Source organism: Phaseolus vulgaris, chromosome 1 (genome assembly GCF_000499845.2).
Source record: "Phaseolus vulgaris cultivar G19833 chromosome 1, P. vulgaris v2.0, whole genome shotgun sequence".
In the NCBI taxonomy this organism is placed as follows: domain Eukaryota; kingdom Viridiplantae; phylum Streptophyta; class Magnoliopsida; order Fabales; family Fabaceae; genus Phaseolus; species Phaseolus vulgaris.
The window spans coordinates 2,447,348-2,734,027 of record NC_023759.2 but is presented as its reverse complement, the minus strand read 5'-3'; the positions used below and the strand labels follow the sequence as shown (position 1 = coordinate 2,734,027).

General features: G+C 31.2%; 28 protein-coding genes, 4 long non-coding RNA genes and 2 other non-coding genes across 52 annotated transcripts in view; 18 read left to right on the top strand and 16 right to left on the bottom strand.

Moving 5' to 3' along the window:
* LOC137816583 (uncharacterized) overlaps window positions 1-747 on the top strand; it is an 815-nt gene extending 68 nt beyond the window's left edge. Inside the window, exon 1 of the mRNA XM_068619782.1 lies at window positions 1-747. This exon is cut by the window's left edge and continues 68 nt beyond it. Coding sequence (XP_068475883.1) covers window positions 22-480 — 459 coding nt within the window. The 5' untranslated portion in view covers window positions 1-21 and the 3' untranslated portion in view covers window positions 481-747.
* A 6,861-nt stretch (window positions 748-7,608) lies between these two features.
* LOC137816578 (protein BUD31 homolog 2) lies at window positions 7,609-11,203 on the bottom strand. The gene is made up of 4 exons (XM_068619776.1): window positions 10,977-11,203; window positions 10,346-10,447; window positions 10,070-10,257; window positions 7,609-8,090 (listed from the first exon to the last, which is right to left on the bottom strand). Exons 2-4 carry the CDS (start codon window positions 10,437-10,439, stop codon window positions 7,935-7,937), a joined length of 438 nt encoding a protein of 145 aa, XP_068475877.1. The 5' UTR covers window positions 10,440-10,447; window positions 10,977-11,203; the 3' UTR covers window positions 7,609-7,934.
* Window positions 11,204-13,330: 2,127 nt separating this feature from the next.
* LOC137816582 (uncharacterized) lies at window positions 13,331-17,842 on the bottom strand. Its single transcript, XM_068619781.1, has 3 exons — window positions 17,278-17,842; window positions 16,638-16,697; window positions 13,331-13,896 (listed from the first exon to the last, which is right to left on the bottom strand). Exons 1-3 carry the CDS (start codon window positions 17,521-17,523, stop codon window positions 13,585-13,587), a joined length of 618 nt encoding a protein of 205 aa, XP_068475882.1. The 5' UTR covers window positions 17,524-17,842; the 3' UTR covers window positions 13,331-13,584.
* Window positions 17,843-18,568: 726 nt separating this feature from the next.
* LOC137816577 (calcium uniporter protein 1, mitochondrial-like) lies at window positions 18,569-20,576 on the top strand. Of its 3 annotated transcripts, none has more exons than XM_068619774.1 (3): window positions 18,569-18,948; window positions 19,597-19,968; window positions 20,387-20,576. In XM_068619774.1, exons 1-3 carry the CDS (start codon window positions 18,700-18,702, stop codon window positions 20,522-20,524), a joined length of 759 nt encoding a protein of 252 aa, XP_068475875.1. In that variant the 5' UTR covers window positions 18,569-18,699; the 3' UTR covers window positions 20,525-20,576. The 3 variants fall into 3 exon arrangements, 2 of the variants coding, with proteins under 2 accessions (XP_068475875.1, XP_068475876.1); XM_068619775.1 differs by lacking the exon at window positions 20,387-20,576 and adding an exon at window positions 20,116-20,305; XR_011081827.1 differs by lacking the exon at window positions 20,387-20,576 and adding an exon at window positions 20,116-20,305 and having other exon boundaries at window positions 18,591-18,948; window positions 19,578-19,968.
* Window positions 20,577-29,572: 8,996 nt separating this feature from the next.
* LOC137816581 (calcium uniporter protein 2, mitochondrial-like) lies at window positions 29,573-31,521 on the top strand. The gene is made up of 3 exons (XM_068619779.1): window positions 29,573-29,911; window positions 30,504-30,875; window positions 31,256-31,521. The coding sequence occupies exons 1-3, from the start codon at window positions 29,636-29,638 to the stop codon at window positions 31,400-31,402; spliced, it is 795 nt and encodes a 264-aa protein (XP_068475880.1). The 5' UTR covers window positions 29,573-29,635; the 3' UTR covers window positions 31,403-31,521.
* Window positions 31,522-42,312: 10,791 nt separating this feature from the next.
* LOC137816584 (uncharacterized) lies at window positions 42,313-43,095 on the bottom strand. Its single transcript, XR_011081828.1, has 3 exons — window positions 42,859-43,095; window positions 42,657-42,708; window positions 42,313-42,527 (listed from the first exon to the last, which is right to left on the bottom strand). It is a non-coding gene; the product is annotated as an uncharacterized lncRNA (long non-coding RNA).
* Window positions 43,096-49,845: 6,750 nt separating this feature from the next.
* LOC137816576 (proteasome subunit beta type-7-B) lies at window positions 49,846-53,624 on the bottom strand. The gene is made up of 9 exons (XM_068619773.1): window positions 53,463-53,624; window positions 53,157-53,317; window positions 51,918-52,059; window positions 51,704-51,800; window positions 51,554-51,623; window positions 51,361-51,465; window positions 50,855-50,953; window positions 50,676-50,763; window positions 49,846-50,074 (listed from the first exon to the last, which is right to left on the bottom strand). The coding sequence occupies exons 2-9, from the start codon at window positions 53,295-53,297 to the stop codon at window positions 50,001-50,003; spliced, it is 816 nt and encodes a 271-aa protein (XP_068475874.1). The 5' UTR covers window positions 53,298-53,317; window positions 53,463-53,624; the 3' UTR covers window positions 49,846-50,000.
* Window positions 53,625-55,907: 2,283 nt separating this feature from the next.
* Window positions 55,908-62,472, top strand: LOC137816579 (transcriptional repressor ILP1). Its single transcript, XM_068619777.1, has 6 exons — window positions 55,908-57,063; window positions 58,352-58,519; window positions 59,714-60,381; window positions 61,053-61,341; window positions 61,563-61,852; window positions 61,984-62,472. The coding sequence occupies exons 1-6, from the start codon at window positions 56,014-56,016 to the stop codon at window positions 62,165-62,167; spliced, it is 2,649 nt and encodes an 882-aa protein (XP_068475878.1). The 5' UTR covers window positions 55,908-56,013; the 3' UTR covers window positions 62,168-62,472.
* A 912-nt stretch (window positions 62,473-63,384) lies between these two features.
* On the top strand, window positions 63,385-69,217 carry LOC137816580 (aspartate--tRNA ligase 2, cytoplasmic-like). The gene is made up of 10 exons (XM_068619778.1): window positions 63,385-64,105; window positions 65,837-65,947; window positions 66,092-66,205; window positions 66,335-66,625; window positions 66,715-66,825; window positions 66,949-67,002; window positions 68,295-68,374; window positions 68,453-68,568; window positions 68,685-68,799; window positions 68,884-69,217. The coding sequence occupies exons 1-10, from the start codon at window positions 63,599-63,601 to the stop codon at window positions 69,008-69,010; spliced, it is 1,626 nt and encodes a 541-aa protein (XP_068475879.1). The 5' UTR covers window positions 63,385-63,598; the 3' UTR covers window positions 69,011-69,217.
* A 2,919-nt stretch (window positions 69,218-72,136) lies between these two features.
* Window positions 72,137-86,701, top strand: LOC137816574 (pre-mRNA-processing protein 40A). Of its 2 annotated transcripts, none has more exons than XM_068619770.1 (28): window positions 72,137-72,316; window positions 73,243-73,291; window positions 73,667-74,002; window positions 74,109-74,294; window positions 76,293-76,360; window positions 76,522-76,591; window positions 77,431-77,483; window positions 77,581-77,638; window positions 77,740-78,104; window positions 78,205-78,268; window positions 80,075-80,173; window positions 80,276-80,344; window positions 80,427-80,504; window positions 80,633-80,719; window positions 80,831-80,865; window positions 80,967-81,072; window positions 82,420-82,500; window positions 82,596-82,688; window positions 82,750-82,803; window positions 82,883-82,999; window positions 83,071-83,169; window positions 84,352-84,399; window positions 84,498-84,590; window positions 85,150-85,257; window positions 85,346-85,410; window positions 85,523-85,625; window positions 85,870-86,169; window positions 86,259-86,701. In XM_068619770.1, the coding sequence occupies exons 2-28, from the start codon at window positions 73,259-73,261 to the stop codon at window positions 86,391-86,393; spliced, it is 3,003 nt and encodes a 1,000-aa protein (XP_068475871.1). In that variant the 5' UTR covers window positions 72,137-72,316; window positions 73,243-73,258; the 3' UTR covers window positions 86,394-86,701. The 2 variants fall into 2 exon arrangements, with proteins under 2 accessions (XP_068475871.1, XP_068475870.1); XM_068619769.1 differs by having other exon boundaries at window positions 85,523-85,646.
* Window positions 86,702-87,067: 366 nt separating this feature from the next.
* On the bottom strand, window positions 87,068-88,643 carry LOC137816575 (uncharacterized). 2 transcript variants are annotated; one of them, XM_068619771.1, is made up of 3 exons: window positions 88,025-88,643; window positions 87,858-87,937; window positions 87,068-87,625 (listed from the first exon to the last, which is right to left on the bottom strand). In XM_068619771.1, the coding sequence occupies exons 1-3, from the start codon at window positions 88,501-88,503 to the stop codon at window positions 87,096-87,098; spliced, it is 1,089 nt and encodes a 362-aa protein (XP_068475872.1). In that variant the 5' UTR covers window positions 88,504-88,643; the 3' UTR covers window positions 87,068-87,095. The 2 variants fall into 2 exon arrangements, with proteins under 2 accessions (XP_068475872.1, XP_068475873.1); XM_068619772.1 differs by having other exon boundaries at window positions 87,858-87,931.
* A 5,335-nt stretch (window positions 88,644-93,978) lies between these two features.
* Window positions 93,979-101,108, bottom strand: LOC137816573 (kinesin-like protein KIN-7N). 2 transcript variants are annotated; one of them, XM_068619768.1, is made up of 18 exons: window positions 100,905-101,108; window positions 100,729-100,818; window positions 99,590-99,708; window positions 99,380-99,493; window positions 99,193-99,274; window positions 99,030-99,097; window positions 98,860-98,928; window positions 98,631-98,773; window positions 98,433-98,535; window positions 98,263-98,343; window positions 97,736-97,804; window positions 97,605-97,664; window positions 97,340-97,477; window positions 96,878-97,171; window positions 96,282-96,374; window positions 95,698-95,850; window positions 95,347-95,604; window positions 93,979-94,473 (listed from the first exon to the last, which is right to left on the bottom strand). In XM_068619768.1, the coding sequence occupies exons 1-18, from the start codon at window positions 101,053-101,055 to the stop codon at window positions 94,123-94,125; spliced, it is 2,436 nt and encodes an 811-aa protein (XP_068475869.1). In that variant the 5' UTR covers window positions 101,056-101,108; the 3' UTR covers window positions 93,979-94,122. The 2 variants fall into 2 exon arrangements, with proteins under 2 accessions (XP_068475869.1, XP_068475868.1); XM_068619767.1 differs by having other exon boundaries at window positions 95,698-95,853; window positions 100,905-101,107.
* Window positions 101,109-120,115: 19,007 nt separating this feature from the next.
* Window positions 120,116-124,450, bottom strand: LOC137816572 (protein WHAT'S THIS FACTOR 1 homolog, chloroplastic). 3 transcript variants are annotated; one of them, XM_068619764.1, is made up of 3 exons: window positions 124,183-124,443; window positions 121,888-123,262; window positions 120,116-121,250 (listed from the first exon to the last, which is right to left on the bottom strand). In XM_068619764.1, exon 2 carries the CDS (start codon window positions 123,228-123,230, stop codon window positions 121,917-121,919), a length of 1,314 nt encoding a protein of 437 aa, XP_068475865.1. In that variant the 5' UTR covers window positions 123,231-123,262; window positions 124,183-124,443; the 3' UTR covers window positions 120,116-121,250; window positions 121,888-121,916. The 3 variants fall into 3 exon arrangements, with proteins under 3 accessions (XP_068475865.1, XP_068475867.1, XP_068475864.1); XM_068619766.1 differs by having other exon boundaries at window positions 120,116-121,237; XM_068619763.1 differs by lacking the exon at window positions 120,116-121,250 and having other exon boundaries at window positions 121,747-123,262; window positions 124,183-124,450.
* Window positions 124,451-127,120: 2,670 nt separating this feature from the next.
* Window positions 127,121-127,666, bottom strand: LOC137816571 (uncharacterized). Its single transcript, XM_068619762.1, has one exon. The coding sequence runs from the start codon at window positions 127,548-127,550 to the stop codon at window positions 127,257-127,259; it is 294 nt and encodes a 97-aa protein (XP_068475863.1). The 5' UTR covers window positions 127,551-127,666; the 3' UTR covers window positions 127,121-127,256.
* Window positions 127,667-134,173: 6,507 nt separating this feature from the next.
* Window positions 134,174-135,070, top strand: LOC137816569 (phytosulfokines-like). 2 transcript variants are annotated; one of them, XR_011081826.1, is made up of 2 exons: window positions 134,174-134,466; window positions 134,828-135,070. XR_011081826.1 is itself a non-coding variant. In XM_068619761.1 (2 exons), the coding sequence occupies exons 1-2, from the start codon at window positions 134,326-134,328 to the stop codon at window positions 134,939-134,941; spliced, it is 261 nt and encodes an 86-aa protein (XP_068475862.1). In that variant the 5' UTR covers window positions 134,208-134,325; the 3' UTR covers window positions 134,942-135,070. The 2 variants fall into 2 exon arrangements, 1 of the variants encoding a protein (XP_068475862.1); XM_068619761.1 differs by having other exon boundaries at window positions 134,208-134,472.
* An 11,475-nt stretch (window positions 135,071-146,545) lies between these two features.
* LOC137815343 (uncharacterized) lies at window positions 146,546-146,995 on the top strand. Its single transcript, XM_068618488.1, has one exon. It carries the CDS (start codon window positions 146,546-146,548, stop codon window positions 146,993-146,995), a length of 450 nt encoding a protein of 149 aa, XP_068474589.1.
* A 4,013-nt stretch (window positions 146,996-151,008) lies between these two features.
* Window positions 151,009-157,697, top strand: LOC137816568 (peptidyl-prolyl cis-trans isomerase FKBP62-like). Of its 2 annotated transcripts, none has more exons than XR_011081825.1 (12): window positions 151,009-151,351; window positions 151,435-151,764; window positions 152,483-152,563; window positions 152,672-152,752; window positions 153,217-153,411; window positions 153,949-154,032; window positions 154,461-154,636; window positions 154,862-154,984; window positions 155,084-155,230; window positions 156,302-156,549; window positions 156,648-156,768; window positions 157,450-157,697. XR_011081825.1 is itself a non-coding variant. In XM_068619760.1 (12 exons), exons 1-12 carry the CDS (start codon window positions 151,183-151,185, stop codon window positions 157,534-157,536), a joined length of 1,722 nt encoding a protein of 573 aa, XP_068475861.1. In that variant the 5' UTR covers window positions 151,009-151,182; the 3' UTR covers window positions 157,537-157,697. The 2 variants fall into 2 exon arrangements, 1 of the variants encoding a protein (XP_068475861.1); XM_068619760.1 differs by having other exon boundaries at window positions 156,422-156,549.
* A 2,542-nt stretch (window positions 157,698-160,239) lies between these two features.
* LOC137816565 (WD repeat-containing protein PCN-like) lies at window positions 160,240-168,690 on the top strand. The gene is made up of 11 exons (XM_068619758.1): window positions 160,240-160,568; window positions 160,686-160,820; window positions 161,176-161,476; window positions 161,571-161,634; window positions 161,847-161,960; window positions 162,104-162,266; window positions 165,013-165,166; window positions 165,380-165,960; window positions 166,312-166,493; window positions 167,357-167,638; window positions 168,152-168,690. Exons 1-11 carry the CDS (start codon window positions 160,407-160,409, stop codon window positions 168,459-168,461), a joined length of 2,448 nt encoding a protein of 815 aa, XP_068475859.1. The 5' UTR covers window positions 160,240-160,406; the 3' UTR covers window positions 168,462-168,690.
* Window positions 168,691-169,886: 1,196 nt separating this feature from the next.
* On the bottom strand, window positions 169,887-171,108 carry LOC137816566 (protein SOB FIVE-LIKE 5-like). The gene is made up of 4 exons (XM_068619759.1): window positions 170,740-171,108; window positions 170,561-170,644; window positions 170,362-170,437; window positions 169,887-170,265 (listed from the first exon to the last, which is right to left on the bottom strand). Exons 1-4 carry the CDS (start codon window positions 171,106-171,108, stop codon window positions 170,240-170,242), a joined length of 555 nt encoding a protein of 184 aa, XP_068475860.1. The 3' UTR covers window positions 169,887-170,239.
* On the top strand, window positions 170,196-171,176 carry LOC137816567 (uncharacterized). The gene is made up of 2 exons (XR_011081824.1): window positions 170,196-170,375; window positions 170,578-171,176. It is a non-coding gene; the product is annotated as an uncharacterized lncRNA (long non-coding RNA).
* Window positions 171,177-184,553: 13,377 nt separating this feature from the next.
* Window positions 184,554-193,344, bottom strand: LOC137816564 (putative nucleobase-ascorbate transporter 10). 2 transcript variants are annotated; one of them, XM_068619756.1, is made up of 15 exons: window positions 193,172-193,344; window positions 188,764-189,056; window positions 188,479-188,576; window positions 188,219-188,395; window positions 188,031-188,131; window positions 187,844-187,919; window positions 187,683-187,742; window positions 186,811-186,998; window positions 186,219-186,315; window positions 186,011-186,097; window positions 185,860-185,918; window positions 185,688-185,779; window positions 185,258-185,335; window positions 185,025-185,176; window positions 184,554-184,925 (listed from the first exon to the last, which is right to left on the bottom strand). In XM_068619756.1, exons 2-15 carry the CDS (start codon window positions 188,993-188,995, stop codon window positions 184,707-184,709), a joined length of 1,716 nt encoding a protein of 571 aa, XP_068475857.1. In that variant the 5' UTR covers window positions 188,996-189,056; window positions 193,172-193,344; the 3' UTR covers window positions 184,554-184,706. The 2 variants fall into 2 exon arrangements, with proteins under 2 accessions (XP_068475857.1, XP_068475858.1); XM_068619757.1 differs by having other exon boundaries at window positions 188,764-189,032; window positions 193,172-193,309.
* Window positions 193,345-200,056: 6,712 nt separating this feature from the next.
* On the top strand, window positions 200,057-201,436 carry LOC137816563 (uncharacterized). The gene has a single exon (XM_068619755.1). It carries the CDS (start codon window positions 200,204-200,206, stop codon window positions 201,296-201,298), a length of 1,095 nt encoding a protein of 364 aa, XP_068475856.1. The 5' UTR covers window positions 200,057-200,203; the 3' UTR covers window positions 201,299-201,436.
* A 3,762-nt stretch (window positions 201,437-205,198) lies between these two features.
* TRNAK-UUU (transfer RNA lysine (anticodon UUU)) lies at window positions 205,199-205,271 on the bottom strand. Its single transcript has one exon. It is a non-coding gene; the product is annotated as a tRNA-Lys (tRNA).
* A 2,681-nt stretch (window positions 205,272-207,952) lies between these two features.
* Window positions 207,953-210,523, top strand: LOC137815405 (exocyst complex component EXO70I-like). Its single transcript, XM_068618546.1, has 2 exons — window positions 207,953-208,779; window positions 209,090-210,523. The coding sequence occupies exons 1-2, from the start codon at window positions 208,015-208,017 to the stop codon at window positions 210,392-210,394; spliced, it is 2,070 nt and encodes a 689-aa protein (XP_068474647.1). The 5' UTR covers window positions 207,953-208,014; the 3' UTR covers window positions 210,395-210,523.
* Window positions 210,524-211,804: 1,281 nt separating this feature from the next.
* On the top strand, window positions 211,805-214,117 carry LOC137816560 (F-box protein At3g12350). The gene is made up of 2 exons (XM_068619749.1): window positions 211,805-212,850; window positions 213,489-214,117. Exons 1-2 carry the CDS (start codon window positions 212,044-212,046, stop codon window positions 213,978-213,980), a joined length of 1,299 nt encoding a protein of 432 aa, XP_068475850.1. The 5' UTR covers window positions 211,805-212,043; the 3' UTR covers window positions 213,981-214,117.
* Window positions 214,118-214,957: 840 nt separating this feature from the next.
* LOC137816562 (LIM domain-containing protein WLIM1-like) lies at window positions 214,958-217,146 on the bottom strand. 4 transcript variants are annotated; one of them, XM_068619751.1, is made up of 6 exons: window positions 217,084-217,146; window positions 216,492-216,693; window positions 215,963-216,059; window positions 215,834-215,874; window positions 215,656-215,745; window positions 214,958-215,489 (listed from the first exon to the last, which is right to left on the bottom strand). In XM_068619751.1, exons 2-6 carry the CDS (start codon window positions 216,624-216,626, stop codon window positions 215,262-215,264), a joined length of 591 nt encoding a protein of 196 aa, XP_068475852.1. In that variant the 5' UTR covers window positions 216,627-216,693; window positions 217,084-217,146; the 3' UTR covers window positions 214,958-215,261. The 4 variants fall into 4 exon arrangements, with proteins under 4 accessions (XP_068475852.1, XP_068475853.1, XP_068475854.1 ...); XM_068619752.1 differs by having other exon boundaries at window positions 217,064-217,125; XM_068619753.1 differs by lacking the exon at window positions 217,084-217,146 and adding an exon at window positions 216,848-216,981.
* Window positions 217,147-218,072: 926 nt separating this feature from the next.
* TRNAP-UGG (transfer RNA proline (anticodon UGG)) lies at window positions 218,073-218,144 on the top strand. The gene has a single exon. It is a non-coding gene; the product is annotated as a tRNA-Pro (tRNA).
* An 11,522-nt stretch (window positions 218,145-229,666) lies between these two features.
* On the bottom strand, window positions 229,667-237,200 carry LOC137816559 (uncharacterized). The gene is made up of 4 exons (XM_068619748.1): window positions 236,524-237,200; window positions 230,792-230,951; window positions 230,268-230,447; window positions 229,667-230,133 (listed from the first exon to the last, which is right to left on the bottom strand). Exons 1-4 carry the CDS (start codon window positions 237,120-237,122, stop codon window positions 230,128-230,130), a joined length of 945 nt encoding a protein of 314 aa, XP_068475849.1. The 5' UTR covers window positions 237,123-237,200; the 3' UTR covers window positions 229,667-230,127.
* A 6,477-nt stretch (window positions 237,201-243,677) lies between these two features.
* Window positions 243,678-246,214, top strand: LOC137816558 (uncharacterized). Of its 2 annotated transcripts, none has more exons than XM_068619747.1 (4): window positions 243,678-243,874; window positions 244,846-244,951; window positions 245,219-245,273; window positions 245,790-246,214. In XM_068619747.1, the coding sequence occupies exons 1-3, from the start codon at window positions 243,759-243,761 to the stop codon at window positions 245,231-245,233; spliced, it is 237 nt and encodes a 78-aa protein (XP_068475848.1). In that variant the 5' UTR covers window positions 243,678-243,758; the 3' UTR covers window positions 245,234-245,273; window positions 245,790-246,214. The 2 variants fall into 2 exon arrangements, with proteins under 2 accessions (XP_068475848.1, XP_068475847.1); XM_068619746.1 differs by having other exon boundaries at window positions 246,019-246,123.
* A 462-nt stretch (window positions 246,215-246,676) lies between these two features.
* On the bottom strand, window positions 246,677-251,220 carry LOC137816557 (protein NPGR1-like). Of its 5 annotated transcripts, none has more exons than XM_068619740.1 (6): window positions 250,641-251,220; window positions 249,920-250,188; window positions 249,536-249,794; window positions 248,077-249,299; window positions 247,577-247,724; window positions 246,677-247,456 (listed from the first exon to the last, which is right to left on the bottom strand). In XM_068619740.1, the coding sequence occupies exons 2-6, from the start codon at window positions 250,109-250,111 to the stop codon at window positions 247,146-247,148; spliced, it is 2,133 nt and encodes a 710-aa protein (XP_068475841.1). In that variant the 5' UTR covers window positions 250,112-250,188; window positions 250,641-251,220; the 3' UTR covers window positions 246,677-247,145. The 5 variants fall into 5 exon arrangements, with proteins under 5 accessions (XP_068475841.1, XP_068475845.1, XP_068475842.1 ...); XM_068619744.1 differs by having other exon boundaries at window positions 249,536-249,790; window positions 250,641-251,138; XM_068619741.1 differs by having other exon boundaries at window positions 249,920-250,205; window positions 250,641-251,023.
* A 2,940-nt stretch (window positions 251,221-254,160) lies between these two features.
* On the bottom strand, window positions 254,161-260,476 carry LOC137816556 (uncharacterized). Its single transcript, XM_068619739.1, has 13 exons — window positions 260,064-260,476; window positions 259,681-259,852; window positions 259,378-259,458; window positions 258,161-258,255; window positions 257,959-258,077; window positions 257,452-257,559; window positions 257,188-257,297; window positions 255,418-255,727; window positions 255,183-255,260; window positions 255,049-255,099; window positions 254,854-254,943; window positions 254,626-254,703; window positions 254,161-254,422 (listed from the first exon to the last, which is right to left on the bottom strand). The coding sequence occupies exons 1-13, from the start codon at window positions 260,071-260,073 to the stop codon at window positions 254,369-254,371; spliced, it is 1,356 nt and encodes a 451-aa protein (XP_068475840.1). The 5' UTR covers window positions 260,074-260,476; the 3' UTR covers window positions 254,161-254,368.
* A 2,332-nt stretch (window positions 260,477-262,808) lies between these two features.
* Window positions 262,809-265,280, top strand: LOC137816555 (uncharacterized). The gene is made up of 3 exons (XR_011081823.1): window positions 262,809-263,481; window positions 264,281-264,674; window positions 264,746-265,280. It is a non-coding gene; the product is annotated as an uncharacterized lncRNA (long non-coding RNA).
* Window positions 265,281-279,076: 13,796 nt separating this feature from the next.
* Window positions 279,077-281,215, top strand: LOC137816552 (strigolactone esterase RMS3). The gene is made up of 2 exons (XM_068619738.1): window positions 279,077-279,718; window positions 280,243-281,215. The coding sequence occupies exons 1-2, from the start codon at window positions 279,348-279,350 to the stop codon at window positions 280,670-280,672; spliced, it is 801 nt and encodes a 266-aa protein (XP_068475839.1). The 5' UTR covers window positions 279,077-279,347; the 3' UTR covers window positions 280,673-281,215.
* On the bottom strand, window positions 279,130-280,439 carry LOC137816553 (uncharacterized). Its single transcript, XR_011081822.1, has 2 exons — window positions 280,223-280,439; window positions 279,130-280,105 (listed from the first exon to the last, which is right to left on the bottom strand). It is a non-coding gene; the product is annotated as an uncharacterized lncRNA (long non-coding RNA).
* Window positions 281,216-286,680: the final 5,465 nt, after the last annotated feature.

The following is a 286,680-nucleotide window of genomic DNA, read 5'->3' as shown; positions in this document are numbered from 1 at the left end:
CATTAACAAAAAACTGAGAGAATGAGTCAACCAAAGGATCATTCAGCAAGAAAGGTAACCTTCTCATGGGAAAAGAAGCCTGGTGTGTCCAAAGTAACAAGTAAACCTCCTTGTGAAACTCTCATCCCAAAAGAGCAAGAGATTTTGGCCAAGTTGCCACCCCCTCCTTGTACACCAGAAGAAGCCACTCACAAAAACCATGTTCTTAATTTCCAAATTCCACTTCCTCCATGTGCTTTTCAGCCTCCTTACTATAGAACTTCCTCCAAGAGGGGTCTCTGGGTTCAGGACAAAGACCCTTTCCTTGCAGCTTTCAAAGAGTGCACCAAGAATCAGAAAAGTGCCAAGGTGAACAAAAAGTTGATCAAAGATGGAATTGAGTCTAGGGTAAGGAAGAGCATGTCCTTTTTCTCATGTACCCGATCTTGCACTGTTCATGACACCAATTTGCTCAGGATCTCTCATCTAGATGATGATTGATATGTTATAACATCTTTATTTGGTGTTATATCGGGGTGATTCCTGCACAACTTACAAGTCAAAGTATAGTATAATAGATGTGTGAAGAATAATCAAAGTAAGAATATTTCTGCTGCTGTTATGTATGTTTTCTGTTTATGATATGGAGTGTATGATGGTCTGCTGAATCTTGTGCTATTGATAGCCATTGTTGACTAGAAAATCAAAGGAAGTAAATGTATGACTTTGCAAAAAGGCTAGTTATTTTTAAATACTATGTTGTAGGCATACCTTATTTTAAAAATTTATTTAAGAAACTTGTATAGGTGTATTTAATAACCTGCTATGGTTGATTTCACAATTCATATAATTTTGCTTCCGTCTACATAGGAATTGAACAAGTTAGAGAACTTCATTAAAATTGAGGGCTAATCGCTAATCTTAATTACTTCGGAAAAGGTTAGAGAACGTCATAGTGGGCTAATTTTATTTTATGAGAGATATTTCGTTAATTCACTAATAGGTTATTTCTTAAAAGTGGGATAGAACTAAAAATATATAAAGGCATGGTAGAATAACACTTGGCACTAGTAACATGAGTTGATTCTTGAGTGACCAGCATTGTAGATAAACTAAGATTATTGATATATTGATCAAAAGAAGTTATTGGAATGAAAGACCAATTCAGGATAAGAAAAGAAATGTAAAAATTCAAATCATAATTTTTTTTTATAAGTTAGTAACATGAGTTGATTCTTGGAAAGTATTGTAGATGAAGTACAATTACTTATATATTGACCTAAGGAAGTTATTGAAATGAATGAGAAAAACACATGCTAATTCAATGAAAGATCCAAAACTTAACCTATTAGCACAAGTTCTTCTGCAACGTTTTCTGCAACTTCTTCAGCCTCTGCAACATATACTTTCGCGTTCGATTTACAACAATGAATAGACAGAGTTTGAAATTAGGATTGGAAATGAGTGAGGAAGTGTGGTTTGTAGAGAGGGGGTGCGATAAGGAAAAATGGAATGGGTTGCAGGGGTACGTGAAATAAGAACAGGTGGGAAAAGAAAGACAGTGAGATGGGCCGTAAGGATAAAAGAAAAAATGGGCATGTAAAAAGGTGTGTTTGTGCAAAAAAGTATTAGAGAATTATTATGTTTTATTTTTTTTTTCTTTTTCTTTTTTCATACTAAATAATCTTTTTGACTTAATGAACAAATTTGAAGGAATATTTATTTTTTATTTTTCATTTATTATTTTTATTTTTTCACTAAAGTCAGATTTTAAATACTTCTAGAAAATTGGATATTGAGAAGTATCCTTTCCCACTTGGAGAAAGAAGTATCATACATTCAGTTCAGATCAGAAAATTAGAGAAAAATAATGCTAATTTATTATAAAAATTAATAATAAAAAATATTGTAGATAAATTACAATTTAAGCTATTCTAATTTGCTAGACCATATGAAGTTGTTTGAGTCATTCCATATATTGCAATACTATTATAATTCCTTTTACTTTTTAGTCTCATTTTATTTTTTAATCAGAATTTTGAATTTTTCGGAAGGTAAAAAATTCTAATTTTATTCAATTTTTTATTTATTTTATGTTTGTTTTATTTTATTTTATTTTAATTCCATTGAGATCTAACATGTAATATCAAGATAAATTTAATTAGTTAACATTTAAAAATAATACATATTTGCTATTTAAAAATAATACTACACAATTTTTTAGGTTAAAAGATTCTAATTGAACTTATATCTAACCGATAATATCAAAAAATAATTTAGTTAATTAATGTATAAAAATAATACACGAGCATAGAAAATAATATGCTTTGCCTATATATACATTAAAATGAGATTTCTAATAGTGTCTGATTTTCTTCTTCACGTTTTGAAAAGAAAGATGGTGCGTATCTTATTTAGGGTTATAAGTATCTCTATTTTGATGGTTGTTGATTTTTGTGGACGGGTGGATTGGTATTTGGGTTGGTGGATAATGGCGGTTTTTCTTTTTACTACTTGTTGTGGTTGCAGAAAGACGGTAATGAATTGTTTTGAGTTTATACGGGTTTGTACGGGTTAGTTTTGAGTTTGTACGAGTTTGTACGGGTTGTATGGGTTTTTTAGTGGTAGATTTTTTTGTCTCTTTCATTTTATTGATTTGAAAAACTAGATAAATTGATTCATATTATTTAGCTATATATAAGGATTGATAAAAAAAAATAACAACACAGATAAAAAATGAGTTTTCTTTTTTCCTTCGTTTCCTTGCCAATGGCGTTGCAGTTTGAATTTACAATAACTAAGTTTTAATAATTTAGATTTGGTTAATAAAGATTCTATACGGTTTAAAGTAAACCTGCGAATAATTCGTTACATTATTTTTTATAATTTTAATGTTTTTAGATTAAAATTTGAATAATGATATTAATAATTAATAATAATTTATAATTTATTTATTTTATGGGTAAGTTTTATTAAAAATTCATTTTGTCATTGTCTCTCAAAATAGTAATTATGGATAAGGAATGAATTAATGAGTTTATTTAAGTTACTTAAACTTTAATTGTATGAAGCTGAAACATTTTAAATTGTTGTAATAAGTGAGAGAGAGACATTTTCTACTTAGTACATCATGACCCTTTATGTTTTTAAAAAATGTGGGGTCAAAATATTACTATAAAGTATAAAATCTAAAAATATTTGTAGTGTTTAAAAAATTAAATTAAATTTTAAATTTTAGACAAATATTCAACAAAATACAATTATATTTATTTATATAAAACTAATATTTATCTAGTCGAACCTAGAAGCTAAACTACAGGTTAAAAGGTTAAAGTAGGTTACAATAAAAAAAAGTAATTCTAGTATATAAAACAATTTCAGGTTAATACTCCACATTAAATTTAACGACAAAGAATTCATAGCATAATAAAAACTTAATTTAGAAACATTTTTTATTGTAATGAAAAAATAGATACAAAATTATAGAAAATATATACTCTCCAAATTACAATATAAATAGGAAGGGATTCACTAATAATAAATTCTATCATTATTAAATTAATTGCATATAATTGCGTACAATATCATACAATAATTGCGTATAATTTAATTTAATAATTATTATTTCCTTAATAATAGTAACGAACGTGCAGTTTTCTATTCCTATTTTTTTCACAAATGCATTTAAATTTGTAAGAATTAAGAATTAAGAAGAAGGAACAAATCTAGCTAAAATGTTGAAAGAGTCGACAAATGTGATGGTTCTTGGTAAGAGTTTCTATTTGAAGATTTGAAGGAGCAACATGATTTTAATTTTTAATTATATTTCATTGGTATGTCTTTTTGTTAAGATTTAATATATATTCTTTCTCCGTGTATCCAAACCTCTCTTTCTAGGTCCTATACTGTTTCTTTCGGATGCATTTACCTCTCTCCTTGGTTATTCTTTCTTGCTTATTGTCGGGAAAAACCCTCCATGCACAACTTGCGTCTTTACAAATTGGTGATTAAGATGGATCAACTTATGAAGAAGTACAATTTTGATAAGAATAGATTTCAAGAATTGAAGGAGCAACATTTAATTTTTAATTATATTTCATCTGTATGTCTTTTTGGTAAGATTTAATATATATTCTTCCTTCGTGTATCGAAAATTATAGACACTTTCACTCTCCAAATTGCGTACAATATCGTACAATAATTGCATAAAATAATTGTGTATAATTTGATAATTATTATTTCTTAATACTCCCCTCAAGGAATAGATTTCAAGGATGGAAGGAGCAACATGATTTTAATTTTTAATTATATTTCATCTGTATGTCTTTTTGGTAAGATTTAATATATATTCTTCCTCCGTGTATCGAAAATTATAGACACTTTCGCTCTCCAAATTACAGGTAAAGATCCACTTATCATTATTAAATTAATTGCATATAATTTTCTCCGTGTATCGAAAATTATAGACATTTTCACTCTCCAAATTACAGGTAAGGATCCACTAATCATGGATTCTATCATTATTAAATTGACATGGGAACTTTAGCTCTGTAATTATCTTTTTTTATTCTAAATCCTTATATATTCTTAGTTCCCTGCTGTTAGTTGGCGTTGAAGGATTTGTTTTGATCTTCGTGGTTCCTTAAACTTAGAAAGTTGTTGAAGGATTTGTTTTGATCTTTGTGGTTCCTGTCAAGGCACCGGGTATGATTTTAGTATGAAAAAAATGAGTTTGTGGCTTTTATTCATGCAACTGGAAATTTAAGTTAGGAAGTTATATTGTATTTATAGAGTTAGGCTGGATTATATCATTATTAAATTAATTGCATATAATTATTATTTTCTTAATAATAGTGACGAACATGCAGTTTCCTATTCACATTTTTTGGGGAAATGCAGAGAAATTTGTAACACCTCGAAGGAACACATTTAGCCAAAATGTTAGAAGAGTGGAGAAAGGTGATAATTCTTGGTAATAAAGTTTCTTTCTCTACTAAATGAGACTTAATCAAGTGTAGCATTTATTTTCTAGTAATGTATAATGTTGTTGCTTTGTTTTTTATTTATAGGTGATAAGAGCAATTTAAGCAATAGTAAACTCAGTTTCCATACCAAGGATCCTGTTTTTTTATTTATACGTGATAAGAGCAATTTAAGCCATAGTAAATTCAGCCATCAGTTTCCATACAAAAGACCCTAAAATGATGGAATGGTCCCTAAAGATGGAGGAGTTTAAGAAGATGATATAACAAATAAATAAAGCAAAGTCCCATATCCAAAATGGGATGCGTTTTATACTAAATTTTTTGCTAGTGTAGCAAATAATAGTGACGAACATTATAATATTAAACCATTTTACAGGATAGAATAAAATATACTTAAGTTAAGAGATTCATAAAAGAAAAAATTATAGAAAATATGTATAGATAAGATCCACTAATCTATGTATTCTATCTTTATTAAATTAATTGCATATAATTGCGTATAATATCGTAAATATTATATAATAATTACGTATAATAATTACATATAATTTAAATATCAATTTCAAACTTAATCCTATCAAATTTATATTTCTTCATTCACTTGGTAAAGAAGAATTTGAGAAAAAGGAATACATTTAGCTAAAATATTGGAAGAGTCAGGAAAGGTGATCCGTAAAATATGCGTATTTGAAATATGTTAAGGATAAAGGTCAAAAAAAACAAAAGTAAAAAAAAGACATATAATATTAAGTTATTTAATAGGATAGGATGAAATATATTTCAGATTTCTCATTATCATTTTCTCTCTGATTCATTTTTGGTTCACTCTTCGTTCATTGTAATAATGTTTTGTTTTTATGTTTGATAACAATATATTCTTCAGTGTTTGGGTGTATGACAATGAATTTCATATTGCTTTCTCTACGCATCAGGTTTGGTATTTTTTTTTCCCTTGGTTTTTTTTGCAGTTAAGACATGGAACCTCTGTAATTATCTTTTCTTTCCTTCTAAATCTTTATATATTCTTAGTTTCCTTGGTTAAACTTTGTGTTGAAGGATTTGTTTTTATCTTCGCGTCACCAGTCAGTAGGTCCTCCAGTCTCACTACTGCTTTTTTTTAAATATGATTTTAGTATGAAAAAAATAGTTTGCGGCTTTTATTCATGCAGCTGGAAATTTAAGTTAGGAAGTTATATTACATTTCTAAGGTTAGTACTCTGCCAGTTGAGAAGGCTAGTAGAGATGTTTGATAGGAAACACGGAGACCGGATCAAAAACAAATCCTTCAACATCAATATTACATTCGCGGCTGAGGGAGACAGAGAACTTCAACATCTGCGGCTCACCGTGTCGGCCAACGCCCCACTAGATACTGAACTTGCATCTTATGAAACTTCCTAAAAGAGGTTTACATTCCTTTCACAGAGAGCATTCCTTGTCACAAAACTACTATCCTCCCTCCCATCTACCACATAAGAAAAGAATATATAATAAACTCTCCACACTCTCTAATCATTCCCATTTCTATCAAATTGTTTACTAATAGTCCGAGTGATATTGTTCAATATATTAGGATAGTGGAGGAAGTGTGGAATGTGCGAATTTGAAATCAAGATTTATATGGTACATATTTAGCTAAAAAAGTGCATATTGTTGGTTTAACTGTCACATTGCATCTTCAAATGAGTTGGTCAATTCTTTATATGGTAGTGGTTTAATCTCGACATTCCAGCAAGAAAAAATTCTTTATATTAGTTATTGTATTTGTAAATGTTCACATGTGGTAAATTTGTAGTCTGCCTGTGGGTTTAAGGGAATTTAGGCAGAAGCATGGATGGTGATTGATGCAAGAGGCCCGTATCAACCCATCAGTGATTCCCATTGCTTTTCGGTGTATTTGAAGAGCTCTGAACAAACTTAGTCTTGAAGAAAGGGACCATCGAGTATGGAAGCGAGTTCAAGAGTGGCGTAATCTACAAGAGTGTGTAAAAAAGTTTTATGATAAGCCTATGTCTAATCTTCCTGATCTTAGATTAATAAGGTAGTCTTCACCAATAGATGATGCAGTTGCTTTTAGTGTTGACTGAAGTGTGGACATAGTGATCCTAAACAAGCTTGCTGTGGAACCAAGGAAATCTGTTATTTTATGGAATGGTGCACATATTATATATGTGAAATTGTTGCATTGTCCAGGGTGTGAAACTGTGTTGAGGAGCTTGTTAGAAACAACAGTGAAATTGGTAAATAATAGAGGAAAACTCATCATAATAGAGTAAAACTCTTCATTACTGTAATAAGATACAAGATTTTTATGGTTACTTTGTTTCCATAGGAAACAGACTAATTTTGTTCCTTTAATATCTTAGGTGCTTTAAATAAGAAAGAGTGTCACCAAACCTGTGCTAGAAAGTTACAAAAAAAATGTATAAAGAAACATATTGTTAATATTTTCTACTCTCAAATAGTTCAAATATATATCACCAATTTTTTTATCTATTAGATTTAAAGATTATATTATCCAATAAGTTGACCGTAGATGGATGGCAACAAAAACTATTTATCTCATGATAATGCTTCAACTTTGTGTTTTTTTCTCGCAAAATAGTTTACTTTGAAACAATAATAATAAAATAAGATTTTGGAGTTCGTACCGAGCAGTTTAAATCCAATATTACCACAAGAAACGGCATTAGATCCCACAGTATCAATACAATATTACCCTCTGTTCGATTCTTCTAAGCCAATCGTCTAAGTTGTGAAGTATCGAGCAAGAGTACACCATGCTAATCTAATAAAGATGAAGAGGTACAAAATTGAGTCAGACTTTGAACTAGACATGACTAATATTCCCAATACATAACATTCATGTGCCTGGAGAAATTGTCTCCCGTCTGAGGGTTTAGGACAACAGAAAATAAAGGCTCTACTAAGAAACCCTCCAATGACACAAATACAAGAATTGATGTCCAATCAGTCTCCACTTGCACAACCCTTGCATCCACAATGAACACACTCTATCACCTTTTCCTCCCTTAGTTGCTTGGGAACTCTACAAACACAAGTGGTGGCAAAATTGTGATCGCGTGGCTGCATGCACCTCAGGCAGCACAGACGTTCATAACCAGGCTGCAATGCGGATCAAAAACATAATGATTTAGGTACTCAACGTCCAACACAGATGAAATAAAATCTAAGTAACAGTAATACGATAATATTGTTTTTAACACTTTTGGCTGAGTATCAAATCCCTTAAAACAATTAACATCTTCAGGAAGGCACAAATTAGTACAACATTAACATATTTTCTCATTTCACAAGTACTCAATTTCAGACTCAAAATGAGTTCAAACTTAATTTTGGACAATCTTGACTTTATGAAGTTGATTTTGATTATAAACGAGTTAGTGTGATTTATGTCTAAATTTAACCCATCTGAACAAAAGCTGCATGTATCTTACATTAGAATCATGTTTAATCACAAATTTCAGTTTGAAACAGACACCAGATGTTTTTCAAAATAAGTTTACAAATGGTTAAAAGTTTGAGAGAAATGCAACCATGCAACCTAAAACAGTGTAGCAGTATGGTTGCTATGCCAGTGAATGTTATGCATACAAGATAAACTATTTCTACTATACAAATAAATGCAAAAAAAGCATAAAATTAAAGAGATGATTAAGCCTTCAATAACAATCAATGCCAGGGATATAATGAATCTAGGCATAGTAAACAAGTTCGTAAATATTGATTGGTTTTAGATCATAAGACAGCATGAAGAATGGTCATTGGTGTTTCTAATTTCACAATCAGAATCTTTTAAAAATGAGAATGGACATTACGAAAATCAGATATTTTATTGCAAGAAGAAATATCGCAGATTTTTTATTGCTTAAGAGGTGCTTAAGAGGTGTTTCACGATGCCAGAAAAATGAGGGAGTTTGGTTATCAAGATGGATTTGGATAGTTTAAGAAAGAGTAGGGCTAGACAAGGTTCTTGTATGAAAAGTTTCTGTATAGATGGAGAATATGGATTTGTAGATGCATCTCAATTGCTACTTAAGTTGTTGTAAATTTCGAGCCTAAATCACAGTTCAAAGAACAGTGGGGAGTCAACTGGGTAGTAGTGATCTCCAATCTTCAGTTTAACGACTGATTGTTTGGTTTTGCTAGCCTCCAAAGAGTTTCTTTGCATGGTAATCAATCAATTTTTTCTGTAGTCACTGGTTGAACTTGATTGTCCTTGTCCAGATCTGTTTGGCTACTTTCCCTTGCTATCTCTTGCTTAATCAAAACACAGTCAAAGTGACCCAAAGACACATTAAAGCAGGACGCATTTTCACAAGCAAGTGAGCAACACAGCTTGGTAAATGTTGGAACTGGAAATTTATTTTCCAGGAAATATTTATATTGTTTGGGTGAGGGTATCCTTATTAAAGTTTTGAGAGGAACTTGAGATAGGGAGTGCTCCTTTTTCAGAGGCTCTTGCATGTTTCATCTATCTGATTGCAAAGTTTTCCTAGTAGCCACTTCTAATCAAAATAAGAATATAAGATTACTATTTACAAAGGGACTTTAATTAACTATGGATAATATAGAGAACTACAATTCTGTTTCGTTTCACTATTACTTGATTCTATTTCTCCCTCAACCAAGTTAGATAGAAGAGTTTGAATAATATCTCCTCCAGTACTTTTCTCCTACAAAGCTTTCTTTCAATTTCATACTCACATACCTGACCTTCAAAAGTTTCTACCTAATAAATCCCTTTTAAATTCCAAACCTCTTAAAAAGGACAAGACCTTTCATAGAACAGTGGTTAACATGATTAGTGGTAAATTCATAGACCTTACACCCTTCTTTTGGCCCTATTTGAGTGCACTTAGTCTAATCTGTTTGGGAGAATTTATTTTTATTTTTAATCCTTGTGGACAACATTAATATTTTCCCAACAACATGCATTTGACAGAGTTACACCCATGATTTCTCTTCCTCCTTCTAGTTAAATTTCTTCTCTTTTCACTTAGATGAACTTTCTTCTCCTATGAAAAAAGAAATAGAAAAACAAAAGCTTTTTTCAAAATAGAATAAAAACATATTTTAGGTACCTTCTTCCATTTAGCAATTAGATTGCGGTCAGCATATCCTTGATCCAGACAGAATTCATACAGTTCTTTAGAAATTTCCTTCCTCCGATGGTAGAGGTCAAAGATGTAGCGGCTCTTCTGGTGTGCAATCTTAAAAATTGGCCATAATGTCTCACATTTTCTTTTGCCATCATGCGGATCATTCTCAGCTGCCACATAAATAAAGGATATAAAACTATTAATCTCATAGAACATAATAAAATCTTGTAAGGCAAGCATATGATGTAAATTTCTAACCTTCCCTCATCTTTGCTTGAAGTTCACGGAGTGTAGGCTCAATTAGCTCCCAACCCTCTGGGTATTTAACACGATTTGTCTTTACTTTTGGCATTTTTATATCTGTTTAAGGAAAACGTGGAACCAAAGAGTCAATTTCCATACATTCTACTGAGAAATATTCAGGATACACATTAATAAATAGATACAACTTATCAATTAAGCGTAGTTATAAATCTCGGATAGCATTGCATGGAGACTGAACCCTAATGGCGGTGTAGCATATAGCATATACAGAAAAGTATGGAAGGTGTGTTGCATAAATTATAATGTCTTTGTCTTTGTGATATATGGTAAGGAAACCTTGTGGACAACATTAATATTTTCCCAACAACATGCATTTGACAGAGTTACACCATGGTTGTCAAACTCGCGAGTCAATTCGCTGACTCGTCCGAGTTCACGTTTCCACCCACCCAAACCAAGTTAACTCGGTAGTAAACTCGGTTTTTGAGTAAACTCGACTCGGAATAAACTTGGCAGACTCGGTTAAACTCGCGAATCCGCTCCGAGTTGGCGAGTTCAGCTGGGTTTTCGTTTTAACCCAAAACGGTCTCTTTCTGAAGTGGGAAATTAAATGAAATAAACTCACCTGTTTAGGGTTCGCGTTTCGTTTTGAATTCACGTTCGTTTTTGTGTTGCTGCGTCTTCTCTGAACGAGTGTGGAGGTCGTGCGGTGGTGGCGATCGTGCAGAGGAGGTCGCGCGGCGGTAGCGATTCGACGGTGGTCGCGGGGTGCGGGTCGACGGTGGTGCGGTTTTGGTAGTTATTGATGTTGCGGTTGCTGTCTTTTGAGTGCGCATTGGTGACTGTGGTGTTATATAGGGAATTAGGTTGTTATTAATCTTTATCTTACTATATTTTTAATCTTTATCTTACTATACTTTTAATCTTTATCTTACTATATTTTTTAAGTTGTTATTATTTTTGTTTTTAAGAAATCTATTCTTATAATTATTTTAGTATAATGGGAGTGAATTAAAAACGTGTCAACATAAAAAAAAAATTAAGGTGGTTTGTAATGTTATATTGGTTGTTATATACTCAAATGTGTTTACATATATTAGTGGAATAAATTAACTCTTATTCATAGAGTGTAATTAGTGTAATTTTACAAATGTGATTTTGCTAACCATGAAAATAATTAGTAAGATGTTGAATCTCTAATGCATTTTTCTCATGTCGAGACCTATCAACTCGTGCGTAAATCAATAATAGTAGGTGGTCTGATAAGTCTAACAAATATGTATTGAAATATACTCTAAATGACTTTGATATCATACTAAAAAGTGAATTTCAAGTATAAATCAATATCATCAAACCAGCTTATAAAGTGACCTACTTATATATTATAAAATGGATTTATCTCTAGTCGAGGTGAAATCTCCAACAATAACTATCAACCTTAAAAACTTGAAGGTTATAAACATTAGAGTATAGTATATATTAATCTTGAAATTTGCTCTCCAACATAAGTTAAGGTTTTTAATGAATCTGCAAAAGAAATGGTAATCATCTAACAAGTGGAAAGGAAGTTGAAAGGATTATGAATTTGCTAAAGCAATTAAGTTGGTTTAGAAAATGCTTTAAGAATGTGTTCTTTCACGTTATGAAATAAATGAAAAAGACTAAGTTTTTTTTTTAATAAATAAAGAACTAAACTATTTTTTTCAAAAGCTAGGAAAAAAATGATAAAATAAGTAGATAAATAACCAACCATATCCTTTAGCCAAAAAAAATTAAAAAAAAAACTCACATTTTTCATTTGTGGAATTTAATTAATATTTACATTAAGTATCACTAACACCATCATAATAGAATATAGTTTTGTCCTTTATCTACTTAAAAAATAATTTGTTGAGACTATGTTAAGGTTTTTTTTTTAAATCACTGAACTTAAAGAATTTGATAGACTAGAAAAATTAATTTGTTTAAATATATTATTATTAAAAATAGAAAGTAAAATTAGAAGTTAAAATATTATATGTTCTTAATTTGACATAATAACTCTAAAATCACAACTTAGAAGTCGGTGAGAAATTGTCAATAAAATGAAATTAAAATGACAGAAAAACGAAAATACAATGATGAAACAAAAACAAAACATGTTTTTTATGCTAAAAATAAAACGATACTAAGCGAAAACAATGCGTGAATATAAATGCGAACGGAAAGTAAAATTATGAATCAAAAAGACCAAGTACAACCATTAGACATATGTCTAATGGACAATCGTCTAACAGACTATCTAATTATGTCTAATGGACAATCGTCTAACAGACTATCTAATTAGATTGTCTAGCGAGACTAGTATCTCATATTTGAAACACCGCAAACAGAGTTACAAAAAAACTCAGATCACAAACATCACATCTCATTCAAACTCACAGGCTTAAAAAAACTAAACAGAAAATTTAATATATGAAAAATAGAGTACAAAATAAAACTAATGCACTACACCTTAAGCACAAACAAAAAACGAACATAAATTTTAAACGAACACACTAAAAGGTTTAAGCGGAACACACTAAAAGGTTTAAGCGGAACACACTAGATGGTTTAAGCTAACCTAAGACTAGATAGTCTTAGCATCCTTACACTAAGACTAGATGGTCTTAGCATCCTTACACTATACAGTCTAAGCGCAACACGCTAAACTCTGTCTAGATAGAACACACTAGACAGTGTAAGCGAACCTGAGGCTAGACTGTGTAAGCGTCCCTTAATTATTTGTGACACTAGACAATCTAAAATGAAAGCAAGGGAACATTTGCTTAATTATTTGTGAAAATAGTTAACAGGTAAAGGTTCTCTCAATTTAAACACACCACCAACCATTTCGTTCCTTAATTAAAATTTACAAGAACGACATCTTATTCAACTTTGAAATCAATCAAAAGAAAAAAATCCTAAGCATAACTTAACAAGAAAAGTAAAACATTGTGATGGGTCATATCAAAATTACATAACATTGAATATGATATACAAATATTTGTGCAAGAACATGACATCACGGATAGACAAAATGAAAACCTTGTTGAAGACAAAAGGTGAAGCAAACAAAAGGATTTTGTGCATCGTGCACACAAGTCAAGTTTGGGTAGTGAAATACATGATATATGCTAATGTACTTGGCTATTGATAACAAGTTGAACCTCCCTCAAAATCAAGATGGTTAGCAACCTAAGAAGAAAATACCTCTAGAGCTTGACCTCCACATCAACACCAGCAGGAAGATCTAGTTGCATCAGAGAATCTATTGTTTGAGCAGTAGGATACATAATATCAATGAGACGCTGGTGAGTTCTGATCTCGAAATGGAACCGAGCATCCTTGTGTACGTGAGGGGATTTAAGAACACAGTAGACTCGCCTCTTGGTTGGCAATGGCACAGGTCCCATCGTTTTTGCATTGGTAGTTCTTGCTGCATCTAATATCTGCTTGCAGGAATCCTCTATCAAGGGCACCCAGTAAGATCTAAGCTTGATTCTAATCTTCTGCTTTGGTGCCATCTAAGAATAGGAACAATAAATATTATCAGATGATTTAACTTTTATGGGAATACACCAAAAAAGAAAGGCACTTCATGCAATGCTTATTCTAATTTCTGGTTAGATAAAAGAAAAACAAATCAATGGTTTAATATTCAAAATCTCGTACCATTGAGTTGCTTTTGGAACTTTCAACTGAACTTACAGAAAACTTCAGAAAGGAACTTTGAAAAATAAGCCAACAGCATGCTTAATTCCACAATTCAAAGCCCAAATAATAGAATTACCATGAATACAACCCCACTCATCCATGAAGAACTAGAAAATATCATTGGAAATATTAATAATCTAACAGTTATGAGCAGCCTATGCTATACTACTTACCTCAAAAAGTAAAAAAGAAATTAGGTTTTTACTACATGAAAAGTGTACTACAAAATTAAATTATTCATAAACTATGGAAGATTGCTAAACACATCGTTAAGAAGAGAGATTAGAGCATTAGTTTCTAATGCAGTGACCATCTAATTCCATAATGCTCAACCATAAATATTATCAAAGTGATTACAGCAAAGAAAGAATCACAAAGTATGTTTTACAATGTTAAAATGCAGTTAGATATGCTGGTTGAGAACTTAATTTATTTTTTATTATAAAAATACATGATTACGGTATCATTCATGAAATAAAAAATCATAATACCTGGTTTTGACTACTAAAACAGTTCAAAACAGATAATTGAAAAGAGTAATTTTTATGGAAACTGAATTTACTGTGGACAAATGAGAATTAACTCAGGGATTAGTGCTCAGATTAGAACATTAGGAACAAAGTATAAAAATTAAGAATGAAACAAAACCAATCGGAGAAGAAATTTCTCAGCACTGGCAACAGCCATCACAAAATTACCCCAAATGATTGCCAACCTCACTCATTTCCTTCTTTTTTTCTGTGAAAATATCCACACAGCCACTAACACTACCACAATTTTAATATCCAAAGTAAGACCCTCTTTTTCAGTTATCCATACAGGGGTACCAAACAGGTTCGAATGTTGCCTTTACTTTTCTCAACATTCAACAACCAACTGTCCAACAAAAGCAACTACAACAAATTTGTAGAGCACATCCGGTATTTGACAAACAACCAACATGTTTAGCCAAATTCTTCATAAAGGAAACATTTGCACCAGTTGGTATAGTCTAAGGACACTACTGTTAGATTACATCTAAAACCAGCAGACATTAAAGGAAGTTGTCTAACAGATATATTAGCTGCAACCCATTGAGATAGGCAAAATGGGATCCCAATAGTTACCAGGCCCTCTTTGAACTTGATTGCCATTTTACAAGCTAAAGTTGTTGAAGAATCTATATCATGCAGAGCTAGGCCCACTTTTGATGAATTAAGGGCAAGAGATACAACACTAATAGGTCATCAAAATCATGGAACACGAAATGGCGCTGTCAAACCATGAACTATATAGAGAGTGCTTGGTTTTTGAAACGTGACTAGGAACTTTTTCTCAATTTAGAAAAAGTACACATGATTCACCAAAACTTAAAATGCTAAAAAACTTCATATATCACTGGGGGAAAGTAAATTGCAACAGTACTAGAGCACATAAGCCAAAAATTAATAATTGAAAACTAATTAGTGTTGATTCTTTTAGTTCCTGCAAAATGATAGTTCATCCTAGGTGAACTACTCCACATTGTTTGTGGATATTGAATGTGGTGGAAATCTCACACCAACTAGTATTATAATTAAATCATGGTATATAAGTTAGTGCAAACATCATCTAACAAACCAGTTTTGTAAGGTAGAGTTAAACTTAAAATACACTTTCTAGAAAATGATAATTATAATTTTTGTAACTTATTTAAAGAACAGAATATGTTTTCATGAAACGTCATTCTATCCCTTTTTCTAAGCCTTAGGGCCACATAAGTGATTGAATGAAGATTATGTTTTGAAAGAAAAAAAAGAAGCAATGATATAGCTAAATAAATAGTGTGGAGTGTGAGAGCAACTGTATGAAGCCTCTGTTTCTAAATGATGAAAACAGAACAATTTGATAGCAAGATAGGATGTTTAGAGCAATTGAATGACAGTATGAAGTCACTGTTTCAGAAGAACAACAGAAGAATGGAATAGTAAAACAGGGTGCTTTAAGAATAACTCCTTTGTTTCAATTTTTTTTAATAATTTATACCTTACTTTCGTTTCTCTGATGAGAATTTGTAAAAAATAAAAAAGCAACAACAACAAAATATAAAAAATTGCTAAGACATGGTTCATCCTGGTGATACAGAATCCCACCAATTTAAGCATTATCACACTATTCAATGCAATAAACATGCTATAAATTTCCAGATGGCTGAATTGTAACAAATTATTCCTAAAACAGATTTAACCCAAAAATTATAACTACAAAAATGTCTATTACAGGCATAACTGGACACCAATAATATTGAGAGCCATGTCACCTCGTCAGGGAACAATGCTATATGACTATGAGGAGGCATATTCACTCCTGGCTAACTGGTGAGCATCAAATACAACTCATTTAATCTCTTACCTGATTTACCAAACACTATTCACAGATTAAAATGTCCAATTTCTTATTGTAATTCTTCAACTAGTTTTACTGGATATAATTCACATTTGAAATTTGAGTCTCGCATGTAAAAGATAAAGCAAAACCCCAAAATGCAACAAATATTAAATAGCAACTGAAAATGGGGCATTGATCAACATACTGCATCTGCATCACCACCAATGCTAATTGCCGAAGTGCTAGGAGTTCCCAAGTCACCAACCTAAAACACCAAAATATTGCATTAACAAGGATACTAACTGCACCATGCCACCCAACTTTGCTAATGAGCTCAAAACAGCAATGATATGTTTGAATGGGAGAAAAGACAGTACAGCAGAAATGAAACACAGATGACAATGTAGTTTCCTTTGTTGAGTTAAAGGGAAAGTGGAAATCAAGGGGAGAAAAAAAAAATCAAACTTAAACAAAAATTCAATTTTTTCCCCCACCCATTTTCTCTTCAATTTAAATTTTAAACTTTCCTCCCTTGTTTTCTTTCCGCACTACTCAACATGTGTAAGGAAAATCACAACACAAACTATACTTCCTAAATCTCCAAACAACAAGTGATGACATTGCAAAAGACAAAAATAATAACTTTGTCATAATTTTCATTCTTCATTTCATCTTATCTCCACATATCTTACATTGTCAACAAACACAATGACCATTGCTTTACAGATCAATAACACACATGCTGAATTAGTACATTCTAGAAACACAATTAATCAAGCAATTGGAAAATTCCTAGCAATACATCACCCAATGAAGAAATACCAAACCTCACCCACAACACAGACCTGATAAGTGGTGGATTCAGAGTCATCATCAAGGGTTTCTGGAGGTGGGTCCAAGGGATCAGGGGAAGAATCCAACACTTCCGGAGCAACATGAACCACAGTTGATGAGTGCAGAGGTTTGGGGCATGTGACCCTCAAGGAGTTACCCGAGAAAAGGCACAAAAATGGAGACTTTAGCTTGGAAGATAGAGAGGGAGAAGAATTGGAGAGAGAAAGAGGAGTAACAGAGAGAGAAGAAACCGCCATTGAAGCTCTTCAACGAATCTCACTCTGAATGAACAAACTCGTGTAAAAGCTATGGAAGGTTGTGTTCCCACTTAGCATAGAATTATCCAGAATTTATTTTCTTTTCTGATATTCTTTTTTATGGCAATTGCTTCCTGCACAATATTTTTAAACATACACCCAGTTAATTTCAAACTTTTCATTCCAGAATTCAAATAGAAAAAGAAATCCAAAAAGATGAAAAAGAATTCTGGATTCTAAAAAAGTATTTCAGAAACCAAAATCCAAAAATTTATTCTAAAATATCAAACTTAGAATACATTTTTACATGTACTCTCATTTCAATTTAAAAATTAAAAATATATTTTTATCAGTTCAGGTTACTGATAGAGTGTAGGTTTAAATTTATTGGGTGTAGGAAGCAATTACCTTTTTTTTTATTCTGGATCATAGCCCCCAAAGCTCATTAAAAATTGGGCTTTCAATACAAGGAATTTTCTTCCTAGACCCATGGTTAGGGTGAAAAGACAACTTTACTCTTAATTTAAAAAATACCAAATCCTACTTCCGTAGAATGAAATAAACATCAATTATATTAGAGTTTTTTTATATAATCAAATTCCTCTGTACACGTCTTCTTAATTTGTTAATTTTGATACGTGTATATGTTTTTAATTAGTGATTAAATTAGGCAATAAAAAAATAAATTAAATATGAGATATTATTATTATTATTATTATTATAGAGAATAATTTGGTAATATCTAAATACTATATAGGGATCAGATATTTAGGTTATATTTAAAAGATAAAAATAAATTATATGATTAACCAAATTAATTATAAAAAAATAAGTTTTTTCCTTTATATATATATAAATTTCCAGGAAATCCTTCCCATTCAGTGGAAAAACTAACTTTCTTTTATTAATTTCCACAAAATCCTCCACTTTTCGCGATTTTTAGAACAATTAACTTTTTTTTGTGAACTTTCATCTTATTTATATATATATATATATATATATAAAAACTTCCACGAAATCTCCCCTTTCACTACTATTAGAAAAACTAACTTTCTTTTGTGAAATTTAATCTATTGAAGACACTTTCTCCATAGCGCTTCAGATTTCCAAATTCTCCAATCGTTTTCTTAACAATTTCAAGACAAAACTGTCGAACGCACCATCGTTTCAAAAGCCATGTCGCCTCCTGTTAGCAGAGAAATTCTCCGTTTTCTGAACAATATTGATACGGCCGGATTAATGGAGGAGGTGATGACGAAATTGAGGAATGTTGCTGCAAGTACGATTCAATACTCTGAATTGTTGCGGATATGCAGGGAGACGTATGAGAGTTGCGATAAAGATGTAGCAGAGATGGCAAAACTCTTGGATCACTCCGGAAACGTCGTGGTTTTGGGAAACTCTGTTCTCCTCTATCTAGAACAGGTATCTTTCATCTTATTTATCACTGTTTTAATTCTTCACTGTATTTTTTTTTTCATTAATGGTCTGATTATAAAAAATGTTCGGTTTAAGGAGCGTGAGAAAGTTATCTACTCCCGCAGAATGAAATGAACATGGATTTATATTAGAGTTTTTCTATATAATCAAATTTTCTCACCTCTAACACGTCTTCTTAATTTGTTAATTTTGATACGTGTACATGTTTTCAATTAGTGATTAAATTAGGCAAAAAAAATAAATTAAATTATAATATATGAGATATTATTATTATTATTATTATTATTATTATTATTATTATTATTATTATTATGATGATAGAGAATAATTTGGTAATATCTAAATACTGTATAGGGATAGGATATTTAGGTTATTTTTAAAAAAAAAAAATATGATTAACCAAATTAATTAAAAAAAAGTTTTTTCCTTTATATATATATATATATATAAATTTCCATAAAATCCTCCACTTTTACGATTTCTAGAAAAATTAATTTCTTTTGTGAACTTTCATCTTTTATATATATATATGTAAAAATTTGCACGAAATCTCCACTTTCACGACTTTTAGAAAAACTAACTTTCTTTTGTGAACTTTCATCTATTGAACAAAGTTTCTCCATGGAACTTTAGATCTCCAAACGTTTTCTTAACGATTTCAAGACAAAGATGTCGTTAGAAGGCGCTTCTAAAGTCATGTCGCCTCCTGTTGTGCCGCATGAGAGTTCCGAAGATTTTCTCCGACGAATGATGTATCATTCTCGGGAGCTCCCAGAGGCGTTCAATTTCGCTCATGAGGAGAAGATTCGGAGGGTCGTATTAATGAAGGAGGTGATGAAGAAATTGAGAAATGTTACTGCAATTATGATTGAATACTTTGAATTCTTGCGGATCTGCATCGAGACGTGTGAGAATTCCGATAAAGGTGCAGAGCTTGCAAAACTCTTGGATCACTCCAGAAACGTTGTGTTTTTTGGAAACCATGTTATCCTTCGTCCAGAAGAGGTATATTTCATCTTATTTATCACTGTTTTGGCTTTTCACTGTATTTTTTTTTTTTGCATTAATGGTCTTATTATAAATTTAATCCCTAAGAGTCTTAGTCTTGCATATAAGAAATTGACATTGAATTGTATGTGACTGCATTTTCAGTTGAGTGGTGTTTACTGCAATCTTAACTATGATAACTGTGATGATAAAGAGAAATGCTTGTCCTAATTTGGGAGTAACGGGGATTTGCTTGGTCTTGATGATCTTGTAAGCTTGTGGAATGTTTAATTACATTTTTTGGTAGAATATGAGGTGTCTAATATACCATGATCACTTTGTTCATTTTGCGTGACGAGAGCTTGTTTTTTTCTCCTACTATCATTCATTACTGCATCCATTTTGATGTTTATGGCATTTTGATTATGATTTATAGGTGGCAAAATTAAAAATGATGAGATCATCCAATCAATCAATAGTTAATCTGGTGAAGCAAAAGGCTATGATGGGAGGGTTTGGATTCGTACTTTTGACTTTTGGGTTTGGGATCATTTGTTGTGAGCTAATTTATTAGGATGTGATGGGACATATATGTTTGTTTGTTACCTTTTATGGATTTGCTCTTCGCTATCTTTTCTTCCTCAAGACCTCCACATAACCTTCCTTTCAAGCTTTATACATTCACCGACTCAGGGTCAAACACAGAACGTCTCATGAAGACATACAACTACATGAATAAATACAAGGAGTTATGCAAGACATTATCCCAGTTTTCATGCCTAATCGCCTGTCTCCTCTCCCCGTTGAACTTTCTTCTTCTCTGTTGTACTGGCCTGACCTGTGTGTCCATTGCTAGGTGGTGACATAAGAAATCGGGGTCGATTCCTGGCATGTCTGATGCAGACCATGCAAAAGCATCCAAATGCTTTTCTATCACCTTGGCGATCTGGTCTTGTAGCTCATCTTCCAAAGATCTTCCCAACTTGAAGATCTTGCCCCCGATCTCCCTCTCGAGCCACTCCTCGACGGGTTTGGGCCTTGTTTCACTGGCGATTACCGCCCTGGCGATTCCCGACTCTCTAGCCTCCTCAGGGCGGTTTCTCGCTTCTCCTTTCCGACCGACGTTCTTTCCCTCGACCTCAGCGTCTACCATGACAACATCGCCTCCGGCGGTCACTTCCATCGTCGCATCAACAACCCGCCCCTCTGTTGGCCTGGGCTCCACACCGGGAGGCAGCGTCGTGGTGATGTAGCTCACCGACCTCTTATTCTTGAGGCTATTTTCGTAGCACTTCTTGGCCTCTTTTTGGTCAGACCTTATGGTGATCACCACTCCCTCCATCGACGGTAATTTAACCTTCATGTGCCTAATTGAGGGCACATCACCTATTCTGTTGAGGGTCGGTCTTCCCAGCAGAATGTTATACGCCGAGGGGGCATTCACGACAAGGTACTTGATCTTCTCCGTCTTCGAGGTCGCCTCGTCTGTGAACGTAGTTCTTAACTCAATGTACCCCCTGACCTCCACCTGGTCGCCAGCGAACCCATACAAGCATCCTCCGTAGGGCCTTAACTGGTCAAGGGGTAGTTACAGCTGGGTGAAAGTCGGTCAGAACATGACATCTGCCGAGCTTCCTTGATCCGCTAATACCCGGTGGACCTTCCTTCCCGCTGTGACCAGCGAGATAACTATGGGATCGTTGTCATGAAGCACAACGTCCCTGAGATCCTCCTTTGTGAATGTAATGTCCACGTCTGGCGAGTGATCTTCGAACACATCCACTGCCATCACAGACCTTGCATACTTCTTTCTCTGTGATGCAGTACATCCACCGCCTGAGAAACCTCCAACGATGGTGTGGATCTCGCCGTGCGTGGGCATTTCATGCTGCTGGCCCTCACCGCTCGCCGGCTGGGAACTCGACGCTTGCTCCGTTCTCTTGTCCAGCAGGTAGTCATTCAAGAAACCGCTCTTGACCAAGTCGTCGAGCTGGTAACCCAGGGCCAAACACGAGTCAAGGGTGTGGCCAAAACTCTGGTGGAATTCGCACCATGTGTTTGGGTTTGGTCCTAACACCTTGTCCGAGACTTTCTCAGGCGCCTTAAACCTGACAGCTATGTTGGGAATGGCGATCAGGTCCGCCAACCCCATGATAAACTTGTACCTTGGTGGGCGATTCAACTACCTAGGGCGTCCCTTCCCTTGTTTTTCTTTGGATCGTAAGGATGGCGAGTCCTTTGATCCTTCTTAGCCGCCATTGTCTCCAGCACTCTCTGCGGCTGAATTCTAGTCTGGGCCCGCGGCCTAGCAGGAACCACGCTCCCTCTCTTTTCGGCGACCTCGCTCTCGTCGACGATGGGCCACAGCAAGTCGCCGAACTTCAGCAAACGTGGCGTGGTGGGCCCTAATTAGCGCCTCACAGAAAGGTCCAGGCAGCACGCCCTTTTTGAAGGCGTATTCCAACATCTCCTCGTCTTTGGCAGGCAAGCGGACCATCTGTGCTCCAAAACGATTCAGATAGTTCATGAGGGACTCTCCCTGAAACTGTCTTACGTCGAACAAGTGGTAAGACACCCTAGATGGCGCCTTGTTCACGATGTACTAGTCGACGAAAAGCTTTGAGAACTGCTGGAAATTGGTTGTGACCCGTGGGCAGGCTAACAAACCATTCCAGTGCTGTTCCCTGGAGTGTGCTCATAAACATCTTGCAATAGACTGCATATGAGCCTCCTGACAGCATCATCTGCGTGTGGAACGCAGTGAGATGTGCTTCAGGATCCTCCACGTCGGTGAAAGAAGCTTATACGGCCACTGCGCTCGCAGGAATCGGCGTGTCCGTGATCGCCTAAGCAAACGACATCGGAAAAACGCGCGGTGGCGATGACGGCGCAACTTCTTCAACGGTTGTGCGTCCTCTCTGCTCGTGAAAAGCTTGACGCAATTCCTCAGTGACCTTGCTGAGCTCCTCATTTCTGGCTTGAGAGGCGACCAGGTCTTCGTGCATCTTTGCTTGCTCTGCGCGCGATGCCTCCACATTTTCCTGCAACGCGCGCATGATCTCCATCATTTGCGCTATGGTCATGGCGTCTTCACCAGCAGTTGGCACAACGGGACTTGAACGCGTACTTCTCATCTTTCTCATGAAATATCAACAGATCAAACTTCAGCGACCAAAACCTTCACCAGCGGAACGATCGATCCAGCAATCAATCGGTCAAACCTCTACAGAACCTCGCAATCTCAACACAAACCTCCTATTTCTCCTCTAAAAACTCCCGATTCACCAATCGAAGACTCAAACGAACGGCAACACCTCGATTCACTGATTGAAACCTCGCACAAACGGTGGAAAACTTCAATTCACCGAACGAAAACTCAAACAAACGGTGAAAAACGTCGAAAATGGTTGCACCAGCGCACAACCACACAAGAACCACATAAACTTCAAGAAACTCGCGCTGTGGATGGGAAACACGTTTTACACAGCCCCACGGTAGGCGCCATTGTTAGACAGCATCGCTAGGGTCAATCACCGCATCCGAGGTATTGTCCACTTTGGAGGTCGATGCTCCGTCACGGTTTTGTCCTTAAAAGGCGCCTCAAAGGGTGAAGGGAGGAGGGAGTATATAAACTGCCCTTGGCCTCGATTCCTGAGCGATGTAGGACTGTATTGGCATACGGGAACAAGCCCCCCAGTCGAGGTCTAAGGGGAGTGGATCCCCCTAATTGAGGGGCGAAGGAGCCTCTTCGGCCCCACGGTGGGCACCATTGTTCCGACCTCAAGTCGTTAGACAGCATCGCTAGGGTCAATCACCGCATCCGAGGTATTGTCCGCTTTGGAGGTCGGTGCTCCGTCACGGTTTTGTCCTTAAAAGGCGCCTCGAAGGATGAAGGGAGGAGGGAGTATATAAACTGCCCTTGGCCTCGATTCCTGAGCGATGTGGGACTGTATTGGCATACGGGAAGTCGAAAATCTTCTGAAATTCCTCGTCTTTGGTACTGGAGCTTTGCTTGCTGGTATATCGCATTCTTGAAGTCGAACATCTTCTGAAATTCCTCTTGCGGATTGATCATCGGTTTAGGGGCTACTACCTCCAGTATCTTTCCGAACGTCTATAAATAAAAAAAAAAAACCAACACCTTAATAACCAGACAATAAATATTAATTAATTTTTATTAACTAACCTCATTGGGTATGAGAAAAACTTTTCCCTCAAAAACTGTGACGTCATTTGAATCTTGGAACTTTCCCGCTAGTCGTGTGCCTTCTTTGAAATCATCATTACAAATTTCAGAACATTTCATCAAAAAATGGAAATAGAAAATGCTACTTCTCTCAGTATTCTGAAGCTTCATTAACGATTCTTCCATGCAAAGTTGATTCATTTGTTCTCCTATCAAAGGAGAAGGACCCTCTGGGGATTACAATAACTCTTCCGAAAATGTGGTACAGTTATTGGGAAAATCACCCTCTTTCTTTTGAAAACATGAAGAACAGAATCGGACAGCAAGAGAAATTTCATTTTGGCTAGGATAGTTAACATATATTGTTTAATGTATATATAGGCATTTTATACGTTAATATTGTTACTATATATTAAAAAAATATTAAAAACTGAAAATATTGTATGTTTTTTCCGTACGATTTAATATAAGACAAATATTCAACAAAATTTTAGGCACCTGCAAAAGCGGTTACGTGAACCACGACCTCTGAGCAACGCACAGGTACGGGATAATGAAATTATTATTTTCTAATTTGAATTTAATTTTTTTGTTATATTCAAGTGTATAACTTGTAAAAGAAGTTATTTTACGTATCATAATATGTAAGTCGGTAAAGGCGCCAGTTGGTGATAGATATTTTTTTTTTTAGTCCTAAAGGAGAATAAAAAAAACAGGAGAAACAAATAAACATCCGAAAAAAACAGTATAGGACCTAATATTTTCACAATAGGTGGATTAGGATAAAACCATTCAAGAGTGGCATAGCCAGTATGCAAGTATAGGAAATATATCAGTCCAAAATTTTTCTCAAGTTGATACTGGAAATTTGCTTGCTAGTATATCGCATTCTTGAAGGCGAACATCTTCTGAAATTCCTCTTGCGGATTGATCATCGATTTAGGGGCTGCTACCTCCAGTATCTTTCCGAACGTCTATAAATAAAAAAAAAACCAACACATTAATAACCAGACAATAAATACTAATTAATTTTAATAACTAACCTCATTGGGTTTGAGAAAAACTTTTCCCTCAAAAACTGTAACGTCATATGAATCTTGGAACTTTCTAGCTAGTCGTGTGCCTTCTTTGGAATCACCATTACAAATTTCAGAACATTTCATCAAAAATTGGAAATAGAGAATGTTACTTCTCTCAGTATTCTTCTGAAGCTTCTTTAACGATTCTTCCATGCAAAGTCGATGCATTTGTTCTGCTATCAAAGGAGAAGGACCCTCTGGGGGATTACAGTAACTCTTCCGAAAATGTGGTACAGTTATTGGGAAAATCACCCTCTTTCTTTTGAAAACATGAAGAACAGAATCGGACAGCAAGAGAAATTTCATTTTGGCGGATAGTTATCATATACTATTTAATGTATATATAGGCATTTTATACGTTAATATTGTTACTATATATTAAAAAAATATTAAAAACTGAAAATATTATATGTTTTTTCCGTACGATTTAATATAAGACAAATATTCAACAAAATTTTAGACACCTGCAAAAGCGGTTACGTGAACCGCGACCTCTGAGCAGCGCACAGGTACGGGTGAGCAGCGCACAGGTACGGGATAATGAAATTATTATTTTCTAATTTGAATTTAACTTTTTTGTTATATTCAAGTGTATAACTTGTAAAAGAAGTTATTTTAATCCTTGAAACCACTAAATTGTTTCATTTGATAAATGACTAGAATGATACCAGTATGGGTCACACTTGCCTTGAATAGTGTATACAAATTTATTTTTAGGGGATTGATATGTTTTCTTAATTTCTAAAAAATATGCTATTTAGAAAAAGAAAAAAATAATAAAGCTAGAAATATGAAACCTATATATTCCAGTTAAAACCCTAACAATTATATTACATTGCACAAACTCTCTCAGAATTTTGAACGCCAAAAACAATGTTTAAGTATGTTATCATATTATTCTGAAAATAAAATATAAAGAGATATTTTATCTGTTGTGATATTATTTTGAAGATAAAAGATATGATTGTTATTGTTTAAGATAAAGAGATATTTTATCTCTTATGATAATATGCATGTTAGTTGCATACTAATTAATAGTTGATGAGAATAAAAGAGAAAGACATGAGAATAATCATGCACACGTGAAACATAATGTTAGCCTGTGGTTAGCACCTGAAAGATAATTGGTGCCCGTGACAGGTAATTTTTCTATTAAGATAAAAGATTAAATATTTTCAGTAGAAGACAGATCAGGAGCGAAGCTCTCTGTCAAATCCAACTGAGGTCAACCAGCAAGAACAGTTGTTACTATTAATTTTTTTAAGAAAACTATTCTTATAATTATTTTAGTTTATTGGGAGTGAATTAAAAACGTGTGAACATAAAAAAAAAAAAACGGGTTCATTTTAAAAAGAAATTAGGGTTCATTTCCAAACTAAGAGATTAAGGTGGTTCGTTATGTTCCATTGGTGGTTATATACTCAAATGTGTTTACATATAGTAGTGGAGTAAACTAACTCATTCATAGTGTGATTTTACAAATGTGGTTTTGTTAACAATGTGAATAAGTTGGATCTCCAATACACTTCTCTCACGCCGAGACTTACCAACTTGTGTGTGGTCCGATAATGGCTCAACAGTGGATAGTTTGATAAGTCCAACAAATATTCACTACAATAGACTGTATATGACTTTGATGTGATATTAAGAATTGAATATTAAATTTAACTCAACCATATAAAACCGGCTTATATTCACTTACATATTATGATACGTGTTTATCTCTAATCGAGGTAGAATAATTATTAAAATAATTTTTTATTAAATATTATGACCTTGAATTTCATTTTATGCATTCCACAAAATTATTTTACACTGTCAATTAATTCTTAAATAAAATATTTTATAAATTGTTGGAATTGAAGACTCCTTTATAAAGATAACTTAACTTGAAAAATTTTATACGTGCAACTTTGCACTAAATTTACCAAAATGAACATATTTGGAAAAACTTATGTAAAAGAGTAAGTCGTGCTCGGGTAGCACAACTTCATTCTTAAGAAGTCATTATGAGCAAACACGACTTTGGTTCAATGAAAAAACCTTGTTAATTGGGCACGACTTTGTTTAACGTTAATCAATATTGTTAAGTTTTTATTATGTAAAAGGTGAATTTGTTAGGGGTATAACGACTTTAGTGAAAATGACATGAAACATAAAATATTTAACAAATGAAACAGAAAACAAAGTATAAGAGGAACACAAGATGGGAATAGAAAAAACTGAAATTAAGTAAATGACCAAACGAGAACTTAAAAATTGGAATTCAAAACTAATGACAATAAAAAATGGAATTAAAATGACAGAAAAACGAAAATACAATGATGAAACAAAAAAACAAAACATGTTCTTTATGCTAAAAATAAAACTATATTAAGTGAAAAACAATGCGTGAATATAGAAGCAAATTGAAAGTACAATTATGATTTTAAAACAACACGTAGAATGCAGATGAATTTGTGAATCAAAAAGACTAAATGCAACTATTAGATCATCTAATGGACAATCGTCTAACCGATTATCTAATTAGACTCTCTAGCAAGACTAGTATTTCATATTTGAAACACCACAAAAATCAGAGTTACAAAAGAAAACTCATATCACAAACATCACATCTCATACAAACTTATGCTTAAAAAATCTAAACAGAAAATTTAATATATGAAAAATAGAGTACCAGATAAAACTAATGCACCAAGGAAACACTCTAATCCTATATATAAAAAAATCAAGAGCACCTTAAGTGCAAAAAAAAAACGAACATAAATTTCAAACAAACACTCTAAAAGGTTTAAGCAGAACACACTAAATAGTTTAAGCAAACCTAAGACTAGATGGTCTTAGCATCCTTACACTCTACAATATAAGCGCAACACGCTAAACGGTCTATATAGAATACACTAGACAGTCTAAACGATCAATATATATAGTTATATAAAGTAACAAATGAATATAATAATAAATATTATTTTCATAAGTTTTAATGTATTTAATAAATTTATTTCAATTTAACACAAAAATATTTTCATTATATTTTTTAATTTTTTTATTAAAAAATATAAATAATTATGAATATTATATATTAAAAATATTTAATTAATTCAAACTTTAAAAAAATCATAATTCATTATTTAAATATTTTTTAATAACAAGGATAAATTTGGAAATTTACAATAAACTATCCTCACAAATTCATCCTATCATCCCTCAATCCAAACAACCTCACACATCCTCACACATCCTCTCTAATCCTCACAAATTCACTCCCTCTCCTCCTCACAAATTCCCACCTTGATCCAAACAGGGCCTTAATTCAAGTCCATCTTATTCAACTTTGAAATCAATCAAAAAAAATTCCTAAGCATACCTTAGCGTAGAATTATCCAGATTTTTTATTTTTTTTTCTGATTTTTTATGGCAATTGCTTCCTGCACAATATTTTTAAACATACACACCCAGTTAATTTCAAACTTTTCATTCCAGAATTCAAATATAAAAAGAAATCCAAAAACATGAAAAAGAATTCTGGATTCTAAAAAAGTATTTCAGAAACCAAAATCCAAAAATTGATTCTAAAATATCAAACTTAGAATACATTTTTACATGTACTCTCATTTCAATTTAAAAATTAAAAAATGATATTTTTATCAGTTCACGTTACTGATAGAGTATAGGTTTAAATTTGTTGGGTGTAGGAAGCAATTACCTTTTTTTATTCTGGATCATAGCCCCGAAGCTCATTAAAAAATGTGCTTTCAATACCAGAAATTTTCTTCCTACACCCCCATGGTTAGGGTGAAAAGACAACTTTACTCTTAATTTAAAAATACCAAATCCTACTTCCGTATAATGAAATAAACATCAATTATATTAGAGTTTTTCTATATAATCAAATTCCTCTGTACACGTCTTCTTAATTTGTTAATTTTGATACGTGTATATGTTTTTAATTAGTGATTAAATTAGGCAATAAAAATAAATTAAATATGAGATATTATTATTATTATAGAGATTAATTTGGTAATATCTAAATACTATATAGGATCAGATATTTAGCTTATAATTAAAAGATAAAAATAAATTATATGATTAACAATATTAATTATAAAAAAAATAAGTTTTTTCCTTTTTATATATATATAAATCTCCAGGAAATCCTCCACATTCAATGGAAAAACTAACTTTCTTTTATTAATTTCCACAAAATCCTCCACTTTTCGCGATTTTTAGAAAAATTAACTTTCTTTTGTGAACTTTCATCTTATTTATATATATATATATATATATATAAATTTCCACCAAATCTCCACTTTCACTACTATTAGAAAAACTAACTTTTTTTTTTAAATTTAATCTATTGAAGAGACTTTCTCCATGTTCCAAATTCTCCAATCGTTTTCTTAACAATTTCAAGACAAAGATGTCGTTCACCATCGTTTCTAAAGCCATGTCGCCTCCTCTTAACAGAGAAATTCTCCGTTTTCTGAACAATATTGATACGGCCGGATTAATGGAGGAGGTGATGACGAAATTGAGGAATGTTGCTGCAAGTACGATTCAATATTCTGAATTGTTGCGGATCTGCAGGGAGACGTATGAGAGTTCCGATAAAGATGTAGCAGAGATGGCAAAACTCTTGGATCACTCCGGAAACGTCGTGGTTTTGGGAAACTCTGTTCTCCTCCATCCAGAACAGGTATCTTTCATCTTATTTAACACTGTTTTGGCTCTTCACTGTATTTTTTTTTTTGCATAATGGGCTGATTATAAAAGATGTTCGTTTTAAGGAGCGTGAGAAAGTTATCTACTTCCGCAGAATGAAATGAACATGGATTTATATTAGATTTTTTCTATATAATCAAATTTTCTCACCTCTAACACGTATTCTTAATTTGTTAATTTTGATACGTGTACATGTTTTCAATTAGTGATTAAATTAGGCAATAAAAATAAATTAAATTATAATATATGAGATATTATTATTATTATTATTATTATTATTATTATTATTATGATAGAGAATAATTTCGTAATATCTAAATATTGTATAGGGATAAGATATTTAGGTTATTTTTAAAAGATAAAAATAAATTATATGATTAACCAAATTAACTAAAAAAAAAGTTTTTTCCTTTATATATATATATATAAATTTCCAGGAAATTCTTATATGTAAAAATTTTCACGAAATCTCTACTTTCACGACATTTAGAAAAACTAACTTTCTTCTATGAACTTTCTTCTATGAACTTTCATCTATTGAACAAAGTTTCTCCCTGGAACTTTAGATCTCCAAACGTTTTCTTACCGATTTCAAGACAAAGATGTCGTTAGAAGGCGCTTCTAAAGCCATGTCGCCTCCTGTTGTGCCGCATGAGAGTTCCGAAGACTTTCTCCGACGAATGATGTATCATTCTCAGGAGCTCCCAGAGGCGTTCAATTTCGCTCATGAGGAGAAGATTCGAAGGGCCGTATTAATGAAGGAGGTGATGACGAAATTGAGAAATGTTACTGCAATTATGATTGAATACTCTGAATTCTTGCGGATCTGCATCGAGACGTGTGAGAATTCCGATAAAGGTGCAGAGCTTGCAAAACTCTTGGATCACTCCAGAAACGTTGTGTTTTTTGGAAACCATGTTATCCTTCGTCCAGAAGAGGTATATTTCATCTTATTTATCACTGTTTTGGCTCTTCACTGTATTTTTTTTTTTGCATTAATGGTCTTATTATAAATTTAATCCCTAAGAGTCTTAGTCTTGCATATAAGAAATTGACATTGAATTGTATGTGACTGCATTTTCAGTTGAGTGGTGTTTAGTGCAATCTTAACTATGATAACTGTGATGATAAAGAGAAATGCTTGTCCTAATTTGGGAGTAACGGGGATTTGCTTTGTCTTGATGATCTTGTAAGCTTGTGGAATGTTTAATTATATTTTTTGGTAGAATACGAGGTGTCTAATATACCATGATCACTTTGTTCATTCATTACTACATCCATTTTTGATGTGTTATGCCATTTTGATTATGATTTATAGGTGGCAAAATTAACAATGATGGGATCATCCAATCAATCAATAGTTAATCCAATAGAGCAGATGGGGAACCAAGGATTTTATTTTGCACTCGGATTTTTTACTCTTTGGTTTGGAATCATTTGTAGAGATCTAATTGTTAGGATGTGATGGGATATATATATGCTTGTTTGTTAGCTTGTATGGATTTGCTCTTCGCTATCTTTTCTTCCTCAAGACCTCCACAGAACCTTCCTTTCAATAAAAACTATTGAATATTACTCTCTTTATAGAAATTTGTCTATAAAATACCTAAATAAAGAGTAAGACTTTTTTAAGGGAGATAATATATTATAGTTTCATAAGATTTTCCTTTACATCAATATGAATAGATCCTAAGATAAAAAAAAAATTAAAAACTAAATAATGAGACATTTAAAAATAGTTGTAGGTGATACTAAGAAAAATTGACGTCAAGAAATTTATTTATACTACCATCATAAAATTATAAATCACTATGTTTTTTAATCTCTAATATAATAGAACACTAATTAATGTCTTAAGTGAAAAGTTAAATAATCATCACAAAATATATATATATATATCATCGTTGTAATTTAATGCTGAATTTTGTTGCTTCAAGATTCATACAATAAATGTTGTTACTATATATTAAAAAAGTATTAGAAACTGTAAAAAGTTATTTAAAATTTTAAAAAAATACAAATTAAAGAAAATATTTTATACAAACTAAAATCAAAATTGATATATTTTGTAAGATTTATAAATAATGATTTTAAATTTTATACGATAAAAAAAAGAAAAATAAAAAACTGAAATCGAAACTCACTAATTTAGAGACTAAAAATATATTTAAATATGTTATTGATATTAGTTTTTAAACTTAGGTATCAATTATGTCAGAATTAAAGCATTGGTCAAACTCTTTAATTTGTCATCGACTCCGGATAAAGGGTAGAAGAGTACAACCTAATATGGAACATACAATGTATTACAGACGTATGATCATTACGTTTCAATCGGATTATAGAAATCAGCCACATTAAAATTACCTTATAAGAAGGTTTACTTGATATCCAAAAACTGTTTGGCAACAATTGGACAAGAGGGAAATATTGGGGTAAACAAGAAAACATCCACATGGAGGTGGTGAAGGGAGGACCCCAATTGATAGAAAAACCACAACTTCTTTATAGTTTTTCTGCACTTGAAAAGAAGTAAAAAAAGAAAAAAATATAGTGATAATTTGATTATTCGTCATCATACTAAATAGTAGAGAATGTTTTGCGAATAGGAAAACAAAGTTCAGAAATATGAAAAAAGAATTCTGAAATCTGAAAAAGTGTTTCAGAAGTCTAAATCGAAAAATATATTGTAGAATATCAATTTTAGAGTGTAGGTTTAAATTTGGGGAGTTTCTTTCTTTATTCTTCCATATTTCTTTCCGCACCCCTATATTTTTGAAATATCAAAATTATCCTTTCAGAGTTTTAACTGATTCTGGAATAGGGATTTTATCAACAAAAAATGTTTTTAGAATAGAAATTTCGTAAACAGAGATATTTCCGAAATAAGAAATTAAAAATACAAAAAATCATTCTAAAATATCTATTCCAAAACATATTTTTTTTATTTTCAAATTGGTAAATTCAAAATTAATAAAACGTGTTATAAAAAATATGTTCTGAAAATATTCTGGAAAGAAGAATCTGAAAATCATTTTAAAAGAGGTAAAACAATCTTCTTTGAAAATGATGAGCTGGAGGAAGACATTTGTTAGGTGCGGGAAGAAACAGCCTTAAATTTGTTGGGTGGAGGAAGCAATTACCTTGTTTTATTCTAGATCATAGCCCCCAAAGCCCATTAATAAATGTGCTTTTAATACCAGGGTTTTTCTTCCTACACCCCTATGCTTATTTTGAAAAGACAATTTTACTCTTAATTGAAAAAGTACCAAACCCTACTTTCGTACACCCTTCATCGAATAGAAAAAAATATGAAAACTATACTAAAAACAAAAGGTGGAAATGAGTATTGAAACATATTGATCTCATGATCAACAACTCTCTTAGTCTTAATAAACATATGTATTGAGCATGTTTTCCATGAAATATAGCAGGTTCATATCAGGGTAGCACCAAAATCAGCATGTGTTTCACGAACATATATGACAGCAGCTTCACTGTGAGTATCATCAATTTGTTTGACAGAAGCTGGATGTAGCAGCTGCTGTAATAAAGCAGTTTTCACAGTAGAAATTCCAAAAGCATCAGCATGAGCATCATCATTATCACTAAAATCAGCACACGTAGCAGCAACATATTTTTCAATAAGAGGTTTAACAAAAGTAGTCAGAGCATTGTCCTTACTCTGAACAAAATTAGTGCATACATTAGCGGTTTTATGATCAAGAAATTTTTCTTATTAAAAAAACGAAAATCTCAATGCAAAAAGGATGAAGGAAGGATCGAGAAGCTCGCTCACATTTCTCGAACGGTTTGATCGAAGACCTTCATGAAATCCATGGTGGTGGATCCGCGAAACGAGACGCTGTGGATCTGATCTTTTCCGATCTGAAGAGAAAGGTTGGAAAACGGTTAAATTAATTGCAGCGATTTGGATTAATGCAGTTTCCGATTTCCGGTAGCAACTATTTCAGATCTAATAAATTCAGAGAGAATTTTTGTTCATTTGTTTTCCAAAATTTCTTCATAACCCTGCTTCTTTTCACTCTTCAGAATAAATAAGTTTTTTTATTTACGTGAATATAATAAGTTTTATTTTAGTTTTTAATTCTTTTGCTTAATTATCATTCTTGTTCTCATAGTTAAAAGATCATTTGCATTTTGTACGTGTCTCTGACTTAAAATAAATAAATTATAATTTTAATCGCTAAATACATTAAAATTATAAAAAATAAAATTCAAACGGCAACGTAATATATATTAAATCGTACCAAAAACACATACAATATTAAACCTGGAATGAAATACACTTAAAATTGGGTATCAAATTGATCCTTCAATAGTTTCAAGACCTTCCTAAATTCGTAATCATGTTGCTTCTTCAAATCTTCAAACTTAATCTTGTCAAAATTAAGTTCTTTCATCAGCTCATTCTGCATAATGACCGGTAAAGGCGCCATTTGGTAATAGATAAAAATTTTTTAGTCCTAAAGGAGAATAAAAAAAAGGAGAAGCACATAAACATCCGAAAGAAACAATAAACCTAAGATTTCCACCCATTCAAGAGTGGCATAGCCAGTATGCAAGTACAGGAAATATATCAGTCCATAATTTTATATTAGTCCATATTTTTTTCAAGTTGATACTGGAGATTTGCTTGCTGGTATATTGTATTCATCAAGGTCAACATCTTCTGAAATTCCTTTTGTGGATTGATCATCGGTTTAGGGGCTAAAACCTCCAGTATCTTTCCGAACGTCTACAAATAAAAAAAAAACCAACACATTAATAACCAGACAATAAATACTAATTAATTTTAATAACTAACCTCATTGGGTTTGAGAAAATTTTTTCCTATTACCGGACAAAATCATTATTAGACTTAATTACAGGAATATAATCACTATTAATGAGTCTATAATTAGACTTAATTATAGGAATATAATCACTATTAATGGGTCTATAATTAGTCTTAATTACAGATGTTATGGGAGAAAAAGAATCTGTACGGTTCTTTACGGTTCTAATGCTATGGTTATATATATGTATCATTGCTATAGATGAAGGACAGATTGAATAAAACAGAGAGTATCAGAGCACAAAACTCTGATACTCGACAAACACAAAGCAAAGGCAACGGTACACAACCATGGCAGATGCACCAGAAAGGAATAATGCCAACAAAGCAGCACGAAGGAGGAGGTGCTAAGAAGACCTACTCGTCATATGATCTCAACGCGAGTGACAATCCCGAAAACATAATCACGCAAGTCCAATTGCGCGGAGAAAATTACGACGAATGGGCAAGAGCAGTAAAGATCTCGCTTCGTGCCCGGAGAAAATGGGGCTTCATTGATGGAACGCATATCCAACCAGAGGATGAGGCACCCAACCTTGAAGATTGGTGGACCGTGCAGTCCATGATTGTATCTTGGATTCTAAACACCATTGAACCAAGCTTACGATCCACAGTAGCATATGCTGAGACTGCACATAACTTGTGGGAAGACATTAAAGAAAGATTATTGGTCGTGAATGGACCTAGAATTCAACAACTAAGGTCGGACTTGTCAAGATGCAAGCAGGAGGGAATGGTGGTGGCAACTTACTTTGGAAAATTGAAGGTCCTTTGGGATGAGCTTGCTAACAGTGACAAAATTTCTTGTACGTGTGGTGGATGCAAGTGTGGGATTGGTGCTCAGTTGAAAAAACGAAGGGAGGAGGAGAAGGTTCATCAACTCCTTATGGGGTTGGATGACGCAAGCTACGGGACAGTAAGATCAAACATTCTGGCCTCAGATCCATTGCCGTCTCTGAACCGCGTATATGCTATGTTGGTACAAGAAGAAAGACTGAGAATGATGGCCAAATCAACGGAAGAAAGGGGGTTGGTCGTGGGTCTCGCGATGCAGGCCAACTACAAAGAAAAAGGGCGTGGAGATATGGTAGAAAAATTAATGACGTGCAGTCATTGCGGTAAAAATGGTCATGACATGAAGGGATGCTTCCAATTGATCGGATATCCCGAATGGTGGGGTGACAGACCAAAAAGTGAAGGCAAATGGAACGGCAGGGGACGCCAAAGGATGCGAAACAAAGGTAACCCGACACGTGCAAATGTGGCACACGCTAGTGGAAGCAACAGTCAAGCCAACAATGACGACAAGAAACTTGAGATGGCAGGTCTGACCAATGAACAATGGAAGGTACTGGTTGATATGATCAGCAAACAAAAATCAAATGAATCAGAGAAAATGACTGGTAAGAGCATTTGGGATTTGTGGATTATTGACAGTGGGGCATCAAACCATATGACCGGGTCACTGGAAAATTTGAGTGAAAAGGAAACTATACAAAGGTGCCCCGTAGGGTTACCCGATGGTGAACGTGTTCTAGCTTGCGAATAGGGAACAGTGACTCTTGAAGAAGGACTTGAATTGAAAAATGTCCTTTATGTTCCCAAATTAAAATGCAATTTACTTTCAGTACCTCAATTGACGGATGAAGAAAATTGTGTTCACTGATAAATTGTGTATTATACAAGACCGCACTTCGAGGACGCTGATTGGAGCAGGTGAACGGAAAGATGGGCTTTATTGGTATCGTGGGGGTAAGGAAGACTCAAGCATGTCATGTCAAGATGGAAAATCAACTAGCACTTTGGCACCAAAGATTAGGACATCCGTCATTTCAGATTGTGCAAATGCTTCCTGATATAAGTGGGAAATGTACTCGTGATGAGTTGAATACAGTTTGTGAAGTTTGTGAAAAATCGAAACAAACGAGAGATAAGTTTTTCTTAAGTGCGCATCAAGCTTTGAATATTTTTGATTTAATTCATTGTGACTTATGGGGTCCTTATAAAACTCCTTTATCCTGTGGTGCTTCATATTTTTTGACAATTGTGGATGATTGTTCACGGGCAGTTTGGATCTATTTGTTAAAAGAAAAAACAGAGGTATCAGTGACTTTGAAAAAAAATTTCACACTCGTTGAGAGGCAATACAACAAATGTGTTAAAATGGTTCGCTCTGACAATGGAACCGAATTCATGTGTCTAAAACACTATTTCATGCAACAAGGTATCATTCACTAAACTTCCTGTGTCGGGACCCCGCAACAAAATGGACGCGTCGAACGCAAGCATCGGCATATTTTGAATGTTGCTCGGTCATTACGGTTTCAAGGCAATCTTCCCATTAAATTTTGGGGGAATGCGTTTTGACTGCAGGCTACTTAATCAATCTCACACCATCCTCCATTCTAAAAGGAAAAACCCCTTATGAAGTGATCCATGGATGTGTACCCAGCTACGCGCACTTACGAGTATTTGGTTCATTATGTTATGCTCATAATCAAAATAGACAGCGGGATAAATTTGATAGTCGTAGCCGAAAATGTGTGTTTGTCGGGTATCCATATGGCCAAAAAGGATGGAAATTATTTGATTTGGAAACAGAAATTTTCTTTGTCTCTCGTGATGTACATTTTTTCGAAAATAAATTTCCATATTTTGAAGCCAAAAAGATGGACACTGCACCACCATTGCAAAACCCAATTATTGCCAACTCTTTAGAAACTGGAACGGACCCACATTTTCTTCATGAAGTTGCCTCCTCAAACCTAGATGAATGCATCGTCAACCAACCCACATTGATTGATAAGAAATTGACATTGAATTGTATGTGACTGCATTTTCAGTTGAGTGGTGTTTAGTGCAATCTTAACTATGATAACTGTGATGATAAAGAGAAATGCTTGTCCTAATTTGGGAGTAACGGGGATTTGCTTTGTCTTGATGATCTTGTAAGCTTGTGGAATGTTTAATTATATTTTTTGGCAGAATATGAGGTGTCTAATATACCATGATCACTTTGTTCATTTGCGTGACGGGAGCTTGTTTTTTTCTCCTACTATCATTCATTACTACATCCATTTTGATGTTTATGCCATTTTGATTATGATTTATAGATGGCAAAATTAACAATGATGGGATCATCCAATCCAATCAATCAATAGTTAATCCAATAGAGCAGATGGTGAAGCAAAAGGCTATGATGGGAGGGTTTGGATACGAATTTTTGACTCTTGGGTTTGGGATCATTTGTTGTGAGCTAATTTATTAGATGTGATGGGACATATATGCTTGTTTGTTACCTTTTATGGATTTGCTCTTCTCTATCTTTTCTTCCTCAATACATTTGAAAATAGTTGTAGGTGATACTAAGAAAAATTGACGTCAGGAAATTTATTTATACTACCATCATAAAATTATAAATCACTATGTTTTTTAATCTCTAATATAATAGAACACTAATTAATCTCTAATATATATATATATATATATATATATATATATATCATCGTTGTAATTTAATGCTGAATTTTGTTGCTTCAAGATTCATACAATAAATGTTGTTACTATATATTAAAAAAATATTAGAAACTGTAAAAAAATTATTTTAAATTTTAAAAAATACAAATTAAAGAAAATATTTTATGCAAACTAAAATCAAAATTCATATATTTTGTATAAATAATTATTTTAAATTTTATACGATGAAAAAAAGAAAAATAAAAAACTGAAATTAAAACTCACTAATTTAAAGAGACTAAAAATATATTTAAATATGTTATTGATATTAGTTTTTAAACTTAGGTATCAATTATGTCAGAATTAAAGCATTGGTCAAACTCTTTAATTTGTCATTGACTCCTGATAAGGGTAGAAGAGTACAACCTAATATGAAACATATGTATTATATACGTATGATCATTACGTTTCAACCGGATTATTCTGTTCCACCCACCTTTTATAATCAAATTTTCTATATAATCAAATTTTCTCACCTCTAACACGTCTTCTTAATTTGTTAATTTTGATACGTGTACATGTTTTCAATTAGTGATTAAATTAGACAATAAAAATAAATTAAATTATAATATATGAGATATTATTATTATTATTATTATGATAGAGAATAATTTGGTAATATCTAAATACGGTATAGAGATCATATATTTAGGTTATTTTTAAAAGATAAAAATAAATTATATGATTAACTAAATTAATTAAAAAAAATGTGTATCCGTATTTCTTATTTTTTAATTTATATATATTTATGTTTAATATTAAAATCCAAATAAATAATATTATATTAATAATATAAATTTATACTACATTATAAATAAAAAAAATTACATTATCATCATTATTATGTAAAATTATTATACTTTGTGTGAATTGACTTAACCAATGCGAGTAATTGATCATCATTGTAAGTGTTTTATTTTTTACAAATTTTCTTTTCTAGAAAAGAATGTCACATATATATATATATATATATATATATATATATTGGTAATTACCTGTTTGTGTAGATAAATGTGTGAATGCTTTGTGTTGATATCTTCATTTAACTATAAGGGCTCCATATTATGTTACTTTTAATATATAATAACAAATAGTGTAAGGAGAATATTCACATATAATGAATGTGTCATTCTTTAATAAGAATTTTGGTTGAAAAACACCTATTGATAGCAACATATAATTGACCATGACAAAAACGTATCGTAGGAGATAGTTTGGTTTCTTTGATTTATTTATAATAATTACAAAACTTAAGTTTACAAAAAATTGTTTTCTAATAATAACGGGAACATAGACATTTATTTATTTATTTATCTATATTTATGTTTAATATTAAAATTCAAATAAACGATGTTAGAATAATTTTACTTGTAAATTTAAAATATATAACTGTTGTCAATAAGTGTACTTATATAATTTAAATGTTTATATATATTTATATTTATGTTTACAAATTTATAATGTAAGTGTGTGAATACATATATTTATAAATTATTTAAATAAATTTAGATACGCTTATATGATAATATTATAAATAGAAAATCAGATATATGTAGTACTGATGCATTGATTGATTTTTTTTTATATGTGATCCCAGGTAAACAAATAATCGTTTCTTTTAATTATTAACCATTTTAAAAATGAACACCTGTTAATTTAAGCATTCAATAAATGTACAATTTCAGAGGTTTCTGTAAAAAAAAAAGAGAAAAAGAAATTATATGTTCTCATTTATTTTCCTCATATAATAATGATATCAGCTTCAAAGAGACTTTTCTTTCTTCTTTTTTCTTTTCTTTTCTCCAAATGGTGATAAAAAAAAAAACCCTAATGAAATGCATGCGTTTCTAACATGCCATGGACAACAAACTAATCAATTTGACTCGCATTTGTTCCCTCTAACTTCTGATAAAAATTACATATAGAAATTAGAATTACAATTCAATCTAACTTTTAAAGTTCATCAATTTCTGAAAAGAGAATGAAAAGGGGAAGGAAGAAAAAGAAAATAATGGTGATTTTGCAAGTAGCTCATAGCATGTTGTCTTCTATTGTTCTATGGTTTTGAAACCATGTTGTATCCGAGGGAACCAACAAGGAAAATGTCGGAATAGTTGTGTACTAAAAGTTATGTGTTTGGCATGTTTCTATGCAACAATCCTTTTTCAAAGTCATGTATCACAAAAAAGAAAGGTACTTCATTTTTCCATTTTTAGTACACTTTGAATGGTTTGGCCTTTTGTACTCAAATTGGCCACCATGTATAGATTACCCTGTGAATTCAAATATTGATTCATTGAGCTATTTAAAATCAAAATTAATTGCTTTTATTAAGTGCTAGGGATTCATTTTTGTCAATGGTTTTTAGATTGAATAAATAAGTATATTTGGTTTTATTCAAATGCCTTTAAACTTTCTCTTATCATCTACACAAATTTCAAGTAGCATGTAAATAATTAGGAGGGATGGAAAATATTTTTTTTTTATCTTTCCATTGTTTCATTTATTTTATAAAATAGGAGGATGGAGGGCTTAATGTGGTGTTTATAGAAGAAAAAAGTCCAAAAATTAAAGAAGAAAAATAAGTTTTTCATTATAAAATAATTTAATTAACCTTGGTTTTTCATGTATCTCTTTCTTGTCACTGATATTTGTGTTTCTTTATATGCATGTTTTTCATTTTTATTTTTTTAAACCAATTTAATTTTTTGTTAAATAACTTAAGAAACATGTATTGTTTTTCTTTCCCTTATTTCCCTAGATCAAACGTACAATACACTAACTTTTTTTAGTGCGTATTTGCTGTTTGGTTCGATTTATTTTAAGAAATAATGATTTTCTAGTTTATACCAAAATTAGAAGAATGAGTATTTCTTTAAAAATAATCAAACCCAAATCAGCAAGATTTTTAAAATAGCGTGGATAGTAACTTCTAAAATGTGTTAAAATATCAATTTAAAACTAGTCAATGTATAAAAATAGCAATTTGTTTGATTTTGATCTTTAGTTATATTTTTTACTTACATCAAGTATACGCCTTTAATTTATTGTCATGTTCCTGCATGCAGATATTCGAATGGGCGCAAAACCCAAATAACAGCTAAACGGGCTTCTTAATGGGCCATTGTTGTAGCCTTGGGCTTCAACTTGATCCCAATATTCTATTCTCTTCGTTCCACGAGTGTTTCTTCTTACACCCCTATACTTTTCTTTCTGCATCCCAAAATATTTCGAAATACCCAAACTACCCTTGACAGTTTTGGGTGACTCTAAATAGGAGGTGTTCGGTAAGCAAAATGTATTTCAGAATAGGAAATCCGGAAGACAATTTTTTTTTTCCAAAACACATTTTTTTGACTTCTAAAATGGTAAATCCAAAATTCATAAATGTGTTATGGAAAGAGTATTCTAAAATGGTTATGGATTTTCCTTTTATGGTACACGTTAGAGACTATCATTTCCAGAATGTAATATGCATACATTGTCGTGTTTCATTTTGGATTTGTCATTTTTACAAATATTACGGACTACTAATTTCATAAGAAAAAAAAATTGTCCTTTCCTTATTTGACGCTTCAAAAACCATCCACTAACCACAACAATGCTGACACAAAACACACACATATTTGTTTATGTCCATTAGAAACACATATTTAATTTGAACATTAAGGTTTTATTAGTATTAGAAAAATCAAATTTATAAAAATAAACTAACAATACTAATATAAATACGTTTTATATTAAAATATTAAAAATTACGTGATAAAATTTTAAACATAACTTTTTTTATAATCTTTATTTTTTATTTTAAAAAAATATTGTTTAAAGTTTATTATTTAGAATGAGGCATAATATTCAACTCATCACACCGATTATCAATCAGTGTTTTTAATCCTTGAGTTTTTCTTAACACAATTTTTTTTATTTATATATATAATAAATAAAGATTTAACATTAAAAAAAAATTAATGTGAGAGATTACGATGTCTTAATTAGAGGGATTGAATACAAAATTATCAAGTAAATTGATTTATTTAGGAAAATCCAATTTTAGAGTATAATTATAAATATTTATAATAGGTAGTGTTGTATGTAGCAGAATCTATATTAAGTCTAGTTTTCCCTTTGCGAGTGGCTAGGAACTCATGAGCTTGCAAGCATCAATAATGGCGAAGAGATTCTTGACTTAAGCACCATGAAAACACCCTCCCAACATCTATAGCAATGATTTCAATGCCACAATCATTCTCTAACAACGGAGTTTCAAATCGAAATAGCACGAATTGTAACATTTTCAATGAACTCCACACAAAGAAAACAAAAATAACAACAGTCAGAGTGTTACCTTCTGTTCGATTTCCGGAACCTTAAGCACCTTCAGATTCACCTCTCTCTTTCTGTTTTCGCATAAACAAACATCGTAATCGTAAGAACAGGGCGCACTAACATTTTCGAATAGAATATTGAAATAGATTTTGATTTTCTCATTAAAAAAACGAAAATCTCAATGCAAAAAGGATGAAGGAAGGATCGAGAAGCTCGCTCACATTTCTCGAACGGTTTGATCGAAGACCTTCATGAAATCCATGGCGGTGGATCCGCGAAACGAGACGCTGTGGATCTGATCTGTTCCGATCTGAGGAGAAAGGTTGGAAAACGGTTAAATTAATTGCAGCGATTTGGATTAATGCAGTTTCCGATTTCCGGTAGCAACTATTTCAGATCTAATAAATTCAGAGAGAATTTTTGTTCATTTGTTTTCCAAAATTTCTTCATAACCCTGCTTCTTTTCACTCTTCAGAATAAATAAGTTTTTTTATTCACGTGAATATAATAAGTTTTATTTTAGTTTTTAATTCTTTTGCTTAATTATCATTTTTGTTCTCATAGTTAAAACGGTTTGTTTTAATCTACACAATTTAAAATGTTTGATTTTATCGGTGCAAAAAATTGATTTTATAATCAGTATAGATAAAAAAAATTATATTTTTTTATCTTTCTCTTCTAAATTGTTTAATACCATCATAACTCGAAACGTCACAATAATTTATAATTTTAAATGGCATTATTCAACGCATAAAAAATTGAAAAATGATAACTACAAAAACACATTTTCAAATTGGGTATCAAATTGATCCTTCAATTGTTTCAACATCTCCTTAAATTCTTAATCATGTTGTTCCTTCACATCTTCAAACTTAATCTTGTCAAAATTAAGTTTTTTCATCAGCTCATTCTGCATAATGACCGGTCGGTAAAGGCGCCAGTTGGTGATAGATAATTTTTTTTTAGAAGATACTGGAGATTTGCTTATTGGTACATCGCATTCTTGAAGGCGAACATCTTCTGAAATTCCTCTTGCGGATTGTTTAGGGAATGCTACCTCCAGTAGCTTTCCGAACGTCTATAAGTAAAAAAAAAAAACACATTAATAACCAGACAATAAATACTAATTAATTTTAATAACTAACCTCATTAGGTTTGAAAAAAACTTTTCCCTCAAAGACTGTGACGTCATTTGAATCTTGGAACTTTCTAGCTAGTCGTATCATTACAAATTTCAGAACATTTCTTCAAAAATTGGACATAGAGAATGTTACTTCTCTTAGTATTCTTCTGAAGCTTCTTTAACGATTCTCCATACAATAATTGTTAACATATTTAATTTTCTATTTTAAATTAGATCTAATCTTTCTCTTATATATACATAATGTATTTTACTCTTTAATATACACGTGAATAAAAGTTTATTTTATATTTAGTTTTCTCTACAAGTAGGGTTTTATCAAAACATTTTTTTCTCCGTTACGATTACGTACAATTACGTATAATTACGTACGCAAAACTTTATACTTTTCTTTTATCAAATAGTACTCTATCTCGGTTGCTGACCACCTTCTTTTTCTTAAATATAATAATGATAAACTCACTGTTATTCTTGTTTACGTTGATGACTTTGTCTTAACTAGTGATGACACGAAGGAAATCAATACAATTACTGCATCCCTTCACCATCACTTCAAGATAAAAAAGATTTAGGTAATCTCACTTACTTTTTGAGACTGGAAATTGCTCGCAAGAGTACGGGTCTTCATTTAAGTCAACGCAATTTTTTAGAAGATACTGGAGATTTGCTTGCTGGTACATCGCATTCTTGAAGGCGAACATCTTCTGAAATTCCTCTTGCGGATTGATCATCGGTTTAGGGAATGCTACCTCCAGTAGCTTTCCGAGCGTCTATAAATAAATAAATAAAAAACACACATTAATAACCAGACAATAAATACTAATTAATTTTAATAACTAACCTCATTAGGTTTGAAAAAAACTTTTCCCTCAAAGACTATGACGTCATTTGAATCTTGGAACTTTCTAGCTAGTCGTACCATTGCAAATTTCAGAATATTTCTTCAAAAATTGGACATAGAGAATGTTACTTCTCTTAGTATTCTTCTGAAGCTTCTTTAACGATTCTTCATACAATAATTGTTAACATATTTAATTTTCTATTTTAAATTAGATCTAATCTTTCTCTTATATATACATAATGTATTTTACTCTTTAATATACACGTGAATAAAAGTTTATTTTATATTTAGTTTTCTCTACAAGTAGGGTTTTATCAAAACCTTTTTTTCTCCATTACGATTACGTACAATTACGTATAATTACGTACGCAAAACTTTATACTTTTCTTTTATCAAATAAGTACTCTATCTCGGTTGCTGACCACCTTCTTTTTCTTAAATATAATAATGATAAACTCACTGTTATTTTTGTTTACGTTGATGACTTGGTCTTAACTGGTGATGACACGAAGGAAATCAATACAATTACTGCATACCTTCACCATCACTTCAAGATAAAAAAAAATTTAGGTAATCTCACTTACTTTTTGGGACTGGAAATTGCTCGCAAGAGTACTGGTCTTCATTTAAGTCAACGCAAGTATACTCTTATCTCCTTCAAGAAACTGGCATGCTTGACTCTGCACCTGTGGCCACTCCTATGACTCACACCTCCCGTCTCTCACCCGACCAAGGCTCACCTCTCGATGTTGATGCCACTTCCCAATACAGAAGATTCATTGGACGTCTAATTTACTTAACAACACGCGACCAGACATCGCCTTCGCTGTCCACAATTTAAGCCAATTCATATCTGCACCCACAACTCATCATCAGCAAGCTGTCTCCCGTCTTTTGCGTTACCTCAAAGGCACTCTGGTGAAGGACTATATTTTTCTCACACTAGTTCACCTTTGTGGTTTTAGTGACTCTGACTGGGCAACATGCCCTACCACACGCAAATTTGTCACTGGATATTCCATCTACTTAGAAGACTCCCTAATATCATGGAAATCAAAAAAGCAGCCAACTATCTCCCGCAGCTCCTCTGACACTTGCCACCACCACATGTGAGCTACAATGGTTGTCTTACCTCCTTCAGAATTTACATCTTCCTCTCTCCCAGCATGCAACCCGGCATTGTGACAACAAATCTGCCCTTCAAATAGCTTCCAATCAAGTTTTTCATGAACGAACCAAGCACATCGAAATTGATTGTCACCTAGTTCGTGAAAAACTTGGTCTCCTCAAACTGTTGTCCATTACCTCTGCAATGCAAGTTGCTGACATATTCACCAAACCCCTTGCTTCCGCACAGTTCTCTACTCTCAAATCCAAGCTGTCTTAAGTCTTAATCTTTCTCTTATATATACACCATGTATTTTACTCTTTAATATACAAGTGAATAAAAGTTTATTATATTTAGTTTTCTCTACAAGTAGGGTTTTATCAAAACCTTTTTTTCTCCATTACGATTACGTACAATTACGTACAATTACGTAGTTACATTAAAGCATCACATCAAGCCAGGAATATTCATCATCTTCATTTAATGTAATAATAATTCTTCCGAAATTGTGGTACAGTTGCAGGAAACTCACCTCTTTCTTTTTTAAAAGATGAAGAACATAATCGGTAGTTAAAACCTTAGTTGCTAATTAGATACCAATTTAGAAACTATTTAACAATAATAGAAAATAATAGAAACTAATCTAGAAACCAATTTTTTTTTAGTTTCTAAAATGGTCTCTATTTTAGTTCCTATTGTAACTAATTATTTTGGTCTCTAAAAAAAATTGGTTTCTATTTCATGATTTTCTTATAGTGAATGTATTACAGCGTTTCAACTGGGTTATTATATTCCACCTCTTAGAAATCAACCACATTAAAATTACCTTTTGGGGAGGTCTGTTTGATATATTTCCAAAAACTGCTTGACAACAATTGGACAAGTGAGAAATGTTGGGTAAACCAGAAAAATTTAGCTAGAGTCGAATCTAAATATTGGTTAGGTAAACGTCCTGTAGTGAGAGGAGTAGTTGCGAATCCTATATAGACCATCCAAATGGAGGTGGTGAAGGGAGGGCCCCAATTGGTAGAAAACACCCACAATTCCTTGGGGTTTTACTGCGCTTCGAAGAAGTAGAAAAAGAAAGAAATATAGTGATAATTTGATTCTTCGTCATCATACTAGTAGAGAAAATGGAAATTGTTTCTTCGTCTTAGGAAAAAAAAGTAATTAACTGTGATGCATTAACTACAAAAAAATCTTTTGTAATGAATCATTTATTAAGAAAAATAAATAAGTTTAACACAAAAGAGAAAAAATATATAATATTAACATCCGAGGACATGCGAAAAATGATAATAGATATAGTTGTTAACTTTCATTTTAACATCAATTTTTAAATAATAATACATAAATATATAAATATTAAAAAATTGAATTATTAGGAAAATAAAATTCAACTCATTTATTTTAGAATTCATGAAATAATAAATAATAATAAAATTATTTTTTAATTCATAATTAAATCAATTCAATATTTTATATTGAATTGATTTGTCAGTATATAGAAAAACCTCAATACAGAAGAACCTGTATATTTTGGTCAAATAAAAATAAAAGTTCATGTCTAAACTGAATTGTGTGAATAAAAACTAAATATTACTATGATAAAAGTGACAAATGCTAATAAACATTCTCATATTCTTTTGCAAAATGTATAGTTGAACAATTAAATAATAGAGTTTTATTTCGTAAAACAATGAAAAAAATATATTGAATTAACTGAACAAACATGTATTGATGGCAAAGGAATTGCCGAGAGTAGAATGGATCAAAGAAGGTAGGTTTCTCAACAAACCATTTGAGCTAAAATTGAATGTTTTTGTTATACAGTTTGAACTATTTATGGAATTTTAGGAATAAAAATTTAGATATTTTTTAAATATAGAAAAAGATATTACATTTTTTATTAAATTATTCAATGTCCTATATTGATTTTGTATAAAAAAATTATTCGATTTTATTTTCCAAAATTTATATATTTTATAAGATTAAATCCATTAAAAATTTAAATTATAATATTTTATATAGTATTGTCATGCTTAGTCTGCAACAAGGGAGGCTCAATGGGCAAAATGTACGAAGATTAATGAATTCATGTGTCAAATAGCTATTGAAGAAGAACCTTTTATTAATGTTAAAAGTTGCTATAATGATGATTGGGAAAGCTCTTCTAATGATGATGAGTTTGGAAGTAATTTAGGAAGGGAATCGGAAGGCTCAGAGATTGAAAGGAATTTAAAATTCCATGGCAGCTTTAGGGAGGAGACGACGGTGGAGGAGCTTCTCCGTAGTGAGTCACGGAGGTCAAACGTTACTGCGGAAGTTAAGGGTGATGACATGGAAGGCCAACAACTTAGTGGGCTACAAAACACTAGGCGTTTTAATGAGGCAATTGATGGGTTAGGTGGACAATCTGAACGATTTAATGAGGTTAAGGAGGAGCCTAGGCAGTTTAACGTTGCAATTAAAGAAGCTGGTCAGATGCAAACCCTAATAGAAATAAAAGCTTATATGTTGATATTTGGCATGTTGAGTGTGATTAGGTCCAATTCCAAATGCTAGAGAGTGGGGTGCGCTTAGTTGGAACAAGACTAATTAATTACAATTTTTTGTTAGCTCACTTAGTTCTAATCAGTCTCTCGCTTAATTCATAAGGTAGAAGAAAAACATCATGAATAGACGCTTGGAGACGAGTGAGATACTAAATACATCCGTAGATGCTTGCTTTACTTATGAGATTCTGTTGGATTTGATTAATGTTTGTTTGATTAAGTTTGACATTTATGTGAGAATGAAAAGATGATAATCTTGGGATAGCCAACAAGAAATTTGTGGTAAATAAACCTGAGAGTCAATCTACTTTACTTTTCTGCATAACAAATTAAAAACTCATTTTAGAAACGCAATTCACTGTATCGTTTAATCAATTAATGTAATAGAAAAATGCAGAAACCAAGAATGAGAACGTAAAATATGGCAAAATAGAGTACGAAAATCACATACAACAATTTATGTTGTTCTACTATAATCACTCTTCATCTTCACTATGATAATTTTAGAGATTTACAACTCAAAGTTTCTCTCTTAATCCTCACACTAATTGCTGATAAAAAAAAGAGTTCAAGTTCTTAAGTATAAGACAAAAAAATAATTGTCTTACAACTTCACACTAAGGATTTTTCTTATACAAACCAAACACGTGTACAATGATTCAGTTTCAAAATAACATGATATGTCGATAACTAAAGGAAAATTAAATAGAAGGACTAGACGATTCAAACCAATACTTCTTCAACAGACGTGAATACTCATCTGACAATGGTACCAAACAGTCTTGAATCACTAGATGATGACAAATCACTTGGTATTAAACCACTGGATAATCTAACACGCATAGGCTGTCTACAAAAACTTAAACTTAGATTTTATCTGAATCAATATTCACAAATCTCAACTTTGATTCTGTATATATCTCTCGAGTGATAAAATGTCCAAAAAAAAACCACATCCAAAACACTACCAACACGACCAGAAATCACTAAATCAGAAATGCAAGCACCTAAAAAACCCTCAAAATATAAACACAAAACGTATCATACTTAATATTATTTGAAAAACTTAATGTTGTTTAAATAAATTGAAAAAATAATAACATATTTCGAATGAATAATTTAAAAAATTATTATTATTTTGAATAAATTGAATTATAATGTTATTGGCATCATCACTTGTATCATTCAAATTATCTTAATGTTATTGGACGTGTATATCAATATTAGACACAATATTAAAATTTTAATTAATATAAAAGAAAGTTGTATTATTTTTTGTTTACACGTAGGAAACCAATAAATGTATAGATAAAAAAGTTTTGAATAATGTTAAAGAATAGTTTAACTCTTTCAAGACCAAAATTTTGTATAGTATAATATCTCACTAGAGCCACGCCCTCTAAAAGCCCTTTCATTCTTTATTTCTTAAGCAAACTGCCCTATTAAATTTTATTTAATATATTAATTAGTGTAGGGATTTAGTATATGATAATAAAATGTTGATATTAACACATATACTAATTGGTATATAAATGTAATACACTTTTCATTCACAACCCAAAGTTTAGACGAAAGGGTTCAACTTTATAAATGTTTACCGTAACCAACTGGAGATTTGACGAAATAATTTGCAACAATCTAATTAAATTCAAATCATTTTTTGGTAATAAAAGTTGAAGTTCAGTACAATAAACACCAACTATTTTGTGGGAAGATCGTTACTCTTCCATGGCATCCCCTTCAATCACTTCAACCTTCTCCTTCAACGGGGTAATTTTTGTTGAGAGAACCTCTGCAATGAAGAATTTATATTTAGTACACTAAAGAATATACTCCATGTTTTCTAATATGATAGAAGAAAAAAAAGGAAGCAGAAAAAAGATAAATGCCAGGCTATTCACTGTTTTAATATCTTTTCAACCCTCACTAGGAATCCTAACTGATTCTCTTCTCTTCTTGGTTACTTTCCTAACCATCCCATTTTTCCCCCTAACCTCCACATACCTGTTACCATCCCATCCTAATATATGCCCAGCTATTGGGTATTGGGTACCTTACATCCTTCCATTCAAAAACCATGAACATCAAATTCACAACTCATCAAGTGCCCGTTATTAAAGATATGGCAACAAAAGATGTTATTTACACAATGTTAACTCATTCAAGAGTATAGTTCAATTTGAAATTACGAGACAAGATGGAAATGCCTATAAATAGGAAATTGTAAAATTTCAGCTATTATCTAACTTCGAATACTTCAGAACACCAAATTCCCAAAATCATAAATTTTCACAAGGTGAGACACATACACTACAAAGTTCAGACAATACTATGCAAAACCATAGGGTTATTGCAGTCTCAAGTATAATAAATTGGCAAAGTTAGCAACACACCTATCTTTTTGGGGAATTCAAAGCCTTTTGGATTGACATAGGTACGTGGATTTGGTAGAAGGTGGTTCCTGAGATATTCCTTGTGTCCCTGTGAAGCATTAAAAGAAATTGTGTAGAAAATTATGTTAGACGGCCCTCCTCAAAGAAAAGAATGTAGAATTGGGCATGAAGACACTAACCTTAGTTATCACACAAACGTCCACATTACTTCCACTTCCCAAGTCATTAAATATACCAGCACATATTGCCTCAACAACTATCTTTATGCCTTCATCCCTCTACACCACATCAAAATGTTTTATATCAAATTAAAATTTCTACCAAATTTCAGCATTTTATCGTGATAAGTTAAAACATATCAATTATAACAAATATAATGAGCAAGTTTACATTTAGAATTGAAATAGACATATTTGCTTTATATCATTCCATTGACATGATTATATGATTATAAATTGAGCAATTGACAGAATGCAATCAAACCAGTGTTATCAATGGCAGAAAGCCCAAAATATGAATTACAAACATGTTATTGTGATCTACGGAACTGAGGCCTCCCTTCACAAATTGCATATGGCAGTTCGCAACCATTTAACAGAAATGTATCAAATGCACTCCTCTAACAAAAGTTGTCATTTATCTAAAAATACGATAACTAAGTCTGTTCCGCAATATGCATACTTACACTTAAACTTTCCTTGTACTTGGACTCAAATACAGACATTGCAGCAAGTGAACCTGATCCCATTGTTGCAAATGGAAGAGTGTCAGTAGACCCATGAGGATAAATCTGTAAAGCAAGTCATTAAAAATAATGAGAAATTGAACTATAGGCATTCGAAAAATGAAACTTTAGTATAATTAATCAATGAACTAACTGTATGCAAATGAGGTCCAGTGATATCAACCCCACCAAGCACTAAAGCAGCTGAGACGTGACCTTGATAACTGCACAATAGTTCAAAAGTGTCAGATCCAGTGGTCGACACAGAGAGAAATTGACCTGATGAGAAGTTCCGAAACTCAACTTGAATAGGTGTTTTTTAAGAAGGGTCAGCGCTGTAACAACACGGGATTCTCTACCAGTGTGATAACGATGTAGTTGCAGCTGTGAACTAACCATGTCTACAGTAAATAACAAACTTCTCATTTTCAAGTGAAAAGAAAGATGGCCCATATGCAACTATCCATAAGGCATAACGTAACAAATGTGTAAAAGAAATGTGCATTTAAAACAAATACCTGTTACAGCCTCTGTATCAGCAGCAGTGCCAGCTCCACAGCAATATATGTTAGGTGCCATATAATGAATTTTCTCACAGTTTTTATCAGCCACTATAGGCCCTTCAGTTGCTCTAGTATCAGCTCCAAGAATGACACCATCCTGACGCAAATTGATTATATGGGAAAATTTAACTTTAGATTACAATACACCTCAAACATTAAAATATAAGTATGCAATCAGCATATGAAGTCACAAAATTAAACTTTAGATTATAAAGTACACATCAAACATTAAAATATAAGCATGCAATCAACATATGAAGTCACAAAACACTATTGTCATTAGATGCCAGTGAGTCGGTTGGCATTAGATGACACTGAGTTAGTTAATGGACCTTTACACAAAAGAAGGACCAACTTAGTTTCAAATTTATAACACAAAATGTGCATATTAAACCTCGGCTGTAACATTAAAATCAAAGTCTCATTCAAGAACAAAATTAAACATTTTACGATAAGATATTTTTAGCATCAATCATCAAATTTCTCAGAGGACTGGAATAATAGTCCCACTCAATAGAAGATTTCCGAAAATAACAAATAAGATATCCATAGGCAGTCTAGGCTTACCATATTCTATCCCTACAAAACAATGCACGATTTCATAACCAATCCCTAACAACAACAAAAACCTTAAACACCTCACAGCCTAAGCAAATCCTCCAACCATTAACACTCAATTCAACCAAACTAGTACACAAGCTGAATAAATGAATTAATTCATACAACATTCCCAAGCCAAACAATGATTTCACATCCTGTGTCTGGATCCATGATTCTATCTGAACCCACTCGCAATCTCAGTTACAAACTGATAAGTGTGAGTTGTCGGTCACGTGTATATGTTTAGTTGAGGCACGTGTATATGTCAGTTGGATATAAAAGGGAAACTTCCTATTCTCTGTATACTAATAACATTCTTTCAATTGTGTAAACACTCTTCCCTGTTGCTCTGAATCAATAAAAATCTCTTCTTCTTCAAGATTCCCTAATACGTTTAGTTCTTCAAGTTTCTACAATTCCTAGGACTAATTCTTTCATATCACAAAATCACAATAAATAAAGAAGCAAAGAAAAAATTAAACACAAACCCTTCTAAAGAACAAGTAAACCTCAACAAACAAATAAAACCCAGCAATGAAGAAATGCACCATAACAGTATTACGACACCAGATAGAAGAGTGGGGGATTCCAAACCTGAAAAACTAAACCGACTATAGTGGTCCCAGTTTTCAAAAAGGTTGGGGCTTTGAGACCCTTGTTTTCAAGCATGGCATTTCTTCGACATAGATCAAAATTGAAGCCACCCTTGGGAGGAAGATCCACCGATGAAGACATATTCCAAACGCGAATCAACCCTGCAAAAGCAAGTCAGCAGAACATGAAGTAACTGCTCCCAATTCAACAAAAGAGAACATAAAAACACCAAATTCTGAAAACCTATAACTTTGAAAACTGAGAAAGAGAGAAAGGGAAAAAAGAAGAAGATGAAATGATACTCACAGTAAGGAATTTCAGTTTCAGAGGCTTTTCAGAGATGAATGCGGTGATTATCAGAAAAGCCCTTTGGAAATTTATGCAAAGAGTGTAGTGTTTAACAAGGCAGTTCATGCTCCCTCTTCATCTCTACCGTAGATTTCATCTGAAATTATTAATGGTTAAGATTAATCTAAATACTTTGTACAGTGGGTTACTTTATATTTTGATATCTTTTATATTAATTTTCATTTTAAGGTTTAGAATTACTATTTTTTAAGAAAATAAATATTACTATGAAATGTTTTGTTTGTTATACGAATACTTTAAATTGAATTAAATTTAAAAGTATAAATTAAAATTTATTCAACATATAAAATTATGAATAAAGGATCATTTGCAATTCATGTACAATTTTTTAAACATACGTAAAAAAATGAAAAACTATAAATGGTATAAAAAAAATTAAAATATATTTATTGACACAAAATTACGAGTATTTTTTTAAAGAGTATGTAGAAAAGGACTAAATTAGTAATCAATTGGAGAAGAGTATAAAACTTACACATACTGTAATTAATTTAAGAATACAAGTAAAGGAAAGAAAAAATATATTTTAGTGTAAAGCATATACATTGTATTTTTTTTTTATTAATTATTTATCTTAAATTTATGGTCATACACATTTTATATACAAATTTATTTAAATCTTTAGTTTAATAAGATTAGTGTTTAAATGAATTTTTTAAGTTTTAAAAATATTTTACACATTTTTTTTTATTTTCAACTATTAAAATAATACAAAAACACCTAAATGGGTCATTTTGCTACTAAAACGGTCAACAATGACCATCTAACCTACACAACAAGGTCATATAGAGAAACAAAACTCAAAACAAAAGATTTTACAAGATGAAAACAACAACAAAAAAAATTTAAAAATTTATACTAACTAGACCGTCTAGTCTATACACATGAAACTGCTTACTATATAAAAAAGCATAAACATACAAAATTTCAGTTCTCCCATCATGCTCATTTCAAATTCTTTCTGCATAAGTTTTGAATTTTTTTTTGCAAAAGAGATTGTTAGTAACCCCCGAAAGTTATACCATCTACATAAACTTGTCATAAGATAAAATTAGTTAGATGATGGTGATCTTCCGAGTCAATTAACATTTTATTGACAAAATGACATTTTGTGAATAGTATTCTACTCATCATCTCATGTGTTTCCTCAAACACCTTATATTCAATGATAGACACACTACTGTTAACAACATCCTTGAAAGAGTCTTTTATTTATGATTCACTAATGTCATTTAGTAAGACGTTTGTAGCTTGTAGCTCGTTCATTTTAAATTATTTTTTGATATCTTTTGAAAATTCTTTACACAAGAGATTGTTAGACTTAAATTTATTGTTACATTTTGTTAGAATGAAAGTCCAACATCCTATGATTTTGATAAAGTGTTCAACAAAAAAGTATAAAATATGATCATACTTAGTTTAATAACGTATCATATAAAACTCAAATGTTTTGTTTGACATACGAAATAACATTATGTAGTATTTATTTACATTTGATCAAAATTTCACAAGATAAAATAACATGCATATATTTGGGCTAAAGGTATACAAGATTTAAACTAACCTCTCATAATATAGAATATATAGAATGTCTCTTACTTTCATTAATTATTTATAAATTATATGTTTCACTAGAGAATAATTTATGTAATTTTTTTCTTAATTCTTATATATATATATATATATATATAAAAGTTGAACTATTATTTATTATATAAGTTGAAGAATTCAAAAAGTACTTCATCTATATTATATTTTGTTATATATAAAAAGTAGAGGTATTTATGTTGTAAATTCAATTGGATATACTTCTTCATATAAAATGTTAGAAAAATATTAAGTTTTAGACAAATTCTCCTTTTACTATATCACTTCAAACAAGCATCCAATTTGTTATTGAAAATAACAAAAATATTCCTTTAAAATGTTGAAAATAACAAAGATGTAAATAAAAATTACTTTCAAAACCTTTTATCTAAAAATATTTTGGATTTGGATTTCTAGAACATCTTTTAAACTTCGGAAATTTTTATCTAAAATACATTGTCAATTTTATGTTCCAGATTTTTCTCTAGAATATATTTATTTAATTTTGAATTATATTTATTATTTTAGATTTTCAAATCCAAAAATAAAACTAATTTTGGAAATTTAAAAAAATATAAGATTCAGGTTAAAATTGATATATTACAGAAAGAAATAGTCAAAGTTTTATTTGAAAAATATTATTGCACTACAAACAAAAATTTCCTCTTTCAAAATGTAAAACAAGTTTTGACACGAGAATTTATAAAAATTAATTTACTCAATTTCTCTGAAATAATAATTAAAATATATCACAGGTGACATTATCTTTATCTTTTATCAAGGAAAATTTGAGCATTTGGAAATCATTATATTAGATCTTATTGCTACTTTCATATCAAACTTTTTTTTATCCGTTAATTCACTTCAACCGTTGCTTTCACCGGAACCCTCGCTCTCCCCTATGTCCACCGCCAAATCGCGCAACTTCCGCCGCCGAGGTGGCGGCGACACCGAAGGCAACGACGAAGACGGCGATACTTCCACCCTCTCTTCCAAGCCTCCTTCCTCCGCCAAGCCCAAGAAGCCCCAAGCCCCCAAACTCCTCAGCTTCGCCGACGACGAAGAGAACGAAAACCCTCGTCCACGATCCGCAAAACCTCAACGTTCGTCAAAACCCTCTTCCGCTCACAAAATCACCACTCTCAAAGACCGAATCGCGTCCTCTTCCCCTTCAGTTCCATCCAATGTCCAACCGCAAGCCGGAACCTACACAAAAGAAACCCTTCGCGAGCTTCAGAAGAACACCCGAACCTTGGTCACCAGCTCCTCGCGTTCCGAGCCCAAACCCCCCGGGGAACCTGTCATCGTCCTCAAGGGCCTCGTCAAACCCGTAGCTTCGGAGCCCCAGGGTCGGGAATCGGACTCCGAAGGAGATCACAAAGAGGTTGAAGGAAAATTGGGTGGCTTGGGCCTTCATAATGGGAAGGACTCGTTCTTCCCCGATGAAGAAACCATCAAGGCTATTCGGGCGAAGCGGGAGCGCCTCCGGCAGGCGCGCCCTGCTGCACAGGATTACATCTCGTTGGATGGTGGCAGCAATCATGGTGCTGCTGAGGGGCTGAGTGATGAGGAGCCGGAGTTTCGGGGCCGTATTGCGATGTTTGGTGAGAAGGTTGAAGGTGGGAAGAAGGGGGTTTTTGAGGAGGTGGAGGAGAGGAGAGTGGATGTGAGGTTTAAGGAAGAAGAGGAGGATGACGATGAGGAGGAGAAGATGTGGGAAGAAGAACAGTTCAGGAAAGGGTTGGGGAAGAGAATGGATGAAGGGTCTGCTAGAGTTGATGTTCCTGTTGTGCAAGGTGCTCAACAGCACAAGTATGTTGTTCCCTCTGCAGCTGTTCCAAATGCTGGCTTTGGAACAATTGAATCGATGCCAGCTTTGGATGTCTTGTCACTATCGCAGCAAGCCGAGAGTGCGAAGAAAGCCTTGGTCGAGAATGTGAGGAGGCTTAAGGTATGTCCCTAGGTTTGAATTGTTACTTGTCGAATTTGCGAGTTTGCTTATATTTACGCCTTAAACCCAAATTCTAATATGGTATTGGAATTCGAATCTAGATTTGTTTTTGGATCACTGGTCTTTGTTAATCAAACTTTAAGTACTAGGACTGGTGCTGGGAGGTAGAGTTATCCCGACTAGACTTCACTAATATCACTGGCCGGCTGTGAGTGAATTTTAGGTAGAGTTAGGTGATGAACTACCTAATGACATGCACTTCTGTTTTAATCTCCTCAGAGAGAATATGAACTTCATCGGATTGGAATGATGTAAAATTGCGTCCATAGAGAGGAGTTATCTTGAAAATTTCCTTGTTTTATTTAAAATTTTACATGAAAATGATTCTATTTGGTTGCAGTTCTATGCTTTGTTATGATGAAACATTGTTTAAATGAATTTATTGCTCATTAAATCTGATGTAAAATTGTATTAACTTTGGTATATCTACAGTTTAAACATTTATGTTAACATCTAGAAAAATTTACTTACTGTATATATAGAGACTGTTTGAACTTTGAATGAGTTCTCACTCCTATGATCTCGTGCTATTGTTTGGTATGAATATGTTTAGTAAGTTTGACCTCACTTTAGGAGATTTTGGTGTATGAAATCACCAATAGACTGCTAGCATAAATGAGCGTACGGGAAATTGACCTGGCCAAAGAGTATATTGACTTCTGTATAGGTAGTTTTCTCTATGATTTTTTTTACTAGATATGTGTATGGGCAACGGTGGGTCTAGGACAGGACCCTGAGTTAGTGGAGCAATAAAGCTAGATAGTAGCCGCTGTTATTGGAGAAAAAAAATGAATTTTACTTTCTCAATAAATGCTTGAAGATGAGATAGATATCAGAGAGTAGTGGGTTCAGAGATTCAGATGTAAAATAATAGAGGGCATACTACAAAACTGGAGAAAGTTACATTCGAATAGTGAATTTGTACACCGTGAGTTGTACATAGGTCTTCCACTGTGTATGGGAATCTCATTTCTTTCATGTATAATTTCCCTTGGTTTAAGACGTATGAAGGACAGCAATTCGAATGTGTTATATTCAAGTCTATATTATAATTTGTGAAAGAAATTGTTTTAATCCTTGAAACCAATAAATTGTTTCTTTTGATAAATGTCTAGAATGATACCAGTATGGGTCACAGTTGCCTTGAATATTCCTCTGGCGTGTATACAAATTTATCTTTTAGTAGATTGATATGTTTTATTAATTTCTCTTTTTTTTTTCATGACAGGAATCTCATGGAAGAACTATGTCATCATTGAGTAAAACTGACGAAAATTTGTCTGCCTCCCTTTTGAACATCACTGCACTTGAAAATTCTTTAGTAGTAGCTGATGACAAGTACAGATTTATGCAAAAGCTCCGAAATTATGTCACAAATATATGTGACTTTTTACAGGTAATTGTATTTCTTGTATTCTTTTGTTTTTCTAGATCCTTCATAATTAACTATAAAACGAGACTGGGTTCCACTATAATATTCCTTTAAGTTCTCTCTTTTCACCCTCATATTATTTGCTTCCTTCTTTTTCTGGTACATCGTTTCGTGTTTTTTTTTTATCAACAAGAAAGAATTATATATAAAAGAACTTGGGATGCTCCAACCCAGATACAAACCAAAACTCTGTACAAGCGGTGGATATTCTGTATAGATAAAGAGTATAAATACTTATTAACCACCTATAATGCTCCAAAAAGACCTAACATTGCTTACTTAACAGTCAATCAAAGCAAGAGCAAAATTTAGAACCTTCAAAATTTCAATATCAGATTCTACCTGCTTCTACTGCATAGCTCATCATTCTATCTTCTGCAGTCTAAGATTATAAACGTGCTGAGATATTTGTTGAGTAGCTCCACTTGTGCCTTCGTCATGTGTTCCCTCCTCAGTCTTACTTTTTTCTTTTATATATATGTATGTGTACCTGCAAAAAATTCTGATACACGAGCTCTGCTACTGAACCAGTATCACTCTATTCTTTGTTATGTTTCCATAATCAATTTGTAAGCCTCAATCACCAACAGCACATCCTCCCTCCTGGTTTCCCAGCATTTACTTTGTGCCTTAGTCTTGTGCTTCCTCCACCATTCTTAACTTCTTTCTTTTATATGTATGCATGTTTGTTAGGAAGTATCTGAGATGCCAGTAGTTTCTTCAATGTATCCATCTGTTTTTCTGCCAACTGACATCCAAAAGGGTTGTCTTCCCATCATCACTAACACCCATAATATATAGGTAGAGACATCCACAACTTTTCTTTATAGTTACTATGATAGGGTTTCTGATTGGATAGAACAATGGCTGTGATATGATATCACACAAAAGTGGTGACAAAACTGCTCTGCAGCAGTGGGTCACAATGCTATACAACTATAGTGGCACCACCATGTGGGATTGACTACTATGCTCTAAACCACTTTGAAAACATGAGAGTGATCTCTTCTAATAATGTTGAAAAAGTGTATATGTTTTCTCACTGCTGGGTATTTAAAAGTTGACACTTAATTATCTTCGTATCATTTGTGAATGCTTTTATGTATGGTATCATTCATTGAGGCTGTAACTAAAGTTATCCTATGACTTCTACTTCAGCACAAAGCTTTTTACATTGAGGAACTTGAAGAGCAGATAAAGAAACTTCACGGAGATCGTGCAACAGCCATTTTTGAAAAAAGAACCACTAACAATGATGATGAAATTGTCGAGGTAGAAGCAGCTGTAAAAGCTGCAATGTCAGTATTAAACAAGAAAGGTAACAATATGGAAGCTGCCAAATCTGCTGCTCAGGAAGCATATACTGCTGTAAGAAAACAAAAAGATCTACCAGTTAAATTAGATGAATTTGGTAGAGATTTGAATCTTGAGAAACGGATGCAAATGAAAATGAGGGCTGTGGCTCGTCAACGGAAGAGGTCGCAACTATTTGATTCTAATAAGCTGACATCCATGGAATTGGATGATCATAAAATAGAGGGTGAATCAAGTACTGATGAGAGTGATAGTGAGAGCCAAGCATATGAGTCACAACGTGATTTGGTGCTGCAGGCTGCTGATGAGATTTTTGGTGATGCTTCTGAGGAATATGGTCAATTATCTTTGGTCAAAAGAAGAATGGAAGAATGGAAAAGAGATTATTCATCAAGCTATAAAGATGCTTATATGTCATTGAGTCTTCCACTGGTCTTCTCTCCATATGTGAGATTGGAACTTCTGAGGTGGGACCCACTTCACAAGGGTATAGATTTTCAAGAGATGAAATGGTATTGAACTATTCCCCCTCATGTTACTATTCTTTCTTGAAACTTTTGAGAGGCATTATGGGGGTCACGGGCTTGTTTTTATAAACCACTTAATTGCATTAATGGTTATCAGAATCTTATGATTTGGTAAATTTTGGCTATCTACTAATTCGTATATTTTAATCACCGCTGATATGATTCAGTGATTCATGTTTGTCATTTTTCATCAATTCTTATGAAAACAATAAAAAAACCACGTGAGCTTAAATTTTAAAATGAAAAGGAATTTGAAAGAATACTTGTGAACTTCCTATTTGATTATTCCACCTTCTTTTGTCACTCATTCAATGCATGTACTCTATGTAGCTATTTAATTGTCTTGTTTTCATTCTTTTGAAAAATAGACCTCAAACTTATATAACTAATTGTTGTGTTGTTTTATCTATTTGTAGTTTTATATTGTTTACATCGAGCATTACATATCAGCTATATGATATATTTGAAGTAATTTTTCCTGGAACCTAAATCTTAGGATTTGATACAACGATTCAAACAATAACTTAACAACTCATCATTCGGATCCCAATTTTCGATAACCTTGATATATATGCATATTACAGGAGTATCTTTTACCTTTCATGTTTCATCAATTTATAATATGTATTGAGTTCTTTTTCTTTATTAATATTCAGGTATAAATTATTGTTCACTTATGGTTTGCCTGAAGATGGAAAAGATTTTGTTCATGATGATGGAGATGCTGACCTTGAACTTGTCCCAAACTTGGTGGAAAAGGTTGCACTTCCTATTCTGCAGTATGAAATTTCCCATTGTTGGGACATGCTTAGTCAACGGGAAACAATGAATGCTATTGCTGCAACAAAATTAATTGTGCAACATGTGTCTCGTAAAAGTGAAGCTCTTACTGATTTGCTAGTTTCCATTCGAACACGCCTGGCTGATGCTGTTGCAAATCTTAAGGTATGCTCCCAAGAACAGCATTTACACTTACTAAATTACTAGTTAGAAGTACGTATTCATGCATTTTATTATGTTTAGAAAGTTAGAAAACTCTGTTCATATAGGTATCTTCTTTGTGCATTTTATGTTGATCTGCATTGCTAACTATAATTGGATTTATTGTAGGTATTTGGAATTCTTTATCGTTTTTGGATAAATTTATCATCTTGTCTACTTTGTAGGTCCCCACATGGAGCCCAGTGGTACTAGTTGCTGTTCCAGATGCTGCACGGGTTGCAGCATATAGGTTTGGTGTATCTGTTCGATTGTTGAGAAACATTTGCTTGTGGAAGGACGTATTTTCAACGTCAGTGTTAGAAAAGCTTGCTCTAGATGAGCTTTTGTTTGGTAAAGTTCTACCTCACTTAAGAATCATATCAGAAAATGTTCAAGACGCGATAACAAGAACAGAACGGGTTATTGCTTCCCTCTCTGGGGTCTGGGCTGGCCCAAGTGTCATCGGAGACAAGAAGTATGTTGGTGATACTTTGTTAAATTGTTGATTACATTTGTTTCTTTTGGAACGACATTTGTTGATTATATTCATTTATTATGAGTTTTGGTCAGCAGTCTAATACTTTCCCTGTCTTCCTCACATTGTAGACACAAATTGCAGCCTCTGCTGACTTATGTGCTGTCACTTGGAAGGATTCTGGAGAGAAGAAATGTACCAGAGAGTGACACGAGTTATCTAGCTCGTCGATTAAAGAAAATACTTGTTGACCTCAATGAATATGATCATGCTAGGACCATGGCTAGAACCTTCCATCTCAAGGAGGCATTATGAGCTCACTGGGAAACAGGAATTCATGTTTCATTAAACCTGTTTTCAATTCAGGTGCGATAATAGAAGTGCATCCCTCTAGAAAAGCTGTATCACCTCCATCCACCTGTTAGGAGTTTTGATGAGCATAAAATTAGAATGTACGAACAGGAATTGAACTTGCCTGGACCGTGGCATGGTACTTTTCAACCACCAGACCACTGGGGCCTTGTGACAACCCCTAAAAGAAAATATATTATTCATTAAAACTCAAATGAACCATATACAAAAGTTAACGATGAATATGATCAAAGCTTTTCTGCTTCAAAGATTGCGTGAATATATTCTTCTGTAGATTTTGTTCACAGTTTTCAACTTTTTACCCTGCAGAATTTTTTGATTTTGTTTCCTATTTAATTGTGAATGCTATATTTCGTATCTCACGGATGATTTGCTTTAATTTTGTTTGAGATAAACTTAGATTTTGTTTTTCGTTTTTAGAGAAGTAACTTGGATTTTTGTGTTATTTCCAGTGGTAGCTTAGTATAGACTGTCTAATCAGGCCTTCTCATTGAACCATCATGCATGCATTAGACTGTTCAATTTAGTTAGAAACACATAATTAACAAAAATAATACTTAATATCAAAATAAATCAAATCAGATTAATTTAATTAAAGTATTGAATTTATGTAAATTTATTTATGATTAAAACTTTAACATTCAATCTTAAAATTACGCAAGTAACATATAATCTTAAAATTTTAATTCAAGTCCTCTCAGTACATCAGAATTGTTTCTTTCTTAAAGTAGACGGTACACCCCTATATTTTTGTTCAAGAATCTATTCCCAAGCAAGTCTCCTTTATCATCTAATGGTACATACAAACATGGTTTTTCTGTTTTAGGACTTTTAGTTTTCCTTTTATATTATATATATAAATTTATCAAGGTTGCTTTATTAACCTTTTGTAAATATGGTAAGTTTAATTGGAATATAAATATATAAATATTTGATATACAGATTTAAATAAATAAAAACTGAGAGTTTAAGATTTGAAATTCACAATTATTACTTTTTTTCTATATCTTTATAGTTTAATCTTTAGTTGTAGGATATTGATAGTGATGTTTTTCAACATATTTTTTATTTAAATATATAGATGTAGACATATGAGTATATAAATCTTAAAAAGGAAAAAAATAATAATAGTAGTATTATGGTCAGAAAAAAATTAATGTAGTTTTCAGGTTACTAGTTTTCATAAATGAAAAAAATAGACAAACAAGGATTGACTAAAAAAGCTATTTAGGAAAAGAAAAAAAAAATAGTGCAGAGACATTGTCTTAGAAACCCTAACAAGTCTGAAGCGTATATATTCCATTCCTCAGCTGAAACCCTATCAATTTTACTTCATTTCCTAATCCCAAAATCCGAATTCCGAACGCCAAAACGATGTCTTCATCGGAGTCTCAAGACCCGGCTGCTGCATCGGAGGTCCAGCTTAGCAAAAAGGCCGCCAAGAAGGAGGCCGCCAAGGCGGACAAACTCCGCCGCCGCCAGGAAATCGCCGCCGCGTCCGCCGCCACTGCAAATCTGTCCGTCGACGAGGATGACCCCCTCGCCGCAAACTACGGCGACGTGCCGCTTGTCGAGCTGCAGTCCAAGACGCCCGCCAACGTTGACGACTGGACGCCCGTGGAGGCGCTCGGAGTCGCGCTCGAGAACAAGACGGTGCTGATCCGAGGTACGGCGCAGACTATTCGGCCGGTCGGGAAGAAGATGGCGTTCTTAGTCATAAGAGATGACTACTTCACGGTTCAGTGCCTGGTGCAGGCTCAGCCCGACACGGTGAGCCCGCAGATGGTGAAGTTCGCCGCCTCTCTCAACCGCGAATCCATTGTGGATGTCGAAGGTGTTGTTACGATCCCCACAGCTCCCATCAAAGGTGCCACCCAGCAGGTTCGTTCCTCTTCCTTTTTAGTTATCAGTGTTTGTGAATTTCTCTTTGATTCAATGTCAATGGTCTCTGTAGTTCGATTGATTCAATGGTATCTGTAGTAATAGTTGTACATAGATTCTGAAGACACTCGTTTTTTTTAGTATTTTCGGTATCTCCAAGATCATTATAAGTATTGTATTTCTTAAAAAGAATAGATTTATTAGTCGAAATGACTACACGTTTGGCTTTTCTAGAACGAATTTGAGAATTATCTGCTTCCATTTTTCCACTTAGTTGTTCTAATTCGTCCATAAATTTGTAGACCACCTAGGTACTTTTTTACATATGTCTATTTTAACAGACTTAGTGTTATTTTGATTTCCTTTTGTTTTTTCGTTCAAATCAGTAGTAATTGCATCGAATAATATTTTGATTATTAGTTTATTTTCTTCTTCAATATTAGAGTTGTTCATGTTCAGGAAATAAATATAGTACTTCATAATTTAAGCTTGGCACTGATTTTTTTGAAAAATTAGTGATTAGATTAAAAAGAAATGTAGTTACTAATAATTTTTTATTAAAAGCTTTTTATATTTTCCTCTAATTTTGGATAATTCCTATTGTTTTTTTTTTTAATCTTAATATAATTATAAAGAAAATTTTATTGAATTTGATTGATCAAAATGTGATTTTTTTTATGTTTTTTCTTGTATTGAGGTTGAAAAACCTTTTTTGATTCGTCCACGAAGGGTCTATTTAAGAAAGGATCTTTAATTTTAGTTAAATAGTATTTTTTAGTTTCATCATTACATAATTGAATTCTAGTTTCAAATATATCGAGAGAAATTAATTCCTTATCTATCAGTTTTGTTCCATCTATATGTTCAATTTTTTTCATTTTTCTTCATTGCCATAGCTCGAATGATTGGATAAATCATCATAGAAAATTTTATTTAGTGTGAAGATATCTATTTTTGTTCCATTATTTTTTGAAAAGTTGATAAATTTTGTGCATACTTAAAATAGATTTTTTTTCTCTTCCATCACGTTGATATGCATGAAAAAAAAATCTGAAATTTCATTTTTTACTATGTTTTCAAATTGATTATATTTTATATATTGAAATGGACGATTCCATGTTTTATAATTGAAAAAAATATTTATAAGAGGTTTTTGTAACTTTTTTTTTTCTGTTTATCCAGTTTATACAAATTCTTTAAAAAAGGGGTATTCTTCCTGAATAATATAAACAGAGAAAACAACAAAAATTTAAACAAAATTTCTAAATTCTGATAGAATGTATTTATTTGATTGAATACGGACATTAGATTTAATCAAAATATTTTGCAGTATACAGATTAATAAAAATTCAATCCATTTCATAAGATGACCTATTATCCAACCAATAAAACTACTTGTTAAAATAACAATTTATTGTTACATCTAAATAAATAAATATTGGCGAATCTCATGAGTATTGAACTTAGTAAGGAAAGGGAATGTGATTGCCAATAGAAAATATTGCAATTTTCGTAACTTTTCTCTTCTATGCAATGGAATTTTGATGAAACGTTTTTTTTTCTAATGCATTGCCAATTAGAATACTGTAAAAACTATACTTATTGAGTTGTGTTTTGTGTAGAGGATATTGTATGGTTTACTTGAAGATGCTTATTTGCATGTTTGATTTTTTGGTAGGTTTAAGTGGTTGAATTTGGAGTTTGTGGTGTTTATGTGGTTTGCTTTTGCAGGTGGAAATTCAAGTGAGGAAGTTACATTGCATCAGTAGGGCTATGCCTACTCTGCCTATTAATCTTGATGATGCTGCTCGGAGTGAGATTGAAATTGAGAAGGCTATTCAGGTTCTTTTAGTAAAGATGTTTGGTTGGTTTTTGTTTGATGTTTCGTATTTATTTTTCTCTGTTTTTGTTTGAGGAATGACATTTGTTTGAGGAATGAGTTGTCACTGTTTTCATCTTGCTTTATGGGCTTGTTAATGGGTGCAGGCTGGTGAACAACTGGTTCGTGTTAATCAGGACACACGATTGAACTTCAGAGTGCTTGACCTGCGAACACCAGCTAATCAAGGAATTTTCAGTGTTCAGTCTCACGTTTCCAATGTATTCATTTAGTTTTTTGTATCTTGTGAATACTCTCGCTTACTTAGTGATACTCTCACTTAATTATGCAATTGCAGTTGGACTCTGAACTGAATGGTTTGATTAACTTTTAATTGCTTTATTGTGCAGGCATTTAGACAGTTCTTATTATCTGAAGGTTTTCGTGAAATCCACACTCCAAAGTTGATTGCTGGATCTAGTGAGGGTGGAGCTTCTGTTTTCAGACTGGACTACAAAGGCCAACCTGCATGCCTGGCCCAGTCACCTCAGCTTCACAAGCAAATGTGCATATGTGCACGTTTTGGTCGTGTTTTTGAGATTGGTCCTGTATTTAGAGCAGAAGATTCCTACACTCACAGGCATCTGTGTGAGTTTACAGGTCTTGATCTTGAAATGGAGATTAAGAAGCATTATTTTGAGGTAAATTTGGCTTGTTGGAATGTTTGTTCTTACATTTGAATCCATTGAGAGACATGAATGATTCATTGATGATTTGAGTTTTTTGGCAGGTCATGGATGTAGTTGATAGATTATTTGTCGCAATGTTTGACAGTTTGAACCAACATTGTAAGAAAGATCTGGAAGCTATTGGGTCCCAGTACCCCTTTGAACCTTTAAAGGTGATTATTTTGTATTATCATAAATATCTTATGTAGTCAATAATTATGTGGTGTGCACTGTGAGATGTAAATAGATATTGTGCTACTTGTTTCTGATCTGACAATAGCAATGTGAATGTGCAGTATCTGCGGAATACACTACGGCTAACATATGAAGAAGGGATTCAGATGCTCAAGGTATGGTTAGAATTTCTAAATTAATTTACTAACAAGTGGTAGATAAAAGAAGTAGATAGGATGATGGTGATGCCGGAATCTTACATCTTTATTTTATTGTCTCTTTAATACACCAAGAGAAGAAGGGAAGGGGTAATTGGAGTATTCTTGCGCATGGTAGTAGAATCGAGATACAAGTAGTGAATCGGAGAGCTGATATTATGAATCGTAAATTGTTTCGTATCGTGAATCGTAAGATTCATAAACATTAAAAAATTTAATATATACTTAAATATATAAGATATGTATACATGCAAGATACAATAAATTATATATATGTATATATATACCACACAATTTCACCAAAACAACCTCTATGGTGCATATATGTTATTAAACAAATTATGTCTATCTTTTTTTATTTACTCATTTTTTAAATTCCACACTGATTCACACAATACGGAATCGTTTCGTTTCGGGATTCAGCGATTCTTTGTGCGAATCTTATGATACAACTAAGATTCAGGGACAAAAAAGATTCTTCACACGATTCATATCGTGGGAGGGTGAAACTGTATCGTTTCGTAAGATACGTATCGTGAATCGTAAGATACTAACTACTATGCTTGCGCAGTTTAATCTGTAGATTAGCATACCGACAATGCTCAAAAGTCATGCAAGTCAATATTTAAAAATTAAAAAAAAAATGTTTTAACTTCAATTCTCAAATTATACTATAAATAAATGTTAAAAGAGAAACTATGGTAATGTAAACTGAAATAGTTAAAGCTATTTTAATTTTTGTGTTCTAACTCATCATTTTCTATTTAGTTCAAGAGAACTGCTAGGCACACTCTCTACTATTGGCAAAATTGGTTGAATATTACAAGTTTTGAGGGGTCTTACTTCCCATTGATTGACTCCTCTTAATTTAGAAGTGAGATCCACTAAAATTTATTTCCAATAGGGTTTAGGCTCTCAATGATTAGCCCCACAAATTCACCACGTCTTTTTTCTAGATTCACAGAACACAAGGCTTATCTGGATTATCTGGTCGGTGAGCCGGTTCTTATCCCTTTAGGTTCCTGTTGTACTGTTCTTGAGGTTGTGACTGATGCTATGAGGCCTTACTGTCTAGATGTTACTTATATATTCGTTTGCAGTGTTAAATCATAGTGTGGCCTATTGACCACAGTAGTCCATTGTGTGCAATCACGGGGCATTGGAGCGGTGGTGCTGCCCCTTGTTGTGGATTGCATGGATGTCGCAATGATTACTGAAGTTTTCAGTATGCTTGTTTTTGCTATGTGTAGGATGTTGGAGTAGAAATTGAACCTTTTGGTGACTTGAATACTGAAGCGGAAAGGAAATTGGGTCAACTAGTGTTGGAGAAGTAAGTCCTTCTTTACCGCAAAATATTATCTTTTAATGTGACCTGTTATTTAAGCTAGTTTGCTCCCATTGTATTTAGGTATGGCACTGAGTTCTACATGCTTCATCGATATCCTTTGGCTGTAAGGCCATTTTATACCATGCCTTGCTATGACAATCCAGCATACAGCAACTCGTTTGATGTCTTTATTCGAGGTAGGCAAGAAGTTGTTTTGTCATAAATTGCATTGACATGACAATCGTCTCCAACTGACTTGGATATGGTTGTGGTTTCTGTTTCTGTTCTGATTTTGAATTACCTTGTTCCTTAGGTGAGGAGATAATTTCAGGAGCTCAGCGTGTTCATGTGCCAGAACTTTTGGAACAACGTGCAGCAGCTTGCGGCATTGATGTGAAGACAATATCTACCTACATTGATGCTTTCAGGTATTATTTTTCTCCTCCACACTCTTTTCTCATATCATGTAAAAAGTTGTTTATCAAAAACTAATTGATTTTGATAATTTCCAGATATGGTGCACCGCTACATGGTGGTTTTGGAGTAGGGTTGGAACGTGTTGTGATGCTCTTCTGTGGCCTCAATAACATTCGCAAAACATCGCTCTTCCCTCGTGACCCACTTAGGATTGCGCCATGAAATACATTGAGTATGCAGTCTCTCAGTTTTTTCTTTTGTACTTTTGTTTATATTCAGATGAACAAATTTTCGTTTCTCAAAGCAAGAGCATTGAATTTATAAAGCTGACTGCAATTGTGGTCAAAACATGGTTTATATTTCTGTAGATATTTCTTAAACTTCTGACAGGGAGGTAGTTAAAATTGAGTACCAAAATTTTATATTTTCTGACAGGTCTCTAAATTTGAAGCATTCAGTGCATAAGTTCAGATAATATACTAAGTGAAACAAAATTGCAAAATTATATCTCCACGTACACTACCATTTATGATAATATTCATGTCACTCAAAAGTAGTGCAACCATTATTGATTATTACTCAAAAGTAGTACAACTATTATTGACGATTTTTTACTTTCCCTTGAACTTTGTATATATTTTTAACGCGTTCTTTGTTAGTTAAAGTTCATAAAAAATATATAATGAGTTAATTTACTAATAAATTAAGATTTAATAATTTTTAGGAAAGAATGGAGTTCGTTAAAAAGTATTTAAATAATTATGCGAATTAGTGTTTTTCATGAGATGACCTTTTGAAAAAAAAACCTTAAATGATAGACAAACAAAGCATGATGGGCCTTGTTTTTTTATTCAATTACACATTTAAAATTTTCACTTTTTGTGATATTTTTTGCGATAATAGATGGTTGTACAACAATTTGTTAATTAAATTTAAGAAATGATAAAGTTGTATTTGTGAGAATATCTTAGAATATTTAAAGTGATTCATTGGAAAAAAATAGTCAAAACATTTATTCGTTGTAGACTTACAAAAAGTGACTCAAAATCAATCTTCTATTTATTTATTAAAATTATTCCTTAAAAGAAATTTGAAGTGAATCTTATAAAATGAAAAAAATAATAAACAGGATAAATTAAAACTCACATGCTACATTTATTACTATTTTAATCTTAAATAATATCTTGAGTTATCTCAATCTTTCATTCATTGTGACTTTCTCCGTAATTTGGCATTATATTTTTAAATATAGATTTTCTTTTTTCTTATTTTAATTGAAATATTTTTTATGGTAAATGAAAAATATTGTGAAAGTATTAAAAATTGTAAAAATTTTGGAAGAGATAAAAATTATAGATGAATTTAAGTTTTTAGAGTGCGGTTGTACTAACATTAAATACTTACCTTCACTCAATAAAACTTATTTATGGACAATTCATTATTTATAAAGTGGTTTTATAAATTATGTTTAAACTTATTTTTTAATATTGTATCAATATTTATTCTAATTATGTTTATTGGATCTATTGTAACGAGACATCTTTCTCTTCATAAGTCATATGGATCAGTTAAGTAATAAAAAATGAAGAAGTTAAGGGATTTAAATATCATGAATTCATGGATTGAGATGTCATCAAGTGCAAAGAAGATCATGGAGAAAATATGTTGTAAATACTTATGGCTATTGTCATGAAATCAAGGTTGTATGGATATAAGTTTTTAAAGCATTAATCTCAAAATGGTTTACATGCATGGCGGCAACACTAGATGACTTTGTAGATCCAAATTATGTTTGGCATATAGAGGATCTAAGTGGACGTACTTTGAATACCAATCTTAAGAGATATTATATGAATGCTCCAACTTTGGTGGAACTCTATGTGAATGGTGGAGCTCTTGTTCCCGATCATGTTGAGAGGTAATTCACACCACTTAGTGGAGGAAGCTTTAAGAGTGAGGGCTACTTGCAACCATCTTTACAAGAATAAGACTCATAAGAATTTAGAACACTTAAGACTCACTTAAGTAAAGTTTCTTTATTGTTCATTCAATGTGATTTATAAAAGGTAAGACACATGTAGAAAAGCTTATAAATCTAAGTTTAGCCAAGGTTGTCCATTTCATAGAAACTAGGTCAAAAAGTGAGCACATGTGGAAAAGGTGACACATGAGGATGTATTATAGAAGTTAGGTTAAAATGTGGGTAAGCCTAATTTATGTTAATTAAATCACAATTACTGAAATAAAAAATAGGAAAAATAGTTGGTGTTTAGGTCCAATCATGTGAGCTTTGCTCATGGTAATCCTCTGAGGTATAAGAAGCTTTGAAGCACTGTTTATTAATTGAATTTGACATAGCCCAAAGTTTTGTGTCATGCTCCTGGTCATCCTTGTAGAAAATTGAGTTAACTCAGTGGGTGCCTTGTCAATTCAGGTTTCATCAATTTATTACCACAATTATATGAAAAATAATAATTAGGTTGTTACTTGTAAGCAAATTGTTAAAATAAATAATAAAATTATTAATCAATAATATCATATTTATGAATATTATTTGAGATACTCAAATCAAAATAAGTACAAACAACTAAAATATTAAATATATAAATTTTGTTAAGTAAATGTACAATTATTGAGGGTTTGTAGAAATAGTTGGCTATGTGAAAGGGTTGAATGGAGCCTGCAACTCAAATCGCGAATTGATAAATAATACAAAAGTAGCGTCTAAAAAAAAAAAAAGAAGAGAAAAGCAAGACAAAAATTTATAATCACTTTTATTTCTTTTCCGTTTGTCTTCTTCGTTTCTTATATTTTGTAATGAAGCAATCATATGAAACATTATAGAAATAGGAACAAGTAGAAAATATGGAGAGAAGTAGAGAAATTGAAGATATATGACGATAAAGACATGTAAATATTAAAAATTTGGCTCTAAACTTCTAATTTCAAATTGGTATGCACACTCTTCACTTTGTCATGGAAAGAAAAAATCAACATTCCTAACACACATAAAATTTGCGTTAAACAGTTGTCAATTAATAAATATTTTTTTTCAAAATCTTTTAATAAAAGTTTTTTATTACCACCCGTGGCAAAAGTTTTCTTTATACTCCCTTCAATTATTGTATATATCATAGATAGATAGATTGAGTATATAAATAATTAATTAAAATTTTTAAAAAGCTATAAAATATAAAAAAGTACAAAAATAAAATAAAATATATTAATAAGAATATAATTAGTAACTAATGTATACACTACAAAGAGAAAATATAAATTAAGCCGATATAAAAATTAGCAAAGTGAATATAAATTAACAGATATAAAAATAATGTTTTTATTTATTTTATTACATTCGCCTTCCTCATGATTGTTTACTCTTACTGTGGTTTTTCCAGTTATATTGTTCAGTAGTTGCAATTCCTCCTAAACCCTAATCCATAGGGTTTCGATTCGAAACGACAACAAAATCTCTGCAAACTCAGCCAGACGAATAGCTTCGACCTTTGATTCCTATCCGCAACACCTGTGAGTTTTTCATCCCTATTCGCTCTCTATCCCGTCGTATTCTTGCGAATTTTGTGATTGCTCGCAAAAGCGATCTCTCCAGTTGCAATGAATCTTGATAAGTTTCGTTGCTATCTTCTAAGGTTGCAATGGCTAACCTAGGTTAAGGTTTTCCATTAGACTTTGATAGAATTGAACATTTCTGATTCTTTTATTTTCCTTTGAATGAATGTTATTATTGGCTATCTTCGATTAGGCTTTGATAGGATTGAAGTTACAAAACTAATTGCCTAGCGTGATTGATCTGTGTGAAGTGTTTATGGACATTGTAACAATCGAGAGTTTGTTTCGTTTTTGAAATTTCAGTGTCAGTTGAGAGTTCGAGATGATTTTGCATGATGAAAGTTCCTGGAGATATACATGATATTTTGCATGATGAAAAGTTCCTGTAGATATACATGAGCAGCGATTCTACATGTGTTATTCTTTTTACTGTTATTATTGTTACTTGCCGACCCTGCATGTTTTTTTTTATACAATGAGGAAAATGAGGGCTTTTAGTTTATGTGTAGCATTATGTTCGAAATGGAAACTTAAGCTGGAGAGTGCACAGTTACAGTAAATGAGTAGAGGTTAAAGGATAAAATGTGTCCAAAAATATGAATAATTAATTTTGCTTAGTGGCTTCCTTCAATCATTTTTTTTTTCTTCCTGACATTGCATCGAAACAGTTAGAATGCTAGCTTTTCTTGATGATCATCAGCCTGTAATAGAACTAGGAAGTGAAGGTATAACTCTGTCAAATGCTATGTTGTTGGGAAAATATTCTTGTTGTCTACAAGGTTTTCTTACCATGTATCACAAAGGCATTATAATTTAGCAATGTAATACGCCTTCAAGATTCAATTGTTTTTGTGCTGATTGATGATTCCATTTCTTCTTTGCAGGGTCTGTTTGTGTTAAATGGCCAATAATTCTCAGCCCTCCAGCATGCAGGTAGTGTATTCCTCTCTCAGTACCTACCATGAATCTTATCACGATGAAATATTTGTTTGGTTGTGCTGATTGTGTCTAGTGACATACATGCTTTGATTATGGGAATGTCAAATGGTGATACAAGCAATAGCTGGAGTCTTAATGTTTGACATCCTTTTTAGTATTTACTCTCTTTGTCTTTATTTTTGCTGAAAATGATGTTTTTTAATTTTTAAGTTTTTCTGTGACTCTCTCTGGCAGTGTTTTTGATGGTTGGGTCCTCAAAGTTTTGGTTCATCCTTATTTATGCAAATTCTCTTTTATTCTTTGTGAGATTAACTACAATTAAGAATCTATCATAATTTTGCGATCACTCTTGTGTCTTATCGTCTGCAGTTTCGGCCAGTCATTCAAGCTCAGCAAGGGCAACCATTTGTTCCAATGAATTCACAACAATTTGGACCTGCAGGACATGCTATTCCTTCTTCAAATGCGGGAATGCCTGTCATTCAAGGTCAACAGTTGCAATATTCTCAACCAATGCAGCAGTTGACTCCAAGGCCAATGCAGCCTGGTCATCTTGCTCCTTCATCACAACCTATACCCATGCCATATATCCAGACAAACAGACCAATGTCATCCATTCCACCTCATTCACAATCTGTTCCCCCCTTAAGCAATCATATGCCTGGCTTACCTGTTTCTGGAGCAGCTCCGCATTCTTCATATACTGTATGTGCTGCCTTAGTTTTTAAAGCTTTACTGTTGTAGTTGATTGCTAGGTTTCTCTTGAGTTACTTAGTACCTTCTACACATTAACATCATTGTACATTTTCAGTTCACACCATCCTATGGTCAGCAGCATGATAATGCAAATGCATTGGCCCAATACCAGCATCCACCTCAAATGCTTGCTCCTCCTGGTGGTCAACCTTGGCTGTCGTCTGCATCTCAGAGTGTTGCACCTTCTACATCTGTGCAGCCGGCTGGGTTGCAATCATCTGGAGCGACATTGACTGATGCGGTAAGTGTTTTATTGATACTTATTTTTTAATGCATAGTACTACTAACTTTGTGTTCATTGTTTAGAAATTTCCACTAGAGTTCAATGCTTTTGTTTATACAAGCTTACATATATATGACCAAGCTTGTTTGGAATTACATTGGTGGAGTTCCCTTTCCTTATGGTTTTTTGTATTTTAGTTGTTATTTATATGCCATGGCCCCAATTCTTTCCCATTAGATGGTAATTTTTCTATTGTTACAGTGTTATATTATGTTTCCCTCTAAAGATATGTGCTATAAGTTGTTATTCCTACACCAGTGCGGACAGGCCACCACCAAAAAGCTAGGGGGATGGTTGCTGTTGCGAAGCCTAGAAAACAATACATACAATTTATAGTTTTGTATCATATACATATAATGTTGTAAAACAGAAAAATATGCAAAATTAAAGAGTAAATAAAGAAATAAGAGGTGTGGGAGAGATTGAGAACATAATTGTGAAAATATCTGACGAGAAGAAATAGGAGTAGAAAGGTTAAAACTGATAGAGAAGTGGGAGCTAAAAAGAGGAAAAGGTAAGGGGGGCTGAATGTTCATGTAAGAAAGGGAAGTTATTGCGGGGGGGCAAAAGACTTAATGGCGGCACTTTGGTAAAACAGGGGAACATTTTGTGGGAAAACAAAAGACTTAATAGGGGTGATTTGGTGAAAGGCTTAAATGTGAAAGTAAAGATGTCATCAATAATTAATAGGGGAGAGAAAAAAATGAAAAGTTTAAAAATTTATAAACCCAAAATAAAAAACAAAGTTATTTTAAGGAAAGAGAAAAGCAAAAGAAAACGTTAAAACGGGCAAATTCATCTGCTGAGGTATGGGCAAGGTTTAACCCAGAAGTTGAAACTGTGGCTTGTGTCCATCGATTTTGCCACAAAACAAAGTTGCACCTGCTGCAATAGCAAGGCCACCCCACTCAATGAAATGATTCACTTGTGTTCCAAACGGTTTCTTGCTTCTGTAGCCACCGTCGATTTTGCCACAAAACACAGTCACACCTGCTGCAATAGCAAAGCCACCCCACACTAATGAAATGATTCACGTGTGTTCCAAATGGCTGACCTTACATACAATGTGTGTGGGACTCCAACTTTTAAAGAAAGCATTAGGAATTTTTTTATTCAGTTCATTATATCTGTATGTTCCTTAATTTTACGGAGGTTAAGCAAATCTGCTAATGTGATCCTTATATTTCATGCCTCTGGATTTTGGATTGTCCAAATACAGTTGCATGAATTATATGCTATTGGTAATTAGTAATCTGACCCGAGGAAATTTACTAAGTCACATTACATAAATTTGGTGGTATGAAAGGATCCCACAACTGTAATACTTATTTTATTTTATTCAGTAAATACTGAACCAAGGTTCATCCAGAGCACAAAGCTCCTACTGGAGTGGAGACTTTCTGCCTGAAACATCAGAAAGTTGCATGCACAAATATCTATCTCCCTATATCCTAACTCTATTGTACTGTACAATCTGCCATATTCCCTAACAATAACTGTCTCATAGCAGTTATTGTACTGTACTCTCTACATTCTAAAAATTACTATAAAAAATTCACTTACTCATGACAGTTATGGCACTCTACATTCTGAGAATCATTGTCATATTGACTGCCATACTCCTAACAATAACTATCTCATGGAAGTTATGGGTCTTTGTTCATACCTGGAGTAAACTCTCCAAATTGGTGGTCTGGTTGAACTAGCATTCTCGCTTGCTTCATTTTCTGATGTGTCTGGGTCTAGGTATCCATCATGGGATATGTTGTAAAAGAATTGTGACTTCCTGTTATGATATCATTTGAGGCCAATTTCTTTTGAGATTAGCCAATTGAATCTCAGTAGCCCAAGATGCTTTTGATGAGATTAGCCAGTTATTCTTCTGTTATATTATGATTTCTGAGAAATTTGAGCTTATTATTGCAATTCTCAGTGTTTTACTCTGACAAACTTTAGGTAACTAATGCTACTAACCAGCACTCCTTATCTGATTGGCAAGAGCACACTTCTGGAGATGGGAGAAGGTATTGGTGAACATAATCATCTTCTGCTTCGCTAGCAAACATTAAGTATCTTGTATATTTGTTATTAACTATTTTTGAAAATAATCTATTTTTCTTGTGTTTTTGTGATTTACAATTTTTAAAATCATAATTAGAAGTTCTTGTTTTCTATAATTATCCAGATATTACTACAACAAGAGGACAAGGCAATCAAGTTGGGAGAAACCTTTGGAATTGATGTCACCTATTGAGGTGAGTGGTTTTAATAATTTGTCAACGTTCTTGTGAATGTCACTTTTTAATACTGTGGAACATGCTTTGAAAGTGTCATGTGGTCAATCAAACCAGTATCTTATATGGATGTTGATCATTTCTACAATGTTTTCAATGATCATAGAAGGTTTATGGTGCGAATATCCTTTTATGTGCATGTGCTTCCACTGATTTGTAGATGTCATGGCAAGTCAGGAGAAATTTTAACGACTGCTCTATATGGTCACTGTGAAGGCGGATTAGCACTTTCTCAAGGCAGGCAACAGTTTGCTATTTACAATCTTATTTTTTCTTAAAACATAAAATGTGAGATTGGTGTATAGCTGTGGTTCTGCAAAACCATTAATTGATGGTTGACAGCACCCTTCCCACCCCCTTCCTCCAGCAATTTTGTAGGGTTTTCTTTGTGGTGTTTTTTATCAATTGTATATTTTGCAAGTTTATTTTCTGTCCTTTCATACACACTCACAAGAAGAGATACAAGTTTTTGCTTTCCTTTTCTTTGTCCATCTCTCTCTTTCTTTTCCCTCTTCCCTTTTTACAATCTTGTGGTGGCCTCTGCATTGTACTTCGGTCTGCTTACATATTTATGTGTAGGAGTATGCAAATTCTGTTTTCTTGTATTATTTATTGTAATTTGTTGTGGCAATAATATTATTAAAAAATTTTCAGGGATGTTTCCTTTCCTTTATTTGTTTTCCCACCTATAGTTTCTTGTCGCTGCATGTGGTTAATTATCATAACCTTTATACGTGATCTTTCTTGGGTGGTATACTTTTAGCATTTTCATATCCCACTAATTCTGCTGGATGTGACAGAGGGCTGATGCATCGACTGTTTGGAAAGAATTCACTTCTTCAGATGGAAAAAAGTTTGTTTTCTCTCCTATTGTTTGACACCGTTTTTATGTGTGTCTTTCTTTGTCATTAATATATAATGAGTTATGTTTTGGCTTTGATTTCTTTCAGGTATTATTACAATAAGGTTACACAACAATCAACGTGGTCGATACCAGAGGAACTTCAGGTTTGTGAATAATGTTTACGTGCTTATATTTGTATTTGTTTTTAATTTTCTTCACTTCCACTTTTTTTTTTCTTACCTCAAATTGATTTTTTTTCTTTCAGTTGGCTCGTGAGCAGGCACAAAAAGCTGCAAACCAGGGAATGCAGTCAGAAACAAGTGATACACCCAATGCTGCTGTCTCATCAATAGCCACATCAACGGCAACTAATGCAGCTAGCTTGAACCCTTCTTTGACGTCAAATGGGCTTGCTTCCAGCCCATCTTCTGTCACACCAATTGCATCAACCGATTCTCCGCAGTTGGTTTCTGGATTATTTGGCACCTCTGTTTCACAATCTACAGTTACCTCAAGCACAACAGGTGTTGAACCAAGCAGTGTGGGAACTACAAGTGCTGCACCTATACTAGTCGCAGGAGGCTCAGGACTATCCGAGAACTCACCTCAACTATCCAAAATGCCACCCATGTATAAAACTCTATTCTGCATGTTCATTGTTTTTGTCCCTCTTGTGTAGCTGAGTTGTAGTTTTCCAATAATGACTTGTGTATTGAAAATTTACCTGCAGTGTTGAAAATCAAGCATCTCAAGATTTTGCTTCTGCGAATGGATCTTCTCCTCAAGATATTGAGGTAATTATTGTAATTGTTGTTTTTATCATTAATTAACATGTACATATTCTTATGCTCTGCTTGGTGGAGAGAAATGAAATGGACTGGAAGAGAAAAGAAAGGAGAAAAAGAGAGTAGAAAAGAGTGAAAGTAGATGTTGTTTGCCAGTAAAGCAGGAAATAGGTGAAAGAGAACGGACATGGAGATTTCTTTATCGAATGTTTGGCAGTAGAGGAGGAAATAGGTGAAAGAGAATGGACATATAGATTTCTTTATCGAAGAAAAGTAAAATAAATAAATAAAAAGATTTTAGAATATTTAATTTTGAAAATTTTACTTTTAATTAATATTGTTTAATTATTGTTCTTCTTATTCATTCATTGGTAATATTTCTTTATTATTCATTATTAATATTTCTTTATTATTATTCTAAAATGTTATGTTATTTTTTATTAATACTATTTATTATTTATCCCTTATTAATATTTATTTATTTATATTCCTGGTTAATATTTATTTATTATTATTTTTATTTACAAGAATATTAATACTTAAAAAAAAACTATATAAAAATGCGTCTATAATCAATTATCTACGTGGAGCCTAAAAATTCAGCCTTTACTTAATTTGCAACATAATTGATTATGTTGTCTTGTGAGATAGTTTCCACATTTTTCTACTCTTCTTTTTTGTATGGAAACGTATCTTGCGGCCCTGGCTACCTTCTTTTTACATGTTTTCACTATTTTCTTCCCAGCCAAACCCCACCCACTTCCCTCCCTTTCTGTCTTCAATACCAAACTCAGAATGTTGAAAATTGTTTGATTTCCTTCTCATTTATTTGTTTCAAAAGCATTTTCCTAAATTAATTTTATGCTACTCTACAATTAATTTGTCATAATTTTTTTATTACATTTGAAAATTGTTTTCAAAACCAAAAGAAATAAACACCGGATAGATGTTATCTCATTCTCTTATTTTGTGGTTCTAGCTCCAGGATGTGCGTTGTATAGAGTGATACTGAAAACAGTTTTTGAAAATAGAAATCAAACCTAGCTCAGTTCCTTAAAATTTCATAATGAATGTAAAGGAATTTGTGTGTATTCCATGGTCTGTTTCTTTCCTATATTTGTAGAATATTTGATGTTTTTTAAAACAAAAAAAAAAATTGGTTGACAAGAGTAATGTTGAAAACTGTTTACAAAACTAATGTCTCTTTGTAAGTTTTCATAAACTGGAAAACTGAAAAATTTCTGTTTTGGTTTTCTACTTTCAGTTTTCTATTGCTCATCTTCCCTGCTATTTCACGTCAGTTTTCTATTACCCCCTGTTCTTCCTTGCACTTTCACATCTTACTACCTCACTCACTATTGTTTTAAACTTAGTTTTTTTATAAACTAAAACCAAAGCACAGTCAAACATACTCTGAATCTCTTCCTTTCAAATAGTTTTCGAGTTGGTATGAAGGCTCCTGTTCTTGGTGTTCCGCTTTTGCATCTGAAATCCATGCATCCTTTTTGTATTTCTAATCACTCCAAAGGTTTAGCCTGTCTGGAAACACAGCAACTACTGTGAATTGAAATTTTGAGAATGAAAAATACAACGCCATGGCTCCTAATAACAGTATGGTGACTGCCATGGCCCACCACATGAAACCTGTTAAGTAACTGCAGTGAAGTTGTGGCTTATCAGTTTTGCCATGGCTGCAGTTTAACACTGATCATCATTGATAATAGAAAACTCGTAGGAGACAATCTCATTAATTTTGTTGTCCAATTAAGAATCTGTATTTAGTCTATAAATTATTTTTTCTTGTGACTCTTGCAGGAAGCTAAAAAAGCATTGGCTGAGGTTGGGAAAAATAATGTGATTCCACCTGAGGAGAAAACCAATGATGATGAAACCTTGGTATATGCAAATAAGCTGGTAAGAATTCATATCATGGAAATTCTCTTATTAATAATCTTTGAAGATATATTCTTTTTTTCTCATTATATTTATTGCCACATAAATTATATACTCTTTTAGGAAGCAAAAAATGCATTTAAAGCGCTTCTGGAATCTGTGAATGTTCAGTCTGATTGGACCTGGGAACAGGTAGATGGCCTTCCTTTTATTTTTCTACTTTTTTTTTGTCTGTGATGCAAATGCTAATTTTTAGTTTTTAATTGTAATTCAGGCAATGAGAGAAATCATCAATGACAAAAGATATAATGCCCTGAAAACGCTTGGTGAGCGAAAACAAGCTTTTAATGAGGTGAGAAACAAGCCTCACAAGCAAATTTTATGCACTATCTTGAAGTTGATGTTTAAGTTTGCATCATTTTCAATGGATTTGTAACGGTTCTGTCTTGATTTGTGACATTGAATCAATTTAATCTTCAGTATTTGGGCCAAAGGAAGAAGCTGGAGGCTGAAGAGAGACGCATGAAGCAGAAAAGAGCCCGCGAAGAATTCACAAAGATGTTGGAAGTATGTTGAATATAATACCTGATTAATTTGTTCTTTATTAGTTTTTTTTATCAGCAATTGTTCTTTATTAGCTAACTACTTACATATAATTTCTGCATATTATCCTTTCAGGAATGCAAGGAACTTACATCCTCCATGAGATGGAGGTATGTCTCTGCATGTTTGGGTAACAAGTTGTTTTTAGTTGGTCTCCTTAGGTTGAAATAATCCATCTTAAATTTTCTAATTAATTATTTACTGTAATCAGCAAAGCCATTAGTATGTTTGAAAATGATGAACGATTTAATGCTGTTGAAAGACCAAGAGACCGAGAAGATTTATTTGAAAGCTACATGGTGGAACTTGAGAGGAAGGTGAGAATATGTTTACTTTTTGCTTCCTTATGAACCTTTGCATTCATGAATCTTGTGCCCAATAAAGCTGCATAAGAATTTTGCTTAGAGTTGTGAATTTTCTTTACATGTAAATTTGAGGAAGAATCTTGTTTTATTTGGTGGGTAGTGGCAGCTAAGTGGATTTTATGGTCATTTGATCAGATTGTAGCTCTTTAAATTTTTGTTCGTGTATTTATTTCATAATACAGGGAATAATTTGAACTGTATTATTTGATTGAGTTAATATATATTGAAAAGCTTAACTTAGTTCAGCACCGATCAAGTTTGCATCTTTCCATCTTATTCAAAAGCCATTTTTTTGGTTGTAAATGCAATTTAAGGGGACTTGTGGTTTTGTAATTTGTTTACCTGTTTTTCAGTGCATTGTAGCTTGTTTTTTACCACCTTTTTTCAGGAACTTTGACTTTGTGTGCAGTTTATGGCTGTTTTTTTTTTTCTTGTCTGTTACATGGCATGGATGGCAAGTATATTAAGTATGTATCATTATTGTAATTAAAATTATGGTTGAAGTTGAACCACTTTATGTAATTCATGTGAGAAGAAACTAAAAATGGAATGAAGTGAACACATGGATTGTAGAGACTAATAATCAGAACTGAAAATCACTCGTTAGTTCTCCACTGTTCAATATGGATTCAAGTAACCGAGGAAATGGATTTATTACATAAATAGAGCTTTACCCTGTTCTTTTTACAACTTTAATTTCTTATACCTCAATCACTAAACTCTAATCCCTTTCCCTCTTTATTGCCTTCCTCCTTATTGTACTCTTCCTTGCTTTCCATTTCCCTTTCTGTAAGTTAGGTTGTTGCAGCCCAAAGCTACATCTTCCCTTCCTCACCAGTTCCCACTTGCCCAGGGCTTATGTTATTTTGTTACCCCCCTGCATGTCCTAAACCTCATGATGGGAAAAATAATAGCTATTTTAATGTGGAATGTTGTCATAGGCTTGGTTGTTTTCTTTGATGGAGATTATAATTCTGTGTAGGATGGGCAAGATACTACTAATATGGTGTTCAAGTACATTGTGTGTGGGGCGGATGCTTATAATGTTGACTAGTGGTTTGCTTATTCTGGAATACTGTTTTCTATTTGTTCCAAAGAGTGCACAGCAGGCAATTGGCACCTGGCACTGGGGAGAATGAATTCTTGTCTAGAATAAAATATAGCAATGAGACTGTGGCTGTCAACTCCTGATTTTAATTCAAGTTGCTCTTTAAAATTGAAAGGCTAAAATTTGCATAGTTGTATGCCAAATTTTATTTCATGACATTCTTAATGTTATATTTTCTGTGGAAAATTTAGGAGAAGGAAAATGCGGCGGAGGAGCACAGGCGGAATATAGCTGAATATAGAAAATTTCTAGAGTCTTGTGATTATGTGAAGGTGCATTTTTTAAATATGAAGTTCATTTTGGTTGTTATGAACTTATGATTGCTCTATCCTTAAATCATTTCCTTGCTTTTTGTATCTCATTTTAGGTGAATAGTCATTGGCGTAAAATCCAAGATCGGCTAGAGGACGACGATAGATACTTGCGACTTGAAAAAATTGATCGCTTGCTAGTTTTTCAGGTATATTTTCTTTTAGTTGGTCATCTATGATGGATCTATGAACTGAGATTGGCTTTGGCAGGACTATATTCGGGACTTGGAGAAAGAAGAGGAGGAACAAAGAAGAATACAGAAGGTACAGCCTAAGTGTATGATTAGTGGTTATTATTTAGTCAATATGCTTGTATGTATATGCACTAATGGTTGTGATATAGGATCGAGTCCGACGGGGTGAAAGGAAAAACCGTGATGCTTTTCGCAAGTTGCTTGAAGAACATGTTGCTACTGGAATTCTTACTGCTAAAACTCAATGGCGAGAATATTGCTTGAAGGTAATTGGATTGTTACAATGAAAGATGGAATAGCATTGAAAGAAAAATAAGGTATGTTTTCCTCTGTGTAGGTCAGGGATTTACCTCAATATCAAGCCGTTGCATCAAATACATTGGGTTCCACCCCGAAGGATTTGTTTGAGCTTGTTGCAGAGGATCTTGAGAAACAGGTTCTCAAATTTGTTTTAGTAATTTCTTTTAAATGTTGTTGATGCATTTGTTATTGATGTGTTTTACTCAAGGGTTTAAGTGGTCTGGGTAGGGTTGAATTTAGTGTAGTTTTTAACCCAACCTAATTAAATTTTATTGAGTTGGGTTGAGTTTGTCTTCTTATTTAGCAACCGAATCCAAATATAATTGGGTTGAATAATTAAAAAAATATGATCACTTCTATAACTTCTAACAAAAAGAAAAACCTTAGAATCAATAATTTTATTACTTTTAATCTTTGTAAGGTATTCACAATAATACTTAAAACATAAATATAAACTATAATTCTTAAAATACCAAGATATCAAAACAATAATCACAAATCTATTTACAACTCATTTAAAGTGGTCCCAAGAAAGGATATAAGGAATAAAATATTTACTAACATGTGTGATATGAAAATTTACTTAGTACTCTTAAAAGAATATTTCATATGATCAACTACAGAATTATTTACTCTATAGTAAATTATTAGACAAATAGTACTTTTTGTTATATATTTATTACGTAATTGGGTCGAGTTCATTGGATTTGAAACTTATAAACCCATTACCCAAATCAAATATGATGCACTAAATGAAACTCAACCCAACCTAATGATCTAATCCAACCCTCAAAAAATGTAATTGAGTTGGGTTGAGCAAGTTTGTAGGTTGGGTGCAACCTGCTTATACATCGGGTTTTGATGTTGGAAACTAGAAGGATATTGTTATGGTCTATGCTATTGTGCTGCTGGATTACTGTTATTTGAGTGAGTCATTGATTGGGTAATATCTTTATCTGGGGTGAAATTCGGTTTTGACTAAATCCTACCATGTTTAGTTGATTACCTCTGAGGATTGCAGCAAGACAATAGGAAGAAAGTAAATTCTCTCCATTTGTATTTAGAGTATTTTTTGCTGACTTCATGTAATTTAAAATAAATTCAAGGAGCTGAGAGAGTGCTTATTTTAACTTTAGTGTCATTATTGAAGATTTCTGGGATGACCTGAATTTAGGTTATGAAGTACTCAATTGTTAGTATTATGATATCTATTCAGTAATGCCTAGTTGTCAACCTAGAGGATTATAGGAAGTCTTTACGTGTATGTGTGGAGAAAGTGGTTTCTGAATTATCTATTTTTGACATGATTTTTTTGCAGTATCATGAAGACAAGACACTCATAAAAGATACAATTAAGTCAGGCAAGGTAGGCATCACAAAGATCTTCATTGCGTTTTATCTGTATTCTGTAGCATGTTTGATGACAAACCATGCTTACCCAAGTCTCCTGTCTCATTCAAGTAGATAATTGTAGTGACTACATCAGTATTTGAGGAGTTTAAGGCTGCTGTGTTGGAAGATGTTGCATGCCAAACAATATCTGACATCAATTTAAAGGTTGATTTCAATTGTAATCTTTCATTTGATTTGATTTCTTGCTTTTAAAATATAAATTATGTGATGTGTGGGAGTTAGTAAGTATCCAAATGGATAACAATATCTGTTATCACAGTGCAACTCAATATCAGGACCTCATTATTTGCTTTGACATCTATTATTAACTTTTGTTGCTATAGACAATTTTTCAAGCTCTATTATATATCAACAATGGTAGAGTTTTTATGCTGTAGTTTGACCTTCTCTTGGTTCATTTTGCATGAAATTTTAAGGCCCTTTTTTGCATGGTAGTGATATGAAATTAAATCTATTGTGAAATATAAAATCTTTAGTTATAGTTGTTGAGTTTGTAAATTCAAGTTAAAATTTGTTTTTTCATTCTATCAATTGTTATTTAAATCTCCTTATGATGCTTAAGATTAACTTCAATAGTACGGGGCCCTTTGTTCATGTTGTAAAAAATCTCAATTAATAGTTTGCTGTTAACCAGATGTTTAATGTTGTTTATGCCTTCGCAACATGGATTATCAGAATTAGGAAATTTGCTTCACTTTTGCAGCTTATATTTGAGGAGTTGTTAGAGAGAGCTAAAGAGAAGGAAGAGAAAGAAGCCAAGAAGCGCCAACGCCTTGCTGATGAGTTTACTAACCTGTTATACACATTCAAGGTAAACTAAGATTCTACCAGTGCTCATTTATGTTTTACATTGTTTGGATAAAAAAATTAATATTAAGCATCATATTTTACTTTTTAAGGATATTACTACTTCCTCAAAATGGGAGGATTGCAAGTCACTTTTTGAGGAGACTCAAGAGTACAGGTATATTTAGTTTTTATTGTTTCATGTATCCCTAGAAATTGTTTCTAGTACAGCGTGTCCATGATGGAGGGATTTTTGTTTTGATGTTTTACCATCGTGTTCTTCACTATAGGTCAATTGGGGACGAAAGCTATAGCAGAGAAATTTTTGAGGAATACATCACATACTTGAAGGAAAAAGCTAAAGAGAAGGAACGTAAGCGTGAAGAGGAGAAGGTGCATGATTTTATGTCACAGGTTTTCGTTTTGTTGTTTTTTAGAAAATATCTTTTTGTGAATAAGATTCTACTGATCCTAAGATTGCAGTTTTAGACAATCGTGTGAATATCTTTTTGTGAAGATTTTATATTTCCTTGAACCTTATAACAATTCGAGTTTGGCGGGGAACTGCATTGATATTCATTATTATTTGTAGGGTTTAGACTGGAGTGATATTTGGCATTATAAATAATTGTTGCAGGTCAAAAAGGAGAAAGAAAGGGAAGAGAAACGGAAGGAGAAGGAGAAAAAAGAAAAAGACCGAGAACGCGAAAAGGATAAGTCAAAGGAACGCCATAGGAAGGATGAAACCGATAGTGATAACCAAGACATGACTGAAGTCCATGGTTACAAAGAGGAGAAGAAAAAAGAAAAGGATAAGGAAAGGAAGCATCGGAAAAGGCATCAGAGCAGCTTAGATGACGTGGATTCTGAAAAGGAAGACAAGGAAGAATCTAAAAAATCACGAAGGCATGGCAGTGAACGCAAGAAGTCTAGGAAGGTATGAAATGATTTTCAATCTTCATCATATAATGTTTTATGCTTCAGGAATAGGCATCTCATCTGAAATGCGTGAGCATATTCTTGCAGCATGCAAACTCTCCTGAATCAGACACTGAAAACCGGCACAGACGACACAAGAGGGAGCACTGGGATGTATCTAGGAAAACTGGGGGGCATGAGGAACTTGAAGACGGAGAGCTCGGCGACGATGTTGAAAACTAATTGTTCTTTCCTAACCTTTTTGTGGTTATGACATGAAGAACTTCACCTCCATCTTTAGGGAATATTCACTTTCTTTGTCAAAACCTTCACCTTCTTACTTATCTGTGAATTTAGCACCCTCGATTGTAAAGAGATCTTTTAGTACTTGTTATAGTTTCGACAATTTTATAGCCGCGGAATTTGTACCAAGAGTGCTGAGTACTACTGCAAATGCAAATTTAAATTAAATGTATCATAAACTCTCCTTTGTTTGTATGCTCAGTGTCTGCAGATGATTTGTGAATAAATGTTGAATCTTCTTCTGATAAGAGCATCTCAAGTCTTTTTTACCACAAGAATTAAAGTCTGCAGACATCAAAGGTGGTATGTTTATAATGCAAGCTTTTAACTTGCATAATAACGCGTGTTAGTATCAGATTAAAGTTTGGCTTTATCACTATACTTGTGTTCCATAATTGAGGGCGAAAGGATCATTATTCATTTACTGACGGTTTAGCTACCTTTAAAAACTTCTTTCGATTCATTGAGATTTTAGTTTCAATACATATTTCACCATTGATGCCAAGTTCTGATCAAAAGTGTTTTAATAAATTAATTAATAAAACTAAGTGATATTAGATAGGAAATATCGTGCAATATTACCATTCCAGCCGATAAATAGGAAATTAGCCAAGTTTCAGGTGCAAGACATTTGAAGAAGTGTTACGTATTTGGTGTGGAAGTTCCAATAATTTCTATTACAATTTCATTGAGGATGTTATCTAAAATTGCATCGGTGATCTCAATGCTAATGTCCCTGACGTGGGGTTCGAACTTTTTCCATTCCACGAGTGAATTCAAGTAATCCAAAGTCAATAAGTAAGTGAGGTTTGCTCCACCTACAGCTACACCTTGTTGGTCCCATTTGTTTGTTCTCTGACGAATGAGCTTTCCAATCTGTAGAGGCCCCATAAATTGTCTGTAACCTCTCTTTCTGTCGTCTTCTGTTGGAAGGCTTATGGCAATATCTTTCACACAATCAAACAGCATCTTCTTTATCCTATGCAATACCCTTTTAGATTTCAACATCTGAGAAACATCATTCGTCCCTGGAAGAACAACCTCTTCTTTCTTCTTTGTCTCTTCAAGTAAACCACCCCACCTACCAGCTGCTGATAACAACGACTCCCCTCTCATTTTCTTTGGCACAAGAATACCATTTCTCTGTTGCATTCTCCTAATATTCTCAATCACTGTTCCATCAGAAGATACAAGAATCTTATCTTATTCATACAAACTCATTAAACCATTGTATAATCTAAGACCAACATATGTCCATGATTCTCACTAATCTTGACACATTATCTCGGAAAAGAGTTAATTAAATTTGGTTAGGTGTCACGTAAAGATTGATGGAAACCATGAACAAGTGATTTTCAACCATGTTGAACTTGGTTTTTGAAAAGGCCAAAGAAAACAACGTACCATTAGGAGCTCTTGGTACATGAATCCTTCTCAGTAATTCATGACCACCTTCTATGAATCTCTGCCGCTGCCTTCTGTTTCTAGTAAGACCAACCAAACCAGTTAATAATTTTTTTTCTAACGTGAGAAATTGAGGTTACTAAAATATTTAAGAATTTGAGTCCTACCTCTGCTGTGGTACCATGTTGTATAAAGTGTGGGAATAAAACAAGTGCTGCTGTTTATGCGACAACATGGAGGTTCCCTCTTCATCAATATCTTGGCATGAACTGAACATGGTAAACCTGCTATCTGATGAAAACTGAAGAATATGATCGAGCTGGGTATGTTCAAGGACAGCTTCATGTTTGTTTCTCTGGTCATACTCATAAACCTTGGTTAGAAGAACACTCTTGCTTTCTTTGGGGAAAGAAAGCTTCTTATATAGGGCTTTTAGCATATGGAAAAATGGGAGAAGACCCTTTTTCCTTTTGCTTAAGCCAGATGTGGTTGGTTTCTCTGAAGTGTTGGTTGAATCTCCATCATTGGAGCTCCACCTGTTGGAATACTCTCTTTCTGAAAGGTAAACCTCTAGGATGAAAGGTTCTTGTTCCTCATGGAGAAACTCTCCTAGTTTTTTGTGTGGTTTGAGTGTTGGTGAGGCCATTTGAGGTGACTGTGTTGAAGGGTTTGAAAGTGTAATGGTTTAGTAAAGGAGTATGGAAGGAGTAGAAGATTTTGCAGTGAAAATGAGGATAGAGAACAGAGCCATATAAGGAAGCTTTGGCAGTTTTTGACCTCTGAGCCTCTGGTACCACACAGATAGATAGGATACAAATTCTAAATGAGACAAAACTTACCTCTTAAATTACATTTTTTTTATGAACAAATTTCTTAATCATAATCTTAATCCAACCATATAGGATTATTGAAACTCTCCATACACTTACAATGTTTAACTCCAATTTCAGACTTTTAAATTAACATATAATAATTGTCGAAACTTTGAATCATTACAAACAAACAATTCTCTCACACCGAGTGTGGTCACTTGCATAATATGAAATATATATAAAATTTACTTTTGTATATTATTCATGTAAAACAAAAAAAATTACAGCATCGCTTACTTAAAAATTATGAAAAATATAATAAATAGATTTATTATATATAAAACTGTAAGTGAATAATAATATAAAATTATTTTATTCATAAAGGTTTGGCTTCTGATTGTTCTGTCCTTTTCTGCCTCAAGTATAGGATATGAATAATAATATATATCTTATCAGTAACCTTGGTTAAAGTTTTTCATAAAATTCTTAACTTATTTACATGTCACATTAACTTTTATAAATTTAACATTTTGTTTCTTCAATAAAAAATTCATTAAGAACTTAAACTTTATCTCGCATGTTTTTTAAATATTTTTATTTTTTTCTCAAAATTATATATATATATATATATTTTAATTTCAATTAACAGATATAATAAACAAATTCTCAAAGTATAATTTATTTGACTAACTTTTAAAAAGAGAAAGAAAATCATTACATTAATTTTGGATTCACGATAAATTTAAAAATAATAAAATTAGATAATAAGAAATATTTAATATGTATTTGAATTTATTTTTTCTTCATGACCCAAAACATGCCTAAATATGTTTCACTAAATTTGGTTGAAATTGTGGATGAATTTAAATTTGTTGTATATATGGTCTTTTATCAAGTATATTTTAAAGTCATACTAAAGTGGTTATTACGTGCGTTGTGTAAACTATAATAAAATGGTCACAGTTATGACATATATTAGTCGCATATTTTCAACAATCAGTGCAAGATTATGTATGAATTCACTATATTTCTCATTGTATTAACTAACTAATTACATGTCAAATAATATAGTTGTTAATAAGATTGAAGGGATTTAAAAGTCCACTTGATATCCTTTTTAGCTTATTATTGTTATTGAACAAATAATTATATATATTTTTTCAAACCATATTAAAATAACATTTACATTCCATTTGTTAGATAGTTTCTCAAATTATATAAGATTTCACTCGGCACCAAGTACATATTTGGAGATTTTTCTTTCTACAAATAGATTTAAGGTGTTAAAAGTTATTTCTTTTCACATATAACACCAAAATATGCTTATCAATTTGAAGTAACACAGTTTCCTGTATTTGAAACTTTTATCAAATTGATAATTATGATATTTAGGTGCAGTAGACAAAGAATAGTGGATCATGTTCTTCTTCTTGTCTTCAATTTATCATTTTTTTATTAGTTTGTCTACTAGAGTTTATAATTTCATATTGTTTTTACTTTTATTGAGAAATGAACTTTAAACATAACTTAACCTTTTAGAGTTAGTTCATAAAGTGAGATTTACATTTATATATATATATATATATATATTATAAAATGTTTTTATTTTTATGTGAGGTCTCCAGCAACCTTTCAATTGGTTTCAAGGTATTATTCTTCATCTTCCATCAATTATCATTCTGACTCATTAATGTATTTTAGGTTGTTTGCTTTGATACTTTGTATAATTTGGCTTTGAATATACTATGGTTACTAGAGAACGCGATTACAAGAATGAGAGATAAGATTTAACTATATATGCACAACATAAATAGCAACCAATTAAATGATTATTTTTTAATATAAACTACTTTGAATAACACTACTTTGAATAATAAAATCTTTAATTACTTCAACTTGCTTTGTTAATTTCTAGAGTTCAAAATATTATCCATTTTCCTTATCCTTCCTTATATTACTCCTCTAATTCATTTAATTTTGTATAAAGGAAGAAGTTTGGCCAAGTTTTTATTCTTCCTTTCTCCTTCCTCTTTTTCAATTAGGTGAAACATATTTTTTTTTTAAAATTTCTTGGTAATTTGCTTTTTTTATTTGTCTTCTATAAAAAAAATCTTTGTATCAAGGTTGATCCTCATATAACACAATGGATATTCATATTTAAATTCTTTCTAGTTTCTTGATGATAAATACCATATACTTCAAACTCATGGCACTCTCATACAAGTTTTTATTTTTCTTCTTTTGTGAGTGATATCCAACAAACTTCCCAGCAATATTATGAGTTCTAGTCCATCTAACTTTTAATTAAGTGACTTAATAATTATGAAGAATGGTGCACCACACTTATAGAAGATCATATTCTTCTTCAAAATAAACTTCAAGTGTTGAATCATCAGTTTACTCCTAACAAGACTCTAAAAAACTCTTCACACATTCAATTACTCAAAATTATTCTCAATTTCATATACTTCAAGAATGTCTTTAGAGAGGTTAAGCATGACTATTTATTGGACTAATTATCTCAAATATTAAAGGTAATACAATTAAATAAAAAAAAAACTATTAAGGTGTTGGCCGAAAATCTAAGGGAAAATTTTGAAATTGAAATTGAAATCCCTAATGAAACACAAATTACCAAAACTCTCAAGTGGGGTGGTGCTTGATTATGTTTTCCTTACCCTCTTTTTGTATCCTTAAAGCTTTAAATGCACTTCCTCCTCTTAACCGTACTACTAGCTAGCTCCTAAATTACTTTGAAATAAACTAATTAAATTTTATTTTACAAATTATTATTTGCACCTAAAATTAGAGAAAATAACTCATAAATTCTACCATTTCAATAAATTAAAAATAAATAATTACAAAATTATTTTAGTGAACAAAAACATCTTATCATGGGTTATACTTTTATGACCCTTTGTGAGTTGAGCTTCCCTTGTCGTGTTGTTTTTATTATCTAAATTCACAATTCAAATTATTTTTAATTAAAGATGTTCTACGGTTTTATTTTGTGTTTTTGTAACTTTTTTGGTTATTCACCTTCTTCCTTCACTTAATGATTTCAATTTTTTTCGTTGAATTGTTAAAATTGAAACCATTATCTTTATTCATTTTCTCCGTGATTATTTACAAATGAAAAAAATATCATAATAAACACATTTATTAATGCAACGAATTTCTTATACTTGTTGATTATAGTTTATTTAATGCGTTTTCAAATAATTTCCATGACTTGATCTCGAAACATGTGTTGGTTGAGGTTTTGGTCAATTTGTACATTATTAATGTTGTCTGAAATTTTGTTTTCAACACGTAACATGGTCCACACCATGCATCTATGTAAACCACTTTTTTTTCTCTTTTTCTTCTTGCAAAAATGATTGGTTGGTTGGTTGTTCATTCTTAAGTTTAGCAAAATAAAATTGGTGGTTGTATTTATGCCTTTGTTAGGATGGATTAAGGACTGAAAGTGAAAGATTAGAAAAAAAAATGTTATTTAAATTAAAAGAAAATAAATAAAAATATTAACTATTTAAAAAACATAAAATAAAAATGAGGAAATTTTGATACATTGTAAATTTTGAAAAATCTTTAGTATTTTTATTTGTTTTTAAAAATTATAATAATATCTGAAATAAATAAATAGAAAATCAACCAACTAACTAAGTTTCCAATTAGGGCATTGTGAAGGTGCAATGATGTTTGGCGTAAACAATGAAACCCTACAAAAAGAGGGTACAGCATTCAATTCAAACATTCATCACTGCTTAAGGACTTCCTCATAGGATTCCAAAAAACACTAGGGTTGTTGTAGGACAAAAATAGTATGCAAAACATAACACCTATTTAGAAATTAATTGCATAGACACATAAAATAAAAAATTGTGTGATGTCAAATATAAAATGGTGGTTGAAGTTTATTTATGATTGGAAAATTCTTCCTCTATCTTATGACCTTCATCCAATGTACTTTAAAATTTCCAAAAAAAAAAAACACTTTTTCTTCTGGAATTAAAAATTTGAAGTTAAACAAATTTATCTTGGGATTAGATTTTTGTGTTTTGAAAAAAAATTGAAATAGAATTGAAAAATTAAAATCATATTTCAGAAAAACATGCAAAAAAATATGTTTTGAAAAGAAATTCTACAAACATATTCTAGAAAAGAGATTTTAGAACAAAAAAGTGTTTTAAAAATCTAAATCCAAAAAAGTGTTTATAAAAAAAATCAAAATGTATTTTGACATCTCCTTTTATTTAGAGGCCTTTTTATCATTTCATATAAAAAAAAATTGGTGCATGTTATAATTTCATCGGATCTGACAAAAAATTGTCTTTATGATTTTTAAGACAATCATAAGGAAAATGAATCATATGTACCATTTTTTGAAAGACACATCTTTTCTTATCACATAATATATTTTATAAATTTATATTATTTTTTTCTATATAAAGGTAGATTTAGATGAGAAGTAGATTATGAGTATTCATCAAACATTTTTCAAATAACAAATAGATAATAATAATAATAAAAAAAAGAGTCTGAACCTACAGAAAAATATATACGTAGATGTTGTGTAGAGTGCAATTGGCATGGTTAGGAGTAGAAGTTTGATGAAAGGTGATGCAATAATAATAAATGGTACCAACTTTTCAGATGGATACAACCACTGCAAATCAAAATCTAATTCAATTTACTATCATCTAAACCTTCTTTCTCACTTTCTTTCTTACTCGCAAGCTACTTATTTTAATATCATTTTTCTGACTCCACTTTATTCATAAACATATGGAAACTAAATATGTTAATTTCTTTGCCTTCAGCCAAATCAACTCAACAAATTTTGACTCAATTCATACAAACAAGTGAGAAGTTTTTACCAATTTGATAATTTTATCTTTTAATTATTAAAATAGATAAAATTTTAAAAATATATTTAAATAAGTTCTATCAATGTACAAATTTATTATAAATAAATCGTGTTAAAATAACCTAACTTTAATGTATTTAAATTAAAATTATATCAATATGATACGATTTATTCATTTTAATATTTTTTATCAAATAGAATGTTAAACATTTTTTGTTGGAGAATAAAAAAAAAGTGTAACTTGTTTTTTCATTCTAAAATATATATATATATATATATATAAACAATTTAAATATTACTTATAAATAGTATAAAAAACAACTTAAGAATGACAACATATATAATTGAACATAAGTTATTGTATTGAGCATCTGTGTAGCTATAATTTAATTTTTAAAAGAAAAACAAGGGCACAACGCAAGTCTGCTATTAGCATCACTTGCAAGAGAAAATGAAAATACTTTTTTTTTATAGGTTATGATATCAGTACTAGCAAAGTACTGAAATAAATACAAACTTAAAAATCCTTGAATAAAAATACATGAACTGCTCAAGACTCAAATATTCACAACATATCTACTACTCACCCAAAAGATTTGGGCACTGAAATTGGAGTCTGGGTTCTCCATTTCTCAATTTTGGTCTTAAGATCACTATGAAAGGAAATGAGTGATTCCTGACGACTAGCAAAAGCTGCAGCAAACTGCTTAACTTCCCCTTCTAGATTTTTCCTTCTCAGCACTTCAGTATTTAAATCTTTCAAAACATTTTCTTTTTGGCTGGAAACCACTGATAGTTTCTCAGATGATTCAGAGAACTTTTGCAGCAAAGACTCTCTTTCGACCTTCAAAAGCTGTAACTCCCTTTCCATGCTTTCATATCTTTCACATAAATCCTCCTTTGAGTAAGCAGTTTCACCTCCCAAATCAGAGCCCTTTGTCACAAAAATTTAATTTAGGATAATCAAGAACAACCTACCATGCTTTGTCTCATTTTATGCTAGAATGCAGTTCTATATGTTCACCTATGGTAGTCTATAGAAATCTGAGTACACAGATTTGTGCATAAACTAAGGAAAAATATCTTGCAGACTGGGCTTCCTTCAGCCTGAGTTTTAATATCTCTCAACAATTCTCTTCAATGGCATTTGATTCTATAAAAAGCTAAAGAGAAATCAATACAAAAGTGATTTACCTGACTTTTTATTCCTACCCAATAGAAATTCCTAAGCTCTAACCACATTCAACAAGTTGACTTTGGTAATCCTAACTATTCATATGGACAAGCTAGCACAATATGAATCAAATCAACTCTTATACAGACTTGCTTCTAACAAAGAAAATGGAATCTTGTAATATTTCTAATTTTTGTCAATAGTAATTTCTCTAATATATTGCCATCATTTGATGACTAGTATAATAAAGAAAATAACATACAATTATAAATTCGAAGGGTATGTATATGTACTATTTGCAACAAGGAGACCATGAGGGGAACTGGTTAAACAACATTTTATTTCTAACAATTCTTATATCATACACATATTCCACAAGTAGAATAAATTAATCATAGATGATTTTTATCGTTTTAAAAACAGGACAATCCCGTGTAAAGCTATTATATATCTATAATTTCTTAATCATTTCCTCAATTTCAGCTACTGGACATGTGCCAGTCAAGGTTTCAGTTACTATTGTACTAATGGCAATGGAATTCTCAAAGAAGACAGGAGATGCCCTAAAAATAAGACAAAGAATAAAACCATGATTGATGATTGATATCTTGATATTTGTGAGCAGACAACTACCTTGTGTTCACACTGTTTCTTCTCCTGTCCTTCTGTTATTGAGCTTTTCCATAACTCCAGTGATGTAATTATATTGTCAATCCTCTCGCGAAACATTTTTTGTTGTCCATTGATTACAGTACAGTTTCCAGTGGAAGACCTTTGACTACCCATATTCACTGCAAAATGACCTTCCAAAGTTGCAAATAGATCAGCTCCAATTTCACTCACGGTTGAAAGTATCTTCTCAGTCGATAGTGTGCCACCCGATGCACATCTCTGTTTAGGACACAAGAGAAAAATACTTTAGTGTTTCTTGAAATGATCACGCAAAAAAAGTTCAAAAAGACTGATATAGTGCACTCATTCAACCTGCATTGCCAACAAAACCTCCTCAAAGCCATCTTTGAAATTTCCTACAGATTCAGATAACCCCAGAGGCAATTCATGAATTAGCTGTGTTTCTTGTTGATGTTTTGGTGCTTCGCTCATTAAGTGCTTGCTTGATGGCACTTCCTTTGAATGCTTCTGGATTCACACACGTAATTAACATAGAGCCAACCATAATACCGATTTACAAAAAGAAGCTCAAACAGCAAATGCTAATAATACATAACATTATGCCGAACAATGACATGAGACGAATACAATGGTATCTCTTTAAATCTTATTAAAAAAGGAAGCTCAATATATTAGTATTTTATGGATGGTCGACTCTAAAGAAACCATGTTTTATATCTCTTATCAGTAGTTCAAAAATGGATATTTTATGGATGTTCAATATGTACAATTATCATAATTGTAATTTGTAACACCATACTGGAAGAATTCTCCCCTTTTATTCATAAATCAAGTTGCACAATATTTTTAGTGATCTTCTAGATTGATCACAATTCTATAGTCAAAATTAAAGTTTCACAAATGTGATTGAGATAGGATATCTATCAGATACTGACCTCGAGTTCATTTATCCTTTCTTTAGCTAGTTCTAGTTGTCTCCTCAAATCTTGAATCTCTTGTTCATACTTCTCAATTTCACTAGTACAACCCTGACAAACACAGGTCAAACGAAACTAAGTAACAACTGCCAAAAGAAATGCATCATATACTACTTAATAAAAAAAATATACTGATATCATAATCATAATATGCATTAATTAAAAGCCACGCGCAAGCCACGGCCGTAAACTTACTGAACATTTGAACTACAAAAATGGTTTGCACAAATTCCAGTTTTGGTAAAACCTTTTAACACATGATCATGATCAAGCGAGTCTATAATTGTTGAATACCGTTTGGCCAAAATGGTGAAATCAACAAGAATACAACAACGGAAATTTTGCAAAATCCATCAACCAAACAAAGTAAAAATATAATCTCCACCATGTATGTCTAGACACAGACTTCTCTTGTATCTTCAGTTATGGAGGACAACCAGTGCAAACAGAATAGCGCTACCATTTTCTTTATTTTTTTCCCTTTGGGGGAAGATGTGGATGGATGCGAAACAATAGAAATGCAAGAGCACATAAAACAATACATATGTACTCACAGGAGTTGTATCAATTGTTGGGAATGACTGAACTTTTCTGTTGGTGGGAGGAGTAGTTTGAAGGGAATCAAGGTCTGCAACATAACCGTTGTTCATTTTCAACCACATATCTTCATCAGCCACGTTAGAGAAAGCATCTGGAAGGGGGCTTTGATCTGGCAACGTTGAATACTTTGATCGTCTGACTACAAAAGCACTGGGATCTGCCTTCGGAGATTTGAAAATATCTCCTTGAGATATACTACCAATATCACTGTACTCTTCCATAAATCCGTGCCTCAAAAATCCCGGTCCCTAATGAATAAAATGGTTAAAATATCAGGAAAAGTGAGAATGAAAATCATGCTAACTATAACGCGGTACAGAAAGGAAAACTGTGAATTGTTCCAATGCGAAAAAAAGTGATTATGCAATTCAGTTTAACATACAGATATAATGATCATTCAGATAAACGAGGTTCACCTGACTGTCGTTCGTCCCACAGTCTGAGAAAGATTTCGTAGTAGAATTATCAAAATTCATCCGTTCCCTAATCCATTGATTACGTGATTTCCTCTCCTCTTGCAGTTCCATTTCAAGTTTCCCACGCTCCATTTCATACTGTACAGTGAGATATAAGCAGATAGTTAATTAATTAATACAAAAAGATAGAACAGAGTTCATGGTAATGCTTTAGAATGAACTCTAACTATGCATAGTGCGTAGGAATTTGAGAGTTCAGACCTACCTTCAGCAAATCGTTCCTGAGATTAAGAATCTGTTGCTCGAGCACCTCAGCATGGGATCCCTGAAAAGAAACTTTTATTATGTAACATTTTCTTATTTTGAATGTACAGATTATCATCAGGAGAAGATTACCTGAAGCTTCTTACGCAGTTCCTCTATCTCTAATTGTTGCCGTTTTAACAAGGCAGCATCCGTCAATATCTGTAAAATTTCTGTTGTCAAGACACAGTCGCCAAATATAGGCTAGAAACAAGTACAGATGCACATGAAAGCACACGCTATGCGCATATAGCTATCTTCGAAGGAATTGAAGATTTATTATTGAAGTACCTATGTTAACTATTCCCTGAGGAAAACAAGTAAAATGTAGAGAAAAGTTCAGGCTTGACCCAATTCACTCTAGTCTGCTAATACCCTGTCGGGCAAGTCTTACCAGTATGTATAAAACGCATGCCCAGTAAGATGAGCACGGTGGAAACTTACGATTGTAAAACGTTAACATTTCACAATTAATGGTACCGAGGACTACATATTCACGTACACAGCCTACACCGACTTCATATTCAACAAGCAACATGAAACTTTAAGGAGATAAAATAAAATTTAACAGGGTAAAAGTTATAAGATAGTAAACTTCAAGTACATAAAAATACACAGACCTCATTCACTTGAACGCAATTTGTGATGCGTTTGGCTCTACTGGCAAACTGAAGAGTTCCCCTTGATTCTTCAATGTGAATCTGAATGGATTAACGAATATTGGTATTAAAATATTGTCGATCTCAAGAAGATGAAAAGAGCAACGTATAATCGAAATCACAGCCTCTACCTCTTCTGGTGCTATAGTGCAAATAATTGACGTTTTGGCATTACCACCAAGAGCAGGTTGGAGTATACGAGTTAATTTACTATCACGATAAGGGATATGCCCCCTGCCATAAAACAAAAAGGGGCGGAGCATTATTATCTTCTAAAAAGCTCCCAAAATTAAAATATTGCACAGGAGGCAGGGCAAATAACTATATACCTTTGTTTCGAACCCTCACTTAGTTTGTTGATAACATTTCCCAAAACCATCAAGCTCTTGTTAATGTATTTTCCTTCTTTTAAACGTACTCCATCAGCTCCAGTCTTGGCAATCCTTTCAGAACCAGCTAGATCTACTAAATTCTAATTCCACAAACTCCACAATAAGCATGCGAATCACTAGTAAGAATTTCTTATATACAAGGAAAGTGTGAGAAAAGAATACAAACCAAGACTGAAACTCGAACAACATCATTAATTGAACAATCATTGGAATCCTTCCCTTTGCTTTCAATCACCTGCATATTTCATTTCAACAAATCATTTAGGTAGGAGTAATCTTATGAGGAAAGGTTTTCTGAGAAACATAAGTATCGCAAATAAAAAGTTTGAGGGATACCATTCTAAATATTGTATGCGATCTGCTACTCCTTACATTCATATTTGTCTCACCAAAATGTCTGTTAACTGTAAAAATATCAAAGAACAATCATCAACTTAAGCATGCATATACGTTCAAACTTCAGAGAAAATTATAAGAATGTATCAGTATAAATACAAACCTTCCCCTGCTTTAATGAGATCCAGCACTTGTTCAGCATTATTTACAATTTCCTCTTTCAGCCCTGAAACAAATACTCCACGCTGGCAAAAATTAAAATACAAAAGTCAGCCCATTTATACCATACATTTTCTATAGTGTGAACGCACATCAAATTTTGAAAAGAATGCATATAGCAACTACGCAACCTCCAAACTCTCGTGAATTTGCAATTTCTGATTTTCAACAACAAGAAGGTCATTAATTTCTTCGTTGTAGATCTCCATATACGAAACTCGTATCAGAAACTCTCGATCAGACATCTGAGGCACCGAATTGGATGAACCAAACATCAACTTTACATAAATAACCACAAACTTAACACACTGAAACAATCTCGTACTAAGTACTAAACCTACCGTCTCAATTGTCCCAAATATGTCTCCAACTGCCCGAGGAATCACTCCCGCGTCAGTTTCAGAACCATTCATGGTGAAAGTCTTGCCACTACTGGTCTGCCCGTACGCAAATGCAGTTCCTGAGCATAGCATGCGACATGATCTCAACAAATCAACATTCACATTTAGAAATTACAAAAAATTAATTACAACACTAGTGTTTGGATTTTCGTAGCATCTTCCAAAAGCACATTGAAATACTAGTAATTTTAAGTAAATGTTTAGACGTTTAGTCCGTTGAAATTTTGATTATTATTTGAAACAATTGAAAAGAAAACTAGATAATGACACTTGGTTTTAGAATAAAATATCTAAACATAAAATCAATTCATTTCAAAATTAACTTTACGTTAAGCTATTCACTTAGTTGCTGTAGTTATCCTTATTTTAGGTTAAGTAAATGATCAGACGTTTAGTCCATTGAAAAATTGATCATTGGTTGAAAGAATTGGAAAGAAAACTTGATAATGAGACTTGTTCTTAAAGAAAAATGTCTAAACATAAAATCACTTCATTTCAACTTAACATAGTTGCTGTAGTTATCCCTATTTTAACTTTAGTTCTCTACTGGTACATTATAAACTTTAGTAAACACAATCTTTATAGTGGTGACACAATAGTGCCAATAAACTTGACTAGAATAGACTCTAAATAACTCTCGGATCATCTTAATAAGTAGATTTATCTCTATTTCAACCTCATAAATCCAGCTTGTCACATGAGTATGACCCTCATTTATATATTATAATTTAGTCTTAGTCTTATCTAGGATTCCTAACACTACGCAACCACAGCATACCATAAATCTTACAATCCATTACCTTAACCATTCTTGAGATTTCCAAAAACTACAAAAATTCTACCTAAATTTCTAACTACTGTAATAATCACCCTTAATCTTTTAAAAATGTCGGAGAAGTTTGTGTAATTTCACGAATCCTTGGAATGATGGGTGCAATTTGCTTTAAATCTTAATCCAGCATTGTTTACTTGGTTACCAGTTGAGCTAAGCTAAGACCAAGACGAATATCATAACTAAAATAATAAAAATAACAATGAGCAGTAAATGCGAGAAAAGAACGAGAATCGAATTTGGATACCGTTGAAGCCATCGAGCGCGGCGTGGATGATGTCCTTGGCGAGGAGCTCGTAAACGTTAGCATTGGTGCTTCTTTCGTCGAATATGTGATCTGAAAGAGTGAGGAATGGAAAATTGGAGAGTAAATTTGAAAACAAAACGGAGAGGTGAAAGAAATTGACGATGACAGTGACGTACCGAAAGCGTGAGAAGAGGCAGAGAGAGGAGTGCCGTGGATCTTGTGAAGAGATATGCGGTTATCTTCGACCTTCCAGAAGGTTCCAGCGGCGGAGGAGGAGTCTTCGGACACCAGAGGACGGAGGCGAACGGCGACGCAGATCTTCTCCATTTTGCTGCTTTTCTCACTGATTCTGTTCTGCAATGCAAAAGCGGGCTACGACCCTTTTCTCTTTCTTTTACTACATTTGAATTTCTGTGCATTGACGGAAACACCCTTGTGAATCGCGGCCCAACCGTTGAATTTAATTTCTGGACCTTCGCACAAGTGGGCCAACCAGGAGCGTCTTTGTCTTGTCTCTCGGCCTTCAAAACATGCCATAAGATGAAAAATGAGAAAATAAATAACAAATAAAATAATAAAACTTGTTCAATTAAAAAATAAAAATGTTTATTATCATTTATGTATTATTATTTATTATTGTTAATTTTATTAATTCTTCTTATTTATTATTAAAATTTTATTTTTACTATTAAATAATGTTTATTATATTTCTTCATTTAACAAGAACATTTTAAGAAGAGAATTAAAAGAGACTTTTTGTCTTTTAATCACGTGAATGAATAATAATGTAATTCGACAAATACATTAATCTGAATTTTAATTTCAAAATTTTAGCAATTTTTCTGCCATTTCATAATTTCAAGAAAAAAAAACCTCTTACGTTTCTAATTCATTATGAAATTAATTAGCAGAATCTTCATCAATCAAACTACTGTACAAATTCTCTAAAATAAATAAAAACATAACTAAATTTTAATATCAATGTAATTCCACGTTTCCCCTTTTCTTTTCGTGCATCCAAACCAACAACTAGTGTTTGTATAAATTTATGAGTGGGTCTTTTTAAACTTTTATTGAAAAAAAAACTACTTATGTTAATTATAAAAGTACATATTATAAAATTTCACTTATTTATTTAAACTTTAAAAAAAGTAAAAGTTTAAAAGATAGAGATAAAAGCAACTTATTATCTTATAAAAAAATCTAGAGTGAAAAACTAATCATTACTATACAAAATTAATTTTTATTTAATAATTTTATAATGTCTATTTGATAAAAAAAATATCATGTTTCTAGATTATTTAAAAAGTCTTTTTGTTTGACATGGCAATATTTGGTTAAGTAAATATAATAATACATTTGTGTTTGTATTATTGTATTAAAATCATATATTTATTTACTTTTCTTATTTATTAAGCAAGACGTCTTGCATAAAATGTTAAATTTATAAGATTTTGAAAAGATAAACTAGAATCATACCACTTCACCACTGCACTCAGTGATCAGCATTGAATTATTTGCTTTCAAAACAGGAAGTAATGAGATTATTAATTAAAAAGTTATACTTTTATATTTTAAAAGCTAAAAATAAGTCTGCAAGATTTTATCTTTGTAAGTTTAAGAACATAAACCTTTCGAAAAAAACTCAAGTTACATTATAATTTCTATATTTACTTATTTAGATATAATTAAGTTTATATTTTGTTTGATAGATTAATTAAACAAGGTTTTTAATTTTTAAATAGAATATCGTGATTTACATCTTAATTTATATTTTCCACCCAAAAGGTAAATTAGTAAATAGTTATTACGAGGACAATTCATTGTATATAAGTGGGTGTAAACCTCACTCTATGAACCGGTTTTATAGGATTGAGTTAGGCTTAAAGTTCACTTCGTAATATGGTATCAGAACCATTTAAAAACTTATCATAGCGAGTGTTTGTTAAACTTAAAGTTCACTTCTTTCGTAATAATTCTATCTTATCCATTAGAAAGATGGATCATTCATCCTAATAAATAATCCAAAATAATTTTTGTGTTGAATGTTTTTTTTGAACTAAAGTTATGGTATTGTCAATGGGTCTAATCTAAGTTTCTAGGTCAAAAGATGACACCTCTTTATTTACTCTTTCCTACCAAACAACCATTTCTTCTGAGTTCATAAAACTTGCTTGTGAAGAAATAATGGGAAAAATAGAAGAAGACAACTAGGAAACATAAAATGGAAGAAAAAAGAGCACATGGTGAATTTAGTAAGATAATAATATTTGTAAACGCTCACCCAATTACACACTTAGTTTTGTATGAGTGTTTCTACTAAAGTTTTTCTTAATTTTTTAATATCACGACACTGATTCTTTGTGGATTTCATGGGGGCTACAAATCTCAATTCCAAATTGATTCTTTGCATTTGTATAAAAAAAACAACTAATCATCAAAAGGTGATGTAACTTTGCTATGGGGACTTGACTTCGATGTGCATCTCCATCTTTGTTATCCAAATCAATGATTGATATTAGGAAACACCAATAAATAGATAAATAATAGATAGATTAAGTTGTTTTAAGAGTAACTTTTTTTAAAAAAATATCTTTTTCTTAATTTGATAGGTTGAAGTTAAACTACTTGCCACAACCAAACAATTTAAAATAAATAAATAACTAGATTAATAAAATTTATCTTAAAAACCTTTAACTCAACAATTGACTAATACCACTTATGGATCTTTCAAGGAGGAATTTGCTAGGAAGATTCCACAAAAATGAGACTTAAACTAAATAGGGGATTAACACCACGTCAAACCCAAAATATTAAGATAATGAGTTTGTGAGTCTTCTCTATTATATTTTATTCAGTTTTCTCATTTCTACCAGACTTAGACTCACACTTGATTACCCAAAAGCTACAATATTTTTTTGACTAAGTTGAAAGTAAGTCAAGAAATTATCACCTATAACTAATTAACCACATGTTCTGCCATTGCTAGACATCCAAAAGTTGGACTGTAGTAGTTCACATGAGTTTGTGTAAAATAAATAAAGACTAAAAGCATTATTAAGAGGGGATGAATTGGTTTAAAAAAAAGACCTTCCAAAATTCTAAGGAAAGATTTTGTTAAACAATTGATGATAAAAGAAATTAAATGCACTATTCAATGAACATTAAGAACAACAAAGAATTTAAGATAATGAGAAAAACATGAAACACAAAAACACAAAAAAAAAATTGTATACTAGTTCGATTATTCTCAAATCTATATCCAGTTAATAATCCAAACAACTTGAGATGAATTTTTGAACACTCTTTAAGAATATTTACAAAGCTAATAAAAACACACTCAATTACCTATAACAACACACCAAACACGGATGCAAAGTTACCAATACAACATATAAATAAAAGGAAAAATATCACCTAAAATATAACATATTTACCGTGAAACCTATAGCATGATCACCATTCTTGATGAATCTTGAGCACTTCTCTTTCAAACAAGATATAATGAGTAACACTTTCAGAAAATAACAAAACTCTCTTATTTGAGAAGTATGGAATTATTGCAAATGAAGGAGAGAGATTCCTTTTTAAAAGATTTTATGGAAACTAATTGTTATAATCAATTATAATTAAACATAATTGATTAGTATGTTCTTAATACAACTCGTAAAACATTTTGAACTAGGATAATTAGTTATTCATTATTCATAATCGATTATCCGATAAAGCCAACATATTTGGATTTACCAGACATAATCAATTATTCACTGTTAAAAATCGATTATCTACGAGAATAAGTATCTTAGATTTAGTTGACATAATCGATTATTCACTCTTCATAATCGATTATCTATAAAATTGAGTGAAATTTAGATTTGGTCTAACTTGAAATAATTTATTATAAACTTAGAAAGATAGTAAAACCAGCTTTTAAATGCAAAAATGCTCAATATATTTTTAAGATTGATTTATGTTTTACATTTTGACCATACTAAGATAATAAGTGATGAAGAAAAACCATCAACAAAAGATGTATGTATCATGAAATCAACACATCATATTTTGTCATGCTTTATTAAAAATTTGAATTTTTCAATTTAGGATAATATAATGTTGATTTTGTTGCTATTAATTACTAATTCGATTAAGTTATGTGAAAATTGGTTGATATTAATTTGTGGTGCATAGAATTCATAATATTACTTTAATTATTTTTAAGCTAATTTTGCGAATATTACTTAAATTTAAAAATCTTAAAAAAAGTTTACTTTAATAGTTAAATTAATTACTTAACATATTTATTGATTTAGTCTTACTATTAATTTGAAATTCATATTTTAAAAATTATTTTTATTGGTTTACTATTTAAGAATAATTTTATTTTGAGTAACATTACTTAGTAAATAATGTCACATTATTTACTTTTATTTATAATTTTTTAAACATATAACATAAACATTTTATATAAGTTAGTTTTTATATTATATATCAAATTTGTAATGTCATACCCAAAACAGCAACATCGACACATAAAAAGATCTTCCTAATCAAATAAACAATCTTCCTTTCATTAAAACCAGATGTACCTGATTCTACATACCTCTTATCTAGCTAAGACACAAAACCAATTTCAAATTCGTGCAACAACTACAACAACAATTTTACAACAGGTATATGTAAATGTAATAATCATTTTGTCACTTTCCAAGCCCTAACAACTAGTAGCATATGACCCATTTGAACTCCTACTAGCCACAAAGAACTTGTATGCCACATGTTCCAGTCCAAGATGAACTTAAATGTCCCACTTTCTGCATCCACAACAAGCAACTTCTCTCTCAAACTTGCAAGACAAAAAAAAACTTCCTATACAATTTGGAAGGTGTTAGCATTTTACATATAAAAACAAGTAATCGTTATATAATGCTATTTTTTCCTAATTACAAAAGTTCTTAGACATTTCTTTGGACACAAAATCCAATCGTAGGAAAAATTAGCATTAGAAATTTTATTTGATATCCAAACCCATACATTCAATTGTGTCATATCAAACATTCATAGATTATCTATTTTTTCTTGCTTGAAGATAATATTTTTTTTTTCTAAACCCCGTCTTATTTGTGATTTTGGATACTAAAATTACACTAAAATTTTGTTTTCCGATGTCAAATTCTAGGAAAGGCTTGGTGATTTTATTTTTTTTTGGCTATTAGTAGGAGATTGAGGAAGAAGAGTGCAAAAAATATAATAAAATAATTTTAAAAAAATTGTATGTAGAAAATTGATTTAAAAATGTGAAATAAAACTGGGGAGAATAAAATTGAAATGGCTTGAGGAAAAAAATTGAAAATTATGTGTGGTGGAATATAAATTGGTCTTCTAGAAAATTAAAATTAAAATTTAAAAATCGAAGGAGATTAAAAAAATTTGTGGGTGTTTATGGCTATTGGTGAATTAAAAGTTTGAAAGGATTTTGAAAAATACAGTGCCAAATATAAAATGGAAAAAAAAATATGTACTGAAATTTTTGTAATTATCACTACAAGCAAATCATTAAATAGAAACCAATTTTAGAGACAAAAAATAATTAATTGTTATAGTGACTAAATTAGAAACCATTTTATAGACTAAAAAGAAATTGGTAGTTAAAACCTTAGTTGTTAATTAGATAACCAAAAATTTAGTTAGTCACTAAAATAGTTTATAATTTAGTCATTATATCAACTAATTTTTTTTTTTCTAAAATTAGTTTCTATTTCATAATTTTCTTGTAGTGTATATTGAAGAAGGAAGACGTTATTTCCAAAAAAAATATAACAAAAACAAATTATTTCCCCCATACATTATTTTTTATTTTTCTCTATCTCTCATACAAATAAAAAAAAAACCCAAATTTTAATTCAATTTTTAATACATTTTTTACTACAAAACATTTTTTCTTTTACTTTTTCCATTGTTTAAATATACAAATTACATACATAAATTGTTATTCGTTTTACATTTACTACATCACAATTTCTACCTACAATTTTTTAATTCACTTGGGGATTTTATTTTCCCTTTGTACTACTTACCCGTTATTTCTTCTGATCTTCTTCATCTCTCATTTTATCATTGTGGTTGAAAAGTGCGCAATTTTTATTTTACAAATTACATATAGATTGTATGGCTGATGAGTAGTGTATCCTTAATATTATAACATTTTTTTATTTTTTTTACAGCAATAACAAAAATATATAAATGCGAACCACTTTAAGGGTGAATCAACCCTTATACATACAAAGACCAGCATCTATCTGTAACCACCAGACAAACAAGCATAAACATTGTTCATACTAAAAATCCAAAATACATTAGGCAATCAGTCGTATACAAACCAAAGGTTCCAAACACCAACTGAAAAAGGGAACCGACGTATATCGGAATTTTGCAGAGATCCAAGACCAAACATTAGTTTGCATCAAAGTACAGATTTACTTCAATATAATCTTATTATTATGTGTTTGTCATTTGTTCTAATTTATGTTATATTGTTACATTTAACTACCATTATGAATTAAGAAATATTTAATAAATATAAATTTGGGTTGAAGAACACTTATTTAAAATATCATTGTTTTTCATGTTTTAGTCTTTATTTTTTTAATGAAACAATTCATGTTTAAAATCTCAAAGTAAAATTAATTGATTTTTTTTTTCAATTATACATCTATAAAAAACCTCTCTCACTAATTATTTTAGATTTTCTTATATTTAAGAGAGAATGATGCGTAGAACACATCAATGTTAATATCTAATTCTTAACCTATGAACATATGAATCTCTTTGAAACTCTATCTTCTTAAAAATAATATAGATGACAGCTGTAGTTATATATAGTTATAAAGTTACTTTAATGTTTAAATGAACAAAAAGAATATAATGTGTATGATATTAATTTAGAAGCTGCTTTGTTAGTGGCCAAGGAAAAAACACTATCCTTATAATAAGATAACTCATCTCTTTAATGAGATGAAAATTGTAAGAACTTTTTTTTTATGATCCACATAATCCATGAATGTGATTGATTTGTTATTGGACAAATACTAATGAAGAATGAAAGATTTGACAAAAATATCAAAAGATAACATAAAGTTTATGTCTTATAGTTCCTCAACTTTAATTAATGATGTTACTACTCCTTTTCAAATTGATTGTATGTGAAAGTTAATGTTTTTTTTTGTTGTAATAAAATTTATCTCTGTCTGAAAAAAAAAAATAAAAGAAAAGTAAAATTTAGGATAAAAGATGATATCTGTTCTCTTTTATGAACAAATCTCCTTAGAAATGAGTTGGTATCTTCTTCAAAGTTATTATTTCAGATGAAAAGCTTTAAAGGGTTGCATGAGGCATGATAAGGTTGAAGGATATATCTGTACCTTGCTTTAGAAGGAGTGGGATGTATCTTTAATCAAAGGGCACAGTAGAAAAAATTGATGTATTAATTTATAATAATAATTTATTATCATTAAAGTTTTATTATTAGTTTATAAACAATAGAAAATAAGTTATCATGTGAAATTTTATATTAAGTGATAGTTGCATAATCGATGGATGAACTACGTATAAATTAAAAATAAGTCTTTGGATTTAAATAAAAAAACAATTTTGTTGACATATATTTGTTTGGTCAATATCCAGACTTATCATTATAAGTAACTAAATACTCGAATAAATATATAGTACAGAAAAAATAAATTAAGAGAAAGTTGTATATGGTGTGATATTAATACGAGAATTAACTATGGAAATGAATGTTTTTCTGTGGTTAGTTTGGTTGTTCTTTAGATAATCATGTAGGCGTTTCGTGGTAGGAGTATGGTAAGGTGTTTTGTTCTTTTATGTATAAGGGTTGAACCACCCCTGAAGTGGTTCCCATTTATTTATTTTTTATCGCCAATAAAAAAAATGAAAATGAGTGTTAATTTAAAGTCCATAAACATGAAAGTTCAACTCAGTCTTATAAATAAATTGACCAACATTATACATATATACATTTATTAATATTATTTATCACATTCAACTATTATATATCAACATTAACTTTAACTTTGGAATGTCTTATTTTTTGCGAATACTCTCTAACCAAGATCTAATATCGAGATCAAACACGAAAGACAATTCACTCCCAGTTTAAAACATTATTAACTTGTAAATTTCACAAAATATTTTTTTTAATTATTTAAAAAAACAATAAAATTGTTATCCGTAAAAGAATATCTTTAATTACTTATCTATCCAAGAATCATAATCTGAATTAATCAATTTAACACGGAGTAAATAAATTTATCCACGAAATATTGATAATTAATTGAAATAGTTTATGTTCTTGTGATAAAATATATATATATATATATATATATATATATTATAAAATAAATTTAAATTTAATTAATTTTACAAGAATGATTTATAAGAGAAAGATGGTTCTGTTTATATATTTTAAATTAACTTTTTTTCTAATTAAAGTACTTTCTCTAATTAATATATATATTAAAATTTGCCCCATCTATCCAATCTCTCTAAGGTAGATATGTTTAGCTGTTCCACCTTTTCTTCATATGTAAATCCATTTTACTTTTATTGAATTTTAAAAAGTTAACTTTAGAAAACATTGAACAAATGCAACTTTTGGTTCCATCTATAGATTCTTTATGTCAAAGACTTAATATTGGTCCAAGTTTTATGATTTGTATAAGAGAAATATAATATTTTGTGAAACATAAATTTAAACCAATTAGATTATATATACACCTTTATTTAATTAGACTCGTTTATTAATTTGTGAAACATGTCCGAGTTTTATTGTATAAATAAAGAATATTGAATAACATTTTCTTATGTTTTCGGATGAAAAAAATTGGATTAGATCACTTACTAATCACTGTGTTAAGAAGATAATAATGACGATGATTAGGGATGACCATCATTTTCAATCAATTTTGACTATCAAAATCAATCTCAATTGTCCACTATTAGTAATTCAATAAAAAGTTTATGTCTTTAAACCCAAAAATTATCAAATGATTCTCTCAATCAATCAATGTACACACACACAAAAAAAAGTTATGCATTAAATTTATATTATTTTTTCTGTTAATTATATCATAAAAAATTATATAACATATTATGATCTTCTATTTTAATGACTTATTCTATAACTATAAATACTTTTAGAGTAATTTTGTAGAAGTTAAAATTATCTTAATTTAAAAATTTATTTTTAAAAAAAAAAACACTACAAGAAAATCATGAAATAGAAACCAAAATAATTAGTTTCAATATTAACTAAATTAGAGACCATTTTAGAAACTAAGAAAAAAATTGGTTTCTAAATTAGTTTCTATTATTGTTAAATAGTTTCTAAATTGGTATCTAATTAGCAACCAAGGTTTTAACTACCAATTATTTAATTTCTAAATTTGGTCTCTAAAACCTTAGTTACTAATTAGATACCAATCTAGAAACGATTTAACAATAATAAAAACTAATTTAGAAACCAAAATTTTTATTAGTTTCTAAAATGATCTCTAATTTAGTTACTATTGCAACTAATTATTTTGGTCTCTAAAAATTGGTTTCTATTTCATAATTTTCTTGTAGTGAAAGTATAGGAAATAATTTTTACAAATTAATTTAAGATATGAAAAAGTAGTGTAAACGTATATTTCTAAAAAACAGAAAAATAGTTCAAGTTTCTATTTACATTCAACTCTTATCTTTTTATAGGATAACTCGTTTTTAAAAAAGTGAAGTGATACATGAACTGAAATATAAAGTTTTATTGAAACAATCGAAATATATAAGCACTTAAAATAAACTTTTAATTCGATGAACATGGTTTGATTGTTGTTGGCAATATCACATTACTATGAAACTATTTTTCACATAACTTCATTTCTTTTGAGAAAAAGAAAGTAAAGTAATTAGGAGTTGTTCACATGTGGGGGGTCCTCTATGACCTCATTGCCAAAATTTTGGCCACACCTCTCTTTTCCTTTTTATAATCACCTTTTTCTAGGGCAACTTTCTTTATTTTCTTTTTCCTTTTTTCTCATATAATATTTTATTTTTTTCTAATATATAATAATTTCTTTTTGGACATGGCAGAAGGCATGATCAACCAAATATCTTCCTCCACTCCATCTCATAGTCAAATCAACATTTCAATACACCACTTCACCATTATCCAAATCCAAAACACACACACAAAAAATTACATAATTTTAATAATTTTTTATGAAGAAATTCTGATTTTTTTAAATATTTTTTTTTTTTCAATTGAAGGTTTGAATTTTACTCACGTCTAAGTTTTTTTCAACTAGTTTTTCGTTTTCTGATTGGCGTTTCGTTCTGTAATCGTTTTATTGGGATGTTGGAGGTTAACTTGTGTCATGTTATTGTCAGAATATATCAGGAGTTGTTTTGTTTCTGAAATGATGGAAAGGTATTATACGATTAGATTGTTCATACTTTTTTTAAGAGTTGAATCACCTGATTCTTGTTTATATATTCTTTATTATTAATAAAAAAACATTATATATATATATATATATATATATATATATTCTTCTAAGATTCCCATAGAGAGTCAAATAATTGTCACTCACCACTCTCATTGATTTGTGCACTAATGAATCTCTTACAAATGTAATTACAAAAGCTATACCTAAGACAAAACAAAGTGGCAACGACCAAAAAATAGACACCCTACAAATCTCTCTACGTTCCTCTTCCAACAACGTGGGGTTTCTCGAAACCACCACATGCATGTGTATATATATTAATCTCCAAAATTATAATAAAAGAAGAAAAAAAGGTTCACGAAATTATAGAAAAGCTTAATTTCTGACTTTAACACATGCACCCAACACAAATTTGATGTTGGGGGTATTTAGTATTATGAAGAAGAGCTTAGTTTATTATATAGTAAGCCGCTAAACGACGTCATATTCATATACACATAATAACATGCCCTAATTTTGTTGTTACATTTTAGTTTACGAGTGACACTATTGTGAAATGCCTAGAATTTGATAAAGGTTTGAGAGTGTAGCCATAAGGGTCAAGGATTCGGATCTAAGCCGTTCATTCTCCACGGAGAGAAGAAGATTCTGGTGCATGGTTAAGAATAACCGGTTTTTCAATTCTCGGTTTTCCATTCTGAACCGGTTCTGTTGGTTCGTGAGGTTCTCCAAATGCCGCTTCTTTCTCCAGCGGGACCGCCGGGCTGACTCCCGGTTCGACTGCATTCGCCGCAGCTTTCTCTCGTGCGTGGACCGGACCGCGCGGTTCGAGCCCTGCGAACCGGACTCCGGGCTCGGCGGTTCGTTAACGAGGGAGAATAGCTCCTCTATTTCGGCGGGCGTGAACATGGTTTGGAGAACCGGGAAACAGGAGGAGTGAACCGGTTCGGGTTCTTGGTGGAAGAACATTGTTGTTGGTGAGAAGAAGAAGGAGAGGGGTGAACCGTTGGGTCGGAAAAAATGAACCGGAGAGAGGAAAGAAGGGGAAAAGGGAAGAAGTGAAGCATGGGGGTTTGGTATTTAAGGAGGAAAAAAAGCAAAGCTGAAAAAAAAAAAAAATTTAAGGAGGAAAAAGTTTGCAAAACGTTCCAACATGTGGGGTCAGAAAGCTATGTGCGCATTTCTCCAAAGAAGAAAAGAAGAAAAAGTAGGGTAACACATGTTTTAGGTATTTTCATTTTTACACTTCTTTTACACACACACAACTTAGGTTTATTATATTTAAGTTAATTTTTTTTAAATCTCTTTTCCACCAATCTGATAATAATATTTAAGTTAAAGCCAGTGTGAAAGAGAGATTTATTAAATAAAAAAGATATTACTTTCACAAAGACACTAATTTATAATTGTGATGTGGTATAATATAATTTCAAAATTGTTCTACTTTAATAAAAAAAAATTATCTATCTTCATCAGTTGTAATCTAATATAAGTTCTCATCGTATCAACATTCTTATTAAATCAAAGAATTGATGATCTTTATTACTATTCATTTGAAAAGAGGTCAATTAAGCTAGTTTTCTATTATCATTTTCACAATTCCAATAATTAACACGATTAATTATTTTGTATATGACAACAACAATAATGTGAAAATATTAGAAATTGGTTTTCTTAATTTGAGTAAAATACTTGAATTTTGTGTTTTTTATGTATGTTTTTTTTTTATGATTGATCATGAGGAATCCATAAGTATCTCCTAGTAAGTGGTAAGGATATTCTTGAGTGATGGTAGTAGAAAGATGACATATTGTTGCTTTTGAGGGGGTTTTAATCCTTAATTTTGTGTAGTGGAATAGTTTTTGGACAACATAATGAAAGTGAAGATAAGAAACTAAAACTAAAACTAAGTTTGACCCATGTTAATTAAGAAATGAAAAACACATTTTGTTAAGAGAATAACGAAGTGGGTTTGAAAGTTTGAGATGAAGTATTGAATTCCAATGGAAAGTTTAATGGTAGATGAGGTAGCCAGCATTTGTGTTCTTTGTGTATTTATTTATTTATTTATGTGCTTTTGGTTATGGTAAAATAATGGGGTCCTCATGAAAAATGGCTTTAGCTTAATGACGAAGGATCAACCAAAAACGAAGATGCAAGGAATTGGATTAGAAAGTTACAGAGAGAAGCACTGCGCCGAAGTCATTTTGGACACGCACATGCATGGAAGGTGCAAAAGGTAATAATATTAATTTTTGTGGGAAAAATGAATTAGTGTGGTGAAGGTGGACTAATTAGGGTTTAGTACGTGGAAAATGATGGCCACATAAGCCCACAATGTGGTTGTGGCTATGGATTTCTTCTTTTCCTACCCCACCCTAATGCACCCACGTCGTTCATCAAAGGCTACAATCACTAATTTCAACGTAGCCACAACAAGCACAATTAAAAATCAACTAGTCTCATCGTTGTCTCATTACTCGATGAATTTGTCACAATTTGGTAGTTGGTGATCTATATATTCTCTTTGTCAAAAGGTTTGTGAGTTATAGATTGGACTCCATGTATATTCAAATGAATCGTGGACATATGAAAGTAATTAAGGAAAAAATTATGTCGAGAACTTTCCAAGAACCGATTAATATTCAAGTTTAACCATTGCTTAAAATATTAAATGAGTATTTTTTTTTTATCAACAAAAAAAATAAATAAATATGAATCACTTTAGGTGTAGTCTAATCCTATTACAAATTAAATCAGAAACAATCAACTACTTCAACTATTAAACAGAAAAAACATAATAACATCACACAAGCGTCCTACTCAAACTTAAAGTCTGTAAAGTCAAGGGCTTCTAATCATAAACAAACACATTAATCATAAACAAACACGTCAACGAGTCCAGACACCAATCCGATAAGGAAAAACAAGCGTGCACAACTTCACTCACTCACACAAAAGTTCTCTTAATCCTATAAATAAACATTCTAAGACAAGATAAAAGTTATCAAATACTAACTTGAACGTTATAGGACTTTTACAAATATCCCTTCTTTCTAAACCAAAAACTTACAATCAAATATTGTTTGAAATCGACACTCAAGAGAAGAACAACACACATCGGACACAAAACCTCCATAACTCATACGAAAGCATATTATAATATATAAACAAATACGTAACACAAAGTTTTACTAGCTAGGTTATTTGTTGAATCAAAAGCTTATGTATTATGACCAACTTTAACTTAGTTTGTTCAAAACAAAACACAGTACGATCTGCAATCATACAGTAATTCAAAGTGTAAATTAGGAGATGAGATAGAACAGAGAGTCCTTTTTCATGTTATAACAAGCTACCCAAACTCACAAATTGCTTTGTTTTCACTCTTTTTGTTGATTTTGGTTGTAGATAGCAAGTATCTTGAAGAATTTGATTTACTCAGTCTACTATTTCAGTACAGAAGATTGATGGATGTGAGTTATGTACAACATTTTTTTTATGAGCAAGAAACAATAAATAAATATGGATCACTTTAGAGATGACTCAATCCTTATACAAAAATTAAGAAGAGAGATAAGATAGTACCTCACACTCCAACCTAATCCAAACTCCCAACAAAAAACTACTAGTTATTCCTTACCCCAAAGTCAACCAAAGAAGCCCACACATGATAACAGCCAGACAAATCAAATAAGTTGACTCATGTATAACATAGTGTACACTGATCTTGAATACTTTTAACATAAAACATGATAAAGAGAAATGGGATCTAATGGAAAAAGATAAGAGAGGAATATTGTTGGGTAGTTTTGATTGTATAGGTAACTAGCTAGGGACAGTTTTTGGTTTGGTTGGAAGTTGGTTCCCTTGAAGAATGAGGAAAATATTAAAGGGGTTGTGAGTGGAGCATAACATGCCACCCTTTGTATGCCGTTTCAGTGTACTATCACTATAATTTAAAGAACCAAAAGGAAGAGAATTTAGCAACCCAAAGTAGTTTGCATGCATGTGCTTGGTGTAAATTTTAATGCAAATAAGGGTAATGCACTCTCCTTTATTTCATTCACCAACTCAATGCACGTTGTTTTGTTTCCTTTTCTGAGGAGTGGAAACAAGTTAACCATACACTTAACAAACTCTTTTAATACACTCTTTATCATTTCTTAAAACCAACTATAAATTCACAATCAGAATAAGAGTTTAGGTAGGGCAAAAAACAATATATTAGGGCTTTTAATATATAAAAACATATTCCATTGGCTTAAACATACAAAATAGTGGAGAATTTTATTCTCCTTTTCTTAAAGAAACTAAATGTAAACATCAGTCGAATTTGTTAAAGTTGTAATTAATTGATTGACATAAACTAAAATATCAAATTATAAAATCAGTTTTTCTTATTAATATAGTAAATAAGTTTATTAATCTCAAATTCGTTGAGATAACAACATTATGGTTAATCACCGCATGTGAGATATTGTTCATTTTGAAGGTTGGAGTTTCGTCATAGTTTTGTCCTTAAAAGGTCATCAAAGGGTTAAGGGAGGGATGTGTATTTAAATTACCCTTAATTTTGATTCCTAAGTGATGTGAAACTATTGAACGTACCAGAACAAACTCCTCAATGTCTAAGGAGAATAAATTTTCCCGAGAATTAAGAGTACAAAGATCCATCTTTGAAATCTCTTTTTGATCTCAGAGACATCAATGTTCCTACCTCAAGACTATTCAACTTAATAAAACAAATATTATTATGGAATAGCCATCTTATTTGTTTTTTTATGAGTTAGCTTAATTATGATATTGATCCACATTGTCACTTATTTTCTAAGGTAATGTTAAATCTTTTCTTTTTAATTTTAGAATAGACACATATATCTTTGTTTTTTATACTACTATTTTTTAATTTTTATACAGTATTTATAAATACTTTCATTTTTTAATATCACTTATTAAAAACATCATAAAAGTAATTATTATTTATTAAAAACATAAGGGATATGGATGTTTATTTAAAATTAAGAAAAAATGTGAATACTATTTTAATAAAAATATAAAATATATATCTCCATTTTAAATTAAGGTGAATGTTATTTAAAATGAGATGAAATACTAACAATTTTTCCTTATTATATGAGAATCTCTAACACAAGGTTGAGGAAGTGATGAGAAGAGTGTACTATCATGTAAAGTATGATAGTTCCACCTTCTCTTATTTTTATTTTTATTTTTCTGTTTTTGTCATTTTCTTACCAAATCACAACAACTTAATTAAAAGCGAAGCACAACTGAGGGAACCAATTGCGTATATGATTTTCTTAAGTGTGGTAACTTGGTTTGGTCCATGAAAGTAAAAACTATATGTCCATGGTACTTTAAGTCACTTTAACACTCTTAATTGTACCCACAAAGTAATATTCGATTATTATATAAGTTTTTTTTTATAAAGAAAATTAATTATAACATAATCTTTTATTATATATATATATATATATATATCAATATTTTGTTGTTGTATTATTTATAAAAACTTATAAGTTTTAGAATGATAGTAAATTTTCTGTTAGAAGAGAGGACTATCTATGTATTTAATATCTTTTAAAGATAATAAAACTAAGTTTTTCATGAGTCAACATCTTAAAAAAGATTTATTGAAATTTTTTCGAACAATCATTGTTGAATAAGTTATGTTTTCTACTTATATTGTAGGTATATGAAAGAAAACATGAAAAAAAGTGAAGTATTTTAAGTCTTAAATATCAATCTTAATATATTTAACATACAAAATAGAACGATTTATAATTTGATAAAGAATTATAAGACACAATCTCACTTTATTAAATATAAGGATTTCTATTCACTTTTAATTATCCACTATAATCATAAAAAATTACTTACATAGTTGAATATTTTTCATTAAAATTTTTGGTACAATCATAATTTTCTTTTCAAAAATATCAGTCATTTATCAATCCATGAAAGAGGTATATACCCAATTACCTACCTCAACAATGATAAGTAGGTATTGAATAATCTAAAGTTTGAGTTATGAATATTCTAGTTCAAAGTGTTACTTTGAAACTATAAAGATATTGACATATTTGGTAAATAATTTCTTAAACTCCATCATGGTCTCGGTCTATTATCTTCTGTGTATAAAAAATATGACTTCTCAAACACAAAAACTCATGAATTGACTTAGTCTCATCTTATTGTCAAAAAACATATTACACTTTCCTAATAAAAAATGTGACTTCTCAAACACAAAAACTCATGAATTGACTTAGTCTCATCTTATTGTCAAAAAACATATTACACTTTCCCAATTCACATGCTCTTTGATATTTTCAAAAATAACATAATGTAATAAAAATTAAGATACATCATATTTATCTTAACTAATAATCTATATACATCATCCAAACATATAAATAAAAAATAAAAAATAATAGATCATATAAGTAACTTTCTTTTATCCAAATTCACTTAAAAAATATTTAATTTTACTTTATTTTATTATATATTTCTTTGAATTACAAAATGATGATTTTAAAATAATACAAAATAAAATAAAATTTAAGCAATGACTTTAAACAAAATAATTAGATATGAGTCACTTTATCACACACAAATAAAATAAAAAGGTAGAAATGGATTGAAAAGATAAAAAAATATGCTATTAATAAATATAACAATATAAAGAATAAAATTACTCACATTTTAAAAGTAAATTAAATAATATAATTATATATTAACAAAAAAAAATGTATGTAAAGATAAATTAAATGACATAAATATAAATTAATAAAAAAAACTAGTGTGTAAGTGAAGACGAATTAATTGATATAAGAATAAATAAATAAATAAAGAAAATCAATGTGTGATATGAGATAGATTGAATGATATATTTTAAATTATTGTTTTCTTAATTTTTGTTCTTATTATTTATTTTTATTTTTATTTTATTTTAGTTAGTCATAATTTTTTTTAAACTATTTAATTTTTTTAATGTTGAGTTTTATTTAAATAGAATACCAAATATTTTATAAATTTAATTATGACTATTAAAGCGTAATAAAATAAATAATATAATTATTCAAAAGTAAGATGTATGTCAAAACGTTCCTATTTTTTTATTAATCATGTAATCGTACTAAGATTCAATCATTCAATCATTTATTTTATTTTTATGGGTATGCTTGGAAAAAAATCATAGAAAGTTGTAGAAGAGATTAAAAAATGGATTTTTTTTTTTTAAGTTGAAATTAGTTTAAATATAAATTAAATAGTAAAATTATTAGTTATTATTTTTATTTCTGATTTATGAATAAGTTTATGCGAATAAATTTGTATTTATTAATATTATTATTATTATTATGTAAGTGGGTAATCTGGCAAGTGATATGGGTGGTTTGATCATCAACAATGAAAGTGAATATGTGATTAGTAACTAAGCAGTTGATGATTAATGTTATCCAAGAGAAGAGAAGGTGTTTCTGCAGAGACATTATAAGAAACCTCAGAACATGTTTTGCAGCCTTGTAATGTCAGAGAGGTCCTCAATGACCTTTTGTTGTTCCATCAAGTCATTGGCTTTTGGGGTCATGTCACACCACAACACAACACTCCTTTTTTTAATCCTTACACACTTTTCTTAGTGGTGTTGCTTCAAAATTCTCAGAATTCTCATTTTCAGATCTTGCTTCAAAATCTTCATTTCTTCAGAGATCATTCTTTCTTTATTTTCATATTTTTTTCATACAATGTGCGTATTCCCATCTCCACGTCGCTTATTTCATACCACAATTTAAATCTTGGACCACTTGGTTAAGGAACACAATTCTCTACAACTTTTAATGTTGGTCCAGAAATTTTAATGTTCTTCTTCTCCTTGACTAATGCTCACGAGAATATGAAAACCTAGTAGTTCTGAAATTTGGTTTTCCAATTATCCCATCTCTATGCTTCTCAATAGAATTGTAAATAGAAGGGGTATTGAAGTTATTTCATATATTTACTTTGCAAAGCATTGCGTGTAAACAAGTTTAGAACAAATAAAATGAACAGATGCAGTAGGAGACTGCTTGAAGAAAGCTGACAACATTAATGGATCACTTTCAGCTAGGGTATTGTTTAAATTGTGAATACATTCATGTTTGATATTAGTTGAAATACACTTACAAATTACAATCATGAATGTAAGAAGCACTTATTAACGAAGTAATGCAGGATGATGATAATCTATTGAGAGGTGATATATGCCAAATCAGGGTAATATCTCTTCTACCATGATCAGTCCTTTCTTTCTACCTTCCAAATTTGTAAACACATTATTGGCTTCTTCTACTTGTACTGCTACCCAATGAGAATGCAACCTCTAACTTACAGCAGAAGCAACATAACTTATGGCATATGAATATAAGTGGTCCTATCATGTAAAACAAGAAGACCAAGCTTATATGAAAATTTCAAAACATACATTACCCAGAAACAAAAGATTGAGTAAACAATTAATAGTAGCTGCAAGTCTGCCATTTGAAGTGTTATTCTATATAAAATGAGTAAACAATTAATAATACAGTAGCCTCCAAACAAGATAAATATGTCGTTTAAATAAGCAAAAAAACAAGTCCCATTTTGTACCTTGTAGTTTCTGCAGTTCTTTTCTCTCTTTAAAGTGGACAAGTCAACCTCACATTCTTTAATTTTGTTCTTCAAACTTATTGCCCGTTTCTTCAAAACTGCGTTCTGTTGAGCTTCATCCACAAAATTCTCTGACGCTCAAATTTTGAAAACCAGAGTAATGGCTACCTCATTCTGATGAGGTTCACTATAAAATTAACTGATAATTAAGAAGATTTTAGAGATTCAAAACGAGATTAACATAATGAATACAGATTCTATTATAACATCATACTCCAGATTACTATTGCCAAAAAGTAGAAGATGTACAACTTAAGCAATTTGAGAGTGCCTACTCTCCCAGTAAACACTACAACAACCTTTTCCCACTCTAACAACCTCCTATTTGCTCTACTTGTCACAGTTGAGTTACTTACAAAGTGTACCCGTATCTCTATCCTTATCGTTACTCTTCTGTCTTTGTACAGAGTTTCTAAATAAGGGGTCACATATCACTTCAACACTGCCATTCGTCAGTTATAGCAAAGGCTTGCAAGGAACATAGAATGATCAGAAATTCTATGTGCGTGCGGGTAGTCTATAATATCTTTAAGTCCATCTGATAGAGTTACACCTTTTAAAGGAAGGTTGGACAAGAAACTAAGAACAGTCAAAAGGCAAAGGCTGCATTGAAACAAACGTGAATCACAACCCCTTTGAGCCATGAGCCCAATCATCTTGCCAGCCACCGCATACATGCAATGCAGCATCCACCATAACCATTGCCAGGTTGATTAGATTTATGTTTTATAGTCATGACAATTCTCATGGAGTTTTCACTCTCCTAATCCAACTTCAAGTTTCTTGAGGAATGGAATCCCCTTGTTCATTGAAATTAATATTTCTTTCAGATTATGCGTTACCTCCCTCCTCAGGCTGATAAAAAAAATGTTACCTTCTAAGGAATAACTCCATTATTCCTCATCTCACCAAAAGTCTTGAAAGCATATTCAACTGCCTTTGTAAAGTGACTCAATGGCCGCTGTATAGGTAAAATATCATCCCATCTTCCACCATATCCTTCCACATTTGTACAACCACTCGAAGGAGTGAATTTCTTTTGCAAAGACAACACAAAGTTAAAGACAGTAGCAGAGAGAATTGTCCCCTTTTCTTTTTATAGCAGAATAAAAAGACAACATAACCTTCTGGCGTCCCCAACTGGCATACGAAGAAAGCATGGTACTACAAGCAACTCCATCTTGATCACAATCCACATCAAGCATCTCCAAGAAGATCTCTTCGGTCTGTTTCAGCTTTCCAACTTGCCCATATAAGCACTACACTATTCTGTAGACACTTGGTCTGTAGCTCAGCTCCTGACGCATCAAACTATCAATACACTGTATCAATCTCTATATTGAGGAGGAAAACAACAATATAAAATGAAATATTCATGCCATGTAATACACCCACTAGGTTCACAAATATTTTCTTAAAAAAACACCTTATTTTGAAGATGTTTCAAAGAAAATATTTAATAACACTCTTCATCCTTTACTGTTTAGTCATTTCTCGAATTTAGTCCCCCCACCCCCAATTGTTTTTGTCAAAATTGGTTTTCACTATTTTATCTTCTATTTTTTGTCTATCTTTTAACCTACATCCAATACTTAATAGTAAAGTTGATGTGGCAGTAGATTGAGGAGGTGGGTGAGTTGTACAATGTCTCATCAGGATTTTCTTTAAATATGGAAGTCAAGTTAACATGTAGATTGAAATTGCACTACTAAAATAATGGTTGACCAAATTCCAAGAACGGAGACCAAATTCGACCAAACCAAACATCAGCAACACCATACAGACAATTTGAAATCTACTTCCAATGAAAGTCAAAAGTAATCCTCAAAATTTAATGCATTAAGGTATACAATTGCATGCTCCCAAGAGTTTGATGTTACATCAAGGAATACAATCCTCAAAATTGAAACAATTATATATTTGCACTGAAATTGGAACACACTCTGACCTCATGAAACTTTCAAATTTTCGATATGTTCAGCCAATCTCTCCAACATCCATCTCAAGATCATCCCAAAGTAAAGGATCCTTGTAATCCAAGGTACCAGTTTGATCAATCTGCACATGCAGCTCCCCCATTTCAGAATCATGCTGGTCCAAAACCAAACTATCATCACACTCCATATCAGACCCCTCACTACAAACCTCAAACTTCTTCTTCCTCCCTCTGTAACCCACAAGTCCTAGAACCTTCTCCTTCCACAGCACCAAGGGACATTTCTCAATGAGCTCAGAACCCTCATAAGCCTCAGTCAAAAACACACTAAACCTCTTCCCCCTCTCTGACACATAGAAGATCCCACAATGCTTGAGCAGAAGCCTCATCAACTTCTGAGGCATCACAAGCTCCCAACGAAAGTGAGTAAGGTGATCAGTGACCAGCCTCTTCTCAATAGTGAAACTAAGCAGTTCATGCATAACAGCAACGGCCCTTTTATCAAACTCCAAAGAACCAGCCTTAAGTCCACGGGCGTCTGCATAGGGAGACAAATAAGACATCTCCTGAAAATGCTGAATCTTTTCAGCGTAGTACCGATATACCCTCTTATAATTTGAAGGAAACTTCAAAGGGAACGGAATTGAAAGCACGCCAGGTAATTCACTTGCACTTGCACTTGCACTTGCACTTCCAGTTACTCCTCTCACCACCTTCTTCTCCAACTCAGTAATTGCCCATTCAGGATTTGACGACACAAGCTCCAAAAACTCAATCCCATCAAGTGTTTTCACCACCTTAAAATGTTGAGGATAATTGTGCACCCAATCGACTCTAAAATCCCAGGACAACCCAAAATCTCTTCTAAAGTGAGCAATCTTTTCTAGGGGAAGACGTTTCTCCACTGACATCATGAGAAACCTCGTAACGTATTCTGCAGCCTTGTCAGCATGGTCCTCGATAACCCTTTGTTGTTGTTCCATCAAGTCCTCGGCTTTTGGGGTCATGCCGCACCATAGGACCCCCTTTTGGTCCTTGTGGAGTTCAAAGAGTTTGGGGGTTTTGCGAAGGAAATCAGAGATTCGGTGGGGCTTGGGGAGGTTGATTTGCCTGCGGTGGTTTTCGAGGGAGCGAACAGGAATAACCATTTCGGGCTCCTGCTTCAAAAGCTCCATTAAGTAAATGATTTTGGAGACTATCTTCCATTTCTCGGTTGCGACTTCAAGGTCGTGAACCCTTTTCTTCTGGCTCCTATCTTGGACCCTCCTGCTGCTCGTCATCCATCGGATCAGAAACTCACTGTGGTAACAGTAACGACCCCTTGTTCTTCCTAACCACCAATTGCCCATCACCATCACTAATCCAACCTACTTCTCAATGTTGCTATCTGCAATTTCATAGATCAGCATCTAGCATAAGTTAAATTACCCAATAATAAACAAAAAGAAACCATACTAACAACGTACTGCATGAAACTGCATTTCACATAGTGAAAAAGGTGTTTATGGTCTAGCCTTTGAACTAGGAAAAGGGTCACTATAATTGTGCAGTCAAATACCCGGTCTATATCAATAACGATTTTGACATTTTCTACTTGGAAGGTTGTTTTGTCTAAGAGATGTGAAAAGAGAACTTTAGTTTAAAACCAAAGAAATTGAATTTTTTGTGATATTTCAAAACAAATTATCAGAACTATCATTTTATAATTATGAAAGATCAATCAAATACCTTTAAACTAAAGTTGAATGGCCTTTACATTATTGATTTTGTTGAGATCGCGAGACTCTAAAAAGACACAGTACTAAGCCAGTTGGAGAGAGTAAACAAAATCAATCAAAAACAACTTGGAAAGTTCATTCTACAACCACCAAGCCAAAAGTCCTGCAATCACTATCATCCTTATCGTCTCCCCCATCATAACACAAAACCAGCCAAAAATATAGAAGAAAATGAAGCAAAAAACAGAGTCATAAAAAGAAAGAAGCAAAGAACAAAATCCCAAACCCCAATCCTAAAACCAAGCATAAAAACAAAGCAAAAAAAAATATATACTGTCACAATCATAGTTATCAAACTCGAGTGTTAACTCGTAAAAACGTACGAGTTTACGTTACCACACTGGTTTCCTGAGTTGAATCGTAAACAAACTCGTTTTTGGAGCAGAATCGGTGGGGTCGTCGTGAACTCGGCAAGCTTTGCCTAACTCGCGAGCTTGCAATGGAGTTGGCGAGTTCGGAGGAGTATTTTTTTAAACAAAAACGACGACATTGATTGTCGTTTCACGTGCGAAAATAAACAAAAACTCACCGCGATAAGGGTTGCTTCTTCTCCTCCCCTACTGCCCTCGGATTAGGGTTCCTTCTTCTCCTCGCGAAAGGCTCTCTCTGTTCGTGAGGAGCAGTCGTTCTCTCTGTTGGCTACGCCGTCGTTGTTGCCGCAATTCATGACGCCATTGTCGTTCCGGTCATTGGCGCGGTGGTGCGCGGTGGTTCTCTTCTCAGGTCACGACATCGTTGTCGTTCCTACCGCCACCGTAGTTCGTGCTCTGCTCTTTGTACAAATAGAATTAGGCAGTAGTAGTTTATTTTATTGTTATATAATATGATTTTTAATCAGTTCACTCCTTAGCTTAATTATTTAATAGGCAGTAATGGTAGTTTAATTATTTAATAATCATACAATATGGTTTTTTAATTTTGTGATTGGAAATTGAAATTAAGAGTAGTTCAAGCATGATCTTACTGAAGAAAATAGAGAGGATTGTGTGGTTGATTCATGGATCAAATTCTACTTTTAGTTTTGTAAATCTTAAAATAAATGTATGTTTTATAATTAAATATTTATTATTCAATTAATTATTAATATGTAAATATTTATGTTTTATGAATCTATGTGATTTATGTGATTGATTGGAATGTATTCATAAACAAAGTACTCAGTATTCAATTTCATTCAATTTAATGGATGAACGAGTTTTAGTATTCTTCAAATGTTCAATAGATTATTTTTAATTTCAAAATATTTTATTTATTATGAATTTAATTACTTTGAAATGATAATTTATTTTCAAAAGATTTGTTGGATTATGACGGTCACTTATTTTCAAGTGACTTTGGATTACTACTTTCATATGACTTTCAATGATGATTGTTTATTTTCAAGAAATTTTGTATAATTTTTATTTGGTTTGATATGTTATAATGAATTTGTAGAATTTTCATTCACATACAACATCAATTTTCAACTTCATACTTTGAGATAACATTATTATAGTCAACAATCACATCTAATGTATTGTCCAGTTTAGAATTCCAAGTTTTCATTCACATACAACATCAATTTTCAACTTGATACGTTGAGATAATATTATTATAGTCAACAATCGCATCTAATATCTAATATATTGTCCACTTTAAAATTTGGAATTGTACTGTAATTTTGTTCTTAAAAAACATTTCCAAAAGTTAAAAAAAAATATATTTAAACTGTCATCAGAACAAAAGATATAATAAATTTCTCTTAAATATTATCATCATTCTTCCTAAATCATTATATAAAAATTAATTTTAAAGACAAAAAATAATTAATTGTTATATTGACTAAATTATATACTATTTTAAAGACAAAAAAATTATTAGTATTTAAATTAATTTATATTATTGATAAATAATTTATAAATTGGTATTTAATTAACTTTTAAAGTTTTAATTACTAACCAATTTAAAAATATTTATCAATAATAATTAATTTATGGATATTTTTTTTAGTATCTAAAATAGTATATCATTTAGTCAATATAATAATTAATTATTTTTTATCTATAAGATTGATATTAATTTAATAATTTTTTTTAGTGTATTAATTAAATAGTGAGGCTTTGTATTTTTTTATTGGATGAGCTATGGTTTCAATTTTTGGCTTTTATATATGGAAATGCATATTTGTAACGGAAAAATGCATATTTGTAAATAATAGCCTTAATTCTTCAACTTTCTTTCTATTAATAATAATCATATAACATTAACAACCTTCATAAATAATAACTAGTAAAATATATAACCTTTAAGTGTTTTTAAAATTAACTCAACATATAATATTTAATCAAAATTATTGTATTAATCAAGAGTGTTCATTAGGTTAAATAATAGAATGACTCAATTTAATCTAAATAAATTGAACTTCTGATTTTCTTTATGGAATCAAATGAGTTAGATAACGAAATTGTACGTGTTAAATTCGAGACCCAACATAATCCAACCAAAATTTCCAAATAATAATAAAAACAATATAACTACTATTTAACCTATTCAATTATTCTATTACCTAAATCTATATTTTTAAAATATTAAATTATTCAATTCTTTTCAAATATGACATAATATAGTCTTTTAAAAAAATGTTAAACTTTATTATTAATGTTGGATAGAATGTAATTTTTTAATCAATCAACACAAACTTTATTTCACATCACAACAACACATCAAATTAACTCCAACTACGTTCAATCATCATCAAACCCTACCTTCTTCACGTGCTTTCCTAATTTTTCTTTAATTTTTTCTTTTCTTTTTCTGAACACAGTTTGAAAATTAAGATAAATATTGAAACATATATTATTTTAGAATTTAAATACAAACACTTTCGAATATTATTATTTTAATATTTTATATTTAATTCTAAATTTTCCTTTAAATAATGTGTTCCTACAATTGGTTTAATAATAAAGAAATGGAATTGAGCAATAATTTTCACTTCCTCTGACGCAAATTCACTTTTTTCTGGGATTTCGTATCACTTTTGTGATGGAAAAAAAGTAAAAGAAACTTTACCCATTGAAACATGGCTATGATCATCACCAAGAAGACCACATCATTGAATATCATGAACATGGGAGGGACACAAAAACACAGCAACAGCTTTTTTTTTCATACAAAAAAATATTTCAAAGCAACTTTAATCTTTTGGCATTACCCTTAAAGCTTTTCTTCAAGTTTATCTCATCACAAATCAAAACTCAAAACCCTAATAGCAATAGTAATGTTCCAAATTTGATCATGAGTTTTTCAAAAAATTTGACATCCTTCTACCATTTTCTTTTCATCAATCTACTTAACTTTTTGGTTTAATAAAATTCAATCAAATGTTGATGAGAAACCCTAGAAATCAACCAAGCTTACAATAACATTTTTTTTTGCCATCAAACTCAGATCATCTTAGAACACTTTCTGTGTATATTCAAAAGCAATGAATGGAAAAAAGTGTTCATTTTCATTCACAATGCTGAAATTACATAACTCCAAGAACTCCATCACACTATATTATAAAACATCAACACTTACCAAGAAAAGAGAGACGTTGACTTTCACTGTAACAAGAAACTGTTAACTTTTCTTTCCTTTCACTTTCCTTTTACCGGTGGTGGTGGCGGCGGCGCGGTGGCGGAGGTTTCCGTCGTTGAGGATCAACGGCATGTCGTCGTTGGCCTCATCGACGTCTTCTTGGGTGGCAATTCTGATGCAGCAGTGTTCCAAGGAGGCAAAGAAAGCTGTGGTGACACCATTGATGAACCACATGGCCACCCCATCAGGTTTTCCGCAACCTCTGCCCTTGCTTTCACCACCGTTTTCGGCGGTGTTTGTTGATCGGAGAGTGAAGAAGTTGGTGGTGGCTGCCATGGTTACGGTTGAAATGGCCACAGCCAGAATAAGACGGTGAAGGTTTTGGTAGCTAATGAACTATTGCTAGGTTTAGCCATAGCTATGTAATTTGATTATATATATGAACATTCACAAAATTAAAAAAAAAAAATCTTAATTGCAATCTTAAATAGCCTTTTTCATTCCCCCAATGAGGTTTGATTTAACAATTTTCATTTATTTAATGTTAGTTTAATTGTGTTAGTTAGATTTTATCATAAGTTTTTGTTTCATCTAAATATCACAATTCTATGAATTTAATTCCTCAATCACTTTGAATTTGTTGATGTCACATTGATTAATGATAAGTTAAATAAGCACAGAAAATAGGGTAATGATATATTAATAACACATATTTTTTATATAATCACGTAGCAATTTTCAATACTATTATTTTAGAATTTTAAATTTATCTTTTATTATATATATTTAGTTTTCTAAAAAACATATCACATTAATAATTATATACAATAATTTTCAAAACATTATTTTCCAAAAACCTTAAAAATAATAAAAAATTGGATGTGAATGACATTTATTTATTGTTTTATTGTAGTGATGGTTATGTATTAAAGGAGAAACAAACAATAGTGCTAATTGAAGTAATGGGCCTGCAAGCCATGGGAAGGGCCCAGTAATAATTGGTTCAGAATATTGCTTGCAAAGTGATGGCAAAAGAAAAAACCACCATTGTTTTTACATTTTAATAATGGCTAAACAAAAGAGAAAAAAAGAGTGAAGGATAAGGTTTAATGAGATTAGGTTGGATTTTGTTTAGAAAAATTCCTAAATTCAATTAAATGATCAAGTTTGGGTATATTTCAACAAAATATTCACTTGAACAACTCAATCTAAAATGATAAGTTTGATTTCTTTTTATAAAATTCATATTAAACAATATCAGTATATGAAAAATAGTATCAAAAAATGAAACTAACACATGCTATTATATGAAAATTAACATAAAATTAAAAAAGAAAAAAGAAAACAAAAATATGAGATGGTAAGTTTGATTCTTCATTAATTAAGCTTTAATTACACACTATTTGTCATTCAACCAAATACTATTTTTATGTATTATAATAAAAATGTCTTAGAGATTAAAAAATTAAAAATTAGTAATTAAAACTTGATAGCTAAATTAAAATCAATTTAAAAAATATTTACTAATAATAAAAAATATTTTAAATATTAATAATGTTTTCAGTCTTTAAAACAATATTTAATTTAATTAATATAGTTATTAATTATTTTTTAAAATTAATTTTTATTTAATAGTTTTCTTACAAAACAATTTGTTATAAGGTGTAAGTATAAAATGTCTAATTATTTAGCCATCTTGTTGAAATAGAACAATACTAAAATAATAATAATAATAACATATCTTATGAAAGAGTTTGTAAATTACATACTCCAAAACCAAGATTAAGATTTATTATTTTTTTTGTTAAATTATGGTAATGATGTGATATTGGGATGAGAATGATTGGTGATAGGTGTTAGAAACTGGTTTTATGATAACCTAATTTGAGGTGTGTAGGTGAAGTTGTAGATGCCATTGAATGTAGTATACTTTATGCACACTTCATCATTGCCTTTCTTTCTGTATTAGCTCTTCAACCTTCTCCATTACTTCATGCTTATTATAATCAACCATACCTAAACTATAACATGGTAAATTGAAAGTGACAACCATGACACAAAAAAAAAATGATTATGGTGTTAGCATTAAAGTAGTTAATAGTACACAAAACTATAATGCATTAAGACCCTTTAGAAATCATATGATGAAATAATTACTTTTATATATATATATATATATATATATATATATAACCATTAAAAAAACTCATTAAATAAAAACTATTTTAGAAAAAATAACTAATCATTAAATCATTAAAAAGATTCATTAAATAAAAAATCTTTATCAATAATAAAAAATAATTTAAATATTAAAAAAAATAGTCTATAAAATAATATCTATAAAATTAATTTCTACTTAATAATTTTTCCATAAATTTTTCATTCCTTTTTCAGACTATAGGACATTAAAAGAACCTATAAAGACATTCCCCCATTTAAAAGGTCATGTACATTTTTTTATTTAATGGTTTCATTTTTCAAGTTTAGAAGTGCGATTCATTAAAATATGTAGTTTTCAATAATATTAAGTTGGTAAAAAAATATTAAAAGAGTGTTAGAGAAAGTGTTGTTGCATCTATGGAAACAAGAGAATTGAATAATTTGAGTTTGAAGGTTACACTTATCATAACATTTTTTGTGTGTAAAATAATACTTATTTTTTAATAAAAAAAATCGTATGTTTTTAGCTTTTTTTCGTTTTGATTTTTAGGACATCAGAAGCTAAAAATAATTTTAAATAGGATTAAATATAAAATTAGTTGTTTTTTAAAAGAATTATAAACAAATATATATTAACTTAATTTTTTTAAATCTATAATAAATAATTACAATATTATTGCAAAAGTACACTTCTCTTTGACGAAGAAAATCCACCCCAGTCCATTGAGTCCTACAAAAAATTGCTGGTGGGGCTTATAAACTAACGGGTTTCGACTCAAAAAGCCCAATTTGACATTCAGTTTGGGTTTAGGGTTTATACTTCCTGCACCTTCGTGTTTTCTTCCTACACCTCAATTCTTTTGAAAAGGCCGAAAATACCCATTGACAAAATCCAAAATTCTATTGCAAATGTCACTTTTTGAAAGGTGTAGTCCTATCCCCTTTAAAATGGCATCCTTATCTATTCAATTAATACACATTTAAAAAGTTTAATTTTTCATTTTCACCAAATTTTAACAATATTTAACATTAATCTCCAAATAGACGACATGAAAATGGTCAAACTAAATCCACCATAGTCAAGTATGTACATAAAGAATGAAAGAAAAAAATACACGTATTTCAAAAATTCATAAAAGTTGAAGATAATAATTAATGTATACACATTAGTCAAATACATAATATTCAACTTGACAATTCAAAATTTAATAAAATAATTCATGCTATATTATTTATAAATTAAATTTCAAAGAAGTAAAGTTTACTTATAAATTATGTATAATACAACCAATTTGATATTAAATAATGTAGTAATATAAAATTTTATTTGTGATATAGTTAATACAATTTTCTAGTAATCAATTGAATATAACTTTCTGGTAAGACAATTCTATAGATATATACCCAAAATATCTAATTTAATTTTAAATAAAAGTCGTGTTAGCCAGTGCTTTAAGAATACTGATTACAAAATTCAAAAAACTATTTTTATCAAAAAATTAAAAATATTTTTAATAGAATTTTTATATTTTAGATATTTTAATTCTTATCGTAACGTTTAGAGAAACTATAGAAAACGTGTGGCACATTAAATAACTAATGGAAACATTAAATTAATGACGCATGCATTTACATCTTAGAAACTTGTGAGCAAATTGGGAAGGGTAAGAGAGCAAGTACCTATGAGCCAATTAAATGTTTGTAACTAGAAGAGAAAAATGAGAAAAAAAAATTGTAAATGTAAAAATAAAAAGAAATTTTGAAATTGTAATTTCTCCATATACTAAAACTAATGAACTAATCTAAAAATTCTCTTATATAATATATCTATTTTTTTAATTTATGTATAATTTAATTTTAGTTGTAGGAGAAAGTCAAATTTGTTTTCCCTTTTAGAAGAGCTTATAGAGAAACTCGTTCAAATGTATTATTTTAAATGAGCTAATTTTAACTAATAAAAAATATGTTTATTTTTTTCTTGATTTTTTCTAGAAGTTCTTATGTAATAGTTTGTCTAAATGGACATTATATTTTTTATATATTATATTTTTAGTATCTTATATTTTTTTTATAATGAAGACTTAGTATATAATTATTTTGATGATCTATACAAATATTTGAATGAGTATTATTATTATTATTATTATTATTATTATTATTATTATTGTAATAAATGTATTACATCAAATATTCTTAGTTGTTTACACAAAATTTTGCTATTAACTTAATTTGGGAATATTTAATTTTTTAAAATATCTTTTTAAAATTTGAATAAAAACACTTTTGATGAACTAAAAAATAGTATAAATTAATTATTTTGAGATTCTCGATCTAAAGAAAAATAATGACCCGCGTGTAATTGATTATGGTAAGAAAATAATAAGTTATATTAAGATATGGTTCATGAGTTGCATGTAATTGATTATGGTAAGCAGATAATATATAAATTATATTAAGATATATTGATTATTTAGTGTATTCTAAATATATCATTGGCACATGTATTCCATTATTACTTGAAATGATGAACTAATTTATTTTTTATTTGAAAATAATATAATTGATTATCACTTAATAATAATTGATTAACTCTGCTTTTTAAAGAAAACATTCAAGTTTCTTCTCAAGGTGAAAGCACACAAGAGAATGCAGATTACATGTCTTGTGAAAAAAATACTTAAGATTTCTCCTGGATTTTTTTTTTTACTTTTAGAATAATATTTTTTTTTAAATTATGAAAAAGAATTATTAAATAAAGTGACATCAACAATTTTTTTTCACACAATTTTCTTCTTGCTTTTACTCTCAATTATTCACAACTCATTTGTTCTCATTATTATTTTCAATCTTATAACTGGTTTGATGTGTTGTGTAGAAGATTTCTAGACATAATTATCTTTTTTACTTTAATTGTGTTGCATATTATTTATGGAAAGACTATATGTCTTTGAAGAATGTTGAACAATTCATATCAGATTAATTTGGATTACAAATTGAGAGTAAATACAGAAAACAATTGAATCAATATAAAATTATATATTTTAAACAAAAATAATATGTTTTTTTATAAAATTAAACATTAATTTTTTTGATACAATTAAGCTATAATGATCTACTATCCCTTCAAACATCTCTACTCTTGTTTAAGAGACTTTGCTTAGATGATTATTGTGACAATTAAGCAATATTTCTTAAAATGACAATAAGCATATTGTTTGTCTTAACTGAACAATGATATCTTACTCACGTGTAAAGGAAAGTTTAACATGTTGAAGAGACTATAACTTTTTTAATGACTTTTGTGACACTTTTATTCATACATTTTATGACACATGATTTTATAGATGAACAATTGACATTGTTCTCGTGTAAGGGTAGGAGCCTAAAGAACTATTGAGAGGATATGTCTTCTTCCTTTCTATCGATTGGTCGCACTACTCTCCGACTTCCTCCCTTGTTCCTTCCTAGCCTCGGCTCTCGGTCTCCTGGTGATTCCCGAATGGGGGGTATTTGTAGAAGGCACTTTGACGCTCAAGTCAACAAAAGGGTTCGACACTCGGTTGTCAGAGTACATATTGTAGATAATGACGTATCTGACCCTTAGTGGACCTTCTTTGTTGGACCAAATTAGGGAGTTGGACCGTGCTTAGGGCTACATTACCTAACTCCTAATCACGAATTAGCTTTGCTAACATTGGTTGAGCGTAATTGCACTTGAGCTATCGGTCGGCCCGTCGGACGTGGACCTTGATTATACTCAGTCGACCTAATGATGGAGTCTGAAACGTTGCATCCATCGTACGGTCCTCACCAGTACAAAAATCGTAACAATTTGTCACTAATACAATTTTATAACAATATTTGTGATAAAGTATTTAATGACGACATGTAACAAAAATTAAATCGCATAATTTCCTACTCTTCGATAATTTATCTGTAATCACTTTTATTTCAAATACTTTGTAATAAATATATTATTAAATGTTTTTTTAATTATTTATAGAAATAAAAATGTTAGGTGAAATCAAAATAATTTGAGAAATAATATATAAAGAATATTCATTAAAAAAAATATTAAATAGGGACTAATTCTAGAGATTTAAATAATTAGTTATTATTTGACTAAATTAGATATCATTTTATAAACTAAATAAATTGTTGGTATCTAAAGTATTTCCTGTTATTAATAAAAAATTATAAAATAGTTTATGATATCTAAACATTATCTACCAAGGTTTTAACTACTTACTACCTTGTGTTCCAAATTAGTCTTTATTAGTCTTCTATAGACTAATTTATGATTTAAAATTATTAATAGCTAAAATTTTGATAACTAATTTTGATACCAATTCATAAATTTTTCTTGTAGTCTCTATAATAGTATCTAATTTAGTCGGTGACTAACTATTTTTTGTCTCTAAATTTGATTATTATTTAATTATTTTCTTGTAGGGAGTGTGAAAAAATTGTAACTAAAAAAATAAAGAACAAAAATATAGAAAAGGAAAAAAAAATAAAGTAAACTATGGAAAATGAAATTATGAGTTTTCTTTATTGTTTTAAATGTTTAAAAGTTTTAATGTTTATAATATAATAAATCCAGGTATTTATATAGTATACAAATTTAAACTACCTTTATTGTGCAAATTTGTTTATATTTACCTAATTTAAGTCTAACATATTTAAAAATAGTTATTGGGGGTAAACATCCATTATTTCCTTCTTGGAAACGGAAAATGAAACTATATTCCAAATGGGAAGCACTTAAAAAGTCAACAAAGTTTCAGACACGAGAATTTAACGTTTGAAGTTTCGATAGGGTTCTTTGTGGTTGTGTTTACACTACCAATCCCAACCACACCCTCTATTGATTTCTCTCTCTCTCTCTCTCTCTCTCTATATATATATATATAGATAGATACACTCTCTTCCCACTCAACACAGAATCTGAATGATCAAAAACAAGAATAGAGAAGTGAATATGTCTAAACAATTCACTTTCTTCACTCTGGTTCTTCTACTAAGCTTCAACTTAATGATCCATGCCTCACGTCCAAACCCTTCACTCAACACTCTCTCTTCTTTGCATGTGGTACGTGTAGTTTCTTCTCACTTTTAATTTCATCCACCAAGTTACAGTTATATGAATTAATCCTCGTTGTAATGTATGTTCGATCCCCAATAAGTTTTTTGTGATTCTTTGTATAAAGGTTTTGATTTGTGATTCTTTGTATAAGGGTTGAAACTTGAAGTGTCTCATTTTATATCTTTGTGAAACTTTTTATCTGTTTTCTTTTCTGGGTGAGTGGTTATAGAACATTGGCTCTTATATATGTAAGTCCAAATCTTTTATCTTATCAACAGATGATGAATTGCTGTGTTTGATAAATAGTGTTGTTTGTTTGTTCTTTGTTATTTTTCTGGTTCTGAGAATTGGCATGTTTGAAATGAAGGCAGAGGTAGATGGAGAGTTTTGTGAAGAAGAGACAGAGGAGTGTTTGATGAGAAGAACACTAGCTGCGCATGTCGATTATATCTACACTCAGAAGCATAAACCTAAACCTTAATGGCATCACACCACTTTCAGGACCAAATACCAATAAAAAAAAAACAGTATACAATATACCTATATATATATATGTATGTGTGTGTACTTATTTCATAAATAAACATATATATGTTGAATTTGATGAGCTTGTTTTTTGGCCTTGTTTTGCCTGAATTTTGTGTTATTTTTGTATGTACTTGGCTATGGAAGTTTCTCAAGTTCTTTGTATGTAAGATATGAATACAACCATCCATCACTCACACATCTAGATTTTTTAAACCTGGATTTGTACTTGTAAAAATTATAATGAAATAAATCAGTTTTTGTTAGCATTATTGCATGCACTGCTACACTCAGAAACCTCTTTCTGCATAAACTGCTGCTATGTATTGGTTTCTGGTGTAGCAGTAATGTGAAGCTGAATAATCTGCTGTGAAACTTAATTATTCTAAGGTAAACTGTGATGAACTCTCAATAATTGATACGTACTATATATGATGGCAAAATCAATCACTTTAATTACATTATAATAATAGAACAGGACTAAATAATTAAAGTTTGATGCTTAGCAAAAAACAAAATAAAATTCAGACTACACCTTAAAATATCAGTCACAGAAAAAGAAATGTGAACACAGAAAGTCCTGGTTCAACAGTGTGTCCTTGGAGAGGTTCAGAACAATGTCAGTTCTACATGACAGAAAGAAGAACACATTTTAAATGAAAAGATGAAAAAGAAAAAAAAGAGAGAAGAAAATGGCAACAATGTAACAGAAGTTTCGTGACTAAAAGGTCATCTAGAGAGATATATATAATGTAGTGATAAGACCCAACTTGGTGACTGGGGGAGAGAAAAATGCACTAAAAACCATGCTTTTGAGTCAAACAAAGTCACATTTGATTAAGAATATAATGCCGCTTTAATTACCATTATGGATAGAATATATACCATGAATAATGTATGAATGAAAACGTAATTTTATAATTTATTTATAAATTATAATCTAAAATTATAATAAGAAATTTTATTGAACCAAATCAATATGAGAATTGAAACCCACCTAATTAAATTGATTTAGATTTTTTGTTTTAATTAAGTAAAATTTGAAAATAAGATTAAAAAGGGTTTTGGAAAGTGTAACATCGTTCACGTTTTCCGACCAAAATTCAAAGTATGAATGTCATGGTCTTCAGTGTGGTGTGAATTGGTCCCAACACCTAACTCTGTTGGTGGCACAAAAGTAAAAGCAGTGTCAAACAAGGCTGTGTTTGTTTGGCATCACGTGTCGATGTTGTCCCATACATCAGCTTAATGCATTCACCACGTACACAATCACAACAAAATGTGAGACATCACACCACCAATTAGTGATGATGAAATTGGATAACCATGTTTTAGGAGAGGGTTTCTGTGAATTCCCCAGTTGCTTCCAAAACGTGGAAATTAATCAAACTACGTCATCTCATGTGATATATAATAATCACTTAAAAAAAGTGATTCTTTTAAACTCATGCTTACTACTTAAAACATTTTATAATATATAAATAGATACAAATTTCATCTTATAAACTGTTTTTATGAGATTCAGTTAGATTTAAAGTATGAGTGATAAAGCGGGGCGGATCAGCCCGTAGTAAAAAACGCGGGACGAGCTGACCTTTTCAACCCACTGACTGACTTGCATTAGCCCGCCTCGTATAACCTGCGGCCCACGCGAACGAGATAGGTTGGCCCGCTAGATCGCAAAATAAATAAATAAATAAATAAAAAATAAAAAGATTGACTGGGCAAAATGGTCAAGTGAGTGGAAGAGTCGCAACTTTAAGTAAAAGAAAAATAGGTTTTCACTCAAAACACAACTTAACTATGTTGTTCCAAAAAAGCACACAACACACCACGCACTCCGTTTCAGTGTCATCGCTCGCTTCGCCTGCGACTCTGTGCGGCTTCGTCTCCAACTGTCGCGCTGCTGTCGCCTCCAATCCTCCTTCATGTTTAAAAAAAAAATGTGAGTCAACCCGCAGGCATGCCATGAAAACCATCACGCATTTTATATACGGGGCAGGACGGACCTATGCGGAACGGATTAGCCCGTTTTATCACCTCTAATCTAAAATTCACTTATTAACATAATATCAAAATCATTTCAAACTTATCGTAATGATTTTTTTTGGTCTTATTTGACCAACAATCCATCATCCACGATATATAGTTTCAGATATGTTCGAATTTTCGAATTGTTGTTTTTTTTCACCGTCATATTTAAAAAAAATTATAATGATCAATTTAAATATAAATTTATAATGATGAATTTCTATTTTATTCTGAAAAGTGAATGGAGATGGTTGGTCCCACGATGGTGAATGAAATGAAAATAAGAATAGGTCGGCAAGTAGAGGCCCCAAGAGACGAAGCAAAGCAAGCCATGCTCACATATTTCAAAATTAAGTGACCCATCTTAGCCCCAACACAAAAAATCAATTTCTACACAACTTTTTTTCTCTGCTACACTCAATCATTGCCCCTAAATAATAATACATCACACATACTTCAACATATTCCTATAATAGAAAAATAGTAGTCAGAAACAACAAAATAGAATAAATTAATCTACAACATATCAAATCTAAATTATTTTATTTATTATATATATTAACATATTTTATTATAATACAAAAATAATAATATAAAAAATTTAAAAACATATTACTAGTTAAGATTACGAGTGTTTATAATATAACTTGTTTCATCTCATCAATTTATGTCGATTCAAAGTTATCTTTGATGAATTTAGATTTATAAATTTAGTTTTATATATTATTTTTTCTACACCTTCAAATGTAAATTATATATCTGTTCTTCATGAACCGAAAAAGAAAATGCACATCATCTTTCTGAATTCTTATCGGGCCTGGCTCGGAGCTGGGCCAACTTTCTCTGGGCCGTTTTAGTCCAATTTCTTCCTGTACTCAATGTTTTGCCAATTTCTCCCTGCACCATATAAATTTCAACATGCACCCAATCTACAATTGAAAATGATAACAATGTTCTTCTTAAATGACGAAAATAACCTTACATAAAGGGTGTAAATAAAAATTACTTTCAAACCTTTTATTCAGAAATATTCCGTATTTTGATTTCCGGAACACATTTTTGAATTCTAAATTTTTTTATCTTGGAATGCATTTTTATTTTTGTGTTCCGAATTTTTTTACCTAGAATGATTTTATTTTATTTATTATTCTGGATTTTCAAATTCGAAATAAGGATAGTTTTTAAAATTAAAAAAAAAAAATAGGGTGCAGGTTAAAATTGATATGATATGGTGCAGAAAGAAATGATATGGTGCAGAAAGAAATGGCCCAATGTTTTTGAACCTGCATCCATTGTGTATTACTTGAAATGATAAAAATGATTTTTTTTTTAATTTTTAAATAAGAGAAGAGTGGAGATCAAAATACATTCTGAATTTGTTATTTTGAAATACATATTTGGATTTTCAGAATACTTTTTTGGATTTCAGAATCTCTTTTCCATAATTTATTTTTTTTATTTTATAACTATTTTTTTGGAATAAAATTTCGGTTTTGCAATTTTATTTTTAGAACACAAAATTCTATTTCAAAGTTTTCTTTCTAAAATGTATTTTTTAATTTCAAATTTTTAATTCCTTTGAGAATTCAAAAGGGGTGCAGGAAGTCTGGGCCTTTAGTTCATTGTTCGGTCCAGAACATATATAAACAGATACTAGTCGTTTGGGAATGTTTATAATTTTGTTATTTTAAGTTTTGTCTTTATAAAAAATATTAGAAACTTTTGAAATAATATTAATCACAGGAAAAAATGTGAAAAGACTAAAAAAACTCTATCTGATGTTGAATATAAAACATGAATTAAATAAAAATAATTTTAAGAATAATATCACTAAATACGATAAAAACTAATTTAAATATTCTTATATTTAAAACTAAAATGTACAAGATTATTATTTCCTTCCTAAACATACTTAACCTGGCTCAAATTTGAACAAAAAATGATATTTTTTTCTCAAAAAATAAATAATAAGAAAAGATACGTTGATCCTCTAAAATTTTATTTTATTCCGTGTGACTTTGTATTATTTATTATGAAGTGACCCTTAACTATTATTTAATATTTACTTAAGCAATCATTCAAAGTTCCTTATTCTTAGGACTTCCAAATTAACGGTTTGAATTGAAACAAAATCTATAGTTTGAATTCCAACACCCATTAATTTTAATTATGATCAAACATCATTTGTAACACAAACTAATATACTTGCTTAGACTCAATCCAATTTTGAACGGATATTAATAATGTTTTCTTTTTGCTCTTATGATGTGTCTTTGGTACGTGGAGAGAAAGTTTTAAAAATTGAATTGAAAGTGTTGAATACCTTTTTCTTAACGGAATGAAATACTCAAATAATATATTTTAATTTTTTTTTTTAAGGAATTGAAATTTATAGTCAAATTGTTAGAATTAAACTCAATAAAGGATGGTTTAATTTGACTCTAATATTTTTTAAGAGACACAATATTGTTATTTTGGTCAACTTCTTTATGTTGATCAGCATAATTATTCTAAGTGGTTTTGATAAATTTAAATATTAATTTTAGCATTGATAACTTAAATTATTTGAATTAAGTTTTATTTATCTTATTTTTCTTCAAACACTCAATAATCACGATAAAACACATATATTATTTAATTAAAAATTTAGAGATGATAAAAATTTAACACTAGTTCTTTGTGGATATGATACTCCCACTTACATTTTTTGAAAACTATAATAAGACCATGATATACTTTTTCAAGTAAAAATATTATTTATACACAATTTTTCATCATACTCTAAGTTATAATTTTTGTGGTAAAACATATATAAGAATATATCCGAGTCCACCAATACTGAAAATAGGGACCTTTAAGAAATGTCAAAGCCATCAGAAAAACTACTTTGAAAAATTCACATGTTGTTATCCATGCTTCAATTATTTGTTAGAAATCTAAATATGAATTTGAGTTTCATATTAATTTGAAATGGAAAACAACATATAAAAAAAATATTTATGAAGTTATTCTCTTAAAGTTTTAGTTAAAACTAGTATCGTAATCTCTTATATAATTTTTATTTATGATTTATTAATATCAAATCTATTTCATATCTTCCTCATATCCTCCTCAAAAGATTTAACATTATTATCTTGAAACTAATTATTATCTTATACATTCTGATGATTTATTATTTTGTTATTATTACCTCTAATATATATTTATTAATTACAATATTACTAGGACCTAGGACATAAAGCTTAATATATCAACTCTTCCAGTATCAAAAACATTTGCGATTTTTTTATACTCGATGATACTTCTTTTAAGTAAATTTTAAATAATTTAAAATTTATTGTTGAAAATATAAACTCAAATTAAAACATGGTATTAAAGTGCAATACAAATAAAACTAATATTTCTAAAAGATAAATTTAAATAACTTACATAGTAAATTATAATTGTTTAAATACTATTTCCGACAAATTTAATTTCACAAGTTTAAGGAAAAAGAACAAACCAATCAAATGCTAGACAATTACTTAATTATTAATATTTTACTCACCAATAACTTACTTTGGTCACTTAACTTTAAAAAAAAAAATTCACTAACAATCTGTAAGATATATATGTTGGATATCACATGTTCTAGTCTCATTATCAAAATGGAAAGTAAAATAATCATACTTGTTAGACATTGGAGATTTCACCCATATTTTTTTTTTTACAAAATTAAGATAGGTATCACAATGAAATTTTAACATTTCAACTTGGTTGGCACATTCAAACTTCATCAATCACATGCCATCATATTAAAACAACATAAAAAAAAACTGAAAAAAAAAACAAAAAGATACATAAATTATGAGAGAACAACCCAAAACTCGTACAAAAGAAAGACCACCAAAAAGCCACTAGCAAAATCTAAACTTAAGAAGAGTTAAATTATTTCTAAAGAAATCTAACCCAATATTTTAAGATAAAAAATCTTATCATAAAAATCCAGTTTTATTAGCGATACTAATATTAGCAAAATCATCAAAAACATATATTTTCTTCTGAAAAATATGAAAAATGTTAAAATTCATATTCGTGTAGATAGTAAGAGTCATTTGCTAACAAAATTCATATCTAAGGAATTTTGAACCTAACTAGTAAAAGTGAACTACGTGCTCAAATAATTTTATCCCTAATTATAGATTCAAACTCTAGGATTGAGACACTAAAAATAGGTTGTTATCATTCATAACTTCAATATTTAACTCAGTTTTATAAAATATATATACGATAATTGTCGCTTACTGTTTATATGGTTGAATTGTTTTAATTTATATAATATATGAATTTTAGTTTTCGTTCTTAACCAAAATTTGAGATATTTTTTGCTCTTACAAAACGAACATTTGATTATAGTATCTATAAAAAAAAGAGTTAACTAGACTAAAAGTAGTTCCAAACTTTTCATTTTGATATTAACAAATAATTAAACATGTTTGAGGTATTATACAAATAATTAGACAAAAAAAGTATTTGATTAAAGTATGTTTTAGCTAGAAACATACAGATGTTGTTTTGCCTAGAAATATACATACTTTGATGTTTGGAACATGTTTAGAAGTTTCATAGAATCTACATACACACAAAGACATCCTCTTAATCAAAATATTTTCAAAACATATATCATGTTTAACAAATCACATTAAAAAATAAATATATTAAACAGATAAAACTAAATATTTGTAAATAATTTAATATTATTCATGACATTTTATGTTCAACAAACTTTATTAAAATAAATTATAATCTTATATTAAAAATAAATTTTAAATTTAATTAAACTTATAAAATCAAATTGTAAAATAAATACACTCACTTATATATTACAATATATAATTCAATGTTCTTCTTTAATTTTAGTTCTCTTCTAATTTATCTTTCTAGAAAGGTGAGAATGAAATAAATTATATATATGATTCATCGTCACACTGCAGTGGTGATGTGTATAACAGTAATAGTCAATAACACTATTGCTGACCAGAACATTATGTTTCTCGATGTTCTTGAGAAAAGACACGAGATCGTTGTTGAATTGTATTTCTCATACTTGTCACACACTTCTTTTGCAAATTAAAACAAGAACATTGAATCCAAATCCACAATGATTCATTTTTTTTTTCTAATAATGTCTTGTCTTTTACTTATATTTTTGCCTCCCAATAATTTTGAATCTTCCATTTCAACTTTCACGTGTTGTTGTTTGTCTCCATGCAGGAAAAAAAAAACAAATAGTGTGAAAGTGACGGGTTTACTTCATAGCTCTGTTTTGTGATCTTGTAATTTCAGTAAAGAAATTACTCATTATACCAAAAGGGAAAGTTATTTTTTCTATTCATATCATTACATGTTTGGATTAAATTTTTTCCACTCAATTATAATTATAATTTTTCACAATTCTATAAAACACTAAAATTATAATTTAATTATTAAATTGTGTACTTCCAAAAATCATGTCTCCATCTACAGAATAGAATTATAAAACATAGAAATCATAATTTGTGAAAAGTAATCAAAATAAAATTGATATTAAGTTCTTATAGCAGTTGAGTTTGTCGGTGATTTGAGAGTAAGTAAGAAAAAGGTCAATCATAATTCAACCACTTTAATTTTATTTTATTTGTGAGTTGTGAGTGGGAGAAACCTTTTATTTCTTCTGGAAACATAGCATGGTTTTTCTTTTCTTCTGAAGGTTGTTTTGTTTTTATGTGTTAAAAGGCATAGATGCGTGTTGTTTCTTTATTCTTAGTGGAATGGTGGTGCTAGAAGTAGAAGAGTGTAGAAGAGTGTAGAAGTGTAGTTTCCATTTGCACTCCCCTTAAATACTAGGGGCGCCTCCTCATTAATGCCTTAATAAACAATTATTTCCCTCCACCTTTGTCAATATTTGGAATGGAAATATTTCTTTTACAATTTCCATCCATATTTCTCAAAAAAAATTAAAATTATATTGTTTGTTTTAGTATTCACTACGTAGTTTTTAAAATCTCTTTTACGAATTAGGAGGGACGTACATGTTCAAAATGGATAATACCTTCGATATGATGATTGAATCACTTGAGTTTGGAACACTAATGTCGTCTGTGGGCGAAAATGTGTCACAAGATCCTCAGGGAAATCCATTTCTCTTAGACCTCGATTGGGAGTTCGTCCAGTATAATCTCACATTGCTCAGAAGTCGAGATCAAGACAATTTATATATTCTCTTCTCCTCCAATCCATTGAAACATCTTTTAATGATAAAACTGTGACGGAACACTAACTTTCAAAACGAACAATACCTTAGATGCGACGATTAATCCTAACCATGTTATCTCTTAATATTTTAATTAAAAATATCTTAGTGAAATGAAATGATTATTTTTTAAAAAACTTGTTTCAATGAAATAGAATAATATTTTTCACTTAGTCAATAATATTTTAAATGAATTCACATAATCTGGACAATAATGATTTCAAAGGATAGATAATTAGTTTGACTTCTTCTCATTTGAATATCCAATCAACTTCTTGAAAATTCTCAACAATCACATTATGGTTACATAATTCAACAATTCTATTATGATTACACAATTTAACATTTCTAATTCTAATACTTATATCATCTTTTAATCATAGTATTTACTTTTGTTTCAATTGGATTTGAAATGATGTTGGTAGATATTAGCAGTTGTTTGAGAATTTTTTTTTTATAAAGTACATTGTTTGGTTAGTAAATCAGGAATAAATCATTATTTTACCTGATCAGGTAAAATAATCATGAGTCAAGAACTTGAAAATTTAGATGTTGGATGAAAATATTGTTAGTAAAATGCTTTCATTTTAATTTGGATTCATTAATAGAATATAAGTTAAAAATGTTATGATTTAAAAATAAGCAAATGTTAAATTATTGATTTTAGTTGAAATTGTTGCAATTTTTCAACTATGGAAATGTTTTATTTTTAGAACTTAGAAGTCTTCATATAAAATTTGTATTACTTGCAGAAAGACTTTCAAAATAAAAAGTATAAATTCAGACAATAAAATGAAAACATGTACCATAATCTATTATATAAGATACACTGTTAACAGATTGTATTTATTTTGATAATATATTTTTTCAAAGTAACATAAAGAAAAAAACAAGATTAGAAAGATATTATTAGTAATAGTATTTTGGCTATGTGTATATATAACGTTATTTTTTAAAACTCATAATTTTGAATAACTATAATATAATATTATATATATATATATATAATAAATAGTTATAGATATAATGTTATTATCTAAATAGTATAGTTATAATATTCAGGTACCTTATAATTGAATTATTATATCATAACCATTGCACTCTTTAATACCAAATAACACTATCGTAATTGTATCATTAGAAATACTTTTGATGAATTAAAAAAACATTATATTTTTAAAATGGAAGGTGTTGGAAAAATATAGTCTTAAGATCTGTATTTAAAATACTTAATATAATGAGACAAGGGTTAAAATCATTAATAAATATTTAACTTTTTTTAAAGCTGATGAATATTATTGACATATATATATATATATATATGATTTTCATGATAATTAAAATGGCAAATGGGATCTGAAGCAGGAGAATGTTAACACGGTACGTCATTGTTCTTAGGTTAATGTTTTTCTTTCATTTCTTCTAAAGCATTTTTATTTTCTCAATCACGACAAGGGGCATGTGTTTTCTGTGAAATTAATATTGATTGGTGTTTTAAAATTGAAAAAACAAATATCATTTAATGTTGTTAGTTTTAATAAATAATTAAAATATATTTTAATTTTGTCCTTTGTTTTTGTTTTTGTTTTTTTTTTTTTTTTTTATTTTTTTTATCAGCTTTGTTATGTTATGTTAAAATAGCGAATGATGTTTTTTAAAATTAAGAACAAAGAATCACAATATTTCATAAAAAATAATTTATATATATTTTATTTTTTTAAAATTAAACTAAATTTTATCTTGATATTTGTCTAAATTTTGAAATGATCTAATTTTAAATCTATAAATTTATAAATTATTTTGTTTTTACTTTCGTGCTTCAATTATGCTAGCATGTGCACATACAACTTGCATTTGTCACTTTATAGATTTCTTGTGCATTCTAATAAAGTTCGATATGATTGATGATAAGCTTATAAATTATTAAAATAAACTTTTTAACACAGTATATTAAAATTGTAAGTTTTTTTAATATATGGAGATTTTTATTGTTATCTCTTTAAAGAATAAAGTTTTTATAGATGTGGTTAGTGAATAAATAATGTTAAATTTCAACAAGAGTGAATTTAGAACAAATAAATAAACTTAGAATGTTAACTACAAATTTATGTAAAGTATCAATAAAATAATATAAAAATAAATAAATAAAGTAAAAAATAAAATTTATAGAAATATTGATTATATATAGAGTGTTATGTAAAAATATTAATTTGTTAGTATTAATCATAAAATTAATATAAATAAATAATGATATTCAATGATTTATTCTTAATCTATTAACAAAACAAAACAAAGATTTCATTTCGGTGTTAGGTTGTATTCAAGTATTCTTGTCCTTTCATTTCATATTTAACAGTAATAACATTTTAAATATTTTATGATTAATATTTTATTAAAATATAAATATATTAAAAGGTTGACTTTCTTTATTTTTATTTGTTAAAATATTTACATTTATTTACTCCTCATATAATAAATCATCACTAAATTATTTAGTAGAAGTAAGACCATATCTACTAATATGAATATATTTTAAGATAAATTATGTTTTGAATAAGTTTTATGTTTTTTTTAATTATTTTAATTGTAATTTATATGCAGTATTCTAGAGATGCATGTGAAATTTAAGTTAATTCAGATATCTAATTATGTATCCTATTCATGAATGAGACTTTTTCTATAATAAGTTATAATTTCACTATTTTTTCAGAGTTTTTGATAAAACACTTTAATAACACAATACCTAGTATAAGGAGAGTTAATTTGATTCATAAAAAAAAATGATTTTAACATGGTGATGATTATATAAGAGAATGTAATTTAAGAATGAATGAAAGTTTTTGAAATTAGTGTAGAAGTAATTATTTAAAAAAATAAAAATGAATTTAAGTGAATAAGTGTTATTGAATAGAAAATAGTCAATGTCCTTGTAAACTAACTTATGTATATTTTAATTTTGATTGAATTGAATTGTGAATAAATGGATTAAGATAATAATAGCATATACTAAGTTCCACGGTTTCATTCTTATCTGTAACAGAATCCATTAGTCTTCATAAATAATCCGGTGTGCTGCGGAAAACTCCACCTCACTTGCTGCTCACAGTTTCCCTCACAAAACAATATAAATATAAACTTCCACATAGTTGTTGCCTTCATATTCTTTCAACCTTTCATTTCTTTGGCAACAGTTACAATTCAACAATTTTTAGTTTCGCATTTCGTTAGCGACGGTTAGAATTTGAAGCGTTGGGAAAAATGGAGAGGAGGAGTGGGAGCAAGCTGATGAGGATCATCGGATCGCCGATAAGAGCGTTGGGGAAGGCGAGGGACATGTACGTGCGGAGCATAACCAACTGCGGCCAGCACGTGAGCTACTACGGCGATCCTATGGAAGGTGCTGGAAGGTTCTCCAGGAGCCACAGCGTGGCGGCCTCGTCGGTCAGGTCCGAGGTTGGCGACGAGGACTACGCGGAGCTCGTGAGAGCCGCGTCGGCGAGAACGACGTCGGCGAATCGAATCCACGTCTCGAAAGTGTTGCCGAAGTCTAGCAGCGTCGGGATGGCGAGGATCGACGAGGATAAAGCGGTGGAGACGGAAGGAGGCGTGGCTTTCGCCGCCGATCTGTATCCGAGGAGTAGAAGCTACGCTGTGGCGAAGAGCAAACCTGCGTTTGAAACCGTTGTGAAGGTTCAAGCTAGGAAGTAGAATCGCTTAGGTTAGAGCAGAGATTTCAATTGAATTTGTAAGAATCTTTCTTCTTCTTCTTCGTTTTCTCTGTTTGTGGCTACTGTTTTGGATAATTAATTTATGTGTATTGATTTTATTGATTGTGTGAAAGATATTCTTGTAATTAAGAATTTTGGCGTTTATTTTAGGACTATTAGAGCATATACATTCATGAACTCACAAGTTTTTAATCATTTTTTATGGAGTAATCATATATATATATATATATTGTTTTGAATTAAAATAATTTGAGAGTCTAATATTTTGATAAATTAAAAAAACAATAATACATTACACTTATTTTGTGGAAAATTAAACCAATTAAGAAAGCCATAAAATTATGTTGAGAATGATGTCATTGGTTCCAGCTGTTCCATTATATAAATGCTGGAAAAAGCTCTCTCATACATATTATTAATTAGATTTAAATTGAAAATAAATTATATTTTTAACACATTTTTTATCTGAACAAATTAAATTCTTCTCTTAACTCGTTTAATAAGTATGTGAAGAAAAAGCTTTCTATTCATTTTCTTTACTTATCTAACTAACTTCTATCTTTTGAAATTAAATCCCTTTATATATTTATCATATTATTATTAGCTATTTGATGGAGTTTCGATCAACTTTTTGTAGTTAAGAAATTATAATCTTTTTTAATCGAGTATTAAGTACTAATTAATTTATCTTTTTTCTTTAATCTTATTTTTTTCTGCAATTCTTTCCTCGATTCCATTCCTTTTAGACTTGACCTTGTTTATTTCATATTTTTATGAAGTTGTAATTTTAATTCTTAAAAAAAAAAACTAATTATACATTTAATCTTTATAGTTTTCAAAGGGGGAGATCATTAACATGTCACTTAATTGTTAAAATAAATATTAACGATCAAGAATAAAATATATCCTTAAATTAATATGAAAAACTAATTTAAATTGAAATAAATTTAAGAGTTAAACATGCCTTTTTGTCTCTAAAAAAATGGAAAAAATATTTTTAGTCTTTCTTATCTAATATCGGTTAAAAATACAAAAGTAAAATTATGTGTTTATTGTAGGAAAATAAAAATGTTTAATTTTGGAAAAGTTACCTAACTCAATTGAGAAACAAATATCTTGTAGAAATATACATACCTAGGACTGCTATCAAGCCAAATTGAATTTAGTTTTTTTATTCGGTAACCTAAATTTATTAAAAGCCAATTTGAGTTTGTTTTGTTTTTATTCGGTTACCTAAATATACTAAATAAATTAGGTTTAATATCAAATTATCTTTGATTCTAATATTAATGGTTGGATTGAACATTTATCTAATTTTTATCATAAAATAATTGATATCATTTATAATTATATATATATATATGTGTTTTTGTATAAAAATTATTTATTAAAGTCTTTCAGCATATATGTTTTAAATGTCCCCTCCATAATTAACACTTCACCTAAATAAGCATTCTTAGTCCATAATTAACACTTAACCTAAATAAGCATTCTTAGTCTTAAATAATTAGAATAAAATCAAATCATACTTATAGTAATTAAAAAAATTATTGTTTTCTAAATTAGTTCTTATTATTAATAAATAGTTTCTAAATTCGTATCTAATTAGCTACCAAAATTTTAGTTTTTTAGTCTCTAAAATGATTTTTAATTTAGTTACTATAACAACTAATTTTTTTTTTCTAAAATTGATTTCTATTTAATAATTTTTTTTATATATTATTTATGCAGACATGCACAATATGTATTATGGTTCATTATCCATACGTAGACATATATTATAGAGATGTGATAACTTTTCCGCAACTTCTCACAGTCTAAGGTTTTCACAATTACATGATTTAAACACTTTATGAAACTAAAACATCTTTATAACATAAGTGTTTGTGCTTAAGACCTTACATTACTATAAGTATTCACATATAATCCTAAGTTTGTTGATGTTGGTAAATTTAATTTCAAATATATTTATCATTTATACGAAATTCAGTAACAACCTAACATTATTCAACTTGAACTATGTAAGAAAACAAAAAATTATTTTATTTATATCAAACTATTCTAGAAATATTGTGAATACTTTTTATTTTGATAGTCTATATTTATGACAATTACATACTCACATGTTAAATAGAATCATAAGGTTAAAATCTTATTCGAAGCAAAATAATAACAATGTCAAATACAATCATAATATAGAGAGAGCAATATCACATATCACACTAAATAACATATAAAATTACACTTTAATCACATATATAAGAATTTCCAACTAAATTTCAATAAATTAGTGTAATTTTTCACACTCAATGTCTTCTTGTTCACACACACTACATTACAATGGTAGATATATTTCACTTGAGTGATTTTACTTTCTTTAGTATAAGAAGTAAAATATTCAAAATGTTAAATAAATACAAATATGAAATGTATAAAATTCCTAAAATATTCAAAATCAATATAAACATCTAAAATTTCATAAAAAATAACAAAAAATAAATTCATTATAGCACAAAAAAAAGAGAATTGATTATCCCTTGTATTCACTTCACACCAAAATCAATTATGAGCACACAAAATATGAGAATATATTATGTCATGCTACCATATATTCAAGAACCATCATAATTGATTCTCATAATTAACAAATGAATAAATTCAATTATCCCTTCCCCTACAACATAGATGACAATCGATTTTAGGTTTAAAGACACCAACAACTATTTAAAGTTGATTCTCACATGAAATCAGCGTAAATGAAAGTCAATTTTCATAAGAAACACTGAGATAAAATTGATTATTCCATGAAATCAACTTGAACGAGAATCAATTATCCTAAAAAAAAACATAAAATCAATTCTCATAGTTTAACAACGTCAATGAGAATCAATTCTCCAATCGAATTTACTTCTTTCACCCTAACTCTTTCACGGGTAACATTGTTGTTCCTCAACCATGAAAATAACTCGAAGAATTTGAATGTCATGCATGCACATTGTTAGGATTAAAGATATGTATATAAAATCATATGATTATACATGTAATCATCACTAACACTTGTAAATAAAGAAAAAATGCATAACATCCACTCCTCATCCTCATATTCACCTTCAAACCAGTTACTCACCCACTCGCTAGTCAATTCACATTCCAAACACTTCAGCAGAAGCAAACATGGCAATAAGATTGTATAATGAAAACAAAATGGGATATTATTATGAAGTCCAACCACCTTTAAATATAAATGTGAAAATGATAAACTCTTATTTACAATATTTATTTTTAAAAAATTTAAATTGTTTAACGTTGTAGTATGTTTTTTTCAATTATTTTTTTTTAAAAAGAACATTTATTTGGGAACAGAATTTATTTTGTGTCAAAGTTTAATGTTATTAAAGTTCTCAAAACAGGCTTAAGTGGATGATAGACTTATAAAAGTCACAAAAACAAGTTAGACCAAATAAAGTAAGTATCATCTAAATAAAAACAAGTATTTTTAACTCAATCTATTTTAACCAATAAACTCATAAATTTATAAAATAATAATTATATTTACAAATAAAAAAGCATATTTTATTCAACACATATAAAAGTATTATACTTTATACATCACATCATTATATATAAAATTAAAATTAAGTTTATTAGTAGCTTAAATTTAAAATATATGTATATATATTATTTTTAATTTATTTCAAAACAAATTAAAATAACCCAAAAAAGGACCAAATCAAACAAAAATATTACAGGCTATTTTTAAAAAAGGTTGGATGATACAACATAAATTGATTAGACAATACACAAAAGAAATCTATTTGACACTTGTCAACATGATTTATATATTCTTTTATAATTTTTTAAATTTTATCTTTAAATTCAATAAAAAAATGACACCATTTTAATGTTAATTTTTTTCTACCAATTTATTAGGTATATTTTGCACCTAAAAAGCCTTGTGGAATTGATAAATAATCATAAGGTTTTTTGGTAAATATTTAAGAAATAATTTTGCAATTATTTAAAAACTATTTTGGTAGCCAAAGTTTTGCGTACGAGGATTACTGTGTTCTTAACAACTCACTCACTGAAGAACACAGTGGATTTTGTTGTTATAAATTGTAATAATAATCCAAAGAATGTTCCAGAAGATACCAGAAAGAGGGAAACATGGTGGTGCTATCGTCGGAGGATGAATTCGACGAGGAGCCCGGCGAGGTCATCGAATCGGCGCCGCCGCAGAAGGTGGGCGAAGAGAGGCAACTCAGAGGTCTCAAGAAGAAGCTTCTCAGACACGGACACGGTTGGGAAACCCCCAACTTCAACGACGTCGTAACAGGTTAGTCACCGCAACCAACCACCGTGCCTCTAATTTTTCACATTCTAGCCATATAAATTAGTTAGTTATCGTTATCAATGCAGTTCATCGTGTTGGAACATTGCTCGATGGAACGGCGTTGGGTTCTTCCAATAGGACGGATCAACCCTTGACGTTCGCTCTTGGCAATGGTGACGTTCCTGGGTTGGACTGTGGGATTACGAGTATGAAGAAGGGGGAGGTAGCATTGTTCACATTACCTGCAGATGGTGAAGGTGATGTTTGGCGTGATTCCAACTCGGTTCTGCAGTTTGAGGTGGAACTCCTTTCGTGGATCAGAGTGGTGGATGTGTGCAAAGATGGTGGAGTTCTCAAGAAAATCATGGAGAAGGGGAGTGGGAATGACCGCCCTGCTGATCTCGATGAAGTGCTTGGTAGTATTCTACCACTTCCTTTTGCCTGTTTATGCTTCTTTCTTTTTCCTTGCATCAATTTGAATATATCACCATGTAGAGAGTTGTATGTTAGTGTTCTTACAACTTAACCGGGACCGAATATCCCCTATTGAACTGAATGTTCCTGTCTTCCTCTTCAAGTCTAGCTGTCTTCCTCCTTACAAGGGGTGGGGTACCTGCAAGCTCAAGTTAGATGAGGTAGATTTAATTGGTAACCAATAATGTCTTCTTCTTTCTCTGATAGTTCTACCTTGAATCTGTCTAAGCTTGTCGGTGCTAATGTCTCGCGAGGTTGTCCATCTTTCGGATATTCTCCTTTTTTAAGTTTCGTTTGGCTTTTGTTTTGTTTACTCGACGAATATACTTGCATTTATCACTTTTGATTTGTTCGTTGTTGTTGCTTTTCGGCTAGTTAACTTTTCGACTGTTTACTCGTGTAAGGGATCCATTTTTCGGATTCTTACTTTGTTTATTATCTTATCGTAAGTGATCCATTTACGGATTCTTCCTTTAGCCGATAAGGTTGATTGGAGACTCGTAGAAATGTTAAAAATCTTTACAATAATAGGGCATTTTAGTTAAGTTCATTTAGTTGTACATTTTGATGTTTTTTATAACTGTATCGATCTTGGCATGCTTTATGAATGAAGATTTTGTCAGCTTATTAGTTTTGTGTTGGATATTTTTTCCACTGCAGTGAAGTATCGGGTGGCACTAGTTGATGGCTCTGTTGTTGAAGAGACACCTGAAGGGGGAGTTGAGTTTCACGTGAAGGATGGTATGTTGTTGAAGTTGCTCTCTCTCTCTTATTGACTTCATGTAATAGGGAGTATAGTTTCATTTTTCATCTCACAGTTTGTTCGACCAATTATGGTGCTGGTTGAAGGTCATCTTTTTCCGATTTTGCCGAAAGTGATCATGACTATGACGAGGGGAGAGAAGGCTGAATTAATTGTCCAACCTCAGTGTATGTTTTTTGTTCCTCTTATCTGCCTACAATATCCATATTTTTTTTGGCTTTTCTGGTAATGAAATGAATGGTTTATTGTATTTTCCTATGTTTCCTCATTTTGTTGAGAGTTGGAACACATGAAACTTTGGTCTCAAAATAGGAGTCTGATTGATGTAACAATCTCTGTAGTCCATTGAAATGTTTATGCTTCTCTCCTACTCAGTTTCTGTTTGCTAGCACTTTGGTTACTTTGCCACAATATTCCTTGATAATTAGACCTATCTAGGGAACTGCCAACGTCCAACATTTGGCATAATTATTTTCTATAAAGTGGGGTTCATTCCCGTTTAACCTTATTAATTTTTACTGTTTCTTTCAAGTTCTGCTTGGAATTACGCTTTTATTCATTAGCTTGAGGGGTCTTGCATTCCGATATCTCTGATGATTAATTTGGAATTTATTTTATATGGTTACTGCAGATGCCTTTGGGGAGACTGGAAGAGAAGCTGGAAGTAGGCTCTGTTCTATCCCTCCAAATTCAGTACTGCATGTTAATATTGAATTGGTGTCCTTCAAGTCTGTCATAAATGTTACTGGTGACTCCAAGGTGCTTAAAAAGATTTTGAAAGAAGGGGAGGGTGCTTTCACAGCCAACGAGGGTGCAAAAGTTACGGGTAAGAATTTAAGAAAACAACACAATCAAGCTCAGTAAACTCAACTCAACCACTAGGGTTGATGGGTTATTAATGTAGGTGATTTGAATCAGAACAGATCTAGAATTGTAAGGATAAGGATTATTGTCATATGATGTGAGAGGAAATTTCAAATCTTTGGTCATGGTCAGATTATAATCTATATTATTAGACTCTTGTGTGACTGTAATTTTTCTATTTCCTGCATCTCCTTCAATGTGAAAATTATTGACGATGTTACTGAATTTTAATTCTAGTTTTAAATTGAAATACAATAATTTACCAAAAATTGTGATGAAAGAATAATTCAGTTCATACTTCTTCTATACTAAAATAATGATTTGTGGTAATGGTTGGCTATTTTCGTGTTATTATTCCCAAATCTAGTGTCACTTGATGTTATTGGCGGCAGGAGTTAATGTTCTTTTTTATCTTGTTATTTGCCCATTCAATTTCAAATTTAAAGGAAAGGAAGAAGGCTCAGTTAAATAATTGCTTTTGATGAAATTCCTATTGCAGTCAGCTTCACAGCTATGCTAGAAGATGGCACTGTATTTGAGAAAAGGAGAACTGAACAACCCTTGGAGTTCATAACTGATGAGGGTGAGGTTTTTCTTATCCTATTTTAGCTACGCTCTTTTGTACGTTGTTTGTTATAATATATGAAAATATCTTATCATAACATGGAATACCTTAGATTATGCTCTAGGATTAGTTTCTTAATTTCCTCACCATTTCTTAAGATTGGCTAGCGTCTTTCGTTATGTATTTATGATTTATTCCCTAATTAGTTAATATAATGATTAGTATACACAAGGGTTAGTGATAAAATTTTTATGAAAATATCAAGCACATCAAGACAATGTAAGACAGTCTCAATTAGTAATTCTTTTATCTCTCTTCTGCCCTATATCTAAATCTCCATAATTTCAACACATACATTTTCCCCCTTGCTTGGGGATGAACTAAAGATTATTCAGTATTATGACATCTAGGAAGTGATGATGGTTTTTTTACTTTGTTGTCTGTAGAACAAGTGATTGCTGGTCTAGATCGAGCTGTGGCAACTATGAAGAAGGGGGAGAGGGCCATTATTTCCATACATCCTGAGTATGCATTTGGAAATGTTGAAGTGAGACAAGATCTTGCTATTGTTCCACCAGGCTCGAATGTAGTCTATGACGTTGAGATGATGAATTTTATCAAGGTAAAAGGAAATCCCCCTTGTAAATTTGAAAATTTAAAGATCTTTGTTTTTCCAATAACTAAGATGGCAACTTGTATCATTTAGCAAAAAAGTGGAGAAAATCAAAATAACTTGCAGTATGATTTGGTTTTTCTTGCTTTGTATAGGTTGTTCGTTAGATACATGTCTGTATGATTTTTTGTGCAGCATTCCTTTCAATACTTTTAACTTTTATTTGATTTAAAGGAGAAAGCACCATGGGAATTGAATAATAAGGAGAAAATTGAGGTGGCTGAGAGGAAGAAAGAAGAAGGAAATGTACTATTTAAAGGTGACAATTACCTGCGAGCAGAGAAGAAGTATGAACAGGTAAATCCTTGACTTGCATTGGTTTTGGGTTTTAAGTTTCATTAAGATTCCTTTAGTTTGTTACATCTGCCAACTCCATGATACCTTGTTCTCTCTCAGGCGGTTGATTTTCTTAGTGACGATGGATCCTTTGGGTTTGGTGAGCAAAAGCAAGCTGACGCACTGAGAGTGTCATGCTGGTTGAATGGTGCAGCTTGTAGCCTTAAACTTAATGACTTTCGCGGAGCAATCAAGCTATGTTCACAGGTAACAGTCAATCAAGTCATGCATAAGATTTCAACCAGCCAATTCTGTGAACAGTTGGTCTAATTGGAGAAAATAATGACTATGGGTGGAATAAGTGATAACAAATTGGGATGTAAAGGAAATAAAAATAGTTCTCATCAGGTTCATGATCTGCTTTTTTTGAATTATATGTTGAGTTTCTTGAAGTATCTGGCTGGTATGCAGTACTTACACAAAATCTCTCATTGCAAAAAACTGGGAATTAATCGATATTAGAGAAACAGAAATGGAATTTTTCTGTAATCAGGCTAGTTTTTTTGGGGGGTAGCTTCTGCTTAAGTTCCATTCTTCCTGCTGAATTCTCGCTCTCACCTCCTCTCTCTTTGCTTTTAACACTTTAACAGGCTTCCCATTTATCTCACTCTTTCCACTACTATTAGATGTCTTGACAGTTATTAGAAAAGCCCTGTTTGCATCCTCCTTTTCCTTGTCTCTTGCTCACTTGGGTCAATAATGCACTATATTAGTGTGCTCATCCTCACTCTAGTATTATCAGGGCATCTGTATGACTGTATCTACCAATTATATTCTTGCTAAATTGTTTCATTGTTGACGGTGAATAAATGGCTTGTATACTAGTGGAGGGGGTCTTTAACACTTGTGCTGAGGTTTGTGATTGTTCGCTACATATTTTAACAAATATTTGTTGTTGTCTGCTAAAGTCACTTGCTTACGTGTTTCAATTAAGAGAAGATTCACACTATATCTTCTCAATTTCTAGATGTAACACAGTATGGGCTTAGAAAATTATATTACCATATAGAAATACTGACAAACTTATAGAACAGCCAGAAAACTAAGCTAACATACTCCGGTGTCATCAAGCTTCTCGCCATGTGAAAGTTGGGAGAGGGTCATTTTACACCATCTTTGCATATATGCAAAGATGTTATTTCCATATTTGTACCTGTGACCAATCGGTCACAAAGGTACAAGAACTTTACCATTGTTTCAAGGCTTGCCCTCTAAACTTATAAAAGTTAAGTGGAAAATTTTACACATATATTGGAAGCTTATTGTATGCTTATGCAGGCTACAGAGCGCTCACAAGGAAAGGAATGGGTTGTATCATCTCATCATTCTTCAACTTCTAAGATGTAGGCTTGGGTTATAAGAGTAGCTATCACATTGAATTGCTTACTCTTTTCTCAGGTGCTTGATGTTGAATTTTGCAACGTGAAGGCTTTGTACAGACGAGCACAAGCATATATAGAAACTGGAGACTTCCTATTAGCAGATGTAGACATCAAGAAAGCTCTTGTGGTGGACCCTCAAAACTGGTACTTAGAACTTAAAAGGGTTGATTCTCCAAAAGAGAAATCACTGCTAGATTAAAATGCATGTTCTCATTACAGAAACATGTTTTTTCATTTTTCAGGGAGGTAAAGGTAATTCAAAAGAAATTGAAACAACTTCAAGCTGACAAAGACAAAAAAGATGCTAAGCTGTTCAAAAACATATTTGCGCGTAAAACAAAGGACTCGTCTATGGCTATAAAGGTGAATATTGTTTTAGACATAATGCCTCATTTCTGCTTGTGTATTTCAATTGAGGAATTATCTTGCCTTAAGTCCCGCACACCTATTCTTTTTGGAGAAAATAGAGTACAAGTAGGGTCGAATGAATTAATAGACATTCTTTAGAAAATAGAAAAAAAGCTAAAAAAAATGTGAGAGAAAAATAGGCTAATTTAAACTTGAATTTGTGAGGACCTATGGTGGCAAGAATATAACAGGTTCGACATGTGTTCACTCTTTTTGTATTTTATTAAAATTAAAATGGGATTTTGAGACAGATGAAGAACCCATTTGTATGTGTATGGACCAGTGGATTTTTCATCAATGGCCGAAGCTTAACTAGGAAAGGATCTATTTTAGCTCTCCCTTGGCTCACATTTTCTATTGTGGACATTTCTTTGTATCTAATGATTGCTTGGGAATCTATGAAGCTATCATCGGTGCTACTGAAACATGGATTTTCCTAGTCTGCCTTGATGATGCAATGGATAAAGAAAGATTTCAACAATAATTTATATGTTGTCACTTTAGGAATTGTTTATCATTTCTTCCCTTTTTCATTTTGTAGTTCTTAATCTCTGTGGGTTGTTGTTATAAACACCCAATGTTCTTGCTTCCACATAAATTGTATTTGTAAATAAAACTCTTACTCTTCTGAAACAGAGACTGAAGGTTGAGAAAGACGAGAGGGAAAATGAAGATGATGCAAGAATGGAAGAGGATATGGTTGCTGATAGCGTAGTGATTTAACAGTTAGTTTATTGTTGTCAAACTGTATAGATTATAGTGTAAGCTTCCATTAGCAAAAATGTACTGTAGAAGATGGAATTTGCAAATTTAATTCCAATGATAATCTACATGTTCCAATAAAATTACATTAATTTATACCATCAACTTTTAACCTTGCCCTATTTCAGATGAACATTATACCAATTCTCATCCAAATCTTGTTTATTTGTTGAAGGATTTATTCTTAAATGTCATCAGTTGGCTGACTAAAGAAGGGTCATTACTGATAGAGGTTGGTGCTAACATACCTCTGACAATAACACTGAGGGAATAAATAAGCTGAATCTAATTTGATTACAGAATTATTTAAATTAAAGATAAGAGAAAATGAAGGAAAAATATAAATTAGAAGTAGATTTTATTTTATTTCATTCAATCTACAAGAAAATTATTCAAATATGAAAAGAAAAGTAAAATTAGACTGTATTGGCAGCTCCTTCAAGTTTGTGTTGGTGAATATGTATTAATTAACATGTCTAATTTGCTTCCATGAAATTTAAAGTTGGATACTAATATAACCCTCACATTATAGGAAATTTTAAGATTTCAAAATATCTAAAATGTTTGGAATTTAATTACTTTCAAATATTTTTTCTTAGTTTTGTAGTATTTAAAAAACTCTTAAAAAGATAAGCTGAACCAAACACTTACCGTAAAAGGCTTTTAAAAATTGAACAACTCTTTTATAGAACAAAATTAGAAATACGGTATTTTGAAAGAAAAAAAACTATATTTACAAAGACCTAAAATATATTTAAGCATAAAATAATTAGTTTTATTTAAAAACAAAATTGTTAAGTCTAAATTTGAAGAGAAATTAATTATATTTTTATTTAAAACAAGTTAAATAATTTCCTTTTTTTTTAAATTATCAAGTCAAGATTTGAAGAGAAGCCATTTTATAAAACTGTTAAGTCTATATTTGAAGAGAAATGAATTATATTTTTACTTGAAATAAGTTAAATAATTTTAGTTTTTCTAAAAAGGTATAAAATCATGATTTGAAGAGAAGCCATTTTTCTCTCTTAAAATAAGTTAATTAGAAGTAAATTAATCAAAGTATACTACTACTAGGCAAGTAGATTTTTATCAAATTAATATAATTTAATAATAAAATTTTAAAAAATTAACAAATTTAATAATAAGTCTAAACAAGTTGGTACCAATTAGTTCATAAATCACATAAATTATAAATTGGCCGAACTTTATTATTTTTTAAGAAGTTAAAGTCGTAATAGTTTGATATGACTTACTTATTTTAATAATTTTAATTATTTCAATTATTAACCTATCAAAATTACACTAATTTAAATAAAAAAACTCAAAATAGTTCCATTTTTAAAAGCCTTGGAAAATTCAGTACATATGATTAACTTTAATGTATTGTCAAAATTTTTAAGAGAATAAGTCCAAACACATTGTATATTCCATAGGAACAAAAAATTATGGTAAAAGAAATAATATTAAAATAATAAACTATTTAATTAATTTTGAAGAGTAAATTATTATAATTGTGAAAGTTCACAGCATTAACATATTAATAATTTAATTAATATTTATTAAGAATTTTTTTTTTTCTGTGTACATAATTCTCTAATGTTTTAAAATTTCTCTTCAAACGTCTAACTCCGCAAGGAGGCAAGTAGAAAATAATAAAGATTTTTTTCTTCAAATATCAAACATGGATACTATCAGAACAATTCGATATTATATTCAATATATTGAATAAAATTAGTGTCAAAATTACTATTTATATATTATGTAATATATTAGTTGTTATAAATATCATATATATATATATAAAATGAGATGAGATTATATAATCTTATTGTTATTTAACTCAATTTCTTCAGGAAGAGAAGATAAAACAAACTTGCATGATGATAAGAAAACAAATATGATTATAATACTAAAACAAATAATGGGTTATAATATAATTACTTCAAACAAATTATTAATAAATTATCATATTCATTAACCATATTTTTTATGTACAATTATTATAAAAAAAAGTAATTTACACTTTAAACTATAAGAAACAACTTTTTTTTATTAGGTTAATCTATCTGAATATAGTCTCTTGATTCCACAACATTTAGAGACAGCTTCTTACTGCACCTCCATTAGTTATTTTGCCACACCTATAAGTTTTTGCATTTTAAAAATATCATTTTTTAATATTTTGGATTATATAATGGGAATATTTTTTTTTAGATTAGTATTTAGCTTTTGAATTATGTAATTCAAAAGTTTTTCTTGATTAACTTTCGAATTATATAATTTAGAAGTATTTTTTTCAAATGCGTGATTAGTTTCTGTATTACATAGTCTGAAAGTCTTTTCTGAATATAAGATTAACTTTTCGATTATATATTTCGAAATTCACAAACTTATCTCAAATATGAAAAAGACTTTCCAATTATGTAGAAAATGACATAAAAAGAATAAAAAATATTTTCCCATTTAGTACGAGGATGATAGATGATGGTGCAGGAAAAAACAGATTTAAAAAAGACTCCAATATAGAAAAGGATTGCTATTTTCTGAATTGGAGGGGTGCAAGAAGAATTTACCAAAGATGAAACAAAATAAAAGAGTTTAGAGAAGCTTAATGGGCCTGAGATACCAAACCCGAAACATATACGGAACCATCGAATCCAATCCAAGTCCGCGCTTAAACCTCAAAAACAAAACCTAACTAATAACTGGCCGCCTTGGGGTTCTCTTCTACCCTAAACCTCTTTCAATTTCTCACTCTCTTTCTCTTCCTCCTCTCTCACTAACCACTCTCCAAATTGCGCGTTGCGCACCGTTTCCACGGGTCTGGCTCCATGGTCGAAACCTACAGGGTAAGGTCCGTCGATTGGAGACCATCGCCGGTGGTGGCGCTAGCCACCACCATCGACGGCGCGCGAGTTGCTGCCGCTCGCCAGGATGGCTCCCTCGAAATCTGGCTTGTTTCTCCCGGCGCCATCGGTTGGCACTGTCAGCTGGTAACTAATTAACTAACTAACTAATGCTTAACTTACGTCGATGATCCTTTTTTCTCTCGATTCTGTTGTCTTTGAGTGTTTGAGCGAGTTCTGATGCATTGAGTGTGGCGATTGCAGACTATTCACGGAAACCCTAACGGAAGAGTGACGTCGCTTATTTGGTGCCCTGGAGGAGTCGACGGAAGCCGTTTGTTTTCGTCCAACGTGGATGGCACGGTTTCTAGGTGGGATCTTTTCCATTTGAAGCAGGAGGTATAGCTTATGATGAAGTTATTTTATTGGCAATAATGTGATTGAAGCAGTAATGCGAACTTATTTTACATTTTTTTTTGTCTTGCTTTAGGATGGGGACTAATACTAACTGAAACACCAATTTATATCTAAGAGGGTTGGGTTAGGTGTGGTTCTTGGTTTTAGGTGTGGTTCTTGGTTGTTTGTTTGGTGAATATGTCTTTGGTTGCTTTTATTGGTAATGCTTAGGGTGTTGATTAGAGTGTTAGGAATGACTGATTTATCTTAGTTTTTTTTTTTTGTGGAAGTTGAAGTATTTATTTTATTGCTTGAGTTTATTGTGTGGGTTGACTAATTGCACAAGTGGTGCTTGCAGACGGTGCTGAAATCTGAAGTCTCAATCTGGCAAATGGCGATGAAGTTTCCTATAGATGATAAGGTGAATGATGAAAATAAGGCTGAACGGGTGGGGAAAGAAAATGGGAACGGTTTCCATGATTTTGTTGAACGTGAGAGCAGTGATAGTGATGATGATTCTCATTCGCCTGGTCCACTTGAGCATTCTTATAAGGAGCTCCCACGTGTGGCGATTGGTTTTAATGATGGAAGATTGAGAATCTATGAAATCACTGACACTGATGAATTTATTCTTGTAAAATCTTTGCCCCCCGTTTCAGGTTAGATTTTCCTCGAGTTATTTGTCGTGTAGCAGGTTTCCCATTTGTTATGTGTTATGCCGATCAAGAGGATGTTTTGTGTTGCGGTTTACAGGACGAGTTTTAAGTGTGACTTGGAGCGAAGATGCTAACTACATTTATTCGGGAAGCAGTGATGGGTACGTATTGAAGCTGTGATTGATAAAAAGATCATTGTGTGTGCTGCTAAAGTTGCTTAAAGCTGCGCACCATTTTTTTTTTCTTTATAGAAGCCAAATTGTGTGCTTCATTATGCAAAGAAAATCAGTAGATCTTTCCAGCAACATAGTCTACACATTATAGTGTTGTCCGTGAGTATCCTTATTTATTTTTCTTGTCTGTCCCTTAACAGTTTGATACGTTGCTGGAATGCTACATTGGGCAATGAAGTCTACAGGATTACAGCTGGACTTGGAGGGTTGGGCAGTGGACAGGAACTTTGCATATGGTCATTACTGTCGTTAAGGTTATAGTGAATGCATGTTTTCTCTTTGAATTTGACTAATATGCATACATCTGAAATCCATGTGCACCATATTTTTATAATTTTGATGGTACAGTTCTTCCAATTTGCAAACTCTTGTAGCTAATTAAGTAGTTATTTTCTAGGAATGGTACACTTGTCAGTGCGGACAGCAGTGGTAGTGTTCAGTTTTGGGACAGCCGACATGGAACTCTCTTGCAAGCACATTCTTTACATAAGGGACATGTATTTGCTCTGGCAGCAGCTCCTAGTCATAATAGGGTGTTTTCTGCTGGTTCTGATGGTCAGGTACTGTGTTTTATTATTTGTCAATTCTTATGAAACCGTAGCAATTCGTCTTTGAAATTGAAATTTGCTGCTTATGTTTGTATTTTGTAGTTGCTTGGATATTTATATTTGACCTCACGCATTATTTTCTTCACACATTTATAAGGTGTTATTTTTCATTGTTTTCTTGTCATTGTTGTCAAATTCAAGTAGTGGCACAAAAAATTTTGCTCTGCACATTTATCTTTTCAATTAATATGTTATGTTGCCACATGGAAGTGTATATGATGTTTTTGTTGTTGGCAATGTCTACATATACACATGACATATTGCAAATAATGGTAGAGTTAAATGGTTTAAATTTTATAATAAAAAAAGGATATATATCAGAAGTTAATATTGAAGATTTTTAAAGGATATGTTTGAAATGGACCACTATAGAAGTAGCTCTATTTTTGTTTGATATGTTTGAAATGGACCACTATAGAAGTAGTTCTATTTTTGTGTGTAGTATGCTTGGAATGTGAAGTTATGACCATCTTTCCTTGGATTGAAGATGATAGATATGACTTTTTGGGTTAATGTATAGCTGTATATTTTTGTCAATGCAAGTTAAAAAACATTGATGTTTACAAAACACTACACAAATATTTGTAGTTTGAACATTTGGTTTTTGATCTGGTCGTTAAAAGCCTTTGGTGTAATTTTGTCATGTGTGCATTGGATTTATTCTTGGAGATTTAGTGAAACAGTTTAAAATAGTGTTATTGAAACCAGTTATGGTGACACCATGGTGGAAATCAGTTGCAGATTTACAACTTGACTCCACTACATCGTGGTGGTGATGTTGGTTTCTCATGCCAGTCCATGATAATCGTTTTTTTGCATCACAGTACTGAATGGAGATGGCAAAGAAGGCAGAGAGAACCATAATATGTGTAGCAACAACCGAAAACAAAATGCTCTATTCTCTTCTTTTGGGTTATCAAGCTAAATATTCATTTTGTTAAAAGAAGTTGAGCCATACCCGACCCAATTCAAACATTATAATTTAAGCTAATACCCTACCCACATTACAACAACCTCTCCTTCCTTCTTGTTCAGTCCAGCTTTGCTTGCCACTCACTCTTGCTAGACGCACCTCCCTCTCTTGTTGCCTCTTTGTCGTTGACAATCTCGTTGCTGTTGCCATTGACGGTCACGTTGACACCTTTGTCACTGCTGCTGCTACTATTCTGACTGCCAATGTTAGCTGTGCTGATTGCAAGTGTTTTTCTTTTCTCAAAATATTTTTGTTCACTAGTAACTTTGACCCTAATTTTTATCTTATTTTTCACTTCCACTAGTTATTTTCCAAAAGGTATATCTCTTTTCTAGGAAGAAAAATGGCCAATGAGTAGGACACTTAAAGAACATCTCACAAAAATGAATCGTGTTTGAAACATTTGAAACATTGACATCTGATAGACGAAACAAACTTAAATACTATGGTATGTAATTAGTGTGGGAAAGTTACGAAAGGAGGAATCATTCGAGCTAAAGTACTTTTGATGGCAAAGAACGTCATAGTTGCTGCTTGCACTAAGATTCCAAAAAATGTGAGACAAGAGCTTTGGAAATTATTTAAAGAAAAATCAGAATGAACTTGATTAGTGTAATGAGTGGTTAGTTGGACAAATAGATGATGATAATGATAATGAAGAGGGGGAATGAGTTGGTTTTTGATGATGATTCCACTCTTAATTGGGCAACTATTTATGATGCTTCAGGTGCTGGAGAACCAATAATTTAATCAAGGATACAAGCAATCAATAAAAGAAAGCAACCATTAGCTGGTGGTATTTTTAATGGATCTTCCCATGCTTCTTAAAAAGGTCCATGTGCAACTTCAACCTCAACAAGGAGGGGCAAACAAATGATTCTAATTGGAGTTGGCAGTAAATTGCATGATAGCTATGATGCATAGTTTACTTGACTTTGACAAGAGGTTCTCTGAAGGGGAAGAGGAGGGATATGCCTCATTGGATAATATTGAAGACAATGATGTTGGGATTGAAGAAGAGTAATATAATTAGAAATTTAAGACATTTATTTTAAGTTTTGAACTTTTTGTGGTGTTTGGTTTGATTCCACTGTTATTTGAATTACTAGACATTATTTTTTAGTTATGATTGTCTCTTTCATAATTTTTGCTTTACAACTATATTTTTGTATTTTTTTAGATTATCTATGTATTTGTTGTGTTTCTTTTGATCACAATGCTTCTGCCATAAACTGTTATGGTTTCCTTAATAATTTCATAAAGGACTTTTATGGTTTCCGTTATCAGGATAACACTAGTTTAAAAGGAAGATTAAATAAGCATGTTAAAATAGCTTACAGGTTTAACTTAGTTTTGTATTTCTTTTTTTATTCAAAAGCAAGTGATAGTGTTCTCCTTTACCTTCCAGGCAAATTATTGTATATTTCTGCCATTTAATTGTAAAATATAAAGCTGTTTGCTTATATTTTTTACATATGCTGCTTCTTCCAATGAATGTGTAGTTTAATGTCCAGTCTTGATCATATTTTAGGGTATGCGATTTATTGAATTCTGAAATTTGTATATTCTCCAGAATTACGTGTAGTATCAGCATATGGTTCTATTGTTATTTATTCATTAAGTTACTGTCTGTTGTCCCATTTTCAAATTAGTAGTGTTAAGCTGTACTTAGTCTGTTACTGGTGTGAAGTATAATAATGTTGGTTTAGTTTATTTCATTTGAAGGTTATTCTTTACAAGCTTTCCGGTAGTCAGGCAGCATCAGCTGATGATATCAACTATTCTTCAATGACAAAGAGATGGATTTATATTCACCATGTAAGGTCTCATACACACGACATCAGGGCCCTTTCTGTCGCTGTACCCATAAGTTTTGAAGGTCTATATTTTTTTGTTATTTATTCTTCAAGTATTTATTAGCTTGTTTGGATGAGCTTGTTATTTTTTGTTTGTTTTAAATATAATAATTAAAATAGTTTTTCTTCTATTTTCTTAACCTAAAAAAGAAGTGTTTTTTTTTTGCCGTTGAAAAGTTTATCCAAATAGGCAGTATCTTTAGTTTTGATTTATATATTCTTCATGTTTTGTGCAGCTGATATTAACCCAGAAAAGAGGATTAAAAGAATTCGAGGAGGAAGGAAGCCCACAGATTTTAGTTACCATAAGTGGGCTCATTTGGGGGTTCCTATGCTTATCTCAGCAGGAGATGACACAAAACTTTTTGCATACCCAGTTAAAGAATTCACCATGTTTCCTCCTCATGACATCTGTCCTGCACCCCAGAGGACACCCACTCAACTAGTGCTCAACTCTATTTTCAATCAATCCAAAATCCTTTTAGTCCAATCATCAAAGCACATAGATGTTCATTTGCTACCGCATAAAAATGTTTCCAGCCCTGGTGGACTTACCAAGACCGAAATAGTTGCTCGAGTCAAGAGTAAGGCATCACGGAAGATAATTTGCAGCTCTATTTCTAATTCAGGGGCACTAATTGCGTACTCTGATCATAAAAGGCCTAGTCTTTTGGAATTGAAAAGGTGTGAAGTTGGAAAAATCACATGGGACGTTGATAGAAGGGAGCTTCCTCAGAGATTACCATTTGCCCACTCTATGGTTTTTTCTCATGACTCTTCCAAGTTGATAGTAGCAGGTTGCGACAGAAGGATATATGTAAGTCAGTGACATGCTTCATATCTGTTATAGTTAATTTGTGTTTTATGTAAAGTAGGTTGCTTAACAAGGGAACTTGTCTCTGCGTGTAAGAATTTGTGGACTTATCCAAAATATGGTTATCATCACCATATTTTGTGATTATTATGCTCTGCATTATTTGCATGTTTTTTCTAGTTGTTGTTTGCTATAAGCTTTTCCTCATCTACATTGGTTTGTATAATTAACTTGTAAGTTTATCTATTGATTGATTTGCTTGTCAGTGATTTCCAAATTGTTTGTTAAAATATTATTATCTTATGCCATAAAAATTTATTTGTTTCGTTGACTCACTGGTTTTACATGCTTTAGGTTGTGGATATTGGGAAAGGTGAATTAGTACATACTTTTACACCCCGTCGTGAGCCTCAAGATGAGGAATTGCCTCCAACTGAGCCACCGATAACAAGATTGTTTTCTAGTTCTGATGGGCAATGGTTGGCAGCTGTGAACTGTTTTGGGGATATATATGTATTTAACTTGGAGATACAAAGGTGAGCTTTCTAATTTGCTTAACCTTTCCTTTTTAATTCTGGAGACCTATTACTGTAACTGCTGCTTCTCTTCAGATAGCTGGTTGTCTTATTGTTATTGATAAGAAAATTGAAAATAAAATAAACTTTTGGGGAGACACAAATAGTTCTTTGAAAATATTCATGAAGTTTTGATTAGATGTTTGTTGCTTTTGCCATGGTAGTTCTGTACATGGTAGTAGAATCGAGATACAAGTAGTGTATCGGAGAGCTGATATTATGAATCGTAAATCGTTTTGCATCGTGAATCGTAAGATTCATAAACATTAAAAAATTTAATATATACTTAAATATATAAGATATGTATACATGCAAGATACAATAAATTATATAAATGTATATATATATATATATATATATACCACACAATTTCACCAAAAAAACCTCTATGGTGCATACATGTTATTAAACAAATTATGTCTATCTTTTTTTATTTACTCATTTTTTAAAATCCACACTGATTCACACAATACGGAATCGTTTCGTTTCGGGATTCAACGATTCTTTGTGCGAATCGCATGATACAACTAAGATTGAGGGACGAAAAAGATTCTTCACACGATTCGTATCGTGGGAGGGTGAAACCGTATTGTTTCGTACGATATGTATCGTGAATCGTAAGATACTAACTACTATGGTTCTGTAGTATAAAGTCTTCTGATTAGGTGCAAAATTAATTTAACTTGTAAAATAGCAAAGGTTCCCATGCTATTCTTCCCCCTTTTTTGCTTGGTATGCCCTTTTTACAATCTGGCATTGAATGCATGAATTATTTGATACTGATATTTTGCTGTATTTTATATAATAACTTGCTTGTGTTACAGCCAGCACTGGTTCATTTCAAGATTAGATGGCGCCTCTGTTACAGCTGGTGGATTTCCGCCCCAAAATGACAATGTTCTGATTGTTACAACTTCCTCAAATCAAGTCTATGCACTTGACGTAGAGGCGAAGCAGTTAGGAGAATGGTCAAAACGACATACTTTTGCTCTTCCTAGAAGATACCAGGAATTTCCTGGTGAAGTTATTGGGCTTTCATTCCCTCCAGTAGAAGCTTCATCTTCTCCAACGGCAATATCATCTTCAGTTGTTGTTTACAGCTCCAGGTATGCCTTTTTCTTTTCCTTTTTAATACGAAGTTGACAAATTCCATTTGTGAAATTATCAAATTAAATGTGAAAAGTGCATCTTTTATGAAAGAAGTTTTATATATGTAATAATGACCCTATTAATTTGTTACTTGTGACCCCTTAATTTATCTTTTAGGTATTCTTTAAATTTGTGAAGCTTCATATATATATATATATATATATATCCTGTATGAAGTATTACATGCTTTTTAGTTAGTCCGTGATATACATAGTTTTTTAGAATTTCGAAAGAAACATTTGCTCATACGTTAGTTTCTGTTTTTCTTGGTATCTTCCACAAGCAGACAGTAATGTCTGTTGGTTTCAGACACATGATAAATGGAAAGTAAACCCTTAAGTCAGTTGGTTCCAGAGTTGTGATATTATTAACCTTTCCTGATTCAAAATAGGAACTACAAAATATTTTTGTTTTTCTATTTATTTATTTTTGAACCATTTTCTCATGTTTGAATATCATTCCATGTTCAGGGCAATGTGCTTGATTGACTTTGGGTTGCCTGTGGAGCAAGATGAAGGTGATAACACTCAAGATTCGAGGGCTGGGAATTTCCAATATTTTAGTGTTACGAAGGGAACTAAACATAGTAAGAGGAAGTTTGAAGTTTTACCAATAGAGAAGCCTGTTAGGAGGAACTTTCAAGTTCTACCATTAGAGAATCCTGTTTTATTTTTAGCTCATACTTCAAAAAATTCCTTATTTATAGTAGACAAACCCTGGTTGCAAGTGGTCAAGAGTTTAGAAGCCCCACCAGTCCACAGACATATATATGGGACATGAGCTTTAAGCAACTTAGAATTGTTCTCAGCTTTGAGGGGATATATGATGGGGATAAAAGTCCCTTGTTTTTCTTTTTTGTCTCATCATGGTTGGGATCTAGAATCGTGTATTGTGTTATCATAATCAATTTTGTTCCATTAGTAATAGCTTCAATTTACATTTTTTTATTTACGCAGTCTGTACTTTTACTCTTATTCAATTCCCAAATTAATTTTGGCTTCTTTATCCATTAGTATCTTGACACTTCTAATACTACATGATTAATATGTAATTAAAATTTTATATAAACAGTTTGCTGTATAAACAAGGGCATCATTATGCAGTAGTAATAGCTATTGTTTGGTCCAAATATGATATAATATCATAACAAGCTTTTTGCGTTTTACTTGAACTTATTTCCTTTTAATTTGACAGTTCTTATTCTTCTTTTTCTCTGAAGTATTTTAAAAATTGGAAAAATATTATATTACAAATGCCTAGTATATTGACCGGATCGAGTAAATTAATACATGGTAAAATGAAACTTTCTGTAAACTGAAGATGAGGCGTTGATTGGAAGGGGAGAGCTCGTATCTAAGCACAGCTTTCACAGGAATAGTTGCAGCAACCGCGCATTATGATTTATTTCACTCGTATTTCACATCTAATAACGATACATGTAAATAAAATTAGAAGAATATCATTAAGGCTTTTAAAGTTTTTCTCGTCATTAAGAAACTTGTGTAAGAATTGTGTTTGGAAGAATCTGGAACAAACTTAAATTTTTATATTTAGTGTTTTCTAATTCTGTCTACAACTTGGAAAGCTACTTGAGTCTTCCATGGTAGGCACTGAAGGAGTTCTAACTCTGTAATTTCCAATTACAAACATGAATTGAATAGTACACAATAAAGTAAGAATGACAGGTGAAATAATGTGTTTGTCCGTTTCCAAATATCCGAGTTATTTCGTAATAGATCCATGCAGTTGGTTGGAGTCTGAGGATATAAAAACTACGAATAAAAGATTTTGTTGGATATCCTACCAAAACAAATGTTCAATAATTGTACCGAGTGTTATGAATGGATGAGATTTGAAGTGGGATAGTTTTCACAAGGTGGTGGGGCTGCTCCGAAAATGAAGCTTGGCTTTTGGTTTCATTTGGATACATTGTCCATTTTGGGTGTGAAGCTAAGTTACCTTGCCACATTTACCCACCCAAAGTGGTTGTGAGCTAGGCTGGCAGTGGCTGAACTTAATAAAGTGGGTCACTACTCATTACTAGGCCTTTGGATTTGATATATGCTTCATGGTGCTGAGGTGAGTGGTGAAGTGACTTTTCCTTTTTCTCTGCCCTCTCTCGCTAGCTGTGTTGAGTGGTGAATTAGTTAATTCAGTTTTGTGTTTATTATTACTGGAGAAAAAGGAAGAATAGTGAATACCATATGAGGAAGAGTTTGTGAATAGTATCAAAAGAAGACGACCTGGGAGGTCCCAGAGATGCCTGCCACTAATGACAACAAAAGAAAATGGAGGACAGAAACCTTATTCAGTTTCCTATATTCTCTTAGGTTGCTCCCAATAGCATAGGCAGTAGCATACGAGCAGATTAAAAAAAAAGGTAAAATTACAACATAAGAGCTTTTCTTTTTCAATATTTTCGAGGAAAAAAAAAAAGAAGAAAAACGAGTTCCTTTTGCTAGACATTCAGTAGCTTCTCTCCTTTGACATCCATTCTTCTGGTCTCTCTTTCCACAGCAATGCAGCAACAACAGTGACATGGGCTACAGCAAACCAACTCATTTCCCTTCTTCATCAAAACTACCTGATCACAAGATTTAACAAAACGCTTCTTAGCATATTTTCCTACCAGTCTTTTCTCAGTAACAAAACAAAGTGTTCAGGGCAAATGGATCTTCACCTTGTTCCTCTGAGGCAAGTTTTCCAGCTAGAGACCTCTCCAAGAAACTAAAGTGCTTCTGGAATTTTGTCTTTTTCTGCATAGATCAACAAATTTAGCTCAACGCAGTGAAAACTGTGCATGCAAAGGGCTAATAGTTTTACTTATAACATAATGAAAAAATTTGATAAAACAATTAGCACTAGAACTTGAGCTGTACCTTTATTCTTGTTGCAGATACACATTGAGAAAAATCCAATGCACTCTCCTCCACTGCTCCATTCCCCGGGAAACTTTCTTGCTTCTGCTCAACAACAAAAGAACCAACCCATTAGCAATTTTTTTTGGCTGCTAAGGAGAAACTATAGGCGCATACATATTTTTGTGAGTGAAATTAACCTTGTGACTCTCCACGGGACAGTTGAAGAAAGGAGAGCTGGCAGTGTCATCGAGAGGTGAAGACTGGTGACTTCTGCCATATTCTTTTACCTTCTTCTTTTGGTATTCTTTGGGTGTAGAAGAAAGGCAAGGATACCAATTCTGACAATAGTATTCATTATCATAATGTGGAGGTCCAGAAGAAGCATCAGAGACCATGGATAAATCTTCCTCAGACTCCTCCATTCTTGCCTCCTTTCCTTCATACTCCACCACCCCACCTCTCCTATGGAAGTAATTTTCAGAAAGAGAGGATTGGTCCAAATAATGGGTCCAACCGGATTCACTACCACTACTGTACTGTGAAGCAGAAGAAATATGATAATCCATTCAACCCTTCTTTCTTCTAGTATAACTAGGCACCAAGGTTGGTGTTGTTTTTATAGATGTTCAATATGTCTGATATGAAATATGATCAAGTGAAAGACCAAAGATCATATAGTGGTAGAGGACCTAGAGGTAGCTACTTTGCTCTATTTCCTTGTGTCTCTTACCCCTTGTGCTTCTTATGTAGTTCTTCTTCTCAGCATGAGTAAAAAAAGGAGTAAAAGGAGAATTGATAAAAAAAAAAATCATTAAACTAAGAGGGAGAAAGAGAGAGGAATTGCACAAGAATTCTAAACTGGTTCTGTCCTTTTGCACAATCCTTTCGCCTTCTTATTTTATCTTTATGCGAATGAATCAATATTGCCAGTTGGCCTTGTGAACGTGTGTGTACGAGAGTGTCTGCTAGTGAAAGAGTGAGAGAATGTGATAAGGCGAGAGATTATGATTTATGGCACCATTGCTTTGCATTACCATGCTCCCATCAAAACATAGTGCTGTCCTTTCAGGACAAAGTTAATCTTAATTTGGCCAAGTCACAACTAATGATGCTTTAATGATTAGATTTTTGTTTCTATTAATGGTCACTAGCCTTGCAATTTGACTCCACAATAAATGCACTCTGCTCCCTCTCCTAAGGCTTTTCTTATCTTCTTCCACACCCTCAAATATTGTGTGTGCTTTGCAACAACCAACAAACTATGGTTTCTCACTTCATTTATTTTTCATTTTTTTCCACATTTTGCTCATTCTATATGCCACGAATCAATATTTAACTCTCAAGTGAAGTTCCCCAGTTTTGAATTGTCATGTGAGGGAGGGTTGCTTTGGTTTCTTTCCCCTTTTTCCAGCTGAAACTGGGATGCTCAGAAAGTACCTAGAACATGACATGCCTTACTAAAAAGTTTGAGGGTTTACAACTTCACTAGTTTTTTATGTGTATGATTGACATAGTGGAACTATCTCAAGTGATTGTTTAGTTTAGTTTGGTTATTCATTTTGACATAAATTACTATCTTGAGTAGTTGCTTCTTCTCTCGTACTACAAGTTCTATAAATGTAAGTCTCCTCATAGAGCTAGACAGACCCACGTTTCATTGAAAGAAACCACTAATGAGCACCTGATTTGAATGTGTCACTAATGACAACCCTCTGTGCTTACAATAAAATATGGCAGGTTACTTGAATTCTGTGTTCTCTTAATGCTTATTTTCTCTCTTTAGTCACAAGACCTTTTACCTTCCCATGTCTTCTAGGACTACTTCTATTCTACCTTCTCACAACTCCACTCACTTTTGACCCCAGAACATTTTAGTCACATTCTGATATTTAAATCCACATTCATGAAACAGATGAAACTTTGTTCCACATGATTCATCATTTGTGTAATGAAACATGTAGTTCAGTCAGGGAGACACCTTCAATTACTAGCTAAATGTTGAGTTGTTATGTAAACACACCCTTAATCTAAACACACCCTTAATTAATCTAAACATACCCTTAATCTAAACATACATTGAGTTGTTATGATTTGAACTGGAAAATGTTACCCATGTGGTATCACATAGTTTCCCCAATAAAGATAATTGAAAGTTACGTAAGAGTGAAATTTAATGCAGAAAGTGAACCACTCAAGGCTTGAGAGGACAGTGTACAAAAGATAACCATGAGGGTGCAAGGGAGTTGAGAGAGTACAATTCAGATTCAGAAATGGCACGCAGGTACAATTTGCTCCTAGTGACAAAAACTCACCTCGTCCAAATGGTAGAAAATCCATCTAGTACTTAGGACAAGCCTATGCCCCACAGAGTGGAGAAAATATTGTCACATTTGGGTAACATTAGCCTTGAAATCTGATATGTATGTAGCTCATTGCATGTACTATGCAAGGGTTGAAACCATTCAAACCATTCAACAGTAAAAAAACAAAGAAACAAACAATTGTTTAGAATCAATCAATCAATAAATAAACCTTGCTTTTCCTAGATTGGTTTCATGCCCATTTACTATATAGAATTAATGAATTAAAGAAAATTAGTGAGTGACCCTACCACATTTCAATAAGCCATTGAACCTCTCTGTATCTTTTTATTTTTTGTTGTGTGGATTGACAATGAAATGTGACTTTATGTAAATATCATAGGGCCACTACATGATTCTGGTCTGACTCCAATTGGTCCCTCCCTTTTAATACAATGTGTCCCTTTGCAGGTTTCTAATGCATTCTTCTCTGTTAAGCACTGGGCTTATTCATCTCAATCTCAATCTCAATCTCAATCATGTGTCTTCCTCTACAACCTTCCTCTCTAACCCATCTTAAATAAACAAACAAAAACACTGTTATTATGTGAATGCAATCATCATGGAATTTAGGACTCAGGACCCCAATGTTCATGTAATCACAACCAACCACAACATCATCATCATGCTCTTCTCCTTCCCATCTTTTCTGCCTTTTTATAATGGAATTTCTTGCAGTAAACATCTTTTCTCCTTTCATTCTCACCAATCACAAATATACACTCATACCATTCAACTCAAATCCAACTCTTCTTTTTCAATCTTTGTTAGTATTATAATCCTGTACCACTGATGTAAGCATGATTTTAAGCAAGAACTAAAAGTACTGTGTTTTTTTGGTTACAATCAAAGTACTTCTTTTGGAAAAGTCTCATTTTCCATCTGAAAATCAAGTCACAATATGGCAAGGTTTATTTAGTCTTTCTGTATTTGATTTCTCTTTTTTAAAAAACATTTCTTTATTAAATAGTTATTCTGTATAGTTTTCATTTTTTTTCTTCACTCAGTGCCTTTACATACTATACATACCCTTTTAATCTCTATGTATTGTGAGAATTTTATTAAGTTCTTCTAAATATAACTAGTTTCCATTAGTCCTCCTCCTAAAGGGGTGTGCACATAAACACCAAAAATATGTTTTAACCAAGTTTGTTCAAAGCAAAAAAAAATTATAGATAAAAACAACTATAATGGTTACATCTGAAAGAACTTATTTAAGAAAAGTCTCATGTCCAATATTAAAATAGTGGATAGTTAAGGTTAATCAAGTGTTTATCTATATGTTTTTTATTAGCAACTTCTAAATGTAATGAGTTTTTCATCCCATCTTCTTAAGTATTACCACTTTCTTATGTAGCCTCTAAAAAAAGAATACTAAAAATAGAAAGAAATCTTTAATAATGAGAATGGTTTTGATAGAGATATAATTAAAAATAAAAAAAATGAAAACATCAATTTTTTTATAAAAAATAAACATGGCAATAAAGGGTGGCCAATCAAATATTGTCCACGTACATAGGAACAGTTCAAATCATGATGTATGACTCATACGTTATTTATACTGTTATAGTGATGCACTATCAACCAAAAGAAAGAGAAATTGAAAAGATAGAAAAAGACACTAAAATAATACTCATGACATGTCTGCAAAATTCGATTTAAGTTGATAGGGAACATAATCACATTTTACAATATGAATAATTTGAAAACTAATTTAGAACTTAGTCTCTAGTTTCTTTGTTTTTCTTTAGCTCCTCAACTTCTCGTTTTTGTAAATTCTAAGATCGGATTCTAAGTTCGGATGGATGACACTTGAAAAAAACACTTCCACATTCTAGTGAAATTGATTATAACGTATATTATTTTCAAAATTTGTGTTTACTTATATGATTATCATGAACCGTTTGTTATTGAACCGAATCAAAACTTAGAATCATGACTAAGAGTGTATTACCTAATATTTGATTACTTATTAGTCTTGTTAATCCTCTGTTTAGACATAATGAATTTGGTTGTATCGGTTGATACTCACCGAGTGCTTTCCAAGTATCGATTCTCCTAAATTTCTGCTAAATTGATTATGCTAAATTTTTGGAGTCATCTTTAAGAAAAAAAATGAAAATAATAGCCATGACAGTGATGAGGAAAGGTACATGATACCTTTTCATTTTGATTTGCTAATGCAAGTAGCAGAGAGTAATATACATGACAGTGTATGAGCATGGGTTTTTTTCCAGCAGCACAAAGTTTTGCTAGTTTGGTCCCCTTTCATATGGCAAAGTCAAAGATTGGTTATTGCAACAGTGTCTAACCACACACTACAAATTCAAAGTCTTGCTCCCTTTTTCCCACTATCAACCTTTCTTTCCCTTTCACACCCCATCAATAGTACAAATCACAAACCATCAAAGTCAAATATTAAGCTTCAATTTCTACCAATCTAGGCAAAAGGGTCATTAGGTGGTGTTGGATGGTTGTGAATTCTACCATCTGTGCATGCTCCAAAAGGGACAATTAACAAGTCCACCACATGTTCATAATCATCTGATCAATTAGTAATAATTGCAAGTGTTTGATGATTAAGAACTCCTCAATCTATGCATTAAGTCTGCAATTATTAGTTATTTAGTGGAATAATGGATGATGGAAATGGTGGTTGTGATGAATGAATGAGTTGTTGTTGTTGTTCTTGGTCCTTCTCACAAAAAGTTGAGTCAATCTGAACTCTGAAGCTTTGACAGTGGTGATAGTAAAATGGCAACCAACCCTGAAGGGGTAAACTCCCACACGTACTTGTGTCAGCTATCTAAGGACCACAACCACTCATCTCAATCATTTTCTTTTTTTCCTCTTTCCATTGCTGTAAAACATTTAAACCTATACTATGTAAATTTAATACCATCTTTTATTATTCTATGTTTTAATTGCTCCAACATATCTTTTCTTTTAACATGTTTTTCTTATAGATATTTCAAAATTTAATAATATTACAACATATTTTTATATTATAATTTTAAGGGATATAAAAATTTCATACCGCACAAACATTAAACGTAAGTACACAAAGAGCTGTTAATATTTAGGTTTCATATAAATGGATGAAAAATTCATTTTATAAGGTTGAGTTAAATTTAAAATCTACTTTTTAATATGGTATCAGAGTCATTTTGTAATGTTCGTTTGTTGAACTTATCAAATTACCCGCTATCTAATCGTTATTGGACCATAATTCCACACACGAGTTATTAGCCTTGACGTGAGAGAAGTGTGTTGGAGAGCTCACATCGACTAGAGATTAAAATATTTCATAGTATATAAGTATATATATATCTCACCTTATAAGTCAGTTTTATAAAGTTGAGTTAGACTTAAAGTACACTTCTTAATAAAAATCACTTTAGATACTAATAATTTTTATATCTAAATTTAGTTATTATTTAATGATTATCTTCTAATCTTTAGCCGACTTTATTAAAATATTTATTAATATTATATTAAATTATGAATTTTAAGTTTAATTTAATCTTATAAAACTAATTTATAAAAAAAATTTGTTTGCCTTACTTTTATTTATATTTATAGTAATATAAGATATTCTAGACTACCTAATACAAAAGTATACATTTTTTAACCATTACATAATTCATCAAATTTTATCTATCATATGTTTAATAGTGTTTACATATTAATATATTAATTTACCCTTATGCATTTAACCGTACAATGTATGAAAATCAAAGAAAAAATATAAAACATGAAAAAACATTGAATGATAAAATTATGCAAGGATAATTAGATGATAAAATATATAATTAAATTTAAATGTAAGATGTGACATTTTTATTTTATCGTTTTCAAAAATAAAAAAGTTAAAACTCTAATATATAGAACATATCAATTTGGAATTAATTATAATTAGTTAATTTGTGTGGGAGTTTCATTATCCTACATCACATTTAAGACTTTTTCTGCAATTTTTAATATAAGGCAAGAGTCTTATAAGATTAACACTTTTTTATTAATATTTTATTTGGTTGTGAGAGAAATATATATTTTCAAGAAAAAAAAATTATTCTTACAACCTATTGTATGATCTCTACAATGAAAATGCTTTTACCTCAATATCTTTTAATTTCCTATATTTAAGTACCTTATATATTTTTATTTTTTTCTTGCTTAATTTTATTATTTTCATATACATTTATGTAAAAAAAGGAAGAAAATGAAAGAAGCAAGAATTTTGTCCTCTTGTAAAAATGATGGTAAAGATTCATTATTCTAGACAAATACAATAAGTTATACAATAAATGTTATGCAATGAAAGGAACAAAAAATAAAAAAAGTGATGAAATTGATTTTTCAACATCATCATGGTACTTTCTTTCCGTCTAATTTTAACTTTTGGAAACAGCTTTTGAATTTTGTTTGTCTTTTGTGAAGGACTTAACCTAATTCTACTTTCACTCTTATTTTGCTATTGCTGTAATTTCACAACATTCAATAACTACTTTCTCTCCTATTTTTTATGTAATCTTTTTAACCATTATAATCACCTTTGCCAAAATTAATTATTAACACTATTTCCATTACAAATTAAATAAAAATTAATTTACAAATTAAAAAAATTATTTGTATTTAAAGTAATTTATGTTATTAATAAAAAATTAAATTAATTTTTAATTGGTATCTAATTTGTTATCCAAGTTTTACTACCCATAGTTTAGATTCTAAAATTGGTAGCTAAAACCTTAATAGTTAATTAGATACAAACTATTTATTAATAATAAAAACTAATTTAAATACCAATAATTTTTTTAATTTTAAAATAATATATAGCTTAATTAATATAGTAACTAACTGTTTTTTTCCGTAAAATTGATTTTTATTTAATGGTTTTTTTTTCATATCTTAAATTATTGTAATTAAATTTTTGTTTTTATGTAATTTTAAAACTAAATCCAATTAATTTGAAATAAATATGCGATGATAAATAAATTAAATTATTCTAGTTTTCCTTATATTTTATATTTACTAAACAAATAATTTGACACTATCACGTATATCCTAATTCACGTTTCATAAACATGCTACACTAAATAATATACTACAAGAAAATCATCTAATAGTAACTAAATTTAGAAAAAATAAATAATTAGTGACTATATACAAATTAAATTATATACTAATTTAAAAATTAAAATGTTATTTATATCTAATGTGGTTTCTATTATTAATAAAATATTATAAAATAATTTTTAAAATAATATCTAAATTAGTTAACAAAGTTTTAACTATTAATATTTTAGATTTTAAATTAGTCTCTAAAAGATTGATAGAGACTAATTTAGAACATAAATAGTTAATAATCAAAACATTGGTAGCTAATATTTAGATACCAATTTAAAAAATATTTTATAAATTTTATTAATAATAGAAATTATTTAAAATACCTTATAAAATGATTTCTAATATAGTCAATAGTCAATATAGTAATTAATTAGTTTCTATTTAATTTGTTTTTTTAGTCGCATTTTTATTTTTATATAAAGTTAACTTTATTATTATAGATTTCTTATAATTGGACAAATCCTTTGTATGTTTTAAACATTACTCGGATTTTTTTCTTTTTTATTAATGGAAAAGATATAAACATTACACGATATACTGTGTTTTAATATTTTTTTAAGAAACTAAAATTAATAATAGTAGTTACATAAAAGTATTGGATGGTCTGTGATATATTATATTGTTGAAAAATATTTAATGAATTGTAGTATGTTATGTTAAAATATATGTTCACTTATTTTTAGCACTTGAATAATTTATTTTAAAATATAATTAAAGGTAAAATAGAAACATGAAATATGTCTAACAAAAAGAAGAGAATTTTTCTATGTATATTATTATAGATAAATATAGTATAATTAATTAATTGTTCTTCTTGAATATTTTCCCTTTGTTTGAAATTTTACTAGAAAACAAAGGTTTGGGGGTGTAATTGTATCATATTTATAAAATACTTAAGTTTCTGAGATTTTATACATAGAATAAGTGTTGTATACCTAAAAGTTAAAAATGTCTTCGAAATTTCACTCCAAATAAGTGTATCATATGAGACTATATTAGCCTTTTCCACCAATAATTTTAGATGATATTACTTACATTATTTTAAATTTTTTTAAATGTTAATTTGTGAAAAAAATAACACATTTTATGGTGTTATTTAACTATAAAACTGCATCACCTTATATAAACAAATGCTTAAATTCGATTAATTTCAAGCTTTAAAATTTTATCGAGAAAATTACAACTTTTAAATTTTAACTTATATAAAGGATATCTTAAATTCTATTAATTTTAAGTGTATATTTTATGCAAACATTCCTTTTATAGTATTTTTGTTTAACATTCATTGTCTCTCATCATTGCATCATTTAAAGAAATATGTACACTTTTGATGAGTCAATGTTTAAATTATATAAATTTACAATATATTAAAAATTTAAATTTTGTTTTTTTTTTCAAATAATCACTATTATTCTTAAGAAAGTTGAATAACGCTTGTGATAAACAATCTTAAAAATCCCTGTTATGAATGAGTATTATTGTTAAGAATGAATGTTATGAGTATTAACTTTTCTAATGAATATGTGTGAAGTTTATTATGATTATTTATGAACTACAATTTTTTTATAAATCAAGTAGAACAAAAAAAGTTACAAAATTGTGAATAAATATTACATATAATACTATAATACCTCTTTGAAAAGAGTTACAGAGTGAATGTTAAAATAGCAAGGATTTAGATTATTCATAATTCAGTTTTTGGGTTTGTGTAATTGTTACCTTTATGAATTTCTCACCTCCTAGTTAATTAATCAGAATATATAACTTTTTTTTATGTTTATTTATTTTTATATTGGTCTTTGATAACATTGAATTTATACCTATTATTCATCTATTAGTATGGTGTCGGTGTGCTGCAACATATGGTCCTGTCATCATCGAAGGGTCCATATTAGAAAAAATAACTAACTAGTTATATAATATAAAACTATACTATATAATATAAGTTAACGTCATTATCAATGCTAACAAAATAAAATAAATTGAGTTGCATTAACAGATAATATACTAAATTGGCTTAAATTTATGAAGAAAGGATATATATATAATATCTTTGGTTAAGTCATACACTCTATATAGAATAATCTTTATATAAAAATATAATAAAAACTAATGGTTTTCTAATTGTGTAGAATAGAAAATCAAAACACCATCTTAAAAATAAGTAATTCTTTTATATATATATATATATATAAATAAATAAAAGGGAGAACATGTGTACCTTTCTCTATATGATATGAATGATTATGATTTTTTTTTTCTTGTGATGATTTTTTTTTTCTTGTGAGAAATGTTTTTTTAGTGAGAAATGTTTTTTTAGTGTTATGGAGATCTAAATTCAATGTATGTTTCACTCCCTTTGACTCTCTATTTTATGATTTGTTTATTTTTTTATGGATGTAGATAGAAAAATCGTACGTACTTGTGAGAGAGAGAATCTTGTATATGTATTAATGGTTTGTATAAATATAAATTTTATTATTTTGCTATACCCATCAAATAACAATCATTATTCGGAAACCACTTCTTAGGAGCTCAATCATTGTTTTATCTTTCATTATTAATTTTTTTAATTACTTTCTTTAATTAACAAGTCATACGTCTTTCACATGAGACAAAACCTTACATTATCTCTCTTGACTTATGTGACGTTGTATACACTTATGAATAAAAAAACAAATAGACTAAACAAAAATAAAATGTGCATTAAGAGATGAAAATATTCTTTTTATTGGGCACATCATAATTTCATAAACAAGAATAAGAACTAATTCGAGTTATCATAGTTGTACGTCACTCAATTGACATATTCTTTTCCATGTACCACAAACTAGATTTCTTCCTAATGTGAACATAATGAGGAACTCCTAATTGGTTCAACATAATGTCTTTATTCTAGACAATACATGTTTACATTATTCAAATATAATTATGCATGCAATCATATAGAATAGATAATCAGAAATATATTATAATTGATCTCAAAATGTCAATCGTCTATCATAAAAGAAACATAATACTCAACATTCATTCTTAATAATAATACTCATTCATAACACATTCTACGAATATTTTGGACGATCATCTTTTATGATAAAGTATTTCAACTCTTTATAGTTAACACTTTTAGAGTACTTGTCGTTCTTAGAGAAATATACTACTTTGGAGTTATCATAATACATTTGGTCTAACAATACGGTTGACAATTCCAAATCCTATAATAAATTTTCCCGACCAATTATTTTGAATTGTAACCTCAAAACATGTTACAAATTCAACTTTCATGATGAATGCAGTTACAACAAACTGCTTTACATTTTTCCATGATAATTCTCTTCCGGTTAAAAGAACTACATAACCAAAAGCAGATTTATTATATATCCACACATTTAACAAGTTTGGCCTTATAACTTTCAAGTTTGCCATGAGAGTCACTTTAGTCTTAAAAACTCACTTACGACCACTTCTCTTACAAATTTCTTACGATTTTACAAGGTTTCAAAACATCATGATGTTTCATGAACCAACTATTTTTTCATGACATTTAACCATTTATCTAAATTATCATAATTTACGACTTATAAAACAATTTCATCATTATCATTAATATTTTTAGTCACTTTTTGACTCGTATAAGTCATATGAAATAGTTGATATATTTCTCTTTTAAGACCTCCTTAATCTTATTTCTTAATCTTATTTCTTGTAGTTGTTCTACAATAGACTTACCATTTTGAATCATGACATTGTATTGTGTTGCTCTTTCTTTTTCATTGTCATTTGTCACAATAATTAAAATTAAAGTTACACTCACTTCATTGCTATAGTCACAAATCAAAGGAAAATGTATTCTAACTTATTTAATTTTCACTTTTGGAATGGAACTTGCACTGATTTTATAAGAACTCTACATTTCAAGTTTCAAATTGTATACTATGAATTTAGATAACAAAAAACATACACCCTTTGATTTTTATATACTCAAAATAAATAAATAGAAAACACAAAATTAGATCTAATATCACATATTATAAGTCGATTAAACATATATATGATATTAGAATAATATCACAATGTTTCTATTCACATCAATTTTGCCTCAGACATTGTTTTTGCTACATAAAATAGGTTTTCATACTAATATATGTCCTACGATCCTATCCATAAACTTTGTAGTTTGCTTTAATATTTATTTAATTTTAAAAAAAAATTCTACCATAACATTTAATTATTGTAGGTGTTGAAAATGGTCAAAGACCAATAATATACAAAATCCTAAATGAAGACTTCTGAACTTTGGATTAGGCACCCCTAAAATATAAGTCCATTTCAAAGGATAAAGTACATACATTTGAAGTTTTAATTATATTAAAAAAACAGCAAATTTGTTGTTGTGAAAACATCACAATCAGAAACAACAAAAGAAATTCCAAATTGATGTGTCACAGTGGTGATGGCTGAATGCATAAAAGGAAAATTGACACTGCTGCTCAACAGAATGGGGAATTAGACGCTTCACTCAGGTGCCAACCAATGAGGATTTACACAACAAAATATCATAAAATGTGAATATTTCCATAAAGTAATGCTACATTATCATACAAATAATTGTCAACATTAATGATAATAATAATTTATGATGAGATGCCAGTATTTAAAGTGTAAGTGCATTGTGTATATACTTTCTAATATATTTAAATTGAATTAATGTATATAAAAAGAAACAAAAATGACAGTCAGAAAAAAAGTAAAAACCAGTGTGGTGCAAAAGGTTAGTATGGCCAGTTGTAGTACGAAAAGGGGTTTGAAATTATGATTTATATGAGTAATAGGAAAATAAAGTCCCATTCTAGATATGGTTGGTTTTGAATGTCGATGTTTTGTCACGATTTTATTTAGAAAAAATGTCTCGGTGAGTTGAGGAAGGAGGGAGTATATAAACTGACATTGACCTCGACTCCTGAACTGAGACTATATTGGCATAAGAGAAAAAAAATTGTTTAATTTTAAGAAAAAAATTGTTTAATTATAATATAGTGCTTAGTGTTTTACAATTTTATTAATGTAATTTTAAAATTATTCTATTTTAATAAAAAAAAAAATTCTTCGAGTTATAATATAATGTAAGTCAGTATTTTATAATTAATATGGCTAATGTAACTTTAAAATTATTCCATTTCAATCAAAAATTATTTTTCTTTCTAGATATAATATGGCGTATGATTGTAAATTATGAGATATTTTTCTTTCTAGTTATGACATGGTGTATGATTGTAAATTATGAGGTTCGGACACGTCTTTTAAATGGCGTATCCATGTCAGACATACGTAGCGGACATCGACATTCGTAAGATACATATATGTGAAGTGTCAAATTAAAAAAATATTTGTAAGATTTTTGAAAAATCTATAGCACAATGTCTATGTCGTATCATGTCCGTGTCTATGTCGTATGAATGTCTGTGCTGTGCTGCATAGATTATTAATAGCTGTCTCGAAAAAAAAAGCTAAATTATTTTGAAAATGAAAGAAGAAGTAAGAGAGATTTTAATAAGGAGGAATGGATGAGAGTTAGAGAAAAATGGTGTGAATAATGATGGAAAAGTGCAATAAGAATAAGAATAGTAATAGCAACATATCAGCTGCCTCCACTGCATCTCACTCTCAAACGAAGATCCAGTTTCCACTGCCCATGTTTTCCGGCTCATAATATATTTATAATAATAATAATTACATTTATAAAATAATAATATTAAAGATAATTTACTCAAAATAATTATTCTTTATAAATTTTAATTTTTCTTAATTTAATTTAATGAAAATATTTTTTCTTACACTTTTACATACATAAATAATGTCAAATAATTCATATTTCTCTTTTAGTTGAATTTTTTATCATAATACTTTGTGATAAATAAAATACTTTATCATTATTTATTCTAAACTCATTTTAAATCTAAAGATAATATAATAATCTTATAAATATGAATTCTTGAGTGAAATATTTTGCAACTTAAAAATATTATAAAAATCTCTTGGAAAGAAAAGATTGAACATGGATTTTGTTTCTTTAAACAGTTAGAATAAGTTTTGATTTTGGTATCAAATTTATTTATGGAATAAAATTAAAGGCAAGTACATAATATAAGTTTCCTTACCTTAAAAATAGACCACACTTGATTTAATTTGATCTTAAATTTTTTTTTTTATCAAATGATAACTCAACCTCATAAAATCAGTTTATAAAGAAAGATTTGCACTTATTATAAAAAATTACAGTATCTTAATCTCTAGTCGATGTAAAATTTTTAGTCATTTCAGATGAACTTTTTAAAAAATATATATTTTTAATAAAGAAATCTATTTCAAAATAATTATAATGTAATTAAAAATTATGAAATACAGAAAAAAAATACCTTTACGAAATTAATTTTGGTTAATAATATGAGAGCATTTCCAAAACACTGTTTCTGAAACAGAAAAGGGAAGCATTGGAAGATGAAGTAAATGATGAGAAATGAGATGAACAAGAATTGAAGCTTGGAACATTTTTCACTTCATTAGCTCCAAACATATGAGAGTGAAACCAAACAAAGTTTTGACAAGGAAATTGAAAGAAAAAAGTGAGGAACCAGATCTGCATTAATCACGGAAATAAAGTGGTGGTGGTGGTGGTACTAAGATGGTGGAAAAAGCTTATCAAGTCTGCATGGTAAAGAGTAGAACTCATCATTCTTAACATCTGCGCTGTACAAGCTGAACCTCTCCCACCACTGCAAACCAATGTCTTTACGTGCAGCATCATCCTCACGAGACAATGTGACATCCAAAACGAAAGCAACCAAGGCTGCAACTGTTGTGTGGGACATGAACATCACAGTCATACCATCATTCAACTGCACCACATTCATTCAAATCAAATCAATGAAAAAAAGCACACACCACATGACATGAATGAAATTTCAATGATGGGGTTTTGGTTAAAGAGTTTTCACCCATATGGGAATTCCATGATGCTGCTTCACGTGATAGTATTCTGTGAAATATTGTGGTATGGAGAGGCCTAGGAAGAATGACAACCCCAGCACAAATTTCGTTCTGAAATTGTTCAGGTTGCAGAATTGGAGAAAACCAAGTCCCCCTGAAGCTGCATAATGTTCCAAAAAAATGCTCTTTTAAGTTCTTTTTGCAAACCAACCACAAAGAATACTAATTAGAGAGAACTTACACACGTAGCCGAATAACACACAGTATAATGCTGCTATAATTGGCATGGGTACTGAAGCAAAAAATGCTCCCAATTTCCCTGGTTTAAGAGAAAATAGCAAGAGTTATCACACTTTCATGAAGAAAATCATTGGTTCATCAACAATAGCATCAAATCCTATCATATAAACTATTTTTTACCGTATCAGTACAAAGACTCTGAAATAATGAATACTCTATCATTCGTTCATGAACATTAGTTTCTAATCCAATCATATATACGAACTAACTCATCATAATTAAGCTAGTTAACAAGGTGAGAGTTGCATATACTGATATAAATTGTTTTTGGCAATGTTGGTATTCAATTTTGGATATCAAATTCCAGTGTGCCATAATATTCTCCAAGACTCTGACATTATGATTGGTATACATTGATTTGGTTAGCATACCGAATATAGAGAAGAAAATCATAAAACCAGATGATATTTGGACCACTCTTCGGCTTCCTGCTTTTGTCAATGCTAACAAACCAGCATTTTCTCTGAAATAGAATCAAAGCATATATGAAAAATACAGGGGAAAAAGGGGCCCCAGGTAAGATAACAAGTTTATAACCCTTACACTGATGCCGTACACCCTGTTATAGAACCAAACACGCCACTGAGCAAAGCACTTACTCCCTGAAATCACAAAAACAACTAAAATGGGGTCACATCACAAGTTTTATGTGCTAGAGTCAAGGGACAAAATCGCAAAATTTAGTGAATCCTACCACCCAACCAGCTCCACGGCCGATAACAGATGGTGGCACTGGTGTGGCACTTCCATATCTTGCTGCAGCATAACATGTACCAGTATACTGCATACAAGTGGTGTATACACCAAAAAAATTAATGTTTCAAGGCAAACAAAATGGTTAGAACAAGATGAACATTAAATGATTTTTTAGTTTTAGATGAGTTAAGGTGTAAAGTGACTACCTCAAAAAACGAAACTAAGGAAGCAGCGATCATAGCTAAAGCCTCCCCAGCATGGAAAGTAGGAGCCCCCCATTGGAAGAAACCAGGAAAAAACACCCTGTGTATACATGCTAACTGTTAGGACATTTCATATTTCATAGTGTATACTGTTAAGTGGTGCATAATCCAATTACTTCCCCGGACAAAAAAACATTAGACATTCGTTTTATAAGGTTATATTAGATTTAAAGTCACTTCATAATGCTAACCTTTTAGTTCATCTGCTTAAACCCCTAAGGGTCTACATACATGTAAAAGTAGAACTAACAAAAAAGCCTAAAACTGGTATGACTCATAAGGGTGTTATATAAACATTTCTTATATTCAAAAGCATTTTCGTAAAACTAAATTTTCATACATACAACACGTGTGTTTCCTATCTCATAAATCGCTGTTCATGTAGTACTATCTTCTCATTTTCAATCTCATCATTTCTACAATTTTCTTTCCAAAGACAAGCATGCTCAACTTCAAATAATTAAGCTCAGTATTTCTTAAAAGCGTTTAGATAACTGATCATTGATTGAGAAAACCAGTCTGCATTCAATCTTACCATGGAGCGGCAGTGATAAGTCCAGCACGATCAGTGCGGCAATTATTCTGTGTACTTTCTGACTTGTGGTTATACACAGTGCATGAAGTTAGAAACAGTGCAAATAGCCATGCAATTGTAACAGTGAAGAGCAATGAATATCGCTCAAATATAGACTTCTTCTTGATTCCAATATAACGATTAAGATACTGCATAAGCATAGAACACAAACACTTTGATAAAAAAGTTAAAGAATAAATACTAAATGGCTTTGAATTTCTTAGGAATTGTCTGTTTACTGTTTTCATCCTGAAATCCTTATTAGAAAGTGTTTGTCCTCTAGCACTTCCACAACACTTAGAAAAGGAAAACAGAAGATGAGAAAGCATCTAGCTATTTCTGCTTTTTGATTTATAAAACACTGTTGGAAACTAGTTTTTTCAAAAACACAAAAATTATTGTTTTTAGTGCCAATTATTTTAGAACACAATTTCTTTAGAGAAAATTTAGGAATCCAACATTCTGTGTGTCCTATAATACATTTTCTAACTTATTTTCATACATCTGTTACATCATTACACTAACAATTCTGGTTTACTTTAGTTCAGTACCATCAATCATATCACCAGGTAAGGTTTAAAACTGCAACAGTATCCATAGTTTGAAACCTTGCCACTAAGTAATAAGTTTGTTCATTTTTCATCCATTGACTTTAATTTAACACCTAGCCACCAAGTGATAAGTTTGTTGACTTTTCATCCCTTGATTTTAAAGGATGTATACATTTTAAAATCCTATTTCTATTGTTAAATTTGTCTACAAATCTTTGGTTGGTCCACCAAGATCAAGTAGGACAAAGTAAACAGGTAAAAAACAATGCAAGACCAACTTGCCTGCGATATGAAAACAAATATAACTAATGTAGGAAGCCCAATTTCAACACATGTTGTCACCTGCAACATTGATTGGAAAAGAAATACAAAATTTCTGTTATATGGAACATGAAATACAAACCTAGTTGAATGGAACATGAAAATCAAGATATCACAAATACCATTGGGAAACCAAAACGATAGAGACTGAGTCCAGTGAAAGTTATATAAGGGACTACACTGAGTGGACTAAGGAACCTGAGATGATTGAAGTGGTTAACAACATTAAAAATGTTGATAAAAATTGAGATATAATAGTTATTAAAAGAAGATGATCAGATGATGAAACCAGCCAAGAAAACCACACACCTAACAGCATTCCTCCAAAAGCCAAAAAATCCAACAGCCATTTGGAAACAAGCTGTTATGATCAAGGCACCTTGAATGGCTCTCATTGTCTGAACAAACCTCTAGAAAAATCAAGCATAGGCTAAGTCAGAATCACTAACAGAAAATGTAATACTGTCCAACATATAAGAAAAAATAGTGTCACTGACCTCATAAGAATCTGTTTCTGAACTGTATCTTCTGGCTTGGATTATAGAAGTTATAGGTATTATGTAAGTGTGTGAACCAACAAGTACAATTGGAAGTCGAGTTCCAAACAAAGATTGAAGTAATGTACTTATTCCAGAAACAAACAAAAGCGTCTGAAACACCCGTGCCTTCTCAGCCTACATTCATCAAACATTTAAGTCTCATTTCTAAAATTTAAAAGCTCAAAAGCAAACAAAAAAAAGAAGAAAAAAGTGCTTACAAATCCTCCACCCATTTGAGGAACAAGTATAGTTGGAATCAGAACGGTAACCCCAAGACTCAGAAGGTAATGCTGAAACCCCAATAGTACTGCTTCACCTGCATCATGAAGCAACATTCAATTAATCATACATTCTCTTTCACAAATATTTTAATAAAAAGTTTGCTACTCTCTATTTTTTGCATTGATATGTAAGCTTTTGTGTCCTAAATTCCAACAAAATTAAAATTCTTTGTAGTAGTTCTTGTTATCATTATTATTGTAAGTACATAACAGTGTACTAACGCCATGGAGGAGGACTCCTGATGCAGTATTGAACTCCAGGCAATTGCTCTTGCACAGCATGTGGCTTCACCTCCTCCACTGTCTTTGCAGCTGCATTTTTGTTAGTATCAACCCCTCCTCCACCTCCACCTCCACCACCACCACCACCACCACCACCTCCACCACCTCCACCTCCACCTTTGTTGTTAGTGACACCACTTGCATGGTTGCATGCAGCATTATCTTGAGCCATCTTTTAGCAGTATCAGATGAAAGAACTTTTTCATCTTCTGAAATGATTGATCATCATTTTTCTAATATAAAGAGAATTGTAAGAATTCCATTAAATTCAATTCAGTAACCAAATAATTTAAGATTAATTTGGTTTAATCAGTTACAAGAATTGGAATTATGCACCATTATTTTTGTTAATGGTATAAAACGGTCTAGAACTTAAAAGTAATTATCACTTTCAATATTTTTAAATTTTGAAATCATACTTGGTTGGATATCTTCTTTTTGGAAAATCTCATTATACTAAATCAATATTTTTGCTTTTAGTTTAAAATTGATTATATTTAGATTGATGGTAGATAATGAAACCAAATAGATTAAAGCATAATAAAACAAAATTTACACATTTGCTGTTTCCTCCCAAAAGTTCATTCATGGGGCTTGCAGACAAAAGCCCAAAGGGTCCAAAGTTTTCCTATAACTTAATCATTGGGCTTCTTCTTCCTTCACCCCATGATTTATTCCTACATCTTTGCAAGGGTGAGAGAAAAGTCTAAATTATCTATCTAAATTGTTATATTTTTGGATTTTTAAAATTTGAATTACATCTTCACACATTGAAATGCATTTGGATTACACCGTGAATATATTCTAAATTGTACCATTTAAAATTTATGATCACATTTTTAGACTTTTAAATTGAAAATATATTTTTAGATTATATAATTTAAAATACATTTCTTAATTGTAGCATTTGTGAATTATACACTATGAAAATGAAACAAAGATTAGCTGAAAATGTATTCTAAATTAAATAATCCAAAATTTATTATTATATTTTCAGATTGATTGTTCTGGAGACAACTTACAGATTCCACCATTGAGAAGTTAAATTTTCAATTTTTCTGGATCACAGATTCTTTTAATATGAGTTCCTTTTAAATGGTGCAATTTTGAAGCTAATTCATTATTACTGTTACAAGAAAATTATTAAATAATTAAATAAAAATTAATTTTATAAATAAAAAATAATTAGTTGTTATATTAACTAAATTAGAGATTATTTTAGAAATTAAAAAAAATAATTTCTAAATTAGTTTCTATTATTGTTAAATATTTTCTAAATTAGTATCTAATTAAATATCAAAATTTTAAAGATATTATGAATATATAAATTATATTTGAAGTATATAGGATAAAGTAATTTAGCATGTAAGTTGACAAGACTTCACCTTGTACCAATTGGGCTGTGCATTCTGCAACCCCATCAATTTAGACTGCACCCCCATAGTATATGTGAAAAGAATAAATTATATTTTTCTTTATATTTATATTTAAGCTTACTTTTTCTTCTTCCTGTATTTTCTTCTTTCATTTTTGCTGCACCGCTTCATTGTTCTTCTTTTGTTTTTTAGTGCGAGAACCCTTTCAAAAGTGCATTGGCCATTGTTGTTGATATCTATGTTTCATAGTCCCCTTCATTAAGGAGTAAGTGTTTATTTAGCTTTTTTTTTATTGTTAGTTTTATTCTTCATATCCAAAAATACATTTTAGAATGCATATTTTGGAATGTATTTATTATTTAAAAAATAGTAGTTATTGTATCATTTGTTATTATGGCTGTCAAATATACTAGTAGTGGATCATTATTGCAAGCAGAACCTAAACAAAGATCGACGATATCGATTCATAGAAGGGACAAAGAACAAGTTGTTGTGTCATTGATGTAGATGTATTCTCATAAGTTGCTACAACACGGTGAATAAGTGAGATGTGTTGGGGACCTGCTGATATGTCATTACTACTGAGTTACACTAACCACATGACTTGTAAACTGTGGGAGGGTGATGATTAAAAGGAATTGAAGTTGGTTTGCCACAAACGGAAGTTATGTAAGTTTGGGATTCCTTATCCCCAACTTGGATCGTGGTGCTTAACATTAGCTTGTTGTCACTATGAAACATTAATTATAAGATCATTAATAAAAGACTCATCAATCTTTATTGAGAGGTGACATCGCGACACCAACAATTTTCACCTTTTTGTTGGTGAGATGATTATTATTTTGGATGACATGTCTATATTGGTGCATCTCCCCATTGTGGAACAATTTTGTTCGTTGTAAAGTTGAATTTCACATCCATCAACATTGTTGGTTGAGCTGCTTGGGGTGGAGTTCGGTGATGCTCACATTAAACTGAGTTGGTTGTATGAATAATATTGAGTTCATGATGGATCAAGCATGGATATATGAACATTTATCATGAGCTCATTTCTCAAACATCACATTATGTCACCAGACACCATGTGTGTACAGTTGCCGTTGTGCAGGTGAAGATCGATGATCTTACCGATGTTGGGGGTGCTCTAGAGTCCTTGTGATGACCATCATCCTAGTTGGGTGTTTGAGACGATATCCATGTTCTTGGAATATATCCGAACTGGGATGTGCTCACGAGCAAATGATTCCTTGATCTCACTCACCATTTGAAGGAGGTGTAGTTGTTGTTATCGATGATCGATGGTTGCACTTTATTGACCATCTATTTACCAGTGTGACACTAACTTCACATCCCTCAACATGTGCAGGCAGATACATGCACTAATTCATATTAGTATCACACCCCTACATATTTCCTTAGGTGGACAAAGATTGACCATATGTATTGTTGCATTTTCGTCCAGATAGTCCACATGATGGTTATACACGATTGTAGTTACAACAAAAACATACTTGTTTGACAAGTTGTTTATTGTTCAAAATCTAATGTCATTTTACCATGATTTTTATTTTAATATTTTAAGTGTGTAATGTAATTTCAATAAATGTAATGTGGGATAAAATTCGAAGTGCATTACAATTACCAAAGGAGACATGTAACAGGAAAATAGTTCTAGTTTTCCAATGTACCTATGTTTTGTATCTTAAATTTAGCAATTATATTGTACAAAATTTTTGATAATTAATATATCAAATCTTGTCATGATTTATTGTATTTACTTTACGTGAATACTATTCCTATTAAAAAAATATTTGTATTAAATAAATTATTTATGTTTAAAATACAAAAATTATTCTTTAAAATAAATTAATTGTGTTTGACATTAATTATAAAAAAAATCTAAAAATAATGTATTATAAATTGCATAATACATTTTTTTTTATTTTATATATTTCAAAATACATGTTTTATATTTTAGAATGTATAATCTAAAATATTTTTTATTTTTATTTTAGATTGTACATTTCAGTATAAATTTTAAAAGGACAAAATTAGATTTTCAGATTTTAATGGGGTGGTTTTTTAAATTATGGAGTTGAAGAACGTAACAACCTTGACCATTTACTCTAGTGCATTCCTTGACCTGCACATAAAATCCTAGAGGCCCAAAACTTTGTTCTTGAGTTAGGTGGAAGCCCAATTCAAATTTTCATTGTTGTTTTCTTATTTTTACAATAAGGTTCGTGACAGATTCCTCCTGTGACAGATTGCTATTTTAATATTTTTTTTATAGAATGAAAATTAATTGAATTCAAATAATCAAATTTTATGATGCATACCAAATTTCATATAATTTAAATTTTACAAATATGTCATATGATAATAAATATTTACACATTTTAAAATGTATCGTTTAAAATTCATTAATTTAATAAGTTTATATATTAAAATTAATTGATGCAATAAATTTTAAATTAAAATCAATTGATATAATACTTTAATATATAATATAATATACAAGAATAGTATAGATTATATGAAGCTAATCAATATTAAAAATGATAATATAGTAAAGTTACATTATTTTATTTGCTTTATCCATCCATTGTCTACCAAACAATAGGCTGAAAAAAAATAATATAAAAGTGGTAGACATGCTCATATTAGTTCATGATATATTTTTAAGGAAACTTTATTGAAAAATGGTGTAGCTTCATTCGAATTTATTAAAATAAACAATTATTTTTAAATTATAAATATATATATATAGATATAGATAAATCGTGTTTATATATACAATTATACATATTGGAATTCTGATTAAAAAGTGAAGTTATTTAAAGTTGAAAAAAACATCACCACCACCCGTGATCTTTATAAATTGAATTAAATGGCATTGATTTAGAAAGTCAGAAATTGGAAAAAGCAAAAGCAAAAGTAAAAAAAAAAAATTAATTATTTAATTTATTTACCTGAATCAGTAATCTCGCTCTCTCGGGAGACTCAAACTTCTCGTGTTCATCACCCCTACCATTTTCAAGACACTCTCAGACGACGAGTCGTTTTCTCGTCGGCGCCGGCGTTGTAGTTCTTGTCGGAGAGTCTGGTTCAGAAAACTGTAATGTAATAGTATCAGACTAATAAAGTTGTTAGAAAATAGTATTTTGAAGAGACAAATATGATTCTCTGTAAACAACAGAGTATGAGAAATGGATTAGAGAAAGGAAATAATACAAATATTAGAAAACATTGATTCTGATAAACTTAAACAATGATTAACAACACCACACAACAAACTCTCAAATCTCATCCTTCCTAACCCAAACCATCTTCTTCTCTCCTCCTCCGTACTTCCTCTGCTGCACAAAACCGTTATTCATTTTCCCTAATCTTCCCTTCTGTTTTCCATTTTCTGATGATTGAATCGATAAAACCCTAACTCTCTCTTCAACCTCATTCATCTTTCCCCAGCCATTCTCCTTCTCCTTCACCTCGCTCTCCATTGTCGCTTTTTCCTTCTCCTGTGCCGTTGTTCCAGAACCTTCTCTCTCCTCAGGTTTCACTTTCCTAATCTTCAAATTTGATTCACTGTCTTTTCCTTTTCCTTTTGCTTTTGCTTTTCCGTTCAGGTCCAGGTCCAGGTCCAGGTCCGGACAGGAGGTTTTGCCTCCATCACCGATTTCTCTCACCGATTTGCGGCGGTCATCCGATTCCACTGCCGCAGTCAGGCGGTGAGTTTCAGAATCGTTCCGAGTCTTGATAACATACTGCTTCTGAGGACGAGACTTGGACTTGGAGGCGGATCCATTGCTCGGAGCGACTACTTGCAGGTGCGGTTGTTTCAGGTAGTTCCGGTTCGGAGATTGTTGAATTTTTGCCTCGTCTTGTGATTCTGACTGGTTATTCTGGTTGCGTTGGTTGAGCCATCGCTCTTGGAGTTGAGCAAGAGTGAGGTAGTTTGAAGGTAAAGAAGAGTAGATTTTTCTTTCCATCAGAGGACACACTCTTACACACACACAACTTTTGCCTTTTCAACTCTCCCAAGGTTAAATACTAAAAACATATTAAAAAAATATTAAGAATTTCTTGAACTTTAAGAGTCAGATTTTATAAAAGTTCTTATCAAGATTATGTTATGTGTTTTATTAAATTAAAATTATAATCTGTGTTGTGCAGAACAAAAGAATCTCAAAGTAAGAGAAGATTTGTCTCATCTAAATTTGACATTGAACTGTCATAACCGCTGCAATTATCAACATAGTTTATTGTAATGAATAGAAAGTGAAACTGTGAGAACACATAAAGCAGTATACAAGCTAAATTTTAATTATAAATAACATATACATGTTTCTGAAGTTAAATATATTCAGGAGGAAAAAAAAACTTTAATATAAAACCTGTGTTCTTTAAAGCTTAATAACTGACTGTTATGAAATATTTTCAGAACTAACTTAAATTTTCCATTTATATAATTATACAACTAATACTCTATTCAACTCTTCTTTTAATCGGTTTGTATTTTAATAAACATAAATACACCATAATTAAAAATATTATAACGGTAACATTCTTAATAAAAAATTATTATTTAATAAAAAGTTGGAAGTGATTAAAATTATTTTTTTATTAAAATATTAATCATAATATAATTATTTTAAAGTTAATTTTAAACTTAATTTAATCTTATTTACATTTAGTGACAAGTTTGTTTATTGTATAGTTGCAGTGGTGTCTTCATTATAAGTTTGGTAGATCAAATTTAATATCAATAAACATAAAGTACAATATATAAAAAAAAGGACATAAATTTGACTACAAATGTAGGATTCAATATCATTTTGTCAAATATATTAATTCATTGAATATCATTTTTGTCAAATATATTACTTCATATTCCATTTTTGTCAAAAAAAAATTATATTTAACTTCTATGAACATAAAATTTTATTTAAAAGTGATTAAGTAATTAAGTATATTTTATTTAAAATATTGATATAATTATAATTGTTTGTATTATAATATCAACCATTCTCTCAACTTAAAAAAATATAAATACTCTTTACTTAATATTATCACGGTTGAATAAATATTGAATAGTTTGAAATTTTATCTATGATATATCTAATTTAATGTTCTCTTAATTATCTAAATATTCATGTACTTAGTAATTAATTCTTTAGATTTTATAACCACTATATTTCAAGACATCTTGATATAGTTTTAAGGATCAGAGTACATAAACATACTTAAATATATCATATCTTCTCTCAACTAATACTTTATACACATAGTCCAAACAAATATTAAAAATAATTACAAAATGTAAAAATAATAATAAAGCATACACATGGCTTTTTTTTTTATCAAAGTTTACTAAATTAAAACTCATTTACATTTTATCTTCTTTTTTATATAAATTTATTAACTTCAATCATGAAAAGAATAATATTTAGAATAGTTTACATGATACAAAGTAAAAACAAATATAAATTAAAGCAAAAATAGATAATTGGATATGGATCATTCTGTCATTGAAAATAATTTAAATAAAATAAATATAAAAATTATCAATATATCATTGAGAATAAATTAAATAAATTTAAGAATGAAAATTGATTAATATGTTACTAGTAAACAATTGAATAATAAAAAGATAAAAAGATTAATGCATTATTAAAGTAAATTTAAAAATATAAATATAAAGGAAATAAACATAAAATATACTAATGGAAGAAAAATAAATAACAATTAAAAAAAAAATACTAATAAGTTGTCCTAATGCTAAGGTAGAGACTTGTCCTAATGCTTAGACACTCTCCATAAAAATAATAAAGCAACATTTAAAACTATGTGACCTTTAAATTTAAGACATGCTTATAAAGTTTTTCATATAAATGTTTTTTATATTTCTTCGTACTCATCATATAGAAAAACAAACAACTAAAATCATTTAAAATTGTTCTCATAATCACTTTGTATACATTTCATTTCATTGATCAATATTAATTTTGAGAAGAAAATAATTATCTAATTCCTTCAATTCATGTCTATTATAGTTAAAGTCATCCATAATAAACTTGTTTTGATTCCTTATGAGAGAATATGAAAAATTTGAAAATATTTTGTTCAATATTAATTTTGACAAGAAAATAATGATATAAATCTTCAACTTGAAGTTATAGATAATAAACTTATTTTGATTCTTGACATAATATGAAAAACTTGAAAATTATTTAAGATTTCCATCATAACAATGATGACAAAAATAATTAAGATGCCTTTTTAAAGCATAATGCTAGCAAATAAAAATACCTAACATTTTAATAATCTTTCTTTTTCGTATTGAATTATGTTTATTAATAACTTTCAGAATTTCCCCAATCCACTTTAGATCTTATTATTGAATTTGAGATAAAAACAAATGTAAAAAACAATTGCAAAATTAAAATCCATTTCTTAATTCATTGACTTATTCAATTCCATCCACAAATTCTTTATCATCGTCTAACAAAACTAAAACATAACATGTCTCTAGTGAAAGTTACTCCATTCATTGTTATGATGCTTTCGAAACCTATTCATTTGTTTTAATTTTGTTTTTTGTGTAAAACAACTATTTTATTAATGGCAAACATAATAAAGTATATTTATCACATAACCTAACATTTCTTACCTCCACGTATGACTTTATTTATGGTACAAAAATTATTTAAAAATTTAAGATAAGTAATTCCTTTTAATACATAGATGCTTCCACCCTCTCTTAAAGTTACTTTAATTATTTAGAAGATGAAATAATCTTTAGACTAAAAACCAACAATAATGAATGTCATAACCTAAAGTCTTCCAAACAACATCACAAAGAATTTACAATTATAATAATATATATATACATTTTAAGAAAAGAAAATAACAATTACAAAATATAATTTTTTTTCTCTATCTTTAGCTCATCTATACATGAGATTGTCCTTTTTCTGCAACATCATATGCTCCTATGTAACATACATCAAAGTTAATAAAAAATACAATCACACAAAAACAAGGGAAGCTAAAGTTTTTAAAACCTTCCTACATGGGTATATTAAATTATACACATGTTACATTTACGTCTCATTCATTTGCTCTAATGATCATACAATCTCAAATAAATAATTTAATCAACATCTTTTTATTCATGTGTTAGGTTAAATCTCTATGACCTATTAGACACAATTTTTTTATATTGTAAATTAGGTTATATGTACTTCCTTTGACTCTCACCACCTGATCTATATGATTCAAATATCATTAGAGTTAGGATAACTCCTTAACGAATCCCTAATTCAATATATCACTTTCATCTCAACATAGTATCAATTCTCTAAAATGACTATGACTGCACACATCACAACATCGTAGATTTTCATTCATACATATCCATTCAACTCAATTTAAATGTTAAATTACAATTAATTAATTATCTATTACGTTATAATAATATTTCAATACAAATAGATCAAATATAACAATATAGTGAAAGATAAATAAATTTTAGCATTCAGAAACATTTTTTTTATCAAAAGTTTTGAAAATATCACTCAACCAACATTTTAATTTCCCAACAAATTTAGCACATGTTGCAATTTTCTTAGCCACCATTCTACTCGTCCAACCAACACTACAAGTAAATCATGAAATAGAAACAAATTTTTAGAGACCAAAATAATTAGTTACAATAGGAACTAAAATAGAGACCATTTAGAAACTAAAAAAAAATGGTTTCTAAATTAGTTTCTATTATTGTTAAATAGTTTCTAAATTGGTATCTAATTAGCAACTAAGGTTTTAACTACCAATTATTTAGTTTCTAAATTTGGTAGCAAAAACCTTGGTTGTTAATTAGATACCAATTTAGAAACTATTTAACAATAATAAAAAATAATATAAACTAATTTAGAAACCAAATTTCTTTTTAGTTTCTAAAATGATATTTAATTTAGTTACTATTCCAACTAATTATTTTGGTTTCTACAAATTGGTTTCTATTTCATGATTTTTTTTAGTGCAAAGACGTTATTAGCTTGCCCAACAAATTTTAATCACTCAATAAAAAAATTGCTCATCTAGCTGCCGAATGACTACACCAAAGGTTTGCCTAAAATCATCTTTCTTAGCGAAAATTTACATGTCCAACAATCAAAACTCTTAGTTTCTTAATTAATTGAATTTCGTCTAGCAAGAGTAGGTTCGCTAGATGACTTTGCATAATTTAGAAATTATGCAGAAAGATCCAAGTTCAATTTTTTCTTCCTATGTCTAAAATAAAATATTTTATTTCTAAATAACAACAACTTGAACGAATTTACCTTAATTGAAATATTTGACTTTTCATTACTCAACATAAAAAAAAATAAAAAATTCATTCATTTAGATAAAATAATTTGATCACAAACTCAAACATTTGAAGTATATTCAAACAATACATAAATATTACATCAAATCAATTATTATAACCATGTCTTAAAACTGGTTTATTTTAAAGTCAAACTTTAAACTTTTCCTGTCACAATAAAAAAACTAAATTTATACATAAAAAATTTATAATCAATGATCTAAATATATTCTTATTGACTAAGAAAATATTTGCTTTAAAAGGATCTTATGATTATGGACTAAGAAAATATTTGCTTTAGAAGGATACAAGACTCTTTGTTCCATATATCATTTATTATATTTAGAGAAAAGAATCATTTATTTGTTACAGTGTAAAATATTTTAAATATCTAACCACAAAACCATTATACATAATAAATTTATCAACTTCTAACATAGCTACTTCAATACAGTAACTTTTACGATTACACTTTTCTTTGTCCTTCTCTGAAGGTTAAGAACTTGAGGGTCTGCACTTTAAAAATATATTCACACAATTAATACTTAATTAAAGTGTGGAGAGGCTTGTAACCTAAAACAGCACTCTCAAACGTACGTTAACAGACACATTTTTGAGTTTGATGAGGAATTTGTTGTCTTGAATTCTTGAACACATTTGACGAGGTTAGATTAATGGGGAAACTGTGAATGACCGAATGGGAGGGTGTTGGAGAGAGACGTGGCGAAAATGCAGCATGAAGATAAGCAAGAAGCTCAAAGTTCAAGAGTGAAACGCAGTAAGTAAGTATATAGTAGTATATGGTATAGTAGGAAGTAGTTTTTGTAAGAGGGGTGGTAATAAGAGAGGAGAAAGAGAAGAGAAGAGATTAGTGATGCATGAGTTGAAAAGAGTGAATAACATTTACTGTCTTTTCTTGAGATTGATTTCATGGTGATGAGTTGGAGACCAATAGCGAGTCTCCAATGAGAGTGAATGTCATTGATTGCATGCAATGGGAAAGGGTGGAAGAGACATGTGGAAAACCAGCAAATGTAACCGACTGAAAAGGGGAAGTGTTTGATGAAAGCAGGGAAAAAGACAGGGCGACCAAACCAATCCTCATAGGTGTTTTCATGCATGCCACTCTAAACCACACGCGTTATCATCACAGACCCTTTTGGTATAATAAGCCAGATTCACACCTCATTGGCCTAACTCATTCACCCTTCTTAAAAACCCTTTTTCACTCTATTTCCCATTCTACCATTGCATTGCACCATGCACCATTCTGCATTCTTATCCAATAGTATCAACCATGCATGGACCCACTTTCACTGTCCAATCCCCACATGTCCTCCTTCTTGAGACTACCCAACACGTACCCACCGTACAGTTACAAGTGTCACTTTCTCCTCCCTTCTCCCTTCATGTTGCCTACCTCTCATTGGCCACTTCTCAATACTTCAACACCACCAAACAAAACTCATCTCTTCTCCTCACACCAACACTCTCTACTCACTCTCACCCCCCTTCACCCTCTCCTCCCTCCTTTATAACTCTCCCTCTAGCCCTCTTTCTCATAATTTTCCATCCCTCACTCTGCCCAGCAACACCATTTCCTCTAGTATTTCCTCAAAAGCCAATAACCATGATCAAGACCTTGAATCCTTACCCCAATCCAGCAAAAACTGCTGAGATCATGTCAAGGTATAGGCCTATAGCTCCAAAGCCTGAAACCTCTCCAAACTCCATGACTGAGGGCTCTTCCTCTCTCTCCCACAAGATCAAGCAATCTCCTTACCTTAGGAATTTATGGCCACAGTTGCAAGCCAGGCCTACCAGGACCAGAAAGAGAGGTAGAGCTCCTTTGACACTACCCCCTTCCTCCTTCAAGAGACACAAAACACACATTTTAGGATTTTGTCCCCCTTGTCATGTAACATCCCCAGGAAACAACCTTTCATTCCAGGGCTTTGCTCCTCCTCCACTCCCTCTTCCCCATCCCAACCATGGACTTGGAATGCTCAATCGAAGCATAGAAAAGAACTCCCTCATGAATCCTAGTTTAGTCACACTTCCTCTTCTTCCATGTTCTCCTGGCGCCCCTGCACCCAAATTGGACTCAATAACAGCAACAACAACAACCAAGCCTTGTGGGGGAGGGGTGATAGATTTGAACACCAAAGCGAGTGTTCCTGAAGAGAGAGATCTCTTGCAACAGCTGCAAAAGCCAGTTTCCAACAATGTCATACAACCCCACCCAGTTCGCCCCATTGGCTCTTCCATAACTGTTGTGTGCATTGGTGAAGACTCAACTCTGCCATCTCAAACCCCAAAAAGGTCTCAGGAGGTGGAAGCAGAGGTTGAGTCTGAGTCCTTGCCAGTTGTCATATCAGACTCAAACCACAGGGTGAGGATGGCGAATTCTGCATATAAGGAGATGGTGGGTCAGCCACTGTGTCCCTGGCTCGAGTCTATGGTGAACGCTGGTGCTGGAAATCTCCAATGCAAGAGGATCAGTGGGGAGGTAGCACTGCATCTTTCTGAGTCCAACATTCCAACTTCTTCAAACGGATTTTCTTGCTGGGTGAGGATAGAATGGCAAAGTGATCAGCAGAAGAAATGCTGTGTTAACGCCTTCTGTGACGTTATGAAGTTGACCTGTGAATCCAGGGACTACCTCTTCACATGGAGGTTCCACACTCGTACCAGAGAAGCTTGTCAATCAAGTTGCACCGCTTGAAAAAGTTGAATAAAATTTCATAATCAATGCACATAGTGTTCTTGCCAGACTCTCTAGTATGATATGATTACCTTTTCTTTTCTGCTATCGATACATATATGTACATAGTTATAAAGTACTATTAGGGAGACGATCAAACATGGTTTTCTATGTCTCTTTAATTTAATAGTATCAAGAACTAGTACTTAGTATTATTAATTACTAATAAATTATGTTTATGTTTGGATGAATCCTTCTCTGAGAAGAAAAAATCTAGCAACTCTTTTGTAGAGTTTTTAAAAAAAATTATTCTTGAAATTGTGGGGCACACTTTCACATGAACAAAAGGATGATAAAATGGGGAAACTGCACCGTTTTTTCTGGCACTTTTGCCGAATGAAACTGTCTTTATTTCATGGTATTAATTAGGATGCAATAAAGAGGGGTTGAAGAAGCTGATAAAAACAAGGTGGTGAGACGGAGACGTTACTGCCTCGGTTTTTAAGGTGGTCTTTATCTGACCTGTGACCTGACCTGAGGGAGGAAATTTGGAGAAAAGAGGGAAATTTAATGCAAGGGGTGAAGGGAAAGTAAAGAGGGCATGCACTTGCACACCATTTTCATGTTCCATGAACAGTGTGGGGGACAAGAAAGGTTCTTGAAGCATTGAGGAAGAGACACGTTTTAAACAAGCTTGGAAGTGATGAAGCAGGAGCAATCTCATTCCCACCTTTAAAACTGATGTGTGAGGTTGTTTAGTTTGAAAAGAATTGCATGAGATCACGAGAGGAACAAAGAAAACATGACCTAATTAGTCATATAAGGCAACTAATAATAATAATGCCGTGCCATCAAGTTATTCAATTAATGTGTGACTTAATCAAACAGCTTACGAGTAATACCTTATCAAGAACAAATGCAAACATGGCACGCATGCACAAGGTCACATGAAACATAGAAGATGTCTAAACAGACAAGTGTCAGCAGAAAAGATTGCGAAAGTTAAATGTTTTTTTCCACCAACATGCATGTTGTTTATGCAAAAGTTTAACCTCAAAAGGTAAAAAAAGATTATGAAATAATCACCGGATAAATAGCTAGAAAGGGTGGAGAAATTATCATGAGGTTAAGGTGAAAAAGCCTCTGAAGTTACTTCACTGTCCATTCTGAGACCTGCTTACTACTGTAGGCAAGTGTTCTCCAACCATTTGTTATGGATATTCCCACCTACACTGTCATAAGGAAAAGAAAAAGGTCTTTTTCTTTAATATTTTCTTAGTTTTAAAGTTTATATTTTCTTTTATTGAAATCAAATCTGTATAATATATGATATTTTAAACCGGACAACGCTTTTGTAATTTTTCATATTGTTGATTACTTTATTTTAATATATCTCAGTAACCATTTTTTATATCAAATATTTGTAGAAGGGCTTTTGGATATCAATTTTAAATCTAGAAAATAGGGATTCTTACAAATGATATTTTCCATTAAACAACCTCTTGCGAAGGTAAAAAAATAATTAGTTATTAAATTATGAAAGATAAAAAAATAATTAGTTGTTATATTGATTAAATTAAAGATTATTTTATAAATTAAAAAATTGTTGATTTTTAAATTAATTTATATTATTATTAAATGGTTTTTAAACTAGTATCTAATTAACTACCAAAGTTTTAACTACTAATTATTTAAATTCTAAATTTGATAGCAAAAACATTTTGGTAACTAATTAGATACCAATTTTGAAACCATTTAACAATAATAGAAACTAATTTAAAAATTAATTTTTTTTAATTTTAAAATAACTTTTAATTTAATTTTTAATAATTAATTATTTTTAATATCTAAAATTGGTTTTTATTTTATGATTTTATTGTAGTAGAGTTGCAACCAATTTAGTAATATATTAGTAATATAGTGAAGTTGTTGTAGATAAACAAGGCTCAGAGGGTAAGGTTGTGTTTTTGTTGATTTTTTTAATAAAAACTCATCCACACCCTAACCTAAACATATACATATTATAAAATATTTTATGTATTTTTTTTCTTCATATAAACTACTCCTTAACTTCAAATTAATCTATAAAAAAGGATATAATCGTTTGCTCTCTTTTTTAAAAAAAAAATTGTTGAAAAAAACACATAAAAGAATATAGAAGCTAAAGATATAAAAAATAACAGTAGAAGCCCATGGTATTAAGCTATTTCCATTAAAACTATGCAAACAACTAAAAAAAAGGAGGTGACGAATTTATCCATAATTAGGAGAAGAGATACTCTATATATACTACAAATATGACTAAAAAAAAAGGAGGTGAAGAATCTATCCATAATTAGGAGAAGAGAAATTAGGTACTACAAATATGGTTAGAGAAGTGATGGCATATAAATGAGAGTATAGTGGAAGGAAAAAAAGTTCTTTACCTAGTAATTGGAAAAGTAAAGGAAACTCTTCATCATTTGCAAAAAAGTGAAAGCAACTAATGTTAGCAATTCATTCATTTGGCAACAACTCCAAGAATGACAAATTGTAATAGGCTCTTTTTAACTAAAAGTGAACCAACAAAGAGAATTAAAATATGGAATATGGGAATTAAAATTTGAGTAAAGTTATTGATGTAACCCAAAATGTGTACCTGAGGGGAAAAAAATCTTATGGATGGTATACTAATAACAAATGAAGTCGTGGAAGATATAAGAAACGAAAGAAGAAAAAATGTATCACAATTAAGGTGAATTACAAGAAAACATCAGATTGAATCAGGAGGTTTCCTTGTGTACATGATACGGAGATTAAGGTTCTACGAGAGGTGAATTATATGTATTAGAGGATGTTTGGAATCTAGCTTCATCTTGTTAATAGTAGCCCAACAACGAAACTTTTACCATCGAAAGGTTTGTGACAAGGGGATCCTTCTAAAGCTTTCCTATTCTTAATTATCATTGAAGGTCTTGCAGTGTTGGTGAGACAAGTAGTTAAAATATTTTTGAGTAGATTAAAGGTGAAGAGGATTTCATTTATGTAAAGCTCTTAGTATTGACAAATAACATCATTTTATTTTGTGATGCTTCACTCTAAAGCACTCAAATAGTCAAATATATTCTAAAATATTTTTTTAATAATAATATTAAACGATAATTAAAATTTAGAAATAGAAGTCGCAAGAGGATTTAATTATAACATCATTAAAAAAACATTTATCATTAGAAGAATACAAAATTCAACAAAATGTTTAATATAATTTAAATCTTTTAGACTCATTTAACTAATTAGGATTCCAACATGTTTTCCAATAATTACAATAAAAGTTCTTAATTATAAAAAAAAAACTTACAAAATCTAATAAAAAACACAATTAGCTTTAAACTTCCTTTTTTATTCCTTATCATCTTCTTATTTTTGCATCCATCATCATCATTCTTAAAAAAATTATATTTAAATTTGACTCTTAATTGTTTATAAGTAAATTGAATGAACTCAATTTCAAAGTAATTTAAAAGATACAAAAGTTTTTATCAATATTGAGATGATAGATAACATACGAGCCTAAACATCACCTAAAATCAAACCAATCACATATTTTATAACTAAGTCAATGTAATGCAAAATCATGAGAAATTATAATGTTATTTTCAAATAAATTTATAAACAACAACAAAATTTCATTATCATCAGAAAGTATTGCCAGCTATAGATGCAAAATAGTTCCAAGTGCTAAACTTTAGAAAGTTCTATCTGGTAATAAAATAAAATTTGGAGCTTTCAATATATCATATATAACTTAGTATTGTATACTTATAATTGATTTTATCGAAGAAGAGGATTAGAAAAAGAAACACTTTCTAATATATATTCATTTCAAATTTATTAAAACCGCATGATAATTTAATAAAATAATCAAAACTTTAAAAACAAAATCGCCGTCTGTGGGAATCGAACCCACGACCACATGGTTAAAAGCCATGCGCTCTACCAGCTGAGCTAAGACGGCTAGACATTAATATATAATTTTTTTAATTTAATTTTTAATTCTTTTATGAGCAGTAATATTTTAGTTAATTATTCGTTCACATAATAATGTTTTTTTAATTTAACCATTTATTGTGATTTTGATCTTCTAAAGTAGTATCACATTTTAAATTAAGTTTTACAGTAGACATAAATTATTAGTTTTATAATTTAAAATCTCAATTATCATGTACTTAATTATCATTGATCTTAATTCTTAAAAATTTGATACTATTAGACGTACTAAAACAATTAGCAAAAACATAAATTTTAATTATTTTTAATCAAGCTTTCTAACAATTCTCTTACTTGAATTCTTTTATATTTTTTTTATCTTAATTGAATAAACTAAAACAAAGATGAAATTTTAATTTTTAAGCAGAAGAAATAGATTTTTTTATAATAAATAAAATTTTAATTGTAAAAAAAAAACTATTCTTCTTACGCAGAATGACCTATGGTTACATCTTACGCACGGTGGACTAGTGAATTGAACTTACATTTCTTATGTGGGACAGGACAACCCGACCAACATTTTGCGGGCTAAACATGGGATGAGTTTATATGGGACGGGTTTGCTTTGCCACCCCTACTCCTACTAAGTTTGAAGGGTTTTTTTTTTCAACGTGGATCAAATAAATAATAAAGATGAATGAGATTATATTATATATTATGAAAGATTTTTAAACTAAAATTAAACTTTATAACATATTTTAAAATTGTATGTTGTATATATACCTAAAATATTTACATGATATGTATTTGATGATATAATTATTAAATTAATTTATAAATAATTACATAAAGTAGTCATTACTTAAATTCAAGATATTACTAATAAGATTTTATAAGGTTTCAAATAAAATCTAATATCTAAATGAAACTATTAACTCATATATTATTAATGTGTAGTTTAGAACCTATTTTTAAGCTCATAATTATGGTATTTAAAAGCATTTCTTAAATCCTACATTTCATCTTGTGCATATCTAAATTTTAAATGGTGAATTTTAATAAAATATAAAAAATAAAAAAGAAATACATTTGTTAATAATATATATATTGAAAATTGGAAATAAGACAATATTAGTTAAAAACATTGATTTACGTATCTAACAATCACATCAGTGTACTAGAAATCAATGTAAAAATACACAGTGATAATTTTGAAAATATTGGAGTATTGTATATCGATTGTCTTTGTAATCAATACAATATTATATCTACTTTTTTGACAATTGTTTAGTTTCTCATATATCTAAACTCAAAGTGTTTCACCTTTTAACTGTGTTTTATATTATTTTTTCACTTATCTCGTAAGGCATTCATAAATATAAATCACTTGCTTGGCTTTTATTTTAGTCTTTAACCAAAATTACAAATGCACTTGTAACCTAATCTTATAGTGTGATAACAAGAGTGTATTTTACATATTCTTAATTATAATTTGATTTTTAAACACTTGGAAACTTACTGTTGTCTTGTACGTGAAAAAGTCAAAAGTTGGTATATTGTGCCTTGTTTATTCCATCTTCGACTCAATTAGCGATGAAAGAAGTTCTAAGTAATGAAAAAATATGCATGGCGATGAAAAGCCCATAAAATAATAACAGCAAAAAGACACCAAGAATAATGGAATAAGGAAAAGAAATGATGATAAGGTAAAAGAGTAGAAAGATAAAATGGGAGGAAAGTGGAAAGTTAGTATTATATTAGAGAGGATGAAGTTCATTAGGGCATCATCTATCACTCTTAATATATAATATTATTATTGTTAATTAGTAATATTACTATGTTTTTTTTTTCTTTTTATTATAACACTATACTATTTTTTTTGTCATGTTCAAATTTTAAATCATACAGATAGATATTGTAGTAGGAAAATGATTGAGAGGGTGTATGTGAAATAATTATTTATTTACATACTCCATGATCGAGTATATTCATATTAATAATCGCTCATTTAATAGAATATTTAAGGCACATAAATCAAACAATAACTGTCCATTTAATATTATATTTAAGACACATAAATCAAATCATAAATTGATTATAAATTACTAACGATTATAGGTTACTGTTATAAAATTCATTTATATCACATATGAGCATTCAATGTTTTTTTTAATGGTCTAAGTCCAACCAAGCCTATAAATAGGTGGTGACTCTCTTAGTAAGGAGACACCCTAACTAAACTTTATTCTATACTCTTGCTCTTAGTTCTTTGTTAAGAATTTATCATCATCGTTGTGTTTTTATTGACTTAATCATCGAAAAGACTTGTAGAGTCACAATTACCAAACTCAATAGAAATGATACGTAATATTGAAATGATACGTAATATAACTATTTCACATTGAGAAATACCTATTTCAATCATCATTTTCATGATACAAGTTGATGGAAGATATAAAATTTAGAAAAAAAAATCAATTTTAGATTATATTACATGATAAAAGTATTTAACCTATTATTAATTATTAATCATTAGTATCATCAGCATATCCTACAAAATAAAGTGATAGTTTTTTATGCAACGAGGGAATAGAGACACCGGCTTTGCATATTCTAAGGTACCCAGTTGTCGTTTTGTTTGTTTCCCACAATGGAACGCCATATGTCTCCTTGTTCACATCGATTCATGACTTCCCTTTCGACCTCGTCTTCTTCTGCCTCTTCATATATTCACTCATCCATCTCCACCCTCCAACCAATGCCCCACACCCATGGCATCGCAAGACCCAACACTCCTCAAACTCCACTCTGCACGCTCCGACCTCAACACCCTCCTCCAAGCCTCATCGGAGGCACAGCACAACATCACACAAACCGAGACCCGCTTTTCTCTCCACCAACAATCGCTCTCAACCGCCTCCAGAAGAATCCTCCCTCTGCAGTCCCTTACCATGTCCAGAAAAGCCCTCGACGCCAGAATCACCAGAGCTGTTTCCCCGGCGGTGGAACTCCTCAACACGTTCAAGCGCACGGAGGGTCTTCAGGCCAAGCTGGTGACCTTCTCGGCCGAGCTGTCGTCGGAGAAGTCGCAGCAGAGGAGGTTGGAGAAGCTGGTGGAGTACGTGGGGTGCGTGGAGGAAGTGAAGGAGGGGATAGAGAAGATATGCGAGGAGGTGGAGATGGTGGTTCAGAGGCTGCAGGAGGTGGTGGAGTTTGTGAGCAGGACGAAGGCTGCGGATCAGGGCAGGGACGTGAGACTGAAGGATGCGTTGGTGACGCTGAAGGTGTTGTATGAGAGAGAGGTGGATGAGATGAGGTTCGAGGGGTTGTTGGATCAGGCGTTGCTGCACGTGCAAGATGAGTTTGAGGAGCTGTTGCTGAGGATGAAGCACCGGAATCTGCGGGATTTGGTGAACCACAATGGTGGTGAAGAAAGGGAACTGGGGTCGGAGATGGAGGTCCAAGCCCTCACAAGAATTTCAACCACCCTTGCTGCCAATGATTGCATGGACATTTGCATTGATATATACCTCAAGGTACGTCTTCAACCTTCATCTCATCACATCCCCGATAATATTATTCACATGTTCTTCAATTGTCTGTTAAAATATAAAAATTGATAAATTTATGATTCATTCTTATTGTATGAAACTTATGTTTACAAAAGTACTCGACATTCACATGTTCCGACTGTTAGGATCAATGATCGCATCACCACATGTTCATAGTAATAATGTGTTAGTTCATATGAAACTATTATATATTTACATAAAAGCAACGTTTTGCCTTCCTCTTAATTGCTTAAAAAAAGTTGTGTATAAAGTTTTTTGCTTAACATTATTGAAGGCGAGATACAGAAGAGCTGCGAAGGCACTGATGAAGCTAAACCCTGATTACCTTCGAACATACACCCCAGAAGGAATCGACGAAATGGAGTGGGAAACCTTAGAAACAGCCATAACCCTTTGGATTCAACATTTCGAAGTGGCAGTGAAGAAGGTTTTACTTTCAGAAAAGAAACTCTGCGAAAAAGTCCTGGGCGATTTCATGGAGGGTCTAGTTTGGCCAGAATGCTTCATAAAAATATCCGACAAGATCATGGCCGTGTTCTTTCGCTTCGGAGAAGGCGTGGCCAGAAGCAGCAAAGAGCCCCAGAAGCTCTTCAAACTATTGGACATGTTTGAATCCTTGGAAAAACTCAAACCCCAGATATCACAAATCTTCGAAGGAGAATCTGGCGCAGACATATGCACGCGGTTCCGTGAGTTGGAGAAGCTCATCATCGATGCTTCCAGCAAAGTCTTCTGGGAATTCGGACTCCAAATAGAAGGCAACATAGACGGTCTTCCACCTCCGCAAGACGGTTCCGTTCCCAAGCTCGTACGTTACGCCATCAACTACCTCAAATACCTAACAACCGTCAATTACAAAACATCCATGATCAAGATTCTCCGAACACAACAAACATGGAGAGGTAAAGGTGGTAGTTCTGAAACTGGTGGTAATGAGACGTTAACGGACGAGGATTTGTTGAAGCATGCGATTTCCAACGTGATGGAGGCGCTTCAGAGGAACATAGAGTCAAAGAGAGAGTGTTGTAGGGACAAGGTTTTGGTGCATGTGTTCACGATGAACACGTATTGGTACATTTACATGAGGACGAAGAACACGCAGCTGGGTGAGGTGTTGGGGGAGAAGTGCATGAAGGAGGGTTACAAGGCTGTGGCGGAGGAATGTGCTTACTTGTATCAGAAGCAAGCGTGGGGGGGTTTGGTGAAGGTTTTGGATGGTGAGGATTTGAGGGAGGAAGGAAAGGGGAGTGTGGGAAGAGTGGTGAGTGAGAAGGTTGAGACATTCTTCAAGGGTTTGAATGAGGTTTGTGAGAAGCATGGTAGAGGGGTGTATAGTATACCTGATGTGGATTTGAGGGAGCAGATGAGGGAGGCTACACTGAGGGTTGTGGTGCCTGCATATGCAGAATTTTTGGAGAGTTATTCAGAGTTTTTGAACAAGAAAGGGTACCCTAGTGTTGAGAGGGTGAAAGGGTTGGTGGTGAAGGCTTTTGATGGGGGAAGGTTGAGGAGGAAGGGTTCTGCTGCTTCTGGTGATTGGAATGTTGCAAGGAACTCTGGGTCTTTGGAGAGGGAGTAATGGTGGAGATGTTTGAGAATTCTTCATTCTCATTTCACAGTCTCTTCTTACTACAATTCAGCTTCAACACAGAGTTGAATTGATGGTACTAACTGTAAGATATGAAGTATTCTTCCTTGTTTTGGGATTTGGAACACATGAAAATGTTTAGGAGAAAGGAACATATATAAGTAAATGCAATGTACCTTATGAGTTATGAAGATGAAGATGAGTAAAACTAAACTATATATAATACTGTAAATTATTCTTGTGTTTTTTCTTTTTCCAGAAGGAAGCACCTTCTTCCCTAATAACTCTTAAGAGAGGGTTTGAAGGTATATCTAAATTTGGTAGTTTTTATTTTAAAAGAATCTTATGTTTTGGTAGGTATAAATCCTGATAAGTAATCAAACTACACTAATGTCAAAGTGATGAGGATGTTTTTTTTTTCTTCTCCCAGGTTGTTTGTTAGTTGTATATTTTGTGTATATTTTTAATATTTTAAAAAATACTCTACAAATTCTCATTCCTTTAAAGTCTATCAAACAGATACATTATATATTATACATGGTAAGAAAATAATTAAATAATAACCATATTTATACATAAAAAAATAATTAATCAATACTATTTTATAAACTAATTTAAAGATTAAAAAATTATTAGCATTTAGTGTAGTTTTTATTATTAATAAAATATTATAAAATAATTTTTAAATTGTTATCTAAATTAATTATTAGTTTTAATTAGTAACTAAAATATTGATAGATACTAATTTACAAATTATTTTAAATTTTTAATTACTTTTAGATATTAATAATTTTGTAATTAATAAAATAATCTTAAATTTAGTGATTTTCTACTATTAATTACTATTTAACAATTTGCTTGTTGTGATAATTTCTTTCCGTCACAATTTGAAACTTGTCTTCTGTGTATAATCTTGTAGTAATTTGAAATTCAATGAAAATTTAAGTATGAAATTACACTATTTCATATATTACTAATAAACATGTAGAAATGTTAGTTTGGTTTTGTGCATGTGTGAATGAAATAGATAGGAGAAGTTGTAAAGCACTCCCACTATTTTAATTAACATTAATTATATTCTCACAATTTTAATTAACATTAATTATATTTTCATGACTTTAATTAATTTTAATTATATTCTTAAACAAAATCGTGTGACACGTAGAATCGTTGACTAGTCATACAATTAGCAGATAACGTATACTACACAACTTCTTTTTTCAACAATTTGAAAAAATGAATTTTGAATTCCTTATTTACTTTTAATACCTTGTACTCTTTTTGTTTTAATCTTTATATATAAATAAATAAAAAACCAGAAGTTTTAATTTTGACATATTTTTTAATTTGTGTGTAAACTAAAGTGATTATGATATATATTAAAAAGAAAAAAGAAAAAAAAAAGAGGACGAAACGCAGGCATGTTATTGGAGGCGTGACGCTTGTGGTTGTCGTTTTAATGGTACGCACGACACATTCCTGAGAGAAGGTTTCCCTAAGGAATCGTAGTAATGGAGGTTGAAGGAATGATTCCATAGCGTCAAAGAATCTACCAAACACCATATACCTTATATCTCTCTCCACCACTTCACTCTTCCTCTTCAACTCAATTTCATTTATTTCGAAGAAAACACAGGAAAATGGCGAATCCAGAAAACGACGACGTTTCGTCTTCCTTCACCGATTTCCCCGAGGACATTCAGGTCTGCATCCTCTCCTTCCTCGATCCATCGGAAATCGCCACCCTGGCCTGCACCTCCAAGCAATTGGGTTCTCTCTGCGCCCGTGACTCCAAGCTGTGGTTCAGTATGTGCCAGCGCAGGTGGGGTTCCAGGACCCGCATCACCCAATGGGGCAAAGCCAAGGGCACAATCTCCTACAAACACCTCTACAATACCCTCCACCACTGGGAGAATCTCCTCGGCTTCTGGCGCCGCAGCGGATCCGGCAACCCCTCGTTGCTCTTCTTCGAGTGGGGCTCCTCGTTTATCTCAGCTTCTAGGGTTTCCCCTTCCGAATCGCGCGCCTATGGAGTCACCAAAACGCCCTTTCTCTGGATGAGTCTCTCCGAGGAGGGGGATGTCGTTACTTTTCTGGATCCTGATGGAAAACCCGGGGTGGAACGCGGGATTCAGAGCGAATTGGTTGCTGTGGATGTTAGTTTCATGGGGAGGACGCACTTTGTTGTGGAGGAGAAGCAGTTTAGGGGTTCTCTCAGTGATGATTGCGGAGATGAGGTTGTGGAGAGTGGATCGCCCCCGGAAAAACTGATGGCGGAGATTTACCAGCATTTCGCGAACCCGCGGAGTCCCGGCGGGGACCGGTCCCGTAGACAGCGCCGCAGGGAGAAGGAGAGGCTCGCCAGGCGGAAGTGGGAGCCTCAGCATTTTGTCAAGATTGTTAATTGCTCGCCGACACCGGAGAGGCCCTTGCAGGGCCTCTGGAAGGTGGTTCTTTGCTCTCAATTGTTGTTGTTGTTGTTGTTCTCACTTGTGTTGCCACTGGTGGTTTCATATCATTCACGTGATTTGATGATTGATATCATTTACTAGTGTTGGGATTAGTGTACATGGTCTCATCTCACAGTTTATTGAGTCATAATCATCAATCTGTTGAATGTTGAAATGAACAACAGAAATAGTCATGATCAAGATGTTGAAACTGCAATTTCGGCGGTTTTGGGGCTCTCTATAACCGCAATTATGGCCACATTTTTCCGCAATGTCAAGGATTGCGGTGAAAACACAACTTCAACTTAAAACCTTGATTGTTGTAGTTGGAAATTGAGAAGTAGCTAGATGTAGAGAGATGGATCATTTTGATCTTTGTGGTCGCTTAATTAGACAATGTGGATAAGTGTGGATCTGGATTGGATGATCATGTGCATCTATTATTGAATTCATTTCAATATAGAATAGCTGCTGTTTGTCTCTGATGCTTGCATTTTGAGGGACCCGTGGATATGCTCTAAAATTTTCGGTTTTCTTTTAGATCTTATGATGATTTTGAAGATGAGTGATTGACGGTAGAGATTTTCATGTAGCTTTATGATGGTTCATTGGATTTTTTACTATGGTTGTTGCAGGGAATTTGTGGCGATATGAGTCTAGCATTTTACCTTGTTGCATATGATGATATTGGAGGCATTTCCTGCCGGCTGATTGGGGATCCTCCAGAACATTTTTCAGGATATGCCCCAGTTTTCTGGACATCGAATGCTACATTTCTGGAATCTCCCTTTTCTCTTGAGGAAGAATCGTTGTATGCCAGTCGGGTTCATCTTAGACCACTTCAACCGGACAATGAAACTCCTGCGCAGTTCCCTTCGTCGGATGATCAGCAGGTCCAGTTGTCAAAAAATGTGGTAAATAGAATTCTTCACATAAGTTCAAGTTATGATTTATTTGTTCCAAATCTTGCCGGGACAATAAATCCAAGGAGTGCAGAGGGCAGGATTTGGCAGTACCAGAATGGTACTTTTGGATTTGGATTCCTTTGGGATAATTTTGTTGTAGACATGGAACATATTGTACATAATGGCTGTATTGTCGATACTGTTAAATCTTCTACCGATTGATTTTCCCTTCTGTCTGTTCATAGATAAATTATATAGCCAGATGTCACCTAAACTTTGTGGCATAGTGTATTGTTAGCTTCACCTAAACTTTGTGTCATAGTGTGTTGTTTGAATAATAACAATTCTCCTAGACGATATCCTCCTGTCTTGCTTCCCCTCCCTCTCTCATGTTGATGTTCGATCGTTAGTTTCTTCTTTTTGCTATGGTGTAGGCAGAAAGTTTCTTGCAATAGCTATTTAATTTCATGAACATGCCATTCCCACCACTTTACCTCTGACTTCTTTTATTTTGTAGTTGGAACTCAAAAACTTTGTTACGGATCTGCCTGTGAACTAAAGCCTTTTTACTGGTTTTGTTTGGATATTTAGGGATAAGTAAAATGAAATAAAATAAAATTATCATATCGTTGTCTTGATATTTGATAGTAGAATGGAGGAAACTTTTCATTTCATTTGGTGGAAGTGTGCCAATTGTAAGTATTTTAATTAATCCGAATGTTGGCAACTAATTCACATATTGATTCTATTCTCTCCATCGCATCTTTTCTCATCAGTTTAAACAAATTCTGAGGTTTTTGCATTACGTTTATCTGCTCAAATATTTCACTTACAATAACATCAGGACTCCTTTTACATTACTAGATGCAGACTGAAATTAGTATATAAGCAGAACTCTCTAACATGCAATAATAAAATAAAATATTTAGGCTTATTTTATTTTCCTATTGCCCCATACCTTTTATCTAAACTACTGAAACTCATTTGGTTGTTTTCCATTTCTTTGGTTTTAGTGATCTCGAAAGAATGTGGCGTTTCATGAGAATGCTTAATAAGTCTAAAAGTAAAATCTTGTTTTTCAACTGTCGTATATCATACTTGGATTCAGAGGGAGAATTCCTCATTGTTCCATTGAGACGGAATGGAAGTTGGTTGCATTTCTGTGCAATAATTGGACGGGAAGTTGTGTAGATGGATAGTGGAAAACCAAATTTGTGTATTGTAACATGTATATAATATCAATATGAATTTGAAGTCCATGAGAGTTTCAAGAAGTGCAGTAACAAGTACTTCTGAATCACACATTCTGAATCAAACGCCCACAACAACCAAAAACATATGATAAAGATCCACACACTTCAACTAACAAAAAATTGAATGCCATTTTTGTCACGGGTGAGCTTCCCGGACTGCAAGTAACAGTAAAAGATGAGAGACGCAGAAACATATGGTGCACAAATATGGAACTTGAAAAATCAAATTCTGGGATTCAAGAATCTTTCATCATGCCTCCGCAGAAACTTCTTCACCATTGATTTTCCCGTTACTTTCACTCTTCTCATGGTCACCTTCGAGTTGGCTTAAATTTCCCTTCTCCTTGATCAATTGGATATGATGGTGTTTGCAGTAGAGTTTTCCCTCGTGTGCTATGTAATTGGAAGGACTGATAACACACCCTCCATGGCAGCATTTGAAACAACTCTTATGGTAAGGTGTTCCATTCACAGTAACCTACATAATCACAAATATTGTTTCCATAAGCAGAACAAGTAGTTCTGAACTCATTACTCAACATCAAGGTTTTATATTAGACTAGGAAGATGAATTGTTTGCCAATGATAGATGCTTTGGTGGCCTTAACTTGTGTTAGCAGACAAACATTACGATTGATTGTTACCTTCTCAGTGGGATACACCGTTTTCTGACAACCAGCACATTTCTCCCTTGTTCCACCAAACATACTTGAGACTTTGGCTGCTCCAGGTTTCTGATTAAAACATATAAAAGATTAGATAAAGGCTGAAAATCTGGTGTTCTGTTTTGCATTGTAAGTACCTAGACTTAAGATTTCTTACCTCCTCCAAAGTTTTTTCTGGCTTGGCAATTTTTGGTGTCCCTAGTTAAGCAAAAGGAATTGGGGTTGAGTAACTAAGATGAAAAGCACAGTGAGACATTAAATAATTAAATTCTTGATCCCCTGATACCTTCAAAGCTTTTGTCAAGGCTCCCAGTTCTTTTGAACAGTTGATCAAAGTGTGGCCTGCAGTAAAGAACTCCCTCAAAAGAGTTGTAGTTGCTAAGCTGCAGATACATTAATCTGTCAGAAAACTTCCTTTTATGAAAACTGCAATGTGCTATCAGGCCTTAATACACCAAAAGAGAAAGTGGTTCCTATATTATTTGTCAGTCTTCTAAAACATATTATCATTCAATCCTGGCAAGTTTTGAGGCAAAGAAATACAATATTCCTGAGAGGAAAGTGCTTAGTTATAGGAAAGGCAAAGAGTGATGCCACTCATAATTTTCATTCCAGCACATCCCTTTTTATAACCAATTGCAGACATCAGATCCAAAACCAGAAGCCTGAACTAGACTGTTTATATGTTTGGTAACATGTTGATCATCAACCAACATGGATCTGGAAAGCAACTATAAGTTGTTTTTGTGTTGCTTTGAAAACAAACATGCACTATATAATTAACGAGAATGGTCAAGAGGGGCAGAGAAAAAGACCTTGAGGGTTCCTTTGCAGTGATGGCATCTGAAGCAAGCTTTGTGGAACACTCGGTTATCTGCAGTCAACTTATCAACCAGATAAACAGTTTTGTCACAAGCCATACACTTCTGGGTTGTTCCTGCAAATGCCATTATTGCTTTATCTTCTCACCTCACCAACACAAGCTATGATCTCTGCGTGTGTGTTATTAGTATTGGTCTGTCACCAAGAAGAAGAACAGGAGAATGAGGATTGAAGAGGAGACAAGGAAAAAAAGGGAAGAAGCAAGCAGAAAATTGCGGAGACTAAAGCAAACTTCCAAACAATTATAATGTCAGTGACAATCATTTTGATCAAATGTTAAGCACCTAACCACACTTTTCTCTCGTATATTTTAATGTTCCAACACTGTCTTCAACTGTGAATATAAATGCGTAAAAACTAAGAAAAACATTTAAGTCTAACATGTACGTGACATGATTGTCCACTCAACTGTTTAGAAATAACTGTGGTTTTTGTTTTTTACCAAAACCTTATGCATCATTTCTCTAATTGTTGTTAACATCATTAACAAATTTAGCCGAAGCACCTTGGCACATGGACACTCACTTGATGTAAGAGAAAGCTGCACAGCATGAGCCTACCAGCAAGAATTCATTGCCCTTTTGCTTCAAACCCCTCCCAAGTGCTTTCCAATCTGTTTACCAATAATTTTAAATTATCCACCAACATCTTTTTAATATTCCTCTTTCATACTTTCTGATCAAAATATGAATTATACTTACCATCATTATCAACTTCAGTAGGTTTTAAATCTTATTTATGACAAAATGTGTTGTTATTGGTCCTCAGATTATAAATACCAAGTAAGGTCTCTAATTAAGTCCTAAACAAGTGCATTAACAGTTATTAAAGTACCAAAATCCTGAAAATCCAACTGGGTAATTGATGACATAGTAATGTGTATTTGATTAGAAAGGCACTTTGCAATTTGTGGGGACCCATGGCTTCAAAATTGCAGCTGCCAGCACCTTATCATTCAACATCCAGCTGGCTTGCTTTGCTAGCTTTCATTCTAGAATCCAACTTTTCTGAAACAGTAACACATAATTTCTTGAGTTACAAGGATGATGGATGACTTTTCATCACCTTTTGCAAAACACAACCCTAAGGTGACTGCATATGCACCAGAATAGATCCACAAAAAGTAGTGCTTTTCTCATCTTAATATTCACATTTAATTCAATTATGAATCTATGTGGGTGTAAATCTCTTTAAATTTTTGGTGGGGTTAAAATATTTATTTGTACATTTTATCTACATGAATGAACAACCATGAGATTTATTATAGAAAGTTGAGATGTGAGTAAATGTGAGACACTATGAAGATTGACACAAAGGTTGAAAGATGGTTGTGTAGAAGTGTAGATGCTATGGTTATTGAGATCTACCCTCCCACTCCAATTATGGTGACAGCTTGTATTAATCTATTACTTCCCCCACTTCCAAAACAAACTTCACTTTGGAATCTATTAACAAGCTTCATTCATCACTTAAGTTATAGTCTTATTATTTTAAGTGATTAATATTCATATACTGGGCATTTGGTCTAGTGGTATGATTCTCGCTTTGGGTGCGAGAGGTCCCGAGTTCGATTCTCGGAATGCCCCAAATTTTTAGGTTTTTTTTTGTTTTAATTTAGTGAAAGCGATTTTTAATTGTTAATTATTACTTTGTTTAATGCAATTAATAATATAATTAATTGACTAGGAATAGATGTTCTAATGAAATAGGTTAGGTAGAATAATGATTATTTTTGTTTACTCTGTTCTTCCAATTATTTGTTTTTGGAAGACTTTTCACTTCTCAGTTTAAGAAAACCAGGAAAACAGGAACAATGAAGTTCTTGATAATAATTTATATTTTGAAAGAAATATTAATGATTTTGCTTTAATGTTATGGCTGTGTGGTTTGTGAAACCATACGAATATTTTTGTTTGGATAAATATAGTGAAAAAATACATTATTTAAATTATTCTTCCCTGAGTGAAAGGTAAATAGAAAGAAATAAAATTTGTATAAAAACTATTCTTTTAAAATATTGTTATAATAGAATTTGATTAATATTTATTTTAATTACTGTTAAAATCGTTAAATTTTAAAATATAACTTTTACCATTTCAAAGACACGTTGAATTTTAAAATATTGGCTCTTTTTTCTATTTTTCTCACTATACAATAAGGGGTTTTAATATTTTGTCAACGATTTTGTTTTGTGAAGAGTGATTATAATGAGATTAGAGAAAGATCGCCATGTCAAATCCAACGGCTACCTTATTTTATTTTCCAACAATTACCACTCCATTATGTCTATTTAAATAATATTATATTCGATTTTTTTCTTCTATTATAAAAAAATTAAAATTAATAATATACACTTGTGTTCCTTCATGAGATTGTTTCTGGTAACCTGAAGTCATTACATAATATATATTTACCTGTATAATGTCATTATTATTTTTACTATATTTAAATTAAAAAACGGAAATGTATTTTTCCATCTATATTAAAAATATTAAAAGTAACAAATCAATAAAATTTATTGATACATATATATTATTATTTTTTAAATAAAATATATTACAAAACATCTTAAATATAAAAATATTCACTTTATATTATAATTTTGTTTAACAAAATATTATGAATTTCAAAAGATTCTTTATACATCCTAAATGAAAAAAATTATTTCAATGTAAAGTATTTATATTAACAAATAATTCGCTAGAGATTTTATTTAAATATATAATTTATTTAAATAAGGACAACTTTTCAAAATATGAAAAATATCAAAATTTTAAAAGATTATTGTTTGTAAAAGGTTGAAGGGTAAGATAACAAAATAATAAGAAAATCTCTTATTATTAGTGGATAATGATGAGTAGATAGCTTATCACATAAAATATTAATTTTTTTTTTTAGGATCTTAAGTTTTAATATCTTCTTTCAAACCGGGAAACTGTGAATGAGAATCATTTTATAAGTTGAAGATTTTCCTTCCAAACCACAACATCATTTTCAAAGTGTATTATGACGACATTAAACATGATTGATGATATTAAAGATATGTATTGGTAGTTGCACTTAAAATCTACTAATGTTCCATCTTTGTTGATTTCTTAAGTATACAATATGCACATATGAGATCTTATAATGGAATTCGCACATATTTATATACTAAAATTAGATTGATATACACATACTGATGTATTCCTTATAAGGTGGATGAATCTCTTAACTTAAGAGGTGTTTTGAAGAAACCAAAACCCATGAAAGAACACATGAAACTTGTGGAACATTGATAGGTTTAACAAGAACAAGTTGCAAAACAAGAGAAAATGGATTAAGACAAGAGAGACGAAAAAGTGCACCACTTTTGAATGGAGTTCTAAAGGATAAGTGTAAAGAGGATTAGTCACTTGAAGAAGCTCTCTAAGATAAGAGCTTCACACATTTAAAATACTTCAAGTATTCTCACAAAGCAAATTTGTATTAAATATTCAAGTGTAGTTTACATGAGATAGACTTGGAACGAGATATGTGCGGCCAAGATGAAGAACTAATGAGTTTCAAACAACGTAAACACAAGAAAAATGAATTCTTAGTGTGAACACAAACTTATGCATAACATTGTGTCTCAACAATCTCTCAGAAGTCTCAAACCCAAAGAATGCGAGAACGAGGTTTCAATTGAAAAAAAAATTCTAGAAAAAGAATCTTTACAAGTTTATATAAAAACATAAATTCTTTAGTACATCTTTTACCCTTGACATTAATTGTCCCACATATATTCCAACTCAAAGTTTGAATATTTTCCTCATCATAAGAATCATAACACATAAAATGAGTGTCATTGATACATCACATTTTCATTGGTATAGATAATGTGTCATTGTGTATTAGGTTGCCCTTATCTATAACTTTTTCCACAAATTCTTCATAGAATTGGTTACCTTATGAAATTGACTAAGATGATATTTATACATGGTTAGACATTGATTTGTCCTTGTCATTCTAGTAGTATTGACTATCTCCAATATGAATTAGATTTATATTGATTTTTTTCACCTTTCTTAGTGAATCATCTCTCCATAGTTTGTTGTTTTGTTTATGGTATCTAGACTAGTCATTTTCTTCTCATTTTCATGCATGATAATAATCTTATCAGTTCATCTTCTCAATATCAATTGTTGTAATACCACAAGTAAATTCATTATATATATATATATATATATAACTTATCTATTTATTTGTATGGTCCATAATTTTTAGTGACCATTATTATTTTTACTATATAATTCAAAATATTGAGAGTTTATATTTATTTTTATCATATGATTGAAATCTTGGAAGTTGTTTTTGTAAAAACACATATTCTTTCTTTGTAAAACTAAGTAATCTCTCTGGATTTATTGTTTTATTTCATAAATCCGAATAATTAATATTTAATAAAATCTCATCATAGAAGGAAACTCACACGAGGAAAACTCAAAGGCAAAGTCAACATTAAGTAGTAATATATATAATTTTACAATGTATTAATTTTATAAATAGTTATGTTATCTGTAGTTATTTTCAACGGAAAAAATGTTATGTACAGTTATTATACTATTCAATTTATAATTATAATGTTCAATTTTAGTATATGTTTCCTTTTTCCATATGAAAATAAATAAGAGAAAATTACGGAAGTCACCCATGCATAAAAGTCGTATACAAAGATACGAATATAATGTATTTTTAGAATATTATTTTAATTAGAAGTCATGGGATTAATTTTTCATAAAGTTTAAAACACTAAAATGAATCTTATTTCTCTCCTAACAAATCTTCTTATGAACATAACGTTAATCAGTAGCAAATTCAGATCATATTATTTATAAAATGTACACATAAACATCGATGTATATTTCCTAATAACTTTGAACAGTGGGGTTAGAATATTTTAATTTTAGATAAGATCTGAAGCAACAGTTCATTGACTAAAATATAAATAATATATATAATGCTTAATAGATGCAAGCAAATTTTTTACAAATTATCATAATTCAAAAAAATTATTAAATAAAAATTAGTTTTAGATAAAAAAAAAATTAATTTCATAATAACTAAATTAGATACTAGTTTAAAAACTAAAAAACCTATTAATATCCACTACAAGACAAAAAATAATTAGTTGGTAACAAAAAATTTTGGTTGCTAATTAAATACCAATTCAGAAGTCATTTAACAATAAACTAATTTAGAAACCAACAAATTTTTAGTATCTAAAATGGTTTCTAATTTAGTCACTATAGCAACTAATTATTTTTTGTCTCTAAAAATTAGTTTCTATTTCATAATTTTCTTGTAGTGATCTAAATTAATTTTTATTAATAATAAAAAATAATTTTTGAATTTGTGTCTAACTAATTATCAACATCTTAACTATTAACTTTAGAATTTAAATAATTAGTAGTTAAATTTTTTATAATTAATTAATACTAATTTAAAAATTATTTATCAATTAATTTAGATATAACTTTTTAATATTTAATTTAATTAATATAATAATTAATTATTAATTTTTAAAATTAATTTTTATTTATTATTTTAATGGTGAAGTGCCACTACTTCTTGGTGAGTGGTGACAATATACTTGCCTAGAATTTTCAGTAAACAGAACCTAATATAATAAAGATGATGAATTGAATGGAAGAAGTTGACATCAACAACAATAAAATATATTTATATATATATATATATATATATATAATATAATATATATCTGTATATCTATAGATAGATAAATAATATCACATGACATGTACGTCATGTCTGCTATCACTAATAAATAAAATGCTATCACTAATTAATAAATAAATAAAAGGGAGAAAAATTCCGTGAAAAACAAATTAGGGTGATGAGTTGAGATGTGTTAAATAAAAATAATTAATCAATTTGAATGATATCTAAATCACCAAGTCAACCCAACTAAACGTGGAGAATTAACTAATACCACACAACAATATCATAATAATATATATAAAACTATCTTCTTCTTTTTTCCACTGTGTTAGATCTGTGGTTCAGGATTTCATATGTAATGTTATAAAAACTTGTTGTTTCGTTTCTTAGTCTAACACTACAAAATGTTAAATAAAAATTATTTTTAAAGAAAAAAAACTTTATATTAATTAAATTAAATATTATTTTAAAAAATAAAATAATTATTAATATCTAAAATAATTCTTATTATTAATAAAATTTATAAATTTAGTTTCTAAATGAATATCTAATTAGCTGTTTATAGATATTTTAGTTATCAACTATTTTATATTTTAAAGTTTACAACTAAAATCTTACATCTAATTAGATACAAATTTATAAATTTTATTAATAATAAAAACTATTTTAAATAATAATAATTTTGTAAATTTCTATAAGAATATCTAATTTAATTAATATAATATTAATTATTTTTTATTTTTAAAACAATTTTTATTTAATGATTATTTTGTAGCGTAAAGTAATGTTATTATAAATGAGTAGAAAAAATTAAAAGTAGACAAAGAAAATGGAACATTAAACTTCTAAGAGTAAGATTTTGAAAATGAAATCATTATAGAAAATGTCTCATACCAAAAAAATTATTCCATTCTAAACACAAATAAATATAAACCAACATTGTGGAATGAGGTATACATTTTTTAACATATTATTGTTCTACTAAAATATATACATACTTAAAATTTAGGTTATTTGTCTCAAAACTAGTTCAAAGACATGTTTGGAAGTTGATAGTAAAAAACAGTTAAGTCAACTTATTAAACTGGTGTTAAGAAAAGTTACAATTAAATAACTGGATAATATAAAATGACAGAGATAAATGTGTTGATATAATATTTATATAAAATTTAATTTATTAATATTAACACGGTCTGAGTATTTCATATTTCAGTATAATATACCAATAATTTTAATTACATTTTTCACTTTTGGTAATTATTTTTTCTATTGTTTATCATACTATTTCTCTTACATTATATCTTAAAATATATTAAAAAAATAAAATAAAGTAAAAATAATTTTCTTTTAGATGGATATTGTATTTTTGTCATATTAAATGGTTAAAGAATAGTACAATAAAAATTGTAATATCAATATATTAAAGCTTCATAAGATGATCATACAATAAATATTACAAAAATTATATAATGGATAAAGTAAATATAGTGTAATATAAAAACATTTAAAAAAACTTGTTCTTATCATTATATCACACACACAACCACAGTGTTTTTAGTTGACAACTACATTTATTGTCACTATTAAATAATTTTGGACTTTATATTCAAACCTAGTTCCTTCTAGAATTAGTTATGAATCGATATAAAATATTAGCAAAATATTAGAACTTGTTTCACCAGACAAAAGACTAATTCCATACCCTTCTCCCCAAGAAATTAACATGTTCTTCATCAAATTTATATTATTTCTTAGCTCACTTCCTACGCCATCTATTCCTATAAATTCATATTATATAAATTGTTTGTTTCTTCTCTTTAGTCAAAATCATTAATACCCCAAAGAAGCTTCTTCAATTAAGATCATTGTAAAAGTTTTGAGGTCTTTGTTTATGACTCAGAGGCTAAGCTTTGTTCTAGTCTTCTCTTTCTTTCTGTTTAAACCCATTATCTAAGCAACCATACACATTTGCAGAATTCTTCAAACCAAATCTTCTCCTCTTCTAACACCATATTTCCATGCATACGTTGAACCCTTTTGTTTGTGGCACTTTCCACAACGAATATGATGATGATCCATGTCTTGCAAGTCCTGTTTCTAGCCCCAGAAAATATAAGAGAAAATATAGCAGAAACAACCCTTATTCGAGTCGTGGTCTAGACAAGTTTTCTGAGCTTTTGGCTGATCTTGATGAGAAGAGGCAGAAGATTTATTCACAGATGAACCCTCATGAGATCTCTTTCGTTCGCTTTGTGTACTCCAGCACTGATGATATTGTTCCTGTGGTGGTCAAGGTGAAGAAAAACAACAAGGATCACAAACACCAGAGCCAAGAACTCAAAGGGGTGAGAGCAAGATCAGTAATAACTGATACTGAAGAAAGAAACCAACCCAAGATAGAAAAAAATCACAGAGAGAACTTTTCTTGGGATCTGGAGAAGCCTCACTTCTATTTGCCATTGGTTATGGTGTTGATTTTGCTGCTCTTGGTTGTGTTTGGAAGATCTGCTACAACTCTTTATACAAGTGTTTTGTGGTATGTGATCTCCACTGTGAAGAAGAAGGATTATGTTAGAGAATTGAGTGAAAAGAAGATTGTGATGAGCAATGCAAGGGTGAAGAAAAAGGAGTATGTGAGAGGGTGGAGTGAGAAGAAGATGGTGGTGAATGAAGGGAGTAAGAAGAAAGATTATGTTAGAGGGTGGAGTGAAAAAAAGATACTCACTCATTGCTCACTTTCTCCAAAAACTGGTGATGATTCTGAGGCTTTCAAGAACAAGGTTCAAGCTTTCTGTTAATCAATTTTTTTTTTTCTTTTGTTTTCCATTGTTGAAGTGGCATTAGAGGTTCTTTTGTGTAGTGTGAATACATGTTGCCATGTTTTCCTTAGAAACTGGTTGAAAATTCAATTCTTCGGTTACACTTTGAGTGTAAATTATGGTGGAAATTATGAATTAGGGTTGTTGACAATCCAACCCATGTGTATTTGCTGCACATCGTTTTTAAAATTTGAAAATCAAGTGATGAGAAATGGTCAAAATTGGAGAAGATCTACTGTTCTGTACATTTTGGATCAGCCTAAGTTGGCCTCACATTCAAACGAGAATAAACTAAATGAATACATTTTTCCAAAAATATTTAAAGAGAAAAGCAAATAGACATGTTTTGATGCCCTCATTCATTCTTTAACACGTGGCATTATTTTACACATCATTTTATTTATTTATTTACTTTTAATAATTAATTATTATACACAAGGATCTAATTGTAATTTGATTTGAATTACTAACAAGAAGAGAAATTAAAGTTATTTTGAACTCACAAATGAACGAGGAAGCTAGCTAGCCAATTACGACGTCATCTGCAAGTTTACAATGGCGTCGTGAACAACTTTAATTGTAAACTTGCAGATGACGTTTCAAGACTATCCAAGTCAAAACTAACTTTCCGATACTGTTTTTGGATAGTCTTGAAGTCGAATGTTTATCTCATTTAGGTTACACAACGAGACATGTTTCTCTCATTTGAACTAGTTACTTACACAACCATCAACTCTAATAATTTAGAATTGAAAAAAAATTGTTTCAAAATTTGAACTTTCTTTTAAGAATTTGGGTTTCAAACTCAACTATTATATTTTGAAATTTGTGTTTAATATGATTTTTTTGACTCCATTATCTAGCTCCCGTTTACCTTTGCAATTCTGTGAACTACATAAATACCTAATTTTTCAACAATGTGTCTTTACCTCCGTAGCAAATAACAAATGAGTGTTGTTCTTAAGTGAGTATTATTTTTAAGTGGGTATTTTTCAAAGTCTTATATTAATTAATATGAAGAAGAAAATCATTATAGAAAAGAGAAGTTGATTTAACTATATACATTAATAATTTTATAGGTGTAATGGGACATGAATCATTAAGGATTTACAATTTTCCTCTTATAAAAATAGAATATTGAGTAATAAAATATTTTATCGATTATTTGTGATATAGACATTGAACTATCTAACCATATTAAGTTTAATTTTTTTTGTTTGATTTTACTTGGATGTGTTTCCTTTTTAAGACATTGTTTGTTATTCTCTTGCAAACATTAGGTATTTTCCTTCAACTTAGGTATGTTGGGAGAGGAAGGTAAGGGTGGGAAAGGAAAGTGACAATATTTTTTTTGGTAAGAGTTGTCATTATATGATTTAAAACTGCACCAAATGTTAACACAGGACCATCAACATTGTTTTAAAGACATTTATAATCTGTGTAAAGACATTAAATGTATGAAAAGACTTCTTTTGTCACTACCATACTTTCATTTGACAATTATTTATAATAATATAATAATATTTTTAATTAAAAAATAAAATGTATATATTATTAAAATATTAATTTATTAAATTGTCAAAAGGGTATTTTTATGTTTGCGATGTTAAAGTATCATTGCTCTAATGGTATAGGATCGATATATAAGTGAGTATCAGATGTGATAAATATAAACAAGCAAGATTTGTATAGTTTCTTTTATATTGATTCTTTTAACAACTTAAACCTATGTAAAATCATGTTGTAAAATATGTTTTTTCCCTAAATGTTATAATGATTTTAAAGTCTGATATTTATTGTTAAAGAATATACAATTTTAAAGACTACAATGAAATTACTCTCAAAAGTTTAGGAATCACTTAAGGAATCATTACTCCAAAATACTATACATAGTATAGAATTTTATATAGAAGTTTGATAAGTTCGAGATCACCCACATACTTTGAAACAAAATAATTAAGCTAACATTTTGTCTAAATTCGCCAGTACCAAAAAAGTCGGACAACTTCAACCTGGATGACTCCAACGTCAACTTCTTACTCAATGACACGCTCCCTACCGATGAAAAAGAAGCCAAAAAGTTAAGGAGGCAAGCCTCACATTATGTCATACACAACAACGAGCTCTTTAGAAGAGGACTCTCCTCTCCCCTGCTTAAATGCTTGGACGACAACTAGACGATATATGTTTTAGTCGAGATCCATCGAGAAATATGTGGGATCCATTCAAGAACCAAAAACATGGCTTCAAGAATACTAAGGATAGGATATTATTGGATCACACTCAAGAAATATTGTCAAACCTTTACAAAGAAATGTGTAGAATACCAAAAGTACGGACCATTACATACATTACCTCCCAAAGAATTACACGCAATGGCATCTCCATGGTCATCCACAACTTCGAGTGTAGATGTACTCGGACCTTTCCCTCTTTCAAAAGGCCAAGTCAAATTTCTTATAGTAGTCATTGACTACTTTACCAAGTGGATAGAGGTCGAGTTAGTGGCAACCATCACAAGCCAACATGTGCAAAAGTTCTTCTAGAAATTTTTAATCTATAGGCATTGATTGTCAAACTCCATAGTGATAGATAACTGCCAACAGTTCATAGACACAAAGGATTAAGTAGTTTCTAAAATAGCTTAATCTATAGGCATTGATTGTCAAACTCCATAGTGATAGATAACTGCCAACAGTTCATAAACACAAAGGATTAAGTAGTTTCTAAAATAGCTCAGAATCAAGCATCGATTATCATCAGTGGAACATCCCCAATCCAATGACAAAAGCTGAGGCAACAAAGTCATCTTGAGGGAACTAAACAAGAAGCTTGAAGACACCAAAGGACTTTAGGCCGAAGAGATATCTAGAATACTATGGGGATATCATTGCACCCCACAATCATCAACAGGTGAAACTCCCTTTAAATTTATATTTATATATAGAACATAAGCTATGATTCCTTTTGAACGTAGATGAAGTACTCTTTTTCTTACCTTGATTTTCTATCCCTAAGAAGGTTTTTTTTATAGGTAAGGTTTTAATGAGGCTTATTCTTTTGAAATAAAAGTTTTTTTTTTACAGATAATTGGTTACCATGATACTTATTATAAGTTATTGTCCGAGTTCAAACTAACATCAAAAAATTTTATCGAACTTAAACTAAACAGTCAAATCACAATCTGAGCTCAAACAAACATCATGAAATTTTATCAAATTTGAACCAAACGAGACAATTCAAGTTCAAACGAAAGTCGAGAAACTTATCAAACTTAAACTAGACAGTCAAGTCACAATGTGAGTTCAAACAAACATCAACAAACTTTATCAAACTTGAACTAAATGGTCAATTCACAATTCAAGTTGAAACGGACATCGAAAATCTTTATCAAATCCGAGTTCAAACGAACATCGAGATATTTTATCAAACTTGAATCAAACAGTCAAATACTATTTTTCGAGTTCAAACGATCATCAAAAATAATTAACAAACATTATAAGTTACTATTATAAAATTCATTTATATCTCATAATAACTATTTAATATTTTTATAATGGTCCGAGTCCAAGAAAACTTATAAATAGGTGATGTCTCTTAGGAAGTACTCACTACCACTCTTCATACTCTCTTATCCTCAAAAATATTTTATATTCCTATTGAATTTAGCATCAGAGAGCCTTTCTCGGGTGAACCTTCTTCCTCTCTTTGTGATCAAACAACTCGACAGAGCTCGATCCACAAAGAAGTCATCTTTTCTCCACTTCGAAACTCTCCAAGTAACACTTGTTAAATACTTTATATTTTTAAATCATCATTGTCACTCAACTTCTACTAACTTTTTCATTATTTATCTTCATTTTGTATTATTAAGATACAATAATGTATAAATTCTATGCGAGTCAACCTATCACGACTTGTTTTTTTAAGCCAAATATAGATACAGCAAAATGAGACAGAGCCACCCTTACACTTATTATTTAGAATTTTTTTAATATTTTATTAGTAGGTAAACTCAATTTATGTTTACTTTTTGCACCTATGTGACGAGAAAATGTTCATTTTCTTATTGTTGTTTAAGATTATGACAAAAATGGAGCAATATTTTTTGTTTCTTAAAACTATTTGCATTTTATTAATGTGATTTATCTCTGTTACTACCATTACTCTTTAAATATGTCCTACTATGTGTTTTTAGCTAATAGTTCTTTGAGATTTACAATTTGTCTTACAAGTGAAATTTATGATTACAAGTGAAATTTATGATTTAATTGATAAAAGTTAAAATGTGATTTTTGAGTTATGATTTTGGTTGACTATATTGTTAATTGAAATGTTGAAGCTTTGCTTCGATTTAAATTGAAAATTATAGGGTTGATCTGGGGGAAGGGTGAATTGTTGAGTTTAAAGATATTAGAAACAATGGGGATGGCTGTCCAATTGTATGAATTATATATCACCTTATAATTTAAGGAAGAAGAAAAAAAATATCAGTTTCCTTTAGAAGCATATTTTAACCACACCAACCGTTTCATTGTTCTTGCAAATAAGGCGTATGGTAAGTGATTGTAAATTGGAACAAACAATTATGACTTTGAAAGATATGCAATATTCTGACGACTTCAGAAAGATGCAACATGCAAATTGGGAAGTGCCATTCTTCTGGTTGTATCATTTTAGAGCACATCCAAATGACATTAACTCAGTTAAACCAAGGTATGACTTTGGCTCAACAATGAAGTAGATAAAAATCTCCTTTTGGGTAGAGCTAACCAAAGTAAGTACTGACTCCTAGTGATAACGATTGCACAGCATCATCATCCGTAAGTAGCAGTGTTTTAATGACTTGGTATAATTTGGAACAATGAATTCTAAAGTCAGAACAATTTGGTCACCAAAGATAATCCCCATTATCCCACGTCATAAGCTTGTTGACCCAAGTCAGTGACCCAAAAAAATTGTATGCAGTCCATATACCAAACTTGAGTCAGTCCATAATAAAAGTGCTTTTGAATGTGTACCCAAAAACTCAAAAGCCTTTCAGTCCTCATTCCTGCATTAAGTAAAGGGGTTTGTAGTCAATATTGGCAGACTTTACAAAGGTTCAAAATAGTGAGCCAAAGGACAAGATTCAAAGAGAAAAAGGTTGGAACAATAAGAGAGGCAGTTGAGATATCAAAATCTAACCTTGAATCTCCTGGGTCGCACATTTTCTGGACCGTGACGTCTGGAAGCTTCACTTCTGTAATTATCTGCAGCACTTGAGGATGCCATGCTATTCTTATCTTCACTTTGATTCCTTGAATTCCGGAAAAATCTGTCTTTGTCCCAACTAACCTCATAATCAGCCTTCAATCGTGATCCTTGCTGATCGTTGACAACAACGCACAAATCATAATCAATACATCATTTATCTGGTATTAACAACATATTCAACCTCTCAATTTTGCAAAAACATTCTTCATGCTAATTGCTACCCAAATTTCACCAGCTATACATAACCATGGATTCAATTTGTGTCGTGACTGCTTACAAACGCAGCTTACAATTTGTAAGAAAACAATTTTATCCTATTTCCTTTTATTATGGAAACATACTTATCTACTAAATTTACCCAAAGTTGTGAAATTTTACAATAGCACTTCAGACACCATGGTTATGCATGATTTCGCAATAAGTGAAGAAAAACAACTCAGATACCAAGCCAATACCTTTTGCATCGAGCGACCACACAGAACTCTTATTGCATCATGGCAGTCTTTATATTTGTCAAACTGCACCACAATCTTGCAGTAAAGGCCCGAAACTAGGTCTCCACTGTTTTCACTTTCATCCTTACCATATTCATTATCCTCACCAACATTAAGATTCCTATTGAAGAAATAGAACAATTAAGCACATTCAGATAATTGAAACACAGCAAGAAAAATGAAATTTAACTGGAGTTATATTTAATATGTCCGGCGGTTTTAAACCCGCTAAGGGCATATTACCCACGGTTTGTCTTTTTACGGGTAGAACTAGCGTTGCTAACAGATCACTGACGATATTTTTACTAACTCCTGTAATAGCAAAACTTAACTACAATTTTATAACCAATAGTTACTTCCTGACTGTTTTTAAAGCCTCTTACTGTTTGCAGTTTTATACCGCGTTATTTCTTGGTGATTTGTAACTCCCTAAATGTCAGTCATTAGGTTTCGGTGTTTTTCCTTAGAGTTTCAAATCCCCGTTAATTTCCTTTGTTGTGTTTTTTTAGTGTCCATAAATCTTGAAACAAATGAAAAATTATAAAAGACAAATATTTTAAAATTTTGGTATTTTTAATTGAATGTAACATTCATAAAAGAAAAAAAAAAACAAAGTTTACAACTTGAAGGTAAAACAACAAAGTTTAAAGGTTGAAACTAGTGAAACATTACAAGATAATTGATGCATCATTCAAAGAGAACAATAACATACATAATAAAGGAGAATAATGAATTAGGGGATGTCAAGATCATACAGTGAAGACTGCACTCAAAGCTTACCCCAATTGTGAAACGACTTCATGCAATGACTTTGAAGATGCTTTTAAGGTTTGGTTTGACATAGTCTGAAATATTCTTGAAGCTAATATTTGGATAAAACAGTAATAATCCTTGTATTTATAAACTTAGCACAAATGATTTTCATTTTCTGTTTCTACATAGAATATGTTTTTTGTTGGAGATCCCACATCGACTAGAGATTAGGACATTTTATTGTATATAAGTGGGTGCAAACCTCAACCCTATGAGCCGGTTTTATGGGGTTGAGTTAGGCTTAAAGTCCACTTTCTAATATGGTATCTAGAGCATAAGGTTAGGGTTTAGGGTTCAATTTCTATTGGTGAACCCACTATTCACTGGAATTTTCCAACCACCGCCCATTGTCTCGCCGGAGTCGTCGCCGGAATCTCGTCGGAGCCTCCGCTAGAGACGCTGCCGGAGCCTTCATCTTTGTTGTTACCGCCAATTAACCGGTGACTGGATTTGTCCTTATCTTCTATGGCTTCTTCCGCGCGTCTTCCGCTGCCGCTACCACTGTGGCTTCTTCTGCAGTCATTATGCCGGATTCATCTATTTATACTAATTACGTCAATGTTCATCTTTCCATTGACAAATTGGATGGAACCAATTATGACACTTGGACATCAGATATTAAATTATGGCTTAAGAGTCAAGGTTATGTTGATCATCTTACTCATCCTACTGTTGCTGAAAATGAGGTTTTCCGTTGGTTGAAAATTGATGCTCAATTATGCATTGTTATCAAATCGACCATTCACTCATCTTTAAAACAAATTTTTCGTACCTATGAGACATGTTCAGAAGTTATTACCTAGGTAAACTTCATGCTCTTCTTCATGATTTTAATGAGTTATTACCTCCTGCCTCTACTCCTTCTCAAGAACTAGAACAAAGATCCAAGTTCTTCATGTTATTGGGTTTACATGGCCTTTCTGATGATTATTCTCACGTTCGTGATCAAATTTTGGGATCTCCTATTGTGCCCAATTTTACTTCCACTTGTTCTACCCTTTTGCGCGTGCCAGGTAAACACACCACTGATATAACGTCTCATGTTGATGACTATTCTGCTTTAGTCTCTCAGCATAATGATCGTACTCGCCCTCACAAGCCGGGCAAAGGGCGTCACAAGTGTGACCATTGTGGCAAACTTGGCCACAAAATTGACAGATGTTATGCCTTACATGGTCGTCCTCCTAGATCTGTTGCGGTTGCTCAAATTGCCCCTGTGCAACCTTCTACCATGGACCATACTTCAATTGATACCCCAAGCCAGCCTGCTATTTTCAATGAATTTCTTAAATGGTATGAGGATCGTCAGAACCCTAGTTCCACGGCTTCTGTTGCACATTCAGGTACATCTTTTGTTAGCCTCACTCACTCCACTTCCCATGGCCCTTGGGTTCTAGATTCAGGTGCCACTGATCACATTACTGGTAATAAATCCTTTTTCTATTCCCTATCTACTACGGGTTATTTACCTTCGGTTACCATGGCCAATGGATATAGGGTACCATCACATGGTGTTGGTACTATTAATATTTTTTCTTCTTTATCTATTGATAATGTTTTGTATGTCCCTGGGTCTCCATTTAACTTATTATCCATTAAATGTCTCACCCATTTCCTGGATTGTGTTATTTCTTTTACCAAAGATTCTATTACTTTACAGGACCGGAGTTCGGGACGGATGATTGGCACCGGATGTGGCTTCTCATGGTATTCTTCATCAAACTTCATGTGCTTATACACCTCAACAAAATGGGGTAGCTGAGCGCAAGAATAGACATCTTGTTGAAACAACTCGTACTATTTTAATCCATGGTGATGTTCCTCAGCGTTTTTGGGGTGATGCTGTTCTTAGTGCATGTTATCTCATTAATCGCATGTCATCTTCAGTTTTAGATAACAAAATTCCTCATTCTATTTTATTTCCACATGACCCTCTCCACTCTTTACCTCCCAAAGTTTTTGGGTCCACATGTTTTGTTCATAATTTTAGTCCTGGTCTTGATAAATTATCTCCTAAGTCACACAAATGTGTCTTTTTAGGGTTCACTAGATCACAAAAAGGATATAAATGTTTCTCACCGTCCTTAAACCGTTATTTTATTTCAGCAGATGTCACCTTCAGTGAATCTTCCCTTTATTTTAAGTCTTGTCCTTCTCCTTCAATTTCTTCATCTAATCAAGTTAATATTCCTCTTGTTGTGCCTAGTGCACCTAACGATTCACCACCGCCACCAACTCTTCAGGTGTATAGTCATCGTCAAACGTCTCATCGTCCATCAGCAGACTCTGTTCCGGTGCCAACACTTCATCCCCCTCCGGCTCCTATAGTTGAACCTCCGATTGTTGAACCTGATCTTCCTATTGCTATTCGTAAAGGTATACGTTCTACTCGTAATCCCTCTCCACATTATACTGCTTTGAGTTACCATAGACTATCTCAACCCTTTTATACCTGCCTTTCGTCTATTTCTTTTGTATCCATTCCAAAATCTGTAGGTGATGCCTTAGCTCATCCTGGTTGGCGTCAGGCCATGCTTGATGAAATGAATGCGCTTCAGAATAATGGAACTTGGGAACTTGTTCCTTTACCATCTAGGAAATCTGTTGTTGGTTGCAGGTGAATTTTTGCTATCAAAGTTGGTCCTGATGGTACTATTGATCGTCTCAAAGCTCGTCTTGTGGCTAAGGGTTATACCCAAATTTTTGGTTTAGACTATGGTGATATTTTTTCTCCAGTAGCAAAGATGGCCTCTGTTCGCTTATTCATAGCTATGGTTGCTCTTCAACAATGGCCTCTTTATCAACTGGATGTCAAAAATGCTTTACTTAATGGGGATTTGCAGGAAGAAATTTATATGAAGCAACCTCCCGGGTTTGTTGCTCAGGCGGAGTCTTCTGGATTGGTAATATGGTATCAGAGCCATTTTCGAGCCTATCTTAGCGAGTGTTTGTGTTGGGTCTATCGTGTCACCCGCTATCGGGCCACTATCGGACCACCCAAAATATATAGTCTCACGCACGAGTTGGCAGTCTCGGCGTGAGGGGGGTGTGTTGGAGATCCCACATCGACTAGAGATTAGAGCCTTTTATAATATATAAGTGGGTGCAAACCTCAACCTTATGAGCCGGTTTTATGGGATTGAGTTAGGCTTAAAGTTCACTTCGTAATATGGTATCAGAGCCATTTCAAGCCTATCCTTGCGAGTGTTGGGTTTATCAGGCCACCTGTTGGAGATCCCACATCGACTAGAGATTAGGACATTTCATTGTATATAAGTGGGTGCAAACCTCAACCCTATGAGTCGGTTTTATGGGGTTGAGTTAGGCTTAAAGTCCACTTTCTAATATTTTCACTTTTAACTTTACACAAAGGTAAAGTTCATCATAATTATGATTTACTTTCGCGCCACAGGCTTCACATTGTTGGGGAGGTGCAGTTGACTACTAATTTCTCCCTTCTAGCCTTGCCTGGTGTTAGGACAAAGTACCTAAAATGGGTTCTAAGTCATTCTCAGGTGAGGTTGCATGATGCTGACCCTTTTTCAAATGTGATTATATAGACTTGTTACATTATTATGGAAAACTTATTGTTGTTATTAGGCTTAAAGTTCACTTTTTAATATGGTATCAGAGTCATTTAGAATCTATCCTAATATCAAGAGATTGTTGGGTTTATCGGGCTACACGCTATCAAACCGCTATCGGACCACCCATAAATATATAGTTTCACGCACGAGTTGGACATTCTCAGCGTGTGGAGTGTGTAGGAGATTCCAGATATAAAGACATTTCATAATATATAAGTAGATATAAAAGTCATCTTATAAGTTAGTTTTATAAGTTTGAGTTAAATTTAAAGTTTATTTCTTTATACATTTAATCTTATGCAACATAAGAAATATATAGATTGCTTAAGATTTATACAGCATTGGTCCATCCAACACTGAAACTGGGATTTAAAGTAGTGGAATTACTAAAATTGGATAAATGTGTTTTAGGTTCCTTACTATTTAATTGTCCCTTGTCATGTCAAAATGAAGTCCGATCAAGGGCAAAATCCACCACATTAAAGAAACATGAAGAAAAAAACCACTGATTCTAAAATGTAAGATCTAAAATCAATTTTGATCACATAGATCAAAACACACATTTTAGCCAAGTTAAAACGAAAATTCTCAGTCTCAAGTTGGCAGCACAAGAGTAAACCAACCAATTTCAGTCAACCAAATTTTATCCTCTCTCCTAATAGTTTCTAAAGTAATAAAACTGTTGATTCCGATAAACTTGTCCGAAATCATAGAGAAGAAAATAAGAAAAAATATATATATAAATTTTTCCAGAACCTAAACTTATCATATTTGCAAGTTAACTTCTGTTTGCGAAAAGAACTGATGCAAAGAAAACTTTTACAAATACAAATTAAATTTTAATTTGTGGAATAACTTATTTAATTTTCTTCTGCTATGTGTTTTTAGAAAAGTTTATCCAACCCTACAATATCATATACAAACTAATTTTATCTTATAAAAAACAATTCCTTATTTTTTCTTATTTTCTAACAAGAGGTTTCAAATAAGAAGAAAAATCAAACATATATAATATAAATAATCCCTCAAGTATCCAATGTCCTTGAATTGATATTTCTTTTACGACACCAGTGATTAAAACATTGTGATACAAATACTTTTGAACTACTTAACATGATTTCTAACATGATTTCTAACACATAGAAGATTACTCATACACAGTTTTAGGGTAATACTTTGAAGATGAAATTGATGGTTCATTCAGCAACAAAAAAGAGATTATCTGAACAAAATATACGAGTGAGATGAAAAACGATCAAAAATAATTGGAGCAAAATTACATAACAAACGGACCTTATTTTGCCGAATGTAGACAAGATGGTGTGAGTAACAAGCATGGAGGGTTTAGACGAAACCCTGGGTTCAGCGAACCACCGCGACGGCATGCCTCTCAGAACAACAGTATCAGGCTCTCCCACACTTCGAAACGCGGAATGCTCCTCCCATTCCTTCTTCATGCTGTTAAAATCGTCGGAAGCGGGAACAGTAACGGCGAGTTTGAACTTGACGCCTTCGAGGTTGAGTTCGATCCCGTTCAGATTCTCCGCGAGGCGATTGCGCCACTCGAGGTACCGATTCGTCGTTGGCAAGAAAGAGAGGTCCCACACGCGGAGCGTTCCGGCGGCGACGGGGTCGTCGCGCTTGCGCTTCTTGAGGTTCTTGTGGCGCGTGAGGTGGAGGTCCTCCTCGGGGAGCGTGAGGGAGAGGGAGGTGTGGAGGAAGTCGATGAGGGCGCGTTTGGTTTTCCATTCGTCGATTGGGTGGGAGAGCGTGAGGGGCGTGGAAGGGTATATGACGAGGTTGAGCTTCACGCGCGGGACCAGACGGAGACCGTTCTCGATCTCCAACGTCTTCAACGCTTCTTCCTCTTCTTCCTTCTTCTCTTCACTCATTTTCCTTCCTTCGCTTTTCGCACTGAAACGCAGTCGTTTTTTTTTATACAAAATACTATTTTGATCACTAATTAAATCGTGATTGCACACACTAAAAATCATATGATATTTATAGATACTTCTCTCGTAAATTTACTTTTTACATAAGAATTTTGAAACAAACATTATTATAATAAGTAAATTACTTTTGTGTTTTTTGAAAATTAATTTAAAATCATTGTAGTAAATGATATTGGATAGAAAAATATTATGTAGAGAACTATTTATAAAAACATAACTTTACATAATATAAAAACTTAGAGCAGAGTTTTAAAATTTACACAATTCTCAAATACATTAGAGAATTAAACAATTTTCAAAATAAAAGTTTTTCTTTATTAGAGAATATTCTTTAATGTTATGGAGAGATTCAATTAAATTAATAATTATTCAAAATTTCACTTTTTTTACTTTTTATTTTATAATATCTCTTATTTAGTGGATAAAATATAGAGAAATGTACTTTCTTATTAAAGAGAAAGTCTTATTTATGTTTTAGAATATATATATATACTTTTACTGTGTTATTAGAGTACATTATAAACAAATGTTTCATTACTTTTATTATTGTTTAACCTTTTGCTATTAATTTATTTAATTATTAGTATTTTAATTAACAAGTTACAAACCTTACATTATGTAATTTAAAGAATGTATTTTTTTAAATTTTGTTTCTATAGTTGTCTGTAGGAGTTTTTTCTCTTTAACGGGGAGATTTAGGATATTTGTTATGTATATGGATTTGACCACTTCTAAAATGGTTCACAATTATTATTTTTTATTATCGATAAAAAAATAGTTGAATATGTATTTGTCTTTATGGTGATTATCACTATTCGATGGTGAAGTCTGGAGGCATAAATACAAAGCTGTCACGGTTTTTTAACGTATGAACAAAAGGGTGCTGGTAAGGGGATGACTGGTTGGTGTTAGAATGTGGGAGGAGTTTTTTGTTGTCCTTATAAGTTGTTGTTTTCTGGTCCTACCACATCTCTTTGGTGGCATTGTCATGATTGATGCACCTTTTGTGTGCTAATTGCTCTCTTAAGGGAGTGGGTTGTTGGGTTTAGGTGTCCACTAAGTGTTGTTGTTCATTAGTTGTTTGGGTGCGTTTATGTAGGTTAAGCCATTTTTTGGTTGCTATCTCCATGTCTATGGAGAACTATCTATATGGTTGATGTATACGGGTTGGGATATTCCTGAAGTATCCCACTTAATTTAATTTATTTTATTGTTGATAAAAAAAATCACTATTTGATGGTTATGAGATATAAAATATGAGCAATATTATGGTGAAATTTTAAAAAACATATAAGTATTGTTGTAGCATAAACATATGTGTGTTCTGCATATTTATATTTATTACTTTTATTATACTTAAAAATATATAACTTTATTATTTTTATAAAAATTAATTAAAAATAATAATGTAATTTTGTAAAAATAATATTAAAATTTAGATAATTATTTCTTTTAAAAAATTCTTACTGACAATGAGTAGGAATCGTTCAAGGTGGATGTTCAAGTTGTATGAGTTGATTGACCTCTTTTATCAAGGGTTGTTGAGTTGTACAGCTGAAAATCGAGTGGTGGCCTACATGCAGCATACTCTCTGACGTTCAAGTTAGTAAGAACTTTTGAGAATATATAAATGAGAAGTGAGTAAAAATGGATTTATTTGAGATGGATACTCCATGAGGTGGTATTCATAAGCTTTTGGACATGCGAAAATATCTTAGTAATTAATATCCATTATCAGATATCAAGCCGATTCTAGCACCAACGAAAGTCTATTATCTTCTAGTATGCGAATTAGATATGTGATTAATTCCCACTATCGTGGGTGGGTATTAAACATTCAATATTTTTTGGTAGTAGGTACTCCATAAGACCCTAGACTAGAGAACTTGGTTTTAGGATAATCAGACTTTTCTTTTGAATTTTATCTCCATTTTACATTTTTGTTGAGCTCTTATAAGTGAGCCTAATTTTCACAACTAGTCATAGGTCAAACTTTGCCATAGTTTATATAGCTTCACTAGTTCGAGTTTATCCGTCTTGGTGGTTTGGGCTTAAGATAATTGAAATGCAATTAAGGCGATAAGTATTGTCATTAAATGGTAATTAAAATAGTAATAATAACATCTCATAATGAGGGGAGAGGTGTCACGTCAGTTTGATAGGGACATGTTGCCTAGATCGACTTGACGCTTCAGTTGTGCATGTGACATTGCCCTTCGTTCTTCATCTTGTGCCTTTACTTTCGTCTTCCTTGCACTCACTATTTATTCTTATTTAGGTATGTCTATTTCTTCTGCTTTCTCTTTTCTAATCTTCTTTCTTCCTCTGAACATAGTCCTCTATGAGTAGGGAGGTTGTTCCCATAGGGGAAGATCTCTCCAAGAGGCCATCCTCGTCGCGCCAACGACGACTGTCACAATGGCAACTACTGCTACATTATGGGGGAACAAGGCTAACGTCATTCTTGCTAAGCAACAGGTATGTTGGAGAGACCTCTTGACCAAACTTAGCTAAGAGGAGCTAAGAGGACAAGGAAGGGCAAGTTCCTTCCCATCTTCGATCCCAAGTACTCCTAGATACTCGGTGAGGTTGTCTCTTATGCCTCCAAGCTCACTTCGAGGGATAAGGTGGAGTAGTTCATATCCTCATTTAGCATGTGCTTTGAAATAATGGTTGAGTTCATTGCAGCTAAACCTTGTGCTAAAGTCAAACGAGTATTCATGAGACTTGATTTATGTTTAAGAGTATTTTTTTCCAAAGAACTCAACCTTTACTTTCCTCTTTCTTCTTTTAAATGTCATGTGTTGACTGTCATGAACGTGACATTGAGTCACATACATCCTAATAGTTGAGCCTTCTTGAAGGAATTCCAAGTACTCTACACCTACCTTTAAATATGACTTACTATAAACACTTTTGTGTATTTTTACTAAGGAAAATATTTCTTTAGCATCGAAAAAGTAAAACACAAAACGTTATAATAATATAATAATATTTGTAATTAAAAAATAAATTAAATATCCTTAAAATATTAATTTATTGGAGTGTTAAGTATATGTGTGGAGGGTTTGTGGTAGGTTGGTTGGATTTTCGTTGAATGAAGCCTAATGCGATCATCTTTTTAAAGTTTTCTCCTTTTTATTTTAAAAATATAAAAATAATCAAATTGAAATCTGCATCGTAAGACCAACAAAAGTACCTTTTTCTTACCTAACTCTTACTCCTATATTCCCTATATAAAAAGCCTTCCTCTCCCAATTAGTAACAAGAGTGTGCCCCTCACCTAGGATCTGTGTCTTGTTCATGGTAAAGCTCTGTATATTGCTTAATTTATTGCATGTTATTATGTAATTGACTAACATTGTTTGTCCTTTCAGATCGGATTAGAGTAGATGGAAATTGTAAGAGAAGGTGAAGCTGTGAGAAGAACAGAAAGAAAGAGAGATAAAAAAATGGGTATTTGCTTTAGTTGGTTGCGCCCAGTCGATCCCAGGAGCAAGGAAAAAAAGAGACTGGCCTCTGAAAGTGTGCTTGTCGACGCTTGTAATGCTGCAGAGTCAATGTTTGACCTTTTTCCATTTCTCAATTTCCCTCTTTCTATGACCTTAATTTAACTGTTCAATTTCTGGAAAAGGAAAAAGGGGTTTTATTTGTACACCACATTGTATGTTAGACCCTTAATCATTGTACTTTTCTTGATTAAATATGTATCTGCCTTTTGATTTCCCTTTTGCTTTATACCTAGCTATATCATAGAATGTTGTGGATCAAGCCCCTTATTTAGTTAACTTTGATCATGAATTCGTAGTTTTCAATAAATTGACTTATAAAAGAGTATTCTATAGAGTGTTAGAGAATCTGTTATTAGCACTTTTGTTGTTGTATAGTTCTGAGGCCTTAGTTTTGTTATATAGCTCACTGATTCTCATCCTTGAATGACATACATTGATTTGTTCATGTTTCTTTGTGATGCATTCCATACACTAGAGACATTATATTATACTAATATCACAATTGTCTGGGAAAATTCAATGTCAATGTCCATGGGGATTGTTTATTGGATGTTAGGTACTACTAGTAAACTTTCTGAAATATTTGTGGAAGTCATAATAGAGAATTGGTGCAGGTTTTTTTTTTTTTTTTTTCTTTCACCAATAAGGGTGCAAGGCTTACTGCAGTTAACAAATAGATAATGGAATATAGTATATTTTTAGAGGTGGTGTGAAGCATGATGAAACAACAAGAGACATTATAATTTATAATGCCTCTTTTATGGGTTAGTGACTGCATAAGTAAAGTAACTGTAGACCAATTTGTGCGTGTTAATTGGAATTGCAGACAACAGGTATTTGAGATTTCTGCACCAGGACGAGCTGCACGTGCACATCAACAAGCAATGGCAAAGCAATCTGCAAACACCAACAAAGGCAAACCAGTTCTAAAGGTTTGGTGATTCAAGACACCACTTATTTTGTTGAATTAGTTTTTGATTTCTTTAAAAACGTCATTGCCCAATGCCCTGTAATACACTGCTTTCTTGCCTATTCTTTTTGACTAACAACCTTCAAATAACTTTGTACCATACTCATTTTATTATATCTCATATGTTTTGGTTCTTCCATTTGTGAATGCAATGGCAAATGGGTTGAGGTTAGACAGTCTGTAGAATCAACTTTGATTAGGTGTAAGATGAATGATCCATCTGATGAATTCTACTTTGCCCATTTATTTAGTTATGGAAATAGTTTAGTTTTAAAATGCAAGACTACGTTCATTTGGTTCTTGTCAGTCAATACATTCCATTTTTTCCTGGAGTAAACATATCATATAGAGATCTGCCACTGAACTATACAAAAACAAACTCATATGCTGAATCTTATCAACACACTCGAATTAGTTTAAAACTTAAACCGATTTCTTCCTGTTGTGTTGATTAGAACCACTTGTATTTTGTTTGTAAATTGTAACATATATTGTGTTAAAGTAGAGACCAATATCAAGTGCCTTTTTACTTCTCAGAATGTAAATGTCTCTATATGGATGGGATAATTGTCTCATTAGTTTTTGTTTCTTGTGTTACAGTATTGATGATAGATCCAATCAAAATTCTACACTCTGCATGTTTCCCTTGTTCGATGTAAAGATCTTTACAGCAACAATTTGTAACGAAATCGTGGTGAATGGAAAACTGGATAAGTTGAGATGGCAGTTTGATTTTCTTCTCCTTTATTGCATGAAATTCAGCAATTCTATTTGCTTTCTATAAACATTCAAGTCCTCAACTTGTTTACTTAACCAGCTTTAAGCATCATATAACGAATTAGTGAAGTGTGGCCCTTCAAACATTATATCCAATATTTATTTTTCTCTAAGATTATCAATAGAACTAATATATTTCCTTCTACTCTACTATTCATCTTTCATTACAACTACTAATATTAACAAGCTAAGTGAAAATTTTCAACCATACTCGTCTTTTAAGGACTATGTGTCTTTTAAGATAAGATTACGATGAAACTTTAAAGTGGACAATAGCTTAAATATAATAAATATTTTAGATATAATAGTTGACCATAATAATGTTATTTCAAAGAAATTATTTTGAATAAAGATAAATTATTTAACTAGTTATTTTGTTAAATAAATAAATTATTTTTTATTATTAAAAAATATAATTGTTTAATTAAAAAATTATCAAATGTTATATCTTTTTTATATAATGGTTTAGATAAAATAAAAGATATATTATTAAATATAAAAATTATTTCATAAAAAATAATTATAAAAATATTTTCATAAAAATTAATTTTAAAATTAAATAACTTTATTATAAGATTTATTTATATATATCATACATTCGATGTTTTAGTCCAAACACCGCCTCAATAATTATGTCAGGCGATCTTTAAGTTTATAAGTGATATATAAACTTTAGCAACCATGGTATATTATTTATTTGGAACATAATTTCAGTTCTTTTTTTAAAAAAAAAGTTAAAGACAAAATATTGATGTTGTAGATAAATTTTTTTATTGTACAAGTAATTTTGTTATTTGAATAATTATTTAAATTTAAAAAATTATTTTTTATTATAATTGATTATTTAAATTTAAAAAATAGTTACTTAAAAAGTAAAAGTATATATAATTAAAAAGGAGAATTTCTTTATTAATATTCTAGATATTAAATTTTATAAGAAAAGAGGTATTTTTATGTTATGAAGTATGTTAGGAAAGCACGAATACATCTATGTATTATTATAATGAAATCACAATCGAGCATGCCAACTTTTTTAAATTAAATTTAAATCAATTAACTATACTCGAAAGAGTTATTACACCTATCTAATAATTCAATAAATTAATATTTTAATTATATTTATTTTATTTCTAAATTTAAAATACTAACATATATTATTACAATGGGTTATTAAGTGAATATTTTAAATTTTTCCGGTGTCAAAAGTTTCTTTATAAAGAAAATAATAAAGTTTGTATTTTGCCCGAAATTCGATTAGATTGAAAGTGTAAGAGAAGGTGAAGCTGTGAGAAGAAGAGAAAGAAAGAGAGATAAAAAATGGGTCTTTGTAGTTGCTTTGGTTGCTTCGGCGCAGACAATCGCATGAGCAAGGAAGAAGAGAGAGTGGCCTCTGAAGAAGCGCGTGTCAAAGCTGCTGAAGCTGCACAGAAAAGGTTTTACCTTTTTCCATTTCTCAATTTCCCTCTTTCTTTAACTCGGTTTCATCTATATTCTACGACCTTAACTGTTCAATTTCTGGAAAAGGAGAAAAGGGGTTTATTTGTACACCACATGGTATATGTTAGACCCTTAATAATTGTACTTTTCTTGATTAATATGTATCTGCTTTTGATTTCCCTTTTGCTTTATACCTAGCTATTCACACTTTTTGCTGTTAAATATTCACACTGTTTGCTGTTTTATGTTATCCCTTCAGATCAACAGTAAACCCCAATTTAAAAGAAATAAAGAAAAGGGGAATTTTGGTAAGAAAAATACTAGGGATATACTCTCGGTCATGATCATACTAATTCATATGCGTTGAGATTTTTCAAGATCATAGAATCTTGTGGATCAAGCGTCTTGTTTAGTTAACTTTTATCATGAATTCGTAGTTTTCAATAAATTGACTTATAAAAGAGTATTATTTAGAGTGTTAGAGAATGTGTTACTGGCACTTCTGTTGTTGTATAGTTCTGAGGCCTTAATTTTGTTATATAGCTCACTGATTCTCATCCTTGAATGACATACATTGATATGTTCATGTTTCTTTGTGATGCATTCCATACACTAGAGACATTATATTATACTAATATCACAATTGTCTGGGAAAATTCAATGTCAATGTCCATGGGGATTGTTTATTCGATGTTAGGTACTACTAGTAAACTTTCTGAAATATTTGTGGAAGTCATAATAGAGAATGGGTGCAGGTTTTTTTTTTTTTTTTTTCTTTCACCAATAAGGGTGCAAGGCTTACTGCAGTTAACAAATAGATAATGGAATATAGTATATTTTTAGAGGTGGTGTGAAGCATGATGAAACAACAAGAGACATTATAATTTATAATGCCTCTTTTATGGGTTAGTGACTGCATAAGTAAAGTAACTGTAGACCAATTTGTGCGTGTTAATTGGAATTGCAGACAAGAGCAATTTGAGAATTCTGCAGCAGGACGAGCTGCACGTGCACATCAACAAGCAATGGCAAAGCAATCTGCAAACACCAACAAAGGCGAACCAGTTCTAAAGGTTTGGTGATTCAAGACACTACTTATTTTTTTGAGAACTATTAATAGATAGTTTGATACTGCCATTAACCTGCTTAAGTGTTATCGTATAAATCTGGAGATAGGTTCGGTTTTGCTGGATTAGTTTTTTATTTCTTTAAAAACGTCATTGCCCTGTAATATACTGCTTTCTTGACTGTTCGTTTTGACTAACAACCTTCAAATAAGTTTGTACCATACTCATTTTATTATATCTCAATTGTCTTTGTTCTTCCATTTGTGAATGCAGTGGCAAATGGGTTGAGGTTAGACAGTCTGTGGAATCAGCTTTTATTAGGTGTAAGGTGAATGTTCCATCTGATGAATTCTACTTTGCCCATTTATTTAGTTATGGAAATAGTTTAGTTTTAAGTTCTGTAAAAATAACATAACAGATTTTATTCTAAGCTAATTAGCATTAACATCTATATAAAAATTCATAGGAAAGTAGGCATAACCTAAAAATGAGTTTAGGCATATTTTGGGCTAAATCAATAAAATTTAAATGATAATATTTTTTATTTTTCTGGAATATTCTGTTCAAGCATTGTATATGTAGTAATATAGTAGTATCTGTAAAATGCTACTCAACTACACCACTGACCACTTCATCAAAATATTTTAAAATATTAGTTTTAGACCCTATAAAAATTTAATGCATGTTTCTGGTAAATATATAGGGACAAAAAATGTATTATTTTTTTATAGGATCTAAAATAAACTTCGAAGTATTTTGAAGGACCAAAAATTTAAAATGCAAGGGGGAGGGTAGCAAAAGAGTTTGTTTCTGATTCAAACTACGTTCATTTGGTTCTTGTCAGTCAATACATACCATCTATCCTGGAGTAAACATATCATATAGAGATCTGCCACTGAACTATACAAAAACAAACTCATATGCCGAATCTTATCAACACAGTCGAATTAGTTTAAAACTTGAACCGATTTCTTCCTGTTGTGTTGATTAGAACCACTTGTATTATGTTTGTAAATTGTAACATATATTGTGTTAAAGTAGAGACCAATATCAATTACCTTTTTACTTCTCAGAATGTAAAGGTCTCTATATGGATGGGATAATTGTCTCATCAGTTTTTGTTTCTTGTGTTACAGTATTGATGATAGATCCAATCAAAATTCTACACTCTGCATGTTTTCCCTTGTTCGGAAGATGTAAAGATCTTTACAGCAATAATGTCCAAAGTGTAATTTGTTGTTTTCCAGACCAATAAATAGTGTTTGAGTGTACATTTGTAAAGAAATCGTGGTGAATGGAAACTGGATAAGTTGAGATGGCAGTGTGATTTTCTTCTCCTTTATTGCATGAAATTCAGCAACTCCATTTGCTTTCTATAAACATCCAAGCCTCAACTTGTTTACTTAACCAGCTTTAAGCATCATATAACGAATTAGTGAAGTGTGGCCCTTCAAATATTATCTCCAATATTTATTTTTCGCTAAGATTATCAATAGAACTAATATATTTCCTTCTACTCTACTATCTATCTTTGGTTACAACTACTAATGTTAACAAGCTAAGTGTATTTTTTTTATACCAGTTAGGAAAAAAAACTTCTATACTTGTCAGTTAACTGAAAGTGTTTTTGAAAAGTAAGCAATTATTTATAAGATTTTATTTTTCCAAGTCAAGCACTAAATGTGTCTAACATAACAAAGTAATGAAATATAAAATAATAGTAGAAAAATGTTACTTAATCCAATCAATTCTTATCATATAAACTATAAATAGTGGGTATTGTTTTTCAGAAGTGAGAATGTATTATACAAAAATGGAGACTTATAACTATCAACTAAAACTTAAGAGGTCAATCAGCAGTCAAATTATACGTGTGTGAACTTCACATGCAGGGATTACCCTCTCCTCGAACAAATATTGTACATTCTGCTTGAAATTTGTTATAAATTCTTTACCACTAGGGAACCAAACTTCTGTCCTTCAACTCATCTCGTCAAATGTGAAGGACATCGCTTTGGAGCATAACGAAATAGATAATAAATAAGTAGCTATATTTAGCTATAGGTTTCTTCACAAATATTTAACCAAGGGTATATTTCTCTCCCATTAGTTGTTGCTCATGGCTCTTGCATAATGCTCTTGTTTAGCTCACTTTTTTCTCAACCACAAAAAGTGCACAATTCTTCTTTCAAGGTCTCAGTCACTCAAATTTTTGCACTGGAGCTGAAAGCTTGAGCTCATATGCGGCTTGAAAGCAATCTGCTGCTTGTTGTAATGAACCTTCCATTTTTGAAACTAGACCAAGGTTAAACCATGCATCATGGTTTGTAGGATCTAATCTCAAAGCATTCATTAAAAAGCTTCTTGCGATTGGGAGTGGTTGCATGCCAAGTTTAAGCAACAATTTTGCAGCTGAAATGATACTGGGAATGTAATCCGGTTCTATTGACAATGAGACTGAGAAGGAAGCTAAGGCCTCCTTATGCATTGTTCGAGATTCAAACAACAACCCTGTCATTGTCACATGCAGCTAATTTCAGATTGGCTATTGGTTAATGCATGGAGTTGTAAATACAAAATGTACTGCAGTTCAATAATGAAACATGAACACTCAGTTGTCAAGTTCCATACCAGTAATATGCCAACTTCTAGGAGAAAAAAAATCTATCAACTGGGCCTTGTCAACACAAACTTTTGCATCTAGAAAGGAGCAAAGATCTACATAAATGGTAGCCAAATCTTGCCAGGCTTCCATTTCCAACTTCTGTTGTGTTAATGCCTGCAAACAGATGAAAAGTCAAGGAGGGAAACTTCTCAAGCATTCAGGAGACTACTGCAATACCTACACCAGCATTAATAATATTTTACTATAAATATTAATCAAAACTGTCCCTGGTCATAAATAATATTTTACTGTTAGCATTGTGTATTGGACCACAAAAAATGAAAAATTCTAGCATATAATTAGGTAAGGAACTGTTGGTTAATGCTTTTAATATAATTAACTAGTCTCAATATAAAATCTTATATCTGAGCAACTTCCAACAGTCAAGAGCACGTCTTTAGTTAATTCTAATACAAGCCTATACAATGGATGTCATACTGTTGTTCCCTTAAACAATACTACACACCTCATGCCTGAATGCCTTAGCCTGAAGCCAATGGTCCTTTTGTGATTCAATTACTGCTAGCAAGATTCTGTAGGTCTCTATTGCTTGCTTGGGTTGCTGCTGAGTAATTTGAAGTATAGCTTTCAGTCTCAGTAGTTCTAACTGGTCTATACTACAAGCCTCATCTAAAGCAAAATCAACTATAGTTTCCGCATCCTTAAACCGCTGCTGTGCTGATACTATGAGTGCTAACAACTGCCAACCTCTTTTTGAGCTGCCAGCCATCATGTCAGAGTATATCATTAGATTGTCATATGCTGCATTTAGATTTCTTTGGATTGCAGTTTCCAATCCAAGGCTGAATATCACTTCTGGATCATTATTTCCATTTAGAGCAACAGCATCGTTTAGAAAGGACAAAGACTGTCTTTGAAATATAATTCTTTCAGAATCTAGTACAGATATTCTAGCAGCAGCCCCTTGGCAAGTGCCCAGAAATTTTTGGCCCTCACCCAGAAAATGCTCATTTTGATGCTTGGCTAGATCAATAACTTCCTGTGAAAACTTAATGCCTTCATGAGCATGGTTTGGACATAGAGAACACAGCTTTGCACCAAACAAAAATGAAGGAAAATAGGGTCTGTGCTTGGCTTCAGAACTGCCACAAGCTTTCCTCAAAAGGTTCAAGGCTACTTCATTCTGTCTCGCTGCACTGTAACAAAGAGCAAGAAAATACCACCTCTCTGCCCTATCATAAAGACCTGGAAGGATCTTCTCTAAGTTATCTGCCAATGATTCAAACATTCCAGTTATTGAAAGTGAAAATGTAAGATGATCCATTATTTCAGGGTCCCAGTCTATTTCCTGAAGTGCCATCTTTCCTGAGAGTATTAACAGCAAAAGTATGGCTTCTTCAGTGCCACTCATAGGTGTAGTTAGACCATTCACTTGCAACTGAGAGGGTAGGTTTACTTCAACACCACCATAGAGTAGTGTGGTAGCCAAATCTTTTTGTACACTGGCCAATCTCCACGGCTCCAAATTCCACGGCTTGATTAGAGCCCGCCGGTAAGCAGTGACAGCTTCATCTAGAAAACCTGCCTTGATCCATAGATTTGGAAGCAACTCCAATGCTTTGTAGAACATTTCTTGCAACTTACAATCTTCACCAATACCCTCAGGCATTCCTTTAGGGAGAGCAGATTCAACTGTATCTACAATAATTCTGCACTCTTTTGCAGCCTCTGGTAAATAAGAAAGCAAAAGTAATTAGAATCGGCACCCTTCACTGACAAACCACTCGTGTGAAGTTGGATACTCAGACCAAAATAAAAACACAACTTTATGAAGATTGGCCATATAAGAGCCAAACTTACAATATCCTACAAGTAAAAATGGGTGCTCTTCGCAGGAGCTTGCTAAATCAAACAAAACACAAGAATATGCAAGATATCTGAAAGAGATATGAAGGTGGTGATACCGGTGTATCTTCCAAGTTCTTCTAAGGATTTGGATTTAAGCAAAATTGCCTCTAGAAGCAGGCTTACTGAATGCATTGACATTACATTAGGAAGCACATTATCCACCTTTGACCGTGGTTTTCTTTGCTTGGTTCTTTCAGCTATAGCCCTGATCATCCTTGGGGCCAAAGCCCTTATGTCTATACCTTCAAAAACTAGAAGGGCAGCATCAAAGTTCCCTCTTTGGAATTCAAGCCTCCCCAGCAAAGCCCGAGCTTCCTTAAATTCACCAGAAAGGAGAAAGTTAAAATCAAACAGTAGTCTTATGTTAGCAGAAAATATTTTCACAATTAATATGCTATTTTGCAAAATAATTTCACAAAGAAAGAAACACTGAATCATACCTCATAGTTTAATGAGAGAGTTTCTTTTAAAGTAGATTCAACTTCATCGACTTGCGTCTCATCAAATTTGGATTCCCAATCCCCAGTCCTTGAAGAAAGACCACTTGCAGAGAAATCCCTTGTTGCCAAGGACTCAGGTGACTGTGGTGCCTCTTCAAATTTGAATTGCTCTCCGGAACAAGCACACAACATCTTCCAAAAGGTGTGGATTTCAAAGTGAACTCACCACAAATCACTTCTCAGCACACACTTTCACAGGGGTTGAAGACCTTCAACAAAAACGGTTCTGATAAAATTCAGCAACTGATTACAATTTGTAAATTGATTGACACAGTTGAAATGGTTGGAGTGAACTATCGTTGCTACTAAGACTGTTTATTCCTGTAGAGCTAAAACAGCAATGATCTTAACTTTATTACCAAGATGAAGAATGCCACAAAGTACGCTTTTACCTTGAATTTGGAATTTCACCACTGGTGTCATGAAAAACACGTTCATGCAACTTAAAACCAAACCACGTAACTTGTGGGAACACAAAAAAGAGAAAGTAGAAAAAATATAGAGAGAGATGATGACAGATTTTTCAAATTCAAAGGCAATGATGGATGTCATATGAAAGAGAAAAGAAGGAAAAGTTTTCTAGATGAACACGGGTGGACATGTTAGAGCTGAGAAAAGAGACAGAGAAACAAGAATAGTAAGAACAGTGCCTAGGACTTACCAACCACAGCTCAGATTCCAAAAACCTGAACCTTATCAGTGTTTGACGCCATGAAAGCTACCCTTCTGTCGAACTTTCTGTTTCTATGTTTGGATTATTTGAAATTGGTCCTCATTGGTTAAAAACACTCACCCTTTTAAAAATTCAAAACCTTTTGGCCTAAATGAAGAGCAACTCAACCAAGAACCAATTCTAAGCTTATAGAAATGTACAGTACAGATTCACATATCTGACTCTTTATAGTTATTTTATTTTAAAAATCTCTCTCTCTCGGAGTGTTGAGAATGTTTGGTAATAGTAATAAGATCATTGAAAAGTTGTTGGTAGATTGTTTGAGTTGGTTTGAAGTTTCAACAATGTTGGTGAATGTGTTCACACTCCATACCACACTTGATGGAGATACTGGCAGAAGTAGCTTAAGAGATGGAGCAAGAATTAAGGGAAGAAAGTGAAATTAAAGGAAAAGCAAAGGGTGTTGTCGTTGGTTGCCACCACCCAGAGGCAGCAGAGCAAAAGGAACCTCATCAACATGTCCCCATACATTGGTGTGGACATAAATGTTGTTTACTTTCCAACCTTTTTGTCAGTTACTGTAACCAAAACATATATAATGATTTTCCTATGCTTCATGTTACAAACTTTACTTTCAAATAATGAAAGCACACAGTATTAATACAATTTTTTATTTGATTAAACATGAGAATAATTTATAATATAGATAATACCTGAAAAATCTTATTTTACTAATTTTTATTTTATAAAGTTTTCGTTATACTTAAAGTTTTTTTTTAAATTATATTTTTCTTCTAAGTCTCTATCAGACCAATAAAATATCATATTTTGTAATTTATATATATATATATATATGTGTGTTAATTTTGTTACTGTACATGTTGGTACACTCATAGTTTGGTCCCTCCCTAGATCAAAACAATATATAGATTAAATTAAGAATATATAAGAGTGATGTTAACAGTGATCAAATCCAAAACATTTTATAAATAAAGAAACCAATTTAACAAGATTATGATGAATGGAGAATTTGTTACACGTAACCATTAAACTCGTTTATTTAATATCTTGTAAAAGAAAAATTTAGAAGGAGAGAAGTGTAAGTTTAATGTAATGGTAAAAAACAAAAAATGGTTTAAGCTTTTATATATGAATATATAAATAAGAGGATGATTAAGTTTTTTTTTAATATCCTTTTTTTAATGTGATAAAAGTATTTTTACAATTATTAGATTAAAAAAATATGAGACAAGGATGGATGAAGAGTAATTTGATATTTTATATATATAAATAGTTAAATTAAATATTTAAATTAAGAGTTTAGTGATTATACATTCAAGTGTAAACAAGTTTCATGTTCATTCCATCATAAATCACAAATAATAGTTATTATGTCTTTTATCAAAATAATTATTATTATAAAACTTAACAAATTTAGCATGACAATTTTTAAATGAATGATTATCCACTATGCATAACTTTTTATATATCCACAAATAATTATTGTACTTTTACCAAAAAAAAACTTTGTTTTTGCTGAGAATTGAATGTCACTTTTTGAAATTAACGAGATTAGCGGATAAATTAGGACACACCTCTCTTAATTATCGTGCTATGATACAAATTAATATTTGATGACTTTCGTATCCTATATCCGAGAGTGTGATGTTACAGTTTAATCACACTTAGTTAATTTCTGAAAAATAAAAATTTCTTAAAAAAATTATTTCTAAATTACTATTTTTAATACTACCATTCATTTGTTATAAGAAATTGTATCTCTAATTATTGACTGTTTGACTGTCAGTTTTGGTTATTTTTTAACTGTAATTTATTAACATGTGTATGTGTAAAAAGAATTTTAATCACTCTTAAACTTTTAATTTTAGAGATGTTAATATGATTTTTATTTATAAACAAACTATATATATAATATAATATAATAAAGTATACGTCTTTAAAATTATAACAAACTAAGATCTGATAAATTATGTGTGCATGCATGCATGACCTGCAAACTTTGAATCAGTTAAAAAAGTTGCGTAATTTTATATTGAATTCCATCTTATGATTAAAGGGAATATATGGTGTGAGCACTGTCTAGGAAAATTATCATGCAATAATTGAGTTTTTTTTTATGAATTATTATTATTATTATTATTATTAAAAATATACATTGTCAATCGATAAAAAAAAACTATTATATCATATGCCTTAAATCTTAGATGATAGTATAAAAAACTTTTAAAAGTTATATCTAAATTGTTTTCTTTAGTAATTATGATTATTAATAACTTCATAAGTTTTTTGAATTTAAATTTATTTTTAAAGTGCGTAACCTATTTTAAAACTAAAAAAATAGAAGAAAAACCTTAAAATTAGTTGTTATTTAACTTTGAAAGAAATGGTTGTTATTTTTTTAAAGTCAAACTTGCAATTAAAAATTATCCTAAATGGCCCTAACCATTCCAAATGATGAGATGAAGATTAAAAACATCATTTTAACAAATAGAATTCAAAAGGCAATTTGACAAATTAGTTATCTTCTAGAAAGTTAAAGAACTGGATACAAAATTTAAATAAATTTTGGGCTGAATTTTGTTGAAAAATGGTTGAGAAGATGATGATAAGTGGTGATGTTTTTAATATTTTATAGAGAGTGAATTAGAATTTTCAAAAGTTAGATAAGCAATGATGGTTGGCAGGAGATTCAAAGGGAGGCACATGGACAAATCCTTCAAAAGGAACCCATTCACATGGACCTCATTTTGCGGGAATCTACCAAGAGAATCAATGTAAAAGAGATTGATTATATAAACTGTGAGTTTTAATAAAATATAATTATAAAAAAAGTGTTAAAAGTGTATTATTAATATTATAAAAAAAGTGTTAAAAGTGTATTATTAATATTTAAAATAATAATAATAAAGCATTTCTTTTGCTTTAGCTTTAGTTTTGTCGTTTCTGCAGCCGAGATTCCTTCAGCAACCAGCCACTTTCTCATACTCACACACAACACATGCTTCTGTTATGTCACCTTCCTTCTCTCTTTCTCATACTCACACACAACACATGCTTCTGTTATGTCACCTTCCTTCTCTCTCACCCTTCATACTTTACAGCTTCAACGCATTTTCCAAATTTTCTCACAAACTAGAGTTTGGATTAACAACTCAAGCCCATAAATTTACTTACAGGAGTGAAACTTCTTTTTAACTCTTTCTTTTTCATTAAACAAAACTATTAAAATTAAACAAAAATTATAAACAATATATTTATACTGGCATTATTAATATTGGATGGGTTTATCTTTAATATCACTATTGTATTAATTTGCTTTAACTCGCCATTTTTAAGTATTTAAATCTATTTGAAGATAAACTCTGCCGTCTTCCAATTGAAACTAAAATAAAGGGGAAACCTAGGAACACTTATTTTATTGCATTAGAATAATAATAAGCAAGCTAACCAGATCAGTTCTTTTTGGGATAAACAGTTAACAAGTTCGTTACAATGTAAAATTTGAGTGTTTAATTAAGAACATGCATACGATGTTATTTTGGCATATATATGTCATGTGAAACTGGCATAGTGTGCAGAAATAATTTTCCTAGCCATTAATTCAAAAGGGCTGGAGTGAAGAAAATAATAAAGTATAAAATTAATGATCGAATCATGAAATGAACACAATCCCTGCTAATAATTACATATCCAGCTCAAAACGCCTCGTCGTCAACCATACTGGTTGCGTAGTGACCCAAGTTTCGGCCCTGTAGTTTATCAGAAGAGGAAATAAAGGGAACAAAATTCAGCACGGTGTGAATATTAAGATGATTACGTAAATGGCAAAGCATGATTATGGCCAGAAAATTTGGTTCCTTGTGTAATAAACAGTATAGAGAAATAGATAGAGAAAACTAGTTTGTATCAAACACGAATGCTCTTAAGATCGTTACATGGCAAGAATACCAACCTCAGATAACAACCGTTGCTTATTAAGTAATTGTGTCCTAGTCTTGTTCTGAACTGAATTCGGAGACTTGAACATTCTCTGCAAGAGGGTCAATAATGCAGATAAGTACACAATGACAAGAAACAGGAAAAAAATAAGTATATAACATGTGAGAGTAGCAAACAGATAAGACGACCTTCAGTAACAAAAACACATCACAGTTAAGCAAAATCAGTAATAGAAGCCAACCTTTTCACCGCTAGACATCCGATGTTCATTGTTATTAAGATATCTTCTCTTTGGTGTGAAATTAAATACATCTTGAAGGAACACATTTTCCTAATTTGCCAAGGGAGAAAGGGAAACAATGTAACCACCGAAATAAATAAGTTTTTTCAGCAAAACTAACATGTTATTGTTCAAAAGTGACAAGAGAAAGCCAACCTGCATATGCTTGATGAATCCTCCCCCTAAAAAGTGCTTGAGAAAGTTCAACTGCAAAAGATGTATGTTAAAATTTAACACAGAAAGGGAACCTTTTGTCAGAAAAATAGATTAATGAAAAAATATATAAAAACCTGTATCATCTGGGACCATGAAGATGTCTGCAGTGAATCACCACCAATTTTCACAGAAATTTCAGGAGAGTAACCATACTGGTAACACAAGGTATTAAAGTCAGTAAAGAAGCATGTGTTCCACATGCAATAACCCTACAACTGGAGAGGCTGTTTACAGGATTTGAACCAATGATCTTTAGGTCACAAGACTTAGAATATAAATTACAATTAATCAGAAAGGCAACTCAAGTACCTCAAAAAATTCCACAATATCTCGGAACAAGTTCCTCTGATTATTAAGATCTTTCTTAGCAGAACCTTTTCCACCAGCCTCAACAGAAAGGTTTTTCACTTGATTGATGACCTTCCCTTTCAATCCTTGTAAATGGGTGTAACTTTCCTGCAGGTTAATCCCTTCTCGAATCATTTCACTTGCACCCTTAGAATCAGTAGAAAATTTCTCTATAATTCCATTCTCAAAAATTACAGCCAGTGCTTCACCAGCAGCAATACGCACAGGCCGGTCTTCCTTGTCTAGAAGACTTGATAAATAAGATATTGAACTGCATTAACAACAAAATCAATTATTTGGATCCCAGACAATAAACAAGCATAAAACATAGTCAAGATTCAATTTAATTAAATTAGGAGTTAGGAATTTGAGCTTGGAATTGAATTTGAATCTTAATTTTAATTATGTTAAGGGAGTCCTTTAAGAATTAGAATCATAACTCGTGACAATTCCTAGAGATACAAAATGATGACTGGGGCCCTTTTCAATTCTTATTGCAATTTTGGCTACGTGTTTTAATAACGGAGAATCACATAAAAGGTTCTGAATATTATAAGCAATCTTTGAACAAAATTGATTATAGATCAAAACCATGGTTTTGTTGCACCACGACAAAAGCAACATTTTTGTGGAAAAGGAAAATCCTGTTCAACATGTATTGATAAAAATATCATCATGCTTAAATATTATGTCCTTACTTTAACAATATTTCTGTGCCCATATTAATCATTACAACAAAAAGTGATTTTGATCAACACAACATTTGATGTATTATAATCACGTTTCACCTCAATATTTCCAAACAAAAATCAATTCCCTCAACCACACTTCTCATCAGAATCAAATTTCTAAAATAAAGTTTATCCAAAATCAGTTTTGGCAAACTCTAATCCATGCACTTACTCACCACCCTAAGAAATTGTGAATACTACACAGACTATGAAATTAAAATTGTGCTCAACCCAAAAAACAAGAAACTGAATGCATCCCACACCTGACTTTTAAAATAATTATTGTAGAAGTCAATAACTGCACCATATATGGCCATACATTGGACGGAAAAACTTTTACACTGTGAAACTTAGAATTTTAATTCTAAGATGTACACAACCCAAAGATAGAATTCATAATTTAGAACCATATCCCATATGGATAACATTGAAAAAAGTATTAAAACTCTAACCAGTCGTTTGAATTACATCATCTAAACTGATCCTTAATATATCTTTAATTTAATAATTCTTTTAACATTTTCCCTGCCCTCAGTACCTATGTTACTCCAAGTTCCATGGGAGAAAAATTATAGGCATGCATAATCCTTCATAACACAATTTCATCCTCCCTGTCCCCACTTAAACTTTCAGTCAACCTTTTGGTAATCAAATCCTAGTACACCTGCTTTTATAACAAACAGGTCCAAAAAAATTTAGATTGCCAAACTGCATGTCAACTATAAAAATGAATGCACACAGAGGCTCTTAGTTCTTTTCCCAATAGCAACGAAGAAATGAGTCAAGAACTAGGTGATATTATTCAGAAGTCTAGAATGCAGATCTGAAATGCACTCAGGGTTGGTTTTTATGAGGGAAAATCCAACTAACTGCAGTCCCTGGTCATCTGTAGAACTTAGATAACTAAGCCAAGTAAAAGTGCAAGTTATGCACTTTTTGCAATACCAAAAGCTAGTGCAGGATTAAATGAAAATGGATACATAGAAACAGGACAGCTTACTTTTGCCAATTTTTAGAATTTAGCTTCAACTCGCTCATTGTAGATAGGAGAAAGGACCAAGCAGATACCACAGCAGTTATTAATGGAGCAGAAGGTTTGACTGCGACTACCTAAACAACAAAATAGCTAAGACAGTAAATTTAAGGTAGAAAAGTTAAATAATACTTGAAAGTAAAACAATTAGTAGTAGAGAACGCATAACACTTTGGATTGATAAGCATAATAGAAATAAAACTAACAAGTATAATTGAAATAAATGCCTACATTGGAACCTAATCTGGGATGAATCACTCGCCACAGTATGTCCATTGATCTCTCTGTATCCTCTTCATTCCCACCAACAAAAGTGATTATAGCCAAGCATTCCAGCAACTATAAAAATAAATGGCATTGAAGAGAGAAGATTCAGAATCAGAGTCTCTAATGAACCATAAGGCAAATTTTGAGTACAGAAGACTTTCCAAAATATCCAAACTCCTACTTACTGTTAAAATTCATGAGAAAGTAAAACATGAGAAAGTGAGAGAAAGTTGAGAGTATTGTGAAATCTTTGGTATTTTGATATCTAACCACTGAGAGCTTGTCCAGAGTTTATATATACTTCTAGAATCAATTGAAACTGTAATGATTAGTTACAACTGATTAGAAACAGAAACACAACGAAAACTGACTTCTGAAAGCCTAATGGGCTTGGTCTTCATGGCCCCAATTTACAACAGAGAACAAAAGCTAGGATAACAACAAAACAATCTATATCTTGCTAATACTTACTGAAGGAATTTTTGTCAAATTTGATTTAGATGTGAGAAATTCATCAAGAGGACGAGCTGTTTCCTCAAATATTTCCCGTGAACGATTATCACCACATCCAATAGTCAAGGACAGTAAACCTACAAAATAATCAACATATATGTTTAATTATATCATTATATGAATGCAACATTAAACATTCATAAAATGATCCACATCTTACCAATGGCATGTGATGCCAAAGCAATCTCCTCTGCAGATGCCTTTTTGGATCCCTTTTTTATTGAAGCAAGACACGAATGCAATAAAGTAGCAAATCTGATGGAGGAAAGGACGTCAAAGTTAGAAACATCATAATTATTGAGATAAATAAACCAATGGCCAGGCCAAGATATAACATCTCTGTAATCAACATAAATACATTTTGACATTGATACTATCCAGTAGTAACCATCCTATTGAAAGATAAAAGATATATATGGGAAACATATAACATTTTTTTTCAGGTTAATATAGTTTTGCACACAAACCAGCCAGTTGACAAAGTAAGTATATTAGAAATAATGATAAGATTTAGGAACACAGCATAAAACACAAAGGCATTAAGCATCATTACTAGACTGAAACACTGAAATTAATTGACAACTTGGTTGTGAATTTGATAAGACAGAAATATTGAAATTTCTAGACATAAAAGTCTAAAGAAGGAAATTTAAGCAGCAAAGGATACTATTTATCTTTTAGCGTTTGGTCATCAAAACAGGAAACAGTTTCTGTTCAATATACAAGGAGTGTACTTTAGCACTTTTTCAATCAATTTCATTTTCGGCAAGTAAACAGGGGTGGGGCTATTGGAACTCCAAAACCTACTCATTCATACTCTACACTACATACTTTTCATGGCAATTTCTTAAATTCTGTCAACTACATGATAAATTATTAATGAAAAGTGAGCAGTGTGGGATGTGAATAGCCAATTGAAAGGGACAATAGCCACACCACACCCGTTAAAAAAACACTGATAAATCAATTTCGGCCTTCAGAACTAAATTGAGCTTCCTGACTTCCCCAAGTTGACTTCATTATTTCTATGCAATCTCTTAGAAAGGAAATGTCGACTCACTCAACCTTACAAAATTGGCTTATAAGGTAAGATTTTTTGCTACTTATATACTCTATTTAACCATATCTCTAGACACACAATCAAAATATAGTTTAACTCAAAGTAAAAGCTATCCTCTTAAGGCCAAAGAAGAGCTTGCTACTAGTAAACGGGAAGACTACAATACAAGACATGTGGCTAGGTTGGACAAAGCACATGTATCAATTTTCTTTATGTTGCTTAGGCAAATTGTAACACATGCAATGCAATCAGGTAAATAAATGATACAAAAGAAAGAAGCAGACGGTTGAATAATGTAAAATTCGATAGTTGCTTACTTCTTATCCACAAACTGATGCTGCAAGTTGCTACTGAATGCCCCGACGATCACCGACAATGCTCTCTCCCTCGTGGAACTCCTTTATTTCCAAAAGCGAACAAAATTTATACATGCACTGATAGTGTAAAAATCTTTTACACCATAAACCATCCTGTGCAGTAAGTTCGTTGAATTTAATGATAACTAACTAGTTTAAAAGTCATATCCATGAAGATTTTCCATTAGTTGAGTTTACTCGTAAAATAAAACTTGTTATAATTTTAGATTTGGAAATTGCAGTGGTAAACACTAATGCAAGCACCTTTTCTCATCCAAGGAATCGAGAGCTTGATCGAGGAGAGCATCTTGATCGACGAGCACTTCTTCGTTCCCTGAGACGGAGACGTGATCAGTTCGCGAAGTTGACGACGAACTCACACTACTACTATCATCGTCGCTATCCAACATTGCAGCACTTTTACGTTGAGAATTACCTACTCATACATAACCAAAACACACCACAAAAACAACCAACAACTTCATTCATTCGCCGCGAAGTCATAATAACAGCACTTAACATTCTCATATTAATTAGTGAGTTAATAAACTAAGCAGTTTCAATTAATACGCGATGGATCGGATAATTAAGATGAGGAATAAACCCTAGAAAATGCGATATAACAGGATATGGTTATGAGTTCTTACGCTTTCCCATAACGGTAACGGCTCCAACGGTGTTGTGTTGGGTGGAGAGGAGAGCGTTGGAGAGTGTTAGGTGATGGAATGGAAATGAGAATTGAAGGGAACGGAATTGGGAGAGAAGGAGGATGAGAGAAATATGCAGAAAGGTGAACAATAAGCCATGAAAAGAAATGGAAGATTCTGATTCAGACGAATAGAGAGAAGAGAGAGAAGGTTTGGTTTTATGTGTGATGAAATTTGAAGTGAACAATGAGGGTGTGTGTGTGGCGTGGTGTGGTGTGGAAGCTTGAAAGGGAATTATTCAAACAGGTGGTGTGGAATATTCGGAATGTGTGGTGTGCCACATACTCTCTACTGTGGCGTGGTTGCGAGGCACATCGCAAACCCGTGACTGAAAATCAACTTTCTCAACCTCTTTTTCTTTTTTGGAGCTAATTTTTTTTATAATTATAACTCACATTTTAGGAAATAAAGGAAGTCAAAAAATAAGATAAGTTAAATTAGAATTGTTTAGTGGGAAAGAAATAGAGTAAATGTCATATTTTAATTTATTATTATAATTAAAAACATGTATAGAAGCTTCTGATTGTTTATCTCCATTATCTTGAATTTCTACCAGAAAATAATTAATTTATAAGGTTTATAAGGTATGTAGCAAAAATACTGGCAGAGACACTGATACGTCACGGACACTGATACGTCACGGACACTGATACGTCACGGACACTGATACGTCACGGACACTGATACGTTACGGACACGGATACGGTAATACGTACAATCTCTAAAATTTAGGATAGGGGGTACGGATCTATATATTATATAATTATAAATTATATCATTTGACAATAAAAAATTATGTGCACAAGTATATTCCAGATTATTTTTGGAGCAGAAAAGATGTTTTTTATGACTGGTTCACAATGATTTGTTTTTTATTTTTATAATCATATTAACAATTTATATAATAAAGTTTGATTTTTTAGAAAATTAATGTATTTTAAAAAAAAAATTGTGTTAAAACCATATTAGAATTGTCAAAAATCTAACAAATACTTTTTGAATTAGACACTTCATGAATATGTATCTTACAGGTGTCATATGAGTGTCGGTGTCCGATACAAATATCGGTCAGTGATACGCCGTTTAAGAGGAGTGTAAGAGCTTCATAGTTTATAAGTGAGCTAATTGATTTTTTTTTTATATTTTACACAAAAAAAACTATATATTTAAGCACGAGTATTTGAATGATGATTCTTTTTATCATTTGTTAAGTTTTTTAAGGAATATTAAACATTAATGAATCTTTAACAAACTCATATAGAAATTATGTCATTATTTTTAATCTAAAATCTTAAAATAATAAATTTATAGTTATTTTATTTTATATATATATAAATAGTTTCTTTATTAAGAGAGGGTGAGTTGAATTTATTAATGAAAATATCTTGAATGAGTACTAACTTTTTGTCTCTATTGAGTGCTTATTACAGGTTAGTCTAATGTGGAGCCCACAAGGAGTAATTAAAAGCAAGGTTAGGTCGTGATTAGGTATGTGTCCCTCTAATGTCTTGTTAAGAACAGGGATAATTTTTTTCTCAAACAATAATTAGTGTTACATTTTAAGCATGAGAGAATATCTTCTACCACTAAAAAAATTTATTATTATTGTTTAGTTTTTATTATTACAACATTTTATATGTTTAAGTCTGATTGCAACTGTTGCTTTAGCATAAAGTTGAAGAAAATAATACCATGTTTCTTAAAACCATCTCACTATAGCGGGGAATAAATATTGATATATATATTATTGAAACTTTATAATATAAAAAAAAAATATATAAAATTTTTTCATGTTAGGCAGCATCACTATGCTACTTGACATCTAGACTAACACTTCAAGTAACAACAATCATTTGTCATCACATGAAAAAGTATTATTAAAAAAATACAAAAATATGGGGGATTATACCAAAACTCATATGTTAACAAAAACGATACATAGGAAGACTATACCTATTAATAAAGAATTCTAAGAATAGACTAGATGGAAGTCTATTATACCAATGAAAAGATTTTCTATGAATAAATCATAAATTAACCAACTTATCAGTACACGCATTCCCTTCGTGAAAAATGAGTAACCATAAACTTGATTTTTCCACAGTAACTAAGACAATCATCGATTACGAAGCATCCAAAGAACATTTGTCCTAGTAGTAAACACAGCACAAACCAAGACAGGGTCACATTCGAACTAGACATTAGTAAGACCCAACTTTTGAGCTTCCTCCAAAGCATATATAACTCCATAAAATTCAGCAACCAAAGCAGTCTGAATGTCAAAAAACTCAAAGAAAGCTTCAATAAACTTCCTAATACTTCCACAAAAAATATTTCCACAAGCGGCAAGACCTGAATAACCCCTAAGAGCCCCATCAGATAATATACAAATTTTTTATTTTAACTTTTATACATATTTTAAATATTGAGAAAGTATACATTTGTGTTTTATTTTAATTTTTATAATCATAAAATTATAATATCATATGTTTTTAATATTGTTTGTGCATTTTTAATTAATAAAAATAGTTTCATCAATACTTGTTTGATTATTAAACCTTAAACCAGTATTTTTACCGGTTCATATAGGTTGTATTTAGAGATATTGGGTTCAAAAGTACTAGAGTTTGTTTTTGTCATTTCTTATGCTAACATGTATAATTAAATCATACTATAAATGAATACAGAGTTGTTATATACTTTAAGCTCTGAAGAGATTAATTCTCAGTGTCTATGAATTGCATTTGCAGAAAACCAAGAAATCCATGAAAAAATTGGACTGAACAGAACAATTTCTGCTTCATGGATTGCCTGAACATCATTGCAACCATCACCAGAAAGAATCTGCAAAAACCTCTTCAAATAATGTTGTCAAAATCGCAAACTCGGACCGTAGAATCGTACGATTCTAACGAATTAACTCGTAGAGTCGTACGATCCTTACGATTGAACTAGTAGAATCTTACGATTCAGCATCAAACATTCAAATTGTGATTTCAATTGGTAAATGGAGCGACCTAATTTAAGAGCCAACTAAAAGCATTGAATCCAGCAGCAACGTGGATATGAGAGAGGAAGCCTGCAGGCAAATTGCTAGGTTTTTCTACATCAATGTCATTCCCTTGAAGGCTGCAAAAGGGGAAGCTTTTCAGAAAATGTTCAACCATATGCCAGGCGCTGGGTTCAAGCCACCCTCTACTTAGAGGGAAATATTTGAAACAACAAGTGGCTGAGATCAAGGAATCAATAGAGGCGCGTAAAGCTGAATGGAAGAAAACAGGATGCTCTATCTTGACTGGTGATTGGACTAATAGCTATGGGGTCACTATTTGCAATTTCTTTGTCAACAGCTCCAAAGGTACTGTTTTCTTAAATCTCTTAATGCATCTGATAACTGCAAAACTGTTTTGATGGCATTGTGGAGGAAGTTGGGGAAGAAAATGTTGTTCAAGTTGTTACTAGGAATGAATCTAACTATAAAGCTGCTGGGAAAATGTTGGTGAGGAAAAGGAGGAGACTTTTTTTTTGGATACCTTGCTATTGATAGATAACATTAATTTGATGCTGGAGGTTTTATGAAAAGGTTGCAGATCCATAGAGACACAGTTGCAAATGGGAGGAGAATTAAATATATATATATATATATATATATATATATAGAGAGAGAGAGAGAGAGAGAGAGAGAGGCTGTCTGGTTCCTTTGTTGCATCATTGTACTAAGGGTAAAGATTTGATTAGACCTGGAGTGACTAAATTTGCCACATGCTATCTAACTTTGAAGTGTCTCTATGGTAACAAGGGGGCATTGGAGAAGATGTTTACATCCAAACAATGGAAATCCAGTTGTTTTGCTGGAACAACAGGTGGAAAACTTGTTCAAGGTGTTGTTATGGATGATAAGTTTTGGAAAAGTATTGTGGTTTGCTTGATTGGTGCTAGTCCTCTGATCAAGCTGCTGCATTTGGTGAGTTTGGACAAGAAACCAGTCATAGGTTTCCTTTATGAGGAAATGAAGTGTGTAAAAGAGAAGATATAGCATGCCTTTAAATCTGTCAAGAAACGTAAACTTTTTTAGTGTGCTCTAATTCACTGTTAAAATGAATTTGATTTGCTCCCCTGAGAACTACTTCTGATTATAGTGTTTTTTCTCTTTTTAGTTATATGCCTCTACGGGACATCATAGATGAAAGATGGGACGAACAAACTCTTAGGCCTTTGCATTCTACAGCTTATTATCTTAACCCTCAGTTCCATTATGATCCTAGTTTCGAAGAAGATTTTGAAGTTAAACTTGGTTCGTACGAGTCTTTATACAAGATGATAGCAAAGCAAGACTGGTCTACGGTTGATCTTATGCTCGAAGATTTCAAGCATGCAAGAAACTTTTTTGGCAATGAAATAGCAAAGATTGCAATTAAAACCAAAAATCCATCTGATTGGTGGGATTCATGTGGTTCTGAACATCCCAAGCTTCAACATTATGCTAAACGAATACTGAGTTTGACAACCAATTCGGTAGGGTGTGCGGATAACCGGAATGCCTTTGAAATGGTAAAATTTGTTAGTTTCACTTGTAAACCTATCTATTTAGCCATTTATTTATTTGGTTTTTATTTGTTCAGGTACACATGAAGAGAAGAAATCGTCTAAGGCAACAGACATTGAATGATTTACTGCTAGTGATTCAAAGTTAGCCAAAAGGCACCAAGCTGGAAAAGCTATTGAATATAGCATAGACGATCTTTCTTCTGATGATGAATGGATTACAGAGAGTAATGAAAGCTCATCCAACAATGAAGAGTCAGAGTTAGATGACTTATGCTTGTTTGTTCCAATAGAAGATGATGAGGCAGATTCCAATGGTGCTAATGGTGCTCGTGTAGATGACCTACAGATTCATGATGCTGATGATGTTGAATTTGATGATGAAGATGGGGCAAGTTAAGCAACAGATGAAGTCATGGATGGATATGTGTTGGTAACTAACATTCAATGAACCATTCATGGATTGGTGCCTGGTTGGTTAAAGCCCCCTGCGTTTTTTCTTTCATAAGGAGTAGCATGCTTCTTCAGTTTTACACTTAATAAAACAAGTTTTAAGTGTTTCTTTTTTTGGTTTTATCTTGATAGTGACTGAAATCTCTTCCTTCACACCAATAGTGACTATTTTTATGGTGCCACCCAAAACTTTAAATGGTTTGTTTTTCTGTTTCTGTGCTGTAAAAATTTGCTGACTAGCCTTAAAATACCAAATGAATCATCTATAGACTCAAAAACTAGGGTCATATCGATCTCTGGTACCCTTATTCCTATAACCCCTTGTGAGAATAGGACTTTGTGTCCCATATCTTATCCATATAATAGCAAATATATCTCATCCATACATACCAATATATCAAAATAGATTATGCAGATGAACAATATACGCATATAGAAAGTGAGATTTAGCAACATACATAAAAAAAAAGTGTTATAAAGTAGCCAAGAATGTGCGGAATGGAGAAAGAGAGAATAAAAGCAAACCAAAAACAGCAGTGATAGGGGAAGTGTATGATTGTATATGAGGTTTACGCACGCGTGCACTCCATATCTAATCACACTCCTGAAATGCTTCATTTGCTTGGTGTCACTTGTGTGCAGTCCCCACCTCCCTACCCTTGTCTCCTTATCTCTTCCAACTTATCCCATTATTTGTTCCATCCATTTATGGATTCTCCAATTTTGTGACGTCAATTCTGGGGAATCATCCACGTTAGATCACTACACCAAAGTTTTAAAATAGATTTAAACATGTTTTTCTTCTCTAAAATTTTATGAAAATTGTGTTTCGTCTTTCACTGAAATTGAAAGTGTAATATCCTTGTACTTTGTAAAGTCATGTAAGACATCCTTAAACACATATAACTTTCACGACTGTTCTTGCTGATTGACCAGGGTTAGACCTTAGTGGTGGACTCTGAGCTGACTTCTCTTTTCTGCGGTTGTTGCCTTGGGATGCTAATAATTCATAGTGAAAGGAATTTCATCTACCGGTTGATTACACTCCGACGATCAAATCAGTCATATAACTAACTGGTCTTGAGGTTCTTTTATAGCATTTGTAACTCTCCCTTCAGGAATTAACAAACATAACTATATTTTGTTAATATATCCCTTTTATTGTAGGGGTGTAGGTAAAACATTATCTCTAACTGTTTATTTAATTTCAGAGTAATATATATGACTAACTAATTCAGTTATTTCTTCTATTACTCACTTTAGTAATCTTTTTAATACATGTTGTCAACTGTTTGAGTCGACTTATTGTCGTATTATTGGAGTTATCATTGGGCTTATTATTATTTGCGCAAAACTAAATATTTTGCTTTTATGGACTTGACCAGTCAAGATGGTATGCATAAGTGCTTAGGTTGAGCTCCAAGCATCCAAACAATACAACCACTTTGTCATAAGTCAAACTGAGTTTAACGTCAAACTTTACATTTTCAACAAAACTTAGACACTAAAAATATATTTAATTATAATAATTATACATTTACTTAAAATAAAGTTAGTTACTCAAACATATTTAATCCTATACATTAACCATATATAAATTAAGAATGAAGAAACAACGTAGTAAAAGTACTGACTTCAAGGGGTGAATGTGAAAATGAAAAATTTGGGATCTCTCTACATATACACATATATCATTTTAATTTAAGTATGATTTATGTATAAGGTTAAATATATTTTAGCAACTAACTTTATTTTGAGTAAATACGTATAGTTATTAAAGTTAAATATGTTTTTAGTTCATAAATTTTGATAAAAATGAAGAATTATGAGAATTATGATGTGGATAAATACTTAGTCAAACCTCATCGTGAAACTCTTTTGTTACATAACAAAATCGTTAACACGGAATATTTTTATAAAAATATCTTACACAATTTTATAAAATATAGTGATTCAATAATACTACAATTTTGTATCCATCATCCAAACAAAACGCAATTATTCAAAAAGAACTTTGATCCTTTAAAATATTATTCTACCTTTTTATTCTATAGTATCCCTCACCACATAAATACTAATCTCTCACTCTATCTATTTATGGGTTAAAAAAAAGTTACCATGTACCTAACTCTATTGGTTACACAACCTTTTAGTGCCATTATTTTTCCTTTGAGGTGCGTCAACAGAGAAAGAGTTCAATTACAGTTGATTTGAGTTTGTGTTTAACGTTAGATGCGTGCAATTATTTCTTGTAGACCACACCAAGCATGAACACTTCAAAATAAAATGTAATTTCATAGGTTTAATCATCATCACCACTTTACAATTGTAAATTTATTCATTTCTTTGTGATTACAAATTTTCTTCTAACGTTAGTGGTCAGAGCATATGTAACTCAATGATTCTCGTTATACTGTGCATGTTCCTTATCCACAATAGTAACTGTTGTTAAAACAATTCTCCACATTCCCACCTTTTACTACAAAAATATGTATATTTGTAAGTAATAATTTATGTTCAAATTGACATGCTATATCAACAAATAAAATTAATCCTTATTTTTTTATATTAATTAATTTGTTCAAATTTAAATTCAAATACAAAACGTTTAACAAGATATATGCAAGCAGAAATGGAAAATCACGACTAATAAGTTGTTATATTTAATTTAGTTTTCATAAATAATGTCTAGAATTCAACTTCAGTAGAAAAAAAGTGTGGCTGAAATGAAAACCCATAAAACAAAATTGATATTTGCAATTGATGTTATATATTATATAGTATATATAACATCGATTCTAATTAAAAAATGTTATATGCATTATGCTATATTAGTTTTTAAAGCAACTCACAATTTAGTATTTTTTTTATTAACTTAACTTGACAATAAAAAATGTTATATGCATTATGCTAAATTAGTTTTTAAAACAACTCATAATTTAGTATTTTTTTATTAATTTAACTTGACAATAGTATATGGAGAATTGCGATTCTTCCTTTTTCTCATCCTCCTCCTCCAACATTACATGTTTCATGCAAAGTAAATAAGTAAAAAATACATTTTCATTACAAAAAGTTGTATAATAATATTATATCGTTTAATAATATATATATATATATATATATATATTTGTTTAATATAGTTATATAACTTCTCTAAAGTGAGAAGTGTAAAAACCAAGAAATGAATACATGTAAACTAAATGCATTTTTTCAAAAACAAATGCCATATATTGTTTTGTATTAAGAGTAGGTGATTTTTTACATTAGAACAAAGAGGATCTAAGGAGAGTAACACTACAAGAAAATCGTGAATTAAAAATTAATTTTTAGAGACCAAAATAATTAGTTGCAATAGTAACTAAATTAGAGACCATTTTAAAACTAAAAGAAATGATTTCTAAATTAGTTTCTATTATTGTTAAATAGTTTTTAAATTGGTATTTAATTAGCAATTAAGGTTTAAAGACAAAGATTTTTTTTTTGCATTAAAGATGAATCATTCCTTAAATAATCCATATTTATTTATTTATTTATTTTTATAATAACACAACCAATGTAGAAAAAATTTCTCAGTTATTTTATTTTATTAAAATGTTGATTCACTACACACACAAAAATGAAAAATATCTCAATTTAACTAATGTAAAAAAATAATTTTGTAGAAGTGAAAGTTCCTAATTAATTATAAAAAAAAGTAATGAATATTTGTTTACCGACAACATATATTTAGAAAAGAAAAGAAGATTGATGAGAGTTTTGGAATAGATAAAGGGTATAAAACAATTATAAACGAAAAGAAGTGTGATTATTTTGTCCACTTAGATGTAGGTGTTGAGAAAAGGCATAGAATGTTGATTTGGATGAGAAGTTGAAGGTGTGGATGGTTGATTGGAGGAAAATTAGGTTAATGAGATAAATTGAATGAAGGTGAAGGAAGAGGAAGAGGAATGAAGTACAAATGATGGAAAATGAAAGTCAAAAGATGGTACAGGAAAGTGACATCGAAACCCTATTGTTAACGTGGTGGCTATGCGCGTGCGAAAAAAGGAAAATTATTACACACTTTTCTTTATCCTCAAACACGTTGGAAATATATGAAAAAAGGAACAAGACTAGATACCTGCCTCGTATAGGATGAATCAAAGATAAATAAAGTGAATGGAGTTGTGGTTTTATAGTGCATGTTCATCATTATGTCTAAAACCCCTTCCAACAATATTCACCTCCCTAATAATAATACAATAGAAACACTTTCTCATTCATCATTTTTCTATCCATCTATCTCTTCTATTCTTCTTCTACCTTCTTCCTTGCAAATACCAAATTCATAATTCTTTATCTAAACCCTATTCATGTTGTTTATAAATATATGTTCTAGATTATTTACTAGAGATAAACAAAAAATTATAATATATAAATGGATGCAAATCTCATTTTATAAACTGATTTTATAAAATTGAATTAAACTTAAAGTTCATTTTTTAACATATATAGAGTTATTTACAATTTATCCTAACAAGAGTTTGTTGGATTTATTAAATCACCTACTATTGGGCTACTACCGGATTATTCATAAATATATAGTCTCGAAAAGTAAGTCTCCTGCTTGAAGTTACTACAGAAAAAATTGCTTACTCGCCAGACTACCGGTGCTGGAGAGTTGACAAGATGTCTGACTTGGAGTTAAACCAACCACTATCTAGAGAAGATACGAAGAGAATTGACCAATAGAAAGAGACAGAGATAGATATCGACAATTTTGTTGTTAAGCTTTCGGACAATGAAAAAGATCAATATCATACTTATTAATCGAACCAATCAATTGACCGATATAGATGGAAAATCAAGAAACCAACACTAGAACGAGTTCAGCTGCGGGTCTCAGCGTGAGGAGATATGTTAACATTACCACATCGACTAAAAATAGTACAAATCTCACGTTATAATTTGATTTTTATAAAATTAAATTAGATTTAAAGTTTATTTTTTAATACTATCCAAACTCTTGCTAAGAGTGAAACCTTCTTCTTCATTCTCATTAAAAACGTGTCATGTCATTCAAGAATACTTCTTTTTCTTCTTTAACAATGAACCTTACAAGAAAAAAAAAGAGTGAAGCACAACTATTAATTTACTTAGGTGTGTTTGTTGATGTTAAATTAAAGTGTTAAAACTATGTATAAACAAATAAAATATAAAAAGGTATCCGAGGAGCTTGTTTGTATACACAATTTTCATACATTTTCATTTCATAATGTCTCAAAAAATTGTAAATTGATACTATAATACATCGTAATTTATATAAAATAACAACGAAACTGATTTTAATATTAAATTGATGTATAAAATTCTTGATCGAGTTTAAACCTATCATTTCTAGTTGAGTAGTTACTAGAAAAATCGTTTTTTTTTTGCATTAATTATTTTGAATACTTGATGACATGAGACTAATATAAATGCATCCAATACATTCTATATCTGACATATTACAATAGTTGTTATCCAGTAAGATAGGATATTAAATATATATTCTTTTGAGTTTAATTAATTTTAAAAAAATTAAATCAATTTTAAGGCATCAAGTTATATAAAATGATATAGCGTAATAGTTCTCCTAAAATTATGTTATACAACCATAAGAAAGATAAAATTAAATTTTATTCTCTGATTATAGGAATTAAAAAAATAAAAAATAATTTTTTTCTGCAATTATTATAATTACAAAAATATTACGACATTAACATAGCTTCACTGTGATTTCTATTTTATATTGCATACTATGCTACTAATTTTACATATAAAATAGTAATAATACACATAAATATGTTCATAGAATTATTTTTCTGTATAATATATAATATCATTAATATAAATTCACAATGTCCATTTAAATAAATTTGTTTTTTATTATAAAAATATGTATTAACTTAATATGAATTAGTTGCTAAAGAAAAATATAATTTCTCTAAAACAATTTCACGATAAAAAAATTATATGCGATTAAGAAATTAGTCCTACGTCTAAAATAATTAATGTAAAGATTTTAATGACTATGCACTCATTGTAAAAACTTTTATACGAACTAATAAAAAAATGGCCAGTATGATTTTAAAATCATTATTGTAAAATATAATAAATTGATTAAACATAGTATTTTTGTAGTTAAATGAGAGTGTGGACGTGTTAATTATTTGTTTATTGTAAAAGTGAATAAATTGGATTTATGATTAAAAGATTGTGTATAATGATTTTATATTATGTATGGTATAATTTATTGATTAGAAAGTAAAATATTAGGTTAAAGTTAAAGAAAGATTTGTTGGTTGTGGGGGAGGCACGTGCCACATATGGATAAAATGGGAATCATTTAGTTGAACGGAAGTTCCACGCATAGGAGGAAGCAACTTATTACTTTTTGGCACACTTGGGATTGGGGTGTCCTCAACTCAGCTTAACTCAACTCAACAACCATGATTTGGTGAGTAATAGATAATGAGGATAGGATTCGAATCCAATGTATGACCCTCTTTTTCTTGACTAGGGGAGCATCACCCCACCCCACCCACTTTTCCTTCATATATATATATATATATATATATATATATATATTTATAATTATTATATATTTTTAGTTTGATCTTCAATAAATTATTCTAATCCGAGGGTGGTTTAATATGGTCAACAAATTTTTCTTGAATAAATCTAAATTGTTCTGATACCATATTAAGAATAAACTTTAAGTCCAACTTAACCTTACTCGTAAGGTGAGATTTTCACTCAATTATATATCATGAAATGTCCTTATCTTTAGTTGATGTGAGATTTATAACCATAATAAAATTAAAAGTTAAATGTTACATGCTAATACTCTTAACTCTATTTTTTTGTCAACAAAGAATAAAATGAAAATATTTTAGTGATATTTTAGTCTCGTATAAAAAAAATGAAAAATGTTTAAAAACCAATAAGTACAAAGACTTAAAGTAACTCTCACTCTTAACTCTTATCTTCTATTTTTAGGTGTTTGTTTATGTAAATAAGTATTTATGATAACGTAATATATTACTTATTTATAAACCTAATAGATGTGAGTTAGTGATATTTTTACTACTTTTCTACTTTATTTAATTTTGTGTCTCAACTTGACTTAAGAGGTAATTAACTTATTAATGAAGGAAATATATTGAAGTTAATGCACAAATCTTCCAGAAGTAGAGCCAAGTGTCTGCTCATGGGAGTCATTAAAAGTTTGACATGAGTAATGTGAATGATTAATTATGATAGACACTTATAGTTTTGAGAAAATATATCAGAGTAAATGACTTTATGTTTGTTAATTGAAATTATATAGCAATTTGTTTTATAACTAGCTGACCATGTTGTTTGTCGTCTTTTGTTTTCTCATTTATTATACACGGGGACAAATGAGGTTACGTGAGAGATGTGTATGTTAAAATACTACAAAGATAATATATATATATATATATATATATATTTATATTAAAATTCATGCATATTATATGATTAGATGTAGTTAAAATAGGATGTTGTCATTATTGTCCTATTTCACTTTTAAGTTATATACATTTTTAATGTATAGATTTTATAAGATTTTATTATTAATTATAATGAATGCTTTCTTATTTATTATTATAGAATATTTCTCACACATAATAATGGTTGCTTTTAATGTAAGAATATTTTTTTCATTCTTATATCCTGAGATTTTAAATTTCTTATACACTAATAAAAGGGATTTTAAAGTTTCACAGTATTACGAAGTGAACTTTAAGCTTAATTTAATCTCATAAAACTGGCTCATGAAGTAAGGTTTGCATCCACTTATATACAATGAAATATTTTCATCTTTATATTTCAACATATCACTCTTGTCTTACAAATTATCTTTATATGAACACTGGAAAATTTAAATTACTAATGCGGATTAGTTATACATCACTCTCAAGAATAATGTTGTGGAAAAAAAATAAGAAACAAAGTAGGATATGTATGAGAGAGTTATGGGTGAGCAGAAGCATAATTGTACCAAGTAGGTTGTTCCTTTGTGCCAACATCATGCATAGAACCTTTAGAACTTTGGAAGACTTTTGCATTCTTTCTCTCTCGTTATGGTTGGGGTAATAATGAATATGCCAGTTTCGGTTTAAGGGCCCCAACATTCAAACCTTATCAACTTGCTTTTTGGATAACTTCCCTCTCCCCTTATCTTGTTTTTTTTTTATAAAAATAGTTTAATTTTATTTGATATTTTTAAATAAAAAATATTTTAAAATTAAACAGTTGTATTTTTATGTACAATTTCAACTTTTATATTAAACTGAAGTCGTACTCATCATGTCCTCTTCCTTTATGACTTCTCTTAATTTGACTAAAGTCTTATTTCACATGTAGAACTTACTCAATTTTAGAATATATTTTTTAGTTATTTAAGAAAATACCGAATAAAATTATCCTATTTGGAGGGCGAAAAACATCTTATCTTCCATTTCCTAATCTAGGGTGCAAAATTATCGGCACTATGCTATATAACACTTGATGAATTGTTCCCTTTTTCATATAATTTTTTAAACACGTTAGTTTTCATTCGTTCATTGTTGATTATAGTGATGAAAACACAACCGTGATAAAAAAATAAAGTTCTATATTCACACTGTAAGCTCCCTTTAGATGATAAAGAAAAACATGGTTAAAAACTCATGGTATAATAAAGAAAGCAGAATTTAGCAGAGCACTTTTGGAAGAAAAAAGAAAGTAATTAATGGTGAAGATAAGGTAGAAGTTTATGCCTTTAGCTAGTGGTTTGGGGTAGCATATAGCTAGGGAGAGAAAGGAGAAGTTAAAGCATGGTACATCTGTCTCACAGAGATAGTGAGATATTGGAAATAGAGGAAGAAAAAGTGTAGGCAGCATGTCAAATCCTTCTGTGTCTGAATTCTGTATTATGTGGTCAGTAACTTGGATGCGGAAACAAGAAAAGAAAATTAAATGGACTAGCATAGGATTAGAATTTGAATGAAAGTCACTCGATATTTATCAAACCATTATTTTATCATCTATATAATATATAATTTTATGTATAAGTTGGTATTTTTGACGTGAGAGAATTTATTAAAGATTTCACAAAACCTAAAAATAAAAACATTTCATAATATACAAGTGCATTTAAATCTCACCTTATCAGTTTTATAAAATTAAACTTAAATATTATTACGAAGTGAACTTTAAGTCTAACTCAATCCCATAAAATCGGTTCAATGAGGTTGAGTTAGGCTTAAAGTTTACTTCGTAATATCGTATCAGAGTCATTTCGAGCCTATTCGTGAGTGTTTGTTGGGCTTATCAGTCGACCCGCTATCAGGCCGTTATTGGACTCCTCATAACATATTTCTCCACGCACGAGTTGGTAGTCTCGACGTGAGGAGTGTGTTGAAGATCACACATCGACTAAAGATTATGACATTTCATTGTATATAAGTGGGTGCAAACCTCACCTCATAAACCGTTTTTATGAGATTGAGTTAGACTTAAAGTTCATTTTGTAATAAATATCACTTACAAATAGGATAGGAATGGGAGGTTGGTAAAGAAAAAGAAAGAGTTTAAGGGAAGTTCCGTTGAATCAGATTCGACTTTATATGTATGTGTGCGTGACCCTACGACTCCCTTGATCCTAACCTGTAACATCTGATCTGGAAGTGCATGAAGATTCTATATATTTATCTGCCATTGAAACGTCAACACTGAGCTACAGAAAACTGTGTTATGCCGTGATTGTGAAAGATGGTGGTAATAATAATGGAACTGGGTTCAACTCCGATGCATGGAGGACCATATATATATGTCCTCATAATCAGCGTCATCACCATTACTCATGCTCCATTTCTTTCACAGACATGCCTTTTTTAATATTTCATTCTTGTTGTTAATCTGATAAGTACTTTTTAGACAGTGAGATCAAACACTCTTTCTGCCACCACATAGGTTGTGTGAAAATTTGTTTCAGATGTTATTTTATAGAGGAAAAAATCTGAAATAAAAAAAAACAGGTAAATGTTCAAGATTTCCCATTAACTAAAATAATTTAGAATTTATAAGTGAATCCATGTCTTAAAAATTAATGATCTAATTAATTTCATAATAAAATATTACAAAAACAAAATAAAAATTAATATTTTTTTTTTTCGTACAAAAGAGACTGAGATAATTTGTACAGGTCTAATAATTAACTTTTCCGCTTCGGTCGTTCGATATACACTCATCCTTCCACTTCTTATGTTTAATCGGCATATTTTTCCTTTCTTTGTTCTTATTCACTACCTTCAGTCAAACTCTTCTTTCGTTCGCTCTCGGTTATTAAGAATATCTGCAAAAGATGTTCCAACACTTAATAAGAGTTTGGTATTCAGTGTAATTTTAATATTAAGTAAAAAGGAAATTTAAAATAATTTATTTTACAAGTATAATTATATTTCACACATTTTTTTACATAAAAAAACAAAGTATAACATCAATAATAACATTATTTCGCCACAAAGTCAACAAAATAAAATAATGAATAAAGCAATTAAACTTAATATAAATAAATTAATATAATGGGAATTACACGGCACTCACCCCTTGACCAGAAGCAATCACTTAAATCTTATTATCCTCCTAATGACAAGATTAAAAATGATTAAAAGTAAAATTGTATTTAATGTCAGAAAATTAACTAGGAAAATTGTATTAATACACACACATAAAGTAATGATCCAATTCACCTCTATAAATATATTGATCAAGATCATATCAAGGTACCATTGAATAACATTTATTATTTTCAACCATTAAGAATTTTCCTAACATAATCGTAAGAGTGTCTTTTACAGATATTTCGTCTACGATCATGATCAAAGACCCATAACCTTCCAATAAATATGAGAAACCACAACCTTGCATATAAAAAATATGTTATATTGAATGAATTCCTTCTACCTTGGTAAAAACACAATGTGATAAGTTATAACAAATAAACGGTATTAAAATAGTTGACAAAAACAGTAAAAAAATAACCTAAATAAGTCATAAAATAGTCCACATTGATTTAAAAAATAGTATAAATTAAAACATTAATTTTAACCTGACTTATTAAATTTTATAAAATGTAAATGATGATAAATATATTCAATAAACTAATAAATTTTTTATTACTCATAAATAAAAGTAATGATATGAGTCGATGAGATTTCTGTCATAAATTTATATCTCTTGTAAATTTTTAAATTATATTGTAGAAAAGGTGATAACATTTTTTGAGGAAATGGATTTGGACATATGGCATATCAGTTATACTAACAACTAATGTAAGATGTAATTAGTACACTTTATACATTAGTATTACATGTATTAGTTATATAAGAGATGTAAAATGTTCAAAGCAACTAAAGTAAAAAGGTCTCTCTTTTTACTGTAGTGGTGACTAATGAATAGTTGTACTTGAGGATAAAAAATAAATAATGTTAAATTACTTATTTAATTTATACAATTGGACAAATTTTAGTTTTTAGCTTTAATACATATTATTTTCTATTTTTTATCCTCTATGAATTTAAATGACAAGGATTCAATACGATTAAAATATATACACTAATCAAATTATATATTCAAAATTACTATTCTTTAAACGTAAGGGCTAAAATATCAAGTTAATATAACTATAAGAATCACTAAATCACTCATAAATAAAACTGTACAGTTCTTAAAAATATATAAAATAAAAAGTTACAAAAACTAAATTATATCTAACATAAGACAAATAAAGTTAAAAAAGAAAGCTATTTATTTTATTCTGTTTGATGATAAAAAAAGGCAAATATTAATCAATTGTGAAATCGAGAGGAAAAGTGCATCTATCTAACTTAAACATCAAATAAAGCATAAAATTAAGATCTTAAATTGTTACATAAAAAATATAAATAATTAAGTACCAATAAAAAGGTCGTACATAACATTAATCGAATTGGTAAAATAATTTTTCATTTATATAATTATATATTTCAACAAACTTGAACTTGTTTCGAGAAATTTCATATATATATATATATATATAAAAGGTATAGTATATTTATAAGAAATATGATTGGTGAGAAATATATTTATTTGTGACTGATATTTTCTTCATGGGTTTTTGTATGACTATTATGGAGACTAAATTCTTTATTATATGAGACTGACTAATACTTTGTAAGAGAAAAAGACAAATTGTTTTAATAATATGATTGAAATGGGTAGGAGACAGCAGCTGAACCAACTGACAAAAATAGATGTTAGGACATAAATTTTTTGGATTATTCATTTACAACAATTGACCATTATGGATGCACCAACTCATAGTGTTTTTCTTTCGAATTCATAACACTGAAAAATTAAATTCTTTTATTTCCTTGATAATTGTAATAATAACAATAGGAAAGCAATTAATTATCTACTATGTTCTTTGTTTAAAACAATAATCTTTATTTTACTTCTATAATTAATCTAATAATTTCACACAGTTAAGTTAAAGAGTCAAGATCATGGTTAAAAATATTCTAAATATAACCTTCTTATTCAATCTATTAAGATGTTTTTTAATCTATTAAGATATTTTTTTAGATATGATTGTAATGAAACTTTGAATTTTAAAATAAACAATTAAATATGTATATTCCTATCTATATCTCCATGCGAAATTAATTTCTGTTATTATTATAAACTTTAGATTTTTTAATGTAGTAAAAAAGTTATTGAAAAAAATCCTTGTCTGTGACAAAGAAATTTTCAGTATAATCTAGTATATTAGAATATTTTATATATCATTGATGTGAATGTTATATAAAATTTGTTTTTAAAGATGAATTTCAATAATTATGATATTTAAAGTTAAAAAAAAAACAAAAAAAAACAACAAAATATATATTTATTCCTTATATATAATCCTAATTTAGAATTAAAAAACACATTGTTTTAACATTCCTCCTCATCCGAATTGTGAATAGGTGAAAAGTAAAAAGATGAAAGGAAAAAAAAGTGGAGTGTGAAATTTTTCTTGGTCCGTACAATGGGATAATTGGGCAGGACAAAAAGTGATGATGATTGTGATGTCGCATCTTCATCTCATCTTCTTCAAAAATCTACCATTTGCTTTGTTTTGCTGATTACTGATTAGTTGAAGCTTTCAACTAATCATACCAAATTCGTTTTCCAGAAAGTAAAATCACACCAAATCACACTGTTTATGGACTAATAACTGCCACCAGTTTCTTCAATCACAAATCTTTAATCAAAATCATAGCTTCACTAATATCACTCACATAACTACCATACACTTCTATTCTTAGTTTTACTAATTAAAGATTAACTTTTGATTCTGCATAATAAAGGTAAAAAACGTTTCCACCTTTGCTTTCATCTACTGTTAACACTTTTTACATTATTCATTAACTAATTAACCATATTTAACATTTCATTTTAATTAATGATTTTATTATGCAAGATGATGATAAAATGTTTGAAACATTTCTCTCTCTCTCTCTTTTATTAAATACCCCACTGTACGTCAAAACTGAAGAACTTCCAAAGTAGAAGGAAATAAAATAAATAAATAAATAAATAAATAAATAAATAAAAGAATTTATTTCGTTTTCTAGTTGCTTCCATACGGCATCTGCATTTGCAATAATTAATAAGTACGTCACTGGGTGTACCATTTGGTTTACTTTAGATAATGCAAACAACACTTTTTTTTAATTTATTTTTAGTATTAATTAAAGTTCATCATATATTGTGAGAACAGTTTTAATTAAGATGTACAATTTTCCTAATTTAATCATTTTTATTACAATTAATTTGATATTATCTAATTAAAATTAAAACCTAACCTGTCTAATTCAGGTAATATTGAAAAGTAGTATAATTAATTAAAATAAAATAAAGGATTTAAACAAAAACAATTAAAAAAAAGGCAAAAGAAAATAGTGTGTTGGGATTGAGTGATGGCAGTTATAAATAGCAGCCAAAGAGACAAAGGAAACAAAATATAAAATCAAGAGAACCACCTTCGACTGTTGTTAACAACAGAAGCCACGCGCTCTCTTGCACACACACCAAACCAATCACTCTACTGTTGTGTGTGTGTGTGAGAGTGTTCCTCTCTCTGATCGTTTTAATCAGAACAAATTCGGTATGGGGAGTTCCATTCTGGACGCCCTCAACGTGCGCGTGGAGGGCACCGGCGACAAGTACCTCGTCCTGGCACACGGTTTCGGCACGGACCAGTCGGCGTGGCAGCGCGTGCTCCCCTACTTCACGCGCCACTACAGCGTCATTCTCTACGACCTGGTGTGCGCCGGCAGCGTCAACCCCGACCACTTCGACTACCGCCGCTACACCACCCTTGACGCCTACGTCGACGACCTCCTCAACATCCTCGAGGCCCTCCGCGTCCCCCGCTGCGCCTACGTCGGCCACTCCATCTCCGCCATGATCGGCATGCTCGCCTCCATCCGCCGCCCCGAACTCTTCTCCAAACTCATCCTCATCGGCGCCTCCCCCAGGTACCCCAACCAAACCCTCTCCTCTTCCGTTACTTCATTTTTGCTTCCTCTCTGCTTCAAATTTCTGTTACCACTTGTATGTATGTATTCATGTTTGGATTAAATTTTATTTTCTCAACCTTCTTTGATCCATGGAACTTGACAATTTCATACTGATTTATGTTGTTTGAGGTAAAAAAAAACTGTGGTCTCAGTGTAATTGGTGTATGTTTGGATTCAAACTACATAATGGAGGGGCTAATCATGAACCCACCTCTTTCAATTCCACTTCTTTTCCTACATCAAACTTCAACCCAGCTTTTTTTTCCATTTCAACACTTCCACAAAATCTTGTTTTCTTTTCATCTCAAACACCTTTCTCCAACCCATTCAACCAAGCAGTGATACCTGTAGTTTGAATGGGGTTAGGAGCATGCAGATGATGATGCAGAGTGTTGATTTGAAAGGGGAAAGTAATGTGTGTGAGTGAGTAATTGATTGAAGAAGAGTGATTAGAAGTCTTACCGATGGTTGAATTTTGTCAGATTTCTGAACGACAAGGACTACCACGGGGGATTCGAGCAGGGAGAGATCGAGCAGGTGTTCTCGGCAATGGAGGCCAACTACGAGGCGTGGGTGAACGGCTTCGCGCCGCTGGCGGTGGGGGCGGACGTGCCGACGGCGGTGCGGGAGTTTTCCCGGACGCTGTTCAACATGCGGCCGGACATCTCGCTGTTCGTGTCGCGCACGGTTTTCAACAGCGACCTGAGGGGAATTCTGGGTCTGGTGAGCGTGCCCTGTTGCATCATGCAAACGGCACGTGACATGTCCGTGCCTGAAACCGTGGCCAAGTACATGAAGGAGCACATCGGCGGAAAAAGCACCATCCAGTGGCTGGACACGGACGGCCACCTCCCTCACCTGAGCGCCCCCTCCTACCTGGCCCGGCAGTTGGAGATTGCACTGTCGCAGTAGCGCGTGAGTACGGCGGCGCGTGGTAGTTGATTAATTAAGTGTTGCAGTAGTATTAGTAGTAGAAGGTAGAAGAAGGGTAGGGTAGAAGCTACTAGGGAAGGGTCCTATGAGAAATGTACCAAAGGCTCCCAAAGTTGACACCTGGCGAATAACGTGTGGGTGTTGCTTCTTAGACTTTCGGATTTTTGTTTAAGGATAAGAGTCTTTGCACGTGGATTTCACGTGATGCGTCCCAAGTTTTAGTAGTATCTCTCTGTCATCACCAAAACATTATCATTATTGTTAAACTAAAACACTCTCTTTATTTTTTACTAAAATTAATTACTTCTCAATTCCAAGTTGAGATTTTTAATGGATTTTAGTGGATGATAAAGAGATTGTTGTGGAGAATGGTTTTAGTATTTCTTTTTTCTTTTTATTGTTTCTTGTAGTTCTCTCCTATTTTTTTAGAGGAAAAAAAAATAGAAGAAATGAGAGAGAGACTTGTTTGTTAGTGTGATTGTAGTTTTTATTATTAATATTATTGTGGTTGTAGTTGGCAAATTCTTCCTCCACTTCCTATCTTTTATTTTTTTTAATAATGCATTTTTTTTAAATATAGTGGGAAGTGTGATGTTTTTTTTTTTTTTTTTTAAGTTGTTTTTCTCTTTTTCTTTAGGATTTTAAAAAAAACAAACAAATTGTTTATTTTTTTTATATGTAATAGAAAAAACGGATGTAATTTATTGTAGAATATTTTTTTTAGAGTTGTGTAATGATGTTATTGGTTAAAAATATGACAATACTCACCCATTAACATGATAAAAAAAATCGATGTTTCTTCGTATCCCACTGGAAATAGAAATGTTATTTATTTTTGAGATATTTATTTTTGAGATATCTCATAACGTTAATAATCTTTGTGTATTTATTATTTAATTTTAATTTTTTCCTAATTGATAATGGAACTGAAATTAATTAATCAAATGCTCTTGTTGTATACAAGGTTAAAAATGCAGCCTCACAAAAATCATGTTTAAATTCATATTAAACAACTTAAAAAAAAACTAGCAAAGTATGAAACTAAAAAAATTATCTTCGTACTGTGAAATTATGTTTCATTTGAGATTATTCAATAGTAACAAAAGATTAAAACTGAATTTTCACAAATTAATTTACAGATCCGTGAAGGGAGAATTTACCTTGTAGTTGTTATTATTATGGAAGGTGTTGTTTTGATTTTGTGGCCCATTTATTATTGGGCTTCGGCCTAGTTTGAGAAATTTTTATTGATTTATTTTACCTGAAAATATACCCTGTCTTTTTTTATTCTCTCCGGAAAGCAACCTAAGTTTAAAGTTGAGGTTTGAATATTGAGGATAAAGTTTAAGTGAGAATTAAACAAATTCAGGTTAGGGTTTTAGCTTGCTCCATTAGACAAGGAATGGGCTCACTTATTCCCTTAAGATTACACTTAATCATTTTAATATTTTTATAATTAAATGGTTAATTAATATTTTAATTAGATAAAATTATGATGATGACTGCTTTTAGATATTAAATTACTTAATTTATAAATGCATTGCATACTTATATCTTTCTAAGAAAAAAATAGTACTTATAAAATTATGGTCATTTTTATTTTTATTTTAATAATTTGATTTTAATATTTTCTGCATATACTATAAAAAATTTAATAACAAAATAATGTGATATGTTAGTCTATTTAGTTTTGCTTGACAAGTACGCCATTAATGACGTTATATTATTCTTCTTATTTTGATGCTCAAAATATTAGAAACAATTCACATTAATTAATACACATATTTATCTCTTAAACATTTAAATGATAGTCAATTTAATTATTTTATTCACTTAGAAACGAATATATTTCACATCAAACGAGAAGGTTCCATAGATTTAATATTAATAAATAATTTTTAAATTATATAAGAAATCAATGCACTACTCTCAACCTAAACTATTGAGATAATTAGTTTATAAAATTATATATATATATATATATATATATATATATATATATATATATATATATATGTGTGGTTGATCTTACATTCTTCTATTAAATATGAGATTCACATTTCGAATTCTAACAAATATTAAAACCAATATTGCATGTAGACTTATTATATATGCTATGCAAACACCTAACTCTTATATATTGTTTTGATATGAAATATACATGTGAAAATTGATAAACATATTATGTGCAACACATTTATGGTTTTAGTTTTATTCTTCACTGGAAAAACGTAAAAAAAATGCTTTCTTTTCATGTACATGATTATTTTAATTTTTTATGTATAGATAAAGACATTTGATTTTTTTTTTATCGTAGTTATCAACTTTTTATGTGGATATTATTCTTGTTAATTTCAGTTGTATTAGATCTTAAAGTAGGATTTTGAGATGGACATATGATTGGTTGGATTTAGAGTCTTATGTTATTTTATATGGTGTAAATTTTCACTGCATCCTATACCTTCTTCGTGCACCTTCATATTTTTATTTTTTTTAATTCCAACAATACTCTTTTAAGTATGGTGGATATTTTCAAGTGGTGGTGGTTGCTTGTGGTGATTGGTGGTAAACGTTCGTGTACCTGTATGGATATTGGGGACTGAGTAATGTTGATCCACGTCGATACAAGGTGTCTGCTTCAGTGTTAGTTGTCTTGTCCTTCGAGTTTCCTTCTTCCTCGCGTGCCTCGGTCGGCCGGTGGGGGTACCTGCGATTGTGCTCCGACGCTCAAGTCAGTAATCTCTCTCAGTGAGAATCTGTGATAATCTGAAAAACATACCTCTCTCTCTTTCTTTCTCTTCTTTTGTATATCCCTTTGGGCTTGGGCCTTCTGGGTCATTAGTGGTTACGACGTGTTTTGTGGTCTGGATCGTGTTAGATGGTTTCCTGGGATCTAGGGGGTGTTCCCGAAAATCCAGGGAGTGCTCACGTGTGTTTGTTACTCAGTGGGAATTGTAACCGTTTGTCCCACGTGTAACCATGTTCCTTGCTTAATTGGATAATTTAATTCGGACAATGCGGTCGTCCGGTACCGACCGGTACACTTGCCCCCCAGGCTCGAGATCATGTAAGGACGAAGAGTCGTATAAGGCTCAGGGGGTTATTGAAACAATGCGTGATAGCTGGCATCATTAATATGTGGCAGAGATGTGACGCATGGCAGAGTTGCCGTTTGGGGATGCTGTCACATCTGGATCGATTGAATGGTAGGGATTACGTGTCGTTTCGTATGCCGAGCGTATATGACCGTTGGATTATATTTGATGTAATGGTGTTAGACGAACGCAGGGGTTTTGCTTCCCATCTCTTTGCCTATAAATAGTATTTCATTTGTAGAGTTGAGGGTTTTTCGTTCCTTTTGCTCTGAGTTTTGGGTTGCTTGCTCTGTTTTGTTAGGTGCCGATTTTGCTGCCAGTGTCTTCTTCTTCGTTTCAAGGTTAGTCATGCCTTCTTCTGAGGAGTCTTCGAGTGTCGCGGGTTCGTCTTTGACTCGCGGTGCGAGTCAGGCATCGGACGGCCCAAGTTATGATTGGGTTGATCCTACCGTTCTTCGAATCCTCAGTAAAATAAAGTCTTCGGATAAATTAGATCGGTTTCTAGCAACCCATAAAAATTTTCTGACCCCGGATTGCCCGGCCGATGCGTTATATGTCGATATATGCGATATGACCGACCGTGTGTGTCATGGCCGGGAGAATGCTCCACACGACTTTTTCTTTGTGTATAGTACCTTGTTTTCCCATTTACACGTAGGTTTACCTTTTGATGATTTTACCATGAGTATCCTTCGGATTCTCAATGTCGCACCGACACAATTGCACCCTAACTCGTGGGCCGTTTTACAAGCCTTCCGAGTTATTTGTCAGATATTTGGACTCCTGCCGACCGCCGAATCATTTTTATATTATTATAACACATACCCGAGTACCCCAGTAGGTTGGTTGTCGTTATCCAGTCGTCCGGGGAACGTACGCTTTGCTGCTTTTACTACCTCGTATAAGAATTTTAAAGATTACTTTTTTAAAGTGTTTGTCGAGCAGGACGGTCGGGATCTATTCTATAATGCCGATGGAAGCACAAAATTTCCATTCCATTGGACGGAGAATCCCACCTCCCTTGACCATCGGCTTTGGGAATCTTTGTCTCCCATCGACCAAGAGATTTTGATGGTCGTGAATTAATTACCGTGTAGGCTCCCTACGCGGGAACTGATAGCCCTTTACGGGTCGTCCAAGCAGTGGGTGGACCTAAATGGTGAGCACCTTCTTCTTGCGGTCGTTCGGCTGATAACATATTTGTATCTTACCTTCGTGTTTGTGGTGCAGAAATTGTTGAGTGCTCAAGTTGAACAGCTGCAAGGGTTCATGTTGCGCATCAACGAAGAGTCATTCAGGCAGGGAGTTCGGCAGGTCGCCTTTTTCCATGGGGTGCCGGACGACGATGAGCGATACGACTCGAACATGGATGTTGTGGGCGACCGTCTGATGCCTCTGGGGGACGAGGAGGCCGAAGAGATGCCACGTGCAGATGATACCGTACCGCCGGAGGAGTCGATGCAACCGGATGACACCCTTGATATTGTTTAATATTTTCATTACCTGGGCCCGGGGTGTGGGCTAAAGACAATTTTATTGCTTTGTGGCGTGTTTTGAACTATTTTACTTTTTGCTATCGAATTTATTTTCATGTTGCTACTACCACGCAGTTTAATACCGGACGACGGTGCTTTGATGAAGAATTTGATGTCGCGCGTAACTTGGACATTTATATATAATTTAATTGAATTTCTGACTAAGGTAATTTAATTGAATTTCCGACCGAGTGAACGGTTAATTAATTTAATTGAATTTCTGACCAAGATTGGTGAATAACGTTTAAGTTACAATTCGGATAACTTTCGTTATATCTTCCGACCGAATGAACGGTGAATTAATTGAATTTCTGACCAAGATTTGGTGAATAACGTTTAAGTTATAATTCAGATAACTTTAGTTATCTATTCCGACCGAATGAACGGTGAATTAATTGAATTTCTGACCAAGATTGGTGAATAACGTTTAAGTTATAATTCGGATAACTTTAGTTATGTATTCCGACCGAATGAACGGTGAATTAATTGAATTTCTGACCAAGATTTGGTGAATAACGTTTAAGTTATAATTCAGATAACTTTAGTTATCTATTCCGACCGAATGAACGGTGAATTAATTGAATTTCTGACCAAGATTGGTGAACAACGTTTAAGTTATATAATTCGGATAACTTTAGTTATGTATTCCGACCGAATGAACGGTGAATTAATTGAATTTCTGACCAAGATTGGTGAATAACGTTTAAGTTATAATTCGGATAACTTTAGTTATGTATTCCGACCGAATGAACGGTGAATTAATTGAATTTATGACCAAGATTGGTGAATAACGTTTAAGTTATAATTCGGATAACTTTAGTTATGTATTCCGACCGAATGAACGGTGAATTAATTGAATTTCTGACCAAGATTGGTGATTTAAAGTGCCTCGTTAAAACCTTCTCGGTAGAAAACCCTCCTTAGGGATAAAACTACCGAGCGAGGAAAGAGTGCACTAAGTTTATTCATCAACTGTAATAGAATTTGAGATGCGTGGCATTCCACGTTCTCGGTACAGATTTTCCTGACAAATATTCTAAGTAATAAGCTCCTCCTGTTGCTGTGTCGGAGATGCGGAACGGACCTTCCCAATTGCTTGAAAACTTTCCTCCGTCCTTCCGGGCGTCGCTGCGCATGCGCCAAACTAGATCTCCTTTCTGATAGCTTCGTGGCTTCACTTTGGAGTTGTACCTTCGTGCTGCTCGTATCTTGCATGCTTCTTCCCTTATCTTGCATTTGTCCCTTAATTCATTGATGAGGTCGAGGCCGACTAGTAGACTTTCCTTGTTTAAGTCTAGGTCTAACGTCTGTCGGCGTAGTGAAGGCTCGCCGATTTCGACCGGAATCATGGCTTCTG

Excerpts from the sequence above, each read along its gene's own strand:
- LOC137816575 (XM_068619771.1), bottom strand. The coding sequence starts at position 88,503 with ATGGCCTCACCAACACTCAAACCACACAAAAAACTAGGAGAGTTTCTC. Across the intron at positions 87,938-88,024 it reads AACATGGTACCACAGCAGAG|AAACAGAAGGCAGCGGCAGA; the intron begins GTAGGACTCAAA and ends TGGTCTTACTAG. Across the intron at positions 87,626-87,857 it reads TGTACCAAGAGCTCCTAATG|TGATTGAGAATATTAGGAGA; the intron begins GTACGTTGTTTT and ends CTGATGGAACAG.
- LOC137816569 (XM_068619761.1), top strand. The coding sequence starts at position 134,326 with ATGATCAAAAACAAGAATAGAGAAGTGAATATGTCTAAACAATTCACT. Across the intron at positions 134,473-134,827 it reads CTTCTTTGCATGTGGTACGT|GCAGAGGTAGATGGAGAGTT; the intron begins GTAGTTTCTTCT and ends TTTGAAATGAAG.
- LOC137816564 (XM_068619756.1), bottom strand. The coding sequence starts at position 188,995 with ATGGCTCAAGATAATGCTGCATGCAACCATGCAAGTGGTGTCACTAAC. Across the intron at positions 188,577-188,763 it reads CAGGAGTCCTCCTCCATGGC|GTGAAGCAGTACTATTGGGG; the intron begins GTTAGTACACTG and ends TTCATGATGCAG. Across the intron at positions 187,743-187,843 it reads ATCGTTTTGGTTTCCCAATG|GTGACAACATGTGTTGAAAT; the intron begins GTATTTGTGATA and ends TCAATGTTGCAG.
- LOC137816582 (XM_068619781.1), bottom strand. The coding sequence starts at position 17,523 with ATGGCGGTTTCTTCTCTCTCTGTTACTCCTCTTTCTCTCTCCAATTCT. Across the intron at positions 16,698-17,277 it reads CTGAATCCACCACTTATCAG|GTTGGTGACTTGGGAACTCC; the intron begins GTCTGTGTTGTG and ends TTGGTGTTTTAG. Across the intron at positions 13,897-16,637 it reads TTGGTGGTGATGCAGATGCA|ATGGCACCAAAGCAGAAGAT; the intron begins GTATGTTGATCA and ends TCCTATTCTTAG.
- LOC137816563 (XM_068619755.1), top strand. The coding sequence starts at position 200,204 with ATGATCAAGACCTTGAATCCTTACCCCAATCCAGCAAAAACTGCTGAG.
- LOC137816577 (XM_068619774.1), top strand. The coding sequence starts at position 18,700 with ATGTCGCCTCCTGTTAGCAGAGAAATTCTCCGTTTTCTGAACAATATT. Across the intron at positions 18,949-19,596 it reads TTCTCCTCTATCTAGAACAG|ATCTCCAAACGTTTTCTTAA; the intron begins GTATCTTTCATC and ends ATGGAACTTTAG. Across the intron at positions 19,969-20,386 it reads TTATCCTTCGTCCAGAAGAG|GTGGCAAAATTAAAAATGAT; the intron begins GTATATTTCATC and ends TATGATTTATAG.
- LOC137816578 (XM_068619776.1), bottom strand. The coding sequence starts at position 10,439 with ATGCCAAAAGTAAAGACAAATCGTGTTAAATACCCAGAGGGTTGGGAG. Across the intron at positions 10,258-10,345 it reads TCAAGCAAAGATGAGGGAAG|CTGAGAATGATCCGCATGAT; the intron begins GTTAGAAATTTA and ends TTTATGTGGCAG. Across the intron at positions 8,091-10,069 it reads TAATTGCTAAATGGAAGAAG|CCTGGTTATGAACGTCTGTG; the intron begins GTACCTAAAATA and ends TCCGCATTGCAG.
- LOC137816557 (XM_068619740.1), bottom strand. The coding sequence starts at position 250,111 with ATGTTGTGTGCTTGTTCCGGAGAGCAATTCAAATTTGAAGAGGCACCA. Across the intron at positions 249,300-249,535 it reads AGAACTTGGAAGATACACCG|AGGCTGCAAAAGAGTGCAGA; the intron begins GTATCACCACCT and ends CTTATTTACCAG. Across the intron at positions 247,457-247,576 it reads TAGAAGTTGGCATATTACTG|GGTTGTTGTTTGAATCTCGA; the intron begins GTATGGAACTTG and ends TGACAATGACAG.
- LOC137816566 (XM_068619759.1), bottom strand. The coding sequence starts at position 171,108 with ATGGATTATCATATTTCTTCTGCTTCACAGTACAGTAGTGGTAGTGAA. Across the intron at positions 170,645-170,739 it reads GTCCCGTGGAGAGTCACAAG|AAGCAAGAAAGTTTCCCGGG; the intron begins GTTAATTTCACT and ends GTTGTTGAGCAG. Across the intron at positions 170,266-170,361 it reads ACTTGCCTCAGAGGAACAAG|GTAGTTTTGATGAAGAAGGG; the intron begins GTGAAGATCCAT and ends TCTTGTGATCAG.
- LOC137816573 (XM_068619767.1), bottom strand. The coding sequence starts at position 101,055 with ATGGAGAAGATCTGCGTCGCCGTTCGCCTCCGTCCTCTGGTGTCCGAA. Across the intron at positions 99,709-100,728 it reads CGCGCTCGATGGCTTCAACG|GAACTGCATTTGCGTACGGG; the intron begins GTATCCAAATTC and ends TGCTATGCTCAG. Across the intron at positions 95,605-95,697 it reads AGGTTTTGTTGGCAATGCAG|AGATGTGCATCGGGTGGCAC; the intron begins GTTGAATGAGTG and ends TGTCCTAAACAG.
- LOC137816580 (XM_068619778.1), top strand. The coding sequence starts at position 63,599 with ATGTCTTCATCGGAGTCTCAAGACCCGGCTGCTGCATCGGAGGTCCAG. Across the intron at positions 66,206-66,334 it reads TTCAGTCTCACGTTTCCAAT|GCATTTAGACAGTTCTTATT; the intron begins GTATTCATTTAG and ends TTTATTGTGCAG. Across the intron at positions 66,626-66,714 it reads TTAAGAAGCATTATTTTGAG|GTCATGGATGTAGTTGATAG; the intron begins GTAAATTTGGCT and ends GTTTTTTGGCAG.
- LOC137816556 (XM_068619739.1), bottom strand. Across the intron at positions 258,078-258,160 it reads TTTGGCATCACATGCCATTG|GTTTACTGTCCTTGACTATT; the intron begins GTAAGATGTGGA and ends ATTATTTTGTAG. Across the intron at positions 255,100-255,182 it reads CATGGTCCCAGATGATACAG|TTGAACTTTCTCAAGCACTT; the intron begins GTTTTTATATAT and ends CATCTTTTGCAG.
- LOC137816576 (XM_068619773.1), bottom strand. The coding sequence starts at position 53,297 with ATGTCTTCATCGGTGGATCTTCCTCCCAAGGGTGGCTTCAATTTTGAT. Across the intron at positions 51,466-51,553 it reads CTGGACCTCATTTGCATACA|ATTTATCCTCATGGGTCTAC; the intron begins GTTAGTTCATTG and ends CTTGCTTTACAG. Across the intron at positions 50,075-50,675 it reads TGAATTCCCCAAAAAGATAG|AGGTTCTCTCAACAAAAATT; the intron begins GTGTGTTGCTAA and ends TCTTCATTGCAG.
- LOC137816579 (XM_068619777.1), top strand. The coding sequence starts at position 56,014 with ATGTCCACCGCCAAATCGCGCAACTTCCGCCGCCGAGGTGGCGGCGAC. Across the intron at positions 57,064-58,351 it reads AGAATGTGAGGAGGCTTAAG|GAATCTCATGGAAGAACTAT; the intron begins GTATGTCCCTAG and ends TTTTCATGACAG. Across the intron at positions 61,853-61,983 it reads AGTGTCATCGGAGACAAGAA|ACACAAATTGCAGCCTCTGC; the intron begins GTATGTTGGTGA and ends CTCACATTGTAG.
- LOC137816571 (XM_068619762.1), bottom strand. The coding sequence starts at position 127,550 with ATGGCAGCCACCACCAACTTCTTCACTCTCCGATCAACAAACACCGCC.
- LOC137816562 (XM_068619751.1), bottom strand. The coding sequence starts at position 216,626 with ATGGCATTTGCAGGAACAACCCAGAAGTGTATGGCTTGTGACAAAACT. Across the intron at positions 216,060-216,491 it reads ACTGCAAAGGAACCCTCAAG|CTTAGCAACTACAACTCTTT; the intron begins GTCTTTTTCTCT and ends ATGTATCTGCAG. Across the intron at positions 215,746-215,833 it reads CAGAAAAAACTTTGGAGGAG|AAACCTGGAGCAGCCAAAGT; the intron begins GTAAGAAATCTT and ends TGTTTTAATCAG.
- LOC137816568 (XM_068619760.1), top strand. The coding sequence starts at position 151,183 with ATGGTGGTGCTATCGTCGGAGGATGAATTCGACGAGGAGCCCGGCGAG. Across the intron at positions 154,637-154,861 it reads AGATGATGAATTTTATCAAG|GAGAAAGCACCATGGGAATT; the intron begins GTAAAAGGAAAT and ends TTTGATTTAAAG. Across the intron at positions 155,231-156,421 it reads CAATCAAGCTATGTTCACAG|GTGCTTGATGTTGAATTTTG; the intron begins GTAACAGTCAAT and ends CTCTTTTCTCAG.
- LOC137816558 (XM_068619747.1), top strand. The coding sequence starts at position 243,759 with ATGGGTCTTTGTAGTTGCTTTGGTTGCTTCGGCGCAGACAATCGCATG. Across the intron at positions 243,875-244,845 it reads GCTGAAGCTGCACAGAAAAG|ACAAGAGCAATTTGAGAATT; the intron begins GTTTTACCTTTT and ends TTGGAATTGCAG.
- LOC137816574 (XM_068619769.1), top strand. The coding sequence starts at position 73,259 with ATGGCCAATAATTCTCAGCCCTCCAGCATGCAG. Across the intron at positions 76,361-76,521 it reads ACTTCTGGAGATGGGAGAAG|ATATTACTACAACAAGAGGA; the intron begins GTATTGGTGAAC and ends ATAATTATCCAG. Across the intron at positions 80,345-80,426 it reads CTGATTGGACCTGGGAACAG|GCAATGAGAGAAATCATCAA; the intron begins GTAGATGGCCTT and ends ATTGTAATTCAG.
- LOC137815405 (XM_068618546.1), top strand. The coding sequence starts at position 208,015 with ATGGCATCGCAAGACCCAACACTCCTCAAACTCCACTCTGCACGCTCC. Across the intron at positions 208,780-209,089 it reads GCATTGATATATACCTCAAG|GCGAGATACAGAAGAGCTGC; the intron begins GTACGTCTTCAA and ends ACATTATTGAAG.
- LOC137815343 (XM_068618488.1), top strand. The coding sequence starts at position 146,546 with ATGGAGAGGAGGAGTGGGAGCAAGCTGATGAGGATCATCGGATCGCCG.
- LOC137816559 (XM_068619748.1), bottom strand. The coding sequence starts at position 237,122 with ATGAGTGAAGAGAAGAAGGAAGAAGAGGAAGAAGCGTTGAAGACGTTG. Across the intron at positions 230,952-236,523 it reads TCTACATTCGGCAAAATAAG|GAATCTTAATGTTGGTGAGG; the intron begins GTCCGTTTGTTA and ends TTTCTTCAATAG. Across the intron at positions 230,448-230,791 it reads GTGGTCGCTCGATGCAAAAG|CAAGGATCACGATTGAAGGC; the intron begins GTATTGGCTTGG and ends GTCAACGATCAG.
- LOC137816565 (XM_068619758.1), top strand. The coding sequence starts at position 160,407 with ATGGTCGAAACCTACAGGGTAAGGTCCGTCGATTGGAGACCATCGCCG. Across the intron at positions 161,477-161,570 it reads ATCTTTGCCCCCCGTTTCAG|GACGAGTTTTAAGTGTGACT; the intron begins GTTAGATTTTCC and ends TGCGGTTTACAG. Across the intron at positions 166,494-167,356 it reads TTTAACTTGGAGATACAAAG|CCAGCACTGGTTCATTTCAA; the intron begins GTGAGCTTTCTA and ends CTTGTGTTACAG.
- LOC137816552 (XM_068619738.1), top strand. The coding sequence starts at position 279,348 with ATGGGGAGTTCCATTCTGGACGCCCTCAACGTGCGCGTGGAGGGCACC. Across the intron at positions 279,719-280,242 it reads CTCATCGGCGCCTCCCCCAG|ATTTCTGAACGACAAGGACT; the intron begins GTACCCCAACCA and ends GAATTTTGTCAG.
- LOC137816560 (XM_068619749.1), top strand. The coding sequence starts at position 212,044 with ATGGCGAATCCAGAAAACGACGACGTTTCGTCTTCCTTCACCGATTTC. Across the intron at positions 212,851-213,488 it reads CCTTGCAGGGCCTCTGGAAG|GGAATTTGTGGCGATATGAG; the intron begins GTGGTTCTTTGC and ends TGGTTGTTGCAG.
- LOC137816572 (XM_068619763.1), bottom strand. The coding sequence starts at position 123,230 with ATGGTGATGGGCAATTGGTGGTTAGGAAGAACAAGGGGTCGTTACTGT.
- LOC137816581 (XM_068619779.1), top strand. The coding sequence starts at position 29,636 with ATGTCGTTCACCATCGTTTCTAAAGCCATGTCGCCTCCTCTTAACAGA. Across the intron at positions 29,912-30,503 it reads TTCTCCTCCATCCAGAACAG|ATCTCCAAACGTTTTCTTAC; the intron begins GTATCTTTCATC and ends CTGGAACTTTAG. Across the intron at positions 30,876-31,255 it reads TTATCCTTCGTCCAGAAGAG|GTGGCAAAATTAACAATGAT; the intron begins GTATATTTCATC and ends TATGATTTATAG.